The sequence below is a fragment of the Talpa europaea genome, assembly GCF_964194135.1.
Source record: "Talpa europaea genome assembly, chromosome: 9".
NCBI classification, from domain to species: Eukaryota; Metazoa; Chordata; class Mammalia; order Eulipotyphla; family Talpidae; genus Talpa; species Talpa europaea.
Window position 1 is genome coordinate 65,278,378 of NC_140076.1, and position 288,358 is coordinate 65,566,735.

General features: G+C 41.2%; 1 protein-coding gene and 1 pseudogene across 2 annotated transcripts; one reads left to right on the top strand and one right to left on the bottom strand.

Annotated features, from left to right (window-relative positions):
- Positions 1–72,263: 72,263 nt before the first annotated feature.
- LOC311176717 (large ribosomal subunit protein eL6-like) lies at positions 72,264–73,065 on the bottom strand (annotated as a pseudogene). Its single transcript has one exon. The product of its transcript is annotated as a large ribosomal subunit protein eL6-like (transcript).
- Positions 73,066–77,054: 3,989 nt separating this feature from the next.
- On the top strand, positions 77,055–212,530 carry USP24 (ubiquitin specific peptidase 24; the record flags this gene model as incomplete). The annotated part of the gene is made up of 68 exons (XM_084241782.1): positions 77,055–77,904; positions 114,614–114,779; positions 116,280–116,347; positions 119,963–120,106; positions 120,736–120,858; positions 123,356–123,391; positions 123,711–123,776; positions 128,289–128,354; positions 131,170–131,244; positions 131,836–131,994; positions 133,092–133,206; positions 133,410–133,513; positions 135,729–135,836; positions 136,033–136,128; positions 136,221–136,382; positions 136,865–136,912; positions 142,076–142,183; positions 142,832–142,981; positions 144,119–144,250; positions 145,060–145,171; positions 146,639–146,715; positions 147,713–147,853; positions 148,016–148,069; positions 151,525–151,640; positions 154,751–154,817; positions 155,234–155,344; positions 156,066–156,164; positions 156,260–156,433; positions 159,976–160,061; positions 160,211–160,304; positions 161,495–161,650; positions 163,262–163,359; positions 164,988–165,083; positions 165,203–165,431; positions 166,640–166,799; positions 167,596–167,751; positions 168,616–168,686; positions 169,369–169,529; positions 171,480–171,541; positions 173,740–173,931; positions 174,896–175,013; positions 177,250–177,394; positions 178,892–179,011; positions 179,635–179,760; positions 180,387–180,485; positions 181,333–181,415; positions 181,785–181,926; positions 182,133–182,252; positions 182,606–182,826; positions 183,227–183,351; positions 184,390–184,531; positions 185,287–185,437; positions 186,312–186,407; positions 187,040–187,143; positions 188,703–188,816; positions 191,138–191,234; positions 193,527–193,643; positions 194,056–194,148; positions 195,285–195,387; positions 198,262–198,383; positions 199,218–199,331; positions 203,263–203,328; positions 205,479–205,545; positions 207,098–207,176; positions 209,161–209,236; positions 209,660–209,746; positions 210,089–210,199; positions 212,468–212,530. Exons 1-68 carry the CDS (start codon positions 77,584–77,586, stop codon positions 212,528–212,530), a joined length of 7,860 nt encoding a protein of 2,619 aa, XP_084097908.1. The 5' UTR covers positions 77,055–77,583.
- Between the last annotated feature and the right edge of the window lie 75,828 nt (positions 212,531–288,358).

Below are 288,358 nucleotides of genomic sequence, written 5' to 3' on the forward strand. Positions count from 1 at the left end.
AAGAAAACAACAAATGTAACCATACATGTCAAGGTTATGGAAGTTCAATAGAACAGAGACGTGAAGGGATGGTTTAGAATTTCCCATCCCAGTCAGTTTTCACATAGACAGAAGTTTGAATGCCCGAATCTAGGCAGGCAGGGGTTAAGGTAAACAGCCCTCACATCAGACTTCCAGACTCAGACCCTGGGTTTACCATCTTCTGTCAACTAGAGCATGTTACTTAACCTATCTGTGGCTCAGCTTCCCCATCTGTAAAAGGATCAATTAATATGTATTTCATAGGGTTATTGTGAAGGTTTAGTGAAATAACATGCATAAATTTCTCAAAAAAGCACCAGGCACAGAGGAGGTGACTGATAAATGCTAGGGCTGGGACAGGGTGCAACATTTAACTCCCATCAAAACTCAGCTGACCAAGAACTTGTGCTACTTTGTTTAGCCTATAATTTTTCCCTCCTGATTAACAGATTTTTTTGTATTTTTCCAATGTTTACTAATGTCAAAGAAGAAACTATGGGATAGTTGTTTTAGTTTACATTTGGGTGGAGAATTAATAAGGTCAAATTTTTGACATAAATTTTTATCAGAATATTTTTAGAAGCCTTTTAACACTAGCTAATCTGTTTTCTGACAGTATGTTTGATTTTTGGAAATAGCCAAAAGCCATTCAAAAGGACAACCTGTTATTTCTATGTCCAATCAGGTTTAAATCTCAGTATAGCATAATCATTTAGATGGTTCCTTCTAAGAATGTTTACTCTCTAAGAGAAAATAAAGGCTTGGTCTCCCAGACATATCAGTCTTCTGGCTCCTTTCCTGGCTCCTTTCCCGATGTCATCTGGGTATAAGGGGTGGGGAGGGAGGGAAGGGGGAACATAAATGATGTTGTGGAAGGTGAAGAGTCAAATTTCTCTGGCTGTGCTGGCACTTCTGCCCTTGGTTGGGTAGGCATCCCTGATCACCTGCTGGGATTCTCAGCTAAAGTTTCTGTGTGTAGCCCAGACTTCCTCGGCTGGTCTGGGGACAAAGCCCTAGGCACTGGCCGACTGACTCCATACCGGTTCTCCCCAGCAATGTGGACTCCTCTACTGTCTCTATTCATCCTCCTGCTTGCTATCACTCCAATTCGGGCTGGCCCAGGTGGTTCACTATGCATTCCCTGTTTCACAGCACTTTCGCCCTGCCCAACCATGGTAACCCCCTTTTGTTAGGGGGAAAGGATGTCCTGAGCTAATTCCATACAGGCTTTGTGGACTCCACCCCCACTCCAGACCAAAGCCATCAAGACATTGGGAAAGACAAATCCCGTCACCACCAAAGGGAAGGTGGCTGGGACCTGAAGGTGGAGTTAAGCAGCCAGATTTGGTATAAAAACCAGACACGTGGGCCTTGGGGTCTCTCTCCTCTTGGCTTCATGGCTTGGCTCATGGCTCGCTGCCAGCTCTCAGAGTGCCATTGGGATTCCAGGGCAGCAGAAAGGGTGGACGCATTTAAGACTTTATTTCCCTCTTTTCTCCCTGAGTTGTACATTTCCTCATTTGCCCTTCCCTTGTAAATAAATGTTTTATTAACCTTTCGTGTGTGCCTGCAGTAGAGTATTGATAAGTCCTTCTAAGCGCGCGGGTGAGGACCCACAGTCAGGCAACCCGTTTTATATCGGGGCTGCCCTGTAACACTTTGACAATGCTTCCCAACCAATTTCCCCCATATTCTGAGTCAATCTGTGCTTTTCTAATAATAAGGATGGCTCTGGAAAGTTCAAGCTTGAAACTGCTCTCTGCCTAGCCACACCCCACTGCTGTGTGGATGTGGTCACACCCCAGTCTGTTCAATGGGACTCAAATGGGGAGGACAAGATTCCCTGCTGCCCTTTGTGATACCCCCATTTCTAGGCCTTAACTGGAAAAACATACAATGTAAATTTATCTCCTGCCTCCTTCTGCCTTTCTTTTTCTTTATCTTTCTCACTATCATACAGGATCCCAAAGGCCTGACCCCCACGCCCAACCATCACACCACACCCTCCATCTTTGATGCTAGCCTCTGGGAGATGCTACACAGATATTTTTTGTGCACAGTGGGGGAACACCATTGTAACGGCAGGAATGGACACAGTGCAGGTTTTCAGATCTAGCAGACAGGGTAAAGAAGGAGTCCTAGAGAGTCCTCGATGGCTTTTGCAGGCTTTTATTGGGATCTACCGGGTACATGGCAGGTAGGGGTGCTGGGGGGCCAGGAGGCTGGCAGGCCTCCCAGCCCCCAGCAAGTCTTCACTCTTTCTGGGCTATCCAGTGTTCTCTCCCACATTCCGGACCACAGAGTTCCGTCATCTATCCTAATGGTGGGAGGGCAGAAAAGCCTGATGCTTTTACCTTACCCTACAACCATAAACTCAGTCAACCAAACTGCATTGTTGAAAAGTCAAAGGAGAGGATTAAAGGAATTTGCAAATCCTCTTTCAAGACAACACCTGGTTTGCAAGGTTATTTTCTTGCTGAGTTGTTCTGTTCTACCTGTCAGAAAAGGAAGATAAACTTCTTTCTTTTTGCATTCCTTCCATCATAAATCACCAGGATCTTCCTCCAGAATGATGGGCACCCCAAGCCAGCTAAAACAAAGGTCAAGAATGGAAGGAAGCAAAATAGGAATGCACATTACATTAATAGTTTTCAAACTTTGCCTCCATTAAGCCATTATGATCAGCTGTAATTATAATTATCCTTTTCTTTCTTCCTCTGATTTTGTCTAGAGCTTCACAACTCTATATTAGGCAAAAGAATTAGTGTGAATGTGAGGGCCTTGTTGAAATGCTGATTCAAACAAACCAACTATAAAATGATAATTTAGAAAATAAATGAAACCTGGTATTAGATGACATCAATGACAGGTTATTAATTCTGTTGGGTGTGATAGTGACATTACAATTAGGTTTAAAAAATCTCTACTTTTTTTAATGTAGACAGATAGGGTGTAGTAGTGACAGGTCTATGTTTTGCTTTAAAATATTATGGCAAATTATAAAGTAGGGAGGCTAGCTGATGGATAAACCAAATGTGGCAAAATGCTAATGGTTGTTGGGGCTGATTGATGGCTACAAAGAATTTTCATATACCATTTATTTCATGTGTGACTTTTTCAAATAAAAAATTCTATTTTGTGTTCAGGTCAAGGATGAGATGGATTATATGCAATTTTCACTTTACAGGATCAAATGTTACTCAGCTGTCTGGCATTACCCACCTCACCATCCCATTGTTAGCACCAAGCTTCATCAGCTTCCCAACATCGACTGATTTCAACACAAAAAATACAGTTGAGTTATTTTAATTATACATTTGGGAGATTTTAATGAGGTTTAATGCTTTCCATATATTTATGTGAACCAAAAAAGAAAATTCTATATTTTGCATATTGGAAAATGTCTCCCTCTGCCCTGGCAGGGCTGCCTCAAAGGCTGCTGAAGCCAAACAGACAATGGTTTTTGTTTTATTGTGAAGAAGATTGTGGTGAAAAGCAAAGGAAACATACATGTCCAAAATCTGAGCCTGCCCCTGTCATGTTTATGAGGTGCTAGAAGAAGGAGCATGAGATAATGGTCTGACTGCACATTCATGTCTATAGGGGTACTTTTAGGATAAGAAATTCAAATAACATTTGATCCTTCCATCTTTCAAACACAGATAGCTCTGAATAAATTAACTCTGTAAGATCAAAGGATGGCTTTGAAGTTATGAACACTGCTTCTCCTTTATCAAGTCTTCTAGAAACCAACCTCCTTTACTAAACTGAAAATGTTAGAAACTTCCATTTCCTTGTGTCTTCTATTTCTTTTAACAATATCTTATAGTTTTCATTTGGTAGGTGTAAGGCAGGAGTACCACAGTGCAGGTTTTCTGATCCAGCAGACCGGGTAAAGGAGGAGTCAGAGTCCTCAGTGGCTTTTGCATGTCTTTTATTTAGATTACCAGGTACATCGCAGGCAGGGGCGCTGGGGGGTTGGGAGGCCTGCCAGCCTCCCAGCCCCCAGAATGTCTCCACTCTGGGCTCTCCGCCCTTCTCTCACATTCTTTCTGCTCTTCTCATGGCTCTGCTTCCCTCTCGGCTTCTGCTGCTGCTGGCATCCCTGTGACACCGCCCTTAAAAGCCCAGTCTTAGCCCAGGTGAATCCCATCTACATATGCCCACACCCTATTCCAGGTGCCCGCCATCAGGCATGCATTCAGGACCGCAAGGATCCATCATCTATCCTGATGACGGGAGGGCAGAAAAACCCGACACTTTTTCCTTACCCTACTGTAGGTCTTTCACCACATTTGTTGGGTTTATTCCTCGATATTTTATCCTTTTTGATGCTGTTGTAAATGGGATTATTTTCTTGATTTCTTTTTTTTTTCTAGTCCATTATTTGCATATAGGAATAAAATAGACATTTTTGGCATGTAGATTTTGTAGTCTGCCACTTTACTATACTGATTTATTGTTTCTAACGGTTTTTTTTTAGCGTAGTCCTTAAGGTTATATATATTATCATATCATGTGCAAAAAGTGACAGTTTTACGTCTTTTCCATTTAGGATTTTTTTATGTTTTTTTTTTTTTGTCTAATTACTCTAACTGGGATTTCCAATACTATGTTGAACAGTAGTGGTGAAAGTGGACATCCTTATCATGTACTTGATCTTACAGGAAAAGCTTTCAGTTTCTCATCATTGAATATGATGCCAGGTATGGGTTTGGCATGTATGGCCTTTTTTATGTTGAGGTATCTTCTTTCTATCCCCATTTTACTAAGAGTTTTTATAATAAATGGATGCTGAATCATGGTAAAGGCCTTCTCTCATCTATTGATATGATCATATGATTTTTGTCTTTCCTTTCATTGCTATGGTGAATTACACTGATTGATTTGCATATGTTGAGCTATCCTTGCATCCCTGGAATAAATCCCACTTGGTCATGATGTAAGGTTCTTTTAATGTATCACTGTTCAGTGTAATCTCCTGTATTACTGTTCAGTTCAATCTCCTCTGTGTCAACCATACTGAAGTCTGTACTGATCTCTGCTGGCCAAGGGATAATCAATCCTACTCCTCTCTTAGAGACTATCTGTCTGTACATTGTCCCTCTGACTCACTGCTCCAAGAGCTACAGCCAGTGGGGACCAGACCCTGCAGTGGCTTCTGCCGGGGCCTGTCACATTTTCTCCCTTTGGCAGGTCCTTCTCCGCTGCTTGTCAGGACATACCAGGTTGCTTCCAGGACCCTCCCCAGAGCTAATGGAGGTCTGCAGGGACCCTACCTTGGTGACTCTTCTTCCAGATCCCAACCCAGAATTTGCTGAGTTCTACTCAGGGCTACCATCAGTGGGGCTGCTTCTAGGACCCACCTTGGGACTCACTGATGTCTATGTCAAGGTCTGTGAAGGCCTACAATGGCTGGTCTGCCTCCAGATCCCATCCTAGTGCTCACTGAGGTCTGTTGATTGCTGCTGCCAGTGGAGTTGCTTCCAGAGCCTCCCCTGAGCTTGCCAAGGTCTGTGCTGATGACCATGAAGGCTACTGTGGCAGGTCTACTGCCAGGTCCCATCCTGGAAGGGCTCCCTGAGGTCTGCCCAGGGTTACCCTGTAAAGGTCTTGTGTATAGGGCCCAAAAGGTCACCAGGACTCACCTCACCAACCTGGGTAGGCTACCTGATTGGCCTGTTCCACTGCTCACTGGGTTCCCCCTCCTCGGCAAAGGTTGGGGGGTGGGGGTGCCCGACCTAGCTTGTCCTGTTTTTCCTTTAGGAGTTATTGGCTTTGTTCTGCTGCAAAGCAGCTGTGAATATGCCCAATGTCTACACTCTACTGCCATCTTGTTCCACCCTTTTAGGGCTCATTTTTAACCCCCCAAGCTTAAAAAGGACAAGGCCTGAATTTTTCCTAGACCTTACAAACAGGCTCTATAAGTGATGTTCAACCAGAAGATGCAAATATCTCCTGCTAACAAGGTCAACTCATTAAAATAAGTGAACAACCTCTCAAATTGGATAGACATACTGCTCTTTTGGATGATACTAACAATATTGATGATGACAGCTATAATGTATTTTGCACTAGGTGTCATGTACTGTATAGACATGGTGCTTCTCAAAATTTTCCAGAAAAGTGCCCCTTATTGCACAGAATGTAAATAGTAACCATTTGGTTATAAAAGTATAGCCCAAAGCAAACTGCATGCAAAAATAGGACTCCTATTTTATCTTTCAAATGAATGTGATTTTTAGGTTGTGTTCTCCATAATAGTTCTAGCTAACATTCTCATATTGATTGAGATTCTATTTTATTCTTTTTTTTTTTTTTTTTTTTTAATTTCTAGAGGCATGTCTTATTTATTTATTATTTGTTTGTTTGTTTGGTTTATACATGCACTGGGTACATTCAGAAGCGCGGAGGGTGAGAGAATTCACCAGAGCCAGAGCAGGGAGCAGAGCAGGCAGAAGGACCGAAGTACACTGCTGAGGGGAGCAGAGGGTGGCAGGAGAGGTCTGCACACCATGTGGGACCCTCCTCCGGTGGCCGGGGAGCAGCCGGGGATCGAACCGGCGCCGCAGAGGCCGCAGGTAGCTTCGCAACCCAGCGCTCAACCGCTGCGCCACCGGGGAGGCCCTCTATTTTATTCTTTTTACATGTATTAATTCTTCAGTCTTCATGGCATTCCTATGAAGATATTATTACTTCCATTATGCAGGTGATAAACTGAAGTACAAAGAGATTAAGTAACTTCTCTAAAGTTGCACTGCCAGTAAGTGGCAGAGTCAGAATTAGAAGCAGATAGTTTGGCTCCAGAGACCATACCCTTAGTTAATATGATATATTTCCTCCGTGGTGTATTAATATTCTACTTCAATAAAATAAATCAGTGGTATCTTCTAATTACTGTGCATCTGTAGTTTAGAATGTCATAGCTATCCTGTGTCTTCCTGAGAACCTGACACGTATGACTGGGTAATCTGTTATCACCACCCAGCTGGAAAAGCACAGTTGTGTACTATTATCGCCAGTCCTCACAATGACAAAGTAAATATTATCCTGTTTCAGAGTTTTGCCAAAATCAGAAATGACTCCTTTTCCAGGACAGCCCTTACTTTGATTCTTTATAACAATTAATGAAACTAAAAAGGGGTGATGGGTCAGGCAGAGTCTCAACAAGAAATCGGTGTGTTCCACTGTCTCCCTTGGTCTTGACCAATGGCAAACCTACCACGTCACTGCTTCTCAGGTCCCTCTGACTTCCAACAGACCTCTTCACACACCAGTTGACCTACTGGCAGCTTATTTTACAATCAGATGCTGGTTTGCCCCAAGCCCTCTGCAGATGATTAGGATGTCTCCTCAACTTCTATTATTTTCTGGAAGCAAAACTGATACTATTATATCCCTTTGGAACCCTCAGCAGGCTGTCCAGACCGAGAAGATCACTTTAGCAATTCTGATGTTACTAGCTCAGACCTCATACCTACTGATGAAAAAAATGTGGCCTTCCTCAAAACCTTCTCTCAGTTTTTATGAAACACCTCACAGACACAGAGCTCTGTGCTACCCTCAATACCTGGGACCTGCAAGCTACTAGCAGAGGGCTCCTCCCTGCTGCCAGTTCTCCTCCCAGTGACGCTAGTGCTTCACTCCCAGACCTCCCAGAAGTGCAACCCTAAGTCATGATCCATCTACACACCAGGAAGGTATCTTCTCTCCCAAACCTCTGTCTCATTTTGCCTGCTGGGCCCCACAGCAGCCCCACTTAGAACCCAAGTATCACAAAGGGCCTTGTAAGAACCACATGTTTTGCCTCTGCCTTGGACCCCTCTATTCAGAAGACTAGGACCTAAACCTTGGATTTGGACTAGAAAATGGAAATAACAGTGCAGTTGGATCAATTTATCTCTCCCACATTTTTACCCTCCCCTCACCTGACTCCAGTGATCTGTGAATTCCTCAACAGCCCCTTTCCCCCACTAGCACACTCTGGGTAGCAGTAGCCTGTAGCTTATCTAGACATGCTCTTAGGTTCCATTGGACTCAGCTGGCCCCATCTATGACAATAAGTGTCTGAGTAATAGAGGTCATTGTTAAGTGCTAGACCCTGGGCCAGATAATTTACAGACATGTCATTGAATCATCATCTGCAAATCAGGTCACACTACCCTCCATCTACATACAAAATAAATGGGCACAAAGAGATTTGGTAATGAAACCTAGGCTGAGGCCAGAAAATGTTTTTCTCAGCTTACCTTTCCCATCCTGGTTACATTTCTAACTGATGATAATGTCTCATCAGTCCCCATTCTGTGTCTTGGAATCAGGGTGGGAATGGGGTGAAAGTAGGGGGTAGGAGAAAGCGAACTCAGGTCAGACTTGGATCACACGTTTCCAGTTCTCTAGCATGTTGGTCCTAATTGTCATAAGGAATTGTCCTTGCAGCTCTGGGAAGTATGGATGGGGCAGGGGCACATTTCTTGAATTAGTAACTTAAATTGAAAAAAGCCCCTCTCCCTGGGCAATGTTGAAATCTTTGGAGTTCAAGACCTCAAGGGGGTCCCAAAGGAGGCATTTGTCCCTTTGTAGAGTGCTGAGTGAATTTTGATGTGTAGGTTTATTTTAGTCAAGGAGAGGAAAAGGAAGAGGGAAGTGTGGGAGTGTCATCTGAAATCTAGCAGGGTTGGATTTCTTTGTGAGGAAAGACTATTTTGGACTCTTGCCACCCCCTACAATACCAAGTAGGCAACCCCTACGGTAGTTTTTGCCAAAGTAAGAACATAAAAGCAGAAATAGCCCCTCTTCAGAGTGTGGAGAAAGAGGAATCCATGTGCACACTTGGAGGAAATATCATTAGGTACAGCCATTAGGGAAAACTGCAGGAAGGTTCCTCAAAAAACTAAGTATAGGAATATCATATGATTCAGCTATTCCACATCTAGGTATTTGAAGATATATATGCACCCCTCTGGTCATTATAGCATTATTTTCAATAGCCAAGATATGGGGGAAATTATAAGTCCTTGCAACAGATGGTTGAATAAAGAAGGTGTGGTAATATACAGAATGGAATACTACTCAGCTATAAACAATGATGAAATTATGTCATTTGCAACAACATGAAAGGACTTAGAGGGCATTAGGCTAAGTGAAATAAGTCAGACAGAGAAAGACATATACCTTCATTCATTTGAGAGAGAGAGAGAAACAAAATAAAATGAAAACAAACCCCTAAATTGATGACCAAATGGTGGTGGCCATTGCAGAAAAGAAAGGAGCTGAGTAATGGGAATCAATTGTATGGTAGTGGATGGAAATTAAATGCTTGTAGACCCTCTTTGGTGGTGCAGGGGCTAAAGACAGTGCTATCAAGCCATTGCCAGTCACTGCTACTGCAGAGCAAGTTTGATCCCCAGCTGGCCAGGGAGCAACCCACATGGCGCAGCAGACCTCTCCTGCCTCGTCCACTGTTCCCCTCAGCAGTGTATTTCAGTAGATCTGCCTGTTCTGCTCCCTACTCAATCTGGTGAGCCTCTCACCCTGCCCCCACCTCTGGCATACACCCCAGTTCTTGTATGCATAAATAAATAAATTTTTTAAAAAATGCTTGGTAGTGAGCATAGTGTTCTCTATATAGATGTCAAATTATAATGATGTACACCTGAAACTTATACAATATTTTGAACCAATGTTACTTCATTAAAAAAAAATATTTTTTTGAAAAATTAAAAGAACTGGCCCTCTCTTTGCAGGCAAAGAGAGCAGCACCGAGAATATCAGCAGTCAGGCTCCCAGGAAGGCTCAATTTGAACTTATCCATTCATCATATATTGGTCACACATGTGCTGGGCATTTTGCTAGGCTCAAGAATCATATGGCCATAATCATATAATTAATTATACAGGACATGGAAATCCTGATTTTAAAAATGAGAAAAGTAAGCTTTTAAAAAACAAATTGCCAAATCACATGGTTAGGGAATGTCATTGCAACAGTTCAAACCGGTTTACTGTGGCTCCAAATTGAGTGTCTCTTGCCCTCGGGGAACTCACATTCTAATGAGGACTCAAGCCTGTAAATGGAAAAGTGTCAAACCAAGGGTCGAAGGGGCTAGTAAAATGAAGTAGTTCAGAGAATAAATCATGACTCTAAAAAAAAAAATTTGAGACCAGACCAGCTCCACCTCCTGCCTTGCAGCCAGAGTGGTGAGAAGCATTGCTTCATAGAATCTTCCCATTGTCCCCCTCCCTCCTTCTAGGCCCCAACCCAGGCCTTCCAAAAAAAAATTCTTCCTTGTGCCCTGGACACTGTCCAGTCTGGCAAGCCCTGAGAAATGTTTCCACTTTGGCCAGTCACATCACTTCCTAGGCAAGGCTCCTTTTTAATCTATGGGAGAGGCTGGTTCCATAGCCATGGTGCATTGGCAAGGGTCTGAGTAAGAACAGGCCAGAAAGAGGGTTTAAGGTGTCAGATAAAGGCAAGACAGGAGGCCACATATTCAGCCAGGAACCATCAGCAGTGGGAGTAAAAGCCTTCCCACGCTCACCTCACATCAACAGATAGGACAACTTCCTTTCCCTTCCTGCCAGTTTTGGTAAGTGAAGAGGCTAACATCTCTTTTCCTGCCTTTGAGTCAGGCATTATATTCCCTGTTTTATGGATGAAAACACTTAGTTCAGAGAAGGGAAAATCACTTACCCCTAACCAATAAACACTGAGAAACATCATAGACTCAAATCTCCTAATCTAGGGTTCCTGGACCAAGATGTCTCCCTTAAAATGTTACAATAAGTAATAATGACAATAATTATAACCTTATCACAGGGCTGGTACAAAGTAAGAGCTAAGTAAGATTTACCTGAGAGATCTTAACTGTCATATTTCCTCCCAGAAACAATTCAGAAAGGATATTATAATGATCTCCATTATAATGCAAAGGAAACTGGGGCTCAGAAGGCCAGGAGTCAACAAATAGGCCCATACACAGTTTTTGTAAATAAAGTTTTATTAAAACAGGTCCTCCCCGGTGGCGCAGCGGTTGAGCGCTGGGTTGCAAAGCTGCCCGCGGCCTCTGCGGTGCCAGTTCGATCCCGGCTGCTCCCTGGCCACCGGAGGAGGGTCCCACATGGCGCGCAGACCTCTCCTGCCGCCCGCTGCTCCCCTCAGCAGTGTACTTCGGTCCTTCTGCCTGCTCTGCTCCCCACTCTGGCTCTGGTGAATTCTCTCACCCTCCCGCGCTTCTGACTGTACCCAGTGCATGTATAAACAAACAAACATACAAACAAACAAACAAACAAATAAATAAATAATACATGCCTCTTAAAAAAAAAAGTTTTATTAAAACACAGTCACACTCATTCATCTAAGCATTGTCTGCATCTGTTTTCACATTATAATAGCAGAGGTAAGTGACTGCAGCAGAGAGTGTGTGATGCCAGATGCTTCAACCACTTACTATCTGGATCTATAAAGAAATAGATACCAAACACTAGTCAAAGTGATTTGAAAAGCTCCCCAGTAGAAAGAGGCAGAATCCTAACTCCAGCCCGGATTGCTTTAATTAACTACCTCACTGTCCCATACCCCACTGTTCGGTATCCAGTAACTGTTCATTACTGTTATGGGCTCAGTTGTGTCCTCTCCCAATGTCATATGTTGAAGTCCTATCTCCAGTACCTCTGAGCATGACCGTGCATGGAGATAAGACCTTTACAGGGGTAAATCAGTTAAAAGGAGGTCATTAGGGCAGGACCTAACCCAATGTGACTAGTGTCTTTATAAAACGAAATTTGAACACATACATACTAAGGGAAGCCCACATGAAGACACAGAGATGGCCACTACAGGAGGACAGAGGTCTCAGAAAGAACCAACGTCTTAATTTTAGACTTGTAGAAAATAAATTTCTGTTGCGTAAGCCACCCAGTCCATGGCCCTAGATTACAGCAGCTCCAGAAAAGTCACAAAGTCAGATGCTGTTCTAGGTATTAGGGAAAGAAAAAAAGGGTCTGGAATAGGGCCTCCCCGGTGGCGCAGCGGTTGAGCGCTGGGTTGCGAAGCTGCCGGCGACCTCTGCGGCGCCGGTTCGATCCCCAGCTGCTCCCCGGCCACCGGAGGAGGGTCCCACATGGCGTGCAGAACTCTCCTGCCGCCCGCTGCTCCCCTCAGCAGTGTACTTTGGCCCTTCTGCCTGCTCTGCTCCCCGCTCTGGCTCTGGTGAATTCTCTCACCCTCCCGCGCTTCTGACTGTACCCAGTGCATGTATAAACAAAACAAATAAATAAATAAAAACATGCCTCTATAAAATAAAAAAAAATAATTAAAAAAAGGGTCTGGAATATTGGTACTCGATAAACACTAGTTTTAAATTAATATCAGCATCTAAGCAATGTGATTGTTTTGAGACATGTAATCTTCTCAGAACGCCTGTTAGTTGAAGTCTTCTTTTATCCCCACTTTGCAGGTGAGGCATTTGAAGTTCACAGGGGTTATGTATACACTGAAGACCACACAACTGAGAAGAGAGGGTGTAAGGGCCGGACTGGCCACAGTGCAGGTTTTCTGATCCCATGCAGACCGGGTAAAGGAGGAGTCAGAGTCCTCAGTGGGTTTTTGCAGGTCTTTTATTGGGGTTCACCAGGCATATGGCAGGCAGGGGTGCTGGCTGGGGGGCTGGGAGGCTGGCAGGCCTCCCAGCCCCCAGCAAGTCTTCACCCTATCTGGGCTCTCTGGCGTTCGTTCTGCTGCTTCTGGGCTTCTCTTTCGGCTTCTGCTGCTGCTGCTTCCACTGGCGTCCCTGTGATGCCACCCTTAAAAAGCAGTCTTAGCCCAGGTGAATCCCAACTACCTATGCCCACACCCTACTCCAGGTGCCCGCCATCAGGCATGCATTCAGGACAAGGATCCATCATCTATCCTGATGGTGGAAGGGCAGAAAAGCCTGATTTTTTCTTTACCCTACAGAGGGATAAGACATAGTTCAGCTTCCAGGAGACTTGGGCACACTGAACAGTAAATGAATGTCCAGCAGGGAAGTGTCAGAGGCCAAAAGGGATGCCACTGCCCCTTGACTGGCTCAATGAAGCTTCACCAAGCAGCAGACAACCAGTGGATGGAGCCCATGAAACGGGTCCAGTGTTTAGTCTCTGCCATCAATACCCAGCCATGTGCTGTCCCCACTGGGTTGGTGACATGAGGCCTACTAAACTGGGGGAACTTCCAAATCCCCCAGGAAGTTTCTGGGAACCTACAGGTGTCATGATCAATGTCGAGTCATGATACTATATGCTGGCTGATAAGAAAAAAAATAAAATTTTAAATAAAATTCTAGAGGAGAATCTTGGGTCCTATTCGGTCTCCTTTAAGTTCTAAAATCCAATGGCATCTTTGGCATTGAATTCAGGCAAGAGAAAAATTGCTCCCACCTCTTTTTTCATATGCTAAAAAAGTAAACATAATGCTTTCCACGATTCAAACAGAGGTGTTTTTGTGAGTGGATGAGACTCCAAGCTCCCCACGCTCAGGGATGGAGTTCATCCAATGAGTGCTTTTCCCTGCCCAGTACAGAGCCTAGCACACTGTGGGGGCCAAAAGTATCTATGTCATTAAGATACTTTTGTGTTCACTGTGTAAAGTCAGGTATCGGAAGGGACAAAATAGGAATCCTCAGGAAATAAGGTGATTGCTATTAAGACCTATAGGGGCAGGAGGGCATGGAGCAGGATCTCTATGACCTGAGCAGATGGGTGAAGGAGAAGTCCTGGAGCCCTCGGTGGCTTTTGCAGGCTTTTATTGGGATTTGCCAGGTATACCGCAAGCAGGGGTGCCCCCCCAAATCTTCACTCTTCTTGGACTCTCCAGCCTTCTCTCAGGGCCTTTGCTTCTCTGCTCCTTTGGCTCTCTTTCGCTCTCTGCTGTTCCACTAGTATCCCCGTGACGCCACCCTTATAAGCCCAGTCTCTCAGCCCAGGTGTACCCACTTATGCATGCCCACACCCTACTCCAGGTGCCCGCCATCAGGCATGCATTCAAGACCGCAGGGTTCCATCATCAATGCTAATGGCAGGAGAGCAGAAAAGCCTGATTCTTTTTTACCATACCCTACAGAACCCCCACTTTCCATGTTGCTACATACAGGTGTGAGCACAGCCATGTGGAATATGGATAGTCGCTCCCCCTTCACAGATAAGGAAGAGATACATGTAGAAACTCTTGCAAGGGAAGTGGGTGAGGGACCTGTGGGGAAGCTGACAATGGCAGCCGTTATCTTGATTTGTACTTTGATTTTGCTTCTTTTACTCTAGACTTGCCTGACCCCTATGGTCCCTTTCTACAACCACCAGAAGGTGCTTGTAGGGTAAGTAAAAGTATCAGGTTTTTCTGCCCTCCCGCCATTAGGATTGGTGATGGATCTGTGGTCCTGAATGCATGCCTGATGGCGGACACCTGGTGTAGGGTGTGGGCCTTCATAAGTGGGTACACCTAGGCTGAGAGACCAGGCTTATAAGGGCAGCATCATGGGGACACCAGAGGCGAGAGAGAGAGAACAAGCAGAGAAGCAGAGGCCATGAGAGAATGCCAGAGAGCCCAGAAAGTGTAAAGATACGCCAGGGGGCTGGGAGGCCTGCGAGCCTCCCCAGCACCCCTGCCTGCCATGTACTTGGTAAACTGAATAAAGCCTGCAAAAGCCACCAAGGACTCCAGGACTCTCCTCCTATACCCCGTCTGTTTGAATCACAGAACCTGCCCTGTGCCCTTCCAGCCACTGCTGGGCTTTTACCCAGGAGGGAATAGGTAATTTCAGGAGTATTACTGGGAAACTTATCCCGTCTTCTCTTTTCTGTGCACACCAGCTCTACTAAAGCTCTTACATATTAAGTGCACGCAGGCGGCTGGACGCCTTTAGAGCATGCTGGTTTGGAGGACCCAGGTGCCCCTTGGTCTGTGCACTAACAAGACCACATCTCAGCTGAGCTTCTGTACCCTGCTTCCTCCCCACCTGCCACAGGGTTGGTCCCAAGAGCACGCTCTGATAAGCCCGCTGATAAGCCGCCAGCTTGCCTGTCTCCACGCAGTCAGCTTCCTGAGCAATCCAGTCCTCTAATGACTCACCTATTAATTGGGGATAAGAGCACCACCTGCCTTGTGGGCTTTTGTGCACATCAAATGAATTAGCATACATGTAATTAGATACCTGGAACATGGGAAGTGCTGTCCATGTGCTGCTATTATTTTCATGGTTGTTTCTATGACAGCAGCAGATGATATCATGAAAGGGGGATCTGTGACTGGCCCTAGAAAATGACCCTTAGGCTGAAATCCAAGCAAGTAGGAGTTGGAGAGTGAGAAAGGGGATGGAGTGGTGAGCTGGATGTGGGAACTGCCATGTGCCCAGTCCCTGAAAAGCCGGATGCTTGGCAAGGCAAGGAGCTGAAGAAGGCCCAGAGGAACTGGAGCTCAGACAACTAAAAACACAGTGGCAGCTCAGACACTGGATCAAGAGAAAGGAATCGAAGAAACACAGGGAAGCAAGAAAAGAAAGAATTGGAAGGCAGATTTCCTGAATTCGAGCCATTTGAGACCCTATTTGGCAGTGGAAAACCCCAGGATGGGATTTCAGAGCATTAAATGGCCTTGAGCCATCCTACACCACCAGCCTCAGCCCCACCCCCACTCTCACAGCCCTCCTTCCCCCACGCAGGCTACAGCCCTCCAGGGGAACATCCACCCTTGGAGAGAGAGGAGAGATTGGCCCCAGGACACTCAGCAAAGGACGCACCCCTCCCCCTGGCAGCTTCCAGCAGATCCACTGCAGGTGGAGGCCATCAAAAAGAGATTAGCACAGCTCTGAGACACCTGGGGGGTGGAGCCTGCCAGTCCCCTCACTGGGAACTCCTCCAGCTGATGCTAAGGAAGAAACCTGAGCTCTCTTTGGCAGAAGCTTGTGGAACCCTGGAAACACATTTCCCCTTTGAGGTCTTTTGCAAAATCTGTGATGGACTTGGACTTGGGCCTTGCAGAATCTAGAATTTTCTAGCCAAAATGTGTCTTCAGAATCTTTGGATCATACCCCTTAACAAAAAAGAGAACACTAATGCTAAGTAGGGAAAAGGACTTGCCCAAGGTCACAAAGCAAATCATAGCAGAGCAAGTTCTGATAAATATAATAAATATAAAGACTCAGTGTGTTCTTGCAAAATAAGAATGACAATAAGAGTCAACATATATTGCACTTACTATGTGCCAGACTCTTCTAAATGTTTTGAATGTTTTAACTCATTTCATCTGTGCCACTACCCTTTCAGACTGGTAATAGCATGATTCCCATTTTACAGAGGAAGAAACAGAGGCAGAATGTTTGAATAACTCCCCCAAGATTGCCCAGCTGGCAGAGTTAGAATTTGAACTCAGTCAGCCTGAACTTTTAGGAACCACTCAGCACTGCAGACCAATAAGTCACCTCTCAACTCCAACCCCCCCTCCTCCAAAGGCAGAATCTATTCATTAATGTGGACTCTACATTATAAAGTAGACTTTACCTTGGACCTCAATGAGCTCACCTCTCTTCCCCACTGACCAACCCCCTCTGTCTGGAAGTCAGTAGTTACACAGACAATCTAGCAGGGCAGTATATTGGCCCTCTTCTCTGTCCTAAATAAACGCCCCATCTCCAATAACCTCATGGCAGAGACAAGTCACATGCCAAAATGTCAGCTAAGCCGCAAGTCCCTCCTACCACTTGCCACCTCTCTGCACTTGGCTGACTTCTGTGGATTACATCAATGGGTGTCCATGCCCTCTGACCAGGGAAACAATGGGAAAGATGATCAGGAGATTAGGTGGGGACCATCTGGGGTATTTGTTCCCCCAGCTTCTTTCTTTCAGGTCACCAAGGGCTCACTGAAGCCCTCATCTGCAGGTATGGCTGCTGAAGGGAGGGCTTCCCTGCAGCCCTCTCTAACTCTGGTTCCCTACCACTTCTCCCCTAACCACTGCAGGGCTGGGCCTGGTAAGGAAGCCTGTCTGTTACTAGCACCAGAGTTCTGCAGCATCCCTTGTGATTTTCCTACACCCTGCCATAAGTAGTCCCCTTATTAACTTCCTGACGAATGCTAACTTGAGTGAGCTGCCCATTTCTGAACTGATTTACAGGCTATTCCTTGACCTTCTGAATGGGGCACATTTGACCTCTGGATTGTGTCATCCAGGTGAGTTAACCAGGGTCATCATGCTAACCAGCTACCTCAGGACCCCCCAGCTAACTCTGTGGATGCTTGCAAAGTCTCAAGCTTAGATGTCTCCAAAGGCATTAGCCTCTTTCACAAGCATGACCTGAGTGGTTTCTCAGCCACCAAAGCTGGGTGCTACATCCCTGTTCTCTACTCTTGACAACAACTTTGCAAGGTCTGTGGAATAGACAGGTGAGAAACTGGGGTCCAGAGAAATGGATATCAGAATTCTTGTTGGGGAGGCCCTTCCCCTTTCAACCTGCTCCTCTCTAGCGCCCTGACTGGTGTGTGAGGCGCTCGTGGTGTGTGGCGGACAGGCTGCAACAGAAGTGGCAGAATCATTGTTCAGAGAAACCAACATGAATGGTGGCATTCTGCAAAAGGGGCAATCTGCCCCCATCATATTAACAAACCTTAGATACAAGGAGCTGCAAGGGTTGGATAGGACTTGAGTAATCAAGCATTGGAGCTGTGACCAGAAAGGGTATTGGGAACACCTGAGGGGTTCACCTGTCTGGCATCCATTTCTCTTCTCCTTATAGCAACCTCATTCCCCTTTGAGGAACTTCAACCTCTAACCACTCCCAGTTGAGGTGGTTCAAATGGGGCTGCCACTGGTCCCACCCCAAGTGGGACTCTGCCAATGGAATACTTAGGAGAGAATGGACCTTTCCTGGTGATTGGCTCACGGTGAGCACACAACGCACCAGGGCTTCTCCTACAACCAGAGCAGGAAAAGACTGCAAACCAGGACAAGAAACACTAGGTAGCAGAACACAAGCCAGGGCTGCTGGGGCCATCTTTTCCTTATTTGGGAAGCACCTTCCTGAGAATGCAGCAAATACAAAGAGAGCAGAATTTAAAGACAAAAAGAAGGAAAATCAGACCGAGCATCTATTTTCAACTTTAATTCCACACAATCCCTGAACTTTTCAGTAAAGGAAGTCAACCCATTCCTTTCATCCTTAATCGTGCAGATTTGAGTTCCTGACACATACAACTAAGAGTCCTGGCACAGGTAGAAGGTCTAAAACTCCCTCGAGGATTTGCAGTACGGGGCAGGGAAACTGAGGCAGAAGCCCAGCTGTTGGGAGAGGGCTGTAATTCCCACCATACCTAACTGTTAAGACCTTGACCTCTATGATCACACTGTGCCTCAGTTTCCACATCTGTATGATATAAGTATTCAAAACAGCTCCCTGCTGCTAGGGCTGCAGGGAGGACTAACGGACATCACATGTGAAGCACTTACAGCGATGCCTGGACTCTCAGTAAATGTCATGTCTCACCACACTCCTGAGGCACACATGCTCATTCCAGCCTGCAAAAACTCCTTTCCAACCCACTAAGATGAGACAGCTGAGTCAGGACCTGCACCCTTAGAGACTCTGGAGTAGAGCCTGTAGGAGAATCCTGAGCACTAACCAACCCCCATAGGAATAGAACAGTGGGGACCCTGGGGACGGTAAGCTCAGGGTATCCCTGGACTTAAAAAAGTCACCCACAGAACTCAGATCTGGCTGCCCTGGGAGAGCCTGCTGGGCAGTCCCTCCCTCCCCCACACCACTGCCCAGAGCATTATGAGGATCCTCACCTCCCAGAAAGGCAGACACCTGGCCTGGACCCAGTCCCTAGGCCTTGCCTGGGAGAGCATATCGCCAAGCTGCCAGTCAGTTTGTATTTGTGTGACTGCCCGCAGACAGAAAGGGATGTCTTTGGTTAGCAAGGAAATTGTGGGTTTTGTTTTTACTGAATTAAGAGTGCCCTTGACCAAGAAAAAGAAAAAAATTGCTTAGTGAAAAAAATGCCTGGAGCCAGAGTCAGGAGGCCCAGGCTCCAGCCCCTGTGTCACTGGTTCACTGCAGGATCTCGACGGTCCCTTCTCTCTGCACCACAAGACTCCTGGGTGGGAAGCAACCTTGAGGAAGAGAAAAGGCAATTGGTTCCTGTGGTCTTGGTGGCCTCCATCCTCTTCCATGGTTCAGAAATTCCCTTTCACCACAGAGACCAGTTAACTTTGCAGTTTGACACAATGAAATTTCTGCAATCCAGGCACTGGTCCTCTCTCCCCGTACACTCTCCAGGTTTGCTCTCATCTCCTGTGTCTCTCACTAACCCACAGCTTGCACCCTTTCCCCTCTTTCCTTTCATGTCCTTTGAAATTAGGCTCTAAGAATTCTTTGATAATATTAATACGTGAACATTTCTTAGCACTTTGTAGCATTAACCCTTTGCAATTGAAAACTAACCACACACTGCAAGCTTTGTTTAGCCTGAACTTACTGGAAGCCTAGAATGCTGTAGTCCCAACATAAGACTTGCCTCTCTGTGTTGTAATTGCTTACTTCATTGTCTTCCTTGTGGAGTCTCAAGGAGCTTGGGAGCTGCTACTGGGCTCACCTTTGTCCCCACCTTTGATGCTGAAGCACAGCGCCTTTCTTGGTAGAAAAGTGATTGCATTTGGAACTTAAGAAAGAAGGAAGCATCCGGGGGGCTGAGACACCCCCTTCTAGTGACTGGAACCCCTGCATGTCTGGTCTCTTCAGCAAGAGCAGGCTTAGAGATAGGGAGGGAATCATGGTAGTTAAAGGACCCAGTTAGGATCATGTGATTTCTCCAAACTAGAGGCATGAAGAGCAATGCCAGGAATTGCTTTTGTGAGGGCAGGGAGAAGTCCTTTAGGGGTGGGGGGGTATACACTGATTCTGATAATTTCATACCCTACAACATTGAATCAGACAGGTCTATAGAATTTTTGTTGCCAGAAAATCATCTGTGACAACTTAGGCGAGTTAGGTGAAGATTTGAGTTCAGATCAGTCAGGAGGGGGAAAAAAAGTGTTCTATCGATGTTTCAGGGAAAAGTTTTCAAGGAAAAAAAAAAGAGCCCTATTGAAACAAATGTTTCTGACCCAGGTCAGACTCTGTAAACAAAACCACATGATGTTCACATGTGTTGGTCAATTAGCTTAAAGGAATATTCACTGCACCTTCCAAATGCTTTCTTCCTTTGAGGGCACTTTAATTAAAAGGCCAGAGGAGGTCTGGCACAGAGAATGACAAATGGGAAGGGTCACCTTAGTGATGCCATTGGCACAGAAACAGAGAAATCTGGGCTGGCTGGGATGCTCAGCATTTATTAAAATTCCCAAAGTGTGAACTCACGCCTGAGTCAGGCTGTCAGGGGGCTGCCTATGGAAGAGCGTGAGCTCCATAATGAATTCTGCAGCCAGAGGCCTCGCCACCAACTCCAACTCCAGGACTGGGGCCGAGACAGGGAAGGTAAAAAACCAGAACTCGGATGTGGAGCCTTAGGAGAGCAGGGTCCTGATGCAGAGCAAGACTTGTTTTAGTGGGGTCATCCTCGCTTGGGTGGGCTCAGATGGGAGGCATAATTAGGCCTTGGCCTACAATTAGTCAGAGGGGAGCGAGACAGAGGCTGAAGAAACCATCCAGGCCTTGCACAGTTGTGTCCTAAACAAGAAGGAAGGGTTGCTATTAGGAGCCAGGGGACACTCGCAGGATACTTAGAGGCCTCCCTTTGCATCTGTCCCATCAGTGTCAGTACTCCACAGGATCTGGTCTCGGCTGGTTTCTCCTCTCAGGTGGCTACTCTTCTCTAGCTATAGCCTCGCTGGTGAGATTTAGAATTGTATTACAACACAACTATTGAACTTCACTTCCTGGATGTCTCAGAGGCCCTTCAAACTCAAGATTCCCAAAACCAGACTTGTTTTCCTACTTACAGAATTTCACATCCCCAAAATCCTTCCCGCAAGTGAATAACAGAATCATCTACTGAGACACCTGAGCCAAAAACCTGAGTATTCACCTCAACTCCTCTCTTTCCATTATCCTCCATACCCAATTAGTCACCAAATCCAGTTCTGGCTCTTAAAGGTATCTCAAACCCATCATCCCTCACCACTTCCTGCCTAGAATACTTCAGATGCATGTAGGTGCCTCCTTGCTGATGCCAGGATAGGTCTAGCCAACCTACAGTAATTCAGAGACTTGGAATGGCTCTATTTGCTTCACCTCCTATTGAATTGCAACCACCCTTCCCCAGCCTTAAATCCTAAAACCAAGCCAACCAGGACAGCTCTTATAGGACTCAAGATTTTAGCTCTTTGCCCTAGAATGCCTTCTTTCTCTATTAGGTGGGACTCTCACTTGGCCTTAGTGTTGTCCCCCAAGACCCTCTTACTTACTTGGCCCCAGATCTCTTGGGAATCTTCTCACCGCATCCTTATTGCCTGCTACCCCATACTTGAGTTGCTCTGCAGGGCTGCTCCTGAGTGAACCCCTAACCCTGGATTGATTGTCTTCTCTGCTCCCTTTGCCCTCTGCATGTCCCTGTCACCACATTCATCTCACTGTATAAAATTTTCCTAGTCACTTGTATAATTGGTTCCTTGGAAAGAGCCATTTAAAATGAGGTCAGTTTCCATTATATCTAGAAATGGAGACAAGTCGTGTTAGACAAAATCTCAGAGGTATTGAAATCAATGAGTTAACACTAAAAACATTTTTTTCTTATTACTTAGCCCATCGCAGGTTGGTACAAGTGGGTGGCTTGGTCTATGCATTATTCAGAAGCTCAGACCCTTCCATGTAGGTCCTCAGAGTTTTCTCCACGTAGCAGATAGGTGAGGAAAGCAAGCAAAGATCACACTTCTAGAAGCAATCCAATCACTTCCACCCACATTGCACTGGCCAAAGTCCAGTCCCATGGTCATTCCTACCTCCAAGGACATCTAGAAATGGAGACAACTGTCTCTGAGCCCAGTTCTATATCCACGAAGAAGGAAAGAACAAGAATATTGGTAAGCACTGGCAATCTTCACTGGGCAAGATTTTGTCAATTTGATTAGCTACTAAGTTGAAACTTGGGAAGGAGAATCATCCACCTGGAAGAAAGCTGATCAGTAGTAGCAAGAAGAATTAAGGGGGCCTCCCCGGTGGCGCAGCGGTTGAGCGTTGGGTTGCGAAGCTGCCCGCGGCCTCTGCGGCGCCGGTTCGATCCCCGGCTGCTCCCCTACCACCGGAGGAGGGTCCCACATGGCGTGCAGACCTCTCCTGCCGCCCGCTGCTCCCCTCAGCAGTGTACTTCGGTCCTTCTGCCTGCTCTGCTCCCCGCTCTGGCTCTGGTGAGTTCTCTCACCCTCCTGCGCTTCTGACTGTACCCAGTGCATGTATAAACAAAACAAACAAATAAATAAATAAAAATAAAAAACATGCCTCTATTAAAAAAAAAAAAAAAAGAAGAATTAAGGAAAAAGACCCTTGATTCTCCCTTTGCTGAACTGGTATGCCAGCCCCCTTTCCAACCACCCTGGCTTCCACCAGGCCACCCCAAATCATGGCATGAGAGTAGGCTGACTCCTGATTTCTCGAGATCAACTAAGAGACTGCAGGACCAGATGTTCCCACACATGTAGTGAATATATCCAGAGAGTCAAAGTGTTTGCTGGAGGAAAAGGATGGATTTCTTTTTTTTAATAAGGGTGGGATGAAATGAGAGATAAGACAACAATCCGCATAACACTGTGGCCCAAATGCTAATGCCGACGCTTTAGTTACATGAGTCTTTTCTGCTGAACTCTGAGTGATTCAGAGGCCAAATCTCTGTTTTATTTATTTTGTAGTCCCAGGACCTGGCATGAAGTGGTCTCACATTCAGCTTCCCCCGGGACCACACTACCCCCAGCATCTGCTCTGGGAAAACTGACTGCAGTGAGCTAGGACAGCCAGGCCTCGAGGATAGTCAACGGAACACTCACTGAATACCTGGTTCCATCTTCCAGATAAATCACCGGAGGACACAGTTCAAGACTAAATTCAGTCCCTTTGATTATTGCTTGCTAAGCACGTATGGAAACCAGAGGTACTGGCCAAAACACAAGTTGGAACATGATGTGGAGTTACATATTCCTGGATGAAGGGGGGAGATAGTTAGTAAAGCCCAGACTGGGTATGTTTCATTCACTAAGTCATTTATCTTTCAAGGACTGTCTAAGTAGATATTTGAATGTCTATTTTGCAAGTAAGAAAACAGAGGCTCATCAGACATAAGTAATTTTCCCAAGGTCACCCAGCTAAAGAAGGCTCCTATCAACATTTAAACTCAGAGCTTTCTCCAAACCTGCCATCTCCCAGCTGCTGCTGGCATCTTCCCACCATCAGAGGCAGCCAAGAGAGAGCCATAGCTGAGGGGAGCAATACCAAGAAGAGCCAGGGAGCAGGGACACTGCTTAAAGGAAAGCCAGTCTGCAAGCCAGGAGGAGAAGGCAAAGGGAAAGAGTATTTGCTGAGAGTCAGGCACAGGCTTAACACCCTCTCACATAGCATCTCATTTAATCCTCACAACAGCCTATAAAAGAGGTATAAGTATCTCCACTTTATAGAGGAGGAAACTCAGCACAAAGAAGTGAAGTAGCTTCATCAAGTTGCAAACTGTCATGGAGCTGAGATTGACACATCATCTCCCTGACACAAGAAGGGCTGAAAATTCCATTGCCATACCCACTGCCACTCTCAACCCATTATAGAACATGCAAGACACTGGTTGCTGACCCAGAAGGATCTATGAAGGCAAAATGTTGAGTGTATCTGGCTAGAGCCCAGCCCTCCTCAACAGCTCTGGAATCCAAGATGGTGTATCCCTGTTAACACTCAGAGCAATGGTATTTGGAGGCTGGGGGTTTGGGGGAAAGGCAGGACAGATCCTGGCCCCTCTCCTCGCCCCAGGCCCATCCTCTGGGGAGGCCATATGGAAGCACTTTGCCTTCCACTTGCTGCCTCCCATGTGAGCTGCCCCAGTGCTGATCCGCGGGGATATTGTACTTTAAGAGGAAAAAGCTGCAAAGACAAACAAGGATTGAAATTCTACAATACACAAAACCCCAAGTGACAAGAATTACTGTCATTAGGGAAACTGCCTGTCATCTAGAAGGCTGACTTGCCCAAATCTTCCTTCTTTTGCAAGCGCTAGTTCTAATGGCACCTCCTTTAGAAAGCCACTCCCTGGAAGACATCCCTCTCTCCCTTGCCTGTACTCTGTTGTAAGGTTAGTTTAGAATTTATCATATCCTCAAAGTTAATTATGCTTGTTGACAAAATTTCAGTCATATTGAAAGCAAGGACCCTGGATTTTTTGCAGTAATAAAAGTAAACTAATATCCACTATTTGCTGGGTGCACACCCTGTCCCCCCCGCCCCCATGCTTTACAGTCATTATTTCTTATAATATTCTACATTTGTTTCACTAGTTTGGAAACTGATGTTTAGAAAGATCCAAACTGGTCCATATCCAAACCAAGATCAAGACTGGACTCTTGCCAATATACAACATGCACAAAGTATTTATTGAAAAAATGTTTGTTCAATATCTGTGAATTCATGCTCTGTGTGTCAATTAAAACTGAACATGTTCGTGTATTCATTACTGTTGCTGCACAATAGACCACCTCAAATCTTAGAGGCACAAAGCGACAATTTATTTCTTTGCTCCTGGTTCTAAGGATCAAGAAATCTGGCGGGGCTCAGTGGGGGGGCCACTCCTCTCTGTTCACATCGTTTCTGTTTCCTCTCTGTGAACACTCTGGGTTTTTCTATGTGGCAAATATGTTTCCCTCTGAGTAAAAGCAAAGCCTTTGTAAAAGGTATCACAAATCTCAGAATGTCAATTTTGCTGCATTGCACAGGCCAAAGCAATCCCAAGTCTCACCTAGAGTCCAAGGGATAGAGAAAAGAACTCCCCCCTTGTTGGTAGAAACAGGTGAGGTCACATCACCCCAGAGACACTCCCTCTAGATTCAGAGCATTGAAAGTGGCATTGCATTACCTGGAAATTTTACTATGTGGGCAATTCCTGGCTGGTCAGGACCTGGAGGAGAAAGAAGCAAAAAGGCAAGAAGATTCAAATCCACCAGTCAGTGCCAGGAGAGTGTAGACGCAGCCCCCTCACCCAAGCCTCAGGTCCACCGTAGACATTTGCATTCATTACTCACTGCATACAGCAAACAACTTTCAAGTCCGTTCACTACACAGTGTGCACTCCCGGCAGATCCAGACACCAAATCTATGCCAGCATGGGATGCTCATCAAGGGGCTTAAAAGAGTGAGCAGTGTTTAAGGAACCAACACGGGGTGGTGAAGTGCCCTGGGGTCAGCAGCAGCTTGTCTGCTTAGAACTTAGCCAACTCACATTCTTCTGGCCTGCAGAATACTTCCAAATGTCACTCTTCTCCCATCCACACCAAACCCCTGCCCAGGCCTCCTATTTTTGACCCCAAGCAGAAGCCACAGGACAATGGAACCCAGAGCCTCAGCCTCTTAGATCCAGTACCCAGAGCACTGAGCAAGGGGAGAAGAGAATGGAGTTGGAAGGACCAATCACAGAGAACCAGCATGCAGGCTTGGGGTGTTTCTAAAGATTGCTCCCTTCACACCTGATGTGGTGGTCCTTAGAATCTAAATTCATCAGATTACACATCTGTAGGGAAAGAAGAAGGATACCACCCTGAGACTTGTCCCAAACCACCATGAGACACCCTCTTAATGCTCAGTGCTCTGACCCCTAACTTTAGATGATAATTTTTATTTCCAAGGGTTGCCATGTGAGAATTCAGAAGGCTCACACAGGCAAAGTTTCCTTATAAAGTTTAAATTTAGCGACAGACAGGTTTGCTCTGCTATAGCAGGTGGGCTGGAAGAGCACAGATAGAAAGCCTCAGCTCCACAGCAAGGGACACTCTCTGGAACAACTCCCACAACTCCAGCTCCATCGTAGCATGTCAGAGGTAATCTCGTTCCTCAGCGAAGACCCAGGCAAGCTCCCAAATTCCCACCCAACCATCTCTGCTCTGACATGTGAATCCAGGTAGATGTCCAGGCCAGGCCCTGCTCCGTCAGCAGTGACTGCCTGGACGGCCATCATGGATCAGTCCTTCGTCAGCGTGACTGATGAGCTCAAAGTGCAGGAACGTCATCCAAGTTTTTATTTCAGGAACACTCTTCTCTTCAGAGAGGCCCCCGGGAGCATTTAAATCCTCAAGGTTTATTTGGAGGCATAGGAAGTCAGTTGGGGATGCCAAAGAGCTCGTTCCCGAGGGAACAGCCCTTCAGAGGGGCTGGCCAGAGAGATGCAAAAGTTGGCCAGGTCAAAGGCTGTCCCTCAGCATCCTTACAGGACCCTGGCCAAGCTCTCGGCAAGAATGGCTCCAGAATTTATGAGGCCAAAAGAGGCTCTTAAATGATTTTTATTTTATTTTTAAAAGAAATTGCAAGGGTGTAGCGGGAATAGTGGCACTCTTTTTGGAGGGGGTGAAACAGCAGAATAGCCCATGGAAAAAGCACCAAAACAATCAGCAGGCATGTGCCCACTTGATTGAGGAGTAAAATTTCCATTTTACTCAGGAAGGCAGAACAGATTTCTGCTCTCTTTTCTCATCTTGTGGTTCCCTGCTGCCCACAACACAATGTCCTTCATCTGGCATCTCAAAGCCTCTCCAGCAGGCGCCTGCCTACTTTTACAAGTTTATTTCCCAATATGATACCCCATGGACTCACGCAGCTGGTGCCAAGTGGTGGTCAGAGGCATGGGCTGCAGAACTGACACATTAATTTCTAATCTGGACTCTGTCCCTTCCTAAACTATGATTCCAGGCAAGGTATTCAGCCTCCCTGACTCAGAACTCAGTGTTTACTGCAAATTAAATGAGATGGACAGAAAGGCCTTGGCATAGTGCCAGACCCAGAGTAAAAAGTCAGTGAATAGCACCTGATACCAAACCAGTCTCCGTACTGTGTGGTATCCTTTGTCCCTCAAATACTGCCTGCCTCCACCGATGCAAGCCCACCCCACATTTGTCATCTCCACTCCTTCCTCAGGACCCTGGGTAGCCACCCTCAAAGTCCACCGCCAAGAAATAGAAATACTTCTGGGTTCACCTCCCAAAGAAAACAGTTCAGTCTCAGCCTCTTCAGTGATTCACTGCCTGACCTTCTACCAGTCCCTCAGCCTCTCAGGACTGATATTTCCTCTTCTCCCACTTCTGGAAAATCAATAGGATGATACATGTGAAAGAACTTGTAAACTCTGAAATGCCACAGAATGTTTTTTAAATGCAACTATTAGCTTTTTGGGCAATTGTAATACTAAGCTCTAAAGGCTTATTTTGATGTGATCCCATTCTGCATTTATGGTTTACAGTGTCTCTGCTGGAAAACCCAGTGTGCTGATTCAATTACCTAGACCTCGAGTTCACTGTCACTGATAAGCAGAACTCCCTTGGTCTCCCTGTCCTTCCTTCAGGGCCCTCACTGAAAAGTGCAGAATTAATTTGTGTTTCCATTCAGATAATGGAAGTTGCACTTCTCATTCGCAAGGCACTTTACAGTCTACACACTTCATGCTTCGCAGGACCGAAGGTTGCTACGGTTGACCTACAGAGACACATGGGGTTCCCTGCATCACTCTGGGTCTCCGCTCACCCTCCAAATGGAAAGGACCAAAAGCTTACTATTGCTTGGATATCTGAGAGCAGCCCAGCCTCACCAGCAAAGAGCCAAAAGCCTGTGCAAAAGGGGATTCTTTCAAATACCCTGTCACAGGTAAAATAATCAGCCAGAGAGCTGTAATTTGATAGTGAAAGGGCTGCTCCTTTTGTTTTTTCTTGCAAAGTGCAAATCTAGTCATATTTCTCTTCCTCTCATAGTGTTAGGGGGAAAGGATGTCCTGAGCTAATTCCATGTAGGCTTTGTGGACTCCACCCCCACTCCAGACCAAAGCCATCAAGACATTGGGAAAGACAAATCCAAAAGGAAGGTGGCTGGGACCTGAGGGTGGAGTTAAGCAGCCAGGTTGGGTATAAAAACCAAACACATGGGCCTTGGGGGGGCTCGCTCTCTCGCTCACCTCCTGGCTTCACAGCTCCTGGCTTGCAGCCAGCTCTCAGAGTGCCATTTGGGATTCCAGATTGGCGGATCAGGTAGGACGCATTTAAAACTTTGTCTCCCACTTTTCTCCCTGAGTTGTACCTTTCCTCATTTGCCCTTCCCTTGTAAATAAACCTTTTATTAACCTTTCGCGTGTGCCTGCAGTAGAGTATTGATAAGTCCTTTTAAGTGCGCGGGTGAGGACCCAGAGTCAGGCGACCCATTTTGTATTGGGGCTGCCCTATAATAATAGTTTACAACCTTGAAACTCGCTGAGAGTCCTATTTACCATCTGCCTGTCAAGGGCACTATGAATTCTAGGCCTCTGCATTTCTTTCATTTTCACCTTCTTGGCTGCCATTCTTAGGAAGGATCTAGTCCATGCTTGACCTGTCTGGTTCCTCTGAGACAGGGGAAGACAGCCAGGCCAAGCAGATTAACCCATAAGCACAAATGACTAGCCAACTTGTCTACACAGTATCATAGCAGGGATTGGAAACGGTGGTCTTCAGTATTCTAGACTACCTCAATAATTTCCATTTAAACAATGGAAATCTTACCAAGGGAAGAAAAAGGAAATTTATTTTTTTTCCAACACTTTATTTTTTTAACTTTTTTTATTTTTTTACATCATTGTTCATTTTTAAACTATTTGCTTCCCCCACCCCCGCAGGTGTAGTCCCCATAGTTTCCTTCACCAGTGCACCCTTGCACCATCACCTCAGTCCCCTGTGCTCCTCCCTCCCTCCCTCTGATCCCTTTCCTTCCTCCTCCCCTGCAGGATGTTTCTGGTTTGTAATTCTCTGGTTTTGCTTTGTTGTGTTTTGTACTGTTATTATTTTTTTACACTGATGTCTTATTTGGTTTCCCTATATTCCTGCTATAAGTGAAACCATCCGATATCTTTCTTTTTCCTTCTGGCTTTTTCGCTGGGCATAATTCCTTCTAGTTCCATCCATGTTGCTGAGAATGGCATGAGTTTATCTTAGAAAAAGGATATTTAAATATTTGAGTTGTGTTTGGTCAATTTGGGAGCTGAACTGTAAAATGGGAAAACTCATTAGCCCCAGGGCTTGCCCCTAGTTCATGGGTTCATCAATCCCCTCTCTGGGTTCATTTCATTTATTTTAGCAGCATGAAAGGGGGCAGGTGACTATTTTATATCATATTCATATTGTTAGGGGGAAAGGCTGTCCTGCGCAAACTCCATACAGGCTTTGTGGACTCCACCCCCATGACACCGGAAACTACAAATCCCATGATCACCAAAGGGAAGGTTGCGAGGACCTGAGGGTGGAGTTAAGCAACTATGTTCTCTGTTTGAGTATTTAACTGGCCATTTGGCGGGGGTTGCTTTCTTGGTCATGCTATGTGCTCGGTTTTTCGCCAGCTCAGCAGGTCATTGGGATTCCAGATCAGCAGAACGGGTAGGACACATTTACAAACTTATCTCCCTCTTTTTCTCCCTGAGTTATTCATTTCCCCATTTCCACTTCCCTTGTAAATAAGCCTTTTATCAACCTTTGTGTGTGCCTGAAGTTTAGCATTAATAAGTCCCCTTTAAATACCCACAGTCAGGCGACCCGTATATCGGGGTTGCTCTGTAACAATATGACAAGGTAAGATAAGCTATGGAAAGAATCACTGTGGAGGTAGAAGCAAGGGTGAAATGAAGAAGTTGTGCAGCAAACAATAGAGCTGAAGCATACAGCAGGGGGAGGTGGAGGGAGAAGGGTCAAAACAGGGGAGCACAAAGGACTATGGTGACGGCTCACAGGTGATATGGTGGTGGGAGATTTATGGGTACTACACCCAAGGGGAGAAATCAAATAGTATGCAAAATTGAACAAAAATGTAGGAAAATTACAGTTTAATTTAAAAAAATTGATGTGTAAGACTGATCGTCATAAAACTGCTTATGAGAGAGGAAAATTCAAACTCACCCAAAATTCAAAATTGACCATAAAGGATTGGCTAAAAATTTTAATTTATCTCAACGTAATGTAATATTATGCAGTTGTTACAAATGGAAAGTTAAATTATAATGTATATAAAAAACTACCAGAGCTATTCCACCTTATTCTTCCTTGATCCTATGAATGAATAAATGGCTATTTAGAAAAAAAGAAACAAAGAAATGAGGAAGTTGGAAAAGGTAGTGCTTTAGAACAGCTTTTGTGGTTGTCACTGGTAGTGTTATAGGGCAGCCCCAATACAAAACGGGGTGCCTGACTGTGGGTCCTCACATCCTTTCCCCCTAACAGTAGTACTGATCTTTGGGTTTTGGGGTGGTTTTTCCATCACCATTCCCTTTGTCCTCTTGTCCCTGTCCCTCCCCTCCCTCTTAACCTCAGAGCCCGCAGGATGTTTATGGATGTCCACTGGCTATTTGAAATGTTTTACATTATCAAATTATCAACTAGGTGGACGTCCAGAATTTGTTTTTTATCGTTCTGACTTACTCTGTTGCACGTAATTCTCTCAAATTCTTTCCATTTTTGTTGAAAGGGTTGTATTTCATTCTTTATTATGGCTACATAATATTTCATGGTATGGATAAACCACATCTTCTTGATCTAATCATCCATCGGTGGACATTTAAGCTGCTTCCATGTCCTAGCTATTGTAAATAATGCTGCTATAGGGAACATCTGGGTTTTTGTGTTGATGGTTTCATATTCTTTGGATAGATGCCCATGAGTAGGATTGCTCGATTGCACAGTATTTCCAAGCCCAATTTTTTAAGGCAAATCCAGATGGCTTTCCTTAATGCCTGCACCAGCTTACAGTCCCACCAACAGTGTGATATGGTTCTTTTTTTTTTCTACATCTTCTCAAGCACTTGATGTTGGGGGTCATTTTAATATCCCCATTCTCACAAATGTGAGGTAGTAATTTATTGCAATTTTGATCTGCATCTTTTCAATCTAATTAGAAGCAACAATGAACATTTTTTCCATGTCTTTTGGCCTTCTGGATATCAACTTTGGTAAATTGTTCATATCTACTGTCATTTCTTTGTTGCTTAAATGAGAGGGTTGGACTCGATGCGTTAGAGCGAGTGCATGCCACACACATTTTCCTACAAGAGACCGCCCAAAGCCCATGCAGCCACAGCTGATCAAGCAGGACACAATACAGAACGTCAGGCAATTGCTACCAGTAAGGCCAGAGCTAGAGTGTGAAATAAACAAAACTTGATTGCCATGCCTGAGCTGGATGATTTCTAGGAAATTTTACCAGTTTTAACCTGTATGATCTGCCAGAGAAAAAAGTACCAAGGCAGAAATTGAAAAACCTGGTGCCTAGTTGCCACCCTATCATGGTTTTTAACTGTCACTGAGAAAGTAACACAAAATCTGGGTCTCTGTTTCCTCATCTGTAAATAAAGAGAAACAATTTTATTCTTGTCATCCTCAAGACATTTGTGAATATAAAAATTAAAATGAAAAACATAAGAGAGTTTTCTAAACTAAAAGCCCCTAATAAGGACTTAGGGATAGAAAATATGTACACTAATATTCAGTAAGCACCATGCGAGTTACCTTAGATTTATTTCTTGTCTAATTTAATTCTCTCAGTGCCACCATAAAGTTGGGCTTCTGGCACTTATAATAACTAAAGATTATCTGATTGATATAGACTATGAACTCCTTCAGAATACAATTTGACTCACATTTTCATTCCAATGCTCAACCTAAAGCCTGAAGTATTCAATAGGTATTTATTAATTTTATATGATACTCAGGAGAAAATTGTGTGACTCCTGAGAGAGTAATTAGTGGCATATTTTGGAAAGTGAAGAGTCACCAGCAGAATGCATTGGGTTGATCTAACAGTGGTTTCAGATCCTGAGGACACTGAGTACAATGCACACTTTCACCTCCTGGGCCCAGGATGGCTGCTGCAGCATGAGACATCACATTCTCACAGCATGTTTCCAAAGTAAGAAAGCAAGAGGAGGCCAAGGTAAATAGAGAAAGTTCTCCTTGGGCACTCATCTCCTTTTATCAGGAACTTGAATTTTCCTTTCACTCATTGGGTCACATGGTCATTCCTGAGCACAGAGGGAAACTGAGACTGTGAGTACCTAGGAAGAAGGCAAGGGGGGGTGGTGGTTAGAAATGGACACTGGGTGTCCAAGCAGTAATGTCTGCCATAGGGAATAGTTCAGTTATTCTTCATATATCAGTTGCATATTACTGCTGCAAAAAAATTACCACCAACAGTGCTTAAAACAAAGTAATTATCTTATAGACCCAGAGGTCAGAAGTCCAAAATGGGTTCCACTAGGCTAAAGTCAAGGTATGAACAGGGCTGTTTCCTGTTGGAGCTTGAGGAGAAAGCTGTTTGCAGCTTCTACGGGTTGCCTTCGTCCTGTGACTTGTGACCCCTGCCTTCATCTTCAAAACCAGCAGTGTAGTATCTTCAGATCTCTCTCTGGCTCCTACTTCCATCCACACATCTCCTCCTGTGATCCAACCTTTGAATGGTTAAGGACATTTGTGAACATTGGGTCCACCAGGATCATCTCCCTATTTCAAATAGCACTTTAATCAAATCTGCAATGTCCCTTTTGCAACCTAGAGTAACATAGTCACAGGTTCTGGGGATCCGGATGTGGACGCCTTTGGGGGAGCCCTTAATCAGCCTGACACACCTTATGTGAATCCTTATAAACCTCTTCTTTCTGAACACAGACTCAGTGCTCCTGGAGGAAAACTGAAAACAAAATGAAACTTTATACTAGAAACTTAATGCATGCGCCTGCTTTATTTTTTTTTTTTTAAGATTTATGTATTTATGGTGCAAGGGGTTAAGACAGCACTGTGAAGCAGTCCACAGCCACTGCAGTTCCAGTTCCATCCTCGGCCAGGGAGGTGACCCACATGGCACTGCATCCTCCTGTTTTAACGTGAATAGTTCGCATTCAAAAGCACTACAGAAAGGCTAGTTCAGGCTGTTGTCCATCTTGAAATGCTCTCCACCAAGTTCTTGAGAGGAAAAACAAAAAACAAATGTGAAAACAATAAAAAAAATGCCTTTCAGGGGTTGAAAGAAATAATACGTTGTACACTATCCAATAGCACCCCCAAGTGCCAAGATGTAAGAAGAGAGAAGAGATGCTGGTATTATGAAGAACCAGGATTTTTTTTTTTAAGAATTATTTATTTTTATACAAGAGTTGGGGTACAGGCCAATTGTGTTGAGAGGATTCACCAGAGACAGAGCAAGGGACAGAACAGGCAGACGGACTGAAGTACACTGCTGAGGGGAGCAGCGGGCGAGACAGGAGAGTTCTGTCCCGCCATGTGGGTTTCTCCCTGGTGGGCCGGGAATCGAACTTGTGCTGCAGTGGCTGTGGATTGCTTCATAGGTTGCGTCTTAACCCCTGCACCACCAGGGAGGCCCAAGGACCAGGATATTTAGCTGGATGATTCTCAGTTCTGGTGAGCCTCATGAGGTGCACACCTGCCCGGGTGCACATGAGGTGCACACCTGCCCGGGCCCCACCCGCGCAGACGCATAGCAGGTGATCTGAGGCTGGGTCCAGGGGTGAGAAGCTTTTTTAATGCACCCCCAGTGATTGAATGTTTAGTTAGAATGCGAAGCTCAGTCTAGCAATAACTATGATCTGATATTTATTAATTATATGTGTTAATTAATAAACAGGCCTGAAAAACCAACTAGCCCTGGATGTTAAAATGTAAATATAATCAAGTTCCTTCTCGCAAAGAACATTTAGTCTAAAAAGATGATGAGAACTGGAAGAAACAGTGGCCACAACTAACAGCTGTGTGACTTAAAGCAGAGAACTTAACCTCTCTGTGCTAGACGACTCCTCTCTGTGCCTCAACACAGACAGGCTTGACACAGCGTGATTGGCACACGCATCTTTGTACAAGTGCCAGTGGCCTGGTAAGAACTACTTCCACCCTGGAAAGTAGCCCCCCTTTCCTCCTCTTCTTCCTGTGGCCCCTCTCTCATAGGGTTGTGCACAGAGCTAATTACATCATGCTCATAAAACATTTAGTATGGCATCTTGTACAAAATTAGCACACAACAACTGATAGGGGATCCCAACAAATTGCAGAGGTAGCCAAGACGTGGCCCATGTGCTGTGACTCCCCTGTCACTGTCAGCATGAGGTCTGAATGCCTTTCTTTCTGAATCTGGACAAAGCTTCTGCATTCTTCTCCATTTAGTTCTCCATCATGAGTACAGGAGTTGCAATTGGCCTTGTAAATTCCCTCTGCATTCTTCATTTAATAAAACAGAGACTCAGGGAGCTGAGCTCATTGAACAAGAACTGGGAAGAGTCAGGGCAGGCAGTGCTCTCATGGTAGCCCACCACTCCCCCGCAGACTCAGGGTGCTGTGCCTACATGGTCGTTCTCATCAGGGTTACTAGCTTTTCTTGTTCTCTCACCTGCTACCTCCCTGTGGTAATGATGGCATGACCTCAAAGTCCTGTTGTGGGTCAGTTTGCCTATGTGACTTTGTAGGAACTCACACCCAGGGATTAGAACTCTTCACACTAAGGGAGCCTGCAACTGCCTTTTGTAATTGTTTGATTATATCTGTGTATCTGATATCTTTCCTGTCAATCCTGCCAGGCAGGGGATTTCTATCCCCCTCACATAGATAAGGAAACTGAATCTTAAAGTGTCTTCTAGTATCCTGAGGCACAGTCCACACTAGTGTCCTTAGGCGCAGTCTAAAGATATGGAGATTGAGCCCAACAGACCCCAAAGGTAAAGATATGGAGATTGAGCCCATTGTAGAACCTCTGGTTCCTTTCAAATTCTACATAGTTATCCAAAATTAGCAACCAGCTGACAGCTCACAAGAAGTGAGCCCTCCCAAACAGAAGGGGACTGTATCAGTGCAGTCTCTGCACAGGCTCGGGGGCAGCACTCCCTCTGCCCACCTGTGACTATGCAGGTGCCTCTTTTCACCAACTCTCTCCCTCCACAGGGCAGCAGCCTTCCTGCCTGCCTGTGACCTGTCAAGGCCACCTGCCTACAACCATGCATTCCTCTCTCAGCAAACCTGTCCCTTCTGGGGCAGCTCTTCCTGCCCGCTTGTGTCTATGCAAGTGACTTTTACTGTTTTATCCCTTCCCTAATAAACCTGCCCTTTAAATATAAAAATAAATAAATAAATTTCAATGTCTTGCCCAAGGTGAAATTAGTAAAAGGCAAAAGAGGTTCAACAGGCCTAACCATGGAGCATACATTTTATTGCTTCTAAAGTTCCAGGGTTTCTCTGACACAATGTTCAGTAAATTATATGGAACCCTGACCTGTTCACTCATGGGGTCTCCCACATAAGATGCAGGTGGTTCAGTCACAACTCCCTGGCACACACACGTGTACACACATACCTTGTCATCCATCTGTGTCCTACTGATCCCTCAGTTTTATGGTTGTGTGTCCTGCAAGCAAGCTGCCTAGACTGTTAGCTGTCCTGCTGTATGTGCCAGTGCAAACCTCTATTTCCCTTGTCTCAGCACTGGTCAAGCTACATGGAATTGTTGTTTCCAGTGCAACTAATCAAGACATGACATGTGGAGGGCCTCCCTGGTGGCGCAGGGTTAAGACGCAACCTATGAAGTAATCCGCAACCACTGCAGCATGAGTTTGATTCCCAGCCAACCAGGGAGAAACCCACATGGTGGGACAGACCTCTCCTGTCTCCTGTCTTGCCCACTGCTCCTCTCAGCAGTGTACTTCGGTCTGTCTGCCGGTTCTGTTCCCCACTCTGTCTCTGGTGAATCCTCCCACCCCCCGCATCTCTGGCCTGTACCCCAATTCTTGTATAAAAATAAATAAATCTTTTAAAAAAATTTAAAAAAAGACATGACATGTGGAAATTAAGAAATACTAACAAATACTGCATAATATGAAAAAATTACAAAACAGAACAATACTGCATCTCATGTATATGTGGAATCTAAAAAAATCAAACTCACAAGAGTAAAGAGTAGAATGGTAATTGCCAAGGGTTGGAAAGGTTGGGGGGTGGGGAAGGGGAAAAGTCGATCAAAGGGTATAAATTTTCAGTTATAAGATACATAAGTTCTAAATACCTAATGTACAGTATGGTAACCATAATAATACTGTATTGTGTGTCTAAAACTTGCTAAGAGAGTAGCTCTCTAGTGTTCTCATTTGAGAAAAAAAAAATAACTATGTGAGGTGATGAATGTGTTAATAAGCGTGATGGCGGTAATCATTTCACAACACCCAAATGGCATGTTGTACACCTTAAATGTATACAATTTGTATTTGTCAATCATACTTCAATAAAACTAGGAGGAAAGAAACACTGAATTATACTTAGTAATAAGAGCTACCACTTACTGAACTGTGTGTCAGACACTCACTATACTAAGTACTATATTTCAAGCCTCTTGGGTGATTACTATCACTTTCCTCATTCTTTGGGAGGCAGGAGTGGGAGCTGAGAGACTGACCCTCCATGAGGTTAAAGCATCTGCCCAGAGCAGTGCAGGTAGATATGTGGCCAAACCAGAATTAGGACCCAGTTCTGGGAGTCTGCAGAGCCTGGGCTATCAATTGCCTCAACACAGACAGGCTTGACACAGCGTGATTTACACACACATCTTTGTACAATTCCAGTGGCCTGGTAAGAACTACTTCCACTCTGGAAAGAAGCCCCCCTTTCCTCCTCTTCTTCCTGTGGCGTCAGCGAATGGAAAATTACCAGGTTGTGAGTGGTTAATTGAACTCATCCATCAGATGTTGCCAATGAATAGCAAAGTATTCCCCAAAAGGGATAGTTTTGTCCCTGGTTGTCCCCCTAGATGCTAGAACAATGATGCCCGACACAGAGTAGGTGCTCAAAATAAAACACTATTGAAGGAGTGAATGGACTCATATTAATCCAGATAATGCTGCACAAGAATAGTGGGTGGGGATCACAGACAACCCAAAATCACTATTAAAAGTTGTCCATATATGGTACAAACATTTGTTTGATGTAAATGTAAATCAATTATATCCACTTCTTAGGAACACATTTATTCTGTCCTTTGTCTCCCTTAACAAAAATAATAAAAATGATGTAAACATAATGGTAATTAATATGAAATACTCTTCCTTTTACAACATCCCTAACCACAATACCAATAAATGAAATACACTAGTAATACATGCACAATATGCCACCTAGACAGTCAACAGACTGTTACCACCTCTTTTGGGAAGTGGCCATGAATGTTCATTAAATGACAGGGGACAGAGGAGCAGGTGGTGGGGGAGTAAACAGAGGCCAGAGGAGTTCAGAGGGAAGACAGAGGGAAGGCTCAGATGATAGGGGGAGATGTGAGATGGGATTGAAGCCAGAGGAGGAAATTTCCAAGAGATGGCAGGTTAGGAGAGATTTAGCGGAGGGCTTGTGGGAGGAGGTAGGGGGACAGTCTCAACAGTTCAGCTGGACACACAAACTGTCCTTTGTGCCCAGGATGTGGCCACATTGCCCTGCTGGATCTGCCCTCCAGTGGCTACTTTGTAGTCATTTTAAATTTTTTCTAAATACCCTCCTTATTCTTAATTATGGTTATTTTGCAAAACAATCCATGTCACCCCTTCATCATGGAGAACTAATTCTAAACAAATTCATAAAATAATATTTCACAGGAACTACATGGAGGTCTCTATTAATGACTGTTAGAGAAAAGGAGAGGGCTAGCTTCTGAAAATGGTTAAATGCAGCCTTGCCTTCCCTTGACCACACCTCCTCTTGAAGCCTATTCAATCCTGACTGTGGGTGACAAGGAAGAGCATGCTGTGAGGACCATGAACGGACAGCCGTGCCGGTGTCCACAAGAGGGCAGTGGTGTGTGCAACTAGACCCAAAGTGCCCACACAGAGATAGCACTAGGACTGCAGTAATAGATCCAGAGTCAGACAGCAAGGACACACACACACACACACACAGACACACACACACACAAGGGGGCACTGACACCCAGAGCCAAGGACTCACATGTGGTCTTGCAGAAACAAATGGCAGAGCCAGATCTCCTTCCCTAGCTGAGTGGTTCCAGGGTGAATAAGTCCTACTCATTGCTGCCTCTCAACACAAGGAACGCAAAAGAAAGGAAAATATGCCTCTACTATACTTTAACAGGTCTCATGACACTAAGTGGAAAAGAGATAAGAAAATATGCACTGTTTTATGAGTAAATGTATATGAAACATCACATAAGTCAAGGTCTCTGCAGAAAATAAATGTCTCATTCAGTTAAGTGCGTCAGGGAAGAGTTAATAAAGGATTACAAAAATATAATCAGTGTATACAGAGTCCAAAAGGAATCTCTGGGGTACCAATAGGGACCTTTCCCCCCAGGCCAAAGCCAGTGGAGGGGCTGGATATTGCAATGAGGAGACAAAGCATTGGTGGGAAGGGCTGCTGCCCAGGGCTCTGGCCCTGAGGAGAGGGAGGCAGACAAGGAAGTAAGTACCCCAAAGTCATTCTCCTCTGCCCTCTGAGCTCCTGCCAGTGCTTCCCACTGGCCAAACTTAACCTGAAGCAAAAAAACAATGAAGACACCGAGAGTCCCTAGAAAAGAGCATCCAGGGGCAAGGAGCAGGTGGCAGGGAGTGGAGCATGATCTGGAGACATAAGCAATCACATACCATCCAAGCCGCAGTTCCATCAACAGAGGCTGATAGGTCTACGTGCAGGTCTGCGTGCAGGTCTACGTGCAGACATTGCTGGATATAAGACAGCTTGACTTTAAACCTCTAAGCATGTGAAGAAAACATTCTTGGCTGGTTTCAATACCATCTAGGCAAAGTCATGGTTAGGAAAATAACAACAGAATTTTAGTTGAAAAAAAAAAAAAGAGAAATTCCTAAACATGTAACAGGGTGGTCCCCAGGAAAGGGGCAGGTCCCAGGTTTCCTGCCCCACCCAAAAAGAGGGTGGAGCTAAAGAGAAGAGAAGATGCTGCAGAGGAGACAGAGAAAAGAAGGAAGCAGGATGGAGAGCCAGAAGGAGACCTGGAGGAAGCACATGGAGCTGAGAGACACGTGAAGAATCTACACTTACCTTTTGGTTGTGGACTGGTTGAAATAGATGTGGGTGAGAGAACCGTGGGGTGGTAACAATGGTGGTTTTTGTCTTGATTTTGATTTTGCTCTTTTCCTTTCAGACTTGTCTGGTGGTTTCTGACCCTTTTCTGTGGGTCCCCACTGGAAGATGCTTTAGACTTGGGGCAGGCTTTGGGGCCCTGCTCTGGGCCAATCCCATTGGATGGAGTTTTACCCACAAGGGGATGGATAACTTTGGGTGCTTGATTTAGAAACTATATTCTTTGTCTTTTCTGTATTGTTCACTAATTGTATTAAAGTTCCTTCCCACTAAAGTCTCATTTGTTTTGTGTTGATGTGGCAGATGGCAGAACCGATTTAGAGCAGGCAGGTTTGGCAGGTCTGGGGTGCACCTCTCCCTGCCCTGTAACAGTCTTTTTTTTTTTTTTTTTTTTTATAAAGAGGCATGTGTTTTTTATTTATTTATTCATTTGTTTTTTTTTTTTGTTTGTTTGTTTGTTTATACATGCACTGGGTACAGTCAGAAGCGTGGGAGGGTGAGAGAATTCACCAGAGCCAGAGCGGGGAGCAGAGCAGGTAGAAGAACCGAAGTACACTGCTGAGGGGAGCAGCGGGCGGCAGGAGAGGTCTGCGCACCATGTGGGACCCTCATCCGGTGGCCGGGGAGCAGCCGGGGATCGAACCGGCACCTCAGAGGCTGCGGGCAGCTTCGCAACCCAGCGCTCAACCGCTGCGCCACTGGGGAGGCCCTGCCCTGTAACAGTCTTCATGTTTTGTTTTGTTTTTTAATATGTCAATGAGCAAATTTTCTTAGAACTGGAAACAGAAAAGCTTTCAAAGTTATAATGCAATAGGGTTGATAACGTCCTGACTGAAGCTATAGAATCTCCTTTCTGAGGGTTAGGGAAAAAAAGGAGATCAATTCCTTAGGTTTATAATACAATATCTGCCTTTTCCAAGAAATGTCATGCCACTTTTATGCTAATACCTTTGTTTACCAAACTATTCTCCAAAGGTCAGCAACAGAGCAGGGATAAAAAACAAGGCTAGCCCCATCCCCCAAGTCCCACCCCAAGCACTCTCTCTGGAGCCCCTCCACCAGGGAGGTGAAATCAGAGGGTTACAGTTTAAAACTCAGCAAAACTGATTCCCAGCTCTATCTAACATGACCTCACTAGACCAGTCACTTCCCTAATTTGGGCCTCAGTTTCCCCCATCACAACTTGAGAAAGCTGAACTATATTTGTAGTTTCCAAACATTTTTAGCAGGAGAAACTTTTCAAGCAAAATCTTCCATGGCCACAAACAATTAACAGTGACCAGGTTTGGTCATTCTGTTCTTGCAGATCACAGAGAAAATCCTAGAGGACTTTTCAAATTCCTTCCAGGTCTATGTCTAAGTAGTAGTTCCATGAAATAACAGTATAAGCCTTTGGTGGAAAGGGGGGATCCCAAGACCTTGCACTTTCATCTGGGTAATATAACAGATCACTTTCCTTCAGGAATGTACAGGACTTTAAGGTCAATGTTTCTCTTTGCTGCAGTCTGATAGTGTCTATTCTGTTTTATTCCTTTTTGAAATGTTTGAATTATGTGTGAGCGGACACAGGGATGTGTGTGCATGTGTGTGTGTCGCTGTGTGGGAAATGTCTGAGCACGCGGCCGTGACAGCTCTCTCCACATGCGGCTCCGGACGCAAAGGCTGCCCGCTGCTTGCGTGTCTTCAAGACACAAATTAACTGATTCTTTTTAGGGCTTAAGACATGGACGCCTCTGTGCCTCTCCTCACAGCTGAGTTAGGCCAAAGAATGTGGACAGGATGGAGTGAAGAAAGCTGGCAGTGCCCGTGTCTAGGAGGTGGGGCTCGGAAACAAAGAGGGAGTTTGTCTCAAGGGCTGCCAATCCCGCCTCTTTCACAGGCACTAAATTCATTCAGCCTCCCCGGCCCACAGGCCGCCCTGCGGGCCTGCCAGCCCCTTCCACAAGGGGTTAGTGTCAGATCTGGGCAGCTCTCCCTGCCTGATGTGACGGGCATTCAGGTCGCCTGTGAGAATCGGAAATGGAGTCCGTCTTGTTAGTTGAAAAACATCCTCCCCCCCGTAACCCCATGTGCTCCCTGCTCCCAGCCCCATCCTCAAGGGCACCCAGCAAATAAGCATATCTGGAGATGTGCGTCAGTCCTGGGAAAGGGTGCTGGCCAGCCCTCCCACTGTGTGCATCCCTGCTTGGCACTTTTGCTCTTTCTCTTTTCCTTACTTCTTACTCTGAAAAGGCTGCCTGTCCAGATCAGCCGCCGTAAGCAAGGAAATGGGAGAGAGGGAAAGAAAGGGAGGAATCCTATCTTGTACCAGCCCGTGGCCTGGGTGTCTTACACCATAATCTGGTGGTCAGCCCCCTTTATACAGCTGAGGACATAGAGAGATTGTCACTGGAGTCTGCCAGATTCTACTAAGCCCCAAGGCAGTGGGAAGTAGCAGGAAGGCAGATCAAATCCAAGTGAGCCCAGGTTAACCTTCATGGGCACAACGGCCTGCCCTCACAGGATGAAGCCCCAAGGGTCTACTGAGGACAGCTGAACATGGTTGAAGGTGGATGAATACCACTGCTGGCAATAATGGTGTAAAAATACCCATTTTGCCAACCACACAGAATCAGTCTTCTTCAAATTAACACTGAGTATGATTTCAGAGCAGTTTAAGATTGGTGGCAATATTGAGCAGAAAATAAAGAGGTCCCATAAATCTCCATCTCCTCCAATGCACACCCACAGCCTATCCCAATCCCCTTATCAAACCTCCCACCAATGTGATACATTTCTTAAATTGATGAATCTTCATTGACACATCATTATCATCTAAAGGCCATAATTCACATTAGGGCTCACTCTTGGCGATGTATATTCTATGGCTTTGGACAAACATATAATGATACATATCCAACATTGTAATATATACAGAATAGTTTCACTGCCCTAAAAACTCCTCTACTGTCCCTTTTCATACCTTCTTTCATCCCTTTAAACCTCTGACAGCCACCAATATTTTTATTATCTTCATAATTTTTTCTTTTCAGAATGTTACGTAGTTCAAATCATACAGTATGTCTTTGCAGCTTGCCCAGGCCCAATATTTTGACCTTTATAAAACATCCCACTTTGGGGAAGATGAATTAAGACATACTTTTCCTTATTCTCCCACTAAGTACAACTAAAGTCCTGAGAGATAGAGAGAGAGAGAGAGAGGGAGAGAGAGAGAGAGAGAGAGAGAGAGAAAGAGAGAGTTAAAGACCCCAGGACCCAAGGAACAGCAGTGGTGAGCATTTTCCTTTTTGCCTCATAAATCCCAGACTTAGAGGTGAAGAAGTCCTCAAACTGTAGCACCAATGGGTACAGACAAAAATAGCTCTAAACCAAGTCTGCTCTCTCCAGCCAAAGGACTAGGAGAGAGGGATAGAATATTTTAAATAACCACTCTACTCCAGCCAAAGACAGAAAACACTGTGACCCCTTCCCACAAACACCACCAAAGGCAACCAAAGTGGAAGACTAGATTCCCACCTACACCAAGCTGTGATGAGGGACTCCAAATCCTTACTCGAATGGTGTCAAAGTAGGCCAAGGTAGGAGCTGAGATTTTCATTCTAGCCAGGTGGCAGCAAGCACTAATATGGTGGTATCATTCCAGAACCTATGAGGCCTGGACTGCCACTCCCATTCAGCAGTAATAAAGTACCCCAGGAGTCAGTGGAGGCCAAGTGGAATCAGGACATTTGCTACCACCCAGCTGTAATGAGACGGCCCTCTCTGTGGGGTGTCAGTGAGGCCAACTGGGAAGTACTTACAAGGCAGTCTGTCAGGAGTATCAGTGGACACCTGGTGGGCACCTGAAACTCCTACTCTTGCCCAGCAGAAACAAGGATCCCCCACCCAGTGTCAACAGAGGTGATTTACACCATACTTCTGGCAGTAAAAATGTAGCAGGCCACTTTCTTCTGCCAAAGCAGTATCAGAAGAAACTAGTTAAAACAAAGGTTTAAATAAGATCCTGGATCTCATAACATAGTACCCAAAATGTCCGGGTTAGAGTTGAAAATCACTCGTTTTTCCAAAAAACAGAAAGATCTCAAACTAAATGAAAAAAAAAAGACAATAGTTACCAACATCAAGAGGATAGAGATGTTAGAATTACCTATTAAAAATTTCAAAGTGTGTGGCTCACAGTTAGTATTCCTTAGTCTTGTTTTAATGTCTAGAGGATCTATGTTGATATCTCATATAATCAATGGAACAGAATAGAGAACACTGATTCACACAAATACACCCAAATGCAAAAGACCTTCAGTGGAGGAAAAATAGCCTTTTCAACAAATGATGTTGAAGCAACTAAACATACAAGAAGGAAGGGGGAAGGAATGACCCCTCAAATAAGTCTCACACCTTACACAAAATTAACTCAAAATGGAATACAAACTTTAATGTAAAATGGAAAGCTATAAAACTTAGGGGGGTGGAGGGAAACAAGAAAAAAAATCTTCAAAACCCATAAAAGGGAAAATGCATGAAATACAGTTTATTACTTTTTTGAGAGATTTGCTATGTACAAGACCTTATTAAGAAAAGGAAAAGACAAACTACAGACCGGAAGAAAATGCTTGCAAACCACATCCAACAAAAGGCTGTAATATATAACATTGCTCATACTCAATAAGTTAAAAAATCCAGTTAGAAAGGAGCATAGAGATGTGCAGAGACATTTCACTGAAGTGGATACACAGGTGGTAAATAAGCAAATGAAAAATATTTAGCCCTGTTAGACACAGGGGAGGTGCACTTAAAAACCACAGTAAGCGATCACAAGACATCTACAGTAATGGAGAAATTTAAAAAGAGGAACAACATCAAACACTGGTGAGGATTCAGTGAAACTATTGTTCAGAATGTAAAACAGCACATGCACTCTGGTAAACAGCAAAGCATTTCTTTAAAAATTAGACATGGAGCCACCATACAAAACAGTGCTCGTAGGCATGATTCCAGAAAGTATGAACACCTATGTGCAGGCAAAAACTTGTACACCAATTTTTATAATCGCTTTGTCAAAATTAAAAACTAGAAACAACCCAGATGTCCTTCCAGATTTTTACAAACACCACCAACGCTGCTGGAATGATGGTTCTTGTGCATGACCTCTGGGTGCATGGAGCTTGGCAGACACTGCTCATAACCCATTCTCACCTCTAAGGTCATTTTGATGAATAAGACATGTTTTGTATGGTGGCTCTGTAACTGTTACAGAGTCCACAGTTTTGTGGAGAGACAGAAAAGTCAACAAGCCTATGCAATTGATTGCTGCACTAATGGGCTGTTGCTATAAACCCCTTCATTTCACTGCCGCCCCAACCCAAAAAGGTGCCAAACTCAGTAGCTGACTTCACTTACCATTTTGCTCAGAGGAGCCTTTGGCATTTTGTATTTTTGTGTAAAACTCATCTTGAAACTTTCCAAAGGACAATGTGATAGCCCCAGGAGCCCTAATTAAATCTGTCTGACTTAATTAGAAATTCAAATGCTGCTGAGGCTCTCTGATCAATAGAGCAAAGAACAGTTTTCCCAATTTAATTATTTTGTAAAAATGCTAGCTTTCTACCCTCTTCTTGGACCCATGTGTAAATGATTCTATAGAGTAAAATTATTAAGGGCACGTACACTAGTATCAGATAATCCCAGTTTCCCCACATCTTCACAGTAATTTTTACTTAATTTCCTTAAACCTCAGTCAGTTTCATCTTATGTAAAAAGAGACTTCATGATATTGCCCACCTCAGAAGACAATCGTTATGATTAAGGTGATAATGCTTATTAATGCCCTCAGCAAAATGCCTACCATATAGCAATTTCTCTATCCCATTATGTACTAGTGAGACATTTGGATTATTTCTTTTTTTTCCTCTCTTTTTTTTTAAAGATTTATTTATTTATGCATGCAAGAACTGGGGTACAGGTCAGAGGTGTGGGGGGATGAAAGGATTCACCAGAGACTGAGTGGGGAACAGAACAGGCAGATCGACTGAAATACACTGCTGAGGGAGTCAGGAGAGGTCTGCTGTGCCATATGAGTAACTCCCTGGCTGGGGATTGAACTCATGCTGCAATGGCTGTGGGCAGTTTCATAGGTTGTGTCTTAACCCCTTGCACCACCAGGGAGGCCCCCATGCATTATTTCTTTAGGCTGGATTGATTCTTAGTAGTAAAAGTACAAGTCAGAGAGTTTAATCATTTTGAAATCTCATGAAACATAAAGTTATTTTCCAAGAATAGTTAGACTAATCTACCTCTCCACCACTTGGAGAGAGAGCACCCATCTCTCCTTATCCTTACTAACATTGTGAGCTCTTATTTTAAAAAGTTTATCATTTAATCAATGCCAGATATGTATATTCTATTCCTTTGTCTTTATTTGATTATCATCAGTACTTTTGAATGTATTTTTAATGTTTGTCAGCTATTTGTATTTCCTTCTTGATGAGTTATTAGGTAACATCCTCTACTAATAAAATTATCAGGGTCTTTGTTTTTAGTGATTTGTACAAGTCTTTGTGTATGATAAGCCTATTTATTCTTTGTTGGCAGTGTGAAATTTAATAAATATGTATGGAAAGGGTGAGAGCATTTCTACTGCTTTGACTCTGAAATGGTAAGTTTCATGAGTTGATATATTTGACTTTCAAACTTTTTAGTTCTATGTGGATAGTAGGGGTTATCTTTTCCTTTTTATTCCACCAACTACATAGCTATCTGTGTGGAAGTTTCATCTCCTGTTTATTATTTCTACGGTAGTTAGAGTGGAACCCATCGGTGACCTTGTCCCCCACCCAGTGGATGTGAGTATTACAGCCCGCTACTGGACAGTTTGCCCTGGACCAATAAGAGCACCCTCACCAGAGAGACTCTTCCACTCCCTCCCCCACCCCACCTACTCACAGACCTCCACCAATAACTGACATTTGGGTACAAAATGTCCAGTTCCTTACTCTGAGATGAGATTAACCGTGTGACAGTTTGTGCTCCATTTTTTCCTGGAGGAGCTCACACTCTTGCTTAGCTTTTCTCCTCTGCCTCTGGCCCTTCCCTCTCTACCCTCCTCCCAAGAGCGTTCTCCCAGTAAATCTCTTGAACAAGAATCCCTGTCTCAGCCTTTGCTTCTAGGAAACCCAATCTAAGCATGAACCTTTCCAGGAATAAAGATTTCTGTTTGTACTTTGGTTCCCCCAGCCACTCTGAGTGACACTTCTGTGTGGCCACCTGAGCATGTAACTACTTTTTTTCCTTGATGGTTAAGTAAATCAAATGGTGAATTGTTTCAGTAGCTTGCCCAAGGTTATGTAGGGTGTCAGTTAATATTCAATGACATCCCTGAGGCAGAGTAATCTGATTGTGAACTTTTGGCCAAAAGCAGTTGTGTATTGCTTGACACCATACCCTGATGAACTAATCCCAGGTTTGGCTTCTTCTGGGCAGAAAATGATTCATACTGGCTTAGCAGTTCTAGTGTGAATGGTTTAGAAAGCACCTCATCCAGGACCCAAGAAGTTGAGATAGGTTGGCTTGCACAATCATATGCAATGACAGCTGGAGAATACCATTATAACTATGTAATTGTACAGATGGGGACACTGAAGCCCAGAAAGGAAATTATTTATTCAAGGTCAAAGCACCATGGTAGCACTGCCACTGCGGGACATTCTGGCATGGGGAAGAATATGAGCTTCACCATATTTTTTTGCTTTTGATACCCCCAATTTTCCTAATCCAGCACCCCCACCCTTTCTGTTCCTCCTTGCTACCCAAGTTCAACCTAGTGGTCAGTTTGCCTGAAAAACACTCTTCACCTCTACCCCACTAATTGCGTTCTTTCCTGCCTCACCTACCTCAATCAACCTTCATGCCTTCCACCAACTCCCAAGAGCTGCTGGAAAGAATGGCATGGGCTCAGCCTCCCCCTCAGCTGAGCCAGCCTTTGACAGCCTTTTGCTAATTTATAGTTGGCTCTCACCCCATGCACCACTAATTTCTTAAGTTCGACACCCTGAATTCATCCCTCCAACCCACTGCCACTAATAATATCATAACCTAGAACTTTTAGTCTCCTGCTTGTTGTTTCTTCACATCCACTTTTGCATTCCTCCCGTCATTTCCTGGGGACACTAGGGTGACCTTTCTAAAAAGACACAAGTCTAATGGTATAATTCTTCAGTAACATCCCAAAGCCTTTCATTTAATCCCAGCTCTTTACCACCACTGGGGGTTCTGGTCTGTCAAACTCCTCTGATAGACCATTGTTTATAAGTATTTTTATAATTACATATTGTTTAAAAGCACTCCCTTTGAATAAGAAGATGTCCAAATGTTGTATGGTCCAATGCTACATAACAGTTAATGTAAAGAATGAGAAAATAATTTGTTAAGAATTCTTAACACGAGTGACTCATCTCTGTTAGCAATTGCATTGATAAGTGCTTGGGTTGGGGCTTGTTTGTCTCCTTTGTATGAGAACAGGGAAGAATTTATGTGTAGGCCAGAGCAAGAAAAGTGGAGGAATCAAGAAAATGAAAGAACTCGAACAGGGAAGGGGTAGCAGGCTGTGTGGTTGGGACGTGGCCCCAACCTGCAATGTCTGCCCCTGTTCACCTTCACTGGTATTGCTGCATCCACAGGAGAATCAATTCATGTCAATTGTTTGTGGAACTTGGTGGAAAGACTGGGCTTTGCCTCAGAAATGAGTGGGGGAAGAGGTCAGAGCCAGAGAGAATGCATATGGAGGCCATGTGATGTCACAGGCTGTGGAATTCTGGCTCAGGTCAAGGTTACCCACACTTTCCAGGAATGGGGAACCCCAGCTAATATCTAGGTTGCACAACCACCTTTTAAAATACATTTTCACCTCTGCAGGTCCTGGTTTGGATTCAGGTGTTGCAATCCAACCACAGCACAGAGAGCAGAGCAGGCTAACAACAGAGGGAACAATGACCTCTCTTCAGGAAGGATAAGGCCACAACACAACTTGACCTTCTCTCCCTGTCTGATTCTGGTGAAAGCCTGTAATAGCTTCAGCTTCCCACCTCCATGCTCTCTGCTAGGTCTCCCGCTCCCCTCTGTCCTGTGACTTCTTCTGCCAACTTCATCAGCAAGGATGCTTGTCTTTTCCCTTCTCTTCTCTCTCCTTCCTTTCACCCATATTTTAAAACAGGTTATTGACCAAGCTGCATTTGCTCATAGTTCATCCATTTTCCTATATTTTGGCAATCAAAACACTTATACAATTGTCAGCAGGACTTCTGGTTTACTTACAGTAACAAAATTAGTGCTGAATTGCTATCATTCCAGATCAAAGAAATTTCATAGTTTACAATAGCTAAGGTATATATACATATACCTTACTTACCACATTCGAGGAAAAAACCCACCGAGATGGGCCTTCTTACTAACTCCATTTTACAGATGAGGTAAGGGCAGAGAATATCTTGCCCAGCATCACTGCACAAGGAGGTAGCAAGGCTGGATCCAAGCTCAGGCTATCTGGTAGCAGCACCCAACTCTTACATCGTTAGCTACTGCCAAAGTGATTCACCGTACAGTTAAAATATACAATTTCCATCACGGTTGTGAAATTTAGCATAAATTGGAGCCCTTCTATTTCTTTCTTAGTACACCCCTAAAAGTCCTCAAATTCTTTATAAGGAAACACTGTCATAAATAAATCCCTCTCAAGATAGCTGGTACTTCTTGTTTCAGTGTTTCTAAGGAGTTAGTTTCACCACTTAAATCCTGATGGTTTTTTTAATCCCCTTTTTTAAGACTTGGCTCAAGATGTTTTCTTTCTTTTTAATTGAATATAATATTTTAACTACTCTGCTAAGAAGCGTCATACACTAATCATCTGCATAACTCTCTAAATACTTTTTGGTAGATGATTATCGATTTGCTCTAACGTTTTCACTGAATATAATTTCGGATGTTGTCTATTGACACAATCCAAGCATTTGTCTTTGAAAGCTTGCTACATCATGTTGATATGGGGAACTTGCCTCTTCCAATTTGGGGTCATGAGGCTATGGAATACATATGAGCTATAAATATTTTTTGGTTTTGTTTTACCAGTTGATCCCCCTCTTTTTTTTTCTTTTTTCTTTTTTTAACTTGTTTACTTATTTTATTTTCCCAAAAGTGGAACTTTCAGGCTCAAGTGCAAAAAGGCATAAGGGGGAAAAATATAGATATTGGAGTGAAGTCTGTATCTGACTCCTTTCCCTACCATTTACTCTAAGTTTGCTTAATCTCTTTCTAAACCTCTTAAATTCAGTGATAATAATACTATCTCCACAGGGCAGACACAAAGATTAACAATAAAATAAAAGACATTGAACACATAATAGAGCCTCACTAAACAGAGGCAGCTGTGGACAGTATTCCTATCAGGATGTCTTTTTTGCAACTTACCGTCTTAGCAGCTTGCACAATATGTTGCTTAATTATTAATTTAAGCCTGATAATATAGATTGATCATAGAGTAATCTATTTTCCTCTATAAGTGTTATAGAGCAACCCCGATATTAAACGGGTTTCTGGCTGTGGGTCCTCACCCGCGCGCTTTAAAGGGACTTATGAATACTCTACTACAGACACACGCAAAAGGGTTAATAAAAGGTTTATTTACAAGAGAAAAAGAAATAAGGAAAATGTACAACTCAGGGAGAAAATAGGGAAATAAAGTCTTTAATGCGTCCTACCCGATCCGACGACCTGGAAACCCAAAGTCACTCTCAGAGCTGACCGGAAGCTGCGAGCAGGCGGAGAGCCCAAAAATGGAGAGCGCCCCAAAGCCCACGTGTCTGCCTTTTGTATCCATCTGGCTGCTTAACCCCACCCTCAGGTCCCAGCCACCTTCCCTTTGGTGGTGATGGGATTTGGAGTTCCCAGTGTCTTTGGCTTTGACCTGGGGTGGGGGTGGAGTCCACAAAGTCTATATGGAATTTGCTTTGGGACATCCTTTTCCCCCTAACATAAGGTGTTTTCTTAGTAGGGCCTCCCAGAGACAGCATACCTTAGCTCAAATACTAGCAGTAGAATTTATTAGCTAGTAATAAAATATGGGAGGGAGTGGCTAATCTTAATACTGGGGCTTCCCTACACCCGCATCAGTCACTATCTATACACTAAGCACAGCTCAGGGAAGCTTGGTTGTGTTTTCTAACTTAACCTTCGTGGTGCTACAAGTTATAAATCACAATGATTTTGTAGATGAGAAAACTGAACTAAGTGAGGTTGTATAAACCGGCCTGGATTGCACAGAGAGAAGAGGCTGAGTTTAGTATCAAGCCCAGGTCTGTATGTTCTCTCTTTTACACTAGGTTGCTTCCTGGAGAACAGGAAAAAGCATCTAAAAAGTAACCACTGACATGTGGAAACCTGAGGAATATGCTCGGTCATTCTTGAATCGCTCTAGAGTCTGCTGTTTGATGATCATTCTCTACTGGACCCCCTACCGTGGAACCCATATGCAATTTGATATCCTCATCCCTAAGGTCTCCCCTTTCTTATCTATATACCCACTTCTGCTACTTACTGACTTTTGGTAAGGTTCTACCCTTCTCAAGTCCCAACTTCCTAATCTATAAAGTAGGAATGATAATGGAACCTAAGTCAAACAGCTATAATTAAGAAAGTTAAAGGGACTAATATGTGTGCAAATTCCTCGTATGGTACCCAGGACCCAGTAGATATTTAATAAATGTTACCTATTTTTTTAAAAGATATATTTATTTATGCATACAAGAGCTGGGGTGCAGGCCAGAGATTGGAGAGGAGGGGGTTGAGAGGATTCACCAGAGACAGAGTGGGGAACAGGCAGACTGACTGAAATACACTGCTGAGGGGAGCAGCGGTGAGACAGGAGAGGTCTGCTGTGCCACGTAGGACACCCCCCTGGCCAGGGATCAAACTCGGTGCTGCAGTAGCTGCAACAGCCTCATAGTGTTAGGGGGAAGTGATGTCCTGAGTTAATCCCATACAGGCTTTGTGGACTCCACCCCCACTCCAGACTAAAACCATCAGGACATTGGGGAAGACAAATCCCATCATCACCAAGGGGAGGGTGGCTGGGACCTGAGGGTGGAGTTGGGCAGCCAGGTTGGATATAAAAAACCAAACACGTGGGCCTAGGGCTCTCTCTCTGGCTCGCGATCGCTCGCCTCCCGGCTTCACCGCTCCTGGCTGGCGGCCAGCTCTCAGAGCGCCATTTTGGGGTTCCAGATCGGCGGATCGGGTAGGACTCATTTAAAACTTTGTCTCCCGCTTTTCTCCCAGAGCTGTATATTTCCTCATTTCCCCTTCCCTTGTAAATAAACCTTTTATTAACCTTTCACGTGTGCCTGCAGTAGAACATTGATAAGTCCTTTTAAGCGCGCGGGTGAGGACCCACAGTCAGGCACCCCGTTTTGTATCGGGGTTGCTCTACAACAATAGCACTGTGTCTTAACCCTTGCACCACCAGGGAGATACTCCCCCATTTAAAAAAAATAACATTAGCATTAAATGAGAAACTATTTCCAACTTAAGTGTCCTTGCCTCTATCTCTTTCCTTCCTGCATATTTCCTCCAGCCTATCCCCATGATACAAAACCTGTTTGGAGACTATTTTGCCTGAGGATAGGAATTTGGGAAGAAAACAAAATTAAACCAACCAGGCTATAAAAATTCCTCTTTGCCAAGATGGCTTTAAGCCAGCCTGCTTGCAGTCAGAATGTATGAAGCAAGGGTAGATGAAGGGTACAATCCCTTTAGTAAATGCCGCTGCCAGGATCAATCTCTGGCAACCAGTCAAACTTTGCCTAGTCCATGACAGGGTGAGCTGGACTGGACAAGCAGCCTTTGTCGCTCCAGAGGCCTCTGCAGATGTCAGACCCAGTCCCCAGTGTCAACCAGCTGGGCTTTCAACCAGGAGAGTAAGAGCAGAGCAGGCCCCTCTCCCAGAGCTGGGCAGACCTGGCCAGAAATTAACATATCCATTCTCAAGCAGGAAGAGGGGTGTTTCTGCCAGGTTCCCAGAGGGGAGGTAACAAGGATAGGTCAGAGGTCATCAGAACAGTCTTGACCGGAGGCAAGTTCAAGGTGGGGAAGAAGAAGGCAGACAATTGAGAAGCCCCTAAGGGAATAAGGCAGGGAAGCTACCACTGGCTGGATAGCAGAGAACCTGAGGAGGGCAGGACCAGGTGAAACTGGTGGGTGGGGACTCATATCTCAGGACCACTGTCCTGAGGTATCAAGGATTGTCATTTTCATCCTGAGGTGAGTGGAACATTTTGAGCAAAGGAGAGACAGTTAGATTTGCATTTTTAAATGATTCACTGAGCAAATATTCTTGATCACATATAACAGATTAAGCTGAGATGTTAAGAAAAGTACTATGAAAAAATAACACCTATTAGGCACTCAATCTAGCATGGCAATAAGACTAGTTACCGAGTGATCATATCAAGTGAAAAGATAATTTTTCATTAGAAAATTTGTGAATGGAGTAAATAGAATTCAAAGGCAGAAGAGAGTATTTATAAGAGAAGGAGCTGAAAAGTTCCATGAAGAAGGTGGAAGAAGTTATATGTGTGTCAGAATAATGAGGTATAATGTAGCCTAGTGCTGCATTGTAGATACCAGTGTCTGATGGCCAAGTCTGACTCTACCTCCTACATAAGAGCTGTAAGACCTTGGGCAAGTTGTATAACCTCTCTGTTCATTAGTATTTTTTTTTTATTCAAACAGATCATAAAAGACAAATAAGATTTGAACATACAGAGATGGGGGAAGAGGGAATAAAGATAAGGAACAGGACAGGAAAGAGACTTAGTAAAGATGCAGAGGGCTTGAAAGCAAAGAACAAAGCAGCTTCATTTGACTGGAATAAAGGGTATTAGAAGAATAGTGAAGAAGAGTTGGAATTTTTATATCAGGGCCCAGTATTCTGCACACATTAATTTCTTTAATTATCCCGCAAGGAAGGTGGGATTTCCTTCATTTTATACCCAAAAAACCTGACTCTGAGACACCAAACAGCTTAACCAAGCTTGTAACTTAAGAAGCAGACATGAACCCAAATCGTCCTCTCCAGCACCCCCATCAGCAACACCCTGACCTCACCCCACTGCCAGAGTGGACTGTACCCTCTCCTGAACTAATGCCCCACAGTCCCCAGCATACAGGCTTACTGAGGACATTCAAGAACCTGATCCATGCCAGAGAAGGTAGTTCTGAAAAGGGTATCCTGAAAATGCGTTAAGGAAAAAAAATACTGTCAGACCAACACCTTCCCAAGAGGGCCCCTAGAGGAGCCTATGTCTTCTGGGTGTGTGAGACCCATGGTGGTTTGTAACGCATTAGTTTACATTGCTTTACACTCACACCTCCACATCACCTTGGAGTAGTAACAAATTAAGTCAGAATCAGCTATTCACAGTGAATGATTTTATAAAGTTTACTTCGCACCCACAGCTTGGGTACTTGAAATGCAAGCTACTTGCCTAAGGAAGCAGATCTGGTGCAAACTGCATTAAAAGAAGGTGCATAAATCACTCCAAGATCCTGGGCCCTTCCAGAGTTCCTTTTTCATTGATTCTCCTAGTTTTCAGTGAATAAAAAGAAGAAAGTATGGGCAAGAAAAACAAGTTTCTTCAGCCTAAAAAGGAACCATTAATGACTGAAGTATGCCTTTTACATGGCAGTGTAAATTTATGCCGGGAGGTGGGGGGGAAGGCAAAACAAACCAGTATGTCTTTGAGAACAGGGTTGGAGAATTGACATTTGGCAAGTTTAAAAATAGGTGCTCCAATAGAAAGAGCATCTGCCCGCTAAAAATATGAATAAACACAAGGCCTGCTGCAGGAGAGCCTGACCAGGTCATTAGACTATTCAATAATGCCCTATTTTTAGGGATGTGGAGCCAAGAAAAACAGGCTGGCTTCAGTGGCTCAAATAAACATGCATGCAAGGACATGTGTCTCCAGGTTACCTAGAAATAACGACCTATAACATGGAGCAAAATTTTCTACAGCAAGGATCCTCCCCAGTGATGCAGCAGGTTGAGTGCAGTGCTGTGAAGCCGTCCGCAGCCTCTGTGATGTGGGTTTGATTCCCGGCCGGCCAGGCAGACCTCTCCTGTCTTGCCTGCTGCTCCCCTCAGCAGTGTTTTCAGTCTTTCTGACTGTTCTGCTCCCCTCTTTTTCTGTGGTGAATTCTCTCACCTTCCCGCGCCTCTGGCCTGTACCCCAGCTCTTTCATAAATAAATAAATCTTTAAAAAAAAAATTTCTACAGCAAGGTGATGATACCCTATATAGGCTGCCAAGATTAAGGAGAAGGGCTGTGGGGATGACTGGTTTCATTCTCATTTTGCTGATAGGTATATGAATGCTAGCACTGGAGGGATCTTAGAGAAAGTCTGGTGTTGGACATGCCGTAGAGATTGGCTGCCCAGAATCTGAACCGTCTGCTTCCTTAAGGGAGAAGTTCTTCATTTTAAGAAAATGGACAGAGCCTCCCTCTCTAGGAAGCTCTGTTTCCCAGTCCCCATCCCCCCCAGCCCTGGCAGCAAGGGCTCTAACAAAAGGCCTTGCTCAGAATGTCAGATGCACCTGCTCCTGCTTTTGAGTCAGAATTTAATGACGCAGAGAAGAAGGGAGAGGGGAGAATTCTTTCCGAGTGTAGCAGCAGAGACAGCAACACCCAGTCCCAAGGGCAGCACATCAGTGGAGCCAGCAGGGTGTCCGGTGTCCAGTCCTGGCAGGGACACAAGCCGTGATGCTCAGGGCTCAGTGGCACAATGGCTGCCGTGACTCTGTGGGAACCCAACCCCTCCCTGCAATTCTGGTCTTGGTTTGCCTGTGTAATCTTCCTTGTTCTCGCCTGTTCTCTAAGTCTGGTTCTTCAGGCTTCCTGGTATTCCTGTGAGCTAGCCAATATCCTTTCAATCCGTTCATTTTCTATTTAAGTTGCCCAGAGGCAATGTTTGTTCTTTGCAACTAAGAATCCTGACTGCTATAAAAACCCAACCCTTTTATTTTACAAATGCTATTAAGAATGAGAGAAAAGCCGCACAGCTAGCTAGCATCACATTCTGGCTTGACACAGTTTAGGTTTTCAACACCACACACAGTCTTACAGAACCTGGGGTGGAGAGCACCTGTGGACAGGCCCTTCCCCTTCTCTCTTGCTCAAGGGTCACCACTGTCACGACCCATCCACCAAATTGTCTACATTTTCCCCAAAACATTCCAGCCATAACCTACCTGCCTCAGTCATTTCCCTCTGGGCCCTTCTATGGTATAGGTCCTCTTTAGGCTTGCTTTCTTCCAAAGACAAAAACAATTGAGTAACTACTTCATGCCTGAGATTACATTAAACACTAGGCACCTGACAGTGAGGAAAACTGAAATGGACTCAGATTATCATTAATTACAGTACAGAGTGGGGACGGATGTGAATCAGGCAATCTTGCAAGTATACAATTGCAAACTGAGGAGAACCATGCAAGGTAAAATATAGTAGAAAAAGCACAGGCTATGTGACAGCATGTAACTGAGTCTCCTTGAATTCAACCAGAACTCAAGAACAACTCCCTCTTGAGTGTAACTGAGATCTCAAAGCCGATTAAGTTCATTTGGTGAAAGGGAAATTCTAGGTAGAAGGACTGGCACTCCCCAGATCCTGGAGCAGGAGCAGCACAAAACAAGGAAACACTGAAAGGCAGCCCAGGGGATGGCCCAAGGAAGAAAGAGAAGCCCTGGCTGAAAGGTGGGAGGGTGAGTTAGTTCACCTAGGACCTATCAGCCTTGTTAAGGATTTTGCTCAGGACAACAGGTGGCCCCTGAATGATTAAGAGAAGAGCGGCCATGCCATGTTTGGAAAAGATGACTGAGGCCACCCCATGCAGAAGGAACGGGAGAAGAGGGAAAGTGAGCACATGCAAACCAGTGAGCAGGTCATTGCTCTCGTTAAGGGAGATGGGAAGGCAGCTTAAACTGAGAGCTGGTGTTGGAGAAGGCAAGATCTGATCACACTGGAGGGGTGCTGGGTAAGAGAAACAGAACTTGCAGAAGGAAAAAGAAAGATGTCGGATGGTTTCACTTATAGGTGGTAAATAGGAAAAACAGAACAAAGGCAGAAAAAAGAGAAAACTTGCAGGCACACCAGAGAGCTGAGGCAAATAGCAGGGCCAGGGGGAGAGAGGGAGCAAAACAGGGGAGGAAAGAGCACAAGGGACTCTGGTGATGGGTCATGGGAGGTATGGTGGTGGGAGAACCACAGGGACAACACCTGAGGGGAGAAATGAACTATTGTACAGAAATGAACAATGATATAAGAAAATAAAATAAAAGAAATAAATTGATAAAAAGTTTTTTACAAAATAAAAAAAAGGAGAACCAAGACTTAGTATTTGGGGAGACTGCAGAGAAGAGGATAAGAAGAAGGTGCTTCACTTCTGGGTAGATGATTGAACTGTTCACCAGAACAGACATTGTAGAAAGGCCAGTTTTGCGATGGGAGGTGGGACACCTGGCTTGACACTAGCAAGTATAAGTTTGGTTTTATTTTTTTTTATTTTTTTTTTTAATAGAGGCATGCTTTATTTATTTGTTTGCTGGTTTGTTTGTTTGTTTTTTGTTTATACATGCACTGGGTACAGTCAGAAGCGCGGGAGGGTGAGAGAATTCACCAGAGCCAGAGCGGGGAGCAGAGCAGGCAGAAGGACCAAAGTGCACTGCTGAGGGGAGCAGCGGGTGGCAGGAGAGGTCTGCGCGCCATGTGGGACCCTCCTCCGGTGGCCAGCCGGGGATCGAACCGGCGCCGCAGAGGCCGCGGGCAGCTTCGCAACCCAGCGCTCAACCGCTGCGCCACCGGGGAGGCCCCATAAGTTTGGTTTTAAATAAAGTTTGACACTCCAAGGGAAATACCATGAATCTGAGTCAGAGAAAATTGGGTTAAAGTTGTACAAAAGGCTGTTATTATTGTATAAATGCTCATTGAAGTGATGAGAGCAAATGTGTTCACTTGGGAAAAAAAGTACAGAGGAACAAAAAAAAGAGGCTTAGGGGAAAGTCTTCAGGAAATACAGTATTTGAAGATCACGTAGAGGAGGGTAATCCAGAAAACAATACTAAAAGGGAGGAGCCAAAGGAGGAGGAGGAAAACCAAAAGAATGTTTCTTAAATGCTAAGAGAGCAAGCTGAGCTGGTGTGGCTGAGCTGAGAAAATTGAGAATGGACATGATGCCCACTTGGCGTAAGCATTGTGGTGACCCTGTGAATCTTAGTGAGAATCATTTTGCTGGCATGACAGGAATGGAATCCAGGATGGCCTGAGCTAGGAGATGAGACGTGACTGGGAAGTGAGTCATTTGATGACAGCAAGGAAGAAGACGCCTCTTTTGAGAAGTTTTACTCTGCAGGGAAAGGGAAGTGGGGGGGGAAGGGGAGGGAGGACATGGATTCCTGGGAGCAGTCTTTAAGATTCACAAGGTTTGAGATCCTGAAAGGCTGAAGAGAAACATACATAGGAAGCGAGAGCTTGAACATTTTCTGTAAAATTGATCTAAATGTCAGTAATGGATGAAGTTAACATCACCTACCTCCCAGGAAATATTCATGTTTTTATATGGGAATTTGATGACCTATACTTTCTAGTGTCATTAACTGCCCAGGCAAAATGAATGGTTCTGCCCTCTGTCACCGACACTGATTTAGGTCTGTTGCAATACTCCAAATGTGGTAATGTAATTTATCATCTCTCTCATTCATTGCATGTTCCTAATTTTGTGTCTTGTACACTGTATGTTCCATACTTTACTCATCTTTGTATCCCTGGGCCAAGAATAGAGTCCAGCTGTGGTTATAACATGGTTATAGTATGGTTATAGTACTCCCAAGTCAGGGTATGCTAGAATTTAGCCCTATGGTGGCCCTGCCTGATCCACTACACTCAATAAGTTTTTATTGAATGATTGAAAGAGTAAACAACAAAAACAAGGTTGAAACAGGGCCTCTGAATGTGAACACTGTTGCTCAGATGGTACTTTTCAGCTTCCATCAAATCTCACCCATATAGTTATAAACTATAACTTCATCCACTATAACTTCATCCACATAGCTAGCAAGTATGACTGACACAGTCTGACTTCTGATCGGCACACAGGGAGCAGGTCACTGGAAGGACTGTCCTCATGAATGGAAGATCTACCAGGTGAGATAAATCAGCTCTTCTCTGACTAAGACAATTTCTCAGAGAATCTGTCCTCTTACATCAACTTTTGCCTGAATTCCTTGCAAAACAGAACAACAATTTGGCAAGAAGATGCCAGAAATGATCCCAAATCTGGATCAATTACTGCAAATCTGGGCTGCCTGCCTCTGCAGACCATTCTCCAGTGAGCAATCTTGCCTTTCTCTTTTCTTTCGGTCCAGGTCTGGATGATTTCATTGCTCTTTACAAGATCAAAACAAGCACAGAGTTTCTTGTCTGTTTTCACCCTTATTTCTGAATGGTTCTATCCAGAGGGAATCAGCTGAATTTTTTCACCTGGAATAACAAGTGAGCTGATATTAGTCAACAAACCTTACTCTTTCTGCCATCCCCAGATGTATTTGCCTCCCTCCCATGCCCTCTCTGTCCCAAAGAGCTAGCTGCTAAGGGCTACCCCTTGGGCTCCCTTGCTCCTTGGAGCCCAGCTGGCTTGGCAAATGGGAAGTATTGGAGGGAGATTGAGAGCTAAAGGAGTGTAAATTCCATAATATTTTCCCTTGCCCTCCATGTTCCATACACAGTTCCACCAGTGGCTGTCCCCCTCCATGACTTCAGCCACTGCCAGAAAGCACTCTTTCACAATCCCCCCTCCCAGGAGGCCTAAAGGGTGGTAGAGTCTTCCTAATGCAGCCAGTCCTCAGATGCCTCAACAGCTTTCTCAATTCCCTTAACCTGCCCTTATCTCCATATATTGTCCAATTTGCTTCTGAATTCCATCTAAGGGTGCATCTTCTTCCTCCAGAATCTTGACTGTCACATCTGACATTTCCTCCTTTTCATTAGAGGAATAGGAATAAATAGTTGAAAATTTAAATGGCAGCATGAGTCAATAACAATAAATCCATGTGAATCCATTTAAGCACCTGTCAAGCAGGGACTCCTCATTTTCCATCTCCCTAAGTTACAAAAGTGGACTCCCAAAATCACTCTCAGAAATGCGACTCTCAGGTCGCATTTATTCACAACACTGTATAAGTTTCAAGTGTGCAATTTCTCAACTCAGCCACCATGTATGTCAAACATATATCATCACAAGATCTACTTTGTTAGCACTTTTTAAATATGCAGTACAGTATTAACAATAGTTACCTTGATGTGTATAACATGCCCATAACTTATTTTATAATTGAAAGTTTGTACCTTTTGATCACCTTCATCTGATCACCCACACTGCATCCCCCATCTCTGAGAACTAACAATCTATTTTCTATGAGCTCAGTTTTTTGTTTTGATTTGTTTTTTGGTTATTTTAGATTCCATACATAAGTGGAATCAGATGGTATGTGTCTTTATCTAACTGATTTATTTCACCTAGCATAACGCTCTCCAGGTCCATCCACATTGTTGCAAATGATAGGATTTCCTTTTTTAAATAATAGTCCATTGTTTATATATGTCACATTTTCTTTATCCGTTCATTCACTGATGGACACTTAAGATTTTTCCCTCTCTTGGCTATTGTAAATGATGCTGCAATTACCATAATAGTACATATATATTTTAAGTTAGTCTTTATTTCTTTAGATAAATAGAAGTGAAATTGCTAGATCATATATGGCAGTTCTATTTTTAATTTTTTGAGGAAACGTCGTACTGTTTTCCATAGTAATGCACCAATACACAGTCCCACCAACAGTGCACAAGAGGTCCCTTTTCTCTACATTCTCTCTACATTCTTTCTTGTCTTTTTTTTTTTTTAAGATTTATTTATTTATTTATACAAGCACTGGGTACAGTCAGAAGCACGGGAGGGTGAGAGAATTCACCAGAGCCAGAGCAGGGAGCAGAACAGGCAGAAGGACCGAAGGACACTGCTGAGGGGAGCAGTGGGCGGCAGGAGAGGTCTGTGCGCCATGTGGGACCCTCCTCCGGTGGCCAGGGAGCAGCCGGGGATCGAACCGGCGCTGCAGAGGCTGCGGGCAGCTTCGCAACCCAGCGCTCAACCGCTGCGCCACTGGGGAGGCCCAGTTGCCTTTCATTTTAATGATGGTTTCCTTTACTGTGAAAGCTTTTTAGTTTGATGTATTCCCACTTGTTTATTTAGTTTTGTTGCTTTTGTGTTTGGTGTAAACTCCAAAATACCATTGGCAAGATTAATATCAAAGAGCTTACTGAGTGTTTTCTTCAAGGAATTTTATGGTTTCAGATTACATTCCAGTCTTTAATTCATTTTGAGTTAATTTTTTGTAGATGGTGTAAAATAGTGCTCCAGATTCATTCTTTCAATGTGACTTACAGTTTCCCCAACACCATTTATTAAAGAGACTGCCCTTTTCCCATTGATTATTCTTAGGTCCTTTGTTGTAAATTAATTGACCATATATGTGTGGCTTTATATCTGGGCTGTCTATTCTCGTCCATTGATCTGTGGATCTTCAATTGGTCTATATTTCTGTTTTTATGCCCACACCATACTGTTCTGATTACAGTACTTTGTAGCAAGGAGCATGATGCCTCCAGCTTTGTTCCATTTTGATATATACTTTTAGGTATGTATAAGTATATATTTACATATCTATAGAGAGAGAGCTATAAATCAAGATTAGAGCCGTGAAAAGAAAGTATGCAGCATTCCAAATAGAGTACTCTTATTTGTTTTTCTGTAATATTCCATTTTAATCACAACCTACTTGAGACTAGGGACCATATGCTGTTTAGTTAACTCAGAATCTGACCCATAGTAGGTATGCAGTGGGTTTTTATAAATGAGGCAATAAAGGAGAATAATATTGTTTGGTGGTGACTCATAAGTATCAGGAGCTGAGGAAATTACACTTCTCTTTTTCATCCCTGTGAAAAGAAAGCAACCTATATGGATATCTTCTTACTGTGCTGGTTTAGTCATCTGTTTTTAACCTGAGTGGTTAAATATCGTACTGATAGAGCAGGAAGAAATAACCTCAACAGTATGGTTAATAGCAAATGTAGTACAATATTAGGAAGTGATGTTTTGAGTATTTATTACCATTTTCAGTGTAATTTATTTAAGTGTAAATTCATATAATTCAATGTTTAATAATGATTGTACTTATTAACGACTCACAACATTCATAGAAATTTGGCTAAGAGGCAAGTCCAGCATCCCACTGACTGGTTAGCTTAATAGGCCCATGTATGTCCCAGACAGGATTTAGCTGTACTAAAATGGGTTAGACAAAGGTGACAAGGCCAACTTGAATCTTGTTGACTTTCAATTCCCTGCCCAGCGGAGTAGCTGAGTATCATAATGAAAGTTTCAGTGTGGCAATATTTTAAGTTACCTGAAAACCCATTCAGCTGTTTCTCTCTTGTCTGCCTCTATTATAAAACCTAAGCATTCATTTTCTCATATTCCTGTGAAGTTGAGTGGCCAGTGAGAATGAAACTGCTAGAGGAGGGATAGATGGTGACCCGGAAAAGCTTTTTGCTTTCCTGATGAGAGGACTAGATGGGTCACTTGCCCTTCCTTCCTGTCAACCATTTTGGAACTATGAGGCAGTATGCATGAAGAAAGGCCAACAGATTTAAGAGCTACTGGCTGTGGTTTTAATGGCTCCCAGAAAAAAATCAAAGCAACATATTCCATCAAATTTAATGTTATCACAGGGAAAAAAGCTTATTTTTTTAAATGGTTATGTTGAGTTTTCTGTTATTTACAGCCAAAACCATTCCTAGGCCATACACATAAGAATTTCATCTGTTCTGGCTTCCATTACCCTAAGAGCTGGAAAAGGAATAAAGGAAATGCAACTGATATGCCAAACGTGGTGTTGGTTTTCACACTTCATTCTCTTTAAGTTTCACAACAATACTATGAGAGATGACATTTATAAAAATGTATAATTTATCATGGCTAGCCACACGCTATATTTTAAAGGAAGATTTGACTGAGCAGCAGCTATGTGGACCTTGAAAATTTCATTTCGGTGTAATTTTGCAAAGTTTTAAACACATCCTTCTTCGGCAAATTTTAAGTATATCCACAGACATTTCCTTTGGATGAACTAGACATAAAGTGTCTCCCGACAGAGTGTGGCATCCACACCAACTTCTGCCAAATGACTAAGGACTTTCAGTTTGATTGACAGACACCAAGAATGCTTGCTTTTTATCAAAGTTGGCCTTCGTTTCAAGGAAATTAAGAAAAAGTTTGTCACCCTGAGGCTTGGGTGGTGGCCTCCACTAAGGTGGAAGAAAGAGAGCTTTCTGTGGGCAAAGCTGGTTCTTTCTCACAAGCCAGAGGCTTAGAATTCTCCCAGAGAGTCAGGAGGAAAATGGAGGAGAGCATGGCATGTCCAGGGCTCAGCCAGTCAACCTGGAGTCAGGAGACCCTGGGACTTTGTTATTAGAGAAGGTGGAGGCTTTCTCTGGGGTAAGGAAAAACAGAAAGCTGCAGGAGTGACCGAGGGAGAAAAGTGGGCTACCAGAAGCCACATCAGAAAGTATAATAGCAGGGGCCTCCCTGATGGTGCAAGGGGTTAAGCACAGCACTATGACGCAATCTGCAGCCTTTGCAGCATGAATTCAATCCCCTGTCATCCAGGGAGCAGCCCACATGGCACAGCAGACCTCTCCTGTCTCGCCTGCTGCTCCCCTCAGCAGTGTATTTCAGTCAGTCTGCCTGTTATATTCCCCACTCTGTCTGTGGTGAATCCTCTCACCCTCCCCTCCCCCACCCCGCACCTCTGGCCTGTACCCCAGTTCTTGTATGCATAAATAAATACAGCTTTAAAAAAAAAGTATATAAGCAGCAAAGATGTACTCTGTCTTGAGTCATGGAACTCCTGCCTCTCAGTCATTCTTTGGTCATTCAGAGGAGAGAAGTGTTTATTGTCTACTGCAATGAGTCTGCAGATGTAGCACTGAATTATTAAGAACACGTAGGACCTATTATCAAACTATAAAGTCTGCAAGAGAGAATAGACTGTTACAACAAGTTATAATAAAGTGGAAGGATTTTTCTTACTTTAACAAATGAATGCTATTATTTATACTCTTCCTCTTCCCTGGCTATGATGTTTTTGTGTGGTGACATGAAATGAAGACAGAGCACTGGACAACAGCATGCAGTGAGAGCTATTTAGCCTAGTTACAGACTATCTTCAATTGTGTGTCCTTGGGTAAATCTCTTTATCCTTTCCATGTTTCTTTTTCTTAAAAATGAGGTCAAAGTAGGTGGTTATGATCCTGTTATTTATATGAGAAATAGCAGTGATAGCTTCTAAGAATAGCTCCCACCCTGCTTGTTATGGCCCCTTTTTTTTTTTAAACAGGTACTACTTAATTGTTTATCAGTCTGCCCCAAAGTTTGTTTCCAGGACCACACTATTTCCTGAGCCTTCCTCTCTCTCCATGGCTCTGAGTTGGGCTTCCTAGGCCCTCCTTGCTGATACTGAAAGACCACCACCTGATGTTGATCTGTTGACTTAGGCAATATGAGCATTCTACAGCAAAGTTAGGTCTTTTGAACTGGTTCTTCTAGATAAGGACATTTTCAAAGCAATAATTCTAAACTAAAGTCTTAAGTATCTTGAAGAGCCAAGGGTGAACTTAGGAGAGTCCATGAACTCCTTTTAATGCCTGCTAAAAAAAATGCATACTAAATTGTGTGTGTGTCTGTTTGTGTGTATGTGTTGGGGAAAAAGAGGTCACAGGATCTATCAGATTTTTCAATAGTGCCAATAATCCCAAAAGAATTAGGTAACCTGGCTCTGGAGATTATGATACAATCATAACATGATCTCTTCATCTTCTTCCTGCCATATTTCTTACACCTTTCATCACAATTATAACAAGGGTGTGGATCTTTCCTACCAGCCAATTTCTTCCTTATTAGTGGAGATTATATCTTATTGAAACAAGTTATACAGGAAAAATATGTTTTCTGTATAGAGAGGGACTTGAACCTGGGTTCAAATCCCAGTTCTGCTACTTACCAGCTATGTGATAAGACAGGTTACTTAACTTTCAGAGTGATAGTGGTTTGTAGGAGTCCCATTCTTGTCTTCTGAAAATATATCTTTCTTGCCCATAGGAGACTCAGTCTAAACCAATCACAGTACCCAATTTTTCTAGCCATAAAAATGGACAGCAGAGGGAAACATGACCCTCATTGGCCAACAGAGTCCCTCTCCAGGATCTTGCTAAGTGGTGCTAGTGGGAGGAAAATTTCTTTCCTCTCTAGCTATAGTCAGGGCCTTAACCTGAATTGTGCACTGTCATGTCTCCATTCTTGTGAGAACATCTGTCTGTAAAAGGAATGAATAGACTTGGCAATCAGAGAAAAGCCAAGGGATGAGAAAGAGAACCATGCTGGTTTTGATGTTCCAAGTTTCCTGGTTACAGGAACCAATAACTCCCATTTATTTTAAGCAAATTTGAGTTCAGTTTGTCACATGCAACCAGAGTCTGTAGCCCCTCTCTCAGTAGGGATAATAATACCTACTCCTCAGGTGTAGTGAAAATAAAATAATAAATAGTAGAGAATCAAGCAGTGAGCTTTCATTCTGTTTGTAACAACCTCATTTCAACAGAGACCATTGATCTATTCTTTGATGCATTCCAAAGAATACAGACCATTACCAGGTTTTTGTGAGTTGGAAAAAAACAATGAAATAATTTGAAAAGTGCTTTCTAAAGAAAACTTTTTCCCACTGGATAGCTACATGCAAAAGAATGAAGCTTGACACTACCTCACACCATGCACAAAAACCAACTCAAAATGGATTAAAGAACTAGATATAAGACCTGAAACCATAAAATATATAGAAGGAAATGTAGGCGACACACTACATGACATGCACCTCAAAGACATCTTTATAGACATATCACCCAAAGCAGTGAAGGCAAAGATAAACAGCTGGGACTACATCAAATTAAAGAGCTTCTGCACAGCAAAAAAAGACAATAACCGAAACAAAGAGAAACCCCACCAACTGGGAGAAAATTTTTGCACACAACACTAATGATAAAGGACTGATCACAAAAATCTATAAAGAGCTGATGAGACTCAACAAAAACAAAGAAAATAATCCAGCCAAAAAATGGGCAGAAGAGCTAAAAAGAAACTTCTCCAAAGAGGAAATGCAAATGGCCAACAGGCATATGAAAAAATGTTCAACATCACTTGTAATCAGGGAAATGCAAATCAAAACTACAATGAGATACCATCTTACACCAGTGAGAATGGCACATACTAAAAAAAAAAACTAGCAACAACAAATGTTGGTGAGGATGTGGAGAAAAAAGGAACTCTCCTGCACTGCTGGTGGGAGTGCAATCTGGTCCAACCACTATGGAGAGCTGTGTGGAGATTCCTCAACACATGCAGTTTACAGCAACATGGATGGAGCTAGAAGGGATCACGCTCAGTGAAATAAGTCAGAAAGAAAAAGAAAAATACCGGATGGTCTCACTTATAGCAGGAATTTAGAAAACCTAAATAAGGGGCCAAGAAAAAGACTAATGAATACAAAGTAAAAATCAAAATCAACAAGCAACTATGGGCCAGGGATGCACTGCGAGGGTGTTGGGGTGGGGAGAGGAAGGATTAGGGTCAAAATAAGGGGTGTTGCAATTGTATGGGGAATATAACCAAAACAAAAATGCATACATTGTGCAAAAATGAAAAATGATGTAAGAATTATATAAAATAAAATATTAAAAAAAAATAAAGAGTTTTCCCAAGGGACTTTTCAGAGTCTCCAATTTGCTAATTTGCCTCTTGAGTTCCCAAGAGCAAAGGATTCTCACCACAGAGCCCTAAGTCAAGGGGAATCTCTGAACACATTTTGGGATTAATGTGGCTAATTCAGTAGTGTGCTGTGGCAAACACTTTCCCTGAGGGTAGACCATCATCATGCAGTTGTTTCTTTACCTGAGCAAAAGTCTGATTGGTTTTCACCCCGTTTCTGACAGTTACTAACTGGTGGGGCTTAGGAAAGTCATTTAAATTCACCAAGTCTCAGTTTCTTCATATGTAAGGTGATGATATTAGATTCCATGACTTTTAAGAACTTGTCCAACAATACAATTATCTGCTTGTGGGATTATGAACTATTTGGTGTAATATATATGAACACCCTGAATCCCTAAAGGTCAAGAAATGCCCAGGTTGTCACGTGGGGCAAAGTAAGCAGAAATGGAGCGCTGAGTTGAAGTGCACAGCTGCACAAGAGCCACCTCCACTTTTTAGAGATTTTATTCTAGGTGTTCTAGAATAAGTAGTCTTCAGATTACTTCAACTTTCTAAAACTGAGGTTTCTGATAGCACTAGAATCTACACATTTGTATATTTTAGGCTTGGACAGAACAAAATAAAGACTCATAAAACAAAAGGTTAATGAGACAGAATGTTTGCCCTGTGGATCCTCAAAGGCCAAAAAACCTCCCAGAAGGCAATGGTAGAGAGCAAAGATCGCACAATTCAGACCCTGTATTCCTTAAAACCAAAAGTGTTTCTTATGTTCTTATTCATTTCAAATTTGGCCAAGGCAGCTCTAGATCCAGTACTCTTCTCTTCTGCCAGCCTCAACTAATCAACAGGAAACTTGGTAGGTATAAACGAAATAATAAGGGAGAAAATCCTTTGAAAACTGCAATGTACTTCACAGATACATTATTTTATTATTATTCATAGCATTTAAAGTGTAATTTTGGCTTCACCACAGACATGACTTCAGGCAAGTAATTCATCAGTTCCGCCCTTCATATAAAACAAATGCAGTAATGGATAGGAAAGATTAACTAGAAAATGATGGTGGACGCCTTTGAAAATTGAGGGTCATTGCAATACTTACTAATTAATTGTAACCATGCGATTGTCAAGTTATAAATAGCCCTACATTCAAGCAGAACCCAGAGTGCTCTGTTACTTTTTCACTGGTTGGCATTCTGATTTAGTCCATTAGCTCCACTAGCCTATAATTAGCACAACACCCTGGAAAATTAATCTAGACTGGTGAGTCAACATCAGGGGAATGAAACAGACTTCTAAATCATGTTGGAATTAAGCTGAAGCCTCAGAGCCAGGTCTTCCTGGCTTCAGAGAGAACTGGAAACCTCAAACACTGATGGGTGAGTCCATCTTTCTGTCCAGTTTCTGAAATAACTGAGTTTCAATGTTGCTATAAAAATAAACATATTCTTTATTTGAATTTTCAGAGAATACAAGCTGTTACCTTATGACTTTGGAGAAACCAAACCTGCTAATGTAATTAAGATGAGCTGCCTAAAATTTATCTTCTGGCTGAGGTGCTGCAGTCAGCCTACACAAAGGGGTTCTGAGGGTCTGAGCTGGCAGAGGAAGTCTTTCACCAAAACCATGAGATTGTGGGCCTCCCCGGTGACGCAGCGGTTGAGCGCTGGGTTGCGAAGCTGTCCGTGGCCTCTGCGGCGCCGGTTCGATCCCCGGCTGCTCCCCGGCCACCGGAGGAGGGTCCCACATGGCGCGCAGACCTCTCCTGCCGCCCGCTGCTCCCCTCAGCAGTGTACTTTGGTCCTTCTGCCTGCTCTGCTCCCCGCTCTGGCTCTGGTGAATTCTCTCACCCTCCCGCGCTTCTGACTGTACCCAGTGCATGTATAAACAAACAAACAAATAAATAAAACATGCCTCTATAAAAATAAAAAAATAAATAATAAAAAATAAATAAAAAACAAAACAAAACCATGAGATTGCTAAATCTGAGCCCATGGAAAGAGGTGCCCAACATGCAGGGAGGGACAAGAGACCACAAGCCAATTATCGAAAGCAATAGGAAGGTAAACAATATTGAAAGCAATACGAACAGGTAAAAAGGGGAGAAGTGCTTGAGGCACTTCTGCCAGAATGAACTTTACTTTCTTCAGCTACCAGATAGTGTGATGTGTAGGTGAAAAAGCCAAGTTAAAGGCCAGAAACTAGATCATCAGAGAAATAAATGGGTCCTTTCATTTTTCTCTTTTTTGTGAAATCTTTTCACTTTCCAAATTAAATACCCCCGCTGCATTTCATTGCAAATACTTACCTGCTTTAACTGTTTTACTTCTAATTATATGCATGGACATGATTGGGAAAGTCTTCAGCAAACTTTTTCTAGCTAAATTTCAATTCACCTAAGGCCAAAGTCATGATTTTCCCTTCTGGTTACACCCTGACTTCAGATTACCCAGCCTTAATCTTGGTCTTTCCTTTTCCTTTATCATCAAATCCAATTGCCAAATCTTGAAGAGTTTACTCTCACTTTTGGGTATTTCTTTTCATTTTCATCCCACAGCTACTTTCTTCATCCATTTAGTTCAACACACTAATGCCAGTTTAATCTTTCTAAAGCACATCTTCAATCATGTTATTTCCTGACTCAAAACTATCCACTGCCTAACCAATCTTAATAAAACTCTGCTTGGCAGTCAAAACCTTCACCTTACCTCCCCTTCCACTCAACAATCCACAGACATCACAGTTTTTTTTTTTTTTCAAAGATTTATTTATTTATACATATAGGAACTAGGGTACAGGCCAGAGTTTTGGGGGATGAGAGGATTCACCAGAGACAGAGTGGGGAACAGAACAGGCAGATCCACTGAAATTCACTGCTGAGGGGAACAGCGGACAAGTCAGGAGAGGTCTGCTGCCCCATGTGGGTCACCTCCCACAGCACTTAACTGTGCTGTGGTGGCTGCAGTGAGCTTCATAGTTTGTGTCTTAACCTTTGCGCCACCAGGGAGGCCCCCAGATATGACATTTCTTTATGCTGCAAGCTGCTGGATTCATAGTTCATCTAAAAGTAAAAGGCCTTCCAAAGTGGAGGCAATGAAAGCAAATACTATGTCCATGGGCTAGAGCTGCCTATTCGTCATGGGGGCTCAGGACAACCCATTATTACACTTGGAAAATTAACCAAAAGTTAATGTTGGACTGCCACAAGTTTGTTACATCATTTCTTTTTTTTTTTTTTTTTTTTTATAGAGGCATGCTTTATTTATTTGTTTGCTGGTTTGTTTGTTTGTTTTGTTTATACATGCACTGGGTACAGTCAGAAGCGCGGGAGGGTGAGAGAATTCACCAGAGCCAGAGCAGGGAGCAGAGCAGGCAGAAGGACCGAAGTGCACTGCTGAGGGGAGCAGCGGGCGGCAGGAGAGGTCTGCACGCCATGTGGGACCCTCCTCTGGTGGCCGGGGAGCAGCCGGGGATCGAACCGGCGCCGCAGAGGCCGCGCGCAGTTTCGCAACCCAGCGCTCAACCGCTGCGCCACCGGGGAGGCCCAGTTACATCATTTCTTATGTGAAGGAAGATGCCACGTTAACTTTAAATGGCATGCCATTTGGTTTGGAAGGTTTGGAAGAAACTTGTATTTAAAAATTTAAAAATTATCTTTTCCTCTTCCTTCTTCCAACTTTATTCATTTTCCATACAGATTTTTTTTTTTTTTGCTGAAAATAATCTGAATCTATGTTCCTCAAAAAGCAATTGCTCTCTTTTCCCCATAATATCATCATGGTAACATAAAAGTACTATATACCATGAACAAATGGGATTTATCACAAAATGCAAGATAGTTTAACATCTGAATATCAATTAATGCAACATATTATTTCAATAGAACAAAAACAGAAACATGACCATCTCAATAAATGAAGACAATGTATTCAGAAATCCAACACCTATTCATGTTAAAAAAAATACTGGAAATAGGAGGAAATTATCTCAATATAATAAAAGCCATATATGGAAATCCCACAAAGAATGTCTATTTCCTCATAAGATCAGGAATAAGAAAACAAGGACGGCTGCTACTGCTATCTATACTTAAGATTGGAGGTCCTAGCCAAGGAAATTAGGCAAGAAAATGAAGGCATCCAGATTGGAAAGAAAGAAGTAAAACTATTGCTAGTAATATCAGATAATATCATCTTGTACATAGTAAACTAAAACACATCTACTGAAAAACTATTAGAATTAATGGACAAGTTCAGTAAGGTAAGTTATAAGATCAATATATAAGATTAATTATATTTCTATACATTTGCAATCAAACAACTCAAAAATGAAATTAAGGAAACAACTCCATTTACATTTCTACCAGTGAAAGGGTAAAATATTTAGGAATGCATTGAGCAAAAGATATCCTGTGTTCATGCATTAAAATACTTAAGTATTGTTGTTCAATACTCCCCAAACCACTCTACAGATTCAATGCAAGTCCTCTTAGAACCCAAACTAAATTCCTTGTAGAAAATGACAATGTGATTCTAAAAATCAGTAATAACTACAAGGGATCCAAAATGGTGAAAATAATCTTGGAAAAGAAGAACAAAGTCGAAGACTTATACTTGATTTTTAAATTTATTCACTACAAAAGAACAGAAATCAAGATAGTGTGGTACAGGCATTAAGGCAGACATAGATTAATGAAAGAGAATTGAGAATTCAGAAACAAATATATATTCATAATTAATTGAGGTCTGACAAGGGTAAAATATCGTTTAATGAGTACAAATGGTGCTAGGCCAACTAGATAGTCAAATGCAAAAGAATAAATTAGACTTTTGCTTCAACCCATAAACAAAAATGAACCCCAAATAGATCAAATACCTAAATTTAAGAGCTAAAATGATTAAAGTCTTAGAAGAAAACTTAGGCAAATTTTGATTTGGCAATGATTTCTTGGAATGACATTAAAAGAACAGACAATAGAAGAAAAAAGAAACTGCATTAAAATTTTACAACTTGAGTGTTTCAAAGGACACTGCCAAGAAAAGTGGAAAAACAACCCACAGAATGGGAGAAAATATTTGCAAATCATACATCTCATGAAAGACTTGAAATCAGAATATAAAAAAAAAAAATCTTACAACTTAAAAAAATGACAACTCAATTCAAAATTGGGCAAAGGACTGAAATAGATGTTTCTCCAAAGAAAATAAATAAATAAGCACATGAATAGATGGTCAACATTAGTCAGCAGGGAAACAGATCAGATCACAAGACAGCACTTCACAACCACTACAACGGCTATAATCAAAAAGTTATAAGAATATTAGAGAAGATGTGGAGAAATCAGAACCTTCACACACTGCTGGTGGGAATGTAAAATGGCTTGGAGACTCTGGAAAACAATTTGAGTTAACAGAGTTGACGTTTGATGCAGCTGTTCCTCTTTTAGTTATATCCTAAGAGAAATGAAGACCTATGTCTGCATAGATACCTTTACATAAATGGTTACGGCAGCATTATTCATTAATGCCCAAAACATAGGAACAACTAAGATGTCCATCATAGAAGGATAAACAAAATGCATTTCCATATAATGAAATATTATTCAGCCATAAAGTGGAATGAAGTACTAATACATACTGTGCTGATGACACAAGTACTGATATCCACAACATGAATAAAGCTTGCAAACAGTATAGTATGTTTTTAAAAAAGCTGACACAAAAGACCACATATTATAAGATTCCACTTACATGATGTTTCCAGAATAGGCAAATCCATAGAGACAGAACAAAGATTAGCTTTGAGGGGATGGAGGAAAGAAAAGAGGGGTAGCTAAAGGGTATGGGGGTTCTTTCTTAGACCATGAAAATATTCTCAAAATATTAACTTCTTCCTAATCTTTAAAGATCTCCTCTTTCTTTGTTGTGTCTGTTTTTTTTTTTAAATTGGTCAGTTATTTCATTAGATTCTTTGTAAGAACTTTAGAAAACCAATTTGTGAGGGTAAATTTCATTTGTATGAGCAAACATGGAGTGGAGGTAGACCTGGAGCTAAGGAATAGCTTGGATTTTAGGCAGAATTTGCAAGTCCAGTGTTCTAATCGACCTTTCACTGCTCTGTGATCTTGTGTTTCTTCTACTCTATGTCAAGGATCTCACCTTTCTGGTGTCAGGCTTAACAGCTTCTTCTTACAGTAAGCATCAGTGAGATGTTTCGGGATTTTTCACACCACTGGTATCAGTTTTGGTGGAGGTGGTGATGACAAATTTCTGAAATATTCTACTTGGAGAAGTCGATTGAGGGACAGAGGTCCAACCACAAGTAGGAAGCCACTGTTCAATCGTTTCAGGAAAATTACGCTCTTGCCTCTGTGGTGCCCAGTGAGGATGATCAGAATGGTCCCAGGGGTGATGCTACCTTGCACTTTCTTCACAAGCAGACTAAAGGGTTTTTTGCAGTAGCTCAACAGCTTTCGAGGCACACCTTTAGTAGGATAGCATCTAGTTATTCTGTGAAGTGTAACCATTAGGGTCCTGGCCATTCTTGTCACCACTGACTGGTTTTGTGACAGTGCAAGAATGTTCTTTTTCCTTCAATCCAGGATTTAGCTGGTGAATATTTTCTCTTGTGCATGGTCTTTCTGGATACATAGCAGATTGGGAATATGCCAATTTTTCTAACTAGGACAGGATTTCGGCTGCAGTGGGGCCTCCCCTTCTTAGGTGTTTTGGCCTCGGAGTTACTCTTCTTAAGCTTGCCGCCAAGCTTAAGCCAAGAAGGCATCAGCTTTCTTGGAGATCAAGAGTCATTGAAGGGGAGGGGTGCTGGTAGACATTCTAGGCTTTCATTTGGGATGGTAATTTGTTACATGGATATGTATCTTCCCAATTCCAACATCCCCCATCTGCTCCCCAAACCCCTTCAACAGAATATATCTTCCAGTGTTTATACCTTTTAGGTGGCTCTTCTCACACTGATTTTGGGGATAAGCACTTGGTTACTGGGGTTTACACTTTTGCAATTCTTTCTCTCAGAACCCAGGCTCCATGGAAAGTATAGGTTATCCCAATGGAGAATGCATCATGTGGGGAAGCCCTGGAGAATGGTACACTATGTAGAAAGAGAGGCCATGTGGAAGATTGCCAAAGTGCCCCAGCCAACTTCTCAGGTGACTGCAGCTTTATAAGTGATCATTGCCAACACCAAATGGACCAGCTCTCACAAATATCTAGATTAACTTGTTCATCAGAAGTTAAATTAAGTCCCCTTCTAAGGAAGATAACATCTAGAACCTCTGGTCAGCTATATAGTTTTTAAACAATATACACAATATAATTCCCAGATATTTTCTTAAATTACGCTTATAAGAACTGGCTGGTAATCAAGAGAAAAATCAGACAACAGAAACAGATCCACAGGTGATGGAGATATGGAAAATAGCAGACAGGAGAAAATAGAGAATGAAACAGAAACAGAATATATTAAAAAATAATGGGAAGTTCCTCAAAAAAATAAAAATAAAATTACAATTCTAATTGTATGGTCAAGGATTTTAAGTAGACTTATAGAGATGATCATTTTGCACTATATGCAAATATCAAACTATCATGTTGTAAACCTGAAACTAATAATGTCATATGTCAATTACTCCTCAATTAAAAAAACAAAAGATCAAAATTTCCAAGCTAATAGAAGATCTCAAGTCAGATATTTAAGAATCTCTACAAATTCCACTGAAGATACAAAGAAAATCACCCTGAGGCACATGATGGTAAAACTGCTAAAACCAACAACAAAAGACAAAGAATGTAGAAAGAAAATGAAACTCAACTTTTCATTTCAAAGTTGTTACCTAAGAAGGCTAACTGGTTTTGTCTCCCAACTCCCAACCTTTATTCTTCCTCCTTTCTAGACCATCCTTTATACTGCAGTTAGGTAAATCTCTCTAAAATGCACATATCTAACATCAAGTATTTTATTTTTTGAAAATCTTTCTTCTACATTAATGTCTCATTTTCCCTGAGAAGAAAATTCAAACTCATTATCATGGTTGAAGTGGCTCTCTCAGATGAGGTGTATTTCTGCCTTTCCAAATTCCATTCTCACTACTACCTCTCTAGAATGCTACACTCTGGCCATACTCCAATTCCTTTAAATTGCTTTCCTTTCACTCACTACAGGGTCTTTACACATGCAGTTTCTATTTTTTCTGAAAGTATCCCCTCTCATCTTGTATTTTTTTTCCCCCATCAGATTATACTTTCTGTCAAATTACAGTTTTAAGATCATTTCCTCTGGGAAACTTCTCGATTTCCTAGACAGTAATTTACCCTCTAAATTGTCCCTTACATCCTGAAATTAATTCCCTTATCAAAGCACCTATCACACTTTATGATTATTTACTACTAATTTGTTTATCTGCCTTTGAAGATATAAGTTCTAAAAGAGCAGAAACTGTTGCATGTCTTGTTCACAGTTGTCTCCCTAATCCTCAGTCTCACTCAAAATAGACAATATTTTTTAAATTAATATTAGAAAACCCTCATATCTTGTTTTCAAGACAATTTGCTACACCTCTCTTATAGACTAGCTATTTTTTTTTTCTTCTGGAAGCTTCTAGAAAAACATAAATATGAATTGGATGTACTTTAATTTTGAGAGATTCTTATAACATTTTCAAGGTTTTACTGCAAAAGTAATAAAAACATAAGTGAGAAAAGTATATATATTCATACCATAGGCCCCTCCTGTTACCCCAATACAACAGAGATTAAAGGGCTCTCTTACAGGCAGAAAAATGTGATTCTACTACTTGCATCCTCAAATGACACTCTGGCTTTTCAGCCTCTAGGATCCGGTTCAAAAATGGCCTTCCTTGTTTTTTGTAGCTTTTTGTGGCTCCTTTCCAGTTTTTATAACAGACTTTGTTTCTCTCTGCTTCCTTCTTTGCTTCTTCCTCTCAGCTCAAACAGCTTCCTCTGTCATGTACTATGAACCTGCCACTGTTCAGTCTTTTTTTGTGCCATCGAATTGGTCGGCTCTGTCTCATTACCTTTTGGGTTCTAGTTCAAAGTTTAGTGGCAAACAATTTTTTCTTCACCTGTTTTTTTTTTTCTCTCCCCCTGTACACATTTCTTAATTTAGTCACATAACTCTTCAAACACAAGACAAAACTGAATGTCATCATTTTGCCATTATCAAATTTTGTCTACTTTATTTTCTGTTGCATCACCAGTGCCAAGAACAATATCTGGAAACTGATAATTACTTGGTACACATTTGTTGAGTAGTTAAATACATTGGCATGTACTCCACCTGTGGGGTTTAGATTACTTTTGCCCTTCATATGCCACAGGTAAGTGTTTAAGACATCACTGAGTACCTAGTAGTTGATGACACTAAATAAAGCTTTATTTTAATGTATTCGTTGTGTTCTGATTCAATTATAGGTGCTCCTCTTTAGCAGATTCTTTTTGTTGTCAGAAATGTAAGAAGGATTTTTATTTTTTTCACAAATTAAGAGACTTTACTTCCCTTGGTTATTAGGCCGGGTCTTTGGTCTGTAATCTAGCCTTTAATTAGTACAACAAATAGGGTTACTTCATTAAATATAAACAACATTTAAATGTGAAAAAGTGATGCGTTCAGTTCACCCTGTAAAGCAAATTGCTGGTATTTCTAAACATAGATAGCAAGTATAAGGCAAGATGGGTCTATGGCCAGAGAAAAAGATGGCAACAGAAAAGATGGTAACACTTCTGGGTACTGCCATTTGAAACTCATGATTTGGGGTACGTGATTTTAGTGAGTATTGGGTTGACAAGGGGGGGGGCGGAGTTGTTGAAGGGATGAAAAAGAGAGGTAGCTGGGGGATTCCGGAAGAAACCAGGGTGAGGGCATTATCGATGAACGAAGCTCACAAGTAGATAAAAAAAATAAGGAAAAGGCATCAGGATCTTGGGAGAGGGTGAAGACAGAACCTATGAAAAGCATGAGTGAAAGGAAACTGAAAGAAGACAATAGCAAGGGACAGGGCTTAGATGGTGGAGTCAAGAGAGCTACAGAGATGGCCCCTCAGCGCTAATGCCAACGGTAGACAGAGAGCGAAGAAGTCAGCCCTCCAAGGAGAAAGAGGAATCCTCAAAATTAGAAACGAACCCGGGGACCCGGTCCTCAAAGGGCAGAAACAAAGACGGATTCCTGAGCCAGACGCTGCAGTAAAGAGGATGGGTCCGCATGAGGATAGAAGCAGCCTCAAGTGTTCAAAGGACCCTTTAACTGAAAGAGGGTGCTGCCTGAGTTTGGGGGTTTTCCTAGAGCCCTGGGATTTAGAATCGGGCTATAAAGCTACGTTTCAGATGGTCGGGGGGGTTCAGTGTGTCTGACAGAGTTAGGTCAGGTTTGTAGGAGGAAGGTGGTGAGAAGCAGAAGTAAGGGCTGGGAGTAAATTTCAGCGGGTTTGGGGTGATTTTCAGTGAGAGCTTAGTCAAGACCTGGCGCAGAGCGTGTGGGTGTGAATTTCAGCCCGTGTGGGCAAGACTTTCTGTGGGCGCTGAGGGGCACGTCAGGCCGGTGAATTTCTCTCAGGACCGCGGTGCATTTCGAGTCCGGGTGGCGGTGGATCACCGTCGCGGCCGCGTGGCTCCCATTTAAAATGGGGTGCGTTTCGGGCTGCCGGGGCAAGCGAATCCCGGCGCGGGGCTCTGCGGAGGCGCGAGCGGCCGGGGCGAGGGCGCGCCTCAGGGCTGAGCAGGCCCGGCCGCTCCGGGCCCCGGGCGAGCCGCCCCTCCCGCTCCCGGGGGAACCTGTTGCTGGAGAAATGGGCGGGCGGCGGCGGCGACGCGGAGGACCCTCCCTCGCCTCCGCCCGGACCTCCCCGCAGCCCTTTCACCGTAGAGACACTCCGCGGCGCGGCTCCTCCCTTCGCTCCTTTATTTTAAAAAAAAAAAAAAAAAAAAAAAAAAATCGCCTCCCAAGCCTCCCAGTGAACGGCAGCTCGTGCCGCTTCCGGGAGCGGAGGCGCGGCCGGGCCGGGGAGGGGAGGCGGAGGAGGAGGCCAACATGGCGGCGCGCAGGGCTGGGCCGGGCCGCCGCCGCGCCTGAGCGCCCCACCGCCCTCGCTCGGCTCGCGGCGCCCACGCCCGCACCCAACCTGGCCCGGCGGCTGCGGAGCGCGCAGGCCAGGAGCGCAGGGGCTCGCCCGGGCGCGGGGGCGGCGCGGAGGCAGCGCCGCGCGGCCCGCGAGGCCAGAGACCCGCAGCTTCGCCGCCCGCCGGCCGGCGCGGCCGGGAGGCCCGAGTCATGGAATCCGAGGAGGAGCAGCACATGACCACGCTGCTGTGCATGGGCTTCTCGGACCCGGCCACCATCCGCAAGGCCCTGCGCCTGGCCAAGAACGACATCAACGAGGCCGTGGCGCTGCTCACCAACGAGCGGCCGGGCCTGGACTACGGCGGCTACGAGCCCATGGACAGCGGCGGCGGCCCCAGCCCCGGGCCCGGCGGGGGCCCGCGGGGCGACGGCGGGGGGGACGGCAGCGGCGGGCCCTCCCGCGGCGGGAGCACTGGAGGCGGGGGTGGCTTCGACCCCCCGCCCGCCTACCACGAGGTGGTGGATGCTGAGGTGAGGAGGGGCACGAGTGACCCTGCGGGAGCAGCCGGCGAGCGGGAGCTCCTCGGGGAGGGGACACACCCCACTGGGCTTGGGGGGCGGGGGGAGTGTCGGGCGGGGGTTCTAATGGGGCGGGGGCGGCGCGGAGAGGAGCGGAATGGGGCCTGTGGCTCCCTAGGGATCGTGGTCGCCGAGCTGGGGTCAAGTGGGCGGCGAGACCCTCGGGGGAGCGCTGAGTGGGAGTGAGGGGCTCGGGGAGGTCTGCGCAGCAGGATGGGGCGGGGTCTCCGAGGCTTCTGCGGGCTGGGGTCGGGGATGGCGATGGGGGTGTGGGTCCCAAGCTGGTGTCCGAGTCGAGGGAGACCGGCACGCCAGCTCGGAGAGTGCAAAGGGGGGACGACGCGTGTAGCGGGGGTCAGAAATGGGGCGCTGGTGGCGACGTTACGATCTGGGATTCCCTGGAACGGGCTTCTTTGAATGAGTGGAGGAGGCACCGGGTTTAAAGTCAGAGAAAAGTGGGATGGGCCGGCCAGAGTAGTGGCCTTTGCTAGGGTCATGGGAGAGAACTACTCGGGGTAGGAATAGGGTTTGGGTTTTATCCAAGGACCAGAGAGTAGATCAGACTAGGCCTAGAATGAAGAGGCCCTGGCGAAGGGCCTGGAATGACAAGGATTGACACCGCAGGGGGAGGGGGTTCAGCTGCGGTAAGGTCTGAGACCAGTTTTAATAAGGCCAGGTATTAATGCGGTGGGGATTGGACTGACAGCGGTTCGAAGCGCCAAGGCAGGAATCTCAGCCGAGGAGGGAGTAGGCAGTGGGTGCTGGGGACTAGAAGTGGAGAATGAAACTGGCACCAAGTCTGGGTAAAGGCAGTACTGACTAATAGACAAGATCCTCCGAAATGAGAGGGCACTAGCCTGGGGGAAGGGATTATGGTCTGACTGAGGGGGCTGGGCAGAAAGAAAGGGGGACTGGGTGGCAGATAAATAGGAGTGGCCTGGTGAATTAAGGTCATCTAGGCCAGTGATTTTGATTAGAGATATCTTAGAGATACCCTCTAGTCTGGGTAGAGAGAATTAGGCCTGTTTAGTTTGAGGACCTGGGGAGAAAATGGACTTTAACTGCAATTTTTAAAAAAAATCTACCAGAAGCAACAGTGCTGGTGAATAATTACTTTGCAGGAAAAAAGTGGCAGTTTAGGGCAGGAATTTTGGTCAGGATCATTGGATAGTAGTGTATTGCAAAGGTTCCACAGAGCAGCTTGGCCTGATCACAGAAGAACACAGATCTCAGATCTCAGTGGGTTTGGGTTTTTAAATAGAGATAGGAATTCAGATCATTTCTGATGAAGCTTAGACTTCTGAAACAGTTTTTCCTAAGTAATGTTATTTTTAAAATTGTTTTGCTGTAGTTATTTGGGCTGAAGTAGCTTGGGCAAAGAAGATGGCACTTGGAAAAAAAAAAGGGTTTCATTACAAGATTTCTTTGGTTTTGAGATTCTCACACACTTGATCTAGTTCCCTCTGTTACCCACTAACCCAGCTGCATCAATAATTAATGTTAGGGAAGTAAAAATTCCTTGCTTGGGAATTTAAAAAAATTTCCATATAATTTAGTAACTTCAATTGTTTTAAGAAATGAACTTCTCTTTACAATTCCTCATCACTCCTCTCCTTATTGCTTCCAGTTTTTGACCCAGTTTTGAAACTCAGAAGGTTTTTCTGAAGGTTTAATGTAATTCTAAGCTCACAGTATCTTCATTTTCTGACATTTTCTTCTTTTCTGTTGTTGTTTCCTTTGTCACAACTGTTCATTTCCTGTGATTGAAAAATTAAATAGGGCCTCCCTGGTGGCTGAAGAGGTTAAGCACTGCACTATGAAACAATCTGCAGCCTCTGCAGCCCAAGTTCGATTCCCTGCCAGCCAGGGAGCAACCTACATGGCGCAGCAGACCTCTTCTGTCTTGCCGGCTACTCCTCTTGTTACAGGATAGTCCCGATATTGAACAGGTTTCTGGCTGTGGGTCCTCTTTGGCTTTGGCCTGGGGTGGGAGTGAAGTCCACAAAGCCTGTATGGAATTAGCTTTAGGACATTCTTTTCCCCCTAACACCCTCAGCAGTGTATTTCAGTCAGTCTGCCTGTTCTGTTCCATGCTCTGTCTCTGGTGAATCCCTCCACCCCCATACCCCAGCTCTTGTATGCTTAAATAAATAAATCTTAAAAAAAAAGACTTTAATGATGGCTGTACGCCTGTACATTCACATGCAAAGCATTCGAACTGGCTTCTTTTCTCATGAATGACAGGATGAGGCATTTGTTTTCAGGTAAAATACAGAAAATCCATATTATCTTTTGAAGAATTGTGTCAAGTTTCCATTTCCTCTTGCCCTGTGGATTAGGCCTGGGGAGGCTGCCTCATTTACTTTTGAAAGTTTAAGAGGAACTGGTGGGCCTGGCTGCTTTACCCAAGAAGCTGATTGGCAGAAATGCTGACAGATACTTTTCTAACACACAGAAGCCTGGTGAGAACATTTAACCAGTTTTTTGTCCCTGTAGTTTTGCAAACCTTACCTGCCATTTGTGCATCTCATTGATCATCTTTGCTGTATACAGTGGAAACAGACTTTTCATCTGGGCAAAGAGTGAAAAGTGCTAACTGTTGTTGAGCATCGAAATGTGTCAAACACTGTATTAGGTGCTTTATACATTTTACTTAATCCTCCATGAGGTAGTTAATAACATCAGCACTTTAGAGATAACAGTTCATTAGAGTCTGAATTTGAACCCATGTCTCTTTATTTGAAAACAGTGCATTTTATTCTGATCAACTCATGGTTTTAGGATTGAAGTCACTTTAGGATAAGAAGAGAAAGAAAGAAAAAGGCAAATTTTGATGCTCCTGTACAAGTTTGGAATGATTCTGTAACAAGCACAGAATGAGGAAGATTAGGGATTATTCTAAGAACAGACTAATAGGTAGAATGAAAGGAGAATCGTAGATTTTTCAAAGCAGAAGAATTTAGAAATTAATAATTACTTCAGGTCCCTTGTTTTACAAATGCAGCCTTGTAGGCCCCAAAAGGGAAGTGTCATATCCCCAAAGAGCCAGTTAATGGAAAAGATGGGACTAGAACTCAGGCTTTCTCATTACAAGACCAGTGCTCTTTCACCTCACCAGCTGCGCCCCTTTCAAAGAAAAAAGGGATCGGCTGCAGTAATAGCTTCAAGGGGATGAAAAAGAGGGACGTGTAACTGTTGTAGAGCAACCCCGATACAAAACGGGGTGCCTGACTGTGGGTCCTCACCCGCGCGCTTAAAAGGACTTATCAATGCTCTACTGCAGGCACACGTGAAAGGTGAATAAAAGGTTTATTTACAAGGGAAGGGGAAATGAGGAAATGTCCAGCTCTGGGAGAAAAGCGGGAGACAAAGTTTTAAATGAGTCCTACCCGATCTGCCGATCAGGAATCCCAAAATGGCGCTCTCAGAGTTGGCCGCCAGCCAGGAGCGGTGAAGCCAGGAGGTGAGCGATCGCGAGCCAGAGAGAGCCCAGGCCCACGTGTTTGGTTTTTTTATATCCAACCTGGCTGCCCAACTCCACCCTCAGGTCCCAGCCACCCTCCCTTGGTGGTGATGGGATTTGTCTTTCCCAGAGTCTTGATGGCTTTAGTCTGGAGTGGGGGTGGAGTCCACCAAGCCTGTATAGGATTAACTTAGGACATCATTTCCCCCTAACATAACCAACAGGGTGAAGATTGTTAACTCTTGTATAATTTACCCATTTTAATTAAAAATAAAAACAAGTGCCTTACTTTAAATTTTATAAATTTCTAGTTGCTGCTGCTTAAGAAATTTCAGCTTCAGTGTCTCCTTACAAATATGTGGAAAAAAAAATACAGGTGAAAATCATACTGTTAAAAAAGAAAAAGTGATTGTTTATATTATATTTGTAGATTGGGGACAGGAATGAACCTTTCATTCTGTAAACATTAAATGCCTGCTATGTCCCAGGGCTAGAAGTAGAGTGGTTATCAGAACATGGAGGTTACATACTAGTGGAGCTTAGTGCAAGGCCTCTTATTTTACAAGTGACTTCCCAAGGTCATGTAACTGGTTAGGTAAGTCAGTTTAGTAATTTGGGCCCATGCATTAATTAGGGTTTGGCTTAAAATTTAAATTTAGAAAATAAAAGCAGGTAACTTTCGGGTCTGCGGTAGCAAGGAGAAAACATAAAAAAGAGCCAGGTATTTAGCAGAGCACATAAATCTGCTCAGAAAGTCACCTTTTTAATATACTCTTAAGTAAAGGCATTTGCTTTACAGAAAGCTGTATTTTGTATTTGGTTGTGAGTATTGTTGGATGTAGGCATTGTTGAATGTATCTTTAATTCTTGGCCTGTGGCTCTGAAAGGGACTTTGAGGAAGCTATCTGGTTCTGATTTTGAATAACATTACTTTAGAACCTTTCCATGGCAGATAAGAGTCTGTTCTATTATTAAATAGAGTGAGATCTCACAACTGCTGTAAATAACTTATCCAGATGTTTAACACTCCCACTGTCAAGAGTTCTTCAGTATTTCTTGTAATTTACTGTAGACCCCTCTGGCCATTGCTAGGGGTATGCCCTTTCTTTCTGCACTCCACAGAACTGGGAGAATTTGTCCAGAGGGTCAGTAGAAATCAGGGACTCTTTGTTGAAGGCATCATCATGTAAAACTTGATAATTGTGAAATGTACCTTATTCACTTTTCAATCTCCTTATTTTGTCTATTTAATTTTGCATAGAAGAACTGGGGAATAAGCCAGAAGTATAGGGGTGAGAGGATTCACCAGAAACAGTGGGGAGCAGAACAGGTGTATCTACTGAGATACACTGCTAAGGGAAGCAGCAGGCAAGACTGGAGAGGTCTGCTGAGCCAGATGTGGGTTAGCTCACTGTCCTGTGATTAAACTCTGGCCTTTTGAAGGTGAAAGCCATAAGACTTAACCCCTATACCACCAGGGATGCCCCTTCTTATTTTGTCTTTAGAAAATACTAAATAGAAATTTTTTTTGCAGGGAGATTTCAATTAACAGCTAGAAATTCTTTTCTTACCTGTCTAGTTCTGTGTTAACGAATATTCCTAGAAGTGACATTTAATATTTATGATCTAACAAATATTATAAACTCCTTGCTTTGTTCCTGTGTTAATGTGGACTTTCCTTTTGAAGGTGTTTTGTCCCCTCCAAGCTGAGTTTGCAAGATTTCCTTCCTTTTTGTTTTTTTCAAAACCCCCAAGCTGGTCCTGCTATATCTAAATATCACATAAAGTAAAAATTAATTGGTACTTCCTTAATTTACCTCATTTCTTCCTCTTCCCCCTCCCCCTTTGGTATTAAGTGGTAGTTATAAATGAATTAAAACTATAATATCACCAATATTTATATTAAGATTTATATTAAAATTCATGTCAGTCCTAGTATACTTGCGTGGAATAAATAGTAAGTAAATTTTAGTTATTAGTGATTTAAATACATAACCTGTAGTTTATAATTTGTTTTGATTGGTAAATTAAAAAAAATCAATTTAAAGGTTTTAGAGTAAAAAATAAAAATAATAGCTGCAATTAGTAGGTAGTGGCAACTTTAATACAGAATAATAATGCTGTTAACTTAAAATTTGAAACCAGTTAGAATATTAGGAAAATAAACATTGTGATGTTTTAACAGTTTGAGAAAAGCATCTTAACTATAATACCACCTAAATAGCAGACATCAACTCACTACATATTTACATGCTTATTGCTTAAAAACATTTTATTTGAATTTGAGTGTGAAGACAAAAACTTTTCGCTTTCAATAAAAAGTTTTGTACTTATTTATTTTTTTAATGATTTTTTTTTTTTTTTTTTTTTGTAGAAGGACTGGGATGTTGGCCAGAGGTGTTGGGAATAAGAGGATTCACCAGAGACAGTGGGGAGCAGAACTGGCTAACCTACTGAAATATAGTGCTAAGGGGAGCAGTGGGTGAGACAGGAGAGGTCTGCTGTGCCATATCTGGGTTAGCTCCCTGGCCTTAGCAGTGATAGCACTGAGACTTAAACCCCAGGCCACCAGGGACCCCCAACTTTTGCGTTTAGAAAGATTCAGCTAATTAATACTTTTTTTTTTTTTTTTAAAGATTTTTTTTTTTTTTTAGAGGCATGTTTATTTATTTATTATATTTGTTTGTTTGTTTTGTTTATACATGCACTGGGTACAGTCAGAAGCGCGGGAGGGTGAGAGAATTCACCAGAGCCAGAGCGGGGAGCAGAGCAGGCAGAGGGACCGAAGTACACTGCTGAGGGGAGCAGCGGGCGGCAGGAGAGGTCTGCGCACCATGTGGGACCCTCCTCTGGTGGCCGGGGAGCAGCCGGGGATCGAACCGGCGCAGCAGAGGCGGCGGGCAGCTTCGCAACCCAGCGCTCAACCACTGCGCCACCGGGGAGGCCCGCTAATTAATACTTTTTATATCTGGATAACTGTTCCAGAACAATTTTTGGATAAATATTTTAAGATTACACCATTTCATATCACCCTCATATATTTAATACAGTACACATACATTTCACTCCTTTGTGTGTCAACTTCTTTTTAAACAGAGTTCAAATAAATTTTAATATTAGATTAATATAAGATTAGAAGTAGCAGATTAGAAGGATGTCATCGTGGTCCAAACACTGTCACAAACTTCTAGGGGCAGCCATGTTAGGTAGTAGTGTGACTGGTAAGTAAAGTAGGGGACCAGGAAACTGAAAAACAATTCCAGTCAAATCTGTCTAGCTGTTCCTGTAGGTGATATGAAAGCGTTTTCTGTGCTTCATCACCTTGAGGGGGTAACTACTTTTAATGAAAACACAGTGAAGAAAAAGTTTCAATATGTGCTGTTTAAGAAAGGTCAGGACTGTTTAACACATTTTAGCAAGATTTTACTTTTAAAAATTGAAAAAGAAAGTGAAGCATGTAAAGCAAGGACCTGGAAAATTCACATATGAGGAACATTTCAGTCTGAGGATACTAGATAATAGAGGTACTACTAAGAAATGGCGCTTCATTTTCAAAAAAATGACTTTTCTCACCTTCCTTCTAGTGAGTTTTAGTTTCTTCTTTAAATTTGTATTTCTCATTATTATAGGACTTTTTATTGTTCAGTATTGACACATTTTTCAAGCACAATTGATTAATGAAATTTTTTATGTTCACATTAGCTCATTTTGTTGAAGTCCTAAGTAGATGACATTATTATTGATGATCTCTGTGGTTAAGTTTTTGGCACAGTGTTTTATAACCATTTTGTTTTTATGATATGAGTTCACTTCTCCAGCACTTAGAAACCTGGTTTCCACATTGGTGGCTTACATTCTGTGTGTGTTTGGGGTCGGGGGAGGAGGTGTGTGAGAAATGGAATCCATTTGTTTGAAAGATTAGCATTAAAATAGTTAAGAGGACATCTCTTTGGTTTATTTTTATACGTTTTGAAGAAAATAGCTAAACTCAAAATTTCTTTTTTTTTTTTTTAAAGATTTATTTATTTATGCATACAAGAGCTGGGGTACAGGCCAGAGATGCCAGGGGTCAGAGGACTCACCAGACACAGAGAAGGGAACAGAACAGGCAGACTGACTGAAATACACTGCTGAGGGGAGCAGCGGGCAAGACAGCAGCGGGTGAGACAGGAGAGGTCTGCTGCGCCATGTGGGTTGCTCCCTGGCAGGCCGGGGATCGAACCAGTGCTGCAGAGACTGCAGACAGCTTCACAGCACGGCGCTCAACTGCCTGCACCACCAGGGGAGATCCCTGTTTACATTCTTATACTATCTTAGCCAGTTATTTATTTCATGAAATTCTATTGATAGTATTTTATATGCTTTCATTTAAGCTTAAAGTTTATATTAGAATATTTTATTTTCAAAAACTTAGTAAACAACTTTGATACATTATTTTTTAGTGGGTTTTAAAATTGTTTGAGAAATTAAATTATTTTTTAGAAAGACTTGTTGGTCAGGCGTTCTATTTCCAAGCCTTTTCAATTTCTGCTTTGTGCTTTTGAAACCTACCTTTTGTTAAACATGTCATTGTTTTGTTTTGCTTTTACTTCCCCCTACCCCCCCCCTTTCCATTTCTCACTTCTATATTGTCATTTTGGTTGAAATTCAATTGTTTTCTGAAACCTATAGTTGGAAAACTACATTGAAGCCTTTTGGTAGCAATTTAAAATATATTTCAGATCCTAGGAAATATGAAGGTATTTCATAGTGCAAATGGCGACACCATCTTCCAGTTGTTTAATTTAGTCTTGATTCCTTACTCTCCCCTCTTATTGAATAGCCTATTAATTCTAACCTTAAATATCTCTCCTGCACATTTTGTTTATTCTCATTTTTATCCCCTGAGCTTGTTCACGTTCCTTTCTTACCATTTCTCTTACAACCAGCATGGTCTTTCTAAAATGGCAATTATAATCATGGGATAGCATTGTTAAAAAAGGTTTGGTGGTTCCTCACTTCCTAAAATTTACACTTTTCTGTCAGTCTCCACACTAATCTAGCTGGTCTAATCTCCTGCCTTCCAATTGCATGTATTCTCTTGCATTTAGGGCCATCTATTTCCTTACTCTCACCCCTAAACTCCAGTATCCTTCTTTTTCTCTAAAACACATTCATTCTTCAAGGTCAGCTCTAATGCCATTTCTCTTTAAGGTATACTTGTCTTGCACTGCCACATTCTCTCTGTTTTGCACATTCACTAAAGTTAAACAATAATTGCATTTTAGTTAAAAGAAAATTTGTTTACTTATATGTATCTGTTTCCTTTAGGCTTGAGAATGAGACTGCTTTATTTTATCTGTATTTTATCTCATATCTTTGGTTTTCTATCAGTGTTTCATAGAAATTACTAAAATGAATGGGTGGAAAGAAATTCTCAAATAGTCATAGTATTTAAAGTCAAATAGTATCTGAAAGTGTATTGAACAAGGGGGTTAGAAGACTTCGGGTTGATTTTACTTGCTAACTACATTATTGGGCAAGTCAGTTTGCCTCTCTGAGCCTCATTTTCTCTATCCGTAAAATGGAGGTCTTAGATTAAATGTGTGGTTAATTTTTTTTCATTTGTTGACATGTAAATATGTACACATAATTTGTATTTTTGTAAGATTTATTTTATTTATTTATGCATACAAGTGCTGGGGTGCAGGCCAGAAGTGTGGGGAGTGAGAGGATTAACCAGAGACAGTGGAGAACAGAACAGGAAGCTCTACTGAAATATACTGCTGAGGGGAGCAGCAGATGAGACAAGAGCAGTCTGCTGCACCATGTGGGTCACCTCCCTGCCCTGGGATCGAACTATAGCTTCACAGTGCTGAGACTTAACCACTTGCACCACCAGGGAGGCCCACACACATAATTTTTCAAATAAGCTGGTGCTAAAATATTAATACTGTTATTTGATATAATAATTCTATTAGTGAATCTCCTGGTTTTTTTTTCTAGGTTAAAAAATTTACTCAAAAAAGATTTTTAATGAAATTTTAAAAAAACATGTGAACATTAAAATGAAGAAAGACCAAACTTTGATGTCCATTAAAATGAAAGCCGTTATTAAAAAAAAAAAAAAAAAAAAAGACTAATGTATGTCATGATTCTTTGGAAAGTTTTGCAAGGATGCCAACATTATTTTAAAATTTTGCTCCTGAGGAAACTTAAATATAAACAAGATTTAAATTTTTTTTTTTTTTTTTGGTGGGACCCTTGCTGGCAGCCGGGGAACGAACCGGCGCTGCAGAGGCTGTGAGCAGCCTTGCAGCCCAGCGCTCAACCGCTGCGCCACCAGGGGAGGCCCCGCAAGATTTAATTTTTTAATCTTACTTAGATGTGGGAAAAATATATTGCTTCCTAGCATATATACTGAGAACAACTTTTTAAATCTAGACTTCATATTTCATTACCTAGTTATTAGATAGTTAACTAATTTTTCTGGTGATAGAGAGTCTGACTTAGAAGATGTGATTCATCAGCACTTTTCAAATTTGAGTCACAGTTTTAGCTTTAATGGCGCTTCTGTTTAGCTGCTTTTTTCTGTCCTTTTCTGCATGCTCACCCTCACCTGCTGCAGCTCTTTTGTCATGTTAATAGTTTCAAGGATATGGTTACTCCTAATATAACTCCTGCTAGCTTTTAAAGACCCTCAAAGACTTTGAAAATGGCTGTCTTTACACATTATTTTGTTTTGCCAAAGGTATGGAATAGAGATGTATATCTGAGCAAAATGGTCTTCCCTTGTCACCTGTTTCCTGTGACCTTTAGCTGTTGGTGGGTTACAGTTGAACTATATTGGTGGGTTCCAGATCCAATCTCATCTGTTATTTCCAGGAAGTATCCCACTCGGCCATCCTGGTGGTGCAAGGGTTTGAGACGCAGCACTATGAAGCTATCCACAGCCACTGCAGTACAAGTTCCATCCCTGGCCAGGAAGCTGACCCACATGGCATAGCAGACCTCTCCTGACTCCCGCTGCTCCCCTCAGCAGTGTATTTCAGTCGATCTGCCTGTTCTGCTCCCCACTCTGTCTCTGGTGAATCTTCTTACCCCTCCCCTCCATACCTCTGGCCTGTACCCCAGTTCTTGCATGCATAAATAAATAAATCTTAAAAAAAATAAGGGCCTCCCTGGTGGTGCAAGGGGTTAAGAGGCAACCCATGAAGCTATCACAGCCACTGCAGCACGAGTTCAATCCCCAGCCAGGGAGCTGACCCACTTGGCACAGCAGACCTGTTCTGCTTCCCACTGTCTCTGGTGAAGTATCCCACTCACTAGACCCTTTTCTGTCTTTAAGTTTCTTTAATGTACTTTTATCTATTTGCATATTCTTAGAGGGTGGGACTGCAATTTCTGGCATTTTTATTAAATGGAAAATAGTTTAAATGTTATCAGAACAGGGCGCAGCGGTTGAGCGCAACGCCGTGAAGCTGCCCGCAGCCTCTTCAGCGACAGTTCGATCCCCAGCCACCAGTGAGGGTCCCACATGGCGCGACAGACCTCTCCTGCCGTGCCCTCTGCTCCCCTCAGCAGTGTATTTCGTCAGCCTGCCTGTTCTGTTCCCCGCTTTGGCTCTGGTGAATTCTCTCACCCTCCTGTGCTTCTGACTGTACCCAGTGCTTGGGTAAATAAATAAATAAATCTAAAAAAAAAAAGTTATCAGAATAAAAACTCCAGATTTATATTTAATGGTACAAATCAAGTTCCAGTAATAAAAACAGACATTAAGCTAAAAATGTCAGAACAACAAAACAGTTGCTCATTTAACAGAATAGCCATTCATTACGTTTTTATTGCATATTTAATATTATTGTGCCCTGAGCTAAGTGGTGAGATATGCCATGGTGAACCAATCATACATAGTCCTTCCTCTATTATAGTTTCAAGGTTGTAAATTTGGATTATATGTCTAATAAACTATAGTGTTCTAATTCAGGAAGACTGAACAGTGTGGGTTAAATGTAAAAGAGCTTAGATCTATAAAAGCATTTGCATAGTACCTTTAAGAATTTCTATGATATAATTTGACCTGTAGTGGTATCCTTTGCCTAGAAACCAAGTGATATTTATTTTCAGGTGTTATTTGTTTAATGCCTTGGGATATAGAATTTGTATTTATTTACTTTTTGGAGGTTGATGATTCTTTCAACTAGTATCTCTTTTTAGAACAGTGCTAATTACTTCTATTAAATACCATTACTTTTTGTCCTGAACACATGAATGTAGGGTTTTTTATTTCCCCAGAATTGAGAAATTGCTTTAGTTATAAGAAAAATAGACTGGTCATATTTTAGACTAAAAATCTCTTATGGCTGATAATACAAAAACATTTTCAAGCTTGAGGAATGTCGTTGACTTTTGAAAAACTTGCGATGGTCATAATAACTGTCACTGTGTACATGAAAACCTGTATAGGATTAGTAATAGTAGGAAGCCTTAGTTTAGTATTAGTATTTTGTGTCTTATGGTCAGTTTTATATTGAAGTAGACTGTTTTTACTAAATGTTTTTAAATATTAGTAATTTTCTTTTTGTGAGATTCACATCTTATGAGGGCTTCTTCATTTTTGAAGTGTTTTGGTAAGTCATAGTAGGAACAGATCATCCTGTATTTTACATCCTGTATTTTACTAAGAACAGTTAAGGTGTTATGTTTGAAATATTTGTTTTTGAGAAAATGTCAGGTATCTGTTGCAATCAGTGTTCTCACTGATGAAATTATGCCTGGAAAAATACAGTATATAAAATTTATACCATTAAAAACAATTGCTTTATGGTATGTGTGGTGATATGCTGACATTTGTAAAGAATAACAAGCAAGTCCTATTTGCTTTTCATTACTTTGAAGTTTATATGGTTGGAGTAAAAAACATTTATGTGGTGAAGGAATTCCAAGCATTTTTAAGGAATATCAAAGATCAGAATAAATACGGTAGTTTTGTAGTGACTATAATGTGGGAGAGAAATTTTAAGAATATACTTTATAAAAAGGAAATGCTATATATAGAACTGATAATATTTCCTAAATTCTCCTTTCTTTATGCCAGAAAACAGAAGTAAAAGTTGTAAATCCAAGGATTAAAATGGAAGATTTGTGTGAGAGATGGTGGTACCATGGGGATCTTGTCCACGCAAATATGGGAGCCTTGACTCTTGGATCATTAGGAAAGTTAGGATGGGAATCCAGCCTTCTGCCTCCAAATGTATTTTGTATACTTTACCATACAGCAGCAGCCTTTTATCATAAGTCATTTTTAATATTATCTTTCCTCATAAAGTTGCTGTATTTTAACCACTGCCTTCTCCTTTGTTATGTATTAGTTTGGGTTGATGGGCAATTCATTTCTCCCCCTCTAAGATACTTATCTTTTTTATCTTGCTTTCTTGTTCATCCTTTTTTATATGGGAGTAGTTAATACTTTTGTAAAAGGTGCTAGTTGAGAAGAGGAGGGTTGAGCAAGTGCTATCTATCACTGTGAAGATGCTGTGTCTGTCTACTTAGCATCTTTATATATCTAATAAAGATTAGCAGCCCCCCCCCACCCCGGCCTGGTTTTATCCATAGTTACATGTGGGCATTGGAGACTTTAAAGTAAACTTAATAGTCAGTATACAAATTTCTAGAAAGAGTGTACTCTTTGTATACTGATTTTTCTGTTTCAGCTGTGTGTCTTTTACATCCATAAAATTATCTTTTGGTTTTCTGTGTATCAGGTACAGTGATCATCACAAATATTAACTGGGACATATTATACACCTTTAGACTTAAATATTTTGAATACTACCTTGGAAAGGAATTAATATGCTAAAAACATAACACTTGCCTTAGGTTATATATTTTAACGAATACAGAAATACAGTATTGTGTATATTGAGGAACTTTTAGAGAAGACCTTAAAAAAATCAGCCTTAGAATATGCCAGATCCAACATGGGTAGAGCTGGAAGAGATTTTGCTAAGCAAAATAAGTCAAAAGAAGAAAGATAAACACCACATGGTTTCACTGATATGTGAAATATAGAGACACTAAACAAAGGGTCAGCCAAAGAAAGTCCAACCTTGGAAGATGACCATAGATCTAAGGCATTCATGGGAGGAGGCAGAGGCAGAGGGGAGAGGGAGGAGACAGGTGGGGGAAGAGCACAGTGGACAATGATAATGGACTGTGGGTCCCAGATCAGATTCTTTCATTTAATTTAGCACCTCCTATGTCGAGTGGTATACTGGACCTTATGGGAAACATGAACTTAAAAGATTCACAATTTGGTCTGGTGACAAATAAATGAATTTTTACAATACAGAGGGATAAATGCTATGACAGAGGTATGTAAGGGTTTCTTCTAATTAACCTCGTACGACTTGTAACTAGGAAGAGGGGAAAAACAGATAGTCCATTGTGCTCTTCCCCCACCTGCCCCCACCCTCTCTCTCTGCCTCTACCTCCTCCCATAGATGCCTCAGATCTATGGTCAACGTTCAAGGTTTGTCTTTGGCTGATCCTTTGTTTAGTTTCTATATGTTTAACATATCAGTGAAACCATCCAGTATTTATCTTTCTCCTTCTGACTTATTTTGCTTAGCAAAGTTTCTTCCAGCTCCATGCACATTGGATTTGGCATATTTTAAGGTGATTTTTATTTTTAGGCTCTTCTCTAAGAGTTCATCAATATACACTATGGTGTATTTCTGTATTCTTTAAAATATATAACCTAAGGCAAGTGTTATGTTTTTAGCATATTAATTCCTTTCCAAGGTATCGTTCAAAACATCCCTTAGTGGTGGGAGAGCTGCAGTGACCACACCTGATGGGAGAAATCCTATAGTGTCAAGAAATTAAGGATGTAAGAAAAAGGTATTTCATTAAAAAATAAATAAATACACACACACACACGCCATGTCCTTTTCTGACAACTTGACTATGGATATGCTTTTTCTCCTACCAGGCATGCCTCCATCCTCTTCCCCCTTCTCTTGTCATAATGGACTATGAGAGTTAACCTATATCACCATATATGTTACATCTACTTGGTTCACACCTGAACCTTTCTCTACAGAGTGGATTTAACACAGACTTGTGGTTGGCAGAAAGAGGTAATGAACATCCTTCTATTTCAGTCTAGCAAGACCCAGGAGATTCCAAATGCTAACATACCATATGTACAGTTAATCAGCTTTGCTAATGGTTTTCTGTTAGAGCTTGATAACTTCCATACACTTCCTCCCACTTGTTCATCCCCTCTTCCTAATTAAAAGTCTCTTCTTGAGTTTGAATAGAAATCCTTACATACCTCCGTCAATAGCATTTGTCCCTTTGTATTGGAATAATTCATTTATTTGTCACACAGACTGAACTGTGAGTCATTTAAGTTTGTATTTTCCATGAAGTCCAGTATACCGCTCATTTTAGGTGGTGCTAAATTAAATGAAAGAATCTGATCTGCAAACTTTGTTTGCATTTAAAATACATTTTCCTTAATTTCTGTGCATCAAATAATCTCTTAACGCTAAACTTGACTGAAATATCGTACACCATAGCTTGAAGATAACATAAATATTTTGGTAGTCTTATAGCACATCTGTCATGGTGTTTATCTTGTTTCACAGTTTGTGGGAAGGAACCGCTTTTGAACTGTTGCCAATGTCTTTATAATGGATACCATTTAGGTCATAATACATTTAATTGGAACTTTGGTATTTAATAACTCCTTTTGCTTTGTAAGTTTTATTGTGGCTCACATAGAAAAATATTATGTGCAGAAAAGAACATCATGGATGCTAAAAGAAACCTTTTTTTAACCTTTGGTAGGACTGTTTGCCAGTTTGCTTTGTTACATGGCTTAATTGAGCTCTACATATAAGGAGATTATTTGCAGAGATTATGGTTTTTTGAAGAGGGAAGAGAAAAGATATTACAGTATAATTAAAACTGGAAATTGATATTTAGTGTTTTTTGTTTCACACTATTCTGTTTGTTTCATTTATCAAGAAAATAATGATTAGTGATGTTACTACTAGCTCAAATGGGTTTATTTTGACAAAGCTATTGAGGCACTGCTCATAGGCCCCCCTCTCCTCCCAATATTAAAAAAGGAAGAGAGAAAATGAAGAGGAGGAAAGGAACAGTAGTATGAGAACTATTTGTTCAACTCTGAATAAATATTTATTGAATGCCTTTGGCTCCAGTCTGACCTCTTACTGCTAAAACATAACCCCTGATTTTAAGAAGGCTATGACCTATTATAATGGTTCTGAGCGGAGGGTAAGGATGTACAACACTACATCAGAATCACTTGGGTTACTTTTTCAGAAAAGCCTGTTTAAAACAGGGTCTCCAGTGACCCTAGGAGATTCTTAGAGTGGAGAGCATTGGGTAAAAGTACTAATAAGGTGTTAGAAAAGACATGCATGCTCTAACAGCTATATATCCAATATGGATGTTACTTGATTTGTAAAGCATGTGTATTTTCCCCAAGTTTTTATCTGGAACAATTTCGAACCTATGGAAAAGTTGAAAGAAAGGCGCAGTCAACACTTGTGTACCTTAAACCTTGATTCAGTATTTGCAAGCATTTTGTCTTGTTACCTTTCTCCTCAGTCTCTAAAGATACATATAGTTTATCCCCGGAATCTTTTAAAAACAAGTTGTGGACATCATGAAAGTTGGCACGCAAATATTTCAATATTAATCTCCTAAGGATAAAGGCAGTCTCCTACAGGGCCACGGTCTCCTTATATCACCAAACGATTTTACAATGATATATTTTAGTATTTTCTGTTATTTAATCCAGATTTCCCTGTTTGTGCCAAATATATCTTTTTAAACTATTTTTTAAACTAATCCTGGATTGAATAAAATATGCCTTACATTGGTTATGTCCCTTTACTGTGGATTTTAGGAAAGTCTATCTCTAGTCTTTTATACTGACTTTTTTTTTAAACAACCCAGTTTCTCTTAATTGTACTTTTAAAAGATTTTATATTAAACCATTTTAAATACATGAAGAAATTTTATCTATTTACGTAATACGGAAAACTGAACCCAAATGAATTATTTTCTGATGTAATTTGTTTGCCTGTACTAAGATTACTTTCAGTTATATTTATTCACATCTCCTGTAGAATTCTTGCCAGGAGGGTTCTTAAATATGTAGATAGGTAAATGCTTTCATTTTATAGATGAAATTGAAATATGGAGATATCCAGTCTTATCTAAGCAGTGGTGCTCAAGCAGGGATAATTTTGCCCTCCCTCCCCCACCAAAGAATATTTGACAATGCCTTGAGACTTTTTTCATTGCCACTACTAGAGGGTTCCTACTGGCACCAAGGGGTTGAGGCCAAGGCTACTGCTAAACATCCTTCAATGTATAGGACTGCCTCAGTCATCAAAGAATTATCCAGCCTTCAGGGCCTCCTTGGTGGCGCAGGGGGTTAAGACACAACCTGTGAAGCTGTCCACAGCCACTGCAGCGAGAGTTCGATCTTTGGCCAGGGAGCTACCCGCATGGCACAGCAGACCTCTCCTGTCTTGCCCACTGCTCCCCTCAGCAGTGTACTTCAGTCAGTCTGCCTGTTCTGTTCCCTACTCTGTCTCTGGTGAATCCTCTCACCCCCTGCATCTCTGGCCTGTACCCCAGTTCTTTATTTATGTATATAAATAAATATTTAAAAAAATTATCCAGCCTTTAGTGTCAGTACTGGTGAAGTTAATGGTGGAACTTAACCCCGTTTTTATTGACTCTCAGTTCTGAGTTCTTTCCACACACACACACACACACACAAAACATAGTGCTTCATTTTATTTCATCCTTCATTTACTCTGGACCTTTTTGTTAATCCTAATGGATTATTTATGGCTTTAAGGACTAGAGTGAATTAGAACATGTTGCTAGAAAGAACATAGAGTAACTTTATAAAAGAGTGCTTTCCACAGAGTTTTATTTATATAGGTAAAAATTTGTCCAGAATAAACTTTTAAGAGCAGTTTAAATAACCATAATGGCACTTTTGTTTATATGTTTGATTTTACAGAACATTTTTACCAACATTGCTTATTTAGTACTCACAAAAATTCTCTGCATTTATAAGCAAAGCAAATAGCAGTCTCTGTTTCACAAGTGAGGAAATGAAGGTTCACAGAAAATAATATATATCATCTGATTGTGGTCAAGTAGCTATTAGTCAAAATTACATGAAAGGAAATTTCAGTAAAATTTTATTTGTGCCCAAAAGAAGCAGGCCATCTCAAAATGTCATATTCACTGACATTTACTCACTAGACATATTCAGGCAGAGGCTCTGGAATATTTCTGGGAATATAGATAGAAGTTTAGACACTGATAGTAGAATGGGGAATTAGACACAGCTCCTTATTTAGTAACACAATCTAATTAGGGTGCCAAATCTGTAAATAGATAAAGATGTAATAAATAAAGAAAAAAGTGCTTGAAATATGCCACACTGTCTTTAGTGTTAGACTCTTGCACAATCCTCTGTGCCTAGAATCTTTCTCCCTTCTCTTTCATAAGTTTATTAGGTGCTTGACATCTATCCTTCCATTCATTCTCCAACTAGTTATGGAACTCTTAGCCTGTAACAGGGTCTGTGGTGATGATGCAGTAGACAAAACAAAAATTCTGACTAGTTGGAGCCCATATTTGAGATTTAAGGAGACACACAGCAAACAAGATAATAAATAAAATGCAAAATGTCATATGATAAAGAAAAACAAATCAGGGAAGCCATGAGAGCATGCTAGACTTGGGGGTGGATATGACAGGGGCTGCTATATAAAGGTCATTCAGGAAAAGCTTTTCTGAGAAGGTCACATTTGAACAAAAAGCTGAAGGAGGTGAGGAAGCAACTGCATGGTTTTTTGAGGAATAAAGCTCTCAAGTCAGGGGTCATCAAACGATCTCCTTAAAGACCCATATAGTAAATATTTTAGGCTCTGCAGACCTTGCAATGGTAGTCTCCATTGCAGCTGCTTAACTCTGCTTTTGTAAATGAACTCAACTATAGACTATGTAAAGGAATGAGCAGGTCTATGTTCTGATAAAGCTTTATTTACAAAGCCAGTTAGTGGGCTGTACTTTGTCCACCCTGCACTAATGCAAAGGCCCTGATAAGCATGGTCCAGTTGTGGAGCAACAGGTAAGCCAGTGTGGCAGGAACTTAATGAAGGAAGGGAAGAGCCTGAGGTGAGGTCACAGGTGAAGGAGAGGCTACCTTTTTAGTGGGGCCTTGTAGGCAACTGTAATGGTGCCATTTTGTCAGAATGAAGAAGGCAAGCATTGAAGGGTCTAAACAGGCAAGTGATATGATCAAGGAGGTGGGAAAGATCCAGAGTTTGGTTTTGGACATGTTAATTTAAGATGCCTATTTGATATCCTAATGCATGTATCAAAGAGGAAGTCAGATAAATGCTTGGAGTTCAGAGAGGGGTTCTGTACTGTAGCTAAAATGTGAGCGCCATTAGCTTAGAGATGGTATTTGAGACCACTACACTGCATTTTCAAGAGAGCACATATACTCTAACAAGGTCAAAAATTATTTCTGGGGCAGGGGGGAGAAAAAACTTAGATGTTACTCCAGATGTTTGCTCCAGAGCTCAGTCCCACCCAATATAATATTATGACTTAGTATTTAATTAAGGGAGATGGGGTGATTGAGAATAAAAAATGTTTTAAAGGTTCTTCAAGGATTCATAATGAAAACAAGGTGGAAAAGCACTTCATTAGATTTAGGCCTCAACTAACGCTAGACGTGGTTAGTGTAAGAGGTATTTCTGAGGTAGAATTATTGTAGTGTGGAGACCAACTGGTATGTTAGGGGGGAAGGATGTCCTGAGATGTTTCAGAGATTAAGAATATTAGAAAGGAACAAATTCGAGGTAGGAGGAGAACACTAACTTCCTTGGGAATTTTGTAAATTTGCAGGACCTTTATGGACTGGGGTTGAAGAGACTAGGAGAGAGAGAAACATGCATGGATGGTTGAAGAAAGGCCTGGGCTACCTTTTATCATGTGCCTGTTGCTGTTGTCAGTCTGCATGAATTAGGGATTATCTTTTAGTTGCATATTAATTCTGCCAACTCAGCACTATTTCCTATTTGTGGAGAAAACTAAGGTACACAGACACGTTAAGAAGCTTCTTCAAGGTCACACAGCTAGCAGAATCAGCATTTAGAGCTGTCCTATAGGAATACAAAGTAAAGAAAAATTTAACAACATTAGGAATAAAAGTTAATTGCTTATGCAAAATAACCCTTTATCTAGAACTTCAGGAATTTCAGTGGATTAAGAAATACCTGTTCTTTGCAAATGTTGGCGAGGATGTGGTGAAAAAGGAATTCTCCTACATTTCTGGTGGAGTGCAAACTGGTCCAACCACTACGGAAAGCTGTGTGGAGGGTCCTCAAACTACTAAAAATGGAGCTATCAAATGACCCAGCAACTCCAATCCTAGGAATCTACCCAAAGAACACAAAAACATTAATTCAAAAGGATACCTGCAACCCCTAATGTTTATCACAGCACTATTTACAATAGGTAAAACCTGGAAACAACCCATATGCTTAAAAATAGATGACTGGATCAAGAAGATGTGGCATATATACACAATGGAATATTAATCAGCAATCAAAAAAGATAAACTCATGCCATTCGCAGCAATGTGGATGGAGCTAGAAGGAATTAAGCTCAGTGAAATAAGCCAGAAGGAAAAAGAAAAATATCAATGGTTTCACTTATAACAGGAATATAGGGGAACCAAATAAGACATCAGTGTAAAAAAAAAATAACAGTACAAAACACAACAAAGCAAAAACAGACAATTATAAATCAGAGATATCCTGCAGGGGAGGAGGAGGGAGAGGGATCAGAGGGAGGGAGGGAGGAGCACAGGGGACTGAGGTGATGGTGCACGGGTGCATTGGTGAAGGAAACTTTATGGGGACTACACCTGAGGGGGTGGGGGGAAGCAAATATTTAAAAAAAAGGAAAAAAGAGAGATACTGGTTCTTTGGAAGAAAAAAAGAAATTTTAATTGATTATCTCTTACCTTCCCAAATAACAGTTTAGGGAACATTATGTACATTTTATTTGTTGGGCTTTTTTGGTAAAAACATTTTTGTTCCCATTCTGGAATAATGCTTTTTAACTATGCCGCTTTTACCAATTTTAGGAGGAATTGTAATACCTCCAGGTGTGTTAAATCTAGAACCTGAGATTTGCAGGAGTCTTGACGTGCTCTCATCCCATTCTGAAAACATAAATGATGATTGATGTTAGGGAAGAAATCATAAAAAATACGACTTTAAAGTAGCTTGTTTTACTTGAACCTCACTTTGCACATCTTAAAAAAATGACGATGGTAATTCTAACCTTATGGAATTTGGGTAGGAATTAAATATACACATTTCCCGGTGAATGGCACAATTCTTTATGCATAGTAGTTAGGGACTTAATTCCAACCCTTAAATCTAAATTTTTTTTTAAATTTTTTTTTTATAGAGGCATGTTTATTTATTTGTTTATTTGTTTATTTTGTTTTGTTTGTTTGTTATACATGCACTGGATACAGTCAAGAAGTGCGGGAGGGTGAGAGAATTCACCAGAGCCAGAGCGGGGAGCAGAGCAGGCAGAAGGACCAAAGTACACTGCTGAGGGGAGCAGCGGGCGGCTGGAGAGGTCTGCGCACCATGTGGGACCCTCCTCTGGTGGCCGGGGATTAAACCAGCGCCGCAGAGGCCATGGGCAGCTTCACAACCCAGCGCTCAACCCCTGCGCCACCGGGGAGGCCCCCAACCCTTAAATCTAAATGAAAGGATAAATCCTATGAGTAAGATACCACCTTTCAATTATAAGACAGCAACTTTTCATGAAAACTTTGTTTTTATATGTTCTAAATACAAGAATAAGTACTAAGGATTATGAAAGAAAGGTCGATTACAAAAATTGTCAGCTTTGGGGATAGCTAAGAAATTACCTACCCTTTAAAATTTGAAAGTGAATTCCAAGAAAGCAATTTGCAAACAGACTTGAAACACAATGCAGGGTAGTCCCCTTTACCAAGGGGAATATGTCCCAAGACCTCAGTGGATGCCTGATAATGCAGATAATACTAAACCTGTATACTATGTTTTTCCTATGCTTCATACTTATGATAAAGTTTAATTTATAAATTAGGCAAAGTAAGAGCTTAATAACAGTAACTAATAATAAGATAGAACAATTATAACAATTAGTGTAATTACAACTGTATGAATGTGTGCCACCCCACCCTCCTCTCAAAATGTCTTCTGTATATAATATTTTCAGTATTTGACAAGAGTAACTGAAGTTACAGATAAGGGGGAATTGTGTTAATCACTCGGGAACTACCTAAACATGTCCATCTCTTCTTTTTCCCAGAAGCAGTATTTTAGCAATCATTTTTCTCTAGTCTGAAATAACAAAAAGAATGTCAGATATGCATACCTGCTACCTGGTATGCATATCTCTTAGTTGCTTTGAAAAATATTTAATAAATTAGACTGGCAATCTCAAGATTTATTGAAAGCTATTATAAATCAATGACTTTGTATCAAACATTTATGTTCTCATGTTTTTCTTTAAGCACTCGACATATGTGGTGCTAATTGTTTATTTTAGTAATAGACAAATCCATTTAAAATCATGGAGAAATTAATTTGGCATCTTCATTCTGTACGTTAATCAGAATATTAGAAGCTCTTTTGAGTATGTTGTTGGCTAATAAGATAGTGCAATAATTGAAGCTAGCATTAAGATAAACTTGCAGCAGCATTGCCAGTCTCTTATCCATTAAGCTTAATAATTTTGTTTATCTATATTTGTTGAGTCAGTGGGTAGACAAGAGCTTATCTCTAACAGGCAGTACCTACTGGAGTAGGATTAAGTAAATTATATTGTTTTGTGTGCTCAGCCCCCAGTTAAGATACTGCCTATGTTTAGGTTGGTTCATCAGTATTTTTCAAACAGGTAAGTTTCTGGGTAATAGGTAGTGATATATATGAACATATGAACAAGTATGAAAGATACCATGCAGAAAAATGTTTTTGCTAAAATAATCTCTATATTAATTGTAAACATCTTTGCTAAGCTCTGTGGGGATATATTTATACTATACTGTGACAAAATTTATCAATTCCATGAAAAACTTTGTTTCTAAAAATTAAGTAAACTGTTATTCTGAACAGATGAAGCTATAATCACAACTGTTTAAATTCCTAGAATGCTTATGGTACTATCAAGAGTAGTGGGAGTTATAGAGGCTTCATTTACATATTTTCATTTGTATTTAGGGGCATAAGAAAATTACTTATTTGGGAAATAGTCTGAACTTATCCTCTGTAATGTTGATTGTTTTGATTTTAATCCTACATGACCAATTCAGAAATCATAATTTATTAGCTCAGCTGCTATTTTTCTTGGACCCAATACTAAGATTCGGAGTTAGAATTTTTTCAGGTTAAAAGTGACATTCAAGAATTGTTCACATACTCATTTCTTTTCTGCCATAGTAACAGAATTGTACATCTCTAACATAATGAATTTACATAAATATTATAAAATATTTTTAATTAAATGAAATCACTGGAATACCATAATAAAAAGGAAAGATTGCCTCAAGTAGTCAAGAAAAGCTGAAAATGTTAAGATTTTATTACTTAATGTACTTGACAAATAAAGTAATACTAGTTTTGAAATAATTGCTCTGTAACTCTGCTTGAAATAATATTTCCCTTCAACTTCTTCAACTATGTACACACTCATTCCCACTGTGCATGCATGCAAAACACCCACAGGCTGCCTTGGATGGCCCCTTCTTTGTGTTTTCATGGTCCTGCTCTTTAAAAGACAGGAATTGTGTGTTTATTTCTATTCTCAATGCAAAACACCTGGTCTGGAACATAGTGAGCTTTTCATAGTCAGTTTAGAATCAGCGACCATTAGATGTTATTTGAATATTATTTGTCATTGATGAAAAAATGATATATTATGTTCCACAGTCCTTATTCAAAGCCCTGTGTCTATTGGGAGCTATTTTGCAATCGGACAAGTCTGAGCTGCTTTACATGTGTTCTCTTGCTCAATTTGTAGTTTTTGCCAAGAACAAGCTCTACTCATGATGATGACTCAAAATATTAAACCAACTTGAATGTGGATTCATGTCACCATTTCTTCCTTAAAGTCTTTCTGTTGGCAGCAAATTCCTCAAAATGTAATGTTTCTCTGAATAATTGGTTAACCCTAGTGTACACCATGTCTGTTCCCTCCCTCCTTTTTTCAAAACCAAGGATGTTAACTGCTTAAGAGGCAGCATGAGATTTTTTTCACCTGTTAGGTCTTAAATGTATTATTTCTTGAATTGTTATCTGATGGTCATATGTATCATTTTTATTACATAGATCACTAGGTACAACTTTTTTTTTAAATTACTAGATAAAGAGAGGGGGCGGAGCAACATAGCGGCGAGGAGACGCTGCGAGTAAGATCTCCCATTAAAAAAAGTTAATAGGGAGGAAAAGCGGCAGGTCCCAGTGAGAACTGGGACACGGAAGATAAACGGACGACTCCAGCAAACTGCCCGAAGAAGAAAGTGGCCATAAAAGAGGACCAGAAGGGAGGGAAGCGCAGAACCCTGCTCCCCTCCCCCGCCCACAGAGTCCGCACTCTCCGACCGGCAGAGAGGAGGGAAACAACAAACCAAAACGGCCAACAAGAAAAACGGACGCAGCAAGTGGGACTGTGAGTGGAAAGGAACTATTTCAGCCACCACACCCCGTGAACGGGAGCTGTGGAGAACCCTGCAGGATCCACCGCGGAGGTGAGCTCCAGGCGCCATTAAAGAGAGCCCCGCCCCCCAGGAGGCTACCAGCACCAGCACACAGCCCCGGCCGCCCGGTAAGCTTGCGCAGAAAGCGGCGCGCTGATCCAGATCGGATCTCAGCTGCCCAGGTCCCCGCGCCTGCGACCTAGGCTTGCGGGGAGACCACGGAGGCCCTCCCTGAGTGAGCAGGAACCAGGCGCCCAGGCAGGGAAGCGGGATTCAAAAGGCGCCATTCCCGCGCCACTGATCTGGGCTACAGCCCGCGTCCTGGAACTGAGGGCTTTGGAACTGAGACCCGGGGCACGAAATTAGGGGCGTGGGTTCCCCACGACGGTGGGGCACAAGGCAGACACAGCACCCCAAAGCCGTTGAGGTGTACCCTACCATCCCCGCTCTGCTCCCTGTCGCACGGGGTGGAAAATCAGCTCCCCAAGGGCTCTAGGAGAGATCTCTGGCGCCACCTAGCGACTTGAAGCCAGCAGAGGCTCCTGAAGGAGCTAGTGGCCAGCTGGGGAGTTAGCCCACACCGGGCCCCTTCCGAACAAGTAGTCTGAGCCCACAGGGAGAGCGAGCACCCACAGCCGGGGCAGACCAGGGGCGCAGAAGAGTGTGCCTGAGACCAGACGCGCAGGGAGTGTGTCCCACATCACCATTTTAGAACAGGGACATTTCTTCAGTAAAGACTACCTGCAGAAGGCTTCCTCAGGAGCCAGAGGTGAGCGGGGGAAGTTCGCCCACGCCAGACCCCCTCTGGCCTGCAGTCCAAGCCCAGAGGGGGAGCAGGAACCCACCGCCGGGGCAGACCAGGCGCACAGGGGAGTGTGTCCCCACATCGGCATTTTAGAACAGGAACCTTTCTCCAGTAAAGACTGCTTGAAACTGACAGATGACTCCTGGAGGAACCAGAGGGGAGCAGAGAAGCCCACCCAAGATGCCGGCCAGTCCCAACAACACAGTGTCCCAACGCATACGGCAAATTAGAAAACAGACAGTAGGGAGGAGAAGAACCACACGCAACCTAGCAACTCTCCAGAGAAAAAGCACACCACAAAAAGAAAACCAGCCCCCAGATTGCAACGACAATAACTTGGAGGAATTTCTGAGCCTTCCAGAAAGAGAATTTAAAATTGCCGTGATTAAAAAACTGACAGAAGTCATAAAGGAAAACAATGATAAGGGAAAAATAATCAACGATCAGAAGAATGTAATTGAGTCCCTAGAGAGGGAAAACAATGGTCAGAAGAAAGAAATTGAGTCCCTAAAGAGGGAAGTAAAAGAAATGCAGATCAAAGAATTAATGGAAGAACTAAAGAATTCTGGGAAAAGCAATGAAAGCAGAATAGATGAAATGGAAGAACGAATAAGTAATCTTGAAGACACAGAAATAAAAAGAACCAAAACAGAAAAGGAAAGAGAAGTACGAAGGAAAAAGAACGAGGAAAGACTTCGGGAACTATCTGACTCCATGAGGAAAGGAAATATAAGAGTTATAGGAATACCAGAAGGAGAGGAGAGAGATGTAGGAACAGAGAAAATATTCAAAGAGATAATTGAAGAGAACTTCCCAAATGTGAAGAAGGAGCTGAAAATTGATATACAAGAAGCAAGAAGAACACCAAACTTCCACGACGAAAGGAAAAATACAGCAAGACACATAATAGTAAAGCTCCCAAGAATCCAGGACAAGGAAAAAATAATGAAGCTGGCAAGAGGGAAGAAACAGATAACATTCAAAGGAAAACCAATCAGGCTGACATCAGACTTCTCCGAAGAAACACTACGGGCAAGGAGAGAGTGGAGGGACATAGTCAACAGACTCCAAGAAAACAGATGCCAACCAAGAATACTCTATCCCGCAAAGCTCTCCTTCCTCTTTGAAGAAAGAATATGGACCTTCCCAGACAAACAGAAACTCCGGAATTTCATTGCAACTAAACCCCCACTCCAAAAAATACTACAAGGAGTCCTAAAGCCAGAACCTCAGAGGGACGAATAACAATGAAAGAAGGCCAAAAAAAAAAAAGTTATTAAAAGAATAAATAAATAAAATCAAAGGAAAGACAAACACAATGGCAAATACAGATGTTAACATATCAATATTAACTCTAAATGTAAATGGACTAAACTCTTCAATAAAAAGACACAGAGTTGCAGCCTGGATTAAGAAACAAAACCCAACCTTTTGCTGTCTCCAGGAAACACATTTAGCGACAAAAGATAAAAATAGGCTCAAAGTTAAAGGATGGAAAACAATCCTACAAGCAAATGGACCAAAAAAGAAAGCAGGAACAGCTATACTTATATCAGATAAAACAGATTTCAAACTCAAAAAGATAAAAAGAGACCCCAATGGTCACTACATTATGATCAAGGGGACAATACTTCAAGAAGAAATAACACTCATTAACATATACTCACCAAACGAAGGAGCACCAAAATATATCAGACAACTGTTGTCCTCTCTGAAAACAGACATCAGAGAAAACACATACGTAGTGGGGGACTTCAACACACCACTATCAACAATGGATAGATCAACAAGACAAAAAATAAGTAAAGAAACCAAAGCTCTAAATAAGGACCTAGAGCAATTGGGCTTAACAGACATCTATAGAACACTAAACCCCAAAAAAACGGAGTACACATTTTTCTCAAGCGCACAGGGATCATTCTCCAGGATCGATCACATACTGGGGCACAAGACAAACATCAACAGATACACCAAGATTGAAATCATATCAACCATCTTTTCTGACCATGAAGGCATCAAACTAGAAATAAACCATAAAAAGAAGGCAAGGAACTTTCCTACCTCATGGAGATTAAAAACCACACTACTGGAAGACCATTGGACTAATGAGGAGATCAAAGAAGAAATTAAAAAATTTTTTGAATTGAACGACAAGGAGGACACCAATATCCTAAATGTATGGGATGCAGCCAAAGCACTAATAAGAGGAAAATATATAGCAATAGAAGCTCACATCAAGAAACAAGAAAGAACGCAAAGAAACAACCTAATCTCGAAGCTCAAAGATCTAGAAAAAGAACAACAAAAAAACCCCAAAACCAGTAGAAGAAAAGAAATAATAAAAACCAAAGCAGAAATAAATGAAATTGAAACTAAAAAAACAATCCAAAAGATCAATGAAACCAAGAGCTGGTTCTTTGAAAAAATCAATAAAATAGACAAACCCCTAGCCAGGCTCACAAAGGAAAAAAGGGAGAAAGCACAAATAAACAGGATCATCAATGAAAGAGGAGAAATCACAACGGACACAGCAGAAATCAAAAGAATAATCAGTAACTACTATGAACAGTTATATGGAAACAAGTTTAGCAATCTAGAGGAGATGGACAAATTCCTACAACTCTACAATCACCCAAAGCTAGATAAAGAAGAAATAGAACACCTAAACAGACCAATTACAATTAGCGAAATTGAAATGGTAATCAAAAACCTCCCCAAAAACAAAAGCCCAGGACCTGATGGATTTACAAATGAATTCTACCAAACATTCAGAGACGAATTAGTGCCTATCCTTCACAAACTCTTCCAAAAAATTGAGAAGGAAGGGACAATACCAAACACGTTTTATGAAGCCAACATTACACTAATACCAAAACCGAACAAGGACAACACAAAAAAGGAAAACTACAGGCCAATCTCCTTAATGAACACTGATGCAAAAATCCTCAATAAAATTTTAGCTATCAGAATCCAACAATGTATCCATAAGATAATACACCACGACCAAGTAGGATTCATTCCAGGGACACAAGGATGGTTTAACATCCAAAAATCAATCAACGTTATCCAACACATCAACAAAAAGAAATATAAACACCATATGATAATATCAATAGATGCTGAGAAAGCTTTCGACAAAGTGCAACACCCATTCATGATAAAAGCCCTTGAAATTCTTGGGATACAAGGAACATACCTCAACATCATAAAGGCCATCTATGACAAGCCAACAGCCAGTATCATTCTCAATGGTGAAAAGCTGAAAGCAATTCCATTAAGATCTGGAACAAGACAAGGATGTCCACTCTCACCACTGCTTTTCAATATAATACTGGAAGTCCTAACCAGGGCAATAAGACAAGAGAAAGACATCCAAGGAATCCAAATAGGAAAAGAAGAAGTCAAACTATCACTATTTGCAGACGATATGATATTATACATAGAGAACCCCAAAAACTCCACAGAAAAGCTAATTCAACTCATCAATCAGTTCAGTAAAGTGGCAGGATACAAAATCAACACGCAAAAGTCAGTAGCCTTCCTATACACAAACAATAAATCTGAAGAAGAAGAAATCAAAAAAACCATCCCTTTTGTTATTGAAACAAAAAAAATCAAATATTTGGGAATAAATCTAACAAAAGAGGTAAAGGACCTATACAAAGAAAACTATAAAACACTGTTAAAAGAAATAGAAGAAGACACAAAGAAATGGAGAGACATCCCCTGCTCATGGATTGGAAGAATAAACATTATTAAAAGGGCCATCCTTCCAAAAGCAATATACAGATTCAATGCTATTCCAATCAAAATTTCAATGTCATTCTTCAAAGAAATAGAACAATTATTGATGAAATTCATATGGAATGACAAAAAACCCCGAATAGCCAAAGCTCTCCTGAAAAAAAAAGAAGGGAATGGAGGCATCACACTCCCAGACTTCAAACTATACTACAAAGCCATAATCATCAAAACTGCATGGTATTGGAACAAGAACAGACATACAGACCAATGGAATCGAATAGAAAATCCAGAAATAAACCCACAGATTTATGGTCAACTAATCTTTGACAAAGGAGCAAAGAATATGCATTGGAGCAAAGAAAGTTTGTTCAATAAGTGGTGCTGGGAAAACTGGGTCGCTACATGCAAAAGAATGAAGCTTGACCACTACCTCACACCATACACAAAAATCAACTCAAAATGGATTAAAGAACTGGACATAAGACCTGAAACCATAAAATATATAGAAGGAAATATAGGCGAAACACTACGTGATTTGCACATCAAAGACATCTTTACAGACACATCACCCAAAGCAGTGATAGTGAAGGCAAAGATAAACAGCTGGGACTACATCAAATTAAAGAGCTTCTGCACAGCAAAAGAGACAATAACAAAAACAAAGAGAAACCCCACCGACTGGGAGAACATTTTTGCACCCAACACTAATGATAAAGGACTGATCACAAAAATCTACAACGAGCTGATGAGACTCAACAAAAACAAAGAAAATAATCCAGTCAAAAAATGGGCAGAAGAGCTAAAAAGAAACTTCTCTGAAGAGGAAATGCAAATGGCCAACAGGCATATGAAAAAATGTTCAACATCACTTGTCATCAGGGAAATGCAAATCAAAACTACCATGAGATACCATCTTACACCAGTGAGAATGGCACATATTAAAAAAACTAGCAACAACAAATGTTGGCGAGGGTGTGGAGAAAAAGGAACTCTTCTGCACTGTTGGTGGGAGTGCAAACTGGTCCAACCACTGTGGAAAGCTGTGTGGAGATTTCTGGACCTACTAAACATAGAGATTCCATATGATCCAGCAATTCCACTCCTAGGTATTTACCCAAAGGACACAGAAACATCAATTCCAAAGAACACCTGCACCCCTATGTTTATAGCAGCACTGTTTACAATAGCTAAGCTTTGGAAACAACCCAAATGCCCAAAAATAGATGACTGGATCAAGAAGATGTGGTACATATATACCATGGAATATTACTCAGCATTCAAAAAAGATAAACACATGCAATTTGCAGCAACATGGATGGCGCTGGAAGGGATCATGCTCAGCGAAATAAGCCAAAAAGAAAAAGAAAAATATCGGATGGTCTCACTCATAGCAGGAATCTAGAAAACTTAAATAAGGGATCAGGAAAATGAATATAAGAAAGTGAAAATCAAAATCAACAAAAAACTATGAACCAGAGACACTTTTAGGGGGGCGGGGGTGGGAGGGGAGGGATTGGGGTCAGAATGGGGGGGCTGCAATTGTATGGGGAATATAACAATAAAATTTATAAAAAAAAATAAAAAAAATAAATAAAATAGGATCCAAGATTAAAAAAAAATAAAATTACTAGATAAAATATATACTCATTTATGCTAATGACTAATACTTTTTATCAACTTGTAAAAAATAACTTTATTGCAATGTAACATGCCATATAATTTATCCTTTTAGTGTATATTCACAGAATTGTGCAACCATCACTACTCTTTAATTTTAGAATGTTTTCATTATCTTAGAATGAAACTTTGTACCCATTAATAGTCAGTCTTTTCTCCTTCCTCCAGTCTGGCAAGCACCAATCTACTTTTTAGGTCTGTGCGTTGTCTTTTCTAGACATTTCAATTAAAAAAGTCATGTAATATGTGACCTTTTATGTCTGACTTCTTTCACTTGGCATAATGTTTTTATAATTTATCCATATTACAGCATGTATCAATACATTGCTCATTTTTAGGGATAAAAATATTTCATTGTATGGATATACCATTTTTTATTCATTAATCAGTTTTGATGGATATTTGGGTTGTTACAAATCTTTTGATTTATCAGCAGTGCTGCTGTGAACACTCATATACAAGCTTTTGTGTAGACCTATCTTTCATTTCCTTTAGGTATATCTATAAGTAGAATTGCTGTGTCCTTTGGTAACTGTGATTAACCTTTGAGGAACTGCTAAACTGTCTTGCGAAGTGATGGCACCACTTTGTAATCCAGCCAGCAGTGTGTAGAGTTCAATTTCTTCACAGCTTCACCAATACCTGGTGGTATCTGTCTTTTTTATTTTAGCCATTCCAGTGTATGTGAAGTAGTAGCTTGTGGTTTTGGTTTGCATTGCCCTGATGACTAGTGATGCTGAGCATCTTTCATTGTGGTCATTATTTGCTGCTTTTATATCTTTGGAGAAATGTCCACTCAAATCCTTTGCCCAATTTTTATTGGGTTAGTGTGTCTTTTCATTGTTGAGTCATAAAAGTTCATTTATATTCTAGATAAAAGTCTATTATTGGATATAAGATTTACATATATTTTCTCCCATTCCATAAATTGTCTTTTCTTAATGTCCTTTGGCACGCACTTTATTTTTATTTTTGATGACATTCAGTATTCAAAATTTATCTTTATTTTCTTGTGTTTTGGGGTGTCCTACTGATTCAATATTATGTATGTAGATTTACTCGTGTTATATTTTGAATTAAATTTTTATATATGGTTTGCGGCGGGTTCCAGTTTCTTGCTTTTGCTTGTTTATATTCAGTTGTCTCAGCACCATTTGTGAAATGGTTATCCTTCCTCCAGTGAACTGCTTTTTTTAGCTTTGTCAGAGATTAACTGTATTGTATTCTCACCCTTGTTGAAAATCACTTGGCTACAGATAGAAGGATTTATTTATGGTATCTCAATTCAGTTCTATTGTTCTATGTTTTTTTAATCAAGACATTATTGGATAAATGTCACACAACATTCTTTAACATTTAACTCTCAACATTTTTAGATGAGAAAATTTGTCATGTACATCTACAAAATGAAATAGGCTGTGAAGATTTTAAATATAGAAAAGTAAAATGAAGCAAAGCTTAAATATTAAGCAGCTAAAGCAATCAATTAAAGTATCAACATGGCATGCCTGTTGATATTAAAGATATTAAAGACCACTAAGTTTCCTTTTTGAAAAAATGAAAATGTGTTTTATAAGAAAAAAAATCTTTGAAAAATTGTCATTAAAAAAGATACTTGGATGCTAAAAACCTGATCTCTCCTAATTGTTTTGCCTTAAATTATTTCTCCGTCATTCCATCACTCTACACAAGTAAAGAATTCAAAGCTTAAGGGGCCTCCCTGGTGGCACAAGAGGTTAAGACGCAACCTATGAAGCTGTCCACAGCCTCTGTAGCATGAGTTCAATCCCCGGCCTGCCGGGGAGCAACCCACATGGTGCAGCACACCTCTCCTGACTTGCCTGCTACTCCCCTCAGCAGTGTATTTTGGTCAATCTGCCTGTTCTGTTCCCCACTCTGTCTCTGGTGAATCCTTTTCACCCCCCACACCTCTGGCCTGTACTCCAGCTCTTGTATGCATAAATAAATAAATCTTTAAAAAAAAAAAAGGAATTCTAAGCTTAATATAATATTTTTTTAAAAGAGATTCAGGGAGTGAGAGGATTCACCAGAGACAGTGGGGAACAGAACAGGCAGACTGACTGAAGTACACTGCTGAGAGGAGCAGCGGGCGAGGCAGGAGAGGTCTGCTGCGCCATGTGGTCTGCTCCCTGGCCAGTGGCGGACTGAACTCGTGCTGCAGAGGCTTTGGATTGACCCATAGTGTGGTGCTTAACCCCTTGAGCCACCAGGGAGGCCCCTTAATATAATATTTTGATTTATACAAACTGCCATGGCTTGGGAGTTAGTCTGTTTCTCAGATGAGTCTAAAAGTTACTGCTGGTGTTTTGTGAAGGAACAAGACCCAAGCACCCTAATCCCCCAGGCAGAGTACAAGACCCCTTGAAATCCATCAATCTGTGTTTTATCATTATGCCATACCACATTGTCTTGATTACTATAGTTTTGTGGTAAGTTTTGAAAGTAGGAAGTGTGAATCCTCATATTTTGTTGTTCTTTCTCAAGATAATTTTGGCTGTTGAGGGTTTCTTGAATTTCTTTATGATTCCATTTTTGCAAAGAAGCCAATAGTAATATTGAAGCTGATTGTATTGGGATTGGGAGTATTGCCAATTTGGGGAGTATTGCTATCTTAACAATATTAATGTTTTAATTTGTACCAATGTAAAAGTCTTGTGTTTCTAAGAATTTTATTCTTTTTTTTTTTTTTAAGATTTATTTATTTATTTATACAAGCACTGGGTACAGTCAGAAGCACGGGAGGGTGAGAGCATTCACCAGAGCCAGAGCGGGGAGCAGAGCAGGCAGAAGGACCGAAGTACACTGCTGAGGGGAGTAGCCGGTGGCAGGAGAGGTCTGCGCGCCATGTGGGACCCTCCTCCGGTGGCCGGGAACAGCTGGGGATCGAACCAGCGCAGCAGAGGCTGCGGGCAGCTTCGCAACCCAGCGCTCAACCGCTGCGCCACCAGGGAGGCCCATGAATTTTATTCTTTTTAAGGTTATTGTAAATGGAATTGTTTTCTTAATTTTATTTTAGGATCTCTCATTGTGTATAGAAATACATCTGAATTATATATATATATATATATATTTGTATAGTACTCGGCAACCTGGCAGAACTCATTTACTAGTTCTTGTAGGTTTTTTTTTTTTGATGGATTTCTTAAAATTTTTATATGTACAAAATCATGTCATTCAGTGAATAGAAATAATTTTTTTTTTAAAGATTTATTTATTTATACAAGCACTGGGTACAGTCAGAAGTGCGGGAGAGTGAGAGAATTCACCAGAGCCAGAGCGGGGAGGAGAACAGCCAGACAGACAGAGGACACTGCTGAGGGGAGCAGCGAGAGCGACAGGAGAGGTCTGCGCGCCCTGTGGGACCCTCGCCCAGAGGCCTGGAATCAAACCGGTGCTGCAGAGGCTGCGGGCAGCTTCGCAGCCCAGCGCTCAACCGCTGGGCTACCGGGGAGGCCCGAATAGAAATAATTTTGCTTCAATCTTTTCAATCTGAATGACTGACTTTTATTTTTAATTTTGCCATATTGACCTGACTAGACTTGCTGGCATAATGTTCAGTGGGAGCTATAAGAACAACTATCCTTGTCTTTTTCCCGATTTTAGAGTAAAATACTCAGTCTTTCACAATTTTAGTATGATACTAACTGTAAGGTTTTTGTAGATACCTATCATCTAGTTTGTTGAGGGTTTTTTTTTATCATCTAAGAGTATTGGATTTTGTTAATATTTTTCTTGCAGTTTTTGTTTGTTCTTTATGTCCTGATGTTGTGCCCTTCGGTGTGTCACATCAGGCATATGTTTCTCATTACTGATGTTATATAGCTATTTTACCCACCCCCACACCTCCCCAGCAAGCTCTTAGCTTTTTTGGTTTTCATTTATTTGCTTTTGGCTTGTAAACAACAGAAATTTATTTTTCACAGTTCTGGGGACTGGAAATCCAGATTCATCATTGTGCCATTGTGGTCGAGTTCCAGTGAGGGCCTTCTTCAGGTGGTAGAGTGCTGATTTCTCATTGTGTCCTTCCATGGTGGGCAGCATTGAGATGTTACAAGCTCTCTTGTGGCTCTTAGAAGAGCAGTAGTTCCATTCAGAGGCTTCGTTTTTATAGCTGTTAGCTACATTGGGTGATATAACACATGATTTGATCTGTTAATGCCTATAGAAATTAATGATAGTTATTTTGTAGTAATGAGTTATGCCCATCATCCAACTGAATTTTTATTTTTATATGCCTTATTTCTACTTTGATCCTAGGTTACTAAACTTAAGCATTTAACAAGTATACAATTAAATGTATTTCTAAAATTTTAGAAACTGAATTTTCACTTCTGCTATGATTTTAAATGTACTTAATCCACTGTCATCACCCATTCCTTTTAACAGCCAAGTTAGGGAAACAGTCCAAGTGCCCAGGGACAGATGAGTGTATTAGGAAGATGTGGTATATATACACATATTGGAGAACTCTTCAGAAAAGTGAAAAATAAAAAATTATAAACTGTCATTTGCAACCACGTGGATGGAACTGAAGGGGATTATGCTAAGTAAAATAAGTCAGAAGGAGAAAGACAAATATAGGATAGTTTCATTTATATATAGGATATAGAAAAACTAAACAAAAGGTCAGACAAAACCATTAACAAATCCTAGAAGTCTGTCTAAAGAATTAAGGCTACCAGTGGAGGGAGGGGGGAGGGCGGAGAGCAAGTTGATAGGGAACAATGGACTATGGTGGAGAACTATGGGTATCTTGGTAGTGGGTATGGTGTGGTGAAATATGGATAGATCTGAAGAGGTATGATCCTGTAACCTCTGAACCATATACAGTGTTATAAACCAGTGTTACTGCGATAAAAACAAACCAAATTATCATGGTGAGAACTGATGGAAAATCTGGCAGTTACTCCGTTGATAGCTGAAATCTCATTTGCATGAATTATTTTTCCATTTTACAGTATGAATTAAATACCTACTTAGGTTAGGTCCCAGGTTCTGGAAATACAGAGGTGGTCAGAAGCAGACAGTGTCCTTTCCTCATGAAGCTTGGTCTAATGGGGGTAAACATAATATAAATAACAAATGTGAAATTATATATGTGAGTATTACTGTGAAAGAGATCAGGATAGTAGAATATAATTTTTATTATTATTAAGGGGTATGTCAAAGTTTATAAGTTCTGAAATAGCTTCTCTGAAAGAGTTATGGGTGTATTGGAGTTAAGTTAAAGAGGCTAGAATGGTGAGTGTAGGAATAAGTAGCATTTCTGTGGAGGACAGTAGATGGATTTTGAGAGAGATATAAATCTAATTGTCAGGTGTTGGGAATGGAGATGGGAGAACAGGATTTTAAGAATGAGTTTCTGGTTTCTGGCTGTGCTATTAAACGAATATGCTGCCCTTCACTGTGGCACAAAACACAGACGAGAGAACAGAACCTAGCACTAAGGTTTGAAGAATGACAATATTTGAGGGTATGAAGGGGAAGGAGTACCAGAAAAAGAGACAGAGCTATAACAGCTAGACGGAAGGAAGGAAAACGGAAGTAATGTTGTCCTGGGAGGTAAGGGAAGCAAGTCTAACATTTTAAGAAGAGAAAGTGGGCAAAATGTCAAATATTCTTGAAGTAAGATAAGGACTGAAACACTCATTGGATTTTATGACCAAATGTTTTCAGTGATGGCCAGATGCTAACAGTAGCCATGGGGGAGAATAGGGAGTCTGGCAGCCATTTTGATATGATGTCAGAGTGAGGTGGTGAGGAGATGGGAGATGACAAATACAGGTACATTTCTGGAGAAATGTGTTCCCCCAGGGTCAAATAGGGGAAAGGATTAGGATGACTGCAAGTAAAGGGAAGTTTGGTATTTTATGAGAGAAAAGTTTTTTTTTTTGTTTTCCCCTCAAGATGAGATCACCTCTGAGAGGGGGAGTGGAGGCACATTGATGAAACTTGAGAATATTTGAGATGATCCTGGTGAAAGTTGTGATTATGAGAAAGAAATGTGGAATCTGCACTATTGGTATTAATAGCTGCTGTTGATAAAGCATCTGTTCAGTGTTAAACATTTTTAGAGTAGTGACTGATTAATTTATTTGTTTTTACCATAATCCTTTCTTGTCAGAAGAATGATGAAAATGGAAACTGCTCAGGGGAAGGAATTGAATTCCCTACAACAAATTTGTATGAACTGGAAAGCCGCGTCTTAACAGATCATTGGTCCATCCCTTACAAGCGAGAAGAATCACTAGGCAAATGCTTGTTGGCGTCTACCTACCTAGCAAGACTAGGTAAGTTTTCAGTCCTAAGGACTCATGAGTAGAGTGTTTTTGATAGAAGTCTGACTAACCTTAGTTCTTCTCATTGGCTATCTGCATAATCTCAGATCATGAACTCTCTTAGTCTTAGTTTGCCCCTGTGGGATAAGAGCTTTGAATTAAATCAGTTATTTTCTTCTGGCTCCATAGTGTAAAATTCTTTAAAATATGATTAAAAGCTTTATAAAAGTTGAAGTTAACTTTTTCCGCAGGATCTTTGAGCACTTTAAAACTCAATTCAGTGCCTTTTTTTTTTTTAAGAGAAGAAAGTAATATTTATTTAACAAACATTTTGGACTTATTAAGTACTTGGCACTATCTTAAGTGCTTTACAACTGTTAAACTAATAGAGTAATAAAATAACACTAGGTTGAGAAAATGGGTGCCAATATAAGGGAACGTCTATAAATATATTAAAGAGAAAATAATAAGTTTTCATATTGAATTCAGTTATAAAATAAGATGAATTGACTTATTATCTTGTGTTTTTTTTTTTCCTTATTAACAGTATGTGTAGCTTACCATCATGATTAAATATAATCCTAATAGATTTCTGTGGTATGTTATGACTGGCTTCTCAGCAGCAGCATTTATTGAGTACCTGGTAGGATCTAGGTATGGTGCTAGGCAGTGGTACTAAGAAAATGCGTTTGGCAGTATCCCCAATGATAAGCCTCATTAAGCTTTTTTAAAAAATGTGTTCCAAGGATAGTTTAACAGTGGATTAGTGCATTCACTTAGCAAGTATTTATCACTTCATTGTACCAGGTAAAACTTTGTACATTTTATTACACAGAATACATCAGCTTGTTTTGGGGGAGAAGTAATTTTGGCATTTTTTGAGAGTATTTGTGTTTTTATTGAGCTGTTTAGGAAAACAGTAATGGCTGCTGGTGGAGCTTTATTAGCTTTTTGTTAGATCATTTCAAATTACTCTGACACGGAAAGATAGGTTCAACCATTTGGGTTCAAATTAGTATTTTTTCATTATACCATTAACAAATGTATACTAGTAATAAATATGTACTGTGCTATTAATGATGAATTAATACTGTTTCTCAGTCTGTTCCATATATACAAAATATATGTGTATTATATATTTTGCTTTTAATAATCCCGTAAGAGGGCCTCCCTGGTGGTGCAGTGTGTTGAGCGCAGCGCTGTGAAGCTGTCCGTAGCCTCTGCAGTGCTGGTTCGATTCCTGGCCAGCCAGGAGATACCCACATTGGCATGGCAGACCTCTCCTGTCTTGCCCGCTGCTCCCCTCAGCAGTGTTTTCGGTCTGTCTGCCTCTGGCCTGTACTCCAGTTCTTGTATAAATACATAAAAAAATCTTTTTAAAAACATCCCCTAAGAATCAAGGTTTCTACAATAAATAATTCCACATTTGTGAATTTAGAATGGTATATATGATTGCTGCAAACTAGCTGGAATCTAAAAAGGCATACATATCCTTTCATTTGTTTTACTAAGGTCTTTCTGAGTCTGACGAGAATTGTAAAAGATTTATGGATAGGTGTATGCCTGAAGCATTCAAAAAGGTAAGAAAAACGTACTAGTTTGATTTTTCTTTTCTTTTTTTTTTTTTTTGGTGTGGCCTGAACATGGGTTTTTCTGTTTTGGTTTGAGTTTTTCATCTGTGAGACCAGTTTATAAATCTTGTTTGAGTAAGGAGTCCTCTAATATGAAAACGTAGCTCTGAATTTTGGACTTATAGACGATTTACTTCTTTATATTTGTTTGCAGTCCTGAGTGGAATATCACTTTTACTTCCTATTTAATTACCAAATAATAGATTAAGATCTAGTTACACTAAATTACACATCTTATTAAACTAAGGATTGTGGCATTTAGAAAGATAATATTTATCAGAATATAAACCATTTAATACTCACTTTGCTGAGACAGAAGCAAATGTTTTAAACCACAGATATTTTAACTGAATAGAGTATTCTCACTGGCAAAGTGGCATGCTTATGACAGTGACTCTGTCAGCACCTGAATGATATGCTTGTGCCCCCCTGTTCTGCTCTCATATCTCTTGGAAAGCAGTTTTTCCCCACAGTGAGAATAGAGATCACAGACTCATGTTTCTGAAAGCAGTCTAACTCAGCATGACTCCCTTTTCAGGACATGAGTCCTGAATCCCCATAGGAGTAGGGATAATGTCATAGACACTGGTGTTTTTTTTCCCTTGCGCATAACTAGTGCCCAGCTCAGAGAAAGCTCAGTAAGTCTTTGTTGAATGAATAAATGAGTCCCCTGCTGTCTTATGCTTCTGGGTTTTGACTTCCATTTTTGTTCCATGTGTAAGTAAGTCACTAAAACCACATGTGGGTAAAATTTGTATTTCTCTTAAAACCCAGTAAATTAAACTCTTCACTTGCAAACTATTATTTCCATCTGCATATTGATAGAATCTCCCTTGATACAGGCTTAAAAAATAAAATTAATTTTAAGAACAAAAGTATCTTCATTTTTAAGACAAGAGATCTTTTAAAATTGTTATTTGTGCAGGAATTTATGGACTCAAGATGTATCTTCACTTTGGATGAATTCATCTACCAATTCATGACTTTATTTTAAACATTTAAGAATTCTATTAAATATAGTAGCTTTTTAAAAATAGGTTTCTTGTAGTGTACGTATAAGGTAAGCATACATTAACAGAGAAAGAAAATACACATTTATTCACAGTCAGAGGAAAGGACTGATGAGTTTGAAGAAAGGGTGTTTAGGTGGATGGTCAAGTCCTGTATCAAGGAGCCCTGTATCAAGTCAGTTCACTAGCAGGTTGCATATTTGGGGTATAATACTCTTAACTCTATATGGAGATACTTCACAATGCTGCCCTCAGCTTTCAAAAAAAATTTTTTGTTGAGGTAATCTTGGTTTATGTCATAGTTTGTATTTTGGAAGTATAAAATCTCCCCATTCAGGTGATGTTACCATAGCAACCTACCACCAAACCACCCACAGCCCATCCCATAGTCCACTGTGCTCCCCTCCACCTTTGTGTTCTGTTCTGCTTTTGCCCTCTCCTTCTGGACGCCTCAGTTCTGTAGTCTGCTTTCAAGGATTAGTTTTTTAGTTTATCTGATCCTTTGTCTGGTTTCTCTATATTCCACATCTAAGTGACACCATCTAGGCAAAAGGTACCCTGCATTGTGTTATTTGATGCAGTTTATGTAAAAATGTTTATGTTAAATTCTCTTAGTGTTTACAAAGTATTGCAAAGGTTCTCCTCCCCATCAGTAAGGCATAGTTTCTTTTATTAAAACAGAGAGACTATGACTTTGTGTGCCCTTTTAACCTTCACTGAAGATTTAGTCTTTATGTAATTGGTGATGCTTCCCTTAGCTGTGTTTCCTGGAATGATGACTCTGTCCACCCTCTTACCTAGGCCCTTTTTACAAGCTGCCTCAAAAGTTTTTTTAGAAGTAAAGTTATAAAAAAGCTATTTTATCCAGTGCAACTGCATGTTTAAGGTACACAAAGGGAACTTTGTTGCCATTCCTGCTTATTTTACCTTCAGACCTGCCTGGATTCTTTCCCTGTACATAAGGCAGAAGTCATGTTTCAACCTTCTGGCATCTGCCCCCATAGGTGTTGCTTGTCTTTCCCAACCTTTTCTGGGAGGTAGACAGAATTCTATATTTATAGTTAAAAACAAATGAGATGTCACCAGAGGGACTGGTACTTAATACACGTAAATTTTTATTTTGTATATTCATGAAGCTTCTTAAATGTTAATGTGTACTTCATTTTGCCTTATTGTTTAATTTTTAGACATCAGAATATATAGTCTTGGCCAAAAAAAATTCTTGCAAAAAATAGTAACTCACTGACTTATGTAAAATCAGTTTTAGGGTTATTGCTCATGTGAGCAAATAGTGCAGCTGAATGGTATTTTAAAAATCTGGAACTGAGGTTTTCCTTTGCAGCTAAAGAAGTTTGACTCTTTAGGCTACTTGTGTTAAGGAGTTCTCAGTGGGGCCAGGGTGGAATTTTTATTTCACAGTATTTTCCCTTTGAAGGAAAGCTTACAAAAACATGAAACTGTCATACCAATTTGTAGTTATATTATTAGGTGAAATCCTTTGTTTTCTCATTCCCTATTGTGGCAATTGTCCATGAATTAGACTTCTCCCAGTACTGGGAAGATCTGGTGGGGATGATTTTAAATTCATCTAGGTGTGCCTATTTCCTGTTTTTTAATGAATTTGAGATACCATTTGAGTTATACCATTGTTTTATATCTTATGTTTTTATTTAAGAAATATAGTAATGCCTGATCACTTAGAACTATCTTAGATTTTTTTTATGCATTAAAAAATTGAATATTACCTTTATATTTACCAAAAAGAAAGGCACAGCAAATAAATTGATAAGTTACTTTTAAAATTTTTTTCCCATTCAGAGTCCTGCTGTAACCTGAGCAACAGGAGGCAGATTGCAGACTTTGTTCTGAGATGAAATTCAAATTCACAAAATTAGTGTGTTTCTTAGACTTCAGAATTACTGATTAATAGTGACAGTCAGCATATATTAGCATTAATAATGATAATGATACTATTTGTAAAATGCATTCACCTATGTTAGATGTTTTGATCTTTTCTACATTTGTTAGATCTATTGAACATTTGTTAGGTCTTTCACATTTGTTAGATCTTTTGATGCTTTTGATCTTCTCACATTTGTTAGATCTTTTTTATTTTAGAGGCATCATGCCTCTTTAGAGATAAGAACATTGAACCTCTGAGAATCCAGGTAAATTCGTCTAAGACCACACAGCTAGAAAACAGTAATGCCAGGAATTGATCTCAGGTTTTTACTTGCTCTATACCACTTGTCCTCCTTTTGTGGTAATAGAAAGTAAAAGGGCAAATAAAAAAAAAGTTTTTTTAAACAAACTTCTTTATGTTAAGGAATTAAATTTAGAAGCAAACCTCAGGGTTGACTGGAATAAATAAATAAATTTTAGGTATAAATGTTCAAATTTTAGGAAATAAATTTTCAGGAAAATCATCTGCATAAAAATAAGTGTTGTAGTAGTATCTCTTAACTGTGCAAGATTGAACTGATAAACTGTAGCTGTAAACTTCGTTTTTTTTCTTTTCAAGTTAGGCTCTCTACTGTTCTCTATATTTTTGTAGCTCCTGACATCAAGTGCTGTTCACAAATGGGGTACTGAAATTCATGAAGGCATATACAACATGTTGATGCTATTAATAGAACTGGTTGCAGAGAGAATAAAACAAGATCCAATCCCCATTGGTCTCCTGGGTGTGCTTACAATGGTATAGTATCTCTAAAATGAAGTGCATTGTGTTTTGATTTTGGTTAAAATACCTACTCTACTAAGTTCTAATTCCTAATTAATGAGTGATAATGATTATCCTTAAAGATTCTTACTTAGCTCTGAGGGTCCTTGCTTTTTATTGTGGTGTATTCTGTATACCTTTCTAATTTTAATAACTTTGTCAGCTCTTAGAATGATGGAATGGTTTTCCCTTGTGTTTTCCTGACTATTTACGTCTCAAATACTTTGCCATAGTATGTCCAGATGGCTTGGTTCCTGGTCCTTTTCCCCTATTAGTAACAGTAGCTGCAAGAAGAAAGGGTGCTCCTTCTGTCTTCACTGCCTTGTTGCCCAGCTCTGCCCATGGCAGCCCTAGGACATCTGTTGTGTTGGCATACCTTGCCTTGAACCACACCTCTCTTCACTTACAGCAAACTGCACAGGACAGGAGAGCATCATTCTAGTCCTTTGCTCCTCTGCTTTAGCTAAGCAATTTGCTTTGTTGGGATACTTGAAAGATTCCATTAGTGAAGGAGTCCAAGGCTATATTTTAATCTTCTTTTCTAATGCTAATTCATGTTGCTATAGAAATAGATAATAATGTTTCTCTGTTCTCTTTGAATCTAGGCTTTCAATCCTGATAATGAATACCATTTTAAAAACAGAATGAAAGTATCTCAAAGGAATTGGGCAGAAGTGTTTGGAGAGGGAAATATGTTTGCTATTTCACCTGTATCTACTTTCCAAAAGGTAAACATAGCTTTGTTTCACCTATTTATAGAAAATGTTTTGAAGAAGTCTTTCTGTATTATAAAAATGACAACTAAGTGAAAGTATTAAAACCATCTATGAAAAATAACAAATATTCCAGATGGCTCATAAAATTGCTTAACTTTTTAAATAAATATTGCATATTTTCCATAGCTGTTAATGAGAATTTTATAGATTTGAAATATTTAGTAATATGAGAAATCACTACATGACATAAGTGCCCTATTTATTGAATTACCAGAACCCCAGTTTAATGGTTATCCCTGTTTCTTTATAGGTGTTTGATAGATAAGAGCATTTGAAATGACTGATTATAACTGGAAAAAATTATCTAGTGGTTAGTCTCATGTATAATTTTCTTTTAAACTCTCTAGGCATTAAAACAAAAGTTTTTTTTTTTTTAAAGAAAAACAAAAAACTTTGGTTCTTTCAAGTTCGGAACCAGTGTCTTTATAGTTAAAGGTCTATAATATGCCAGTAACATTATGCCTATGAGTCATAATTTAAACAATGCTTTGAACAAATAAACACTTTGGTTTTTGAGACACAGTTGCGGGAAGTCAATTTATTAAATGGATGTTTAGTTCAACATCATTTATTGAACATTGCTGTGTGCCTGGCATAATTCTAGGTTGTGGAGATACAAGTATAAAAAAACATTCCTTGTCTTTAATATAAAGAGTAAAAGACATGGTTCTTAACTTAGAGCATGGGGGGTGAGGGAGGATAAAAAAACGAAATATTATAGTACAATAAACAATAGGTGCAATTATAATAATGTACAATGCATAAATACAGGGGAAGTAGTTAGCGCCATCTGGGAGGATCAGCGAGGAGTAAGAGCTGAGCAGACGGGGCAGTGAGTATCTACCATGGGATTTAATCCCTATAAAACACTGAGATGAGTTTGGTGCTATTTTAACCCCCACTTCATAGATGAAAAGCTATTAATATACCTATTATAGAAAGAACCCACGCAGTCTCACTCAGAGTCTGCATTCTTTATATACAGTCCTGCCTCTCAAAATATCACAATCTTTAGTTTTGTTGTCAGGATTAAATGACAGATGTATATGAAAACACTGAACACACTGGATCACTCTAGTGATCACTCTAGTAAGTGCTCAGAATATGTTCATTCTCTTCCCCTCAATTTATATATGCAGCAAATGAGATCTATAAAGTTCAGTCTTTTTATTTCCTTTCATTCCAAAAGGGAATTCTCCCCTACAAAGTCTGCTTTCCTCTTACCTTCTCATTTTATCCTTAGGCTTTCTACTTTTCCTTTGGTATGCTTAGTCTTTTCTTCTCCCATTGTATGTAACATGCTCCAGTATTTCCCATCTTTAAGAAAATTCTACCTTTGATACCACATATCTCTCTAGCATGGTCTCTGCCCCTTGCACCGTACTAGATGAAATATTCCCTGTCCTCCAAGTTATTCTTTCAGTGGTTACCCTAAAATCTTTTGGTTAACTAAACAAAACTTAAATTTCATCAATCTTTATTCTTTGATAAGAACTTAAAGACCATGAAATGTTTTATATACTCACTTTCCGCCTGCTCACTTATTATTATTATTATTATTCTTTTTTTATCCATATCCAAACTATAAACAAGTTCTTTGATTTAATCTCTAATATATGCAGCTGACTTCTGTCTGTCTTTTCTGCTACCATCCTATTCTAAACATTGTCATAGCTTTTCTAGTTTACTAGTTATCTCGCTGGCATCTCAACTTTTCTCTCTCCATTCATCCTTTTCATTCCATTCTGCAAGAGTGGTCATCTTAAAACATAAATGAATCAGTCTATTGCTTGAAACACTTCTTTTGCTTTCCTTTTAATTGCATTCTACATGTTTTTGAATGATCTGGCCTTGGCCTCTTTCTACATGCCACTTTACCATGCCACAGTTGGAGAGTTCCCTCTGAGTTCCTCAAACGAGAGGCTCTTTGCTGCCTTCCCCAGACAGGGCCTTTGCCATTTCAGCCTCTCTGCCTGGGTTATTCTTTAGTGTCTAACTCTGTCTCATCTTTCAGGTTCCAGCTTATAGTCCATTTCTTCAGAGAGATATTTCATGACCACCACTCTGAACAGAGTATGCACCTTCTATTTCTGATGTGAGGACCTTTTGTGGGACTTACCACAATCTGATTTATTTTAGGGATGCTTAGTTTACTTGTTTTTGTTGACCCTGCTATAATATGGGCTCCATGAAAGCAAATACTACATCTCTTCTTGGTCACTGGTCTGTATGCAGCCACCAAGAATAGTGAATGCTTAGGGTAGGAAAGAAAGGAAGAGAAAAGAAGGAGCTGACTTAAGGGCACTAATTAGTGGTACAGCTGGGATTGAAACTAGTTTCTTTATTCCTGATTCACTACTCCTTAGGTGTATAATTCATAAAACCGGAAATGCTGTAAGGGTTAATGGGGAAGGTATTTTGTTATCTCAATTTCTGTTTTTTCTCATAGGAGCCTCATGGATGGGTTGTGGATTTGGTAAATAAGGTATGTAACTTTTATTAATATAGTTGTTTTCCACTTTTTAATGAGATTTCCTAGGATTTGATGTTTTAAGTAAATGACAACAGAATAATGAGAATCTTTCCCTAAAGAGAGGGGGTTTATAGTTCCTTCCCCTTCTTGTCTGTGCATTTGTACAGACAGACTTCAGCTTTAGAACCTAGCACAGCTCCTGCAGCATGTCACTTATCAACTGTCAAGACTTGTATTACAGACCACATTGAGAGATAGAACACTACCCTTTACCCTTGCTTAAATTTATGAGTGGCATTTAAAAAATAATTTGTGCCTTTTTTCTTCGTAGTTTGGTGAATTAGGTGGATTTGCAGCAATCCAAGCCAAGCTTCATTCAGAAGATATAGAACTTGGGGTAAGTTAAAACACTCCATGCCCCCAGTGTGGATGCTCACTTTATTTAGGTTGCTGTGTAGCAACTTATGTGGGCACATCAACTTACATATTGAGGTTACTCTCCATAGGAGCAGATTCCATGACTCTGATAACCCAAGAAATATTTATTCCTAATCATAACCAAATTTCAGTGTAGGGTATTTGACTTTTACTTTACCAATTTCCCTTTGCCTATGGTATTTTTCTCTGAATTTGTGATACACGTGAAATTATCTTGCTATTTAAAATCTGTTGTTGTATGTGGCAAGTATATGTATACATGATGATTTCATGACTCGGTTAAATCAGAATTTCTTTCATTATCCCAGGAATAAACAAAATAATTTACTTTAAGTTTGTAAGTTTTTTGATATTACACAGATTATAGAAAAAAAAGTTTTATAATGAGCACAGAATTATCCCTCAGATGCAATAATACCATTATTATCTTTTATTGTCAACTTCATTTTCAAAAAGAAAAAAATTTAACCTTGTGGTAACGGGAATGCATTGGTTTTTAACTTTTTATGGATGTTTGATCTGTTTGTAATTGAAGGTACTTTGTTCTCTCTTTAATCATTCCATTAAAAACTACTTAGTACATACTCGCCATGTGTAAGACACTGGTAACTGCTGTAATTTGATCAGAACAGAAAATTCCATGTTAAGAATACTTACCTAAACAATGTTAATTGTGCTTAGAAAGTAGCAGTAGGGGGCCTCCCGGGTGGCGCAGCGGTTGAGCGCTGGGTTGCGAAGCTGCCTGCAGCCTCTGCAGTGCCGGTTCGATGTCCCCGGCTGCTCCCCGGCCACTGGAGGAGGGTCCCACATGGCGCGCAGACCTCTCCTTCTGCCCGCTGCTCCCCTCAGCAGTGTACTTCGGTCCTTCTGCCTGTTCTGCTCCCCGCTCTGGCTCTGGTGAATTCTCTCACCCTCCCATGCTTCTGACTGTACCCAGTGCTTGTATAAATAAATAAAAAATCTTTAAAAAGAAAATTTAAAAAAAAAAAAAAGAAAGTAGCAGTAATATCTGTAGTACAGTACCATGTTTGGATAAATTAACAGCAATCAAGGAGAGAGACTAATGGTTTGTTTGATAATAGATTGATCCTTTCTTGCCATCCAATTTATCCTTAAAGATCATATGTCTGCCAGTCATAAATAACTTCTGACACTGGTCAGTTCAGGGAGCCTCTTTTACCTGCCCTGAAAGTTAGCTAAGTAATTTGGCTATCATTTTGAACTTCATAAATGGAATAAGTTTTATTAGAAATGGCTTTATTCACCTGGAAGATAAAAGGTAGTGATTTTAAAAATAAACAGAACAAAAATCTATTCAGAGACAAGGTTTTATCCCACATACTTGTGTCTCAAGAACTGGCTGTACATTATAGAGTACTGGACAGTAACAGAAATTAATTTCATTAAAAAAATGTTTAACGCATTTGCTCATTTGCTGCAGAGTTAGTTCATTAATTAAAAAACAAACAAAAAACAGAGCAGCCCAAAGTTTCTACCTCACTTGGAGAATATTGACTGAAAAAATAATATGTAAGAATTTGGACTTAGCCTCATTATTATCACATGTTTTGAAGTTAAAGCTGTCTCTATGCTTTCTCCCTTAGGTCAGAACACTTTTCCGAATAATTGTGTTGTTTGTGCAATTCATGTAGAATTATACTATTTAGGTTGTATTCAGATAAAATTCATGTATAGGGGAGATGCCAAAGATTGAAGTCTAATTTTGCCAAACAAGTATGATTAAAATTTCTTAGTAAATACCTGGTTTCTGGCCAGTTAAGAAAGTGACTGTCCCAGAATCAATTTAGGCCATAAGACTGAGTAAAAGTAAGTGTACTCATTTTACGTTTACCTCAGTTGCCGGAGACCAGCTGCTTGCCAGTGTTTTATCTGGCTGGGGCATCAAGGCCCCCTGCAGCACTCAGTGACATATTTTTCTTTTAAAGATTGATTTATTTATGCATGCAAGAGCTGGGGTATAGGCCAGAGATGTGGGGGTGGGGGGGTGGTGAGAGGATTCACTGGAGACAGAGCAGGGAGCAGAACAGGTGAATCTACTGAAATACACTGCTGAGAGGAGCAGTGTGCAAGACAGGAGAGGTCTGCTTCGCCATGTGGGTTGTTCCACGGCCAGGGATCAAACTCATGCTGCAGAGGCTGCAGATTGCTTCATAGTGCGGTACTTAACCCCTTGTGCCACCAGGGAGGCCCCTCAGTCACATATTTTTGATTCTGAAAAAATAGTGGGGAAAAAACATAATTCATAATCTACCAGTTAAAAATACTTGGTAAAGTAAGATAGGAAAATTGTCCTCCATCCCATTCCTTCTTGGATATTGGTAACCCATTTAATACATGAGCTTTCTGACTTTTCTTAGATTTATATAAAATATATCTGCATGTTTTTAATATTAAATCAAATTGTCATATTTCCGTTTAACATTACCTCATGAATATCTTTTCAGGTTAGTTATTAATAGTATTTTTATCGCTCCAATGCATTCCTGCAAATGTTGACTATGCAGTCACTTATCAGCGGGTGTTGAATTATTTTTAAGTTTTGTTGTTAAAGAGAGTATTCCATGTAAAATTGTCTTTATGTGCATAGGCTTCATTTTTGAAGGATGGATTCCTAGAAAATGAGATTTCTGGGTTAAAAACTTACACATTTTTAAATTATAATTGATAGTGCTAAATCTCTTCCAAATTACTTTTACCAGTCTATGCTCCCACAAACTCATTTCTTAATATTCTTGTTAGTGCTAAATATCTTAAAGTCTGTAATTCCAGTATGTAGGGCAAGAAATGCTATTTTGCTATTTAATTTATAATACTTTGATTTCCTGTGAATTTGACTATTTTGTCATGTATTACTGGCTGTTTGCCTTCTATAAATTGACATCTTTACTAATTTTTAGGAATTCTTTTATAACTATGTCATGTCTGTTTTGTGTGTTTATATGTCTTTTGTTTCTCTTCATTTTATTTAATGGTGTCTTTTTATGAAGAAGCTTCTAAACTTTAGTCAGTGTTTTCCTTAATGGCTTAAAATATTTCTAAATTGCTTGAAGAATTTCTCTTCATCTTGAGGTTATAAAAATACTAGCTTCATTTATGTTTTTATTTGATTTTTTAAACAGTTCTTGAATTCATTTAGATTTATTTTTATATATTGTATAAAATAGATATTCAGTTTTATTTTCATCCAACTGGACAACCAATTCTAAGATCCTCTAGTGCTGTTTTGATTTGTTGATCTTATCATATATTAAGGTCCCCTATACACAAGATTGGACTTCTGTTCACTCATTTATTCACTTGTTCATTCTTTGACCATTTCTTCATTATTGCTCCACTCTTTTAATTATTTATAGTGCCAGTTCTACCCAGTTTCATTCTTTTCTAAAATTATTTTATTACTATATCCTCACTCTTCTGAATATAATCAACATGTCAGGTTCTGCACAAAATCTAAACAAGATCATGTTGAGAATTGTGTTAAATTTATAGATCATTATATGAAGAATTGACAGTTTTACAATACTGGTCCTTTCCATTTGGGAATATAGTATCTCCTTAGTTATTTGGACCTTTTAAAAATTTATTTTAGGGCCTCCCCAGTGGCGCAGCAATTGAACGCTGGGCTGCGAAGCTGCCCACAGCCTCTGCAGCACCGGTTTGATCCAGACGGTCCCACAAGGTGCACAGACCTCTCCTGCCACGCCTGCTGCTCCCCTCAGTAGTGTACTTCATCAGTGTGCCTGTTCTGCTCCCCACTCTGGCTCTGGTGAATTCTGTCACCCTCCCACACTTCTGACTGTACCCAGTGCTTGTATAAATAAATAAATAAATCTTAAAAAAATAAAAATAAAAATTTATTTTACCTAAAAGGACATTTCACTTACCCCTCCCAACTATTCTCTCCATTTTCAGAAAAATTACTATTCAACAATATGAACTTTAGAATCACTTCATCCAGTCCCCCCCAAAAAGATTTAAATTAGAATAAATATAATAATTGAAACAGATTGGCATCTTTATATGAATTTTCCTATTCAAGAGTAGAATTTAGCTAGTTGTTCACTTGTGACTTGATTGATTAAATTACCATTTAAATGTTTCTTTGAGGGCGGTGTGTTGTGAAGCTGTCCGCAGCCTCTACAGCATCGGTTCGATCCCCGGCTGCTGGGCGAGGGTCCCACATGGCGCGCAGACCTCTCCTGCCGCCCGCTGCTCTCCTCAGCAGTATACTTCAGTCTGCCTGCTCTGCTCCCCGCTCTGGCTCTGGCGAATTCTTTCACCCTCCCACGCCTCTGACTGTACCCAGTGCTTATATAAATAAGTAAATAAATAAATCTTTAAAAAAAATTAAAAAAAAAAGTTTCTTTGATATATTAAAAGAGAGTTGATTAAAGTTGAAAACAAAGAAAACCTTCTCACATTATTTCAAATTTTCACTATCTTTTTTCAGGCAGTCTCAGCATTGGTGCAGCCCTTAGGAGTGTGTGCAGAATACCTCAATTCCTCAGTGGTACAGGTGAGATGACGCCAATTTACGTTTACTTCAGAAGGTGATCTAAGACATAATAACAGTAATAATTTTTTTATCAGCCTACTCAGATTTATACCTAATCCAGAGTAACCTTTTCCCCCCCAGATTAGCTGTCTTAATAAAAATATTATCAGAAAATAAATAAAAAATGATTACTAACGTAAAATGTCCAGTGACTTCTAACATTGAAGGTTATTTATCTTTTTTAGTTTAACATTTTTCAAATATATAACCTATATTTGATAGCATATAATTTTCTTCATCTCCTTATCTGTAAAATAGGTGGTATATATCTCTTTCCCCTTCATGGAATTTTTAAGAATTCAATGTCATTATGTACAAATTAGATCAGTATTGAGCTGTCTACTAGGCTCACTTAGTAGTAAGTCACTTACTACTGAATAACAGCTTAATAGCACATCTTATCTGATTTCACAGCACTACAAATTATAAACCAACTGGTCAAAGAATAGTAAAACTAAAACTATGAGTGTTCAGTTTTCTAGTGCAAGGCCTATTACTTTTTATTTCTTATCATTTCAATTAACAAGTTTACTGAATAAAATGTCATAACTCCATTTATTATTTTCTTTATAAATAAGTCTGTGAAGTCTGTAATTTTCTAAAAAAAAATTTTTTTTTAATCACTGCAAATTTTTGAAAGCATAATGTCCTGTAGGAACAATAGTTTTGTATGTATGTACTATTCCTTCCTTCTAATACCTAATTTATTTAGACCCATTTAACAAGGGAAATATGATTTTTTTTCAGTGAGCCTTTGAAATTGCTACCATTCTTTTGATAAGGTTATTTGTTTTCTTTTTGTTGAGTTCCATGATTTCTTTATATAACATAGATATCAGTCCTTTATTACATTTATGATGCACAGTGTACCTATAAAAGAATAAAATTTATTGGAATTTCAAAGCAAAGCATATTTTGTTTAATCTTTAGTATGTGTGCTGCCAAAGCAAACACATTTAGTTTCATCTTTATATCAGACTTCCCAACCTTAAATTCATTAAATAGTAAATTCACACTTTAGTCATACCGCATTAAATGGCATAAATTGTTAATAATCTCTATCACCTGCTGCTTGTGTGACTTTGGAAGACTTGTGTAGTCTCTGTACCTGAGCATCCTTGTAAAATGGTAATGATGATCATTCCTTTCTCATAGTTTTCCTGAGAATCATGCAATGCTAGCAGATACTAAGAGTAATAGTGTTACGTCTTACCCTAACAGCCCTCAGTTTTCATTGTACACCTGGTATAAGTGTAAATGAAAAAATTTCATTTGGATAATTGCCTGATGTCATTTTAATTCATTGCTAATATCTTCTTGGCTTTGACAGCTCAATGTCATCTATCTTGTCAACCAGCTAAAAAATTTTTTCATTTGATAAGAGAGATAAGTCAAAAAGAAGTCTAGTAAGAACATGTATATCTCCTAAATACTAGGGAGAGACCCAGCATGACTGAGTAACTCAAACATTTGGCTTCAATGCCATTTGAAATAGCTTAGCCCAAACAGAGGAAGTTGGCAGAAGAAAAGAGTGAAAGTTAGGGAGTTTACCAAGGAAGGCATGGCAAACAAAAGGTATGTAGGTTTTCAGTTCTCCTCCATTGAAAAGAGATAAGGAGATAAGGTCTTCTAGCAAACATCCTTACAAAAGTTTCCATGTAAACATCTTTTTCTAAAGTAATTTGTACCCAGCCTTCAGAGCCTCTCCCATGAAATTAATCTTTTGTCAAAAAGACATTCTGGGATGGCAGATTTTTTTTCTCCCTTACAGTCCTGCCTTTGGGGCTTCTCAAGAAATTCCACAGTTCAGAGGTTGAGTTGTCCATTTATTTCATTTTATGACCAGTCTCTCCATCCTTAGAATATATCAGCTCATTTAAAGTTGTGTCTAGTTTCTGGAGGCAGTCTTGTAGGTGAGTCTCAAAGATAAGCCTATATCATACAAGCAATAATAACAGGTTTTTCTGTGGAAACAAAAGAAAAACAAAGGTTAAAGATTGAAGCAAACCATAAGTTTAGCTACTCAAGAAGATTTCTAGGTGTTTAGAGTGGAGGTATCTTAGGTAGAGTGAGGACAGGCAGTGTTTTCCCCATTTGCAGGTTGATATCATCTCAGGTACTCATGAAAACAGCAACAGCAATTGAAGCACAGCCAGTGAAGGTGACCTCACCTCTCTGAAGTCCTCCATTTCCAGCTTGCATGGTTTCAGAAACCAGCAAATTTTTAAAGCTTCTTTAGATGGAAATGATCATTTAGACCTAGTTAATATTTTACTACTCACATGGTATTTAGAGTAGTTATCTATTATATTACCATTCTGAAGCAGTGTGTTGTATGAGTCTCATCTATAGATCTCATGCATCTGAACCAGTAAAAGGAGTACATACAAGGGCATATTCTTTTGTGGTCTATACTTGTATTCATTTCTTGAAATCAAATGTAAAATGTTTACTTGATTACAAAAATAATACAGACTCAATCTTGCTGTTTTAAAAGTTAGTCCAGATGATGTCTTTCATTGCTGTTCAGAATTACTCATATAAGATAACAGTGTTTTTGCATCTACATGCGATTTTTCAAAAAAGCTTAGGCATAGAATTGATGGTTTACTTGGGGTGGTATTATCTAATTCGTGGCAGCTCTGATACTGTAGTGCATATTTTTGCAGTGCAACCTCTCCTTTGTGAAATGTGAATGAAAAAGTATCTCTGTCTCCTTTTCACTTTTGAGCCAGATTTAGGAGTCCTTGTTAACTGTAGCACTTTATTTCTGCAGCCCATGCTAGACCCAGTCATCCTTACTACGATCCAGGATGTGCGGAGCGTGGAGGAAAAGGACCTCAAAGACAAGGTAAAGGCTATCTCCATCCAAGGAGGCTGTAGTCCCTCTTAGTCCATGGAAGAAGAGCAAGGACTTGGAACAAAGTTAATATACCATTCATCTTTGAAATCTGGTCAAATACACTTATATCAAATGAATTTTATATTTCCTAATCAAAAGCAGTTCTCTCTTGATTACTAGTAGTTGGTGTTACTTCAGTCTGTAGAATGAATATAGGGTTTTCGATAGATGGTAACATTCAGAATTTTACTAAAATACTGTTTTGATGGTATTACAAACGGTATAGCATTGAGAAAACTTTGAAATAACTTTATATACTAAATGCTTACTCAAAGTTATTTAAAGCAACTTTAACATTTAAATTTAATGTAGTTTATTTTGTCTGCCTTGACTTTCTCATGGGACCCTTACCTTACCTTTCTTCATCCAAGTACTAACATTTGTTTAGAAACAAAATATAGTTAATTGACTGTGGATTATCAAATACCACCAGACTGTTGTATTTTTGTGTGTTGTAAGAATTGAAATCAAAACATTTTTACAGTTTCATTTTTTGTTTTTGTGTTTGTGTATATGTGTGTGTGTATGTTTTAATAAAAGAGATTGGTTAGCATTCCTGAGCTCTTATCTGCCATTAAGTTGCTATGCATGCGCTTCCAACCGGATCTGGTGACTGTTGTTGACGACCTTCGACTAGACATCCTGCTACGCATGCTGAAATCACCACATTTTAGTGCTAAAATGAATTCCCTCAAAGAAGTAAGTTTGGCATTTATTCCTGGAAGACTTAAAACACAGATTTCTGTGTGCAGGTCTGCAAAAACTTGTGATTGTAATTATTATAAACATGTTGAGAAATAAGAATTTCTTATAATCATAGCAAAAGAGATAGCAATGATTATAAAATGGTACGTGTTTATAATTGTTAATAAAGTGACCTTTTTCTTTGTGTTACATTCAAAATTTCTTCTCTGAAATATTAATATTTTGATGTTTCCTAGAATATAATTTCAATGTAGTTACAATACAGTTTGAGATTTATTTTTACCCTAAGGGTACAATCCTTTTATTATATTTCAGATACTGTTTTAGTTAGCCAATCTCTAATTGAGGTTGCAACAAAAATAAAATGACTACAACTGTGATAATTTCAGCAAAATGATGTAATTTTTTATAGCTTCCTAAACTTGATAAGAGATTCACATAAACAATATATTTGGTTTTAGTGATTGTCAACTGGACACAATATAGTTCAGTCATAATTCCCATTTCTTTTAGTTTTAATATTTAAGATTATTGTCTGCAAATGAAATAAACTGATTTTGAACCATCTTAAGCCAAAAGAGGAATTTAATGGAAGAAGCCTGGGCAATTTCACATGAATAAAAGATTAACTAGCCAAACATACAAGAGCAGGGACACATGTAGGCAATAGGAACACCTCGAATTCCAGACCTGACTGCCGCCAGAACTCTGTTCAAGTTTGTCCCTGCTTTTCTGAACATGTTTGCTCCATCCATTCTAACATTCAGAGTGATGTTCATGTAGAAGACATTATGACTATGGATAGCTCCCATCACCAGGGAAGGACTGACATTTTTTCTAAGGTCCCAAGTAGAGAATTTGTAGGCTCTGCCCTGATTGAAGTTTGGATCAGATGCTCATCCTGAGTCAATCAGCAGTCACCCAGAGAACTGGTTCTAAGAAAGGCTCACAAATTTCTCTTTACTTCTAAAGATAGAATTATCAGATTACATTGTAACACTACACAAGATATAGAAAACAATGTATACATATGAAAATTTTGATTATGCATGTTTATACTAGGTTCAATCATAATAATCCTGTCTTTTTAGGTAACCAAACTAATAGAAGATAGCACTTTATCCAAATCTGTGAAGAATGCTATAGATACAGACAGATTATTAGATTGGCTAGTTGAAAACTCAGTTCTGTCGATTGCATTGGAAGGTAAGTTGCTTTAAAAAAAAAGTCACCTAACAATTATAAAGTATGTATTTTTATATAATAAGTATAAAAATTATTGCTTTGCCTATATTAGACTTTAAATAACTTTATGGGAAACTACTGTTAAATACAATAGAGTTGAATTAGAGTGTTAGTAGTCTTCATTTTATCTGTCTTGTCTTCTTCTCTGGTGTTTCTTCTATTAGGCAACATAGACCAGGCACAATATTGTGATCGTATAAAGGGAATTATTGAACTCTTGGGAAGTAAATTGTCTTTAGATGAGCTCACTAAAATTTGGAAGATACAGGTAAGTTGATCGGAATTGTTTTTGCCTTATTCTGACATTTTTGGGTTACAGAAGAGGGAAGCAGGTGGTGAATGAGCAGGGAAATAGAACTTCTATCTTGCATTCACCAGAGAGCTCTATAGCTCTATTCTAATTTGTTTTACAGTTCAGGGTTCCCATTAGAATATATATATATATATATATATATATATATATATATATATATATATATATATATATAAATGTGTAATATATGTATTATGTATACACTACATTATTGTACTGTATAGGTACAACGTGTAGAGAAGATCTTTAGTGCTTTTTCATCTTGTTTAACTCAATGTCCATTGATTAGTAACACCCCATTTCATTATACCTCAGTCCTGGCATTCACCATTATGCTCTTTGATTCTGTGAATGTGGCTATTTTAGATACCTCATAAAAGTGGAGTCATGGAAATATGTGTCTTTCTATGACTTTTTTCACTTAGCATAAGGTCCTCGAGTTTCATCATGTCTTTCCATATTGCAGAATTTATGTAGGTATATTTCTTTTGTTAATCAGTCCAGTGTTCTTTTTACTAGGTTGCTTATCAGTTTTCATTAATAACTTTTTCCCATTTTATTCAGTTAAATGAGGATAATAGTTATACTTACTGAGTGTATGGATCTCTCATCTTCCCAGAATTCTCAGCAGCTATAACAGAATTGACCCTACCCTTCATTTTTTTCTCCCTTCACTGTGGCATTGATTTTCCTCCTACTTTCCTGGTATTCCTTCCCAAATCTCCTTTACTAACTTACTCTCTTCTACTTTGTAAATATTTGGGTTTTTTCCCCCCCTATCAGTCAGAATCTAGTCAGGTAACAGGTATTTCAAACAGGGAGGTGAATATCAGGGATTGTTTACAAAAGTGTTGCTAGGGTGTAGGAATGAAAAAGAGAACTAAGAATTCTGGAAGAGCAAAGAGGAAGGAGTGTTAAGTCCAAAGAAAGCAAGCTATTTGGGGAGTGATTTCACTCAAGTGCTAAAATTGCCAAAGAGGTACCTCTGCCACTAGAGCATCTGGAACTGCCACAAATGGCATCTCCTGCTAAGTATAAACCACCTCTCTTGCCTTCTCACCTCCCAGCAGTGCCTCTCATTGGCAGACTATAACAGGAGGATGGCTGGCAGAGGAAATAGTCTGTGGACTTATAGAGCAGAATATAGAAATTTAGGTACAAGACTACAAGAAAACATTCCCAGGTCCAACACATTTTACTTCTTATGTTTTCATCTTTATTAAATATAATTTTGTTTTGTAAATATGTTTTGAACTTTCATAAGTTTGAAGATTTAGAAACCACAGTGTATATCTTATATATCCCTACTGCAGTCAGTGAATATATGAGTAGAGTAGATACTGAGCAAATTCTTACAGAATTGAACCTGAAAATATTCACCCCCTTGCCTTTTAAGTCCCTTATATGGTGAACAGTGAGGTATGACAGCAGCGAGGTTGAAGATATAAAGTGAGTTTCAACCATGAGGTTGATATTAATGTCTGCATCTCTGAAGCACAGACTTAGTGCCCATAGGATAAATAAATCTTAACATCACACAAGCAAAATTAAAAACAAAAACAAAAACCTGCACTCTCAATTGTGGCCCTGAAGGTGATTTTTTTTTAAAAAGAGATTTATTTATACATACAAGAACTGGGGTACAGGCCAGAAGTGTGGGGAGGTGAGAGGATTCACCAGAGACAGAGTGGGGTACAGAACAGGTGGATTGACTGAAATACACTGCTGAGTGGAGCAGCGAGCGAGTCAGGAGAGGTCTGCTGCGCCATGTGGGTATGTCCCTGGCTCAGGATTGAACTCATGATGCAGTGTCCGCGGACAGCTTCATAGGTTGTGTCTTAACCCCTTGTTCCACCAGGAAGGCCTTCAAGGTGATTTTTAAAAAGCCAAAAGTGAGTGTGTCTTCTGATCAGTCTGAATTTCTTATAGCAGTGGAGAATATTTTGTTCTCAAGATGAGAGCATTGTCCTTTTGAAGACATAATGTTGCTAGAAATTTAAAGGCCAAGTGATAACCATTAACAGTGCTTGCTTCATGTAGTTACACCAATATTATTGTGCAAGTAAATGTTGAATCAGTGTATCTGTGTTACTGGTTTGCTGTTCTTTCTTTAAAGACTTGGTTTTTCCATTTTCCAAGATTTAACTTTCTCCCTATGTCTCCTTTCAAGTCAGGACAATCATCTACCGTGATCGAGAACATCCATACAATAATTGCTGCAGCAGCTGTGAAATTTAATTCAGATCAGCTTAATCATTTGTTTGTTCTCATTCAGAAGGTACGTGTTAAATCAAACATGCTTATTTTTCAACTTTTCTAAAAGATATTCACTTTGAGGTCATTCCCCTCTAAATTAGCAGTGTTTAAATGTATTCTTTTAAAACCTTTTGGCTCAAGTTTACGATCTTTGCCTTTATTGCAAATTTGATAAAATTGTATTATGAAACAATTCTTGTGTCTTTTCTTTTCTGCAGAGCTGGGAGACTGAGAGCGATAGAGTAAGACAGAAGCTGTTGAGCCTGATAGGACGAATAGGCCGGGAAGCTCGCTTGGAGACCACTTCTGGAAAGGTAGGAAAATCAAATGAATCTTTCTAGCTGTGAATACTTACAGCAGCTTCACTTGCATATTGGCTGGCTCATCATATGCGGTATTGTTGTAGGTGTTAGATGTACTCTGGGAACTGGCTCACCTCCCAACCTTGCCCAGTAGCCTTATTCAGCAAGCCTTGGAGGAGCACCTGACAATCCTTAGTGACACGTATGCAGTGAGAGAAGCAATTAAGAGGAGCTACATCATCAAGTGCATAGAAGATATTAAAAGGGTTGGTTCTATCTTTGGTCCAGTTTTATTATCATAGCAATAGTATTTTTTTTTTTAAAGATCTATTTATTTATTTAAACAAGCACTGGGTACAGTCAGAAGCGCGGGAGGGTGAGAGAATTCGCCAGAGCCAGAGCGGGGAGCAGAGCAGGCAGAAGGACTGAGGTACACTGCTGAGGGGAGCAGTGGGCGGCAGGAGAGGTCTGCGCACCATGTGGGGCCCTCCTCCGGTGGCCGGGGAACAGCCGGGAATCGAACCAGCGCTGCAGAGGCTGCGGGCAGCTTCGCAACCCAGCGCTCAACTGCTGCGCCACTGGGGAGGCTCCTAGCAATAGTATTTGAGTAATCATATTCAAATAATGTCCTTCCCTTATTTAAATTAAACTAAATGTCCTATCTGGAAGTTCTTAGAGTCCAAGGTTGGGAAATTATAGGTACTGCTTTTACCAAGTCACTTATATTTCTTTTAAAATGAATTTTCAGCCTGGAGAATGGTCAAGTTTGGAAAAGAATAAGAAGGATGGATTCAAGGTAAGAATTTGCAGATGGAACCAACTAAAAGGTATACTAATTTAATAATCCATTTTAATTAATTACTTCATAATTTTAAAATAATAGTATGTTTTTGTGTTTCTTAATGTTGATACAAACTACTACTTAAATATTTAAGAGCTATACTTTGTTATTTAAAGCGTGGGGACTTACTGACTTGCACAGGGGAAACAAATCCAGGGCTCCAGTCAAGGAGTGGTTTTATTATATTGCTTTCATAAAATTATAAGACCTTCAACTTCATTTTTTGTTTTTAATTTAAATCCAAAAGTATGCACTTCAAAAAGTACAATGGGTTCTAAATAAATAAGCTCTTTTTTCTTAGGAGAAATGAAAGAACATTCATAGTGTGAGAAAGAGAAAAAAAGGGAAAGGGAGGTTCATTTATTTATTGCGGACACAAAGTCATTTTTCAGGTGCTTGATTAAGGTATGGCCCTAAAGAAATTTCTTAGCCAGATGGTCATTGAGTAAGTACCTATTGCTGAGCTCAGTTTTAGAAGGTAGATTGGGTTGTGGCTGCAAGAAGAACTGGGGCTGTGGAGGTGTTCTCCTGTTGGGCTCTGGCCTCAGCTTGTGGACTGTCCTTTGGAAGGATGGTTGTGCAGTTCTGCTGTTCCAGTCCTGAAACATTAAGTCTCTGAGAGGAATGATCACAGTCCAGTCGCCAGTCATAGGAACCTGCTTCCAAGTTAGGAGAGCAGCTCTCTTACCCATGTGTGTGCCCTCAGGTTGCTCAGACCAACTGTAAAGCCTAGCAACAAAGGGGATATATTTTATTCTTAACATAAGAAAAATTTTCGGTAAGTAGCTAGTGGCTTAGTCATTTCTTTGGTAAAACGTATTTCTTGACTTTGATCAGTGTTTCTTTAAGAGATCCTAAATATGCTAATTTTCATTAGTGTGTTCAGAGATTATCCACTCTTGTTAAGAGGCTTTGGTTACTCAGTGGCTTTTATTCCTTCTAGTTACATTTGGTCATGAAGTTTAAATTGGGACTTTTAGAAACTTGGTGTTTTGTATTTCTGACTTTGAGACCTGATCAAGTGAATTTTCTACATGTAATCTAGTTTTAGAGATTTTAAGTCTTTCACAAACTGGACTTGATATTGCTCAGATTAAGGAATCGTTCCTTTAGTTCACAAACATTGCTTTGTTTCTATTCAGATGTAATTTGAATCTTTCCAGTTTTCTCAGCTCAGTGATTCAGATAGTTTAGCAGTCTTTGTCGTTATGATTGAAACTTAGCCAATTATTTAAGTTTAGATCCTTCAATGGTAACGGTAAGAGGAAAAGGGTATCTATAGAAAAGTGGTCTTTTCTTCTCTCAGTAACAAATACATTTCTTTATAGATATGAAGGTCAGAAACTGAAGGGCTTTCCCTCCCTCCAGGGAAATGACTTTTGAAACCAGAAAATCCTTCCTGACCTCTGTTCCTTCCTTGTTACAGCTAAGCATTGCTTAGCTCTTCTAGCCAGTAGCATTGCTGCATCTTTATTGCTTCTCTTTGCAATCACTTCATTCATGTCTGTTGTTTTATAGCAAACTCAAAAAATAACAGGGAAATTTTTGGAGTCATTTTGTAAGACTCAAAAGGAATATCCTTCCTTTATTTCCCACTGCTCCCAGTAAAAAAATTCTAATGTACCAATATTTCATTCCAGATAATATGATCTTGCATTTACATAGATCTTTTCAGTGTACTAAGTACTTTCACAGATGCTCTCTTATGGTACACATGGCTGAAGGGGGGCAGTGGGAAGATCAAAGCCCCCTGGATATGACTCCAGGCAGGGGGGTGAATTATATACTGCCACTAAAGGTGTTTTTCTATGCTATGCCCTTTCCTGCCAGGCAGCAAGGTGGGCTGACTGGGGATTATGTCTCCCTGCCAGGCTACACAGAAACTAAGCAAAGGGTAAGACAAGATCACCCACCTCTTACTCCCCCCCCACCCTTAGCTACCTTTATTCCCCCAACTGATTCCCTTTCCCTCTGCTTTTAAGACTCTTAAAATTCCCAAGTTCCATTGTTGTGTTCAGAAATTCTGACCTTTATTTCTTAACTTTATTTCTGTAGATTCTGCCAGGATACCTTTGGCTCCCTTGGTCCTCTTTCCTTCGCTTCCTTATGCCTTCCACTGTCTACCCCCAACCCTTTGCCTCTTATTTCACTTCTTTTTTCCTTCAATTAAAAAGTTTAAATGTACTCATCAAAAAAAAATTATTAAACCAAAAAAAATTTTACTCTATTAGCATTTGCATATTCCTTAAGACCTTATCTTAAGATCTCCTAGCACATGCCTGGCAGCCTTCAGTAAACACTGGTCCCCTTCCTCTTACTTACTCTTCCCTTCACCCTATGAAGACACTAAAATCATTACCTACCCAAAATTGATTGATTTTTGCTTGTCAAACATGTAACTGAAAGTAAAAGTAGCAAGATATCCTCAGTATAAATTCTTACAGTGATGTGGTTAACACAAGAGGAAATTTTTTTTAAAAAATGTCCTCTCATACAGAAATTTTTACATTACTTCTAGATAAATGGGTAGGTCTAGAAAAACAGGTAAGGTAGTGGGGAGGCAGTTTTGAGAAAAAAATATGAAAGCTTTGTTTCCGTATGTAAAGAATTGTTAAAAGAAGTTTGATTCAACTTTCTATGTCTCCTAAGAAACTATGGGAAGGCATGTTTTAATATGATAAATTAATGAACTTTCTGTGAAAACAGTCTATAATAGAATGTACTGCCTTCTGAGTGCCTTTGGAATTACTAGGAGACTAGTCATTTAACAAAAAATGAGTAACGAGAATTATGTATTGGTCTTCAGGCTAAAACAGGTGATTTTTAAGGCTTCATTTAATGTTAAGAATCTAATTTAGATATTCCACTAATTCCTACTTATGAAGCCTCTGCTCCATTAACAGACATTATCAGATTATGTTCATTTTAATTTTTCACTAGAGTCTTTTGCCTCTTTTTATAAGAGGAGAAAGAGTAATTTAAATTTCTGTTATAATTTAGTATCGTAATGTTATAGATCTTAGGAGAATAATATCTTTGATGTTTGCAAAATTTTAGAAAGGCTATAACAAAAGTACTCTTTTAAATCTTATATGATTTTTCTTTTAATTTTTTTGGATAACAAACTATCTTCAGGGACGTTTTTCAGTGTTAAATAAAAATATTCTTAACCATAATTGACTTAACTGGTCATACTTTTTAATATATCTGATTATTTGCTAAAGAAGTCATATTTATATCCTCATATTTGTAGCTCTTTTGGAAAGTATTAGTTTGAACTTAAGTTTAAACTTAGAGTTGTCATTTTGCAACTTTTTGTTTTAGCAGAAATATGCTAGCTAGTTTTGCAAGTAGTTGGCCTTTAATATATACCTTATTTCTCTGATTCTCAGATACCAGTGATTGCAGCCTGCATCACAAATTTAATAAGTTTGCAAAGAAGAAAACAAAAAGTGTACACTGGAATTTTAATTCATTTGTTTAGGTTCACAATCAGAGTTTGAGTATAGCTCCTTTAACAAGTCTGTAAAGCTTCACTGGGGCACACTGCTTGTTTTTATATATAGTGGTGCTTCTGACCTCTTTGAAATCTTTAAGATTGACTGTGTAATTTTGAGGTATGTGAAGAATATGGAATTTTGTATCCTTGTCCTTTTTCATAAATCAAACTGCTTTTTTCCTCAGTTGAATTGTGTGTAAGTTATGCAGCTTCTCTTGAATTAAGGTGCAACTTTGGACACTTAGTACTGAGTAAAACAGCCCTTAACAGGGTATGAATATGTCACACCAAATATCCTAACTTTGCAAATGCTTTAGTCTGAGGCCACTGACAGTTTTCTTTGCTCATCATTGATTTGATGGACACAACAGACTAGTCAGTACATTATAGTGTAATTTTTTTGATGGTGTTAAGGAGCAAATTAGTGATCTAAATTTAAGTTAAAGAACCATCCTTGTGTGGTGTTATGTATACCTGATAATAACCAAAATGACAACTAGATGAGCAGATACCTTTTATATACAGCTAATTTTGTACATACTCAGGTAAGGACAGCTGCATCAAAACTTCCATGCCTAGAGGCTTGTAAGTTTTTCTTTTGACATAATTGTAAGAAAGGTCAATTTCAGAAATGTTTAAGTTATGAAACCTTTATCTTAGAATCTATGAAATATGGTATTTACTGATTGAATGGCTAATCTCTAGGAAAGCTGGTATTATTTTGGCAATAACTCTTTTACATTTACATATTCAGTAGTACTATGTTATTCTGCAAAAGATACTAGAAGTATTTTCCACCCCGAATGGGTTTTCATTTTACAGAGAGACTTGAAGAAACAAGACAATGTTTTAAAACAAAATTCAGCCTTAAAATAAATGCTAAGGTGCTCAACTCTCACTTTTTTAAGAAAATTGATCAATTTATCAATTATTTAATCTGACATTAGTTCAAAAGATGCTGCTTACTAAAAAGCAATTTCTTTTTAAAAGAGTATTGCATGAACATCAGGACTGTCATGTATCAGTTTTAGAAGTAATAGATTTGAAAGTATTTTTAATAAATATGAAGTACAAGTATAAAATGGCAATAATAATAGTAGTTATTTCTTATAATATTGTTTTAACTAGGAAATATAAGCAGATCATGAATATTTTCTTCAACATTTTTACCACGATCAATATCTTAAACATATTGATATCTTAATCATATAATTACAGAAAATCATATTTTTATACCATTTTACTTAACAACCAATTCAGTATTATCCAAGTTAAGCCTTTGCCATCAATTTATATTTTTATGTCAACATGTCCTAGCAGCCTGTGCTACTTAATCTGTCCTCTGAAGTTGCTAATTCCTTGTCTGTTTTTGCTGATGAACCCCTGTACATTTACTGTCACTTCACATCCACTCCTGTTTGGCCTTAGGAATTTGCATGCAGAATAAGAAGTTGAGGACTGAATTATGAATGCATGGAGATAAGCTATAAATGAACAATAGGAAGAAAAATATATGTAACAATAAAACCTAATTGACTTGGAAATTTTTTATTGCTAATAAATTTAGCCAGCCATTAATTTCTAAATTTAATTAATGCAGTTTCTTTTTAACTCTGTAGTCATCTCAGCTTAACAATCCCCAATTTGTATGGGTGGTACCAGCTTTGCGTCAACTCCATGAAATCACCCGCTCATTCATAAAGCAAACCTATCAAAAGCAAGACAAGGTAAGAGTATAACTTTATTTGATTATCATATAATTTCTTGCATAACCTTTTATAATAACAGAACATGAATAAAACTGCTGAGTTTTATAGCCAGTATTTTATGTTTTATGGTTATTAAGGTAATGCATTTATATTATTTAATCATCTTGACTTTAGCATCATTCACTTTCATGTCTTTGGAGCTTTTCTTTTGATGTAACCCTAAGTCATTTTGTTTTTATTTCCTTAATTTATTGAAATGAGCCAATTTTTAAAAGTTAGGATGGTATTTTAGAAGTTCGAAAAGGTTCAAATGCTTATTATGTAGTACTAAAATGATTAGTTTGCCTAAGAGACTAGAGCTAGCTTCCCAGTGTAATAGACTTGAAAGAAAGCTCTTGAGTTGTATACAAGAAGTAAAATAGATCTTTTGAATCACTTTTTAAAAACTGTCTTATGGAAGCAAAGAATTAGCAGAGAAGTTTTTAATTTCCTATTAATTCCCTGGAAAATATACATACCACATTGATTTTATGTACTTTTATCTAGATATGAGTGAAGAAATCTTCATTTGCAATCCCTTACTTTATGCTAAAATAGAAACTTGCATTAAACTCACAAAGTAACTCCAAATTCTCATACCATTTTCCTTTTATTGTTTTTGCCAAGAGCATTATTCAAGACTTGAAGAAAAATTTTGAAATAGTAAAATTGGTAACAGGAAGCTTAATAGCTTGTCACCGACTTGCAGCAGCCATGGCAGGACCTGGAGGCTTGACCGGTTCCACGCTGGTGGACGGCCGGTACACTTACCGGGAGGTATTCAGCATTGTGCTTTTCGTCTCATGATTTTTGTTTCATTTGCACTTCTTTCACTTACATAAAATAGCATTTGTTGGGTGTATTATAAAGAGGTAGTACGTGTCTTTATATTGATACAACAGCTTTGTATCTCGACTAATTGCAAAATAAAAATTGAGAAAATTGCTTGGTGGATAAGTCACTTAAAAAATGCTTGTGATAAAGTAATAATAATAAAATTCTTTGTCTTTGATCTGAAGTAATTAATTGATTAGTAATTCTGTTTTTTATTTAATTATTTTTTTAAAGATTTATTTGTTTTTGCATAGAAGAATCTGGGTTATAGGCCAGAGGTGCAGGAGGTGAGAGCATTCACCAGAGACAGAATGGGGAGCAGAACAGGCGGATTTACTGAAATACACTGCTGAGGGGACCAGCAGGTGAGACAGGAGATGTTTGTGCTATATTTGGGTTAGCTCCCTAGCTGGGGATCAAACTCAGGCCTTAGTGGTGATAATGCTGAGACTTAACTCTTAGGCCACAAGGGAGGCCCTAATTCTGTTTTTTAAAAATTAGAAAAATATCTCACTATTTGTGTTTTGGTGTTTTACTTTGAAATTACTGAAATAACTGATTTTGTGGGCCTCCCTGTTGAGCACAGCGCTGTGAAGCTGTCTGCAGCCTCTGCAGCGTGGGTTCAATTCCCGGCTAGCCAAGGAGATACTCACATGGCGCAGCAGACCTTTCCTGTCTCGCCTGCTGCTCCCCTCAGCAGTATTTTCAGTCATCTGCCTGTTCTGCTCCCGCTCTGTATCTGGTGAATTCTCTCACCCTCCTGTGCCTCTGGCCTGTACCCCAGTTCTTGTATAAATAAATAAATCTTAAAAAAAAAAAAACTGATTTTGTGACAGACTTGAAGTAACTTCTGCTGTTATACTGTCAATTTATAAACAGATTTTTCACTTTTACCCTAAGTTTTATTAAAAAGCATTAGGTGGGGGTTGTAATTGTAAGGGGAATATAAAAATAAAATTTAAATAATAAAAAATAAAAAAAAAGCATTAGGTAAAACTTTTTTAAACCTTCAAATTTTTAATTTTGCTTTTAGGTATGAATGCCTGGAGCTAACTAATTTAGTATTGCATCTTTTTGCAGTATTTAGAGGCCCATCTAAAATTTCTGGCATTTTTCTTGCAAGAAGCTACTCTGTATCTGGGTTGGAATCGTGCCAAGGAAATCTGGGAGTGTCTTGTGACTGGCCAGGATGTTTGTGAATTAGATAGAGAGGTAAGAATTTGGTGTTGTGAAATAAAGTAAGACAGAAATCATTACTTCTCAACCTTCTTTGATTTTAAACATGTTTGGATTTATGCTTATAGGTCAGTAAATGATGAGCTGAAAATTTTACATAATATATATGTAGCATATATCAATGAGAGTTATTTGGTAACTTTAATACCACTATTAAAATAAAATACCAAATTCTGCTATGTAAGTACAGCTAAAGAATTGTAGGTGCATTTTTTTAGTTTTTTCCCCCTCCCAGGAAACTAATTTTAAGTTTTCAATAGCAAACTCCAAGTTCCTGAAATGATGTTGTATACCAGAAACACTAAAAAAAAAAAAAAAGAATGCCCAGGTAGATCTTTAGACCTATAGCTAGAGAGTTGAAAACACATTAAACCAGGAGCAGAAGGACCTGCTTTGATGTTTTCTAACAACAAATCATTTCTTCATCTCACTATGTAGTATATTGGAATTACTTCATAGGATTGCTAAAGAGCTAAATATGTGACAATGCCTAGCATATTGTCATATAATAAACCTTAGAGCAAATGTCAAAGTATATACACATGTCTTTCAGTGGGTAGTATGAGTGTATATTTCTATTATCTAGGAATAAGATTGCTGGTAACTGCTTTATTTTTTCATTTAGTTGCAAAGTTCCAAGCATTTCAGTTTTGAAAAGTATTTTGGCAATAGGAATTTTTGAAGAATTAAAAATAATTTATCAATATCTTTACCTTCCTACTTTGGAATCTGTATTTGCTTGAAATGAATTTTAATTATAGGATAATATTTGTCTTAATCCACAGATGTGTTTTGAATGGTTCACAAAAGGGCAGCATGACCTTGAGAGTGATGTTCAGCAACAGCTTTTCAAGGAGAAAATTCTTAAATTGGAGTCATATGAAATCACTATGAATGGTAGGGGAAAAAAAAATCTTTTTTCTCAGTCGAGAAATTTTATTCTTTCTTTTTCCTCTAAGCCACTTCTCGGAAGCAACCAGTTTGAAATATCTTTCCAAACTTTTTTTTATACATATAAAGACACATCTGTATATGCACATGTCTATATACACAGATACATTCCTTTTCATAGAAATGGTCTCTTACTAATTTTTAAATTGCATCCCGATTGCTAAAATTGCCAAGCTTTTATTTTCCCCATAAGGATACTTGGTACGATAATGATTTATTTAAGTTAAAACTTTGTCAGCATAGAAATAATTCCCCTTTCAGATATGTCTTTTAATTGAAATTTTTCATTGAAATGTAATGCATATACCACAGAATTTACTTTCATAAGCATTCCAGGAACTTTTAGAATATTCACAATGTTGTATAACCTTTGCTACTTTCCAATCGCAGAACATTTTCATCATCCTTAAAAGAAATCCTGTACCCATTAGTAGTTACTCTCCTCTACTACTTTGCCCCTACCCTCTAATCTGTTTGCTCTCTATGGATTAGCCTAATGTGGCCATTTCATGTAAATGGAATCATACAGTATGTGTCCTTTTATGTCTGGCTTCTTCCATTATGCTAAGGCATAATATTGTTAAATTAAGGTTCAGCAGGATGTAGTGATTCATTCCATTTTATGACTGAATAACATTCCATTGTATGAATATAGCACATTTTGTTTATTCATTCATCAGCTGGATTATTCCCACATTTTGGCTATTATTAATAATGCTGCTATAAACATTTGTGTATTATGTGGATACTGGCTTTCATTTCTCTTGGGTATCTACCTAGGAGTAGAATTGCTGTGTCATATGATTAACATTTAGGAACTGCCTGTTTGTGCAAAGCGGGTGCATCATTATATAATCCCACCAATGTTTAAGGGGTTCCAATTTTTCCATATTCTCACCAATATTTGTTGTTGTCTGTCTTTTTTACTTTAACTGTCCTGGTGTGTGTGAAGTGGCATCTCATGTTTTTGATTTGCATTTCCTTGATAACTAATGATACATGTCTATTCATGTGTTTATTGGCCATTTGCCTATATTCTTAGAAGAACATCCATTCACATCTTTTGCCCTTTTTTAAATTTGGTTTATTTGCCTTTTAGTTGGGTTGTAAGTGCTCCTTATATGTTCTTCACATTAACTCCTTATCAAATATATGATCTGTAAATATTTTGTCCCAATATATGGGTCATCTTTTCACTTTCTTGATAGCTCTTTTAAGCAAAGAAGTTTTTAATTTTGATGAAGTCCTATTTTTTTATTTGTGCTTTTGGTACCATGTCTAAGAAACTAGTGAAGATTTATACCTAAGCTTTTTCTTAGGGTTTTATAATTTTAATTTCTTGAAATATTTAATTCTTTTCATTGATTATTTTACTTAGAGTGCACGATTTTATCTGGCATTCTGTAATTTCAGGTTTTAACTTATTTAAGACTTTTTTTGAAAATGTGAATCTCTGTGATCATCGATTGAAAAGACAAGGAGCTCAGTTGGTAAGTACATTATTCTCAAATCTGGATATTTGCAGTAAAACTTGTTTTTCAGTAAAAACATGTTAAAATTCAGAGAAAATACTAACTATTTTTAAAGAATTGGCATCTCCTTGACCACTGTCTTCTGCAATGATGACAGAGCTTCTTTTAGGGTGTAATGACGCACCCTTTCCAGTACCTTACCTTTCCAACTGCCTGTGAGAACGAAACTGACTTTTCAAATACCTCCTTCCTTCTTCCTGATCTGGGCAGCCAGTGGCCTCTCCTGTGCTAGGTAAATACAGAGTAGGGGTAATACAATCTAAACTTCTAGTTTCTCAGATCCAGCAATTCACAAGTATCTAACAAAGTAAGGGCATCTTCAGTTCTGGGGTATAGTAGCAGGAATTTGAGAGACAAATTTAGGAATAGGCAGTAGAGCAACAATGTTAGACTCTGTGGAATGTGTCTATCTGGCCTTTCTATTTACATGTGCAGCTTAAAAAAGAAAGGCAAAAAGTAACTTATTTTCCCAGATTATTTCATTCAAGGCCTTGCTTCCTGGGTGGTAAAAATTTTTTATAATACTTTATAATCCCTGAATCTTGCAGTTTCCTCCCAGTGAGGCTTTGGGAAACCAGACTGAACCCCAAAGATTAGTAACCACTCCTAGCTTGAATCCATTTTCTTCTGAGAAAAGTTCTTGAAGATGCTACCTATCTCATTTCTGTGTTGTTTCTGCTTCAATCACTAGTCTGAGTAGATGTCTAGCTCTAGGCTTAGGGATGTTTGGAGAAAAATCTCTATTTATCCTGGTTCCCATGTACTTGCCAAATGTTTTTGTGCTTGATTGTTTTTTGCTTTAAAGTTCCATATTTACACAATAGTGTTCTGATAGGTAGCTTAGTTTTTGCAGCCTTAATTCATATTGAACTAAATGGGTATGGACTTATAAGAGAAAATAATTACAATTTTGTGACCTTAGTGTATATAATTTAATTTTTTTTCTTTTGAGCAGTATGTAGAAAAACTGGAATTGATAGGAATGGATTTCATTTGGAAAATAGCCATGGAATCACCTGATGAAGAAATTGCTAATGAAGCGATTCAGCTAATCATAAACTATAGTTATATTAATCTAAATCCTAGGTTAAAAAAGGTGGGTATCTAAGAATGCACTCAAACACAACAGAGTAGATCGTTACATATATTTTATATTGATAAGCTCAAATGTCCCAAAATTTACTTCATTTTGACATTTGTTCTTAATAATGTTTACAGCTAAATGCCAGGTTAATGAATTATCATATCCCTCTTTCAGGATTCTGTATCATTACATAAGAAATTCATTGCTGATTGCTACACAAGATTAGAAGTGAGTAGCAGATTTTATTGAACCTATTTTTTAAATGTTTTGGTATTTTTCCTTTTATAATTTTGTATCTTGAGATTATGTGTAATGTTGATATTTGTGGCTGCATTCTATTATGGAGCTTGTAGACTGGACTATATTGTGACATAAGGAACAGATAAGTATAAAGAAGTATTAAGAAAAGGAAATTCCCTATTACAACCTATGGAAACTGAAAATGAAGAGACAGAAGAACATATCACAAAAGCTCAGGCAGAAATATCCTGAGAGAAGTCTCAATCCAGCAGAATTTTAGAATAGGCCTGAAAAGGAATTCCAGGTAACAATTATAATCATTCTTACTGAATTAAGAAAAACAATGATTGATGAAAAATAGGAACACAGCAAATCAAGAAAACTTGAGACTGCTACCACTAGAACTAAAAGATCTAAAAAATACTATAAATGAATTAAAAGATCTATTTGAGGCCCTCTACTGTTGAGAAATGCAAGTACTAAAGAGGATTGGTGAGCTTGAAGCACAGTGACAGAACACACAAACAGAACAACAAAGAGAAAAAAGAAGTTAAAAATAAAAACAAAGTAAGAATTCTTTTGGGTAACCTAAAGAGAAGTAGCATCCATACCTTGGGGATCATAGAAAGAGGAGAGAAAGAGAAAATCAGAGGAATTTTATTTTAAAGAAGTAATTTCAGAGAATCATAATCATCTCAATCTGGAAAATAAACAAGATGTTCTGATCCAAGAGCCCAAAGAGTTCCTCCAAGATACATTATAATAAAACTGTTAAAACAATGACAAGGACAGAATATTAAAAAGGAAAGAACCCGTAATCTATAATGGAATACCAATTAGACTGTCCATAGACTTTTCAGTAGAAATCTTACAGACAGGAAGGGAATGGGACAATTAAAGTACTCAGATCATATAGATTTCTAATTCAAAAAGGTAAAAAGAGATAGAGATGGACATTATATTATGATTAAGGACCTAATACAACATGAAAAAAATAATACTTATCCATGCACCAACTGATAGAGCACCAAGATATTGTAAGATTATTATTAATAGAACTAAAGCAGTTTTTTCACAACAATGCCATAATATTAGGGGGTTTTGGTATTCCATTTACAATTATTGGTAGTAATAAGGTAGAGGATAAATAAGGAAACTATAGCCTTAAATGAAAAACTCAACCAAATATCTTAACAGACATTTATAAAACACTCCTTAAAAGGCCATGCATATATATTTTTTTCAAGTGCACATGAAACATTTTCAAGAATACACCATATATTGGGACACATGAATTTTCAGAATAACTACATAGATTGCTATACCAAGTACTTTTTCTGACATACTGCCTACCATAAAACAAGAAATCAGCTATTTATTTATTAAAGATTTATTTTTTTAATACAAGAGCTGGGGTGATACGCATCTGAGGCCAGATGCGTGGGAGGGTGAGAGGATTCACCAGAGACAGAGCAGGGAACAGAACAGGCAGACTGGTGAAATACACTGCTGAAGGGAGCAGCAGGCGAGGCAGGAGAGGTCTGCGGCACCATGTGGGATTCTCGCCGGCTGGCTGGGATCAAACCCGCTCTGCAGAGGCTGCGGAAAGCTTCACAGTGGGGCGCTCAACCGCCTGTGCCACCAGGGAGGCCCAAGAAATCAACTATTTAAAGAAAAAAAACACACAGGAGAAAACATAAATACAATGAGAATAAACAGCATATTGCTTAATTGCTATTGCATTAAAAGGGAAATTAAAGCAAGAAAAAAATCTCAAGTCAATGAAAATGAGGATACAAGCTGTCAAAATCTATAGAATACATCAAAAATGGTCTTAAGAGGAAAAATGTTAGCAATACAGACCACATCAGGAAGCAAAAAATATCTCATGAACAACTGCTAGTACACCTGAAGCAGTTTACAGAAAAGAGGAACAAACAGACCTAAATTTAGCTAAAGGAAGGAAGTAATGAGTGGGAATAAATGAAGTAAAAATCAGAAAGACCATATAGTAACAGTAGATCAATGAAACTAATAAGAGTTTTTCGAGTAGATAAATAAAACTAATAAATCTCTAGCTAGTCTAATAAAGATGAGAGAAAACATAAACAGAATTAGAACTGAGAGAGAAATTACAGATGGCGTAGAAATACAAAGAATATATACTAATAAACTTGATAATCTTGAAGGGGACAAATTTCTAGAATATGGTTTACCAAGACTGAAGTTAGGAAGAAACAGGAGTAAACCAATCACAATCATGAAAATTGAAACAGCAATCAAAAATTTCCCCAAAACAAAAACCCAGGGCCAGAGATCTTTACTAGCAAATCTATCAAAACATTAAAGAAGAACTTATACTCATCTTGTTCAAATTAACCTAAGAGGGACTGTTCCCTAATACATTTTGTATTTAGAATACATTACCCTAATTTTGAACCAGAAAAAGATAGCTCACAAAAACTGCAGACCAGTATCTCTGATGAATACTGATGCTTTTTCATAAAGATCAGGAATAAGGTGAAATTTGCTGTCACCATTCTGTTTAATTTAGTATTGGAGGTTTTAGTTAAAAGTAAAACAATAGCAGGAAACATCAAATTAGGAAAAGAATTATCATTATTCACAAGGGATATGGTAATAAATGTATAGAGAAAACCCTAAAAACTTCACCAAAAAGCTATTAGAAATGCTAAAATGACAGGTTACAAAATCAATATACAAAAATCTGCTGCACTTTTATATACAATGAACAAGAAGAGAAATTAAGAAAATAATTCCATCCAAGATCACGTCAAATAAAATTAAATACCTGAGAGTTAACCGAGGAGGTGAAGAATTTACACAATGGAAACTGAAAATGAAAGGTAAATCTGTAAACGCCATAGAAGAAAATATATAGGACCTACATAAAACTTAAAGTTAGGAGGGATTTCTTAAACCAGATGTTCAGTACTAGCTTTGACAGCACACATACTAAAATTGGAATACCAAGATTAGTGTGGCACCTGCTCAAGGATGACATGCAAATTCATAAAACTTCCATATTTTAAAAAAGATGCCCAAAACATAATTTTCTAAATGACTATAAATTTTTTAAACTCTTGCTGCTTTTGAGATTCAAAAACAGCAGTAAATGTATCATCATAAAAAACATTTAAACTATTCAAATGTCCCTAAATGTCCTTCCATGGAGTATTAGCAGTGGCACTGACTGGCACTGATTTTGCTTCCAGTGATTATTTGGTAATGTCTGGAACCTTTTTGGTTGATACAACTAATGGGCACCCTTGTAGTGGGTACGTAGTGAGTAGAGGTCAGGAATGCTGCCACACATCTTACAAAGCCCATACAAAATGCCATAGCAAAGGGTTTTCAGCCTAAAATGTTTTTGCAGTTGAAATTGAAAAGCCCTGATAGAATGATTACTTAATGTTTTATAGGCAGCCAGTTCAGCACTTGGTGGCCCCACTCTAACACATGCTGTGACCAGAGCAACAAAAATGCTTACTGCAACTGCCATGCCAACTGTAGCAACATCAGTTCAGTCTCCCTATAGGTAAGTGATTGCACAAGTTCCAACAAATACACAAGGCAAACGTATCAATTTGAAAAATAATTGGCATCTTTTTTGTTTCTTATGGACTCTTAATTGTCGATTTCCTTATTTTGTTTAATACATTTTGTGGTGATGTCCTGGGAAATGATATGTTCCCTGTCATACATTGCCAAGTCTATGAAGACCTGCAGGTCATTGTCAGAGCCACTCAAATATTGCTTTCTCTACCCCCCTACATAGTGGACAAGTTGTTTTTGTTTTGTTTTTTATTTATTTGATTCATTTTACTCTTTCTCTGTATAACTCTTAATGATGAAATAAAGATATATTCACTGTATGAAATATAATGAAGTTTGAAATACTTAACAATCATAACTTTACTCCTTGTATAGAGAGATCAAAAATACCGACAGCATAAGCAAAATGAAGTAGTTGATTGATTAAAATTGTGCACCATGATATAATCATAGTGAAAGTATTGTTTACGATATTTTCAAAGCCATTTTTTTTAATTGCAGTAACATTGGTATACAGCATTATATATGATTTAGGGTTACAGAGTCTCCCTCTTCAGGTGTTGTTACCACACATACCCACTACTAAAAGATCTATAGTCCTCAAAATAATTTTTAAAGATTTATTTATTTATTTATACAAGAATCGGGTTACAGGCCAGATGCACGGGAGGTGAGAGGATTCACCAGACACAGAGTGGGGAACAGAACGGGTAGACTGACGAAATACACTGCTGAGGGGAGCAGCAGGTGGCAGGAGAGATCTGCTGCACCATGTGGGACCCTCACCAGCCGGCCAGGATCGAACCAGCGCTGCAGAGGCTGCAGACAGCTTCACAGCACTGCACTCAACCGCCTGCGCCACCAGGGGAGGCCCTCAAAATTATTTTTAATGATAGATTTACCACCAAATATTTGTATTGAAATTTTCAATGGATTTGTCTCGTAATTGCATTGTTGTGTTTTTCAAATGTTATCAGTTAAATCTGAGTTCAGCATTTGCTGTAGTCCTTTGATACAGTAAAGAGATTAGATGAATATTTAGAAACATTAGTTTGTAGTAACTAAAACACTCTTCTGAAGTTTTGTCACTTTCATTTTGGTAAAACAGCCCCAAATCAGTGCTGCCCAGGAAACCTAGGGGGGCTGCCTGGAGGACTCAGTCTCTGTGCCCTGCTCTGCTGCCCTCTAGTGTGCGCTCTCAGATGGTCTTTCCCCTCGCATTTTATGTGTGTGTTTATTTTCATTTACAGTTGAGGATACTCTCTTTTATTCTTTAGGGAAGAAATCAGGGTAGAATTAGTATCCTTGCTCACATTCTTCTTTATTCCTTTATTAAATGAATTGTGTACAATGTAATGATACTTTGCTAATATGAAAGAAGCCCGTAATGTTCAGCCTTCTTAGACTTCTTTTTAAAGGCAGAAAGTTAATTCATGAGAGAAGCACTAACACATTTTTTGCATTCCTACATTCTTAGGAGTATATCTTAAATAGATATAAACTCTAAACAGAGTTAATAAGACTGTATGATTTCAAAATTGCATGTGAGCCCCAAGATATTATAGTTTATGTCATATCACTAGTTTTAAAAGAACTTTTCAGTGACCATAATTGTTCCAACATATGTGGGATGGAGTTACTCGCTCATCTATGTTGTTTTGCAATGCTATCTGTGCGTTAGTTCATTATTGAGGCATAATTGAAGCATTCAGCATTCACTTATTATAGTCCTTAGGTAGTTCCTAAAGATTTTTCATTAAAATGTCAAATTCTAGTTCCCACTCACAAAGAATTTAGAACTCTGATAAACATACTAGCAGAACTGTTAAAATGTGTTTATCTAATTATTTTTAAGGTGAAATTCCCAATACGCTAATCAACACACCAGGCCAATTGCTAGAAAATGGTAGTACCAGGCCTCCCCTGGTGGCGCAGGCGGTTGAGTGCAGTGCTATGAAGCTGTCTGCAGCCTCAGCAGTGCTGGTTCAATTCCAGCCAGCCAGCAAGGGTCCCCATGGTGCGGCAGACCTCTCCTACTGTGCCCGCTGCTCCCCTCAGCAGTGTATTTCGTCAGTCTGCCTGTTCTGTTCTCCACTCTGTGTCTGGTGAATCCTCTCACCCTCCCGGTGCATCTGGCCTATACCCCGGTTCTTGTATAAATAAAAAAAAATAAATCTTTAAAAAAAAAAAAAAAGGAAGAAAGAAAATGGTAGTACCGCTCTCACTTTTAGAAATATACTTATTTGAAATGTCTAGACTTTCTGGAATAACAAATGTTTAAATTAAGGGAAAGGGCACACGAATTTCCATCTGTAAGTATTAACACATGTACTGCTCTCTTTAATACAGTTTGTAACTGAGGCTATATAAACTGCTGTATGTTTGAGTCTTATTATTTCAGATGATAAATAAGATTCCATAAGTCTGACCAAAGGAGGCCTCGGGTCTCATTTTCAGAGTCTGTTAGAGCTCTATCCTCCCTTGCTGTGTTTCCTGTTCCACAGATAGTTGTGTTTACTGGTCTACTTTTTAAGTATTTTAAAACCCTTGAATAACAAATTCTTAAATTGTATGTTTTAACTATGGAGAATGTTCACATAAACCAGATGAAAAATTGATTATCCTTCTTTTCCTCTTCATTCTCAGTCTAATTAAAACAAACAACAATTGGTGGTATACATAGTGGTTTGCATTTGTCTTCTCATTCTGAGGCAATTTAGAACTCTGTCAGAATCCATGTATTCACAGAATTATGGAACATATTTGTAAGATTCTATGAGTCAAACCGATTGTTCATTCTTGGTGGATTGATGAACAAATAGGCCTGGAGACCTAAGTCCTCTGTGGATCAACTTTAAAAGAAGAAGAGAGAAAAAGGACTCATGGGGAAGGGCAGGCTTCTCCTCATGTAGCCCATCTGTGCACTGCTGCTGTGACCTGGTTGAACCAGGTCTTACCCCCTTGGGAGAGAGTGAAATGAAGTCTTTGGCCAGTGAGTGCTAGCTGTGATGTGGTTTGATGAAACAAACTGGAATTGAGCTCAAGCCGGCAATTTATTTCAAATATGTTCATAAATATCTTTTTAATCCATAGATCTACTAAACTTGTAATAATTGAGAGATTGCTGCTTTTGGCAGAACGCTATGTGATCACTATAGAGGTAAGCCTCTTCTTATTATATATATATATTTTTAAAGATTTATTTATTTATTTATACAAGCACTGGGTACACTCAGAAACACGGGAGGGTGAGAGAATTCACCAGAGCCAGAGTGGGGTGCAGAGGAGGCAGACTGACGAAGTACACTGCTGAGGGGAGCAGTGGGCGGCAGGAGAGGTCTGTGCGCCATGTGGGACCCTCGCCCGGCGACCAGGGGATCAAACCAGCGCTGCAGAGGCTGCGGGCATCCTCACAACCCAGCGCTCAACCACTGCGCCACCAGGGAGGCCCCTCTTTTCTTTTTAAAGCAACTTTATTATCTGCTTATATTGGACTTAGCGTGTGGTATATGTATTTTTGGGATATTTAGAAGTGACACTGTGCATCTGACTTGTTCTTGACCTGTCTTTTTCAAGGATTTTTACTCTGTCCCACGAACTATTCTACCTCATGGTGCCTCATTTCATGGACATCTTTTAACTCTTAATGTTACTTATGAGTCTACCAAAGATACCTTCACTGTAGAGGTAGGTTTACATTAACCTCTGCAACTATTTTCATATTGTCTTGTTATGTTCATAAGGACTCTATTAATTGAGATAGCTGCATGAATGACTATCTTAAAAGCTGTTTGGTGAACAAATTTAGAACTAAGACCTGGAATGAAAGGAAATTGATGAGCAGACACAAAAGTAAATATATAATGTTATATCAGATGGTGATAAGCGTTATAAAGAATAAGAATATAATGCTGGATGAGTTGGTAGAGAATTATGGGTATACATGAAATATTTTAGATAAAGATGGACAGGGAAGGTCTCTCTGAGGTGGTGACAGTTGAGCAAAGACTTGAATGAAGTCACAGAGTAACCCATTTCTGGGGAAGACCATTCCAACCAAAGGGAGCAGTAGGTACAAAGGCCAAGGTGGGCATTTGCTTGGCTTGTTCAGTCACAAGCAAGGTGGCAGGACTGACTAGAGCACAGTAAGAAAGGGACAGCGTGGATGAGTTGCAGTGGAAGAAGACTTGAGATTTTATTCCATGCATGATGGGGAGGGATTGGTGTGTGGGCTAGAACATTTAATTACAGCAGAAAGGAAGTTTCATAAGGGCAGGGATTCTTGTCTTTGGGTTCTCTGCTGTTTTCCCACCTTTGAACAATGCCTGGTACACAGGTGCTTGCTAACAGTTGTTTAAATGAATGCATTAACAAATTACTCATGGCGATACTTAATTTCATTTTACAGGCTCACAGTAATGAAACCATAGGGAGTGTCCGGTGGAAGATAGCCAAACAGTTATGCTCTCCAGTGGATAATATACAGATATTTACAAATGATAGTCTGGTAGGTTTAAGTAAACAAGTGTGGCACTTTAGCCTGATATTAATATTTTTCTCGTCCTTTCCTTCTCAATAATTAAAAAATCACTTTTTTTACAGCTGACAGTGAATAAAGATCAAAAGCTACTCCACCAGTTGGGATTTTCTGATGAACAAATCCTTACAGTAAAGACTTCTGGCAGTGGGACCCCATCTGGGAGCTCCGCAGATTCCTCAACCAGCTCTAGCAGCAGCAGCAGTGGGGTTTTCAGTTCCTCATATGCCATGGAGCAGGTATTGAGTAATGAATTTTAGTTTCAAAACAAGAATTTAATAATCTCCACCATTTCACTTGCAGCCTATGTGGATTTGGATGAATATGTCCTTTTCTTTTAGTCAACCTGACATTACAGAACTGTATCACTGAGAAACACTAGGCTGCAATTGGGAGGTGATAACACAATTTGTCAGCATGAACGACAGCATCTTCTGAGTCACTGAATCATTCTGCCTGGCAAATTCTTGCTGCTTCTCTCATGCATCTTCACTTATTCATCAATATTTCCCATTACATACAAACATTCTGTTATTTTTACCATCTTAGGAAAACCCTTTCTTTACTATAATTCTATCTTCACTTCTGTCCATTCTCTCCTTCACAGATCAGCAAAACTCCTTAAAAGAGTTGTCTATCTTTTGCTATCCTTTCTCGACCCCTTTTGCAAAGAGGCTATTTTCAAGGTAGTCCATCAACTGCACCTCTAAATCCTCATCATCTTGATGTGGTTGGTACATATGATCACTTTCCCTTGAAATACTTTCTTTACTTGGCTTTCAGGACTTATCTGGCTTTCCCTACCTCTCTGACTCTGTTTTGTCTCCTCTGCTGATTCTTGATCTCCCTAATCTATACAAAAGATTTCCCTAACTCAGTTCTTTAATCTGTCCCCTGCCTGTGCTCAATACCTTAGAAATTACATCTCATTTCAAAGCTTTGTATATTCTTTGTACACTGATCACACCCCAATTTTTTTTTAAAGATTTATTTATTTATTTATACAAGCACTGGGTACAGTCAGAAGCGCGGGAGGGTGAGAGAATTCACCAGAGTCAGAGCGGGGAACAGAACAGGCAGAAGGACTGAAGCACACTGCTGAGGGGAGCAGCGGGCGGCAGGAGAGGTCTGCACACCATGTAGGACCCTCCTCCGGTGGCTGGGGAGCAGCTGGGGATAGAACCGGCGCTGCAGAGGCTGCAGGCAGCTTCGCAACCCAGCGCTCAACCGCTGCGCCACCAGGGAGGCCCCATACCCCAATTTTTATCTTTAACTTGAAGTCCCAGATATTGATCCAACTACTTTAATGTCTCTTCTTAAATATGAGATAGGCACCCCTATCCTAATAGAGCAAAGCAGAACTTATGATACCTCTTCCCACTACCTCACCTCTATCTCAAACCTCATCATCCCACAAATTGCCGTTTCAGATAATGGCACCTTTGTTCTAATAGACCTTCATGCCAGAATCCTTGCACACTTTCTTTTTGTCATACTGACATGCATCACAAATCTTTGTCTCTACCTTTAAAATGTCTAGCTACATTTCTCTCCCTTCATAGCTTCCACACCATTCCAGGCAACCACATCCCTCACGGGGAATGTTTCGGTCGTGCCTGACTGGTCTCACTACTTTTGCCTCACAGCTTTTCAGCTTCTTATCTTTATAATGCCCAGCAGCCCATGATTTTTTTTAAACAAGTCAAAATGTGCCACTCCTGAGCTCAGATGCTTCAACGAGTCTCATCTCACTTAGAGCAAGAGCCATAGTCTTTACTGGGACCCACTGGGTCTACCTGATGTGCCCCTGAGGACCTCCGTAAGATCATCTCCTTTGGTCCTCCTTCCCTCACACCACTCCAGCTGTATAGCCTCCTTGTGGGTCCTCAAACATAGCACGGCCTGTGCTTCCTCTTCCCTATACGGACAGTGTTCCTCACTAACATCCCACGAGTTCTCTTTGACTTTCTTCAACTTTTACTCAAATTGTTACCTTCTCAGTAACTCACCTTTGGCAACCCTGTCTAAATTTTTAACCCACTCCTATTCCTGCACTTCTTATTTTCCTTCCTTACTTTATTTTTCTTTAACATACTATATACTGTATTTATATTGTTTAGCATCTCTGTTCTCAGTAAAATATAAGCTCCATGAGAGCAGACTTTTGTCTACTTTTGTTCACTGCTACATCCCCAGCACCTAAAACAATGACTAGCACATAGTAGAAACTCAGTCAGTATTTGTTGAATGATTCCATGAATCAGTTATAACCTATTTTTTTACTCCTGATTTTTTTTTAAATTTTATTTTTATATTCCCCATACAATTACAACCCCCTTATTTTGACCCCAAGCCCTCCTTTCCCCGCCCTCCACCCCCCATAGAGTGTCTCTGGTTCGTAGTTGTTTGTCAATTTTGATATTTTCTTTCTTACAGTTATTCTTTTTCCTGGTCCCTTATTTAAGTTTTCTAGATTCCTGCTATGAGTGAGACCATCCGGTATTTTTCTTTTTCTTTCTGGCTTATTTCGCTGAGCATGATCTCTTCCAGCCCCATCCATATTGCTGCAAATTGCATGTGTTTATCTTTTTTGAATGCTGAGTAATATTCCATGGTGTATATGTACCACATCTTCTTAATCCAGTCATCTATTTTTGGGCATTTGGGCTGTTTCCAAAGCCTAGCTGTTGTAAATAGTGCTGCTATAAACATAGGGGTGCAGGTGTTCTTTGGAATTGATGTTTCTGTGTCCTTTGGGTAAATACCTAGGAGTGGAATTGCTGGATCATATGGAAGCTCTATGTTTAGTAGGTCCAGAAATCTCCACACAGCTCTCCATAGTGGTTGGACCAGTTTGCACTCCCACCAACAGTGCAGGAGAGCGATTATAACCTATTTATTTGTACGTTCTGTGTCAGGAATTGAACTTGGCACTTGGGGCACAGAAATGACAAGAGTGTTCCACTCTGTAGACTTTTACAGTCTATGATAATATCAGCTTCATGTAAAATAAAGCATTTAAATGACACAGGGATTTTCCCCCCAGAGTAATTATACATTATATATATATATAAATATATACTATATTATAATATATAATATATAATAATATATATAATATATATATTCCTTTAATTCCAAATGTAAGATCTTGGTGTGGCTGTAGCTAAGTAACTGTACTTAGATATAGTGAGAATTTAAGAAAGAAATCTTTCTGAGTGCTATTATGACAGTTGACTAACAACAGAAACTGTACACAGCATCTTCAAGTTTAACATTTTAAACTATCTCATATTTATCCTGAACTTACTATAAACCTTCCTGTATATCAGTATACTCTAGAGTGATGTCAAGTTTCTTACTCCTTATAACCAGAAAATAATACTTTAATTACATCTTAAACTGCTCTGGGTATTGTGTGTAAGTTTATACACAGATGCAGACCACCTGAATTTTGCTTTTCTATCACTATAACCTTACTTGCTCCCGGTGAGCTTTGGTCAGCTTCTGCTCATTACACCTGCCCTTTGTCTTGTCTTTCTTCTGCTGCCTGCCTTTTGGTTCCCTAGCCCATTCGTTGGCAGGTGGATAGAAATGAGCCAAGGAAATAAGTACACTAGATGGTAGTATTTCCTCATTATGTGTTCCCAGGTGGTGTGCTACCTGCAAATTTTGTGATGGCCAGTTTTTTAGAACTGTATTTTATTGTTGGCACATTTGATTAGAAGAGGAGAAAATTCTTTTATAAATTTGTATTTATATTTTGCTTCTGTCCCCCCAGGAGAAATCCCTCCCTGGTGTAGTGATGGCACTTGTATGTAATGTATTTGACATGCTCTACCAGCTTGCCAATCTAGAGGAGCCAAGGTAAATATAAGTATTTATGAAGCTTGAAAGAAAGTTACTAAGGAGCCAAGTAACTTTTCACTTGAAATTTATTTTATAGTCTATACTAAATTGCTCTGTTATTCAAAGTATGGCGTATGTGAAAAACATTTCAATTTGAAAATTTTCAGGATAACTCTACGAGTACGAAAGCTTCTGCTCTTAATACCCACTGATCCAGCCATACAGGAAGCCCTTGACCAACTTGATTCTTTAGGAAGAAAGGTATGAGCATCTTGGATAATTATTTTACTGGCATGAGAATTTTATGTTGATTCAGTGAAAACACAATGTGAAATCAGATCAAGGCTGTCTGATAACACCCTTTTCTTAGCAATTTTTCTTTCTCAAAAAATGCTTTTCCCATAAATGGAAATCAGAACTCTTGTTGGCTTTTAAAGTATTAGTCAATAATGACATCAAATTTTAGACCTAAAAGAACCTTTGACATCACCCGCTTTTTTTTTTTTTTTAAAGATTTATTTATGCATACAAGAACTGGGGTTCAGGCCAGAGATGCGGGAGGTGAGAGGATTCACCAAAGACAGAGAGGGGAGGAGAACAGGCAGATTGACTGAAATACTCTGCTGAGGGGAGCAGCGGGCAAGACAGGAGAGGTCTGCTGTGCCATGTGGGTCACCTCCCTGGCCGGGGATCAAACTCTTGCTGCAGTAGCTACAGATTGCTTCATAGTGCTGACGCTTAACCTCTTGCTCCACTAGGGATGCCCCAGACATCATCTGCTTCTACTTCATTCATGTTATATGTTAAGAAACCAAAGCCCAGAGAAATTAAGTGTCTTGTTCAGGATCAGACCTTAGTTTTGATTCAGTTGATTCTTCTGTTGTGATGCATTTCTGAATGTGATTTTTACATATATTTGAGTTGCTTACATAAATGGATTATTCTTTAAGTTTTTTACATAGTGGACATATAAATTTCATTTTGTTAAATTCTTAGAATATTGTTCCTTAAGAGTTTTATATATAGAAATTGTTTATATTTACCAAATAAATTAATTTAGATTAAAATTGTTAGAACTAATAAGTTAGGAATTTTATATTTCAGTGACTGAAATTTATATCAGCTCAGTGACATATGGCTTATGTATTAATTTGAGGGATTAGTGTAATTATAGTGACTTTGTTAATATAGTGACTTTGTTAATGTTGCATAGAATACACTCTCGAAGGCATTGGTATAGGATGGCAGTACTACTGAACACATACAGTGTTATGGAGTTTGATGTTTTGCCAGTAATTATAAAGTGATATGTTTTTATGAGGTTAATTTTTAGAAAATTCTGTTGACATGGCTTAATGAGGAAAAGAATAATAAAATATATGAAAATAGCTGTTTCTCTTTAAACTGTGCCTTTAAGATACACTTTCTTTATTTCATTTTTTTAAACTTAGAAAACATTACTGTCTGAAGCAAGTTCTCAGTCTTCAAAATCTCCATCCCTCTCTTCAAAGCAACAGCATCAGCCAAGTGCCAGTTCAATCTTAGAAAGTCTGTTTCGATCTTTTGCTCCAGGAATGTCTACTTTCAGAGTACTCTACAACTTGGAAGTAAGAAACCTAATTTATTTTTTGTTTGTTTTAATTTGTAGAATCAAAGGTGCCAGAAATAAGTAAATAGCTTCCTGTTTTTATTGGATTGCTGTTTAAAAATTATTTTTAAAAAACATACAAAATAGATTATAAATGGAAACATTTTACCTTTTGCTTGTTTTTTTTCTTTTCTATTTTTATTTATATATGTTCTTATACTTGCATGATAGCATCTAAATAAAGAACTAGGAAGCCATTTGTATTGAAATATGTCATTGCCTTCCTCTGGAACTTTCTCAAGTCCGCATAATATTATTAATCCTCAGTCTAATTACTTAAAAAGTGCTAATTTTTAAAAAAAGCTGTTGTGATTTGTTGATATTAGAGAAGTTTTCTGAGCAGTTACTCCAGAGACACATTAATATTTCAAGGTTTTAAAAAAGCTATTGGAAGAATTTGAGCAACAGACTATTTTTACTCTCTTCTGCCCCCTCAGTAGATTTTAACTAGTAGATTTGATTCAGTGAACTTTTATGAAATAGTCACTGTGTGCAAGTTATAAAGAGTCAGAATTGAAAAGACAGAATATTTGCTCCAAGATCTCATGATGGAGGCTGACTGTGCTGAATCTTGAAAGTATAGCACTAACAAGCTATGTGGAAAAGTGGTCTGCTAAACACTGTTCTGTTCTAGGAGTTGTAGGCTTGGCCCTCCTATCACTTCAGGTCTGGTGGGGGGAAAGTTCTGAATGATTCTTCTTTGTCCCAGAACATCCTTTTCAGACAGTTATTTATTATAGAATGCAGACCAAATTACCAAATTGCCATTTACCTTCAGATTGTGGATCACAACATAGGTCATGAATATTTTAGAGAGTACTTCCATCCGCTTTTTTTCCCGAAGTTTCATTTCATCTGACAAAAGGGAAAATTCTATGCCTAAGATCTTTCAGCTGTTAGATGGTAAAGCTAGAGTGTGAAATACATTTGTAAACTCATACTATATTTAGATGAAATACTTCTCTGTTATCCTGAAATAGTCAGTTTAGCTTTTTTTGAAATAGGGGCTGTCATGCCATAAAAGGGCATGGATATTAAAGTGACACATACCTGGATTTGAATTCAAGTGCTGCGATAGGTCAACCTGTATCAGTAAACACATGTGCCATGCATTGTGAGGTTAAGACAACACATATTAAGACACTCATCCTATGCCAAGTACATTGTAGATGCTTAATATATGGGCATTAGAATCACTATTAGGGAACTCACCTATTGTTCTTAATAAAAGAATTATTTCATAAAACTTTATGTACTTATTCAAGAACATATCTAACATATCACCTGACTTTGTCTGCTTTTATCTAAACCTGAGAACCTAAAACATTCCCATCTGAGTTTCATGAAAACAAGTTTCTTCAAAATGCAAACATTTTTTTTTGCTAAGTAAATAGAACCTGAAAAATGTGGGTTTTTTTGGTTGGCAAACATCAGCTCCTCAATGTTTCTAGGGGAAAACAGCGTGCAGTGTTTAAAGATATTCTGACCCAAGTTCTCTCTTTTTACTTATTAAAGGAGTAATTTGTGCTGGAAATGTCGGGATGATTAATTGTGCTTATCTGTTTCCAAGGTTCTAAGTTCCAAACTCATGCCAACGGCTGATGATGACATGGCGAGAAACTGTGCAAAATCTTTCTGTGAGAACTTCCTCAAAGCAGGAGGTTTGAGGTTAGAATTTCAATATAATATTATGTAAAGAAAGAAAAAGGGGTAATTGATGGGACTGAGTTCTCTCCATTGAAGGGAGATTTGTTACATGAAGAAGTAAGCCATGTCCTCTGGAGAGGAAGGAGTGAAGACCAGCCTAAAGCTTGAACAGAAGATAGGTGAAGAAGTTCCTATTTGGAGGCCTTTAGGAGAAGAGAAGTTGGGTAGAGACTTAGAAGAGAAATAGGGAAGAGGAAACAAGGGGAATGGAAATTGGGGCTAAAAGAAATAGTAGTACACAGTTGTACACAGTTTTATTCTTTGTTCAACATTTTAGAGGTATTTGTAGTAAAACCTCATTTCAGATCACTTAGGCAGTTGCAGAGCTGTGGTAATACAGGCATTTTATTTCTGGTTTATTTTTCCATGACAGTTATATGTGAGGCATTGTTCTAAATAGTGGGAACAGAACAGCAAGTAGATTAGACAAAATTCTATGTCCTCATGAAGTATAAAAGAGAAGACAATAAACAAATAAAGATAAGTGTATCAGATGGTGTTAAGAGCTGTAGAGAAAAATCAGGCAAGGAAGGGGGGATGGAAAGGATTGTGATTTTCAGTAGATCATTGATCAGGGGAAGGCTTCAGCAGCGGGGTGACATTTTACAAAGAACTGAAGGAGGTGAGGGACAGACCTGGAGATACTTGGAGAAAGGCTCCTCAAAAGCACATTGACCACAAGGCACGGACCTGGAGTTCAGCAGGAGGCTGATGTGGTTAAGTGGAGGAGGTTTCATAGGGGGACAGGAGATCACCGATTCAGCAGAGGTTGGTTAGGTAAGGTTACATAGCCAGCTTTTAGGCTATAATGAAGACTACCTTTTTCCTCTGTAGGAAATAGTAAGCCATGGAAAACTGTGTTCAGAGGAGGAGTGCCATGGCCTGACTTATATTTTTAAAGAATCAGTCTGATTCAGCTCTTAAAAATAGGTTTTGGGGTTTAGAGAGTCAAGGATTTGGAAGCAGAAAGAATAATTTGGAAGTTTTCTCAGTAATATAGGTTGGAGTGGATATAGTTTTATTGAATATAGGTATTCTGTATATATTTTTGAATTGATAGTTCTAATAATACCAAGATAGCTAGCAGTTAATCAGTGAACTGAAACCTGTTAGTGAGAACTATCTAAACATTTATCTTGGGTAACTTTTTGACTAAGCAAGGAATCTAACTGTAAATGGACTGGGAGGAATATAGGTATAGAAATCACTGAGAAGGGCCTCTCTGGTGGCACAAGGGGTTAAGCACTGCACTGTGAAGCAATCCGAAGCCTCTACAGCACAAGTTCGATCCCCGGCCAGCCAGGGAGCAACTCACATGGCGAAGCAGACCTCGCCTGTCTCGCCCGCTCCACACCTCAGCAGTGTGTTTCAGTCTGCCTGTTCTGTTCTGCCCAGCTCTTGTGTGCATGAATAAATAAATCTTTAAAAAAAAAAAACACTGGATAAAAATATATATGGTCCATTTGTATGTCAGAATCTTATAGAAATTTCAGTAATTGATAACATTTACAAGTAATTAAATTACTTATAGAATATTTCCTATGAAAGAGATAGAAAGCTTTAATATCTACCTTTTCTTTCCTTTGAAGTTTGGTTGTAAATGTTATGCAGAGGGATTCCATTCCATCAGAAGTAGACTATGAAACAAGGCAGGGAGTTTATTCCATCTGTCTGCAACTTGCAAGGTATGTAACTACATTGCTTCAATCTCAAAAGACAAAGCTTGACTTTTTCTCCCCAAATTCCATCATTTTAAATAGTATGACATGGCCTTGAATAAGTCTAGCTTTTTATTTCCTTAAAGGTTTTTACTTGTTGGACAAACAATGCCCACGGTTTTAGATGAAGACCTCACCAAAGATGGCATAGAAGCCCTTTCTTCTCGCCCGTTCCGAAATGTCAGCCGACAGACAAGCAGACAGATGTCCTTATGTGGTACCCCAGAAAAGTCATCTTACCGACAGTTGTCAGTGTCTGACAGGTCTTCTATTAGGGTTGAGGAAATCATCCCTGCCGCACGAGTTGCAATACAAGTAAGTGATATGTGTATTCAGGAAATACTAAGTGCCTAGTATTTAGAAGGCACTGGTTGTGATGAGGTACTGTGCTGATACAAAAACTATGACGTGAATATTACCTTTAAGGAATTTGCTATGGGAAAAAACTAGTTTCAGGTAGAAAAGGTCAAGAGTTTGAAGAGAATTGCAAAGGCTTTTCAGGAAATACTGCCTTCACCTGTTACTGCCTGTAGTGGGCAGGAAGGGACACGGAGCAGGTTTTCTATGATCGAGCGGACTGAGTAAAGGAGGAGAAGAGTCCTGGAGCCCTCAGTGGCTTTTTCAGGCTTTTATTGGGATTTAGCAGGTACACAGCAGACAGGGGTGCTGGGGGGTCGGGAGGCTGGCTGGCCTCCCAGCCCCAGTAAGCCTTCACTCTATCTGGGCTCTCCGGCGTTTTCTGGTAGTCTCTGCTTCTCTGCTCCTCGTGGTTCTGCTACTCTACTCTCCCTTTTGTTCTTCCTCTCTGCTTCTCTGCTTCTGCTTCTGTTTGTTTTTCTTCCCTCGGCTTCTACTGGCGTCCCCGTGACACTGCCCTTAAAAAGCCCAGTCTTAGCCCAGGTGAATCCCATCTACATAGGCCCACACCCTATTCCAGGTGCCTGCCATCAGGCATGCATTCAGGACTGCAGAGTTCCGTCATCTATCCTAATTGTGGGAGGGCAGAAAAGCCTGATACTATTTTACTTACCCTATACTGCCATAGATGATTTTCTGTAGAAGTTGGCTTTCAAGCTAGGCCTTGAAGGATAGGGATTAGATGTATAGCAGTAAGTATGGAGAGCTGGAAAGAGGAGAGTTTTTTAGGCCAAAGGGAGGGCTTGAGCTAAGTTAGAGAGACCACGGCAGAACTTATCTGCGGAATCATTCTGTAGTCCATATAGGGCAGAACATAGCATGTTGAGGAGGGGAGATGGTGAGCAGGAATCTCGTGATGGGAGATTTAGTGCCAGAGCATGGAGATCACTGTCTGTTTTACAGGTAAGCAGATTTTAAGAGTCTTTGGACTGATAGAAATGTGATAGAAATGTGAAATGTGATAGAAATGTGAAAACTTTGTCCCTCTGGATAATCTTGAAGGGAGAAGAGTTTCACAAAACTGAGACCTGTGCAAAGGTTCTAGAAGTGAGTGGAGTAAGTTCAAGATGACCTTTTCTCATAAATGCTCTTTCTATCTTCTTTAGACAATGGAAGTAAGTGATTTCACTTCTACTGTGGCCTGTTTCATGAGATTGTCATGGGCTGCAGCTGCAGGACGACTTGACCTTGTTGGGAGTAGCCAACCAATTAAAGAAAGCAATTCTCTGTTTCCTGCTGGAATTCGAAACAGACTTAGCAGTTCAGGTACTGATTAAAAAGGGAAAGTAATTAGAACATTGGCTAAGAAATAGCTATAAGAATTATCTATGTATAAGTTATTTTAGAGCCACAAAAAGGAAAAAATCTTTTCTCTTGCTTTTGAGCACAACTATAAATTCATCAAGCTCTGCACTTAAGATGTGTGTACATTACTGTGCCATTCTTTATTTAAGAAGTAAGCATTCAGAGCAGATGGGAAAGCTAGATCAAGCAGAGCTTTTAGCTTGCTAAACATAAAAGTGTTATGAGGCCAGTAATTGTGACTATAATAAATTAATCTAAAATTCCTACTGGAAAAAAGTTATGATCTTGGTTTGGCCAGTTATTTTCTATTAGGCCTTTATAAATAGCTGTATTTCTCAGCTTTGTTGGGTTTTCCTGCTCATTCTGTGTGGTAAAAGTGCCTCAATAACAAGAGTTTTAAAAATGAATGACATACATAAAGTGCAGAAATACACAGGACCTTTACACATGTATCACCCGTCTAGATCAAGATATACAACATTTCTAATATCCCAAGACGACTCTCTTGTGCCACCAAAATTGCACTATTCTTCTGTGATCTGATATTAATTTGCCCCATAAATACATTTTCAGTGCCTACAATTGTGATTTAAGTAGGAAGTAGTTGGGGTCAAGGTGATTGAATGTCTCTTGTTTCTTAAAGTTTATCCTTGAACTATTTAACTTCACTTGAGGATGCCAGAACACTATAAGAAGATATTAGAATGTCAGGTGGGTCCTGTAGGTTCCTCAATAACGTTCTGCTTGCTATTCTCAGGAAGCAATTGCAGCTCTGGAAGTGAAGGAGACCCAGTAGCCCTGCACGCAGGCATCTGTGTGCGACAACAGTCTGTATCCACCAAAGACTCACTGATTGCTGGAGAGGCTTTGTCTCTTCTTGTTACATGCCTACAGCTTCGGAGCCAGCAACTGGGTATGCTTTCTCTTCTTCATTGCCTACAAGTGTTTGCTTCATGTCATCTATGCAGTGAGGTATTTTCTGACCACTTTTTAAAAGAAACCTTACCCTCACCTTACCCCACCACCTCCTAAACCACTTACCTTATTTTTTTTCTATATCTCTTATCATTTCATGACATATAGTATATCAAGTGTATGTCACAATCACCTCCCCAACTAGATTGTACGCTCCACAGACTTGTTCAATTTGTTCCCTGCTGAATCTCCAGGGACTGAGCACTGTACAGTGTATATAGTCGGCTCTCAATAAATATTTATTCAGAAACGAAGTCTTAACAGCACAACTTTTTAAAAGTGTACTCTACTGTTTGCTATAAAACCCAAATTAATTATATAAGATAATCAAGGTAAGCACTTGAATAAGTTAGACATTTATATCAGAAGTGTTACTATGAAATGCTTTTAAGCAAATATCATACTCTTGTTTGATTTTACTGCAGTTGTTTAATTTTGATATTTTCAGTTAAGATGAAGAATTGAAAGCTTGTTTTTGTGATTTTTTTTTATCATGTGTAAATTTGTTGTAGGGTACATTTTATAGTTCACAGGTATTAATAGTTTATTAAGGCAAGATACATTTCTTCTAAAACTGTTATCTGTGAGGTGTCAAGCTAAAATGTGGGATCCTGCTCTTGGGCAACATTCTCTGGGGAGCTCATAGACATGGGGCAGTTGTCAAGGTCCTGAGTTCAGTTCCATGAAGAAGAATAGATGAATTTCTGCTGTAGTTAAGCTCAAGATTTACTCATATTTTTTGGAATTTGGAAATGCATGTGCTAATGCAGCTCTCCCCTCCCCCAATTTCCCTTATCATTAGCATCTTTCTATAACTTGCCCTGTGTGGCTGACTTTATCATCGATATTCTGCTTGGATCACCAAGTGCTGAGGTAAGGACTTTTTGCATTACTTAATAAAAATTCCTTTTGTCTTGTCCTCTCATATGCTCTCAGCATACCTGTGATCTTGTGGGAAGTGCAAAAGGAACAGCACTTAGTCCTCTTGGGGATCATACAAAGGGACTGCAAACCACTCTAAAAGCCAAGTGAACATTTGGACCATCTGTTTGCTTTTCTGTTCCATATTTCTGCTCCATATCCCATAAGTTAAGAGAGTAGTACTGTGATTAATTTGAGTTTGTTCATTACAAACAAAATGACATGGCCAGTGTTCATCACCCATAATTGGTAAAGGCAGGTAGCATTAAGCATCAACATTTTGGACAAAATTAAGAAAGATGAACTTGAAACCTTGAACTTTCATTAGGTTTTATAATTCTGATTTAATTATATGACCTGGAAAATAAGTTTTTAAATACTTGAAGAAAAGTTATTTCTTATTTTCATTTACATTATTGATTAGAGTAGAAGAAGAATATGGGAGATCAGTTCCCAGACCGCACTTGTTTTTAATTAACCCTAGTTTTTCCAGTGGAACTTTACTATTAATGAGTCAAGTGCTCATTCCCTTGTAAAGTACACATCAGAGTATAAACTTTGGAGAAAAAACATTTTTTAAGGACTCTCTAAGTGTTGGCTGATATACATCCTTGCCCTAATAATGTATTTTCAGATTCGCCGTGTTGCCTGTGATCAGCTGTATACCCTTAGTCAGACAGATACTTCAGCTCATCCAGATGTGCAGAAGCCAAATCAGTTTCTCCTAGGTGTGATTCTCACTGCTCAACTGCCTCTCTGGTCCCCAACTAGTATTATGAGAGGAGTCAACCAGAGGTATGTAATAAAGATGAAAAAGCTCATGTTATAAAGAGAATAATGATTTTTATACTGTTCCACTAGAGACCACACTGAGATGAAAAAAGTATTTCTCCTTCCCGCTTCTAACATTTGTGCCCTAAAGATGGCATTTAGTTATTCTCCCCATTCAGCTCAAGTGAATTAAAAGAAAAGATATGAAGTTTTCTTCCCCTCCATCACCCCCAATACCCACCTTTATCCCACCTGATCTGTTTTCCCCAAAGAGAAAGAGGAGCTCATCTGGTTGGTGAGAGCCTGAAATTATTTGATCTGGTCACTGTGTGAAGGTCCCACCACTCACGTCTCTCTCTTTCTCAGATTAGCATGCATCTTCATGTGTAGAGGTAGCTGGGTGTCTTTCTGGCTTTCTTTCTTGAATTTATACATACCTGGGCATATAGGAAGATTGTGGTACAAGATCATAGAATGACTTGGGTTAATTTGTTCTGTCTTCCTACCTTCCCCTTCCTTCCTAGGCTAGCCTGCATGCTAGGGTGTCCTAATGTAGACCCAGGAAGGGACATGGGAGATCCCATATTGAACTCGAGTTTAAGCATTTTCTCCAACTCAGCTTCACTGGAGAGTCTCTGTTGAGGGGCTTATTAAGGTGCTGATTTGTGAAATTAATATCTATTTTTCCTGTTTATGTGCTTTATACATTAGTGTCCTTGAAGGTAAGAAATGTTAGTGCTCTACAAACCCCTAACAAAAAAGCATCCAAAAATGGCCTTTATCTTTAAAGTAGTAAAATATAAAATTTAGGGCCTCCCCCGGTGGCGCAGGTGGTTGAGCACCACACTTTGAAGCTCTCCACAGCCTCTGCAGCGCTGGTTCGATCCCGGCCGGCTGGCGAGGGGCCCACATGGCACGGCAGACCTCTCTTGCCTCGCCTGATGCTCCCCTCAGCAGTGTATTTCGTCAGTCTGCCTGTTCTGGTCCCGGTTCTGTCTCTGGTGAATCCTCTCACCCTCCCGCGCATCTGGCATGTTGCCTGGTTCTTGTATAAATAAATAAATAAATAAATAAATCTTTAAAAAAAAAAAATTACCATATTAACCATGTTTAAGTATACAGTTCAGTGGTATTGAGTACATTCACTTTATTGTGTAGTCATTACCCCTGTTTCCAGAACTTTTCACCATTCCAAACTGAAACTTTGTACTCATTAAATAGTAATTCCAATTATTCCACCTCCTCCCTCCATTCCCTGACAACCAACATTCTACTTTTTGCTCTCTATGAATTTGACTGTTCTAGGAGCCTTGTAAAAGTGGAATCACACAGTATTTGTCCTTCTGTGTTTGACTTAGTTTATTTAGCATAATGTTTTCAAGTTCATCTATGTTTTATATTTATAGCATGTGTCAGGATTTCATTCCTATTTAGCACAGTACTATTTTTTTTTACTCTCCTTAATATATTATTTTTATTGGTTTTTTATTATTTCAGTATTTCTTTTTTCAATTTTTTTATTCCTTTATATATGTGTGTGTATGTATATGTATTTTACATCATTATTCATTTTTGTACAGTTTGCTTTCCCTCTCAGGTGTCATCCCCATAAAAATTTCCACCACCAAGTCACCTGTGATCCATCACCATAGTCTCTTGTGCTCTTCTCGCCCTGTTTTAATCCCTTTAATCCCTCTTCCTTCCTTTCCCCTGCTGAATGTCTCTGATTTATACTTGCCTGCTAGTATTGTCTTTTCCCCTGCAATCCTTTATTTGGTTCTCCTGTACTCCTCCTGTAAGTGAAACCATCCAATATTTTTCTTTTCCCTTCTTACTTATTTCACTGAGCATAATCCCTTCCAGCTCCATCCATGTTGCTGTGAATGGCATGTATACACAATGGAATGGCATATATACACAGTGCTTTCTATTTTTAAATCAACCTCTCTAATAAATTAAATCTGTCTTTTTTAGACTATTATCTCAGTGTATGGAGTATTTTGATCTGAGGTGCCAATTATTAGATGACCTAACAAGTAAGTAAATATGTCTAATTTTGATTTGTGTCGGGGAGGGAATGGAGAGGAGTTAGAGGACAACACCGAATAAGCATTTCTAATTTGACTTAAGGTATCTCCAGTGTAAGTGATATTCTAATTATTATATTGAATTTTAATTTTTACTTTCTTGAAAACAGCATATAAACCCAGATGTCAGTGATCTCCTTTTATATAGCCTACCACTAATGTAAAGATTTGTTTATTTAAAAAATTAATAATAATGTAAGAAAATAAATTAAAAATGAAAAAAATTAAAAAATAAAAATAAATAGTCAAGCTTGTATTTTAATTGCACTAATGAAGTTTTTAGGAGAGGTCTTTCCCTCTAGTATATTCTGATAATTTTTAAAGGTTGATCATTGAAAGAAAGAGGAAATACATTGAGATACGTTGCTACTAGAAATGATCGTAATTATTTTACGTTAAACAACTTAAATATTTAGTGTTGGATGATTGAAATATTCTTAGAAATTCTATTGTTAGAGTGTTTCAATTTCTGCACTCACTGTTAAATAATACAAATGTATATTGAAATTCTCTGTAGTTTTAGTTGTTAGTTTACTTCCCTGGCTACACAAAAATTTGCTTCAACTTACAGGAAATAAAAATCAGAATCAATAAAAATGTTAGTTGGAAAAGAGTATCAAGGCCAGAAAGTTGAAACAAGCCTTGTATGTATGGTATGCAGGCTGCAAAAGCCCCATACAATCAGAGTTTGGTGGTGAGGTTCTTTAGGACAGAGGCAAAAAGGAAAGAGCATTTGGCTAGTTGTTCTTAATACCCCAGAAGAAGAAACAGAGTATTTTCTCAAAACAAGCAAATCTTTTTTTCCCAGCGGTTAGATTTAAAAGAAATTACCTATAGAACTTCATGTAATGAACACATAAAGGCTTAGTGACTGGTAAACCTCAGCACCCTCTCTAAGGCAAAGGCCTTCATTGATTTCCTCAAGTATCTCTTGAAAACTGAGGCTGCAGTGCTCTGAGCAGAGCAGTGAAAATGGTTTTGCTGAAACCTGGCAAGTAAACCCTGAGTGTGTATTGCCTCAGGGATAACATTGCTCATATATAGAGAAGTGGATGGACTCCCTGTTCCTCTAACTGTCTAGCCTGATAGTGCTTTTTTCAACCAGCCCTCCAGTGAAAGTTGGGCAGCCTCCAGTGAGGTTTTGCTGTTTGACTTAGACTTGGAAAGATATTCCACTTTTCTTCTTGAGGGCTTGGATTCATGAATTGGCTATCCATATACAACTTCAGAATGCAAAAGCAAGTTATTAATAGAGACCTCCCCTGTGTTGTGATACTCCAAAATCCCTTATTGGGATATTCAGGACAAGCTAGTAGTATGTTTTAAAATAAACAATATTTGCCATTGTTGGTATATTTTCTGTTTGCCATTGTGTCCTGGGCACTTCTTGCCTGGCACCCCCTGCAGTGTTGGTTTTAGCCCCATTTATAAATAAGGAAACAAAGACAATGAATAAGTGGTAAAGAAAGGATTCACAGCTGGTGCCAGTGCAGCTCTGACCCTGAAGTACTTTTCACCCACCCTGCAGGAAGAACCCTGCTTCCTAGTCACTATAATGCAGTACAGTTACATGTGGACACTCCTTCCCAATCCCAGCTTCCACTCTGGGATCTTACTGTAAATCCTCATTTGGAGAGGGAAGTGAAATACTTAGCATAAAAGAACAAGTTAATTCTTCAGAGTTTGGCTCACTGTTTGGAAACCTGGACTCCTGCTGCCAGGGGCTTGACATCTCTCCCCTTTGCAGACTACCCTTCTTGGTTTAGGAAACACTGTGAAGTATTGGCTCTCCTCAGATCCCTCACCCATTCTTCCCTTGGGGCATCTGCAGATACCACCAAACCAGAGCTTCTTCAGAATAAGGACTGTCTCCTTTAGTTCTGTTCCCAGCACAAAGCACAGTGGCCTGCCCAGAGGAGGCATGCAACAAATGTTTGGTTTATAACTGATTAACTGAGGGAGTGAGGGATGGGCCTGAGCCTCTGTGGTCCTTATGGGCAGCAGTTCTGGCCTGTTATTTATTAGTGAGGGTTTTTTTTTTTTTTTGAGCTCTGCAAAGTACAAGATTAGAGACCTGGCTTTGCTTACTTTAATTCAGGATTTTGACTGTGAGAAAGGAAATCCCTCTTTCTTTTGTTTCCTCTTAGCTTCTGAAATGGAGCAGTTAAGAATCAGCCCAGCTACTATGCTCGAAGATGAGATTACTTGGCTGGATAATTTTGAGCCTAATCGCACAGCTGAATGTGAAACCAGTGAAGCAGACAACATCTTACTAGCAGGACACTTACGACTCATTAAGACCCTCCTTTCACTCTGTGGGGCAGAAAAGGAAATGCTTGGTAATTATTTCTTCATCTGGTCATGAGGCAGAATACCTTAGTTCTTAGTTATTGCCATAGTTTCATGTGTAACTGGGAAAATAAGATAGGTTCTATGTTCCATAGAAAGTTGACTCTAGGGGCAATAGGAGAGTAGCTGGAAATGTAGTGGTTAAATGTAGTGGCTATTTAAGAGACACTTTCCTTTTGTCATAAAACCACATAGAGAATTTTGTAGTGTTCAAAACACTTAGATTATATAACTAACTGCCAGGTTTTAAAAAAAATACATAATTCAAAGTAGGTTTTTAGTTTTGTTATTATGTACTTTGTAATATATTATCTTCTTTTAAAGGTAATTGTCATCCGGGGAGGCAGCCCCTACCTACTACCCCAGGATGGTGGGGCACATGAAATTCTCCTGGGATATACATATAATTTGTAAAACATAGTCAACATTATAAGTTATAGTGAGAAAATAAATTATAACTTTGTCAGTCTTACCACACAAACTAACATTATGATATTTTCTTGGCAACTGGGGATACATAGAAAAGAGTGATTCTTAACCAGAGTGAGAAGGTACATTGCTTTTAAAAGTTTCAAAAATCCTTACATGGACTCCCTGATGCCCAGAGTAAGAATTAATTATTCACTCAAGCCATTCTGCTATGTGGTGTTTTTGGCATTTGTGTTTCTATAGTGCAGGCTTAACACCTTGTGCTCTGTTGCAGTCTTGTAAAGGAAAGTACTCTCACTTGTCTTTGTATCCTGTCCCGACTCTCCTATCCATCCCCACCTTGCTGCCACACAGAGCTTTGCCATACTGTAAGAGCTCAAATGAATAAGCAATCAAGTTAAATTGAACACCCTGCCATTAGGTGGCTTGGGTACCTTTGCTACTCTGATAAGAAAGTGAAAGACAGGATCTTTGAATTAAAATATATGTTTTCATCCTCAACATGAATATTATGCTCTATTCCAGGTTCATCACTCATTAAACCATTGTTAGATGACTTCCTTTTCCGAGCTTCTAGAATTATTTTAAATAGTCATTCTCCAGCTGGCAGTGCCGCCATCAGTCAACAGGACTTTCATCCAAAGTATGGAAAATGCACGTTGTGTTCAGTTTTGGTAAAAATTCTAATTCGAAACTTTAGTCCAAAAAGATTGTCTTGACTTGGAATTTGTCTTCCATCTTGTGGGGTTGTATAGCTTGCAAGATATTTTCTGCTATATAAAGAAATGCATGTATAGAAACTTAGCCCTTTGCACTCCGAACCATTCTGGACATTGGCTACCAACGTCCCCTGAGAGGGGACAGCGGAGTGCAAAGGATTAATATCTAAAGCCTGCCTGGTAACTAGTTAGTATGTGCCAAACCACGTGTGCTGGTACTGTTATCATCAAAATGGAAGAGTAAGTAATAATGTGGCCAACTTGGTCATTCATAAATTGCAAAAGAAACTGAGATTATAAGAATTATGTCCAAAGTAAAAGTAAATAGACTGTGGTTTTTGAGGGTTTCTTCTAGGAGAAAAGGATAGGTGCTTGAATGCATGAACCTTGTGGTTTGCTGCAAATTGTGTCCTAATAATTAATACTCCTAGCGATTTATTATGGTGGTAATATCAGAATCAAATTTTGGTTAAGTTTTTATGGTTAGAAATTTGGAAGACCCCTTTGTAACATTGACCCTACTTTGGTGATGTTAGTTTATACTCTCAGAAATAGGAGACAGCTACAAGCTGCCATCGTATTTGCTCTGAATCTAACGTAATTTGTTATTTTCTCATGAAAACCCGAGTTAGTTGAGTAATCCTGAAGAAACTGAGAATTTGGTATTTAATCAGTGAAAAACATTCCCATCCAATTTTCAGTGTTCATTGAAATGGGCAAGGCTTAGTAAGCAGTATTTTATGGAATCTTAAGAGGTATCTTATTATGTGTGAATATTTCTCTATCTAGGAATTCCTTATTAACAAAATCTGTTTTAGTTAATAAACCTTCATTAGCACCCTTGTGGTATTTCTCAGACTGTGAATCCCATTCCCACCCCTGCCCCAGTCTTATTCTGTAAGATTTGGTGCTAGCTCGATGAGACTCTTATTAAACCACCAGAAATACGTGAGTATTTCAGTTTTTGTGGACAGAGAAATCTTAAGCAATTCCATTGACATTTTTATTTGTGAGTCCTTCCCTTTCTATTTGTTAAAAGTTATACCTCCATCAGTAAGGAGTTGTGTTTTTAAATTATGTATGGTGCCTTGTCTAGAAAAGAAAATATTTTGTTTCATCTTTTCCCCCATGTTCTGAATGATTTTTCTACATCACAGGACTCCCTGCCTTTTCCAACTTAAAACCAAAAGCCAGAAAGACTTAAAATACATAGAAACTCTTTTCAAAAGTAATACTATTCTCATCTCACAATGCCAAAAGGACTTCTTAATGTTTAGCCTGTGTAGAGTACCTCCCTATTTGTTCTTTACCTGCCCTTTGCAACCAGTGCCAGCTCCATGACCTTTGTCCTCAGTGCCTGGCACAGTGCTGATCTAGGAGCCCTTTTGAATCCTCTTACGTTCCAGACCTTCAAATTTCGCTCAGAGGTTGGATGTCCTCTTTTCTGTGTATCCTTACTCACCCATGATCTCCTCAGTAATGGCAGTGCTAGCATAGGTGACATTGAGAAATTATGGTCTATCCCTGAAATGATTTCTACTACATATGAGCAATGTAGGAAACCTTTAATTCCCTGCAGAATGCTTGTTTAGTTATCCTTTTTATCACTTTGATTTGGCAATTTTGCTTTTCCGTCTCTTTTTTTTCTCCAGCAAAATGGAAAGTTGATTCATGTCCTTAAAGAATGTTTTATCTGCAGGCACAGATAAAATGGTTTTAGGCATCTATTGTGGTTTGTATAGCTCTCCTTTTCTGCCATATAGACATTTGAATTTCAGGGTGATAGCTACAAAACCCTTTTTGTCCTACCTACTTTAATTGAAAGGAGGTAGGTATTCCCATATTATATTTTTGATAAAGTTTTCACTCTTTTTCCATTTTGCTGATCTATCCTTTAGAAAAGAGTTCTCTGGAGTCATAAGGGAAAGATACTACTATTTTATGATCTGGCCAAAAAGACAATAAGTTCTAAATCATTTCATCCCTCCTGTATTAAATATCTGTTCCTTGGTTAAATACTAGATTACTGGAGTTCTGCCATCAGAACTGACATAACCTGTTTTGAGGAATTACAGCCCTTAAATTAACATTTTACATGTTGATTTAATTAACAATTTCAGATTGTTCACTGTTGAAATTGACTTGTGTCTTTTATTTTAGATGTAGTACAGTGAATAGCAGATTGGCAGCCTACGAAGTCCTTGTAATGTTGGCTGATAGTTCACCTTCAAATCTTCAAATTATTACAAAAGAACTACTTTCTATGCATCATCAACCTGACCCTGCCCTTACTAAGGAATTTGATGTAAGTGTTCTAGACCTTAGTGCACTTAAATTTTTTAGAATGATCTCTTAAAAATAAAATTTTAAAACTATATTTATATTATCTGAATTACAAAGCAAGTTTTCTTTGCTTATTATGTTCACATATTCAAATCAATTATAATTTATAGTGTATTACAATAATACACTAGTGTATTACTAAATAGTACTCTTTAATTCATTAAAGAGGACACATTTTCAAGTCATTTGATAATTACTCTCAGTAAAAAATTTTTTTAAAAAAGTATCATTTCAATCTGGTTTTTTGAATAACTGTGCTTGGCACAATGCCAGGCACTAGAGCTACAAAAACAAGCATTGGCTCTCTTACAGAACAGCCTATATTCAGTTAACTCAGCAAAGGTTTATTGAATGTACTCTGAGCTAAGAAGATTATTAGGCTTTTGGAATTCAATTAAGAGTCAGATTAATTTACAGTGTTGTAAACCAGTGTTTCCTCAATTAAAAAATAGATTAAAATTAAATTTTCTTCATAAGTCAGATTATACTGGCATAATTAAGAAAATAGTTGTTTCATATAATTATTTTTCAGCATTATGATCCATTCTTGCTTTTTTTATAACTTTTTTTAATCTATGCTTCAGACTACAAATAAATCCCAATGTTAATTAATTAGATTATATCCCACTCTAAGTGTGTGCCAGAGGTTAATGAAAAGATTTAGCAATTCCTTATAATCCAAAAGACAACAGGTTTTTGTTCTTTGGGCTAGTAACTACATGGACGCAAATACTTTATGTATGCAGATAATGTGGTTCTGATCATGGCAGTAGAACCAAGTTCCTGTGACATCACTATTTCAGGGTGTGTCACTACAATAACCTTTTCCACTTGGAGAAGTGTCGTGTTAAACTTATGTCAAGGTACCTTTCCTGGATTACTTCTACCAGAAAGAGAATGAGTCTTTTTGACTTTCAGGGCTGGTCAGGATTCTTCATAGAATGATATTCCCTTTTTAAAAAACATCTTTTTCTTTTTTTTATTTTCTTCAGAATTCTAGCTTGGTTATAAATATATAGTCATGTATTTATTTGATTAATGCCTGTTTTCCCTACTAGATTGTTAAGCTCCTTGAGAGGGACAAAGGGACCAAATCCCTTTCTGCTTTTGTATCCATGGCATTATTGCTACACATAGTTGTCTCAATATTTGTTGAATGATAATCAAGTGGGTGAATATATGATTATGAAATGGATAAACAAATACATACTATTTGCTAGGTACTTTATGAACTGAAAAAAGGCACTGAGCTAGTAATATTTTATAATTATATTAGCACCTGCAAGGTTACTTACTTCATGAATATAGGATTTGCTAGCATGCCTTATAACAGTGGATGGACTAATCTCTGAGGATATCTGTCTTTCTCTGAGACATAGCAAACAGCTATAAGAGAATGTGATGGTGGCAGAGATACTAACATATTCTCTCTCTACTTTGCTATGCCCACCGCTCCTAGTACCTTCCCCCAGTGGACAGCAGGTCCAGTTCCGGGTTTGTGGGCCTGAGGAATGGTGGTGCCACGTGTTACATGAATGCTGTCTTCCAGCAGTTGTATATGCAGCCTGGTCTCCCTGAGGTGATTCCCTTCCTTTTTCCTGTTTGGTATGACAAATAATATGTACGTTGCCCTAAAATTGTCCCATATGCTTATGTTGCATTTCAAAGTTCACAATAACTAGACATAATTAGGTATTCTTTAGTAGCATCTGAAATCTCTATAAACATGTTCATAGTCACAGATTTTTACAAATCATATATGGTAATACACGGCCTTGGGACAAATGGACTGGACCTAATGTGATTATTGAACTCATTTTCAAATTCTATTCCAAAAATCATAAAAATTTTTAGTATTTTAGAAATCCTTGGGCTGTATCAGCAACGCTTTGTAATAATGCGATAGTAGCATGTGATAAAACAGTCAAGAGAATATTTTTGAGAATATTCTACATGTTATTGTGTTACACTTATTTCTTATAGAAATTTTGGCATTACTAGTTCCATTTTTTTCATAGTTAAATACAGTCACAGAGAGATGATTTATGCATGTTTATACCAGTTAGGAAATATGGAAGCTAAAAATATGCAGAGTTGTAGCCACATCCAAACATGCATAGCATTCTAAAAAAAATACATATGTCAAGGACTTTTGTAAAGCAGTTAAATATTTCTAACTGAATACATTTTGTTTCTTTTTAGTCATTACTTTCTGTGGATGATGACACGGACAATCCAGATGATAGTGTGTTTTACCAAGTGCAGTCTCTCTTTGGGCATTTAATGGAAAGCAAGCTGCAGTATTATGTACCTGAGAACTTTTGGAAGGTATGACATCCAGCAGCTCTTTAGAGTTAAAGATGTTAGATATTTGGAGTGCAGCTTCATTCTTTCCCTAGTGATAATTGTCTCCTTTTTAAATTCTAGAATAATCCATTGTCAAGATCCAATAAAAAAATCGACTACATCAATGGTGTCTGATTTCAGATGATTAGAATGATGAGAATAGTTACTTATAATTTTTAGTGATTCTTTGACCTTAATTACTTTGACTATTTCTCATAATTCTTATTTAAGCACTTTGAAATATTTGGTGAAATCATTGCTGTGAATCTATGCAGATTTCACTAACTAAAGAACGTTATTTCTAAACATTGCTTTACTATGTACTATTACCTTGTATTACCCCATTGGTTGGTTAGATTCTAAGACAGAAACTCTGTTCCATGGCCTGAGATCATACCGTGTGTGATTTCGTAGACATGTTGTGATTACAAAGAGCCAGGAAGAAGCATGGGTGGCAAAACAAACTAGTCTCACCACAGTGAGATTTCTACATTCCAACAGTAATTTTGGTTTTTAAAAGCATTTAAGTGCTCTTTCACATTCTTTTTCTACTAAATTCAGAAATTGCTTCTTTTCCCTTAACAACATGTTTAATCCTTGTTACATAGATTTTCAAGATGTGGAACAAAGAACTTTATGTGCGGGAGCAGCAGGATGCATATGAATTCTTCACTAGTCTCATTGATCAGATGGATGAATATCTCAAGGTAGAAAAAATTTCATTTTTCCTTGGATTCCCTCAAGCTCTGTAGTATGAGAACAGCATTTTAGGATTTGGGATTATAATGAAACCAACAAATCTCATATTGGTCATGATTAACACCACAAGTATAATTCACATCTTCTGGTTTTGAACATTAAACATACAGAGATCACTAAAATTACAGAATTCTTTGCTTCTTATTTCATCTGACAATTGGTAAAGTATATAGGTCTTAATCTATACCCCAAGGTAATAGCCATTTGTATCTACATACTCCTGTGCTTGTGCATGGAAGTACCTGTCCTCAGGGGTACTCCATCAGTCAGAGAACTGCTGCCGTGTGCAGAGCAATACCAGATTAAAAATTGTTTGGGTGAGGTTTAAATCCAGAGCTTTCTACCCTTACACACTAAAACACATAGCCCTTCCTACATGACGTTGCCGTGTAGGACAACCATTGTCACTACCAACACTTGCTTCTTCTCTCAGCAACAGGCACAATTTATCCATCTCTGCTTAAATTTAGAGCATCCTGTCTACAAGAAAAAAGCAAAGATTGTGGAGAGTTGCTGTTAACTGTCAATGATGGTTAGGGAGAATTACTTGGAATCCTCAGAAGCATGCCCTGCTTTCAGCTGGGGCTGCCCAGCTCTGCTCTCCCTTGTCTGACCGTGCCAGTGCTCTGACATTGCTGTCAGTGGTTCTTAGTTTCCAGATTAATCTACGAAGATGAATTTTCTTATTTTGGTGGTTAAATTGTAATCTGTACTTAAGTCTAAACAAATATCTGTGTAACTAACTTGGGCGTTCTGGGGGGCATTAACTAAAATTTTAACTTTTTATTCCCACAGAAAATGGGAAGAGATCAGATTTTTAAGAATACTTTTCAGGGCATCTATTCTGATCAGAAGATCTGTAAAGACTGTCCTCACAGGTTAGTGACAATATCACTGAAATAAAAAAAGGTACTTGTCATTTTTAAATGTTCCTTCTAGTGTGTTACGAATTTCACATTTGTTAAGAGACTTGGAGCTATATCTATCTCAATGTATCTGTAAGTATTTGTCTAATTAAATTTCTTTGGTTTCTGTTTCTAAAATTTCTTTGTTGAAATTCATAATTTTAAGCAATCCTGAATTGTCAAAAATGAGGATTTTTATTTGGTAATGTAAAGGATGAGAGAAGGTGTGTGCTAATTTCACTAATCAGAAAGTAATTCTGTATTCAACTTTAGGCATTGTGATAATTTCAAAATTTCTAACTTACATTGTTGATCATGATTTTTCTGTTATTTCCTAATCAGATACGAGCGTGAGGAAGCTTTCATGGCTCTCAATCTAGGAGTTACTTCTTGTCAGAGTTTGGAAATTTCTTTGGACCAGTTTGTTAGAGGAGAAGTTCTAGAGGGAAGTAATGCATATTACTGTGAAAAGTGTAAAGAAAAGGTATTAAATTTGCCCTTTAAAAAAAAATTAGCTTATTACTCATGTACTTTGTCTTTATGTTATATGTAAGATCAATATTACACACCAATTGTTACTATTTGTTTTCACTTGGGTGAGAAAGGTCTTTAGAAATCCATGAACTCTGTATTATTCACTTTGCTGTTTTATTTTCTACATGGAAATAATTGGGTTTTGCTTTTCCTTAGAGAATAACAGTGAAAAGAACCTGTATTAAGTCTTTACCTAGTGTGTTGGTGATTCACCTAATGAGATTTGGATTTGATTGGGAGAGTGGACGTTCCATTAAATATGATGAACAAATAAGGGTAACGCTTTTTTCCTGAAATTTCTTACAACCGTTACTTTAATCCCTTTTTTATTGTTTCCTTTTGTATTTTCAAATTTCATCTACATCGTGAAAGGCTATGGTCTTGCTGCTAGTAAAACAGGCAGATCTATAGTATCTCTCAATTCTGGTGGTAATTGTGAAGTAAAATGTATTCTTTAAGGCTCAAGGAAGAAGTTACTTACACTTTCCCAGACTTGTGAGCCATTCTGAGATTTTGTGAATTAGGGAGGTAGTCCTAGCTTAAATTAGGAAAACACATGACTCTTCCTTGTGTCTAACTCAATTGTGTACTGGTTACAAATCCACTGTGGTCTTTTTGCTTGTAAATAGTTTCCCTGGATGCTGAATATGGAGCCTTACACAGTTTCAGGAATGGCTCGCCAGGATTCATCCTCTGAAGTTGGTGAAAATGGGAGAAGTATGGATCAGGGAGCTGGAGGGTCTCCACGAAAAAAAGTTGCCCTCACAGAAAACTATGAACTTGTCGGTGTCATTGTGCACAGTGGACAGGCACATGCAGGCCACTACTACTCCTTCATTAAGGACAGGCGGTAAGGGCTTTGCCATCCCTCCTTCTGTCCGTCAGTAGTTTCTCCACCACGCCCTCTGCCTGTCTGCCTTGTCAGAGGCCCTATCACTCCTCACCACCCCTGACCCCCTGTTCCCCTCCTCTGTCCCGTTCTGTCATCCACACTTATAATGGTATAAAGAAGCGTTGCATTATTCTTTGATCTCATGTGATACTGGATTTTTAAACTCCATACAACTGTTTTTACCCCTTTTATTGATATTTGAAAAGTTATTTACAAATTGAAAAGCTGTTGCTTTTTTTTCTTAGGGGTTTTCAGATGGAAATCACCTGATGTATTTGTAGGCAGTACATAGAGGTAAATCCTGACAGTGGGATGTTTCGTTTTTGACCTTATAATGTTTGTTATCTCTGTGATCTAGGGGATGTGGAAAAGGAAAGTGGTATAAATTTAATGACACAGTTATAGAAGAATATGATCTAAATGATGAGACTCTGGAATATGAATGCTTTGGAGGAGAATATAGACCAAAAGTTTATGATCAAAGTAAGTATTTACAAATGGATATTTTCTACTAGTTTTTTTTTTTTTTTATCTCTTACAGTTTTCTATCAAATTGTAGCTGTATTCTTGACATACAAATACAGTCGATATAGTTCTTTTTACATACTGCTGCTCTAGTGGTTTAGAACCACAGACTCTTTGATAGCCAAAATGAAATGTTCACACTTCTAACAAAAATTTTATAAATCTATGGAATGCCTTGGCAGTGCAGAAGTGACAAATCAGGAGGAGTATATTAAGAGAAAGAAATTAATATCAAAGAGAAACTAATGTAAACATTTTAAACCTTAAAAAATGTTTTCAGGAGACATAGTTGTCCACTAAAATTTTCACATTTCTTTTTCACTTACATAGAGGTATGATTAACTAGAGATGACATTTCTAGAACTTGTGATTTTAAAACCATATTTATTGTATCAGGTGGCAAAGAATCTTTCTACAACTCCTTCCCTCAAAAAGTATGAGGAAAAGTAGTCACAAAAATCTGTGAGGAAGTTACTATTTGGAAGAAAAAAAAAGGTTTGCAATGATCTTATCATTTCTAAAACCTGGTTTTGAAATATTCTAGGGGCATTTTAAAATTTCTATGTATATTAGATCCAATGTATTCGATTTTCATGCAGTGCTGTGTTGTCATGTGTAATATAATTATCCATTAATGTTGGATATGCTATCAATGCTGTTCTTTGCAGAAATGCTTCAGTGAGGCCAATTATAATCTCAGCCTGTGCCATGGGACTAGTTTTTAAATGTTACTTGCCACTTGAGTACATGTAGACTTGCTCAGGAACACGTGCCTTCTCTCCCTTACTCCCTCATCATACAGCTCCCTCACTTCCTATCTTGTCTCCCAAGGGACTGTCAGCAATACTCTAAAAAGATGCATATTTTACTTACACTTTGCACTTAACAAACTTAGTAAGTAGTTACTTGCTAGATCTGTAGGTCCTTTGTTTCATATTCTCAAGACAAGAAAAAATTTTTTATTTACAAAGACTTCTTTCTTGATGTCTTATAAAGCAAACCCATATACTGATGTACGACGAAGATACTGGAATGCCTATATGCTCTTTTACCAAAGGGTATCTGATCAAAACTCCCCAGTATTACCAAAGAAGAGTCGTGTCAGTGTTGTGCGGCAGGAAGCTGAGGATCTCTCTCTGTGAGTTTCTCCCCTGTGTAATTTGCTATGTGCTTTCAGTATATGATATGTAAATCCATAGAGTATGCTGTTTGGGATTTAAAGATTATGTAGCTAAGCTAAGAAGAAATTCTATAAAGGGAAAAAGTAAATATCTCTACCCCTTTTCTTCTCGTTGCTATCTGGTGACTATTTCATTGGTAAAAAAGTTATTGCATTTAGAAACATGCATGTGAATTATTTCATTCTAGAACTGAGGGTTTTTTAATTCAATGTCTGTTGAATATACATTCTGTCCAAAGCACATGCTGTGCTGGAATTGTCAGAATTTGTTTTTATGGTCTGTGAATTTGCATTTTAAGTATTGGATCAGAACAGCATACAACTTTTTTTTTCTTTTAAGATTTATTTATTTATATAAGAATGGGGGTACAGGCTAGAGGCACGGGAGGGTGAGAGAATTCAACAGAGACAGAGCGGGAAGCAGAACAGGCAAATGACCGAAAACACTGCTGAGGCGTACAGGACAGGAGAGGTCTGCCGCGCCATGTGGGTATCTCCCTGCCTGGCTGGGAATCGAAACCCGCGCTGCAGAGGCTATGGACAGCTTCCCAGTGCTGTGCTCAACCCACTGCACCACCAGAGAGGCCCATATACAGTTTTTTTTTTTTTAAATTTTTAAGGCTACTATTATGGTTATGTAAATTTGTCAGATCGTCTGTAACTACTAACGTAATTGCCACTTCAGGCAAATAGTTTTCTCATTCTGCTCTTAGGTCAGCACCGTCTTCGCCAGAAATTTCACCTCAGTCATCTCCTCGGCCCCATAGACCTAACAATGACCGACTCTCTATTTTAACTAAGCTGGTTAAAAAAGGTGAGAAGAAAGGACTATTTGTGGAGAAAATGCCTGTTCGAATATATCAGGTAAGAACTGTATGAAAAATTCAAAGGGAGAAAATTCACATAAATGTCAAAATCCATCTTCTAGGTCCAAAAGTACTCCTGCCAGCCTTCTTGTGTACTTCATTTTACCCACCTTGTCTTTTATACCAGCTCATGGACTCAAGATTGACCAGTACTGTCTCTGACATGCTGTGTAATGGTGGGATGCCACAGATACCCTGGGGGAGGGAGTGGGCAGTAAAGGAACACATTACTAAAATTAACTGTGTCTGGAGAGAAAAATAAGTTAGGGTTCATAGCCTTTGCGTAGAAGTAATATGACAATGATGACCATTAATTATTGCATGCCTTCTGTGTGCTACATGCTTTAAGCAAATTCCTAATTATTAAAATACTCTTGTGGAAAAGCAGGTTTTATTCCCATTTTTCAGATGGGAAAACTCAAGAAAGAAGAAATGATTTGCCACTGTCAGATTTAAATTCACCACTGTTTGACTCCCCATTCCAGACTTTATACACTAAGCAATAACTAAGTAGCCAGAGCTAGAGAATTTAAGAAAAACAGTCTTTCACTAAGAGAGTTAAGCCCTCTGAAACAAGGAAAGTACCCTTTCTGCCAAAAATAATGGGTTAGAATTCACCTGACCTTCACATGGTGGTTTTCCAAAATTTCCCCAAAGGGTTTGATTTAATGAATAGCAGTTCACTTTTTTACAGCTTCTTGTATTTGAAAGGAAATTTTCTTTCTGCTTTTTTAAAAATTCAAAACTTGAGGCTTTTTATGAACTCTTACCTACTATAAAACTCTTATAACCTAATGTATCACTAAAAATGTTTCCCACATACTATGTTGTCTATTCCCTAAAAATAATTTTTTACTAATTTTCTTTTGTAGATGGTGAGAGATGAGAACCTCAAGTTTATGAAGAATAGAGATGTGTACAGTAGTGATTATTTCAGTTTTGTTTTGTCTTTAGCATCATTGAATGCCGTAAGTACTATTTGGAATACGATGCATAATTAAATATCCTTCAGCTAAAGCATTCGTCCTCACTCTCAGTTAAACATTCAGATTAGATGCAAAAATATACCACAAATGTGTCATTTGCTGGGTGATACTAAAATACAGGTAGTGTTCAAAATGTGTAATGCAGATTATGGATGAGTTTGGGTTTCCACGTGCTCACCCTTTTCAATGCTTTTATTTAGATTTTATAAAAAATCTAAGTGTAGCCATGAGGTAATGTCAGTGAATATCAGACTTTGCAGAAATTAGTTTTTCCTAATGTATGATCTTGTTACCAAACTTAAGAGTGACTTCCAAGTACTTCTTTTTCACTAGTATCATGATTATAATTTACAAAAAAGGGAAAAAGTTTATCTTATTCTGTTGATAATCTTAACTTCCTGTGGTCTAAAGACTATTTTGAAAGGACTTCATGAAAGAAATGAAGAATTACCTTTTCTTAACCTTTTTTTAAATTTAAATGGAACACTTCTATAATGAATGGACTAAATTTTCTCAGTATTTAAATTTATTATGTGTTATACAATTCATAATAACATCTAATAGTCTACAAAACTCGTGAAAAAAAATCCTTTTTTTCCCTCCCTCTCTCATAGACTAAACTAAAGCATCCATATTATCCTTGCATGGCAAAGGTGAGCCTACAGCTTGCCATTCAATTCCTTTTTCAAACTTATCTACGGACAAAGAAAAAACTCAGGTAAGAAGTGATGTTTTGATAATTCTGTTGTGACAAAAAGGCACTGATTATTCTATTGAAGCTGAATTTATGAATTCAGATTTTCAGAACATTGTGAAAGAGACCGATATATTCAAATAATTAAGGCACAGTTTCTACCTTTAAGGAGTTGCTAGTCTAATAGGAAAGATGGAGTTTTAATTAAAAAAGAACTATGATGCAAGGCATAAATATTGTGGCTTGGGAAATTCGGCAAAACCATCCCCAAATACAAAGATTAGGGAGATGTTAAAGACATTGATAGTCTCAGAGAATTTTGAAAAGGAAAAGTAGAAAAATAGTGATCATTCTACATGAAAGGGGAAATCTGGAGAACAGGTAAGCCTTGCCTAAGAAATGATGTAGTGGTGGTTTATTCATACATTTGAGGAGAGGCAGAGTGCTGAGTTTGATGAGCTCATTGAGTGCCCTGAGTGACAGGGAAAGAAGTTTCATTTTGTTTGATAGGAGTTTGTGGAGGGGTTTTGAACTGGGGGTAGGAGGGCAGGGGACATGGTGTTCAGAGTGAGGCTATAGACACCGTAGACTTTTGTTGCAACCAGTAAGGTGCCTGGCACTTTGTAGACTCTGGGTAAATAGCTGTTCTGTGAATGATGAAGAATAGTTGCACATTGGTTTATAGGATATACCTAGAACAAGGAGATGAGAAGTATGAGAAGGCCAGTTAGAAGACCTTTAAGGCCAGTTAGAAGACCATTAAGGTTCTTAGTCTTTCCTTTCTTGATAGCGCAGTTAGCTTCTTCAAGTATGGAGAAGTTTTTGGAAAGACTTTGCAGTCAGGAAACTCTTGAGAAAAAAATATAATGGCAACTTAATTTTCATTCATAATAATTAAAGCTATATTAAGTGATATCATTTTTATTAAAGAAGAAATAATGTTTCCCTCTTACTGTCTGGCATAGGATTGACCAAGGAAATTTGGCCACTTTTATTCATGAAATCTGCTCAAGCTGTCTATACACTGTACAGTTTCCACTTTGTCCTATATTTGCTATTTTGAACCCTGAAGGACTAAAGGGGGTGATGTGAGATCTTGGTAGTACAGATGAAGCACCTTTCTCTCTACCCAAATATTTTTATTCCATAAAGTAGGATATTATTGGTTGCAGCAATAAAGTACAAAAATGTTCATGTAGTAACCTATTCTGAAAGGGTGTATTTTGTGATCATAAATAAATCAGTTAAGCAAAACAGTGTGCTACATACAGATAGGTATTTTTTTTCCAATTGAATTTTTTTGAAGAAGATGCAGAAAACTTTAACTGTTTGGCACTTTGGGGGCAGCGGGCAGAGATGGGAGGCAGTAGGGAGATGAGTCATATCACAAGTACCCAAACCTTCAGAACCCTGACCGTGGGGTGCATTGGGTGCATTGGAGCTATGTTGGTCAGCAGATACTGAATATTAACTTATCCACCCTACCCCTGAAAAAACTAAACTACAAACTAAACAGAGTGCTACTCTGTGAGGCTCTTTGCTGGAGCCATGCTCCTGATATCACTGTCTTTGTTTTTATAAAGGGTTGACACTGAAGAATGGATTGCTACTATTGAAGCATTACTTTCAAAAAGTTTTGATGCTTGTCAATGGCTGGTTGAATATTTCATTAGTTCTGAAGGACGAGAACTGATAAAGTAAGTATTAAGATCTTTTCATTAGAAATTTGTGTGTCTCTTCTAGTGATTTAGGCTTGAAATTTCTTACAACTCTACGTCAATTTGAAATAATTTTTCTGATTGGAGTCGATCAGAAGCCACATCTGTTGGACTAGAGTCAAAACAAGTGCTCAGTGATTACAAGGAGAGCATGTGTGCCCAGCCAAGTGCTCAGAGATTAGAAGGTCCTGCTGCTCAGGGCATTCTGAAATACAAGTCCCTTCCCCCAGGGAGTCGCAGTCTGGTGGCAAGATAAAGTGGTCGGCTGTGGACTTCTAGTGAGTCCTGGACCTGGGACGCGACGGTGAGGGAAATCAGACATGGGGGACTGTCATGTCCAGCATGCAGTAAATCTTTATTGTTTTAGTGTTCATTATATACTGTTTTAATTGCAGCAGGTGTAACATCAAAGCATACCATATAATGATAACATGTATGAATGATTAGTCTACTTTCTTATTATTATCTGTTTACTTCAGACAGTAGGGAACCAGGTGGTTAGTTCTCACGCACATAATTTTATCGCCCCCTAGCTAGAGCTTGGGAAGTTCGCTCATTATTTTTGTTATTCTAAGACTGTGGAGATGTAGAGGCCTGACTCCACACAGGTCACTTTCTAGGCACTCAACACCAAGTCTTGTCACTAAGAGGTTTTCCTCCGAGATGCATGTGTTTTCACATGCCTTAGGGACTCAGGTCAAGGCCCTTCTGCTCACTGCACGGGTTCTCTCCCAACAGTCGGCAGTCCTAGGTTACTGCACAGTAATCCCGTTATACTATGTTTAGAAAATATTCTCGAATATTATTTTTAGAAATTTACTGGTAGTATGACACATGTGCTATCATACTACCAGTAAACTATGTAGTGTGATAGTATATTTGTCTGTCTATTTGCTTTTTTGGTAAAAATTTAAGATACCCCAACCACTGTGAATGTTTACATCTTATTCCCAGTCATTCTCATTAAATAACCTTACCTTGTCCTTTGGAGTCTGTTCATATGGGGCCCAGCAAGCCAGTGTTTCAGTAGCCGGTCTCCTTTATCCCCAGTGGGCTCTGCCTTCACTCTCACCCACTATGCTTGCCCTCCTGCTAACCCCAGTGACCTTGCCCCCAGGCCTCATTGTGAAAGTATGTTTGAGAGGTGAGCAGTTCTCCATCCCCTGTCACGGTTGCTCACACATAACAGTCTGTTCCCATCTTCTCCTTTCCTTCTCTTAGTGTGGGCAGCATCCTGTCTTCCCAAAATAAATCCCCACATGTGCCTACCTTCTCAAGGAAGCGGACCCTTTAATTATTGACTTTTACTCCTGCATCTTTACCTTCTAGAACTTCCTATTGCGTCCCTTCCATCGACATACAAATATGATTTGGCATCTCTCAATTTAAAATTGACAACAGGGAAGTTTGAAATGCAGTCCCTTCCCACAGGGAGATAATAGTCTAGGGACAAGTTTGATAACTAATGGAAACTCTTGATCCCATATTCCTTCCTCTCTAGATTTAAACTCTAAACATTTACTTGCTTAATATCCCCACTTCTTCTAATTTACCTCCTACAGCAATAAATGTGTTCTTTTTGAAACAAATTACATCATTTTACTTCACTGCTTAAAAACTCTTTTACACTAAAGCAGTAATATTAGTAATACTTATTGATCCCCAGAATACCCATAACCTTACTGAATCTAGTCTTTATCTGTCCTTCTACCTTGTTTCACTTTTCTTCCTCATACTTTAGATACACTGACCTCTTGATTCCTTGAACACACTAAGCCACTTTTCCCTGCCTAGAGACACTTGTATATGTTATCCCCTTGATCCCAAAGGTTCTTCCTCCACTCTTCTCATCCATAGAAGGAAGGAAGCAGGACTTGTCAGCCTCAGATGCTTCTAAGAGGGTTATCTACTAAGTCAGGGTTGTAGAAGGGAGAAGGAAGATAGAAATACACTGCACAGGGAGATCAATAGGTGGTGTCTTGACTCCAAACTTTGGTGCCTTACTCTGAGAAATTGAGAGGTGCCAAGGAGAATTACTCATGAGTAATGAAAGTCACAAATTTAGGTTCTTTGCTTTCGTATCTTCTTAAGTCCAAATCTACATTTATATAAATAGTTATTCTAGGGAAGACATGAAAAACGAAGAAAATCCACTTTTCGGGGTTCAAAAATTTTGTTTCCCTGTTTGGCCTTCCTCCTTGAGAGGAGCCTATGGGCATGTGCTAGGCCCTGGTTCAGCAGACTTAACTAATGTCTTAATAACTGTCTACTTGTTTGCACCACATTTCTCTTCATTTTAGGATTTTCTTGTTGGAGTGCAATGTGAGAGAAGTACGAGTTGCTGTGGCCACCATTCTGGAGAAAACCCTAGATAGTGCCTTGTTTTACCAGGATAAGGTCAGTCTCATTTTCAAAATTTCATTTATACATTCTGCTTTTATCAGATGTTTTAAATTGCACATGGTAAGAAAGAGAACCTGGGATTGGAGTCTGGTGATTTTGCCATATAAAATGCACCTACTGTGAACTTCCTTTCTGATAAATTCCAAAATAAAAGGTATTCTGTCTGTTCCTCTTCATATTCTAGAAACTAGGGTAGGCTAGGAATGTAGGTCTACTTTGTTTGCTTCAGTACTTTTTCTCTAGAAAAGTTTTCAGAGTCTGATTTCAAAAGTTTGTATTAGATCTCTCTGAACTGAGGCTAACCTGAGTCTAGAGACTCTAGGGTAGACCATCAACATTTTGAGCACCCTCCACGCCCCCTCCATGTCTCTTTCTTCATAAGCTATATTCACAATTTTAACCTCCGAATGGCAACCAAACCAGATAGTGCCATTCGTTCAAGGCACTGGCCAGAGTAGTTCCTTCACAGGTCTCTACTGTTCCCTAATCTTTGTTCCTGTTCCTCTGAATTTCTTCTTCCTTACCCTGCTTTCTGCAGCATAATTTCTGGTTCACAATTCTGCACATGCTAAAATAATCCATGATAGTCATTACCCTCCTCAAATCCCAAAGATTTTAAGTCTTAAAGAAATAAATGAAATACATTGTAAGTCTGATTATTTAATCTGTTATTAAGTCCTAGCAAATACAGCAGTTACCTCCCAAGTTTGCTGTTTCAAACAGCTGACACTACATGGAAAACTTTGAAAAATGTTATTTTCAGAAATAATTGGATCTTTATAAACATTGGCTAGAGGCAGTGTGTCTCAATGAACTAAATGCAAATTCTGGGAATTGCTGCTTCAAATTCCGATGTTGGCTTTGCTGTGGAACCTTAAGCAAATCTTTAAGGAAAATGTTAATGTAAATACAGTGCCTGGCACCCACAAACAATTAGTTCCTTGAGCAGTACCACCTCAGGAGTTTTGCTCAGTGCAGAATAAGGAGGTCAAATATACCCATTAGGAGGATCTAGAAAAAGACTTTTCCTCAATTCCAGGATCATAAGGAAGTTGAGGTTTACTCTGTTAGTGGTTTTCCATCAATTTAAATAGCAGAACCATTTTTTTAAACAAAACCTTTCCAGACTGCAGAATATATAAAATAGGCCAATGGGAGCTGCTTAAGACAGTTTGAATTTCATTGCTCTAAAATACCTTGTGGAAGTTTTCTAAGATATTTAACATAAGGACCATCTCACGCTCCTCCTCTTTCCCAATTATCAATCCAAACAAAGGATAAAGGTAGAATTAGTGCAGTCTCCCTCTAGATGGGGTCAGGCCATAGCAGAGTACCCCACCAACCTCTGAAGGCAGGACTACAAGTGGTGGGAATGGAAGGGAGTGTAGAAGACATAAGCATGGAGTCATTTGCCTCAGTAAATTTCACTTGATATCCAGCTGATGTATTTTATGTCTATTTCCTCCCTATAAAGGAAACGGTGCCTCTTGCCACCCACTTTATATTGTAAAGTACTTTGAAAATGAAGTGCTATATAAATGCTAGAATTCACTGTATTTATAATGAGTGTGACAGGATGGATGGGAATAATTCAAGTCTATGAATACCTTCTTCAGAGGAAATGAAATAACCAGAGTACTAAGCCTACTCTTAATTCTTAGATCACAGATGAATTTCTAGGCACTTGTCCAAAAACAGTTGGGGTGGGAGGGAAAGAAGAAGCAATGTGATAACCAAAATGGTTTCTAAACAAATAAAATGTTTTTCAAAGCTTTCCATGAGGCGTCAGCGGGCTTTCAAGTAAGTTCCCAGTCGAGTCAATATTACCGTTGTCATTCTGTCAGGCTGTTGCTCTCCATTTGCTCCATGGCTTGATTTCTAGCCACTATGCCTGTGTCTGTGTTTTTATTCTTTGCATCTGTGATTATGTGAAGAAGTAGCAGAATAGAGGGAGGGACTCAGAAATAGGTTTCCTGTAAACCCCCCACCTTTATTTAAAAGAGAAAGAGATTGGCTCTGGAGAAGACGTGACCTTGAGATGGTAGAATCATGCCCTTGAGTCTGAAATGCAGGACATACAACTAAGGCTTCCTTTAATTATTTCAGCAGTACCCTGGAAGATAAACTCTGTGCTCTCCAAAGCATAAACCCATCTGAATCTGAGCCTGGATTGTATCGATCAGACTTTCCTCTTGTTCTTATGGTGATTTACTTCAGATTAACTCTGTTACAAATGTTTGTCTTTTTCTTTTTTCCTTTATGTAACTTCATCTTTCTTCAAACCAGTTAAAAAGCCTCCATCAGTTACTGGAGGTACTACTTGCTCTGTTGGATAAAGATGTCCCAGAAAATTGTAAAAATTGTGCTCAGTACTTTTTCCTATTCAACACTTTTGTACAAAAGGTAAGTGATTTTTTTTTCTAATCTTTTCCTAATACAGCAGATTGATTGTCCAAAGGAATTTTACATATGGAAAAAATTTAATCTGGCCAATAGAGGACCTGTGTGATACAGTTTTATGAGTGTTACTCCTTTAAAATCTTAATTTGTACATTATCTTATATGAACTCTAGTGTGTGTAGATGTGGCTACTCATTGATAGCAGTAAAAATCTACATGAAAACTAGTGACTAACTGCATATTTAGTAGCCATTGTGAAACAATATGTGTCTATCAAAACTCATAAGTTTTTCTAAGTAGATTTTTTAGTAAGTCCCTTCTTTATGTAAATTATTGCATTCTCATTTAGCTGCGTTTTAAGATAAATGTTTGTCTGCATAGGCATATAATATGTGTTTCCAATCTCTTGTGACAGCAAGGTATTAGGGCTGGAGATCTTCTTCTGAGACATTCTGCTCTGCGACACATGATCAGCTTTCTCCTCGGGGCCAACCGGCAAAACAATCAGGTACTGCTGCTTTCCGAGCCCAGGGGTCTGAAAAGCCTTGCAGGAATTATGGTCCTCTCCTCATGCTCTGGATTTGGGGGCAAGGCTTGTGGTGGCCGGTGCTTCATGGGATGCTAGTGATGAGGCAGAATTCAAATGTGAAGTTGTACTGTTACACAAGGAAAGTGTTGCTGCAGGTACAGATTACTCATTCAGGAAATGAAAGGGAAGTTGTTTTATAATAAAGGGGCTTTATAAATATCTGAAAGTGATTCCTCCTTGAAGTTCCTATATTGGTGTATTTTTGCAATCCATTATATTTCTTTTGTTTGCTAGATTTAAAACACACAAAATGTGAACATACAGTGGTGGTAAACCACTCCTACCCCTGTAGGCAATGCACTGCACCAGAAAACTTAGCTCTCTCTGTAAGAGACAGACGTGCTGCTTCGCCTCTTCGCAGCTTCCCGCCATGTCATTGTGCTGCTCTGACTCCCCAGTGTTAAAAAATGCTGACCCCACAGCCTGCTCTATGTGGATGTGCTGGGACCGACAGGTCCATCTCTCACTTCAGGCTTTTCCCTATCAGGGGCTCCCCTGACACTGGCAGCTACTAAGTTCACTGTAATTTAGATATTTAACATTATATTTTGCATTTGGTTTTGTTTTTCACCGAAGAAGCACATAAAAACAAAAACCTTTCCATATTTACTGTTTCATCTGGTCCTCACAAGCACAGAGCGGGCAGAGCAGGTAGCGTCCTCTCTCCCATTAGACACAGAGGTCAGACACATCACAGTGGGGAATTCCCACATGGACATAGCACTCTGATGGCAGAGGAGGGTCAGGCCCCTGGGACCTCCAGCCTCACAGGCTTTCCCCGACACTTTGGACAATGTTTATTGTCTAACAATAACAATATTCCCCGATACTTTTCCCTGATTAGCACTCAGTACATAAATTGGGTGCATAGATGGTTTTGTTTGAAATCATATGTCTAAGGTTTCAGCTACCCTGAAATCTGGGCCCTGACATCTTCTATCAGACTTGGAGAGAAGTAATTGTGGCCCAGAATATCATGAACAAGCACATCCTTTCCCTTTTCATGTTATTCCTGGCTGAAACACTATCATCCGCTTTATTTTCTCTGCTGACAGATTCGCCGTTGGAGTTCAGCACAAGCACGAGAATTTGGGAATCTTCACAATACAGTGGCATTACTTGTTTTGCATTCAGATGTCTCTTCCCAAAGGAATGTTGGTAAGCTTTAATGTATCTTTAGTACATGAGAAAAATGAGGAGATGGTGAATTTGTCAAGGATGCATAGGCAGTAATAATGTTAGCAATTAAATTGATATTACTTACTTCTCATTTGACTGTTTGATATTTGAGGAACACCAAAAAATTTATTTTAATTTACATTAAACTTCACTACAATGAGATATCTCACACCAGTTATAATGTCTATTATCAAAAAGACAGGTAACAATTGTTGGTGAGTATGTGGAGAAAAAGGTAACCCTTGTGCACTGTTGGTGGAAATGTAAATTGGTGCAACCACTGTGAAAACAGTATGGAGATTCCTCAAATATTTAAAAATTGGGGCCTTCCTGGTGGCACAGGGGTTAAAAACAGCGCTATCAAGCTAGTGACAGCCACTGCAGCATGAGTTCGATCCCCGGGCAGCCAGGGAGAAACCCACATGGCACAGCAGACCTCTCTGCCTCACCCGCTACTCCCCTCAGCAGTGTATTTTAGTAGATCCGCCTGTTCTGCGCCCTACTCTTTCTGGTGAATCTCTCACCCCCTCCCCTGCTCCCCACCCCTGGCTTACACACCAGTTCTTATGCATAAATAAATAAATAAATAAATCTTTAAAAAATTTTTTTAAATTGAGCTACTATGTGATCTAGGCATTTCACTTCTGAAGAAAATGAAAGCACGGATTTAAAAAGACATAGGCAACCCATGTTCATTGCAGCAGCATTATAGAAACAATCTAAGTGCCCACTGATAAATGAATGGATAAAGAAGTTATGCATATATATGTATGTATTGCATATAGGTAGATAGGTATTTTAGATATATGCAATGATATATTATTCAATTGTTAAAAAGAATGAAGTCTTGCCATTTGTAAGATGGGTGGACCTTCAGGGCATTAATTTAAGTGAAATAAATCAAAGAAAGACAAATAGCCTATGATCTTACTTGTATAAAGAATGTAAAAATAAAAACCCCAAGCTCATAGATACCAAGAACAGACAGGTGGGTCCCAGAGGTGTTGTGCCAGGGAAGTAGGCAAAATGGTTAAGAAGATCAAAAGGTACAACAGTTATGGTAAGTCCTGGGGATGCAGTGCACTGCACGGAGACTATAGTTAGTAATACGGTGTTCCATATTTAAAAGTTGCTAAAAGAGTAGATCTTAAAAATCTTATTACCAGAAAAAAAGAATTTTTGTAACTCTGTATGGGGACAGATATTAACTTGACTTATTGTGATTATTTCAGAATATATACAAATATTGAATCATGTTGTACACTGGTAACTAAATACAGTGTTATATGGCAGTTAGACTTCAAAAAGTAAAAAGAAATGCACACACATATCCTACAACTACTCATCAACATGAGGAATCAGTTTTTATATTTTTATATAGAGAATCATAAACTAAATTTTCAAAATAAGAAGAAAAAGACAGTTTTACAATTTGAAGTTTTAGTAAAATCAAGATTTGAAAACCTGAATAGAACATCAAGTCCCGAATACATTTTAAACATTGTCTAAGAATTACTCCATCAAACAATTTTTGTGCGTGTGTGTGTGTGTGTGTGTGTGTTATGTTAAGCTTCATTTTATATGTTTGTCATAAGAAAAAGGGAAAGTCAATCATTATTTGGGGGGTAGGGATTAAAGATTAACTGAGACTCCATTTATTACCATAAATGATTTAGGGAGAAAAAATCCAAAGCATGTGGGTTGGAGTCTCCTAGCTCTGTAAAGTTGACCAAGCACCTGACCATTCTGATCCTCAATACAAGATGGAAAAATTAAGAACATAGCCCTCTAGGTGTCATGAGGATTAATGAGATAAAATGTTAAAGGACTTTGTAAAAATGAAAGGAATTTGGTACAAATTATGTCATTAAAATGCATTGAATATAAACTATAGCTCCTCTTTTTTTACCCAGAACCAATAATCCATTTCTCATTTAATATAATTAAGACCAAGGTGTCCTATATGATTATCCAGTATTGTGACCTAAGTGTGCGCTATATTTCTGTACTGTCTCTGTGTTGTCATGACAGCACCAACAGTAACACAAGTAATATAACAGAGCACTAAAAATGTTCAGTGTTTTCAGTGTGCTATGCCTTTCCATGGTGCTTTAAGTCTGTTGACTTGAATTTCCTTATCAAATCTCTGAGAGGGATATTATCCTCTTGAGTAGACAAGGAAAGTTAAGATGCAGAAGCCTCTCAGCTAGCAAGTATACTCAGTTTGTGAAGTACTCCAAGTACAGCCTCTGTACTTAGAGGCTGTATGTGGTAGGGTGTTAGTGTAATTTGCCAGCAAGATCTGAAGGCAGGAAAGTAAATAAAAATCCCAGTGCATCACTCTGATCTGAAAATGCTTACTGACTTTCAAAGGAGACCAATGGGAGCACTCGGATGGTTGTGAGGTAGTTTGCTTCCTCACTTCCATCTCATCTGAGTGAAATTACAGCATGAGTCCTTGTTTTCCAATCCATGTGGGTTGATTCTCTTATCTTAGGTAGAGGTGGACCATTTGAGCAGAGTTGTTTGAGGAACATTCTTGTCTAGTGCCTCTTCTTGACCAGAGGCACTTCAGGCATTATATTTTTACTTCTTTGAAAGATTGTCTTAGGTTGGGAATCACTAGTTTAGAGATCTTAATAGTCACAGCTACAGCTTAGGCATACATTGAAAGAAATAGGTGAAGAACGCTTTCTTCTCTCTACCTGTATGGCTTCCCCCACTGCACTGCTAGAGAACAGATAGTTCAGCACTTGGCAATTGTGTATGAATCTTGAGACTCACATAACTATAGATACCTATTTCATGAAATAACATCAGGTGAGATAGTTTTGTTTGTTTAATTTCCTGAAGCTCCTGGTATATTTAAACAACGACCACCTATTAGCATTGCCCCTTCGAGCCCCTTGTTGCCCCTCCATGAGGAAGTAGAAGCACTGTTGTTCCTGTCTGAAGGGAAACCTTACCTGTTAGAGGTATGTATGTATTCTGAAGTCTTTCTTCATTTTGGTCATTCTCTATTTGATGAAAAATGTCTTCTTATATTTTACATCTTACTCTGATGGAGAGTTCTATTAAGAGAAGAAATGATGCTTTCAAATGAATTTTTCTTCCTCCGTATATGTCAAGGAAATAATTAGTGGAGAAAAGGATATTTATTAATCCAGCCCACTAAATTGCCTTTCCAAGTCTTAGGAGGTGGTAAATTGGCACCTCACCAATCACAGTTATTCAGTTTATTATCAGAGGACTTTTTTCACAACTTCTTGTGTGTTCCTGGAATACTACAACTCTAAAGCACAGTGTTTTTTAAACCTCAGGATGTGAAAATAGACTGCTCAGACGGTGACATGTCTACAATCCCAGTTGCTTTCCCTTCCACCCAGAGCTACCCCCTCTGGAAAACTTCATCTTCCAGTCCTTTCTCCATAGCTTGATTTATGTATCTGTAGATCTATGAACAATGTTTCATGTTGGGTTTGATAACACCAACAGTGCTGTGCTGTTTTTTATTTAGCTTAACTGTGTATTTTTGGGTCTGTGGATGATAATTTGAATGGGAGTATTTACCTTTGAAATCTGATGACAGTGACTCTGGGAAAAGGTGCACATCTGTATAGAATTGTGTTAAATTTCAGACAGACTTCAATGCCCTGAAATCTATTGGTAGACCTCTAAACGTCAAGAAACCCTATTTAGAGACAGTGTCAACAATCTTAAATCTGAGTAAATTTCAGTTAAAACCAGAAACAGCATATTGACTATTAACTGTGACATAAGAAAAGTTGACTTTTATATCCTCCCACCAGGTAATGTTTGCTTTGCGAGAACTGACAGGCTCACTGCTGGCCCTCATTGAGATGGTGGTATACTGCTGTTTCTGTAATGAACATTTTTCCTTCACTATGCTGCATTTCATTAAGGTAAGACCTCAGTTAAATCTAGTGATAGGGCCTCCCTGGTGGCGCAAGGGGTTAAGATGCAACCTATGAACCTATCTGCAGCTACTGATGCAAGAGTTCTATCCCTGGCCAGGGAGCTACCCACATGGCGCAGCAGACCTTTCCTGTCTCACCCACTGCTCCCTTCAGCAGTGCATTTCAGTCAGTCTGCCTGTTCTGTTCCCCACTCTGTCTCTGGTGACTCCTCTCATCCCCCACACCTCTGGCCTATACCCCAGTTCTTGTATGCATAAAATAAAATAAATCTTAAAAAAAAAAAAACCCCAAAAAATCTAGTGATAACCTGATAGAAAATCATTTCTTTGCTCACAAACAATGTGCTTCTGTTAGTGATCTTTGTTCTTTCTAGTCAGATAAATCAGGCTTCTTTAAAAAAAAGTTAAAAAAAAAAAGAACTCAGAATTCCACCATTGATTGATAGTCAGCAGACACATTCTTAGGTTTCTCGTATTTCCTGTGCATATATTTTAGCATAATTGAAATTTTATTACCTTTATAATTTTGTGTCTTTCTTTTTCACTTGACTTAATATTTTCCCTTATCATTAAAAGTTATCTAAGTATATTTCATCCTCACCTACCATAATTTACCTAACCATTCCCTTCCTAGTTGTACAAATTTGCATTGGATTTTATTTTTAAGTAGTAAGAATAATACCTCATTAATAATAGTGCTGTAATGACAACTTTTATATAAATTGGTTTACTAATTCCAGATTATTTTCTCAGGCAACATTTTTAAAAGTAGATTTTTCTCATCTTCTGAAATAATGATAAAGTTCATTATGAAGCTCTGATCAATGCTTATTACTTATGTTAAATTTATTGAAGGCCAAGTACTAGTCCAAGCATATTACATCTTAGCTCACTTAATTTTGTAGTCTTGTGAGGTCGCTGCTACTATGATCACCGTTTTATAGTGGCACAGAGGTGTTAACTGCCTGGGCACACAATCAGACTTTGAGCACAGGCAGTCTGGCTCCAATTCCTGGCTTGCTCTTACTGCCTTTCTCAGTACTACTAGAAAAACCTGCAAACCTACACATATCATTTTATTTATTTTTAATATTTAACTTTTAATTACACTGATAGTATATGACCACATTTTTGTTATGTGAAAAATTAAAACATACATATACCACCAGCCAATCTTATCCTCTCACTCCACCCTACCCCGGGAACCAACATTGTCATCTTGGTATGTATCCTTCCAGCCCTCTTTCTGTGAATTGACATACATTCGTTTCTGCCAGCAGAATTTCTGCCACTCCTTCTTACATGTCGTGTTAACAAGTAGCAGGGGATTGATTAGAAGATTGTGTTTTCAGACTCTAATTAAAAAGTGTTTTACAACTGTTAAAAGAAATAGAAGTAGACACAAAGAAATGGAAAGACATCCCCTGCTCATGGATCGGAAGAACTAACATTATCAAAATGGCCATCCTACCAAAAGCAATCTACAGATTCAATGCTATTCCAATTAAAATTTCAATGTCATTCTTCAGAGAAATAGAAAAAATATTGATGAAATTCATATGGAGCCACCAAAAACTCCAAATAGCCAAAACCCTCCTGAAAAAAAAAAAAGGGAATGGAGGCATCACTCTCCCAGATTTCAAACTATACTACAAAGGCCATAATAATCAAAATTGCATGGTATTGGAACAAGAACAGAGACACAGACCAATGGAACCGAATAGAAAACCCAGAAATAAAGCCACAGATACATGGTCAACTAATCTTTGACAAAGGAGCAAAGAATATGCACTGGAGCAAAGAAAATTTGTTCAGTAAATGGTGCTGGGAAAACTGGGTCACTACATGCAAAAGAATGAAACCACCTCACACCATGCACAAAACCAACTCAAAATGGGTTAAAGAACTAGACAAAAGAACTGAAACCGTAAAATATATAGAAGGAGATATAGGCGAAACACTAAATGACATGCACCTCAAAGACGTCTTTACGGACAAGTCACCCAAAGCAGTGATAGTGAAGGCAAAGATAAACAGCTGGGACTACATCAAATTAAAGAGCTTCTGCACAGCAAAAGAGACAATAACCAAACAAAGAGAAACCCCACTGACTGGGAGAAAATTTTGCACACAACACTAATGATAAAGGACTGATCACAAAAATCTACAAAGAGCTGATGAGACTCAACAAAAACAAAGAAAATAATCTAGTCAAAAAATGGGCAGAAGAGCTGAAAAGAAACTTCTCCAAAGAGGAAATGCAAATGGCCAACAGGCATATGAAAAAATGTCCAACATCACTTGTAATCAGGGAAATGCAAATCAAAACTACCATGAGATACCATCTTACACCAGTGAGAATGGCACATATTAAAAAAACTAGCAACAACAAATGTTGGTGAGGATGTGGAGAAAGAGGAACTCTCCTGCACTGCTGGTGGGAGTGCAAACTGGTCCAACCACTATGGAGAGCTGTGTGGCCATTCCTCAACCTACTAAAGATAGAGCTTCCATATAATCCAGCAATTCCACTCCTAGATATTTACCCAAAGGACACAATAATTCCAAAGTGTACCCGCACCCCTATGTTTATAGCAGCACTATTTACAATAGCTAAGCTTTGGAAACAACCCAAATGCCCAAAAATAGATGACTGGATCAAGAAGATGTGGTACATATACATCATGGACTATTACTCAGCAATCAAAAAAGATAAACTCATGCAATTTGCAAGCAACATGGATGGAGCTGGAAGGGATCATGCTCAGTGACATAAGCCAGAAAGAAAAAGAAAAATACCAGATGGTCTCACTCATAGCAGGAATCTAGAAAACCTAAATAAGGGACCAGGAAAAAGAATAACTATAAGAAAGAAAAAAATCAAAATCAACAAACAGCTATAAACCAGAGACACACTAGGGGGGCTTGGGGAGGAAGGAGGGATAGATGCTGAAATCAGGGAGTGCAATTGTATGGGGAATATAAAAATAAAAATTAAAAAAAATAAGTGTTTTACATTCATTGTCCTCTGTACAGACCTTTATCACAGTTAATCTCTCCTATTGATTATGTGAGTTTGGGTAATTTTCTCTTCTGCAAAATGGGAGGAAATGTGACTTCACAGATTGTGGAGATATAGTGAAGTGTTTACCTTAGACTTATTTCCCACTGTCTGTGTGGACAGGGCTATTTTGGTGCACAGAGGAGTAGGCTTTGTGAACTTTGCTTACTTTATTCATATTCCTCACTTATAGCATACTTATCTTGAGCTTCCTTATTTTCGTCCTCATAACTATGTAAGCATATTCTGGAAAACAAAATAGGATATGTGTGAGTGAAAAAGCTATAAATTTGTATATACTTAAGTGACTTAAAACTCTCCCCTATTTTTCCTCTCATCTTTTTTTTTTTCCCTAAAGATTTATTTATTTTTGCATGCGAGAACTGAGGTGTAGGCCAGAGGTGGGGTGTGTGTGAGAGGATTCACCAGAGACAGAGAGGGGAGCAGAACAGGCAGATCTACTGAAATACACTGCTGAGGGGAGCAACAGCAGGAGAAGTCTGCTGCGCCATGTGGGTAGCTCCCTGGCTAGGGATGAATTCGTGCTGCAGTGGCTGGCATAGCTTGATAGCACTGAGACTAACCCCTGGCCACCAGGAAGGCCCTCCTATCACCTTTTAACTTCAAGAGTGTTGCAGCTGGGAGGACCATACAGATTATTTATTTCAGTCCCCAGATTAAGGTCATTGAAGATTCCATAGAAGGGGGAGCAAGTTAAATTTGGGGACTCTGAGGCCCAGAAAGGGGACTTGAATGATAGAACTAGGACTTGAATCTAGCACTGTTGATTGCCTTTCCAGAATGCCTACTACTGAAGAGTTACTAGAATTTTTATTCTTTTTAAAAAATATTTCAGAACCAGCTCGAAACAGCTCCACCCCATGAGTTAAAGAATACGTTCCAGCTACTTCATGAGATATTGGTAAGTCATAAATATTCTGACTCACTTGTACGTAAGTATTTTTTAGTCAGCAAAGTTATGCATTCTCTTATTGTTTTTGCATTTATTTGATCTATACTTAACACTGAGTTCCTTTTATATCAGTCATTTTTTTGTACTTTTTGATTTAGCGATGAGCAATAATGAAACTACCTTCTAGAGCTCAGAGTTCAGTGAAGGAGCTCGTCAAATATACAAGCAGTTGTAGTGCAGAGAGCAAAGGAGCAGTGGTGGCCTTGCTGGGGATATTTCATTTACGCTGGACAGGCATATCTTGTGTAAACCTTACAGTAACCATCAAAATCAGCTGCTGGCTCTGCAGTTCATTCATATCTTAAGAAGCTACTGTCTGTGTTCTACTAAAAGTGCTTTTAAGAGCCATGAAACTAAAATATGATTGACTATAGTTTACATCCCAATTTTGGATCTATGAAAAGCCAGGGGAGGGGTGCTAGTCAGTCAGTTACAGTCAGTGAAATACAGTATTATTGGAAACTAGAACTTAAAGAGGTAGAGTGATTTGCCCAGGACCACCATTTAATAAATGACAGAGCCAGGATCTGAGCCACGCGAGTGGGCCCAGAGCCCACACTCTCCACCAAACCCTTGGTTTGCTTACCTAATCATAAGTAAGTGTTATGACTAGAAGCAGTAGCAACTGAGCAGAACTTGAGAAAAGAAGCCTAAACCACATCATGAAAGGTTTCAGGTACTAGTGGATTTCTCCCTGTAGGTCAGGGAGTGCACACTGGTGGCCAAGTTCCACCTATATACCTGTTTTGTTTGGGCCACATCATTTTGTTCTTAGTTTTTGGATTCTAGTCTCTTGAAAAATCAGGTAACCTAGTATATTGGTCCCATTTCCTGCATGCTTGGTCCCCTGGAGAGTAGCAGCATGTCCTTTTGATGAGGCATGTGGTCTGTCCTCATTGCTCCTTACTGGAGCCCACTTCCCTCATTTCTTGTCCTCCTGGCCACTGTAGGCATTTAACTTTGCAGCCTCTTCCTTCAGAGATGGAGCATCATGGAAAGATTTTCAGCAGCAAAGTTATGTGATCTGATTTATGTCTTAGAAGATTCCCCTGTACTAAAGAAGGAAGCAAAGTTTGAATTGGAAGGCTTTATAGGAGTCAGTGACAATAATCTTAAGTATGAAGTAATAAGGCTTTGACTGAAGAGGAAGCAGGAAGGGGGCACTAGATATTTTGGAAAAAGAAACAATAAAAATTGGTTACTGGTTGTGAGCTGTTAGAAAGACTAGCCCATAGGCATCTTAAAAAGAGGGAAGTCCTGGGTTCCTTATGGTCCCTAAGCCTTAATCTAGGCTTTCATGCAGGAGAGGTTAATAAACACTTCCACATAAGGAAATAAATCATGGATGCCTTTAATGTCCTTCACATCCTTTTTGATCCCATTATTTTCATAAGCTTTGGAAAATTGGTCCTCCAAGCGAGTAGGGCTGGGCCTTGTTTGTTGGCTCAACAGCAGACCTATATAGCTTACTACACTGTGTCAGTTCCTAGAAATACAGCAAGAGGAAGACACAGACCTGGCCCTGCATAGCATGGGACAGACTTCTCTTCAACTTGTAGAATCTTTCTTATAGCAGCATTTTAACACATTTTTGACAAAACTAGTTAGACTGTCTGTCAGGTCATGAAATAAATGTCCTTACAACCCACTAGGAATTAGAGGTGTAGTTGGTAAGAACATTTAGGTAGGAAATGCATAGCTCTTCAAATATTAACAGGTTTTCTACTGCAGAATTGAGGCTACCAGAGGGGTGGGTGAGGGTGGAAACGAAGCGGGAAGGGGGCTCAGTGGACTGTGGTGGAAGATTATAGATGTTTTGGTAGTTGTGGTGTGGTTACATACATCTGAAGAGGGGTGAACCTATATCCCAAAATCATATACAGTGTTGTAAACCAACACTTCAACAACAAAATGTCTTTAATAGTTACTCATCCTTCATTTAAAATATAAGTATTTAATGGCAATGATGTAATAACTAGTTTGGGTTTTGTTAACTTAGAAACTACATTAACTTCTTGGATAGAATACTTTTTTAAAAGATACCACTGGCTATCACACAAGTTCTTTCATTTACCAACCTTTTCTCCTTCCTTTCACAGGTCATTGAAGATCCCATACAGGTAGAGCGAGTCAAATTTGTGTTTGAGACAGAAAATGGATTACTAGGCAAGTATGCCTGACTGTATTCAGAGCTGTCTGAAGTAACTGTGGGAATAGCCTGTTCTATGAGCCCCCTCCCTGACAGGCCTGCCTTCCTCCACTGTTAGCTGGCATAGTCAGGGAGGAATCCAGGTGAAGTTTTGTTAGGATGCATGGGCTCTGTGTTCAAGTCAGGAGAATTAAATGAGAGGATCTTATCACCATTGATACCCTCCTGTTTCAGTCAGTAAAGTGTAGCTTGGGGACCTTTTCCTAGATCAGATAAGATTCAAGGGTGCTGTGGCTAAATGCCACTTTTGACACAGAGAATCTCTCATTCTGCTATACAGCCATTGAGGAGAAAACAACTAAAACTTCAGACTCGGAATGTTATCAAGTTCATGAAAGTTTTTTGAGTTTTTAAGGAGGCTAAGTGATCATTTCTTAGGAAAAGTTTGGTTAAAAACTCCTATTCAGCATCTAACATCCATTAATCTTGAGTCCATTTTGTTACGGAGCAGCCCCGATATAAAACAGGTTGCCTGGCTGTGGGTCCTCACCCGCGTGCTTAAAAGAGACTTATTAATACTCCACTACAGGCACACACAAAAGGTTAATAAAAGGTTTATTTACAAGGGAAAGGGAATTGAGGAAATGTACAACTCAGGGAGAAAATAGGGAAATAATGTCTTTAATGCATCCTACCCGATCCGCGGACCTGGAAACCCAAAGGCACTCTCAGAGCTGGCCAAGCTGGCGTAGAGCCAAAAAGGGAATTCCCCAAAGCCCACGTGTCTGGTTTTATACCAAACCTGGCTGCTTAACCCCACCCTCAGGTTTCAGCAACCTTCCCTTTGGTGGTGATGGGATTTGTCTCTCCCAATGTCTGTTGGCTTTGGTCTGGAGTGGGGGTGGAGTCCACAAAGCCTGTATGGAATTAGCTTTAGGACATCCTTTTCCCCCTAACAATTATAGATTTTGTACCACATTAAGAGAAAATTTAGGACCTCCTGTTATTACAGAAAAGGAATTTAAGCTAAAGTCCTGTAGTTACAATATTCTAGGCCACCCCTTTGGAACTGTGTGTACTCAGAGCAGCACCCAGGCTCTCTGGAACTTAGACTACACATGCCCCAGGAGTGGGGACCAAGTATTATGTATCTTAAAGTCCCTAAAGCACAGCGCGGGAAGTACTTGTCAAACTAAATACCATAAATTTCCATTGATCACAGTAAGTGTTGTGACTGCTCCTCTCTCCATAGCATGATGTATGGGAAAGTTTGTAGGCCTCTAGATAAATAGTCAGCCACATCAATTTTAGTTCTTTCAGTTCTCCTAAAAGTCAAACTTTTACCACTTTCACATCATTGTGTCTTGAACACAATTTAAAGTAGTGTTTCTTCTACCCTTTAGAATTTGGAGAATCCTATTGAGTCAGCACTACTGTGCTTTTAGTGAAGCTTTCTTCATATGCTTATTAGCAAAATAGTGTGTAAAATTTCAGAACAAAAGAACTATTATTTGGGCCCACTTTCAGTTTAGTTCTTTATTGTTAAAACTTCCTCTTCTCTCTCTTCAGCACTGATGCATCATAGTAATCATGTGGACAGCAGTCGCTGCTATCAGTGTGTCAAATTTCTTGTAACACTTGCTCAAAAGTAAGTACTGATTTAAAATACAAGGAGAAAGTGGAAATTTAGTTACAAATCAAACGTGGCTGAGAAAAAAATCTGCCTTGTTTTCTGACCTAGAGATTCTGCATCCAAGTATTCTTGCTTTTAGTATAGAAACCTATTCAGCTATCTCAAGGAGAGGTGAAGGGGGGAGGATTAAAAGACTAACAGATTTTATAGAATCCAAGGGAAAAAGCTTAAACCACCTTATGCAGAAAGGCAGGAATCAAAACAGGTACACTAAGTGTTCATGAACCTTCACTTGAGACATCGTCCATTAAAATAACCTGACTACCAACTCTTTCAGGCTCTAAGTCCCACTTTCCAAAATAGTCTCTCAAGAGACAAAATCAGGTTACTCACAGCCTTTTGTATTTAAGAACCCAGATACTGTGCTAAATACTTGGTCTGTATTATCTCATGTAATCTTTGAAACAAAACAGTGGACTGCATCGATACCCAGCCTCATAACATTGTCCCAGGTGGTTTAAGTGACATACCTGGGGTCATAATGGTTAGACTTGAGCACTGGCTAATTGATTCAAAGCAAAATTTCCCCGCCTTTTTATAAAATTATTCTGGGAGGTAAAATACATATAACATAAAATTTACCATTTTAGCCATTTTTCGGGCTATGATTCAGTGGCATTAAGTACATCCATGTTTTTCATCTTCAAAAACTGAAACACTATACCCATCAAACAATAACTACCCCCTTCCTCTTGCCTTGGTTCCTGGCAAATGCCACTCTTTCTGTCTCTATGAATTTGATTATTCTAGGTACCTTGTGTAAGTGGAATCATGAAGCATTTTTCCTGTTGTAACTAGCTTAATTTACTTAGGATAAGTAAGGCTTATCCATAGTGTAGTATATGTCAGAATTTTCTTCCTTCTTAAGGCTGAATAGTATTCCATTATATGTATATACTGCACTTTATTTATCCATTCATCTGTTAATGGACACTTGGAAAGTAAAATTTCTAACATTTAGCAAACATTGTGTTTGTGTTTGCTACTTCATTCCTCACTTGATTGGGTGTCTGTGATAGGCCAAGGAGCCAGTGATATTGCCATCTCTGGGTCTTGCACCAAAGCTACTTGTATAGCTGAAAGTTTTTTGCTCCAGACTTTTGCTAATTCTTAGGCACAGAGATTGCCACCTTTGGACTTCTACCAAAATAAGGATGAGAAATCTGTTAGGCTTAATTTGCTGTATTGGAGAGTCTTGAACAGATATAAATTACAGTGCGGTAGAAATAATGCATGCACATACATTTTTCCAGGTATTGTGGCATGGTGGATCTCATCCTACCACAACTGTGGGCTTATTGATTAGAATTGATATTGGCAGTATGTCCTCATAAGTTTTGCCTAAGAGTGACATTTCCAAATACATTGGGGCACATGGTGACTCTAATGCCAGTGGACTCTCAGTCAAGATATCAGTGTCTCTCTGTGCACTGCCATATCCTTTACACATCTGTTTTAGATACACATTAGTGCTAATATCACTATCAGTATTGTCTTCAAACACAAAGGACAGTTTTCTAGATAAATAAAAATGAAAACAGAGTGGAGGGCTGTAGGACTACACTTTAAAATTATTTTTCTAATAATTTCACTCATTATTCAAATCACAAAAAAATTTGATATATCTAGGTCATTTATTAAATGTACAATTTGTTGGGGGGCGGTTTTGCCTTATTTTACTTTTTATTTTCCACCTTTGAATCTTAAATAGAACAGAGTGAATGAGTTAGATGACTTTTCACTTTACCTGTCAGTGCCTTTTGAAATTTAAACACATGCATGTATTCCCTTGTGCGAACCAACTATAAAGTAAAAATTTATAGAGACACTGATCTGGGGCAAAAGTAACATTTCCTTTTCAAAATAAAAGGTGCTTTAGATTAAACAGATATGTGTGTGAAGAAATCATTGGTGCATAAAAATTCCCTCTGATCACCAGGTGTCCTGCTGCTAAAGAATACTTCAAGGAGAACTCCCACCACTGGAGCTGGGCTGTACAGTGGCTGCAGAAGAAGGTGATCACACTTTGAATGTTCCTGACTTTAACAGACAAATCTTTAAGAGCACATTTATGAGGACAAATTTCTTAAACATATTAGAAGCTGACCTCAAAGTCAGTCTCCAATTTATTTTCAGACTTCACATTTTTCTTTTAGTATAGTTGATAACTATTTTATGCATTAACAATGTTTCTTAATACATGTCTTAACTTTATGGGTGAAAATGTAGGAATAATTATATAAGAATTAGGGTCTTACTGAGCTCTTAAAAATGAAAAGTAAAATCTTCCATGAAGGTCTCTAGATGGTGGAGAAGATCTGGCTAGACTAATATGTTATTTTAGATGCTTTTTATACCTTAAAATCTCCTGATACAAAATTCGGTTGCATTTGGGCTTATTTGTCATCTCTGATGGCATTTCTGACCTTTGGTCTCAGATGTCAGAACATTACTGGACACCACAGAGTAATGTCTCTAATGAAACGTCAACTGGAAAAACCTTTCAACGAACGATTTCAGCTCAGGTAAGGGTTGTCTTTGGTTTTGGGGGCCTCAAAATCCCTTATGTAGAATTTTTAGTATTATTCATAGAATCTGCAGCATCAGAGAAGAGCAGTATAGGTTAAAAACACGGAAGGGCAGAAGTGATTGAGTAGCTCTGAAAAGACAGCATGTTAGTGTACAGTTTGTGAATTCTCTGCCTAGAATAAATGCCATTGGAGCTGTCCCACCTGCCACCCAGGCTGCCAAGTAGGCTTCTCCCCAGGCACCCTGCACCCCCAAAGGTCAAGGGTAGAATTCTTTGGTGGTTGCTGCTGCCTTCTACATACCCTAACCTTTTCTTTCTGTGTCTAAACCTCCCGCAGGACACATTGGCATACGCCACAGCTTTACTGAATGAGAAAGACCAGTCGGGAAGCAGTAACGGTTCAGAGAGCAGTCCTGCGAATGAGAATGGAGAGAGGCACTTACAACAGGTATGACCTAGGACATGGCCTCATGTGAAAGGGCAGCACCTGCCCTGAAGTTCCCCAAGAAGGATTTCCACATCAAGAAATAAAACAGAGACCAGCTTCACCCTCTAGTGATCTCAGTTCAGGACTCACTAACAGTGTGCTTCCAAAGCGCTGCAGTGTAACATCAGTATGAGGCTTCGAGCTGTCTGTGACTGACTGTCCTCATCAACTTGGAGATAGTCCTGATACAGCCAGATTCACCCCAGCTTGTTCACGTCATCCTGCCAGCAGCCACAAAACTACCCTCTCCTCCTTTTGCTGTCACTTGTGCTCCTAGAAATGTAGACCCATTGAAAGGAGGGGCCACCTACTTGTCAGGAAAATCAAAGAATACTTCTAAGCTTACTTAACAACAACACAATAATGATAATAACAGGAATATTTTCAGCAGTGATCACTATAATAGAGAAAGGAATGAGGTATGTATCTGTACAGACTCATGGAATGGCCTCTATATATCTCCCTGCCAGTTTGTGACCTTCTGTGAGGACCATCTACTCTGTAGTCCATCATAGTTCTTGGCACAGAGGGCTTAATAAATGAATCTTGATGTTTTCTGTGTCATTTTCTAAAGTATCTTTCCTCATAACAACCTTGTGAAATTGCTGTTACCCTAATTTTATAGAAGGGAAACTGAGGCTCAGCATAGTGATGTGATTGATCATCCCAGGGTCAAGGTCACACTGCAGTTTACCTCACCACCTGCTTTATTTACAGAGAAAATCAAACCTATTGGATAAGAGCTTCTATAGCTGCTGACTCCCAGCTTCTCAGCCCCTCTGTATGTGCTGCCTCATCTCCCTGCCACAGCCTCCAATCTACACACACACACACACACACACACACACACACATCTTGTAGGAAACCCTACGTTCTCTTCTCTGTTTGGTGTCTTGAACCTCCTCTTCTTGTCAGAGCCCTCCCAACTGTGTTTCCACATACTCAGTTCACTCCTGCCTTCTCCCTCTCTTCTTCTTTCTCCTCTCCCTGCTCTTTTTCCTTTTTTTCACAGCTACACTGCTCCAGAGAATTATGTAAACTTAACATACTCCATTTTTTAACCTCCTCCAGACCAAGCGCATCCCTTCTCTTAGCTCGGAGGTGAGAGGCAATTTAGGGTGACAGTCTACATTTTCAGTCTTCATCCCAGTTGACCACTCAGCAGCATCAGACACCATTGGCCTCTCTTCCCTTTTTAAAACACTGTCTTCTGGGTCTTCAGTGACACCTCACTCTCCTAGCTTTCCTCAAAGCCCTCTGACCAACTATTCTTTTTTTTTTCTTTTTCCCAGCTCGGCCTCCTCTGGGCCACCGGGATGTGTTCCCCAGTCTCCATCCCGTGTCCTCTTGCTGTGTTTAGTATTTTCTCCTCCACACCCACGCTGACACCTCATACTCGGCATGCCCAGACCCTTCTCACACCCCAACAGATTTTTCCGGCTCATAAGTAGCACCCTTGTACACATGGCCGTCCAGACATCTGCCCCACACCCTGCCCAGTGTCACCAATCCTATTTGATTGACCTTTTAGACACCTCATCATTGTGTTTCATTGTTACAAGCACCTTAGTCTCCTGGATCTCTGGGAGAAGCTCCCTGCTTCCACCCCCGCTTTTCTGTAGGTTTTTCCTTAAACATTTCAATGACTTTCTGTTGCTGTTAGGATGAAGGCCAGAATCTTCAACACATCCTGCTTGATTTCACCCCGCATACCTCTGCACCTGAGGTCCCCCCACTTTCCTCTTAATTCCCACTCAGCTGACCTGTCACTTCCCTGCCCCTCCCCAGTCCCACTCCAACTAGGTTAGACCCAGAGCACCTGGTGGGCACTCAGAACTGCTGGTTAGTGTCTAAACCAATGGGGACAGAAGCAGGAGTCATACCCAAGAGTGACCCAGAATCCTCCGTGGTAGTGGGCACAGTGCAGCTGAAGCAGCTGTCAGCCATGCTTGTGCTCCTCTGACTCAACGCTCCTGCCCTAGAGTTCTAATGAGAACTTGTGGCTTTTTACTGGTGGCTGGGTAGAGTCAGCAGTAAGTGAGAACATAGAAGTGAAATCAGGAATCGTCAAGAATAAGATGTACAGTTATTATGTTTCATTACCCTTTGATAAACATTAAGTTGATAATTGAGGATGTAGTACATCACTATACACAAATAAGTCAGTTGGCATAGAAAAATATTTCTTTAATTGGCTATGCATGAACTGAACTTCCCTTTTTTCTTAAGGGCTCTGAATCACCCATGATGATTGGCGAGTTAAGAAGTGACCTTGACGATGTGGATCCCTAGAGGAACAGCCCAGCACGCCATGTTGAGGCAGGTTACAGTTACTGGATGCTCAGCACCCTTTTGAACTCGACTCTCATCCTTGAACCTTTAGAAGAGCCTGGGGACTAACTGGGAGAGCCTGCCGTGACTCTGGAGGAAGTGTGCGTTTTTAATGAAAGTGCCCTGTGACCCCTGGAAGTCTTGGGAGCTGTTTGGCAGCAGGAGAACTCCGGCCTGTGGATCAGCCGTCCTGGCCACAGTCCATACATGATTCACGTTCTTGTGGATGTTTTAGGGAGGAAAGCTGGTGGCAGACTTTCTGGCATAGGAACATATGAGAGTGAGAGTAAAGCTATTGGTTTCTCTGTGATACTATGAAAGAAATTCCTTTGGTTTTTATATTTAAAAAAAAAAAAAGCAAGTTGCCTTTAGATACATGGGGCAAAAATTTTTAATCTTGCAGTAACATTGAGTAGGAATATCCAATTTAAAATGATGTAAAAATACCTGATAAAACTCCTTTCCATTGTAAAATAGTAGTTAAAGAATTCAGTTTACACAGACCTTTGTATTTAATATGTCTCCCTATTTGTATAGAATCTCAGATTGGTCTGGCCTGGGCATAAACTTGTATCTGGATGAAATGTTACCAGGATCAAAAATTGGGAAATTATTAAGCTCTTTAAAGGTATTTTTCCGATATAAGTGAGATTGAAAAGAGCAATAAAAAAAATTGCTGTGGTCTCCAGAAGTACAGGGTGCATTCTTTGACATCAATCACTGAGGAAAGTATGGGTTGTTCCCAAAACAAAATTTTAAAAAACCGCAAAATAAAAAGCACTTTAAGATACAATTTTATTGAGTTTGACTTCATAAAATCACCTTTTTTATTGCTTGGAGACATATTGAATAAACTGTAGTCTTAAATCATGTGACCTGCAATCATTTACCTTCGCTTAAAACACAATTAGCAGAACCCTCAGTGTACTGATTGTATCTGAAGTCGAACGTTTGAGTTGGGAGACACTACTCTGAGAGTTCCTAGTAATTTTAATGCAGAGAAGAAGTTTGAGACTTTGTTTTTTCTCAAGATGACTAACACTGAAAAGGTAGGGACAAGACTTTTTTCCCCAGAAATAACGAGAAAGCGATTGAATAACCATCCATTTGGTCATATTTCCCAGTACAGAACCGTTCACTCAGTTCAGGATAGATTCCAGCTTCCCTTTGGGGAGGGGGCGGGGGAGGGCGGCAGGGATGTGCCAACATATTTCATGGATTTTGTATTTTGAGTTGTTCTACACATTTTCAACCCTGTCTTGCCTTTAGTTATGTGTTCTGCCTTATTTTCAGCTCACCGTGCACAGAACTAGGGAAGCCTTAGGGAGTGCCAGGCTGCCACTGTCAGATTTGCCAAGTCAAAGAGGCGAGGCCAGCCTCAAAGTGCCTTTTTGGTTGCTCTTGCATTTCTTGTGGCCTCGTGACAGGACGTCAGCTTCTTGCTGTGCACTCGCCACCCAGGTGTGGAGGTAACCACAGTCTTCCCTTTGCAACGTGTCACTCCCGCAGGCTAACGACGGCTTTGTCAAAGTCACGGAGGAGATGGGGGCAAGCATTTAAGAGCAGAAGTGCCCCCTCAGGGAAGGATCAGAGGCCTTGAGCTAATGGTACATGGCTCTCGTGTTCTTGCAATTTTAAGTGTGATATTTAAAGTTGATTTTGAATCCATGTCCTCCTGTTTTCCCCACCCCACCCTCACCCTCCTCTCCACCCTCAACCTCCCAGAAAGGTGTGTGAGACACGACGTTGATGTGCCAGCGATGATAGGTATTGGGTATCATTGCTGGCAACTGCACTCTCAGGAGCCCGAATTCAGGAGTGAAATTGCCACTTCTAGTCCCCTTATTTCCTATGGAAACAGCGCCTTCCACCACCCCAGCACCCGCTGTCCTCACTGCAAAGCTGCAGGACCGCCCATCACTGTCGTGGGTTAGACGCTCTGCTTCATGTTGCTTCTGTTGTTGCTGCGGTGAACATCACTCACTTTGCCGGTAACCACTTGATTCCCAACGGCTGCAGTCTACGAACCTGCTGATGACTATTTAAATGTAGTACAATTATGACAGGCTTACCTTGGAAGAGTTGTCATTTCTACTGCCAATTTTTTGGATGAAGATGCTTTTATAAATCTTTTAAAAAGGTCTGCAAATCGAGTAGGAATTGCACAACTAACTCAATGCTGTGTGTTCTTGAGAAGCTCCATTTGTGAGGCCCGGCTTAGGATGGCCGAGTCTGCCTGTTAGAGGCCTTCTGGGAAAGAAAACAAACAAGCACCCCAGGGCATGGTGCCCAGGACCTCCAGCGTGCTCTCGTGGTCCTGACAGCTAGAGCAGATGTAGCACCCGAGCACCCTGTCACCAGACTCACCCTGTCTTGCCCCACCCTCCCTGCTAACATTGAGGTGTGTGCAGTTACCTTTTGAGCTTGGGACAAGCAGACTGGAATTTTCCTCTGCTACCTCTTGTGTATAAAATCTTGTTTATAAAATTTCAAAAAAGGAAGTAGGTAAACTAGGGGTATATCCTAATTTTAAATTTGGTTCACGAGTGGCAGAGTTCTTAGCGTCTAAGGGCATAAAATAAATTTTTCAAAAACGTAGAGTTGGCGTCTCACCGACATTATTCTCCACATCAGTGTGTGCCCTCCGGTGGGGCAGGGGCGCCCGGTGCGGGTGGCCCAGGGATTCTTCAGTACTTTGCACTCTGGCGTGAGTAAGGTCTTTTGAATGATGAGGGCACAGTGGATCCACTAAGGCTTTTAGTGCTCTTCCCTCTAGATAGCCTGACCATTTCAGGATTCACTTGCAAAGCCTGGGTAAGAATGCCAAACTCAAGCCATGGCCTGCAGACATCTCATCTCCCCTATAGCTTCAAGTCTCCCAAGTGGCCCCTGGGGTGAAGGATGTCCTGGTCAAGCCAGGTTTCTCGCCAGACCTCACGAGTCCCGGTCTCACTCCTAATGGCCTGTGCTTGTACATAGGCTCTCCTTTCCTGGGATATTTCCTCAACTTCTTCCTGTGCCTGTAGCCACACCCCTTCCTCCTCCACTCCTAGTGACAACCTGTCAGCATCTGCTAGAACTGAGTTGTTCCTTCCTCTCAGGTCCTGGTGCTGTCAGGGTGTGGGTGGCTAACAGACCGACGCTGGATTCTGCACCATCGGGAGGGAGGGGTGTCTGGCATTGCGCAGTGGGCAGATCCACACAGGTCACTTCTGCATTCGGGCCATCAGCATCTGTCAACTCTTGAGCGGTCTGCGTTACACTAAATTGTCAAGGAGAATATAGTTTGGGTGCATATTTACCTTTGCAAGTAGATTCCCTTATCATAGATGATATGGGCTATTTAGAGGTAGGTCTTGCATAAGACACTTGCCAACCTCAGAGTGTGCAAATGAGGTCCCACATTGAGTGGGATATTATACTTCATAAACCAGGAAATTCTGAGACTGTTCTTAACTTCATGTCATGAAAAATGGACAAAGACTTCAGTCATTACAGAGGCATTGAAAATTCAGTATTACCTATTGTAGAAACGTTGACTTGTGCTAGTGCTGGGGAGAGGAAAATGAAAAGGAGTCCAGAGCTCAGCGGTTGATAGGACAGCAGAGCTTCTAGAATGCTGCAAGGGGACAAGTTACAAAGGAGGAACCCTGACTACTTGAGAGTCAGGGAAGTTACAGGAACACCCTCATCCTACGACGGGCATATTCCTCATCAGATCAAAGTACAAGTACTCATCAAATACTTGGTTTACCCAACCATTCAAGTGCCTGGTGTGAATGAAGTGTCATCCTCAGCATCACATTCAAGCAAGAGGTGTGACAAGGTTGTTTTTATTTTTAAAGTCACCATGTAATAAAAATACTACAGAACCCAGATTAAATATCTTCAAGTCACAAAAACCAAACAGAAGTCCAGAAAAGCTGCTTGCTCTGAGAAGGCAACAGAGAGCTGTTTACAAACAGACCAAAAAGACATGCGTGGGGAGCTCAAGGGAGTGTTGCCCTTGCCCCCTCCATCCCTCAGGAGGACTGGCTACTGCCACCCACCCAGGAACAAGCAGGGTGAGGTCACCCAATGCTACCTGAACCTAAGCAGTGTGAACAGGGTGCCCACCTGGCACAGAGCGGGCTGGGCTTTAGAGCCTGCTGAGTCTGGGTCTGTCCTAGTACCACCTCCCCCGGCTGTGAGCTGGCAGGCATGTCTCTGTCTGCATCGCACTTCTTCCACCCTAGTGTGCAGGATGGCTGAGGTGTAGGAACCACAGTGCCCTCCCTCCACTACAAACAAAAGTCAGCCTGCAGCCCACCCCTGAGTGGACAGCAAAGCTGGCAGCAGAGTGAGGACAGCTGGAAGAAACAAAGTTCCAGCCCATGGTCACCCGAGACGAGTCCCCAACCTCTGGCTGGCAATGTGAGACTGGGCTGGTGGCTGGGGTATGTACAATATCTAGGAATTGTCAACAAGATGTCTTCCAGAAGGTGAGGCCTAATGGCAGGACCGTGGCTGGGGGGCGAGGGTAGGGGGGTTATGGATATCTCAGAACTGATGAAGATCTCTGGAGAGAAAGAGCAAGGACTTGAACTAAGCTTGGGGTCAGCTGCCCAAGGACCCATTCTTCTGGCCTGAACATCCTCATCTATCCAGGGGTAAAACAGGCCCTGCCTTTGGCCCAGGGCTGCACTAAAACCCTGCAAGAACATGGTGAAGAAGCACTTTGGACACTGAAATGTTGTCCAGATCTTTGGGAGCATCACCCTAGCAGTGCCTCCCTCCACCTTGCACCTCAAGGTGTGGAGTCCAAAGGGACTTCAAAGTGGGCAGAAGGTAAGGAGTCATCCTCACCTTTCACACTCACTTCCCCTGACCAATATAGGCTCCCTAGAGCCCCCTGGCCTACCCATGGGAGGATTGCTGCCTCCTTCCTGGAGGCCGACGTGGAGCAGGAGCTCAACAAAAGTTAGCCCTGCACACAGTGTCTGCTGTGGGAGCAGCTGGCAGGATGCTGAGTGCAGCTCAAGGCATTGATGGAACGCCTCCAGTGAGGACCTGCTGCACTCGGTCAGCGTTTCAGCTCAGTTTTGGAGAAGGGGTGAGCCAGGATGAGAGATCAAGTTGTGCCAGGCAGGGAGCCCACGCCCCTTTGCTGAAGTGCAAGCCACAGCAGCTCCAGGAAGGTGGAGATATACCCTGGGGCCTAAGCTGAAGAGAGCTAAGGGTGACAGAGGAACGATTTCAAATCCCACCTAAGACCTGGGACCACAGCAGCCAAGCCTTTTCTCCTTCATGCACTGTGTTTTGGTCGGGGGAGGGGGGGGCTGCCAGTGGAACCCTTGTGAGGCCTGCACCTCCAACGGCCAGCTCTGGCAGCAGATAGCAACAGCAGCTACAGTCCACTCGCTGGTCCCGTACCCAGCGCTGATGTCCTGGATCCTCACCACACATGTGTTGCCCACTGCATAGGCCCTCAGGGTGTGCAGGGCCCCTAGGAAAGTCCCACAGCCAGTCAGAGTCCAGCCCCACGGCCACCCGCCAGGGCCCAGGGCAAGAGGAAAGCACATGACTTGTTGCTTGGTGGGCCAGGCCCCCTCCCCGCTCGGCTGTGCTTCCTGGAAGCAGCAGCTCTACCCTAAGCCCACCTGGAGCACCACTGCCCACCCAGCACAACAGCTCCCAGATGACACGGGCCTGTGGGGCGCACAACATCCTTATCCTCAACTCTGGTACCTCCCACAGCCTCTGATCTCTGCCAGCACCAGGCCGACTCACCACCAGAGGGCGATGTCCTCTTTCTTAAAAGAATCCTGGGTGAAAGCAAAGAAAGTGAAGGAAAAGATAAACACCTGGGATTACATCAAACTGAAAAGCTTCTGTACAGTAAAAGAGACATTAACCAAAACAAAGAGACACCCCACTGATTGGGAAAAAAATTTTGCACTCCATACAACTGATAAGGGACTGATCACAACGATATACAAAGAACTCACACGACTCAACAAAAACAAAGTAAACAATCCAGTCAAGAAATGAGCAGAAGTTGGGCCTCCCCGGTGGTGCAGCGGTTGAGCGCTGGGTTGCGAAGCTGCCTGCAGCCTCTGCTGCACCGGTTCGATCCCCGGCTCCTCCCCGGCCACCGGAGGAGGGTCCCACATGGCGCGCAGACCTCTCCTGCCGCCCACTGCTCCCCTCAGCAGTGTACTTCGGTCCTTCTGCCTGCTCTGCTCCCCGCTCTGGCTCTGGTGAATTCTCTCACCCTCCCGCGCTTCTGACTGTACCCAGTGCTTGTATAAATAAATAAATCTAAAAAAAAAAAAAAGAAAGAAATGGGCAGAAGAACTCAAAAGACATTTCTCCTAAAAGAGGAAATGCAAATGGCCAACAGGCATACGAAAAAATGTTCAACATCCCCTATTATCAGGCAAATGCAAATCAAAACCACATTGAGATACCACCTTACACCAGTAAGAACGGCACATATCAAAAACACAAGCAACAACAAATGTTGGCGAGGATGTGGTGAAAAAGGAACTCTCCTACATTGCTGGTGCGAGTGCAAACTGGTCCAACCACTATGGAAAGCTGTCTGCTGAAAATGGAGCTACCATATAATCTGGCAATTCCACTACTAGGGATCTTCCCAAAGGACAAATAAACATTGATTCAAAAGAACACCTGTACCCCTATGTTTATTGCAGCGCTATTTACAATAGCAAAAACCTGGAAACAACCCAAATGCCCAAAAATAGATGACTGGATCAAGATGTGGTATATATACATAGTGGAAAAGTATTCAGCAATCAAAAAAGATAAAGTAATGCCATCTGCAGCAACATGGATGGAGCTAGGAGAAATTATGCTCAGTGAAGTAAGTCAGAAGGAAAAAGAAAAATATCGGATGGTTTCACTTATAGGAGGAATATAGGGGAACCAAATGAGGCATCAGGGGAAAAATAATAACAATACAAAACACAACAAAACAAAAACAGACAACCATAAACTATAAACCAGAGACATCCTGCAGGGGAGGAGGTGGGAGAGGGGTCGGAAGGAGGGAGGGAGGAGCACAGGGGACTGAGGTGATGGTGCACGGGTGCATTTGTGGTGGAAATTCTATGGGGACTCCACCTGAGAAAGCAAACATTGTTTAAAAATGAGCAATGATGTAAAATATATATAAATTAAAAAGAGGAAAATTCCTGGGTGGACAGAGTCCTGGATGGGAAGCAAAACCCCACTAGGTTCTAATTTGTTTCTCAGTTCATTACCTGCTCACAATGAAGACTCAAACAGCCCAACACACTAGCTTCCCTGCTGCTGGGGCATCCACCCCTATTCGAGGAACCTCGCTGGGAACCCAGTCTTCTAGTGGGGATATACCCCAGGCACACCGATGAGCACTGGCTGTGTACTCCACTTGAGAGGGGAACTGGCAGTGGAGGTCTGCTTGGTGCTTGAAGATGCTAGTGCTGCGTTAGTCAACAATGAGTACTCAGCCTGCTCATCTACCTTCTGCTCCAGGAGCCCCCACGGATGTGAAGGTGCAGGGGATGATTCAGCTCCAGTCTTAGTAAGTTGACTTTCACTCATTCACAATTTATGATGGTTTCACACAGGGCCTGGATTGAAGCTTAATGTTACGCAGCAAGGTTTGCTTCTGCGAGAGGGAGGAGGTAGGGATGGGGGTGGGAACGGTATCTTCGAGGAGTCCTACCTGCCCAGCACAATTCTAAGGACCCTGTGAGGGTCAGAGGGAGAGTGATTTGCCCCATCCTCCATCCGATCCCAAATTAGCAGCCTTTGTGTATGTTGGGGGGGGGGGGCAGTGGAGGGGTGGGGGAGTGAGCAGGGTTGGCACCCAATAGAACCTGTGTATGTGTGTGTGTGTATGAATGGAGGAGGGGGGGCTCTGAAGACATAGGGAGACCCACCAGCCTTGAAGACAAGAGAGGGCACATTTACTGTTTTGTTACTAATTACCATTCTCGGAAATCCTGATCCTAGAAGAAAGAGAACCAGCATGGAGGGAGAGTTTCTTCCCCTGATACCACCAAATTTATGATTAAAAAAATAAGCTCCTTCAACATATATTTCTGTTTGGACCTTTTACAATTGTCATTTTTTCACTTGTTTGACTAAATATAGTTTTCTGTGAACATCTGTACAGATTTTTGGTGATCTTGTATTTTTTTCCTTGATGACAGATGTTGCAGACAGAATCTGGGTTTTGCAGTTGCACTGACCTGGCTTTGAGTCCTAACTCTGTTGCCAAACAAGCTGTGTGACCTTGGACAAGACACTTAACCTCTTTGTGCTTTGTCCTCTTCATCTGTGACATAGGAAAATCAGAGTATCACACAAGGTTCTTGGGAGAACCTTTAAAACATGCTTTTCATTATAAACCAAACACGAATAAAAACTTAGGGAATAATACAATTTCAGGTCCCACATGCTCATTGTGAAACTATGACAGTCTTCAAGGTCTAGCTACACTATTTCATCAAATATTTCACCCATGTCACCCTCTCCCACTGGGTTATTTTGAATAAAATCCCTCTGGTCATTTTATTCGTAAATATCACAGTGTGTATCTCTAAAAGATAAGCACTCTCTTTGAAAACATAACTTTGGAGGGGTTTCATGGAATCTGTTCTCTGTGGCCAGGATTTTGAATAAAATGTACTCCTTTGATGAGTCCCCATGTGCCCCATTAGGGCCTTCAAGAGCAATTGTAATCAACATTTGAAAAACTTTGACATTGATTGATGTTGACTAGTCTGAAAGCAGACAGCCACATGCAAGGCTGGACCGTGAGACCACTGGTTATAATTATAGCTGTGATGATCATTTGCTGAGGGAGTACTATGTACTGAACTGTTTTTACAACTCAGAGTTCAGAGTGACTACCTTCATCCTTAAGCAAAGAAAAAGACACAGAGAGGGTCAGGATTTACCTAGGTCACACAGCAGGGGTGGAGTTTGAAATGAAAGCCTGTCTTCCTCCCAAGCATATGCTCTTTCATCTGTCCTGTCCTGGTCACTTTGGGGTGCTGACTGGCCTCTCTGTTAGAGTTTTGATTCTAACTTCTTCAAGGTAAGTGCCCCGCCTTAGGCTTTTATTTCTACAACTCTCAGCTGTTTTATGTTTGACTAATAGAAAGCCCAGAGTAATCTGCAAATTGGTGTGCATGTGCAAAGCCTATCATCATCATCATCATCATCATCATCATCATCGGTTTGCCCAAACAAGTGCTTGTTAATATCTGTACTTGTTGTACTCAAGACTGTACTCAGAGTCCATGGGAACTAAAAGGCACAGTCTCTGCCCTCAAAATTACTTATACAACCAGCTGGCCAAGCTGCTCCTGACCCTTAAAAACCATGTGAGGTAATAGATGTATTTTAGGTTGCTACACTTTGCGGGTAATTTGTTAGGTGGCAATAGCTAACTAATATAACCGGGATGCAAAGTGGCAACCATGGCACCCCACACACAACCATGGCACCCCACACTCTGTGCCTGTGAGTGCAATTAAGACTTACTTTTATAATCTATGTGTTTCTCCCCTGCCCAGACTTGTGAATGACTTGATTTTTCACACACTTATGCTCAGGGGTTTACAGTCTGTGAGTGAATGCATGGATATGTACATGTGCACATGCACGTGGTGTTGTATGCATGTATGCTACATGTGTACATGTGCACGGTGGTGTGTGCATGCATGTGCATGTGTGTGTAGGTGCATGTGTGCATACATTTGGGTGTGCAGTCAAGCCAGCCCACTTCTCCTTCAAGGTTCTCCCCAACTGGCCCCTCCATGAGCTCACAGGTGTCCTCTCTCCTCAGTGCATCCTGGGTCTGGCACAGGTCTTGGCACTGAATGGCCTCAGAGAATGTGGAGGGAATCAATGAAATTACCAGAATGCTGGGGCGGGTGAGAACCCACTTCATTGCCATGGCAACCACACTGGAGCACTCAGAGCAGCCAGGCCCGCTGAGTTGCTGGGAGGTTTGGCAGTCATTTTTCTGCAAAATGGCTCAGGAGGGGGGAAGGTAGTTTCTGTTCTCACCACCTTGGAAAGAGGGCACCCAGGAGCGTGGGGCGGGGGTGGAGCACTGCCACTTAGTGCTCTCCCAGGTGCAAACCCTCCCCATCCTTGTCCTCAGCTTCTCCTCACAATTCCCCCAATGCAGCCTTTTGTCTACTAAAGACCTACTATGTGCCAGTCTCTTGGCAGAAGGAGCATTTTAAATACAGTTCTGATGTATAAGCCTCACAAGGGCAGACACTGTGTCTCTTATTGATAACAAAGTGCCTGGCATATAGTAGGCAGGCGATACCTTATTTAGAATGAATGAATGAATAAACTGAATAAGTGACTCTCAATGATTTCTCATGCATATAAGAGATAAAAGGAGGTCAGCCGTGGGAAGAGTTAGGTAAAAGGAGAGTAGATGGAAGGATGGGTTAGATGGGAAGAATATTCCAGGCATAAGAAATAGTTTGTGTAAAGGACTTAGGGTGAGAAAGCACTTTTAATTGGAACCTATTTTTGTTGGTTCCACAAATGACTGTTCCCTTATACTCCACTGTCCTCTGGGGTAAGTCCTCTTGCTGATACCACTTTCAATATGAAGAGTTCCCCCCATCCTCCAAAGGGAGGGCATGGGAGTGCATAATGCAGTGGTTTGGAGAACAGGCTGCCTGGGACTGGCTCTGCCACTTCATAGCTGTGCTCAACCGGCGCACTAGCCTCCTTCTCCTCATCTTCTGACTCAGGAGAATAGCAGACCCTATCTCATAGGCTCTTTGCATCACTAAATGAGCTTAGGCTGTTGGTGTTACTTTGTGGGGAACAGAACTGGGCCGAGACAAATCCAAACCGGGCACTTTGGGCAGGGGAGCAGCAAGGATCACCCCTCTGACGGAGTTGGGAGTAGGAAATTATTCCTGTTCGAGTCCCCGTCTTCTGTCTGAGCCCTGCCACTCTTCTGCCCTAGTCAGAAAAGACATCTGGTGTAATGGAGGCCCCTAGCTTTTGAGAACTGGAGTCAGTATGTGCGGCCTATTGTCTCCATTTCCAGACAGTTCCAGACAAAACCAGGCGTGACTGCTTTAGAGGAGCATGGGAGAGAGACAGAGCTGCTATTTTAAGGCAGTCACAGGAGCTCCGAGGGTGCTGTGTGTGTTCTCTTGTCACAGGCTTTGTTGGAGAAGCTGAAGCAAGCAGCCAGGGCAGCCCAGGGGCCTGGGGGTACGGGAGGGGACCCTCCCCTAGGCCACTCAGGAATCAACCCCAGAAAGAGAAACTGCATGAAGAGGAAACCAGACACAGCAGGGGGATATCTTCATAGGGAAGAGAAAAGGTCTAAAATCCTAGACTGTGCAAATGCCCATAACCATTTAGGCTGATACCTCCATTTATAGGTGAGGAATCTGAGGTGCAGAGGTGGCGGAGGAAACAGGCACAGGCTTCTTTATATTTTTATATATTTTTTCTTTATATGTATATGTATACATTTACATCATTGTTCATTTTTGTACAATGTATGCTTTCTACCCTTACATGTAGTCCCCATAAAAATCCCACCACTGGGCCTCCCCTGGTGGCGCGGCGGTTGAGCGCTGGGTTGCGAGGCTGCCCGTAGCCTCTGCAGCGCCAGTTCGATCCCCGGCCACCGGCAAGGGTCCCACAAAAAAAAAAAAAAAAAAAATCCCACCACCAATTCACCTGTGAACCATCACCCTAGTCCCTTGTGCTCTTCCCTTCCCTGTTTTGACCCCTCTCCCTCCCTGCAGAATGTCTCTGATTTATAGTTGACAGGCTTCTTTATAAATTGAAAAAAGTGTTTTGTTATAAATAATTGCCATATTAAATGGTTAAATAATGTGTGACACTTCAATACACTGGTCCTTTGTGGTATTTAAAAAGAACAAAGATTTTCATGAACTGATTTCGACCTCTAAGACTTGCTGAGAGAGAAAAAAGTTTGCAGGAGAAACTATACAGCTGGATGCTACTTATTAAAAAACAAAGCAAGCAGAGACAACTCATTTCAATGGTCCGTGCATGCATATAAAGGCCTCAAGAAAGTTCTGGAAGGCTGTTCATCTAGTAGGGAGGTTGGTCACTTTCCAGAGGGGACTGGATAAGGAGAGTGAGGGGGCAGAGGCAGCTTCAACTTCATTGGGATTGTTTGATTTTTTAAGAGAATCTTTTCACGTAGTACTTGTGTGATTAAAAAACAGAATACAAAAAAATTTTTAAAAATTAGTGTTAGAGATTTGTTTGACCCCCGGGGGTAGATTTGTCCAGGAAACATTTCTCATCTGGGTATCAGGCCTAATAAAACTCTGACCTTTCCCCTCTGAAGCTTCATCCCCCACTCTCCTACCACATATTGGATTTCATAAAATACAGAAAAATGCTGAAAATGTAATTAAAAGACACCCACCCAACTCCCTTTGCCCAAAGGCCATGAGAAAATGAGATGATTCTTTTTTAAATGATGCCTCAGGCTTCCAGGAAATTCTGGAGGTCTGGGGTCAAGACTGTGGGGGTACACTCCTACCCCCAGCAGTGATTCAAAATGGGGAGAGGTGGATCCCCTAGGCTCCCTTCTCTGGAGTTTATGTCTGTCCCCTCCCTCGAATGTGTTTCTTCTAATCTTTGCCTTGAGACCAGCGGTCAACACTTAAGAAGCTTTTACCAGAAAAACACAGTGATCACGATTAACCAGTTGGACATACTTGATGCTTTCTTCCCCCAAATTAATTGCTTAAAACACAGATCAAACTAGGATCCTCTCTTCTCAAGGGACAACATTAGAAAAAGAGGCTCAAGTCTCTTTGAACAAGCTCTCATCTCTGGAGGTAACCACTGTTGGTAATTTGATGTGGGTCCTTAAAGAACTTTTAGGCATTTCAGCCTGATTTTTGTGTTCCTTTATTTATGTGCATGTGTGTGTGTGTGTGTGTGTGTGTGTGTGTGTGTGTGCGCACATGCGCAGGCATGCGGGTACAGCCATGGAGGATTGTTCAACATGATGGAGTTGGCTGTGCATGTTGAGTAACTATCGTTTGATGTCACAAGACTGTTGCCCCATGGGCAGTGCGGCTTTTGTCCTGTTCTCCTTATTTTCCCGTTGCCTGGTGCACAGTAGGTGCTTGCAAGGGCCCCTCCTTGCAAGGGTGGTGCCAATCTCAGGCACCACCTCATACCTGGCAATGGAGCATCATGGCAGATGCTCCACTGAACTCTGCCTCAAAAAGGAGGCTCATGGGTGTCTAGAGGGGACGTGGCTTGTGAGAGCCACTTGGCTGGAGGGACGCACAGAAGATCTTGCCTGTGGGCTCCAGGAGAGAATGTTATAGGGAAGAGAAGGCTGAGGAAGAGCAGATGGCAGAGATAGGCTGGTACTCCTCGGAGTGCCCTTGGGAAAAAGCATGGTGGCACAGGCAAGCCTCTGAGTGTCCTCAGTTGAGAGGCCAGTGTGGGGACACCAGTCATGGTGCTGGGGGGAGGAGAGACTGTCACCGTCCTCCTGGAACAGGAGGCTGTCAGCTATTTGAACAATGTCAACAAAGTGAATCTGGAGGCCAGACTGGAAGCTGCTCCTGGGAGGGGAATGGAAACCACTTTCGACAGGAAGTAAGTCTCTTGACCAAAAAGGAATAGACTTTCCTTATATCAGTGAAATTAGTAATCAGGCTACTGGGGCCTAAGTCCTGGCCAGACCACTTCCCAAACTGCATTCCGGGGCAAGTCCCCTCCTGGGGTTTCACTTTTCCTACCTGACTGACCACACTCTGACTGTGCATGGAGTGGGCTTCTCAACCGGATGGGTCATAGAGTTAGCCCCTGAGCAAGACAGGCTTGAACTACCCAGGTCCGTTCACACGAAGATTTTTTTCAATAAATATTACCCATGCATAAAACCTTATACCTGTAAATAAATATGAATTTCTCCTTTATATTATCTTTTCACTGTTGATGTTTAGCTTTAGTAGTACAACATCTACAGTGTTTTTGTATCATATAAGACAGTATTGTTGTAGGTACTGACAGACGATTCATCTTGTAAATGGGACTATAAGCAGTTGACGTAAACTCATGGTATGGATAAATTCAGTACTGTCAATGTGTTTTCTCTACCTTAATAACATTTTCTTTTTTCTCACTTACTGTATTATAAGACTATAGTTTGACAAAATACGTGTTGAGTGACTATTTATGTTATTGGTGAGACTTCTGGTCAACTGCAGGCTATTAGTTAAGTTCGTAGGGAGTTTAAAGTCATACATAGATTTTTGATTTCCAGGGGAAGTGGAGGCTCATGTCCTAACCCCCTTGTTTTTCAAGTGATAACTATATTTTCTTAAACCAAGGGGCCTACTGTGTATAAGGTTGAGTTCTGAAATAAGTTTCGATTTGATCAGTGTTTGCAGCCCCTCCGTGGTGTGCATATCACTTAGGATTCTTTTGGTTGCAAGTGACAGGATGAGCATGCATATAACTTGACCAGTCATGGAAACAATCCAGGACTTCCTGTTTTCTCTCCATCTATGTTCTGGGTTGACTTTTTTGGGGAAGCCTCTGTTCTCAGGCACACTGTCCCAAGACAGCTGCCTATAATACTTTCTTCAGGCATATCAAGAGGGGAAGAACAAGTGCCTGTTCCATCATTTCCAGCAGAACCTTGAGATTCACTTGGATAGGTGGTTTGGGCTCCCAAGTACCCCCCTCCTCAACAGGTCAGCAGGTCCATGGGCTCTGTAATTGGCTAGACTTGTCACTGGAATGGTCAACCCCAAGGTGGGGTCAGTGAACTCCTTGACTGCCATCACATAGATGGAAGGTGGGGAGTACTTCCCCTTGAAGTGACACAAACATGGAATCTTGGCTCTGCAGTTCTATGGGGGAGGTTGGAAGACTGAGAGACCTTTGGTAGAAGCAAGACAAAGACTGAGACTCCCCATGTGTCAGCTGGGCCACCCTGTCTTGAAAGAGGTGGTTTAGAAATTATCCTGTGATGGGCCTCCCCGGTGGCGCAGCGGTTGAGCGCTGGGTTGCGAAGCTGCCCGCAGCCTCTGCAGCGCCGGTTTGATCCCCGGCTGCTCCCGGGGAGGGTCCCACATGGCGGGCAGACCTCTCCTGCCACCCGCTGCTCCCCTCAGCAGTGTACTTCGGTCCTTCTGCCTGCTCTGCTTCCCGCTCTGGCTCTGGTGAATTCTCTCACCCTCTCGCGCTTCTGACTGTACCCAGTGCTTGTATAAATAAATAAAAAATCTTTAAAAAAAATTAAAAAAAAGAAGAAATAATCCTGTGAGGATGGTAGCTTCTAGAACCTGATTTCCCAGTGGAGAACAAGATCTATTATTTCATGACCAAGGAACACCAGATGCTCTGTGGCAGAACTGAGGGCAGAAAGTAGGATTCTTGAATCCCAGGGAAGTGCTCAGTCTGGGGTGTGATTCACTGAAGGTCACACCCATGAGGGTACAGATTTTGAAAAGTGCTCCAAAATGGACATGAGCGGGGTGTGTGCTGTGGTACCCCCTTGGATGTCTTTTCATTATCCTGGTGGACTGGAGGAGGGAGGATGTGGGACCCCTTTCTAGACTGATGTGGCCCCATGTTAACAGTCCCAGAAGTTCACTCTGAATTCCTGGTGTTGTGAAAGAACATGGACGCAGAGCCAGACTGACTTAAAACTTAAAACTTAAAACTTGTTAGCTCTGTGACCTTGGGCAAGTTACTCCACCTCACTGTTGCCTCCTTTGCAGTATACCTCTTCAGGGGGTCATGAGGAAGGAATGAGACATGATCCAGCATGATGCCTGTCCACCCCAGTGCCCAACAGGTGTATTTGGTTCCCAGTGGGACCACAGATGGTCCATTCCTGGGCACATGTTTGTCCTCGGGGAAGCTCCAGGCTTAATCTCATGGCTAGGTCTGAAGGTTTCTGCACAGGATTGGAAGTTTTGCTGGGTGCCTGCAGGTGAGCTGGAATTGCTTCTAGAATGATCCAGGCCAGCCTGGGTGGACCACTCCTGAAGCTTGGTCTGCTCATTGGCTGCCCACACCCTTGGGAGGCTCTTCACCCCAGCCCTGCCTCTGGGGTTCCTAGGGAATGAGGTACAGCATTAAGGTAGGGTGACTCATCTTCAGTGAGGTGGGCCAAATTAGGGATCAAAGCAAAACAAAGACTTCTTTTTTTCCTGGGGATTATGAGAAGCTCCAAAAGGGACCCACGCATCATCAATTATTCATGGGGCCTGAAGGAACTGTGCTAAAAGCCCAGCTGGGGAGCAAAATGGGGTGATGGAATAAGACATGGGAGACACCTCACCCCTCCCTAGCCTAGGATAAGCTAAGCTAAAGCATTTGGAGGTGACATGTGTCACCCCTTCCTAGAGGACTGGCACTGATAGGGTCAAGTGATAGCAGGTCTACCCGCTGCTGGGTCTTCCCATGACCATAAAGTATGGAAAGTTCCACTGTAGGGATGAGAGAACTGAAGGGCAGAGAGAAGTGATTTGGCTGAGGTCACACTGCTATGAAGTAGCCAAACCAGTAATGAATGAAATGGAATCGCTTATATGGAAGTAAATCACTATTTGTTGAGCATCTACTATGTGCTGGTGCTGGGGGTATAGCAGTGAACAAAGCAATATCTCTGCCTCCCACCACCCATTCCATTGGACATATCCAGTCATATGTCACTTAACATTTGGTCCATGATGGACTGCATATGCGATGGTGGTCCCAATAGGCTGTGCCACATAGTTTGGTGGGCAGTATTCCTAGACCATCTAGGTTTGTATAACCATCCTCTGTGACATTTGCACATTTGGCACTTGAAATCACCTAAAGATGTATTTATTTCTCGGGATGTATTTTACTGTTAAGTGACACATGACTGTTTTTCTTTGTGGGCTGACAAAAAAATTAGCAAGCAATAAAGTAAGGAATGGAGAATTTTAAGGGTAAGTGCTATAAAGGAAAGCTAATGGGAGAGGGGATAGAGATAGAGGGACAGGATGTCGTGTGGGGACAGGCTGCCATTTTAGATGAAGTGAACAGGGAAGGCCTTTCTGAGAAGGTGACATTTGAGCTGAGGCCCGAATAAAGCAAGGAACTGCATTCTGAAAAGACCTGAGAAAGCATTCCAGGTGGGGAGAACAGCATGTGTAAAGGCCCTGAGGCAGGAAGGTATGCTTGATGTGTTCAAATCATGGTTAGAAGGCTTTTGTAAGGAGGTGAGGAGGGGATAGGAGATGGATACTCCACTGTCCATTAGCATTATCAGCCACCGATAGGGAACCAGAAGCCTTGCTGACAAGGGAGTTTCTGGTGAGAAATTCCATCCCAGTGCCTTCTTGACCTATTACTTGAGGAGGAGCCCTGAGAATGGAAAATGGGAATGCTTTTAGAGTGAGAATGAGGATGAAGTCATTTAGTAGTAGGTGTCAAAAGTCTTAAAATGCTTGCTTATCCTTTGGGTCACCCAGAAATCCCCCCTTTTAAAAATTATCCAGGGGAAAATCATGGCAGGCATGCAAAGATAAAAATGTACATGCAGTGGGGACATCGGGTGCAGCTAAACCAGCCAATAAGAGCACTGCTCATCCCAACTGGTTGGTGCCCAAGCCCAGAACATCCCAACCATTAGATATTTTGAAAGCCACCCTGGCATAAGGATATTAATTGCTGCTCTGCAACAACTATGCTTCTGAAGAATGTATAAGTTTATGGGGAAATCATCATAAACTATTGTTGAATGGAAATGGGCTGCAAAATATCACATTTTCCCCTGGAAGGCACAATATACATTTTCTGATTCTCGCAATATGGCAAACTGGATTAACACTTCTCCTTGATCAATGGAAACATCTAGAAGTGCTGGATAAAATAAAAGTATTAAAAACACTTAGGCGAACTTCAAATGAAAGAAGGCAAACCCCACTGGGACAGGACACATTACGTGGATGTGCTTACGGTGGGCCCGGGGAAGTGATGCCTCAGGGAGCAGGACCTCAGCAGAGCAGGACCTCAGCCAGGCACTTCCCTTCTAGGAGTTGCTTGTACTGTTTGCCAAATATTTCCAGAGTAGCACAGGGCTTTGAATGACATTGTTTTGCTAATGTTGATGCGAAAAGGCAAAACAACAATTTCATTGAACGAAACCTTTTTTGAGGACCACTTTCATTATATGTGGGTTCCTCTAAAGTCACAAGAACATGTCAATGATGTCAAGTGAGGACTTGCTGGATTTAAGTGCCTGTGCAGGTGGTCCAGGCTGGGAACTCTCAGAAAAGTGACAGTTCCCCAAGTCTGGGTCCCCAGCGGGACACATGGAACAGAATTCTCAACCCATCTTTGCTGAACATGGAGAAGAAGTAAGAAACAGACCCTGTGTTGTTTTAAGGCACTGAAAGTTTGGGTTGGTTTATTACCATTGCATAACCTGGCCTATCCTGGCTGCAGTAGGCCTCCTTGGAAGGGGATGCTAGGGGAAACTCACCCAATATGTGGCCTCCACTTCTGGCTGTGGGTGGAAATGAAGAAAGTATCTTTCGAGAATTTGAAGTCTCATGCTCTTGAGAATTTGAAATCTTATGCTTGTACTATGTGAGTAAGTGGAGACAAAATTTAAACTATCCAGCTAATATAGGAAGCCCAAACCAAGAAGATGCTGTAAAAATTGGTTTTAACATGTGAAAACACAGGGGCACTGGAAAGAGCAAAAGGAAAACTGGTTTTCAAAGACGTTTATCTGACCAGGGCACATGAGGCTCCTCTAGCCATCAACACTCTAGAAAGCCATGAGGTTACAACAAAAACAAAAAGACCCTACAAATTATGTGAGGAGCATGTACACAAGGGCAGAGTCAGCAAACAGAACAGATGAGGAGGATGTATCTGGATATTATGGGTTGGTAGGACAATTAGAAGAGACAAACAGGCATACTCTTCTTTTTCCAAAGAGATTTGGAAAATACAGTCTTCAATTATTTGATGCAATGGAATTAAGGACATGAAACTAAAGACACGATGAAATCCTTTGGTCAATGTTTGGTCTGAAAACATCTAGCTACTCACCATATGATTCATACCTCACCCAGGGAGCTATAACTTCCTGACATTTCTATTTAAGGTTTGTACTACTCATAGTATAGTATTTTTTTCATATCCATTTAGAAATATCTCTTGATGGTGAGAAAAAATCAAGTCAATATCCCTGAAGGTTTCTGTATGTTTGGAAATGCCTAGCAAACCTCTAGATCTATAAATACAAATATGCACATGGGTTTATATGTAAATATGTGGGTGCATGAGTATACACTGGTAAATAACACTCATACTATAATGTGACATTTTTTATAATCAAAAGTGTGGCGTTCACGTGTACTTTTAAAAGGATTTCAGATGGTAACTTTATGAATGAAAGAGGAGCCACAAGAGGGGGGCACAAGACTTCCTGGAAAACACAGCCCAGTGCATAGAAGAAAGACTGGAAGGAAATACATTCTAATTCTAATGTTATCTTTCTGGATGGTAGGAAAAAAGGTGATTTTCATGTTCTTCTTTTTTAAAACTTAAAACATTATTGAAGGTCTGAAAAGCAGTTCTCCAAAAATTGACTTTTTCCAGAAAACTGCATGTCTACACCACTAAAAGTTGCACTCAAGGGCCTCCGGGGTGGCACAAGGGGTTAAGTGCAGCCACTGCATGACTTTGATCCCCAGCAGGGAGCTAACCCACCTGGTGCAGCAGACCTCTCCTGTCTTCCCCCCCCCCCCCCCCCCGACCCCGCTGCTCCCCTCAGCAGTGTATTTCAGTCAACCTGCCTGTTCTGTTCCCTAGTCTGTCTCTGGTGAATCCTTCACCCATTCCCCCACCGCTGGCCTGTACCCCAGTTCTTGTATGCATAAATAAATATTTTTTAAAAATAAAATAAAATGTGCACACGAATGCAAAGACCACGAATAAGCCACCAATCTTCAATAACCTCAGCAAAGAGAGGATACCCAAGGAACAACACAGATCACTTAAAAAGGGCGGGCTCCTTATTTTAAACACCATAAAGCAAAGGAGCCCAGATGGGTGAGTGTGTTCAGCTATGTCCACTCATTGAACCTTGGGCACTGGTTACCAGATCATTTGTCACCGAGCATGAAGACGTATTATAGAAGCTTTTGGGTCCATGGGCGTAGAACCGCAGCTTTGTCAACTAGCCCTGGACCACGGCAGCAGGTCTCTCCATTGGCCAGTCTTGAATACACTGGTAGCAACTTAGAAATGAAAACTAAAATTAAAAAAAAAGGATCTGTGACCCCTTTCGCTTTCTGTTTAAAAACCAAATAGAAAACAAGCATCAATTCTATTACCCCCTAGCATTTCCAAAGCACATCGCTCATAGAAGAGAGGGACTAAGAACAAACATGTGTTTACAGAGGTTCCAACTCAAAGGATTGGGTGCACCTGCCACTGATTTCCAGTGTTCCTGGGGAGGGACCACTTCATAATCACTCGCACTAAACAGAGTGCATGTTTCTTTGCTAGGTTTTTAGGAAATCATCAACATAATTCAGTCAGAAAGCAAGATTCTTCTCATTTAATTTTCTTTTTTATGTTTTTCTGTATTGTTCAAAATTCCTATCATAACTAAAAATGTTATTTTTTCAAGTTGCATTAAAAAAAAAAAAACTTTGTCAGGTCATGTATGCCTACAATTAAAAGTCAGTGAAAAGGAAGTTAAAGTAACATACAGGTAAGAAACCAAATTGAATGTAGAGGTTTGAACCTCTCACCCCAGAGCATAAACAAAGTAAACCTACTTTAACCTCAATAAACATGATTTGGAAAGATAAGTAAATAATAAAATACACGGAGAGAAAACAAATTGTATTACTTTTGTACTTAGGAAAAATATCTTTTTAAAATCTAGGGTTGGAACACCCCCTTTCCATTTCCAGTGGGTACATTGTGATTTTGGGGAGGGACATTAAGGGGATTCTCCTTGACTTAAGCCCATCTCAGGCTCCTACACCAGGGACCTCCACTCATTTCTGGGACTCTCTGCTGAGTGGGAAATTAGTGACCCGAAGTGTGAGAACTGCCGGTGAAATGCCAAACCTCCCAAACATTTTATTAGAAACAGGATTTGGGAATTAGTAGTCAACTCATGACACTTTTGGAGGATATCTTAGCTAACGTGAGAAAAAAAAATCAAGCAATTCAAGTTTATTGTAGAAAATGCAGAAATTGACAACAAAGGTAGAGATGACACAAGGGCTGAGGGTCGCACCAGCCCCGGACTCCAGCGCTGCTTGATTTCTCAGTCCTACATCAGGTGCCTCGCGCTGTGCCAGGCTCGAGGGGAATCTAAAAGGAGCAAGAGACAAGTTCTAGTCTCGAGAGTCTTATCCTTGGCTTAGGAGAAGCAGGTGTGCTTGGAGGGGACCTGTTGGTTCTTCCAGCAGTAAGCACCAGAAACAGACAGCTCAACATCTGTATAAAGGCAGGAACTAGACACATATGATGTGGCTCCTGGACTTCTCAGAGAAGACAGATGCTTCAGGAAGGGCAGAGATTGTGGGGATCCGGGCAGAGGAATAAATGGGCACTCTTGAGGAACGAGCCAACAGCGACAGCAGGTCCCTCTGCTGGAGGTGAGGGTGTGAGTGGCCAGCATCTGTGCAGGTCCCTCTGCCGGAGGTGAGGGTGTGAGTGGCCAGTCTGGCTCAGGGTAGGTGAGGTCACTGGATGTACAGCCCCGCTGGACTGTATGTTTTGGAGGTTTGGGGGCAGAGAGGGAATGTTCCTATGCCCACCTAGATTCTTCTCGGGCTGGTTGAGCAAACAAATTAACAGCAGTCAGATCAGTAGGAGAAAAAGAACAAGTTTCATTCCAGCAGTATGGAGAATTCACGTGGCTGTAAATTCTAGAGAAAACAGGACAGACTGAGGGTTTTTATGCTTGAGCTAGTGAGTGGAATAGGGGCTGGGGGCATCAAAGAGAGGAGAGGGCCTCCTCAGACAAAGAGAGGGTGAATCATATGACAAAACCAGGTGCTTTGTAACTCAATGTTTACCGGTTATACTTCGTTTTCCCAGGTTAAAAGCGTATTTCTGGAGATGATGCTAAGTCTGGCTAAACTTTATTCTTCTAGGTAGTTTAGGTAATGGTGACAGTTTCTCTTAAAGTCCACAGGGCCTCAATTGAGCTTAGCTCACATGCCAACATAACATGAAAAACAACCTGTTCTGGACATTTTGGGGAGACCTATCCTTCAAAGGGGTACCACGCTGCTGGCACCAGGAGGAGGGTGGCGAGGTGTGAAGGTCACACCACCGTTTCCTAGACCTGGGTCTGATTCTAGCCTCTGCTTGTCAGTAGCTGTGCAGCCTGGGGCAGATCTTTCTGTCCTTTTTTCTCTAAAATGGGAATTACACCAGTTTTGGGGGGATTGCGGAGAGGGTAGAATGAAGTTCGGCTAAGCATTCTGTACAATGAGGTGAGCGGGAGGAGGGGTGAAGTGGCAGGGTCCAGATCAGCAGGTAGAGGAACTACTGAGAAGCCCTAAACCAGGGCTGACTTTGAAACTAGGGGTCCAAAGACAGCAGTTCCTGCAGGATCTGGCCATTTCTTGGCCACGGGAGCTCAAGCTAGTCACTTTTCCTCCTGGGCCCCCTGTGTTACAATGTGGTGACAATCAGCCTGACCTCAGGAGGTGGCTGTGAAGAGTGAAGAAGTGAGAAATTGTAATGGTGCCAAATGGGGAGGGTGTCTTGGGGGTCAGGGAAGAGAAGAGTATGCTCAGGGGCACCAGCAAGCAGAAGCAAGGGACGGAGGGGGGCATTTCGTCAACCCCGGCCAGCAGTTACTAATAATTCAATAACAGCATCCACTTCTTCAGCTCCTGGCCTGTGCCTGTCTCTGTGTGAGCTGTTGGGTTTGCAGAGGCTACAGAAGGGACACAGTTGTTGGCTACTGGAGCCTGGGGTGGGAACTGGAGCGCATATCATCAGGGAGGTGCTCTGAGGGGGACACTTGGCTGTGCCAGAGCAGTGACAGCAACCTGCACCAGTCTAAAGTCAGGGTAGGTTTCCTGGAAGAGGTGACCCTGAGCTGAGAGCTGCGCCTGAGGGAGTCCATTCGGCTATTCAGTGGAGGACAAGCGGAGGCTAACACTGCGGACATCGCTAACACTGCGGACATCGTTTGGCGGGAGGGAGGGGGCGTGCCGGGGAAACTGGGGAAGACTGAAGAGTGGGGATGCTAGGATTCCCAAAGGGGGTGATAATCTCCCTGAGGGGCTGACTTAGAAGCAGGAGCAGGGCTGCCCGAGGACATTCCCTTGTTAGGTCCCAAGACAAGTCCATGAAGTAGAGGCTCTTGCCCTCCTGTGCTCAGCCACCTCTGGGAAATAGGGAGCCGCAGAGGTCACAGAGCACAGGTTCTTGGTACTCCCCACACTGACTTAGCTCTAGTGTCTGAGGCTCAGGGGACAATCTAGCATCGTCAGTCATGACACATGCCACAGTTACTCGTGGTCTGCAATAAACCTCCATCCTCTTTCAAAGCAGTAAGTGAAGGAAGAAATCCCAGTTTATGGGAGAACATTTTTGCACACAACACTAATGATAAAGGATTGATCACAAAAATCTGTAAAGAGCTGATGAGACTCAACAACAGCAAAGAAAATAATCCAGTCAAAAAATGGGCAGAAGAGCTAAAAAGAAACTTCTCTGAAGAGGAAATACAAATGGCCAACAGGCATATGAAAAAATGGTCAACATCACTTGTAATCAGGGAAATGCAAATCAAAACTACCATGAGATACCATCTTACACCAGTGAGAATGGCACATATTAAAAAAACTAGCAACAACAAATGTTGGCGAGGGTGTGGAGAAAAAGGAACTCTCCTGCACTGCTGGTGGGAGTGCAAACTGGTCCAACCACTGTGGAGAGCTGTGTGGAGATTTCTGGACCTACTAAACATAGAGCTTCCATATGATCCAGCAATTCCACTCCTAGGTATTTACCCAAAGGACACGGAAACATCAATTCCAAAGAACACCTGCACCCCTATGTTTATAGCAGCACTATTTACAATAGCTAAGCTTTGGAAACAGGCCAAATGCCCAAAAATAGATGACTGGATCAAGAAGATGTGGTACATATACACCATGGAATATTACTCAGCATTCAAAAAAGATAAACACATGCAATTTACGGCAACATGGATGGCGCTGGAAGGGATCATGCTCAGCGAAATAAGCCAAAAAGAAAAAGAAAAATACCGGATGGTCTCACTCATAGCAGGAATCTAGAAAACTTAAATAAGGGACCAGGAAAATGAATAACTATAAGAAAGTGAAAATCAAAATCAACAAAAATCTATGAACCAGAGACACTTTTGGGGGGGTGGGTGGAGGGAGGGGAGGGATTGGGGTCAAAATGGGGGGGGTTGAAATTGTATGGGGAATATAAAAATAAAATTTATTATATAAAAAAAAAAGAAATCTCAGTTTAATTGGAGGTTGTTGCTGTGGACTTTCTGCTCTTTGGAGGTGGAAGAACAGCTTTTTCCTGAGAGAGGGCTGTTCCTGGAGAGAGTGGGTTCAGAGAGAGGAATTCAGGGTTCTGAGCAGCTGATATGCAGGGACCCTGGACATCCCTGTGCGCCTGAGGAGGTGGGAGTAGCAGGGGTGGTTGGGAGGGTGACAAGATGACCTGAGGGTCTCATGACTTAGCCTTGAGAAATAACCCAACCCAGAGGCAGGAAGGGGTGGGAAGGACACGTGAGGCAGACGGGCAGTGAAAATCCCTCCTTAACACCTTTTTAGCACTTGAACACTCATTTGCAGGCTCAGAGCTTGACTTTGGCCTCACTATATAAATACCTCCTAGGACCTTCTATTTATGGCAAATGTGTCAGTTTAAAAAAATTTAATTTTTTTGTAGGTAGAGGTTGAAGTTCATGTCAATGCATTTCCAATAAACTTACTTGAGTAACAAATCAAGTTCCATTTCGAGAAGAAAGCCTTTTGTGTGTAAGTCAGGGGTCACGCGGGAGCCTTAGACCTAGCTGGCCACACGGGTCCGGCTGAGGTCTGGGAGGTACCTCCTGTAACACTCAGATGGCTCCACGGTCACCTCACTTTACAGCCAGGAAGGTGAGTCCTCCAGAAGCCGACTTGCTCTCTGCCCCATAGCTGGCGAGGGCCACGCCTGTCCTGGAGCCGGGGTGTCCCCAGACATCCCGCCCCACTCTGCCCCACCCCCGTCTCAGCTAGTCCAAAGCTTTCTGCACGTCTCAGTCCCCTTCTTGGCGGGGCAGAGCTCAGAGGTCGCCAGAAGACAGGGCTTCTAAGCCAGACCCTGGCTCCACCCCATCCTAACCTGTGGCCCAGGGCAAATGTCGACCTCTCTTTGTGCCTCGTTACTCGCCTGGAAAATGGGAACAATGTTTGTATCTCAGAGGACTGTTTTAATGAGATTTCGTGAGACGATGTACGGTGTTATTCCCACCCTGAAAGCGAGACAATAGAATCCCAGAGCCATGAAGCTACTTGCCCAAAGTTCACACAGGTGGAAAGAGGAGGAGTTAGATGTGAATTTAGGTCAATGTTTCCCAAACTGCTGACTTTATCGATCCCATGGCACTGCCTCCCTGCTGTCCACAGTGGCCCTTCACACGCTGGGGAGGGAGTCCAGGGGTCTCCGGTGGATGAAAAAGATACCTGAATGGCATGTCCCTGGGGAGGGGGCTTGGGTTTCTTTAGGTGGAGTCTGTGGATTCTGCCAAGATCCCCAGAGGCAGTGCAGGGTCAGGAGAGAAGGGAGGGCGCTTTCCTGTGGGAAAATGTAGGGCGTTTCCACTTATAGCCTGATAATTGGGCCCTTAGAGGTCCAGAGCAGGATGATGTCATCCCCCTCTGTGGCCTTTGGGGCTTAGGGAGCCTCTGGGGAAAGCAGTGTGGGGGAGGAAAGAATGACAGATAAAAACAGGAATCACAGTTTGGGGCCCAACTGACTGCAGCCGAAGGGAACGTCAGAGCTGCTGCCGCAGGAACCTGGCGGCAGGGGGTTACAGAATGAATGAATGAATGAATGATGCCTTAGTGAGTGAGTGACCTTAGTCCAATGCCACAGAGAGGAGCTGGGTTTTTGGACAGCACGTGAGAGTTTGGGACGAGTAGGCACTGTGATGTTGGACAGACCTGAGTTCAAATCCCAGTAGTCATTCATCAGCTGTGTGACGCTGGGCAGATGATTTGACCTCTCTGAACCTCTATGTAGCAGAGACTGTCAATTCCCGACCAAGTCATCTTGGGGGAAAAATTCTGATTCTCAGGTGGTGATGTGCTCAGCCCCGAAATTGTAGCTTTTTTGGAGGTCTTGGTAGTTGGCGGGGGGCGGGGGGGGGGCCATGGGGATTGTGGATTTAAAGTGATGCTACATGCAAAGCATTTAGCCCGGGACATGCTTCATGCGCATTGCTGAGAACACGGCAGACTCTGCCCCTGATGGTGGGTCTACATTCATGTCTCCATCATTCCCATCCTAACTGTCTCTGCCCCCCAGTTGGCTGCCCTTTAGCTTCAAGAATAGCCCCAGCCTCCCTGTGTTTACCCAGGGCTCTGCTCCATCACCCCTTTTTGAGCTCTGGAGCCTGCTATCTGGACTGGAATCTCAGCTCATCACTGCCCGCTGTGTGACTTTGCAAATTACTTAACCCAGAGTAGAAATACTAGCTATCCCCCAACTCCACAGCCAGTAACCCAATCACATTGCCCAGCACATAGTGAGTGCTCCTCTGAGATGTCATGTGGTTGGGTCCCACCTCCATCTCCAGCCCCAGCACTGGGGACCCCACCCCACTCTGACCCTTTGCCTCTCTCACACCACAGTGCATTTCTGACTGGTCCTCTGCCTGGAATGTTCTTCCGTCCTTTTGTCCTTCCTTCATTCTCCACTTGGCTGATTCTGCTTTAACCTTAAAAACAAATTACTTCTCCAACAGTCCGTCCCTTGCTCACCCCTGGGTTGCCACAGCCTCTCTGCCCTGCCTGTCATTGTCTTTCTGTGTCCCACAGCCCCTGATCTGTGAATTTCTTGAGGGCACACGGTGACCTTATCATCTCCAGCCTCAGGTCCTGGTGTAGTACCTACTCCCAACTTTCTGTATGCTCAAATGCCCCACGATGGCCCAGCTAACCATGTTAGAGCTGTTATTTAGCATTTGATACATCATATTCTAGATGTGGTGCCAAGTCCTCTTCTCTTGGCACTTATGTGGGCTGTGACTCTTGGGATGGTTAATTCCTTGAGCCCATTTGCCAGATTGTGGTGGCCGGCTATTGGGTAAACACTAACTAGGCATTGCTGTGATGGTATTTTAGTTAGAGGTGGTCAACGTCTACCATCAGTTGACTTTAAGTAAAGGAGAAGGCCCTTCATAATGTGGGCCTCATTTAATCAATTGAAGCTTTAAGAGCAAAAACTGAAGCTTCTTTCTATAGAAATCCTGGGTGAATTTCCAGTCTGCTTACCTGTCTTAAGATTTTGGACTTACCAACTCCCGCAATTATATGAGACAATTCCTTTTAGTCTCTCCCTTGCTTCTCTTTCTCTCTCGTCTATTCTCTGCATATCTACTTATTTATGTTTTCCTGGAGATTCTTAATACAACTATCATCCCCATTCGACAGAGGGAAACTGAAGCTCAGATTGGTTAAGTCTTGTTTTCAAGACTTATACTACACCAGCTCAGTGACAGGACCAGGGCTGGGACTCAGGCAACCTCTGCAAGACCAACATTCTTTTTTTTTTTTTAATATTTATTTATTTGTGCATACAAGAACTGGGGTACAGACAAGAGGTGTGGGGGTGAGAGAATTCACCAGAGACAGAGTGGGGAACAGAACAGGCAGATTGACTGAAATACACTGCTGAGGGCAGCAGCAGGAGAGTCAGGAGAGGTCTGCGGCACCATGTGGGTAGCTCCCTGGCCGGGGATGGAACTTGTGCTGCAGTGGCTGAGAACAGCTTCATAGATTGCATCTTTTTTTTTTTTTTATTTCATAGAGGCATATTTTCTTTCTTTCTTTCTTTCTTTCTTTCTTTCTTTCTTTCTTTCTTTCTTTCTTTCTTTCTTTCTTTCTTTCTTTCTTTCTTTCTTTCTTTCTTTCTTTCTTTCTTTCTTTCTTTCTTTCTTTCTTTCTTTCTTTCTTTCTTTCTTTCTTTCTTTCTTTCTTTCTTTCTTTCTTTCTTTTGTTTATACATGCACTGGGTACAGTCAGAAGCGCGGGAGGGTGAGAGAATTCACCAGAGCCAGAGCGGGGAGCAGAGCAGGCAGAAGGACCGAAGTACACTGCTGAGGGGAGCAGCGGGCGGCAGGAGAGGTCTGCGCGCCATGCGGGACCCTCCTCTGGTGGCCGGGGAGCAGCCGGGGATCGAACCGGCTCCGCAGAGGCTGCGGGCAGCTTCGCAACCCAGCGCTCAACCGCTGCGCCACCGGGGAGGCCCATAGATTGCATCTTAATCCCTTGCACCACCAGGGAGGCCCAGGACCAACATTCATGACCACTCCTGATGCTGGGATGCAGGGTCTTAACCTCCTTCAGATGTTTCTGGGCATCTAAGGTCAGCTTCATGAGTCAAGGGATTTGTCAGGGAAACAGCCCCCTACTGTGGAGCCAGAACAGTTTGTAATTCTTACTTACACTGTGTTTTCCAGAGAGATTAGTGAAGTTTCTCTAGCTATGGGAAGAAAAGAGAAAAAGAGGACCTGGGAATGAGCCCTTCTTTTTACTTCTTGGCTGTGTGACTTTGAGTAAGTGCCTTTCCCTCGCTGAGCTTTGGTTTCCACAACCTAAAATTCCCTAAATATGGGACTAATTAGATATACCTCCAGCCAGTGGGACAAAGTCAGGCAGTCTTAGACCCTGGAAAAATGTCATTGCTTATTTTTCCAAACCCATAGAATGTACAACACCAAGATTCTCTTTGTGTTGATATAGGGCAATCTTCAAGCTAAAACATAGAATAAAAAGACCAAAATATGGGATAGTGTGTTCTATATGTTCTCTTTCATATAAGAAAATGAGGTTTCATAGTATATTTTTGTATTTATATAAATAAACTCTGGAGAGATACACCAGAAACTACCCCAAATGATTTCTTGTGGGATGGATGAACAGGGATACCTCTTACTCTACACCTTTTATTTTTGAAGCATGTGAATAAATTCTCTAGTAAAAAATAATTTTTGGTATTTTATTTGTTTATTTTATTGAATACTTAAAAATTAAAACATATTTCATAATGGAGATTTTTAAGTGGAGATGAGAGTCTTTCCTTTAAAAAATTGTAGTTAGAATTAAATTGGAAAATAATTGTTAGATGCAAAGCATATAGCAGGTGCTCAGGTATTGTAGCTGGTTATCTTTTCATTGTGAAACATCTTGGGATGTTCCTGAAGAAAGGGGGAGATGATCATACTAAGAGCTCCAACCACCTCTGCAATACAAATGGTTTGCTTCTTGCCAAATGGGTGTTCTTTGGGCTATGAAGGAAATATGCCCCATAGGCCTTTGCTTTCCAGGATTTAATAATCCACCAAGAAAGCTGGGTTAACCTCCCTGGACAATGTGGTCACCATTCATTCACTTACAGGTCAAAGAGAAACTCACAGGTTGCTGGTGGGAAAGCCAAATGGCGCAGTTACTGGGACACGATTTGGTGGTTCCTCACAAAACTAAACCTACTCTTACCATACAATCCAGCAGTTTTGAGAGTTGGTATTTATCCAAATAAATTGAAAACTTACATCCACACAAAAGTCGGAACATGGGGTTTTAGATCAGCTTATGCATAATTGCCAAAACTTAAAAGCAATCAAGATGTTCTTCGAGAGATGAGATACCAAGTCACGAAAAGTCATGGAAGAAACTTAAATGCATATTACTAAGTGAAATAAGTCAACTGAGAGGTCTACCCTCTAAGATCCCAACTAAATGACATTCTGGAGAAGGCAAAATTATAGAGAAAGAAAAGATCTGTGGTGGCTAGAGATGGAGTGGGGTGGGGAAAGCTAGATAAGTAGGGCAAAAGGGGATTTTTAGGGCAGTGAAAATACTCTCCATGATATTATACTGATGTGAAATACTCTCTATAGTATATAAAAATGTGTCATTGCACATTTTTCCAAACTCATAGAATGTACAACACCAAGAGTGAACCCTAACGTTAACTTTCAACTTCGGATCAATAACAGGTCCCAAATAGTTTTGAACCTACCAAGTAGGTTCACCCTTGGTAAAAATGTGCCCATTTGCTGAGTGATGTTGATAATGGGGGAGGCTATGTTTGTGTGGAGGCAGTGGGTATATGGGGAATCTCTGTACCCCTTTCTCAATTTTGTTGCAAATCTAAAAATGCTCTAAAAAATAACACACTTGGAATGACCAGGGTGGGGGCCTGGGAGAGGGGGGGTGAGTGGAGACGGGGCCCGGGTCATGCTAGGACATCTTCTGGTAACTTGGGGCCCTCTGGGTCTCTCTCTCTGGCACTTTTCCTTTTTATCAAATTTTTTTTATTGGCACTCACAATAGGAACTAGTTTTATTGAGATTCACAATAGGAAATAGTTCAGAGAGAGATCCCTTCTAGGCCATGCTCATTTTCCCTCAATGGTAACCATTTGGAAAATGACTTCTTTGCTGCTTTTGATGTGGAGGGGTGTTACTGTGATGATGCTTGGCTGGCCACCTTTCCCTCTCACCGTTTTTCCCTCCATGAGCCAAGAAGTTCTCAAAGGTTTATCATAGAGCACGTCTGAGAAGTCTTGAAACAGTTGCTCCTAAATTTATTCCTATAAATCTTTACAGATTGCTTTTCTATCTACCTCCCAGGAGACTAGGCCAACCCCTTGGGCATCACACTTGACATGACCACCCCTAATATGTTACAGGGCAACCTTGGAGGAAACAGGGGTGACCTGGGTTCTGAATCCTCACTCGTGCACTTAAGATCATAGGACAAGACTCAAAGTAGACACTCAGAATAAAAGAAAAAGTTTAGATAGTAAGGGAATGAGAAGGAGGAGGAAGGAAAGGAGAGAGAGAGAGAGAGAGAGAGAGAGAGAGAGAGAGAAAGTTGATTGGCTATCACATGGACAGATGTCGCTGTTCTACCAGCCGTGCCGTCTGAGTGCAGACCAGTGTGTGAGTTGAAGCCAGAAAAGCAACAGTGAGGCCTGCATGTCTTTAGTCATTTAAGGTCAACATGACTGCTCAGTTCTGCCCTTACTTCCCAGCAGCACCTTCCCCCAACTTCAGGAATTCAGGTTCATGGCAAGCTGGGAGTTGTTATGTTCAGAGTGGTCTCAGCAGTATATTCCAGAAAGCACCTTTGCTATGAACAACCCCCACTGGCTTGAAGTTTGGTCCCTACTGTTCCTCTAACACATGATGGGTATAACTGAGGTGGTCAGTTGATCCATTAAGATTCAAGTTCCCCCTCCATTATATGGTAGTGGTATTGGGAAGCACCAGCCTAGCTGGGAACTACATTTCCCAGCATCCCTTGCTAATCATGTGACTAGTGCTCACCAATGCAACATGAACAGAGGGATTATGCTGAGCATAATTACTCAGCCTGGACCCCCCCACCCAAGCACTCATTCATTCATTCACTCATTAAACCAAACCACCAATCTGAGGTCCCAAACCGGAATGAGTTACTGAAGTAATGGCTACACCATCTTCTCTTTCTTCTCCCTGTCTATTGTTTGGATGACTCCTGGTTGACCTTGAGATGCCAAGGTAAAAGAGGCCTGTGTCCTGGAACAGCTATAGAACCCAGGAGAGCTATGGGCCAGGAACCTGTTCATTGGACTTTGCATGAGTGAGAAATGAGCATAGGTAAATGCTTTACGTATACAGAAGAAGTAGAGAGCATAGTGTAATAACCTGTCTTAGTCACCATCATTCAACTTAAAAATTAGAACATTTTTCCAGTCTTCTTGCATTCACCACCCCCACCCTACTTTTAAAATTTCTTGCTGGAGTATTTTAAAGTAATTCCCAGATATCATGCAAAAACAGAATAAAAATCCAAATACCCACCGTTGGGCTAAATTACTGAGATGAGGGGTGTAGGTCATGGCAGTTAGCCAACCCTGACTAATAGTGGACACTTAGGACCTAGCTCTTCAACTGAACATAACTGACCTGTTTTTCTGGGCTGCATGTGTGCAGAGGAATGTGTCTGGGTCTAAAGCAAGGATGTCAAGCCTTCTAGCTCTCTGAGAAGTGGTTCTCTTTGTTCCTCTGGCCCAGCTGCGTTCATCCACCCTACCCACCTCTACCTCCTACTTATTTCTCCTTCCAGGTTCTGCACTGCCCAGAGGGGAAGCAGCTGCCAGCTGGGATCAGGAATAGAGGGTTTTACTAGCTTGGGCTGGGCTGGGCTGGACTGTGCTGGGCTGGGTGTACAGGGGTGAGGCTGTGTTGGGTTGGATAGCGCAAATGAAAAGATAGATGTTGGAAACCCGGAGCTTAGCATGCAGGGGCTGGAGTCAGGGAAGCAAAACCTTTTGTGCCTTTCAGCTCGGCTTGTGTTGCTAAAGCACAGAGGCAGGGAGAAGCTTTGTGGCCAAACCTTTGGATGGGCCTGAGTTCATTCAAAATGACATCACTGGGCACAGTTGGGGTAACCCTCTGTGTGGGATATGGGGGTGCTGTTGGGCCAGAACCTGGCATAGCCATTCCTGGCTTGTGCTCTTGGGTCAATTCCTTTACCTCTCTGAGCCTCGGACTCCCATGCTGAAAATCAAGGTGGAAATATCAACTCCATGGACCCTGGGGAAATGGCCATGGTGTGCAGAGACAGCCCAGCATCCATAGCTTCCTGATGAGTCATCTTTATTGCTATTGATTTCTTTTAACAACAGCGATAAGTATAGTGCTTGGAGTGGGCACATAACCAGGGGGTGGACCAAGGCTGGAGGATGCCGCGCCCCACCCTCTAGGGAGCTGTTTTCAGAGACAGAGAAGTGGAAAATGTGGGGAGCCAAAGGACTTTCTCTGGGAGTGGCCTGGTCTAATTTTGCTTGTCAGAGATAGGAGGGTGGGTGGAATCCTGCAATTCAGGGGCTCTTTCCTGGAAGGGGCAGGATTGGCAATAACATGCTCCTCCCTTGGAGAGCAACCTCACAGCTGTCCGGAAAAGAAATCAGTTCTGTGACTTCCCTTAAGGAGGTGAATCCTGAGTTCTGTGGGGGAAGAGGGCAAGATGTCATAGAAAACAGGAACTCCTTGGCAGGTTCTCTGGGGTGGGGATGGACTGGGTTCAAAAATCAGCTCTCCTGCTTGCTAGCTATGTGACCTTGGGTAAGTCGCTTAGCCTCTCTGAGCCTAAGTTGCATTATGCTTTAAATATAAGCATATTATTGTGATGTTCAACTCACAAGGCCACAAGGAGAAGAGAAGAGACTGTGTTCAAAATGCCTGATATACAGTGCCTGATATACAGGAAACACTCAACAGAAGGTCACTGTAAATCACTCAGTGAAAATGAAACACCCTTTCTTCTCTCAAGCAACCTCTTTTTTTTTTTTTAAGATTTATTTATTTATGTACACAAAAACTGGGGTGCAGGCCAGAGGTGTGGGGGGGTGAGAGGATTCACCAGAGACAGAGTGGGGAACAGGCAGACTGAGTGAAATACACTGCTGAGGGGAGCAGTGGGTGAGGCAGGAGAAGTCTGCTGCTCTACGTGGGTCACCTCCCTAGCTGGGGATCGAACTCATGCTACAGAGGCTGCGGATAGCTTCATAGTGCTGCATTTTAACCCCTTGCGCCACCAGGGGGGCAACTTCTAATTATTGGCGGCACCCTATTTAGATTAACTGAAGGGCTCTTTCTCTGCTGCACAACCCATTTCCAGGACATCAGCTCTGCAGATGGCATTTGAAGCCAACTATGCAAAGTTACAGACATGATGCCCTTTATCCCTAAGTACCCCAGTGGGCATTTCCTGTAATCACATAACCTCTATGATAGGCAAAGTGACTGATAAACTATTGTTAGTTAATTGCAGCCCTTAACCACTGTCTTCCTTTTGTCCCCAAAGTCCAGAGCATTTATTGCTCTTTTAAATCTCTTGCAACCTGGAAGAGTTCCTTGGTCGGTCTTCATCCATCATGACCTTGGCATTGTTGAGAAGCACAGTATAGTTATTTTGAAACATGCCCTTCAGTTTTGACTTGTCTGATATTTGCTCCCATGGTGAACATTTTAAAAGTAAAAGAGACCTCTTCAGGCCTGGCTTTCAACCCCACAATGACCGGCCCTTCACAGCCAGAGAAAATGCAACTTCCTACCAGGTGGCCAGGACAGGTTCCTGCCTGACTGTCCTCTGGGGCCCTGCCCGCCCACTACAAGCCGGCACCCTGACCTCCGTCCTCAGACATCTCCCCATTCTCACTGCACCTCCCAGCCCATGCCACTCCTCTCTGCTCTTTATCCTGCTGTGCTTTGCTCTGTAATATCACTTGCCATTAGGTTACATGACGTCTTCTCCCACCACAGGCAGGAGTTGTGGGAGAGCAGTGATTTAGTTCCTTTTGCCTGTCTCTGTAACCCTAGCACCCTGGCCCTGACACTCCTCTCTGGGGGATAATGGCAGGTTTGGGGGTTCCCTGTCTTCTTGCTTTCACTGACCCTTGGCCCAACTGAGTGCCTTCTTTCTCCAATAAATGATCTTCCTTAACCCATCCTATGGGATGTTGTTGGATTTTGCTGAGCCCTTTGTGTGATGGGGAGACAGACCCAGGAGGGATCCCTTGGGATGACACAGACAGATCTAGCTTTCAACCCCCCTGTGCTGCTTCCTAGCTGTATGACTTTGGGCAAGTTACTTAACATCTCTGAGCTTCTATTTCCTCATCTGGAAAAAGAAAGTAAAAATATTGGCTTGGTGAGTTGCTGGATGAAGAGTGGAGATAATAAATGTACTTGAGCCACAACAACAATATCTTCTCTTTAGCGAAGTAACAAGAATCATGGCATCTTCTGGAGAAATTGGAAGAGTTGTGGAGGGTTGAATGGTGCTCCTCTCCCTTACGGATATGGCCATATCCTGATCTCCAGGACCGTTACCAGTTCTCAGACCTTATTGGAAAGAATATCTTGTCAATGTAACTAAATTTCTTCTGAACTGACCTGTAGGCACTAAGTCCAGTGTCTTATAAGACAAAGTGACCAATGCCTTTATAAGAGACATTCAGAGGGGAAAGTGATGTGAAGACAGGCAGAGATTGGAGTGATGTAGCCACCAGCCAAGGATGCTGGTGCCACCAGAAGCTGAGAAAGAGTCAGGGGTGGCGTCTCCCCAGTGCCTGGCTTTGCCATCACCTTGATTTTGAGCTGCTAGCTTCCAGAACTGTGAGAGAATAATGTCTGCTGTTTAAGCTACCATGTTTGTAGTACTTTGTTACCACAGCCCCTGGGAATGAACACAGGAAAGAACATTGACAAAACAACAGAAGGAAGTTCCTGGCCCCTGTGGAGCCCTTTCTGGATGGGGCTTTCCACATCCAGGGTTTTGTTCATTCTTCATCAGAGGTTGGAAGGGGGGGCCAAGCACAGTTCTCCCCAAGGGTGGATGCAACTCTGAGAGCTGAGTCTGGGAAGAGGCCAGGCCAAAGTCTCCTGAGCCAGGGGTCTCCCCTGACCCTCCTTTGGTAGAGTGGGAGGCTCTACTGGGATCTCCCTTTGACATGTGTGAGAGCAGCCTTACATTGGTGGAGAATCATTGGCTGCTTGAAACGGGCAAAGTGAAGTTGGGGTGACAGCTACTTATAAGGGGTGCATAGGATGCTGACTGCCAGTGTCCAGGGACCTTGGGGCTTTTGTGGGTCAGTGGGATGTTATAGTTCCTTTCTATGTGGAGGGGGGAAGGCAAGAGGGAGCTGTTGGAGAGGAAGCCCGCTGACCCCAATAAACCATTGCTCAGGAAAATCACAGAACACAGTCCTACAAGGTCCTGGGGTCCTTTTCAGACAACTCTGACCACAATACCAGCTGTCTCTAAATCCACTCTACCCCTTGACTCACATGCTTCCTTGGGAGTCCTTAACCTGAATCTAACATTTGGCAGCCTAAGCCAGATAATTTCCATGACAGCTTCAGGAAGCAGGTGTAGGCAGCACGAAGCGCACGGCCCGCAGGTCCACGTGCGACTGGCCAGAAGCTGGGAGAGCCTGCAGCCCTCAAAGGAAGGCACAGCTCCGAGTGAACAGAGTCCAGCCAAAATGCAGCTCGAGATAACACTTCCTTGAAAGTTTACTGCCTGAATTTTCTTCTGGGAAAAGCCACCTCCCAGCAGCCACCGGTCACGGCAGTCTTGGGTGCTGAGGTCAGCTGCTGGCTCTCGCCTCTGCTGCCCCACGTCTATTCAGGCCAGTCCAGAGCTCCAGGGGCTGTGGACGAGTTCTCCTACACGGCGCATGCACCTGGCAGGAAGAGGAAAGCTGCTCTGGGAACAGCAGACCCCAGCGAGCGAGGACCCCAGGGAGGCACGTGCAGGGAGCCAGCTGCTTCACACCCAGTCACAATGGAAGTAGCAGTTTCCTTTTGGGAGACTGGAAATGTGACCTACTTCCTTCTAACAAGAATGCTACTTCAGCTCTTGGATGGAAAACACAGGTGAGGCATGCATTCCTCCCCAGGCGAGCAAGAAATCGAAAGGCCTGTGTCCTGCTGTGGGCCACACGTTGTCCCACCCTGCCTACGATACACAGCCCCCTGCCCCAAGGCTCTCCATCCTCTTTGTGCTTTGTAAACCCGCTGGAGGGACGCCTCCCTGCTGGGGGTACCCTTCTAGCCCCTCTCCATGGGCTGTCCATGTGGGCGTAAGTTCATAGCTTTTTGAGTCGGCACTGGATCATTTAGGCTGACTGAGAAGCTGTTTGCTCTGCATGTGGCCACACACAGGAGGAGCCCAGTAATGTCTGCTTTTCATCTGTGGACGTGGACACACGGAACCAACTCTGAGCCTCAGCATCCTCCTCTAACAGCAGGGCTAGTAAACAATAGCTGCCTTGACTGAGTCAACGAACACAGGAGGTTGGGCCCTCATTAGCCTCATTGGAGAAGGAGGTAAATTGACTTGTCCAAGGTCTCACAGCCAGGAGGTAATCAGGAGACCTGTTCTGAGGATCAAATTATAAATGCATATGTGTAGTAGATGAAATGGATATAGATGTAAATGGAAGTATATTGACTAAATAATGGCCTCTAAAGATATCCAAGTCCTAGCCCCCTAAATCCCATGTGAATGCACACATGCACATACATATACAAACCCACATACGTACACATTACTACATATGCGTGTATGAGAGAGAGAGAGAAAGAGAGTTTGGCACATGAGAACTGCCCAGGAAATGGCTGTTGTTTTATTTACTATCATTGCTGTCCCCACTGCTCCCAGTAACTGCAAAGCATTTCTCACACCATGTCATGTGCAATTCTCATACCAGTCCTTGGGCAATTCTTCCCCCCTTAGACAGGACACTTTTGAACACAGGCCTGCCCAGAGAAGGCACTACTTACATACCAAAGGAATGAGTACAATGAATGAGGGGATGACTCTAAACCTGATTTCAACTTCTAGGACCTAAAGATGCAGAGCCAATGGGGGGGGCCTCAAAGTTATTTCTTTGAAAGGTCATTTTCCCTGGTGAGTAAGATTTCATTGTAATCCTCTCTGCAGATTGCAGAGAACCTTTCAGCTTAGGGACCCTTTTCACCACCGTTGTCTCAGCTAATCCTCTCAGATAAGTGCAGAAATTCATGGTACCTGTTTTACAGATGCAGCTTGCACTTATTTTGTGATGGATGAAGAGCAAAGAGTTTTGACTTTTGGTCTCCAATCCCTTCTCTGCAACATCCTTTGTGTGATCTGGGCAGGTCACTTCTCTACTCTGAGTCTCATTTTCTACATCTGCAAAACAGAAATAATCCTGTGTACCCAGCAGAACTGGGTGAAGCTTGCATGAGATACTCTATATGGAGATCATTTTTTCAAAAAAGATTTATTTATTTATGCATACAAGAGCTGGGGTATGGGCTAGAGGTGCGGGGATGGGGAGTAAGAGAGAGAGAGAGAGAGAGAGAGAGTGGGGAGCAGAACAGGCAGATTGACTGAAATATACTGCCAAGGGGAGCAGCGGGTGAGACAGGAGAGGTCTGCTGTGCCATGTGGGTCACCTCCCTGGCAGGGGATCGAACTCGTGCTGCAGTAGCTGTGGACAGCTTCATAGAGCTGACGCTTTGCTCCTTGAGTCACCATCTCCCTATAGGGAGATCATTGATCAGGACCAAATCCTTCAGAGGGGATGACTGAAAAAAAGTAAATGTAATACAAAAAACATTTTAAAAGCACCAGAGTCTATAACAGAATGAAGAATTAGTTGACCACAATGTATTAAAATTGAGAATTTACAGAGGTAGCCTAGTCCCCAAACTGCACTTTCCTAAGGTCATTTACTAAGCTAAAAGAAAGAATGATGGTTTTGGTGGCCTTGGAACAAAATTTAAGGACCAGAGTATACCCAAAGTGCGAATCTTGATAAATGTTGTTTCCTCCTCCTCTTTAGCCAGGATCCCAAATGGCTGCTCTAAATGCTATCATGAGACATGACTGAACCAATTTTCTCACGTACTTTCAGGTTCCAGTCATCTGGGTGGAATCTCAAGCCTTAAACTTGGATTAAGGTGGTCCAAGCTTGTAGAGTTCCCAGCCTCCTGGTAGAAGCAAATCCTCTCTAGAGATAATTACCAGCATCTTAGCTAACAAATCATTCTTAAAAATATACTTTCAAATATCTGGCACACAGTGAAAAAAAATCAGGGACTCAAGGAAATATAAATCTGAGGGAGAAATAGCAGGAACCATACAATAGGAATAAACACAAAAACCAGAGGTCAGATGCAGACTATACTATAATAATGGTTACAATGTTTAAAGAAATAAAAAAGGGATAATACATTACAAAAAACAACTGTAGGAAAACCAAAGTGACTCCATCTTGTGCTGATGCCATCTTAAACCCGTGGCTGACACTTGCCTTCTTCCAGGGAAAGAATCAAATTCTCCATTGTTTTCTTCATCTTCATTAAGTTGTACCTGTGAACCACAACACAAAGACACACATAATACTTCCCTTGGGCCCCTGACATGAGTAGTTTTACAGAAACTCTGACTCTTTAGAGTTGATAAATATTAAGATTCAGTGGGCTATGAGAAGACCCCATAGGGTGAGAGGTGTGGATCTGAGGATCATGCTAAGTTGCCCTCAGACAACTTTAGATGTGATGAATGGATGTGCCTGCTTCATTCTTTGGACTCAGATTATCTTCTCAAATTTGGAAGAACACATTCATTTCCTCAGTTACATAAGCATCAGATGTGAAAAAGAGCAAATAAAACTTGAGAATCAAAAACTAAAAGATCAAGAACTCAAAGTTTGTGAAGGCAAATTAGACACAGATAAGAGAAAATTAATGAACTGGGAGACAGATCAGAGGCAAGTGTCTAGAATGCAGCAGGAAAGACTACAAGAGTGAAAATACTGAAGAAAGGATAATAGAGCCATTAGAATACCAACATGTGCAATTGAAATGGAGTTATAAAAGGAAGAGGAATATAAAGAAATAGGCTGAGAACATTCCAGATCTGTTGAATGATGCTATTTCCCATATTCATGAATTCAAGAAACCCAAAGATAAAAAAAAAATCCACACCTAGATACATCATAGTGAATCTGAAGAAAATCACACACATAGAAAATTCTTAAAAGTAGAGAAAAAGATAGCATCTTCAAAGGAGTGACAGGAAGACATCTGACTTCCCAACAGAACTAATAGAAGCCAGAAGCCAGTGAAATGAAATATTTACTATACTGGAATAAAATAACCTCAACATAGTATTTTATACACAGAAATATCCTTTAAGAATGGAGGTGAAATAAATACAGCTTTCAAAACTAGAAAATTGGCATTCACTAAGGCTATTCTTTGGCATGTATAACATCAAGAGTGAACCCTAATGTAATCTATGACCTTTGGGTGATGGTGCTTCACTCTGATGTGGGAGGTTGATGGTTGGGGGGAAAAGTTGTACTTGTGTCAAGATAGAAGGTATATGGGGAACTCCCTGTTGTCAGTGTTGCTGATCATCTATAACTATGCTCAAAATAAAGTTTATCAATTAAAAGAACAAAGTCCGGCTCCATGCCATGACATAGATAAACTTTGAAATCATTATACTATATAATTGAAAGAAGCTGGTCACAAAAGTCCACATATTATAGGATTCCATTCATGTGACAATCCAGGGTAAGGAAATCTATAAAAACAGAAGGTATATCAGTGGTTAGGACTGGGGAGGGATGTGTGTGATAGAGGTACAGGTGGGGTATTAGCTAAAGTATTGGGGTACTCCTTTTGCGGTGTTGAAAATGTTCTCAAATTGACTGCTTGGGGCCTCCCCTGGTGGCGCAGCGGTTGAACGCTGGGCTGTGAAGCTGCCCGCAGCCTCTACAGCGCCAGTTCGATCCCCGGCCACTGGCGAGAGTCCCACATGGTGCACAGACCTCTCCTGCCGCGCCTGCTGCTCCCCTCAGCAGTGTATTTCAGTCCATCTGCCTGTTCTGTTCCCCGCTCTGTCTCTGGTGAATCCTCTCACCCTCCCATGCTTCTGACTGTACCCAGTGCTTGGGTAAGTAAATAAATAAATCTTTAAAAAAAAATTGACTGTTAGGTACAATCCACAGAATTGTATACTGTAAATGGGTGAATTGCATATACCATGCAATTATAACTCAATTAAACTGCTTAAAAAACATGTCATCTCACTGACCACATTTAAAAATGAAAGAAGAAATGAATAGCAAAGAAATGGTAAATATGAGTGTGAATCTAAATGAACACTGACATCCTGAAACAATATTAAAAATGTATCATGAAAACTTAAAAAACACAGAAACCACCATATAAAAGTCAGGGGGTGCTAAATGGATTTAATTTTTTCTAATCTGTGTCTAATTTGCCTTCACAGACTTTGAGTTATTGATCTTTTAGTTTTTGATTCTCAAGTTTTATTTCCTTTTTTCTTTGTGAGAAATATAAAGGTACTAATCAATTTTACTTTGATAAGTCAAGGATGCATGGGAAGAAGGAAGTGACTGTCCTTCTAGGAGAGACCCCATGTAGCCCGTCCACGTGGAGAGGGTTTGTTCTCCAGAAATACAAGAAGGCCTGGTAGGTTCTATATCTGGATGGGTCAAAACTCTGCCCATGTAATGAGGGAGCAGGGCAAGGAGTGGACTTCGAGGTCAGGGCTAGTCTGAGCAACCACCCACAATTTGAGGCTTTCTTGACCACTCTTTGCCAAGGGCAGGCAAGGTGCCGAGGAACAGGGGTGATGAGGGCGGATCAAGGAAGGAGGAGAGCTCTCCTACTTTCCTGGCCTGTACTGTCTGGTCCCAACCTGTCAGTGCTGAGGAACTTCTTGGGTCATCCTGGGGTCTGGGTTGATCATATTCAGTGTCACATGGCTTTTACTCTCAGTTGGCCATTCCCCTGAAAACTTGGAGCCACAGATTCCACAGGCTGTAGAAATAAAGGTGCTCAGTTTCCCCATCTACAAAATGAGAGTATTAATGATAGTAGTTGTCTCATATGGCTGCTTGAGGAATTTAGGTAAAGCATGTTCCATAATTGGTAGAGGCAAGAGCTTGGATTCATGGACATTTTCTCATTGAAGATGCAGTTTTAGCAGCATGATCAAGAATGTTGTGATTCCTGCTATTGGGGTCCCAGTAGCCCCAGATCTTTAGAGGCAGAATAGTGAGGTGGTTAAGCCCACAGGTTCTGGAATTGATTGATCTTACATACTAGTTAGGGGACCATGGATTACTTACTTCATTGCTTTGTGCCTTAGCTTCCCCATCTGTAACATGGGTATAGTCACAAGTTCACGGGGATGCTGTGAGGATTAAGTGAATGACACGTACAGCTTTCCGAGCGGTGCCTAGCATGTAGTTACCATCTCAATAGGTGTCAGTAATTGTCATTACTCAGGGGTCGAGGGTGGGCACAAAGCCTCACAAACTCCAGGCAGCCTGGTTTAGGATGAAGACACCATTCCCAAGAGACAGTGAGGGAATTCTGCTGCCCGGAGTCATTAAAGGCTCAAGTGAGCCATTCGGACTCTATGTCAGCAGCCCCCAACTCCACAGTCCCAGAACCTCCAGTTCTTCTGTGTCTTCAGAGGCCTCCCTCAACGTTGTCAGCTCCTGCCTCAGTTCCTACTGGTTCCCAAGTCCCTGTTCCTTCAGTGGAGCCTGCCATCTTGGTTTGGCGTCATTACAAATTTCCGCAGTCCATCCAATCTTGCTAAGGATTTTGAGCCCCTCTGAAGACTGGAGTGACAGCGAGCCTGCCGCCTTCTTGCTCAGGCCCTTTCTCAGAAATCTTGAGCTCTCTCCTCATCCCCTACTGGGCAGTGTCTCCTGGTCTCCCATTCCAAGTCTTCTCCTGGAAGTGGTCGGACCATCTAGCCTGCCTTCCCTTCACCTCAGTGACTGTCAGTCAGGATGATCCTGACCGCAGGGGACATTTAACTGTCACAATTGCAGAGGTCAGGAAAGCTGCTAAACATCCTACAATGCATGGGAAAGCACAAGAAAGAACTCTCCAGCCTAACAAAGAATTTTCCAGAAATCTCTTTCTAGGAATTCTGCTGAATAAAATGGCCTGCATCTCACCACAGTATGAAGGTATAAAAGGAGAACAAATATGCCCCAAATCTCACTACACAGAGAGCACTGCAGACAGCAATAAGTGATCATCCTTCGAATTTCTCTCTCTGCACATTTGCATGTAGATTTATGGACGTATAATTCGACAGAAACACACTCCTGCTATACGTGCTGCTTTGTAACCCTCTTTCTTTTTCACTCAACAACATACCATGAGCATCTTTCCACTGTCAACACATGGAGATTTGCAACATCCTTTTTAGAAGTCTGCATGGCATTCCATAGTAGGGATGTAACACTTTATTTAGACAATCCCTTATTGATGGTTATTTAGATAATTTCCAGTATTTTGCTGTTATAAACACTACTGTGATGAATATCATTGTATATACATCTTAGCACACTTGTCTGAGTAAAGCCTTAAGATAAATTCTAAGAGAGGATTGGCGGCCCAGAGCATAACATGCCCTTTTAGGACTTTAGATACTCAACTTGAATTGTCATTTGAGAAGGTACATTAATTGACACAAGGCCCAGAAGTGCCCATCTCTCTCTTCTTTGTCCCCACGGGATATTATCCATTGCTTTAATCTATGAAAGGACTTCTTTTTTTTTTAAGTGCTAGCAGAGAATAGCCAGGAATGCTTAAAGCTAAGTTTTGCCTTGGCAGTTGAATCGTGGGATTTGATGTAACCCTTCTGGAGCCTGATTTTCTATCTCCTCTCTCCATTGCCCCTGTTTTTATGGAGTCCTTAGCCAGAGCCCCTGAGGGGAACTTGGTGAACAGACTGTCTCCTCACACCCAGGTTCTCTCTGTGTTACCAGAACACTCCTTGATTTCCATTTGTCTATGGCATCTCTGTTCCCTGACTTTTAAGGACTCAAGAATGTGTTCCCACCAGGCTTGTCTCCATCTATGGTCTTGACCTGAAGCCACCTACTCTCTATGCTCTAATTAGGGCCATTCCCTATTCCAGTAAGGACTAACATAATTATAGCTCATAGAGAGAAAATGTTTTCCAGTTTAGAGTGTGTGGGTTTTCTTTTGTTTGGGGTTTACATTATTCTTCCCAACCACCCCACGAAGCAGTTATTATTATTCTTATCCATATTGTTCTCAATGCAGCAACTGAGACTCAAGAGAAATGATGGACTCAAGGCCCACAGCAGGTGAGTGGCAAGGCTGGGATTCAAACCCAGGCCTTCTGTTTTAAAATGTACCCAGAATTTCTTTTAACCAGGTATGGCAAGACATGCAGACATGGAAATCACTGTCCTGAAGGGAGAAGTTCTTATATTCACAGATCCCTAGAAATAGAAGGCTTGGCATGCCTTGCAGGGCTGCTTGGGGGAGCAGCAGCTTTGGGCCAGAGACAGAAAAATTAGTAAAGGCAAAGCATGGACTAAAACCTTTATGACAGAGGTGTCTCACTGGCAAATTCGCAGAGTGAAAGACTTTAACACATATACACTGTACTTTAGAATGATGTGGGATCTTGTGTTTCTGAAATCAAGATGCATCTTTCAACCTAAGTGCATATTTCATAGGCTATCAAGCAGTAGAGTACACGAGTCAAAAATGAGAAATTTGTTATTGAATGACTTTAGTTCTCATCTCAGTTTGACAAGTTCCTGGCTGTATGATCAATTTATTTAACCTTGATTCACTTTATTTTCTATGTGCAAAGTGGTGTCAGTCATAGTATCTATTTCATCTCGGTGTTGTGAGGAATAAATAAAGTAACAGAGATGATTGAACATAGTAGTAGATGCATAGAAAATTCTCAATAAATATAAGCTTTTGCTTTTATTTGTTCACACCCAAAGCTGAAATCAAATTAATGGTTGTAGAGTCAGGGTTCTTGACTGGAAGCCAAGACAGAATTAGAAATTTAAAGACAAAGGAAATTTTGTGGGGTGATATCAGCACTCACAAGAGTGATGGGAGACTGGAGATTTTTTTATTAAATGGATAGAACACAAAATAGATCTTGGGGGATCAAGAATCAGGAAGCACAATAACTACTGGAATAAGAAACTACCCTAGTTATTTCACATAGTAGGTATTTGATGCAGGGAATTGATGTTGGAAAAGGCAAAGAGGAAAAGAAAGGAGCAAGAGGGAAGCAGGGCTTTATCTTCAGGATAGGAAGCTGCTCCTGTCCCATAGGTGGGAGCCTAGGAACCAGCCCACATGCCCCACAGAGCAGCTACTAGACCTTCATCACAGGAGCTGAGTAGGAATTCTGGGTATGTTGTGGCAGGTACTGCTGAAACCACCAACAGTGCTGCTTTAAGGCCCCTGCAGGTTGGTGCAGTTCCTGTTGCTGGTTCTGCTGCTACAAGCCATTGTCAGAAGCCTGAAGAGAATGGCTTCTCTCTTCCTCCACCTTCCAAGTATCCATGAATACTTGCACTGGCAGATGCTAGAAGGAAGCCATCACAAAGGACACTGGGAGGTATAGTTTCAAGATTCCCAACCCAGAAGATAGAGAGTAGGTAAGATGGGTAAGTGCGGAGGTGAGGGGCAAAGCACACTGTCTACTTCTTTTCATAGTAGATACACTCACCCTGAACATGCTTTCCTCACCATGGCTGTCCCTCTGGCACTGGTCACTTTGGATTTCTAGTCCAACCTGGCAGCATCTGACATGCCCTGGTGGACAAGGAATAGGGAGAGGGAGAAAGGAAGTGCTTTTAGGGATTAATGGGGTCTCCAAATCTTCCAAGAACTCATGCAGTAGGAGGTGTCCCAAACCGAGGCCATGGATGCTGGTATGTCTCCAAAAAGAAATATTCAACTTGGTGAAGCATTTCACAATTGACAGACTTAAAGAAAACATGAGGGATGGAGCTCAAGATAGTGTGAGGGTCAAGGGACAGGAGCTGGCCTCTGATTGCGGGCAGGGGGAATTCCAATGTTTGTACCCTTCAAGGCTGCATCTGGCTTCACTGATGCAGACTACTCAAGGAGAGAGGAAAGGAGCTCACACTAGCTGTGCCTGCTGGATGCATGCGGGCTCAGGGGGGACCATCCACACAAGAGCCAACTCTGAGTCCTTCCCTGTCACCATTCAACACTTACACACATTCATCAGGTAATCTTCATAACAAGCACACACTATTATTTCCACCCTCATTTCATAAATTAGGAAACTGAGACCCATAGTGCATAAAATGAAATTGTCTAAATATCACTGTGAATAAGATGGAAAATGAGAAATCAACTGCAGAACTGTTGGGTTTGATGGTTTACTCATTTGAAAAATAGAGAAGCTAAGGTTTGGGAGAGGGTTAATAACCCTGTCAGGGTTTTTGAAGTTCTGGACATGGTGAGTCATGGACATTTTGGGTGGGAGGGCAATATTTAGTCTACAATATCCTCAAAAATGAATTTCAAGTCTTTTATCATTCAAGTAAGAGGAAGTTAAACTGGAAATTTCAGATGAAGCTCCATGATGCAATAAATGCCAGAATCCAAGTACACAGTGAGATGTACTTGCAAAATGATCTGTCCAACTTCTGGTTACCTGCTCTGAAGCCCTTCACTCTCATTGAGGGTGTAAAAACATAGGGAATGACGTTTGGGGGCGGGGGTGGGGCTGGATCTCCAGCATAGCCCGAAGGGAAGTTCTTTCTTACTTCTTACAAGAGAGAGAGGAACTTCACTAGACTACTCAGAGGCTTGATCTCTGTCCCATGCAATTAACACACCTTAATAGTGCCTGGAATATCTACAAAGTAAGACTATCGTGCAGGCTGCTCCAAGAGCAGACATGGAAGAGAGGTGGAGGCAGTCCCAAATTTTTGGGGAAGGCATGTGTTGGATTCCCATGGACTTGACAGGGGCCACTTAAGTGAAAGAATTGGTCTGAGGTCATCTTAGGCCTGTCTAATAGGACCACCTGGAAGCCAAAGGGGACAGCTGACTCTGAAAGACTATGGATAGAGGAAGCAATGAACCTCAAAAGAAGATGTTATTCACATTGAAAGGTCTCTGAAGAACTGAAAAATCACCCACATCACAGACAGCAGGCAGTTTCCCTGCTGCAAGCCTTGGATCTCATCTGAGCATCCAATAAGCATTTCCAGGGCACTGATTTGGTACCAGGTTCTGTTTGGGTAGTAGCATCATGGGTCAGAGTGAAATGAAGGTGAGTCCAGGAGAACCTTCTAGAAACTCAAATTCTAGTGCAGGAGGCAGCGTGTACAAGGTGTTTCCAAAATGGTGGGATACATACAATAATAAAGACTACTTTTCATTGAACACCAATGCTCTGGGGGCTTTGCCTGAACAATCTCACTTAGTTCTCCCAAAACTGCTCAAGACGAGTACTCTTATATCCATTTTGCAAATGAAGAAATTGGAGCTCAATAGAAGTGAAATGGAGTTAAACTTGGCCCTTTCTGAACTTGGGCCCATGTTCTTAAACACCCTGTTTTCTACCGGTGCACAGAAGAGACCCCCACCAGGGGTGAAAAGATGTGCCAAAAACAGGAAGTAGTGCATTCCAGATAAACGAGTCAGGGTTTCAAAGTTTGTACATTTGTGTGGGTGCGGGACAATATTTGTGTAACTGCCAGTTAACACATATTGAGCACTTACCACATTCTGGACACTTTACATGTATTTACTTCTCACAGCTTGCCATGTATTTTTTTTATCTGTGTTGTTATAAAAGAGGGATCTGGCACTGAAGGAGGCGTGACCCAGAGACCACAGTAAAGGAGAGCAGTCAGAACCCAGAACCTGGTTCTGTCTCATCCCCGAAGGAGATTCTTTCCACTGCACTAGCCCCGTGGCTGGAAAATAACAGCAATGGGACCCGCCTGCTCCTCCTGACTTGCCAGTCAATATACTTATTCCCCCTGGCTACAGTGATTGGCTCAGAGGTGGGCACATGACCCAAGACATTCTAGTCATAGTGAGTTCTGGACTTTGAAAAATTGCTTCTGGAAAGAAGCTTTCTTCCTGCCTGCTTTGAACTGGGGGAGGCTGGGGCTGAAGCTTCAGGCATGAAGGAGATGAGGGTGGGGCTGTAGCTGTGGTCTGGAGCTGCTGGGGCAAGGGCTGCAGACCACCAGGTGGGGAAGAACTTATGTGGCCGACAGATATGAAAAGGGGGACGAGAAGGAGTGCAAAACCCCCAGCCCTAACTAGGCATCTGGTGGTCAGCATCGCCACTGACTGAACCCAGCCTGCAGGCCCTTTTTTGTGGGGGAGCCAAGCATTTTGTTTAAGGCGAGAGGCCATGCCATAAATGAGACTAAGGAGAGTCAGGAACTACTTGTACTTTCACTAATAACCACCCACTAGACTTGCAGACACAGTGTGTCCCAGGTGGGTCATCAGGCAACTGCATTTCATGTCACAGTAATAAATAGGAGACTGAGATTAGCTGTTTTTTTAAACAACAGTTTGGACGTCTCTGTGGGATGGCGTGGTGCCTGTCACTCTGAATAATGATGCATTCTTTCCATACCTCCTGCCGGCCAGGATCGCTCCAACCCTGGGCTTCGGCACACTCCGTTACCTTTGCCTGACATGCTGTTCTTCCATCTCGTCACTCAGCCACCTCATCATCCTGGTCTCAGCATAAGTGCCACTTTTCTCAAGCCCTCTTCAACCCCAAAACTGGGCTCAAAGTGCCTCCCCCGGGGATCCTGTGGGTCCCATCTGCCAAGCAGAGGACAGCCTGCTTGGTAGCCAGGGTGCAAGCTTTCACTGGCAGGGACACTGCCCTCCAGGTCTCGCCTCTCTCCTTAGTGCCTAACACAGTGCCTGACACACACTTGTCGCCTGAATACACATGGAGGGGGCAGCTTGGGTCAGATTCATTCTTGGCCCAGCTCCAGCTGCGGTCAGCTTCATGGACCTGGGGCACTTGCAGTCACATAGGGCCCCACACCCAGAAGGCCACTGTGCTCGGGTGGTTAACACCCCACGGTCATCATCTTGAAATTCTTCATGACTGCATCTTTGAATTTGTGTTTTTGTAAGTAGAGTGTGACGGGGAAAATGGTGCATGCACTGGGGACCTGGAACCTCGACTCCCAGGAAGTATTCTCCTCCCTTGGCACCCATGATGCTCCAGGGCACTGCCGGGTTTACCTCTCTTGCCTTTGCCCATGACCACTGCTCCCTTACCCTTGCTGGCCCTGTAGGAGCCCAAATGCAGTTATGCAGGCTATGGGGTGAGGCATGCACATTTGTGGCACCTTGCAGGGTCTATTGTCCCTGCCTTGGGTGGTCAAAGGTCCCAGCAAAGTCGAGCATGATCCAGGTCTCGAGTGCATGTTAGCAGGGAGATTTAAAATCTTCCAGAGTCTCCCATCTATCATAGGTGGGGGCAGTTCACCGTGGGAAGGGAAGATCCCTGACTCGACTTCCCCAGGCTCTGCCCCAGCTAGCAAGTAGCACTGAGCCAGTGAGTGGCAGAAGTGGGTGAAAGCAAATAAGTAAGTGTGTCCCACCTTGCAAGGGTGGCCCAGGAGCTCTTGGGAGCTTCTGTACTCTCGCTGCTAGTCCCCTGGAACCTAGGAATATTCCTGAATCCAGGAATGCCCCCACAACTGGCTCTGAGCCTGGGGAGGATGCGACAGAGTGTGTGTGTGTGTGTGTGTGTGTGTGTGTGTGTGTATGAATGAGGCAGCAGTCTCAGAATCGTCTCCCCTCCTTTCAACTTTTCCGTGTCTGACTTGTTTACCTCTTGTGGCTAGATCCAGACACCCTCCCAGGATGAACAAAATAATACACATTGTGTAATTTCAGTAATTTTGTTGTGAATAAAGTGTTCTGGTATTTACATTTAAAACTGAAATTGCACCATAAAAGAGCTCATAAGTTCATACTACTGATAAAAAATCTGTGGTTTTCTTTACTTAGAACATCACCAAATAGCAAATGAAAAGCATGGTATGAAGTTCAGAGACAGCCTGCAGAAGAAAGAAGAAACTTCTAGGTATCTTTCTTTAACAGCACTGTTCCTGCTCTCTGGAAAAGAAACTCTGAAATTTCATTTTGCACTGGTCCAGCATAGCTCATGATGCTGACTGAAAGACTACATTAACAAACATCCTTATTAAAAAGTGGGGCACACTCATTATTTTCTATTTCTTGACAACACCATATGTAACTAGGACTGCTGGCTTGTTGTGAAATACGGCTATCTAAATATTAAAATTACTCTTGACTCATATATTCGTATGGTTGGATTTATTTGCCATTAGTCTCCAAAGTCAACACAGAATTCTCAGCATTGACAGTCTAGTCTCACTCTAGTCGGGTTCTGGTCCTGCTGGAATGGCTCCGATCAGACTAATCCTTCTCCAGACAGCAATTATAAACACTGGATACAATTTTCAAACAACTATTTAAAGATCCCAGAGAGCAAATAAAAGCAGACAGAAGTGAGAGGGACTTCAGCCCATGAAGAGAGTAAAGATCCTGCTGAGAAACACATATGCATGTACACATGTGCACACACACACAAAGAGTGCATGCAGCACAATACGCACGTGCACACATGCACACACAGGTACATACATATATGTCCTCTTGTGCACATGTATATGTGTGCATGAAATACACACACTCACACACACACAAACTTAAAGAGGGATAGAAGTTGCATGGGAGAAAGACTCTTGTCCATCTTGTTGATGGCACATAATAGATACTCAACACATTTATTTTGCCAGATAAATGTTTTGTTTGTACACATCTTTTTGTCAAATTGAGGTATAAATGACATAACATTGTATTGGGTTCAGGTGCACAACATAGTACTTGGACGTGTGCATATATTGTGAAATGATCTCTACCACAAGCCTAATCAACATCCATCACCACATAATTAAGCTTTTTTTTTCTTGTGTGGAGAACTTTTAAGAGCTACTCTGCTAGCAACTTCAAATATGTAGTACGGTATTAACCATAGTCACCATGCTGCACGTTACATCCCCATGACTTACTCATCTTGTAACTGGAAGTTTGTGCCTTTTGACACTTTCACCCATTTTGTCCCAACTCCTTTCAACTGCCTGCCTCTGCCCACCAAACTTTTCTCTGTATCTATGAATTTTATTTTTTTTATTTTTTTTTTTAAAGATTTATTTATTTATACATGCACTGGGTACAGTCAGAAGCGCAGGAGGGTGAGAAAATTCACCAGAGCCAGAGTGGGAAGCAGAGCAGGCAGAAGGACCGAAGCACACTGCCGAGGGGAGCAGCGGGCGGCAGGAGAGGTCTGCGCGCCATGTGGGACCCTCCTCTGGTGGCCGGGGAGCAGCTGGGGATCGAACTGGCGCTGCAGAGGCTGCAGCCAGCTTCGCAACCCAGCACTCAACCGCTGCGCCACCAGGGAGGCCCCTGAATTTTATTTTATTTTAGACTCCATATAGAAGTGACATCATAGGGAATTTATCTTTCTCTGTCTGACTTATTTCACTTAGAGCATAATGCCCTAAGTTCCCACATCTTATGGCAAATAGTAGACTTTCCTTCTTTTGTATGGCTTAGTAATATTCCTTTTTGTGTGTATGTATTGTGTTTTCTTCATTCATCCACCAACAGACACTTAGATTTTTTCCAAATTACCTCCTTTAAAAAAAAAAAGTCAGATTTATCAAGGCTTGATTTGCCTAAAGTAAAATTTGCACTTTTAATGTGTACCATTTGATGGGCCTTGAAAACATATGGTTGTATAACCTCCACTACAATCAAGATATTGAGAATTGGGCCTCCCCTGGTGGTGCAGGCAGTTGAGCACCGCGCTGTGAAGCTGTCCACAGTCTCTACAGCTCCAGTTGAATCCCGGCCAGTGAGGATCCCACATGGCACAGCAGACCTCTCTTGTTGCACCCGCTGCTCCCCTCAGCAGTGTATTTCATGGGTCTGCCTGCTCTGTTCCCGCTCTGGCTCTGGTGAATTCTCTCACCCTCCCACGCATCTGGCCTGTACCCTGGTTCTTGTATAAATAAATAAATAAATCTAAAAAAAAAAAAAAGATATTGAGAATTTCCATCACTGTCAAAAGTTCCCTCTTGTCCCTTTGCAGTCAATCCCCTAGCCAGCCCCAGGCCCTGGTAACGACTGACCTGCTGCTATAGCTCTGCCTTTCTCAGATTGTAGCTTTTTGTATCTGACTTCTTTCATTTACATAATGCTCTTGGGAGTCACCCATGCTGTGGCATATATTAGTCATCATTCCTATTATGAGTGAGTCTAGTAAGCCCTCACTGAAAGTTGCCCATAGGCTCTTGGGTCTTTAAGGGAAATTGGGTATAGCAAAAGCAGGTCCTCAAATAATGTTCTGTTCAACATTGGTGAGGCTTCTTTGTTTCTCATCAATGTTATAACAAAATAACAACATTAAGCAAAATGACATTATTTGAGGACCTGCTGTAGTATTTCTGTGTGGATGTATCTCAACATATGGACATTTGGGTAATTTCAAGTTGTGGGCTGCTAGGAATATAGTTACCATAAGTATTTGTGTGTGGGTCTTTATGTGGGCATGTTTAGTTTCTCTAAGATCAATACCTTGGAGAGGGATGTTGGGTCACATGTGCAAAAGTGTATTTTAACTTTGTAAGAAACTGGGAAACTTTCCCCCTAGCACGTAGGTCGGCAATGTAATGAGGACAATTTCAAATCTTTTGCCTACCTAAAAAAAATGGAATTATTTATTTTCTTAATATTGAGCAGTGTGAGTATTTTTTATAGTTGGGATACATCTCTTTTATCAAATATGTGTTTTGCAAATAATTTTTCTAATCTGTGACTTGTTTCTTTCATATTCTTAAAGTTTCTTGTGGAGAGCAGAATTTAAAAATTTGATAAAATTCGATTTATTAATTTTTTCTTTTACAGTTGGTGCTTTTTGATTCCTAAAAATTGCCTGAGTCAAACTCACACACAAACTCTCCTGCCTTTTCTTCTAAAAATTTTATAGGGGCCTCTCCGGTGGTGCAGCGGTTGAGTGCTGGGTTTCAAGGCTGCCTGCGCCCTCTGCAGCGCCGGTTCGTTCCCCGGCCGCCGGGCGGGGATCCCACATGACGCGCAGACCTCTCCTGCCACCAGCTGCTCCCCTCAGCAGCGTAAAAAAAGAAAAAGAAAAAAAATTTTATAGGTTTAAGTTTTGCACAGTTATGTCTACGATCAGTTTCAAGGAATTTCTTTGTATATGGTCTGAAATGGGGGTTGAGGTTTATTATTATTTAATGTGTGTTCAATTGTTCAACATCATTTGTTGAAAAGACTATTCTTTCTCCATTGAATTGCATTTGTACCTTTGTAAAAGATCAACTTGCCATATATACCTAATGATTAACTTCTGCCAAATAGATAAGATTTTGGACTTGTGGACCAATTCTTCTTTCCACTTGTCTCTAGGGTTATCCTTACATTTGGATCACACTGTCTTGATTAGTGTAACTTTATAATAAATCTTGAAATCAGACAATGTAAGTCCTCCCTCCAACTTTGTTGTTTTTTTCCCCAAATTGTTTTGACTATTCTAGTCTTTTAGTCTTTTTCATATAAAATCCATTTGGATTGCATTTAATGTATAGATCAGTTCAGAGAGATCTGATATCTTAACTATATTGAGTTTTCCAATCTATGAATACAGTGTATCTTTTCCTTTATTTGGGTCTTCTTTGCTACCTCTCAATGTCTTATAGTTTGATGGTTTGCAATATGCAGCATAGATCTGGTACATATTTTGTCAGTTTTATTTCCAAGTGCTCCTTTTTTTTTATGCTATTGTAAATTGTGTTTAAACTCCAATTGTTTGTTGACAGAAGATAGAAGTTAAATTGACTTTTATGTATTCACCACATATCCTGTGACAGCCTTGCTATTTTTATCCAATAGTTTAAGTTGCTTTTTTATAAATTCTTTGGGATTTTCCACAAAGGGTTTGTATCTCTGCACATAGGGACAATTGAGCCCTCTGTACAAGCATCCTTCTGAGGACGTGAAATGTACATACTGAAACTGTAGCTTTGCCATCAGACCAGCCTGGGTTGAATTCTGCTTCCTCCACTCTCTGACTGTGTGACTTAAGGCAAGCGATTTAACCTCTCTGAGACTCCACCATTCTATTATTTGTATAATGGGAGAAAACAACTCTCCAAGGTCAACATGAAATAATCATTAGTTCCCAGAAGGGGTTTGTAGCAGCAGGGTGGGCACAGGGCAGGTTTCCTAGGATTCTATGCAGACCGGGTAAAGGAGGAGTCCTGGAGCCCTCAGTGGCTTTCTCAGGCTTTTATTGAGCTTTTACACGTAGTACAGCAACCAGGTACATGGCAGGCAAGGGGCCCAGAGGCCCAGGAGGCCAGCAGGCCTCCTGGCCCCCAGCAAATCTTCACTCTGGGCTTCTCTGATGTTCTTTCTCCCCTTCCCGCTCCTGCTGTTTTTTTTTTTTTTTTTTTAAGATTTATTTATTTATGCATACAAGAGCTGGAGTACAGGCCAGAGATGTGGGGGGTGAGAGGATCCAGCAGAGACAGAGTGGGGAGCAGACAGGCAGACTGACTGAAATACACTGCTGAGGGGAGCAGTGGGCGAGGCAGGGAAGGTCTGTGCCATGTGGGTTACTCCCTGGTGGGGAATAGAACTCGTGCTGCAGAGGCTGTGGATTGCTTCATAGTGCGGTGCGTAACCCCTTGCGCCACCAGGGATGCCCTCTCCTGTTCTTTCTCCTGCCTCTGCTTCTCTTGGAGAATATCTCAATACTGCTGCCATGGTCCACAGAAGGAAACAACACAAATTATAACAACGTAACAAAAGCAGGTGCCCCATCAGGCAAGGCAATCCTAATGGCAGGAGGGTAGAAAAGCCTGAAAATCATTTACTCTACAGGGTTCATAGGCAGTCACAATTTTAAGCATTTGGTAGACATCTCCCAGCTATTTTCTAGAACTGGTATACTGTTTTTTTTACCTCCCCAGCTGCACTGTTCATCTGCAATTGTGTGTTGGAGAAGCCAACAGCAACTTGACCTCTCTTGCAGTAGTTATTCTTATCCTCTATTCAAAATTGTCACTCAACTGAATTTGTCTATTTCCTGTCTATTGTTTCGAGTTCATGGATTGCCTTCACTGTTAGTTTATATGTATATATTATTCTTTTTTTGAAGTGTTTTTCTTCTCAAACTAGAGAGTTGATAAGCAAAACAGCAACAAGAATTGACCTAGTGTCAGCTAGAGTGCTTCCCAGATAACAACAAAAATCCATGACAACTCCTGACGTCTCTTTTTACCTGTTTTATAGGTGAGAAACTTGGGGTGAGAGATTAAGAATAGTAACCTGCGTCAGGTAAAAGTCAGGCATTAGCAAAGCTGGGATTTTTGCTCTGGGCAGAGTAGTTCCAGAGTTTAAACTCATCACTCTTGCCTCTCATTAAAAAAGCCTAAGGTCTGAATGTACTGACCAGGTTCTAGACCAGTTCCTGCTCTTATGAGCTGGGTACCCTGGGGTTAATTTTTTAACCTCTCTGATCCAGTCAGCCACCTGCTCACAAACTTTTGTTGAGTTTTCTGTGTCAGGCTTTCTGGTAGATTCTGAGCTTCAGTTTTCTCATCTATAAAATGAGTCAAATGATCGTGTCAGTGGTACCTACCTGTTTGAGGCCTGGATAAGATGAGGATCTTCATGAGGATTGTGTTCCTGGCGGTTCCCAGCTATGAGAGGAGGCCTTCCAGGAGCCCCAGTTCTCCTGCTGTGCCTGCCTTCTGTTTCCATCTTGCTTTTAGAAAGTCTAAAGACACCAGTTTTCTCTGTTTAATTCTCATTATGAGAGGAGAGAAAGGAAAAAATGTGTAAGTTTTCTTCCTCACTCCTGAGTTAGGGGCCACTAGGAGGCCTGGCTGTGTGGCTTTCTTCCTTCTGTGTACATAGTAGGACTGCACATGCTGGCCTCCCTATGATTGGGTGGGGCAATATGACTAGCTGTGGTCAATGAGCTGCGAGCAAAAGTGTCACTTGTCACTTTCAGGCTAAAACATTTAGTTGCTTGAATCCCATATACCCTTTTGATGTCTCTACAAACCTGCCCCTAGATGGGGCGTCCCACAATCAAAAAATAAGTGCTTTTTAATTTCATCTGTAACATTGAGGGGGGGTTACTACAGCATAATATTGTCACTGCGGGCCTCCCTGGTGTCGCAAGGGGTTAAACACAGCACCGTGAAGCTGTCTGCAGCTTCTGCAGCACGAGTTTGATTCCCGACTGGCCAGGGAGCTACCCACATGGCACAGCAGACCTCTCCTGTCTTGCCCACTGCTCCCCTCAGCAGTGTGTTTCAGTCAGTTTGTCTATTCTGTTCCCCATTCTGTCTCTGGTGAATCCTCTTACACTCCATGCCTCTGGCCTGTACTACAGTTCTTGTCTGCATAAATAAATAAATAAATAAATCTTAAAAAAATATTGTCACTGCATAATCTTTGTCACTGCAGCATAATCTTGTCCCTCCCGACTGGCACAAATCTCTGCTTCCTAAGGTGTTTGTGAGGATTCACAGTGTAAGGGTACATGTAATGCTCTTGGTACTGAACCTGGCAGTTGTAATTATTACAGTAAGAATATAACAAGAAACAGTTGGTTTCAAATCCCTGCCTTGCTCTTAACCCTCCAGGTAGATTTGAACAAGGAAGTTAACTTCACAAAATGGAGCTGATGAAACCTCCCTTGGGGTTCCTGGGAGGACAACAGGAGACGAGTTGAAGGAAACGTTGCTTTATGGTTTTTGCGCTCTGGAGTCAGGAGCCTACTTTCAAATTCTATGGGTACCACTTATTAGCTGCTGTGTGACCTTGGTCATGTGACCTACCCTCTTTGTACCTCAGTTTCCTCACCTATAAGACAGGCATTATAGAAGCACCTACTTTAAAGGGCTATTGGGAAGATTAGATAAGTTCATATATGCAAATGTGTAGAAGAGTGCAGTGAGCTCTCCATGAATTTGAGCTCTTATTATTGTTGTTTTTGTTATTATTATTGGTTGGGTGATATAAACCTGGGGCTCAGAGCCCTGGTGTGGATTCCAGCCTGGTGTCTCAATGGCTGTGTGACCTCGGGACTGCCATATTACTTCTCTGAGTCTCTCTTCATTCATTAAGCAAGGATGCTATTACCTCCCCTTAGACATCTTCAGAGGATTGAAAGAACATGTAGCAAATACCAATCACAGGGCTTGGCCGTCAGCAGGCAAGTCCTCAAGATCTGCTATGACGAACGAGTAGCCAACACATAGTAAGTGCCCCATCGGTGTTTGTCCCTGCACTGCTGTCACTCATCTCGGACCACCACTCCTCCCACATTTGTGCCATATCGAGATTTGGGGAGCTCTCCCCAGGACAAGATGAGGCAACTAAGATGTTGTGGACATTCTGTACCCATTGCACAGAGGGGAAAATCAAGGTGCAGTCAGGAAAGGGATCACCTCCTGATCTGGCTGGGGTTGGTGACCATGGGGCAGGGCTTTGTTCTCTGAACTCTCTTAACTGCCGCCACCCCCACCCCAGTAGGAGAGGCCACAGTCCTGCTGCTGTCTGGGGAAGGCTGTTGCTTGCCTGAGCTTTGAGGGGTAAGGTGGAGAGCGCAGCAGCTGGGCTCCGCAGGCCAGGTGGCTGAGGGTGCGTCTCTCCCCTGGGCATTGGCAGCGCTCTGGTTACCCTCTTGGATTTCCTCGTTCACTGGGCTCTGCACTCGGTGGGCATTGGGGGGCTGGTGATATGCTTAGAGGCTTCACTGCTCCCTGTGGTTCCCTAAGCCCTGGGGTGCTGCCTGAGCTAGGGGGACTCCGACCAAAGCCACCATGGAGAGAACAGGTCCCCAGAAAGCCAGTCCCCAGAGGCTACCTGGGGCTTACGAGACCCTGTACCTGAGGAGTGCACTGAAGGCTGGAAACTGCCAGAGGCTGCAAGGTAGGGAGGCCTCCCAGGCCCAGCATGTCCTCCCCAACCCACACACCTATGGCTCCCCACCTTGTGGTGACTAGGTGGACCATTTGTTTCTCTTAACTATCCAGCCATGCATGAGACTTGAGCCCTGACTGGGTCCTGACCTGGGATTGAGACCTCAGCTCAGCTTAGAGCTGAGCAGGAAAATGAAGACTGCTGAGGAAGAGTAGGCCAGGGGTGTTGGGACATTCAAATCTTCTTTTTAAAAATAGGTGTATCAAACCAGGTGTGTATTCCACACCAAAATGTACTGAGCACTGCATGCGTCTGCTCGGGCTGCCATTACCAAATACCACAGGCTGTGTTACTTAAACAACAGAAACAGACTTTCTCAGTCCTGGAGGCTGGAAGCCACAGATTAAGGTCCCAATTCTGGCTCTCTTGCTGGCTTGGATACACCCATCTTCTCACCATGCTTCATGTTGCCTCTTCTCTGTGTCTACACAGAGAGAAAGCCTCTACTCTCCAGTGCCTCTGCTGATTATGACACAAATTCTATAGGGCTAGGGTTCTACCCTTAAGACCACACTTAACCTTCATCTGACTCCACCCACCCTGCAGGCCAGCAAGTTCCGTCACCAGATAGGTTCTGAGGCATCGTGCAGGGGCAGGGCCAGCAGCCAAGTCCAGGAATGCATCTGGGGAAACAATCTTTATATAAGTTTGTGTGGTCTTGGTGTCTGAGGAGAAATTGACCTCAGTTTCAGTTGGTGTGTGTCAGTCAAGGAGCACAGGCAGTCCTCCAGACTCTAGGAAAGGCAAGGGACAGATTCTTCCGGAAGCCTCCAGAAGGAACCAGCCTACTGACATCTTGACTTTTGCTCAGTGAAGCCAATTTTGGACATCTGGCCTCCAGAACTGTAAGAGAATAAGTCTGTGTTGTTCTAAGTCATCAAGTTTGTGATCATTTGTTATAGTCACCTCAGAAAACTAGTACAGTCCTCCAGCTCCTCAGCAGAGAGTAAGTTAAAGGGTGTCTTGGAGGAAGCAGAAAAAAACTGAGGCTTTTCAGTCATCCTTCAGAATCCACAGGAGTTGGGCCAGGGTGGTGGACATGAAATGGTAGTGAAAAATGGCCAGATTCTGGGTACATTTCAAGAAAAGAGCTGGTGTGAATTAGATATGGGGTGGGAGAGAAAAATCAAAGATGGTCTCAGGAGTTTTGTCTGAAAGACTGGGAGAGCCTGTGCCATTTCATTTTGTGGAAGGAGCCGATGGTAGGGGGCAGGGGTGCATAAAATCAAGAGTTCAGCCTTGTGTGTGTCAAGTGTGCGTTACTTACTAAACAACCAAGTGAGAACATGCCTCAGATGATCAGATGTATGAGACCCTTAGAAGAGAGGTCTGAGCTATAGATATAGGAAATGTGGAAATCTCTAATCCAGATCTTTCTGTCTGCCCTGAACAAGGGTGTCCTTCACATCTAGGGAGGCTCAGTCAAGAGAGCTGCCCAAGGTCATCAGGGAGGAAGAGACAGAGCAGGAACTTGAATCCAGGTCTGTAGGGGACCATCAAGAGTGAACCTGGAAATTAGTCCATTAAATTCCACACCCTCCCACCGACAGCCTTGGAAAGTAGGTGCCATTATTTCCAATCTTCCTGGCACCATGATGTCGCTTTCCAAATGGAGTCATACTCAGAGAACCATGAGGTGGTGAACAGAGGTCTCCTGGCCAGGGTTGAACTTGCTCAGGGTTTGATATTTCTCAACCTTTTACCTTAGGCATCCCAAGAGTTGATTAGCTTAGGGAAACTGAAGCAGCATACCAGCCATACTCCCTGAAAGCTGGGTCCAGGTCACTTCCCTCTCTATCTCCCTTTAGCACTTAACATAGCCCCTTACCCACCCTAGGTGGCTTACCCACCCAGGGCTCTGGGCTTTGGGACCAACTGCCAATTTGGGAAGGGGAGCTGGTGCCCCAGGCTCTCTCTTCATTGTCCACTAGTATCTTCCTTCTCTGGGCTTGGCTGGCTGCAAAGCTGCTGCATCGGCTGACTATCCCCCCTTCTCCCCCCCCGAAGCCCTCATACCTGAGCCAGGTGAGCCAACAAAATGTACTTGTGTCTGCAGAAAGGGAATGCTGGGGATAGGGTAGAGGGGATATGTGATGAGAACTTCTCTGTCCGGATACTGTGTCTCAGGCAGATGCACAAGGGGCAGCTGCTCACCAAGAATACCTGTCTTCTCCCCAGAGAGCAGAGGGCCACCCTGTCTCTGGAGGCAAGAGAAAGACTTTTGTTTTCCTTGCATGAGAGGAAAGGCTTTTATTGTCTTCTTGCTCAGTGAATAGGCTCTGCCTGGCTGTGGGCCTTTCATAAATGCATCTGTTTGGATTTCACAAGTATATTTGAATTCCCAAGCCTTCAGTACTTACCCAGAACAGACACAGTCAACACTTTCAGAAGTCACTCCCTAGCAGGACATGTGTGGGTTTCAGCCTAAAAGTGCTAGAATGAAAGTGTGCAGAAAAAGCACTTAGCATAGAGCGAGGACCTACTGTGTGTTGAGGGGGAAAAGGGGGCAGAGTCCTGCTATGGAGTCAGACAGATCAGGCTCCAAACTTGTACCTGATGCTGATTTTGATGAAGCGATGCACCTTTTCTGTGCCTATTTCTTTGCGTGCACTGAAAACACAAACCCCTAATTGTGTGGACTCTATGGCTCCTGGCCGTAGAGTAGCTGCATTATTATCTCATTTGTTTCTTGGTCTATAAAGTAGGTATTTAGTTATTCCCATTTTGTAGATGAGAATACTGAAGTTTGGAGGTGAAGTCAATTACCCAAAGCCTTAGTAAATTAACCCTGCTAGGTTTCAAGTTCACTGCCAGCACTAAGTTCTGCCTCAGACATTAGCCAGAGTATCTTCTCAGCCTCTATAACCTATCTATTCAGGGATAGGGTCTACAGGGGTTATGTGACTTCATCCAGGTTTTTTGGTCACTAGCTAGTGGCTGCCTGGTGGCTGGATAAGGAAGTTCAGACCTTCCCTGAAATCCCAGGCCTCAGCCAAGTACAGGTTTGAGCCTGAGGCAGTAGGCCAGGCTGCTTTTGGCCTGCAAGTTGTGGTTTGGATCCCTGCATTCTTCTAAACACTCAAGGCCTGCTGGGGGCTTCTTGGCTGCCTCAGGGTAGCCCGTCCAGTCGATGTGGATTTCCATGTATGGGCTCCACATGGTTTATCACAGACCCGGGGTTGACTTTGCACACAATGTCTTTTTTTACCCCAGCTCTGCTTTAGCTTTCTGGAAGATGGCCTATTTGATTTTTATAAGCACTGTTGCTGTGGTTTACCTTCCTCGAATTCGGCATGGGGACTGAGTCAGGTTTCACTCAGAAAGGAATAGTGAAGAAATTTCTCCTTTCTCCTGCTGCCTGACTCAGTGATCAACCTGCCTGATAGGATTTCACTCCCTGGAACCTCAGTCTCCTCATCTGTGAGGAACACAAAACTAGTGGAAGGATTTAATAGATCGCATTTAACTGAATCCGGAGGAGAATTAGAGATGACACACACAGGCCTAGTACGAGGGGGCACATCCCTGACTGAGCGTGAACCCCATGAGGGCAGGACCTCTGTCTACCTTGTTCTCCGCGTATCCCCAGTGCCTAAAACACCTAATGCGGCTCAGTAAACATGTGTTTAGTGAATAGCTATTGCCATCACCTGCCTCTGGGTGCTTCCACTTAGAGTTTCAAAACTTGGGAGAGATTCCTAAGAGAAAAAACACACAGAAGTTTTCTGCCGCAGGGAGATGCCTGCAAGGAGGGAAGAAGTTAATTAAATCAGTAGCCAAGTATTTAGCACCATTGTTTCTTATTCTAGGACATTTCTGCCAAGGCTTGAGGTGGTCAGAGGGAGCTGGGAATAGCAGAAGCTTGGTGCCTCCCCTCTGCAGTGGAACTTCATTTGTAGAATTCCCTCGAGCATTCCTCAGAGTTAGGTATCACCCCCATTAGGAATCACCCCCATTTTGTCAGTGAGGAAATTGAGCATCAGGTGGGGACAGCGACTTGTTTAAGGTCATATACCAAGGATGAGGAGTTAGATAAAAGCTCTGGAGAATGTTTCTTTCTGCTCCCTTCATCTGGGAAATGCCCTTCCCCTCTGCTAATGTGACCCAGGCTTAGCCAGGGTGCCCACCTCCTGGTAGCTGGCTCAGGAGTCTATCTGGAGACAAGTGGGGCCAGGGCATTCCTGGGGAAAGATATTCTGTCCACTGTTCCCGTGGCTATCTTGCAGAGTCCCAGATGCAGAGATCAGTTCCAGCGTGGTTGAGCCCCCTGAGGCTGCCTCTACTCTTGGTCTTTTCAGTCTTGGTAGCCAATAAATGCTCATTTTGCTTCAGCCCAGCTTGAGTTGGGTTTCTGTCACTTGCATCACACACCATCTTGGCTTATATTTCCAGCATGGGAGATCAGATGAGTCCCATGAATGACATGGCCGAATTGGAGAAAGGGCTTCCTGGAGGAGTGTGAATTTGCACTGTACCTTGAAGGGTCAGGGAGCTCAATCAGCCAAAGTGGTTTTGCTTTTGGTGTCTCGCTCTCTCTCTCTTTCCATCTCTTTCCCTCCCCTTTTCTTTCTCTGTCCATTTCCATTTCTACATCCATCTCCATCTTCATTTCCCTTTCTCATTGAGACGGAGTCTGATTAGCATGCACCATAGAGCAAAGGTCTTTTCCTTGCTTGGCTGCTTATCCTATCAAAATAACACCCTATGAGTTAACTCTGAGCTTTGAGGGGAAAAGTTACATCTTTTCTCTGGATCAGACATTTCTTTTTTTTTTTTTTAAAGATTTATTTATTTATTTATACAAGCACTGGATACAGTTAGAAGCGCTGGAGGGTGAGAGAATTCACCAGAGCCAGAGCGGGAGCAGAACAGGCAGACTGATGAAATACGTTGCTGAGGGGAGCAGCGGGCGGCAGGAGAGGTCTGCGCGCCATGTGGGACCCTCACCAGCGGCCGGGGTTCAAACAGGCGCTGCAGAGGCTGCAGGCAGCTTCGCAGCCCAGCGATCAACCGCTGCGCCCCAAGGGAGGCCCGGGTCAGACATTTCTGACTCAAGGAAGGGACCTGAAGGAAACCAAGAAAGGAGTAGGATGTAGTGTCAGGAGGGGTTGGGGATGAGACAGACCTGAGGTCCAGTTCCAGGACCACCATCACTCATAGTTGGAAAGACTTGGCCAATCTCTCAACCTCTCACCTCAATTTCCATGACCCTCCCCTTCCATGTCTGTGCAGTGGGTATATGATGGCATTCAAAGTGTTGTTGTGGGAGTAAAGCAAGTATCGGTCATTGATTTAACGATTTGGAGCAAGGACAAAGAACAAGGCATGGTCTCCAGCCTTGAAGGCCTCCCACCTGGAGAGCAGGAAAGTTCTTGGCACACAGCAGGGTCTGCAGTAAGTCTCCTTCATTACTTTTGTTTCAGAACTGACAGGGGAATTAACTTGAGTTGTAGGAATTTGGATTCAACAAGGGAACAAATAGCCAGCAATTGTTTCTCTGAGTTGGGAGGAAGATTATGGGTGGCTGAATGTGGTCTCTGTAATCAGAGACCCTTGGCCTGGAAACCTTGAGTAACTAATTTAACCGATCTCAGTCTCAGTTTTCACATCTGTAAAATGGAGCTTGTGCTTGCCTTGGTTATTATATGTTCGAAGTGAAATTGAGCCTCACTTGATAAAAATAGGATAAAAACCAACTACTTTCTATTATTCTTATTATATAATCCTGACTGCCATACCTTGGGGTAGATGTTATCCCACCTAATTTATTGATGAGACCCAGAAGAAGGGTCTCTGAGGTTCAGAGAAGGTTCATGGGCCACAATAATGGTCTCGTTCTCTGGATCTTGCCGTGAAGGCTGTGTGTAGAGCCTGGCTCCCTGTTCCAGAGCCCCTGCTAAGATAGGGGGAGTTGGGCAGGAGCCAGGGGTGTCTCTGGTGAGCCAGGTCCTCATTAATCTGTGGATGCTCCCTAACTTTGGCTAGCTCTCTGAGAAGGGACTGGGCTGAGCTTGCCTCCTTATGACCAGCTGGGAGATTTGATGTGTCTAAGGATACCCCAACCCCCAACCACTCCTCCCCAGTATCCCAGGCCAAGGGCAGGAAGAGTGAGTAACAGCTCAGAACACATTGGCCTGTCCTAGGACCTACACCCCTGGGGAAGAATTCTCTCCCTGGAGCCCAGAAAATGCCAGGCCAGCATTCTTGGGCAGCAAGTCCCCCCTCCGCCCCTCCAGTCCTCCCTCATTCCTTCCACCACTTCTTCCCCATCACTGAGAGTGGAGAGTGGCCATTCTGAGTGTGGTCAGACACAGTATCACCTGGATGCTTGTCAGAAATGTGAGATTCCACCTGCTCAGGTTGTCAACGTAGACTACCAGGGCAGCGGGGCGGGGCGGGGGGGCAGAAGACGGAGAGAGGGGAGGACCCCAAAACAACAGAGATTTATTTCCTTAATTTTGGAGGGTGGAAGTCCAAGATCAAGGTGTCATCAGGATCAACTTTTCCTAGGTCCTGTCTCCTCAGCTTGCAGGTGCCCACCTGGCTGTGTCTTCAGCCAACTCTTCCTCTTTGAACACACGAGACTAGGATGTCTCACTGCTGTGTCCTAATTTCCTCCTCTTAAAAGGACCCCAGATAAGATGGCATTAGGGCCCACCTTAGTGAACCCACTTTAACTTCATGACCACTTTAAAGGCCCTATATCCAGATACAGTCACATTCTGAGGAACTGTGGGGCAGGGCTTCAACATCTGACTTTTGAGGGGACACAATTGACCCATAACATCCACTGAATCAGAAACTCCCGACAGAACAGCCTGGGTGTTAAGGAGCTCCTGGGTGGTGTCCAGGCATGCTCAAGTGTGGAAACTGCCCCAACAGCCCTGGGCAGCTCACCTGGTCAGTTGACAAATGTTCCTGCACTGAGTGATGAGCATTGAGGTCACATGTAAAATGACCCCAGTCCTGTCCTCATGGAGAACACACGAAGCCTGGAAAGTGAACAGATACAGTTGATTAAAAAAATACTGCTAAGTGACAACAAGTGAGCCTGCTGCTGTAAGGGCGCCCTAGAGCAGCAAGAGCTTCTCGGAAGAAGTGAGGTTGCCTCCGGGATCTGGAGGAAGCATAGCAGGCACTAGGCAAGAAAGAGACCGCTCAGATGAGCACTCCAGGCCCCGGGGCGTTGTAGACCCGATTCTGCCAATGTTTCTGCGGCACCCTGGGAGTGTGCCTGGCCAGTGGGCACAGGAAGAAAGCAATAAAATCCCCACTTAATTTTTTTAAGTCATGCTTAATTCACTTAAATAATATTTGCAAGGATTTAAGGTATATATAGTAGGTTAGCCTAGCAGCCCATGGAAATCATTTTTCCATTAAAATGTGTACAGATATTGGAGAGATGAATAAGAAATTTTAGACCAGATTGTGTGTCAACAAAGTTTGGGGGTCACTTGTATATATACAAAAGCAGGGTGACTGGGAAGAGCAAGGAGGCTTGTGTATCTGGAGTCCTGAGGGAAGTGGGGTGATGCATCGACAGAAGGTCAGAGGGGTATCCTGAGTGGTAGTGGGGAGCCACTGAAGGCGTTCAAGCAGAAGAGAGGCCCAATCAGATTCGTGCTTTAAAAGTAACAGTGTGGCTTCTCTCAGGAGAGTGTCAGGAAGGGGGCAAGAGTAGCAATGCTTACTTAGCTGTGACCTCTGTTTTCTTGGGGACAACAGCCTGCTGGGGTGGTAAAACACCATGTGTTCTGGTGGCCAGCAGCCTGGTTTCAGACTCCACCTCTACTTCTTATTAGCTGTGTGATATTGGTGACAGTGGTTAACCTCTCTGTGCCTTGTTTCTTCATCTACAAATGTGAGATGTAATAGGCAGTGGTGAGGATGAAAGGCCTGGACCAAACTTGCTGTGCGCCTTTGGGCAAGTCCTTTCCATTTCTCCTTGTGCAAAATGAGGTCTGTAACTCAGGTCCGTGCTTCCCCTACTGGGTTCCTTGGAACCCTGGGGTTATGTAGGGAGGAGTGGAGAGGTGTCTTTACTTTTGTTGTCTTACATACTGCAAATATGCGTAAGACTTCATTTGGACAAAGAAATCCATCACCTTAAATGTTTCAATGCAGGTGATGAAAAATTCTCTAAGGACCTCCCATGCCCAGAGTTCATGAATCTTGTTGCAAAATCATAATGGGTTAGCAGTTTAAGTTGTCTATTATAAATGTCTCCCTGGCATAGAGCTCAAGTTTCAGTGTATAATACCTGCCCCCATTAGGCCTGGTAAAGTCTGCACAACAGGACAGATGATGCCTCTCAGCTGGGGCTCCCGGCCTCCCCCACGATTTATGTGCGGGCCCTGCTTTCCCTCACATACACACTGCCCCCTCAGCCCCGTCCCTCTTGCCTAATAAGTCATCATCCTCAGCCTTGATAATCTCTCTCCTTCTTCCCTGGATCACCTCCAGCTGGCCTGTTTATGCACTGGCAGATGCCTATTGGGAGTGTGCCGGGACTCCATGTGAGGGGATGCTTGAGCTAACCTCAGTGACTCCCAAAGCTTTGGAGATCATCATAGTCTCCTGGCATGTGTATTAAAAAAGCGGTTTCCCGGGCTCAGGTCTTCTGATTCCAGAGCTGCCAAGGGGTCAAGGAATCTGAACATTGAAAAAACTCCACATGGACTTTGTAAGGAGCAGAGACTGGCCCACGCTTAGATCAAGTTATGCAGCTGGAAACCACTCCCCCTTTCACTTCATTCATTCATTCATTCTTTCTTTCATTCATTCATTCCAGCCAACCAGCAGATCTTTACTGAGTACAGCTATGCCAGGCACTGTGTTGAGAATAAAAACACAAATCAGACTCATGCTCTTCCCTTGTTAAGTGCAAGGTACAATTTGGGAGCTTCCGACATTATGTCTAATAGCATGAGGTATTAGAGGCAGCAGGCTAAAGAGGAGATGAACCAAGCTTTGGAATGAGACAGACAGGCAGCCCCACAGCTTTGTGGACTTAGGTAAATTACTTACCCACTCTGAGACACACTTTCCTCGACTGCAAAATAGCAGTAATAACCAGATGTGACACTCGGGGTTGAAGATGAAACAGGGTGGTTCAGGTGTGTGAAGATCTTCTCAATGCCTGGTAGTTGGTAGTGCTCAGGGAATAGTAATGATTCCATTTGAGGTATAATTGGCATTGGACATTCAGTTTCCTCTTTAATCACCCAAATAATTTTGTGGCAAGAAAAACATATTTCATACTTTGCTTTTTGAATTTCTTTTCAGATCATGGTCTGCCCCCCACCCCCGCCATTATCCCTGGGTGGGGAACAATTAGTCACCCTTGAGATGAGTTCATGGCCATATCCTCTCTTGGATGATGGCTGAAAGCACAGAATAAGGAACCTGGAGAGTTTGAATCCTGATTCTATGGATTTTGTGTGGCCATGAGCAAGCTATTTGACCTCTCTGCATCTAAAGACAATATCTACATCATAGTATTATTGAAGTATTAAATAAAATTAGGTATAAAAACTATCCCATGCTTAATATATGTTTATCTGTGGACATATTACATAGTCATAAAATGTTAGCTGTTATTAGTCATTCACTGAATAGCTATTTATTGAGTGCCACATGTTGGGCTACATACTAGGGATATAGCACTCATTCCCAAACAGGTATAGCAATAGGTAAATAAATAAATGCATAGATATGTTGGGTGGCATTGAGTGTTACAATGAAAAATAAAGCAGTGGAAGGCATAGAGTACGATAAGGAAGTAGGAAGGGGTGAGGTGCTGTACTAAGATATTCCAGGCAGGCCTCATTAAGAATATGATATTTGAGCAGAGATCCAAAGGACAAAAGAGAAAAGCCTATCTACCTGGAAGAGCAGCTCTAAGAAAGATCAGTATATGTAAAGGTCCTGAGCAGCAAATGTGTTTGGCATGTTTGGTGTTTAGAGTGTTAGAGAGAAACCAAGGAGGCCAGCATGGGTGGAGCATAGTGAGTTAGAGAGAATAAACCAGAGAGACAAAAGTGAGGGGCTGATAGGGGACACAGGAAAACTTTCTCATACTGCTGTAAGTGGGATCTAAGATATCCAATCACATAGACTACTAGGTTTTGTTATTGAAAATCAATGAAATATTAAAAGGAACTGCATTCCTGCCATGGGGCAGGTTAGGGTGGTATTTTGTGGCTCTTTGCTTTATTCTAGGTAAGTCGGGGGTGGAAGCAGGGAGACCATTTGGAAGGTTATATCTAGATGAGCTATGACCCAGGTAGAAGTGCAGTCCAGGGCTTGGGCTATGGTTCCATTTGGATAGCTCTTCTTCCTTTATGTGTTCTTCTTCCCAGCCCCTCAGCTTAGCCCTTCCACCCTCCACCCTCTCCCTGGCTGACACCCCTGGGAGGCTGCAAACATTCTGGGCTACTGCTGCTGACCTAGGCCAGGATTGTCTCCCCAAGAACGAATCCAGCCATCCCCATGATACATGGGTTCTAGTCATACAGAGGCTCACTGTAGTATCCTCTAAAAGGGACAGATGGAATAAAGACACCCCAGGAGTTAATAAAGGCACTGAGCTCCTGTCTCCACTCAAGTCTCATATTTAGCTTAATCTCTGACTTCTTTCTCTTGACCTCTCCTCCTACCAAGTAGATAAATGGTCTTGTTCTGTTCAGTGCTTGGTTCAGGTTGTCATAAATCAGCCAACTCCATATGCATGCAGGCTCACTCTCTCCAAGCTGAGATGCACCTTCCTGTGATAAACCACTAGTATTTATCTCAACCTGTCCCATGTGTGTCCTGGAAATAGGAAAGAATTGGGGTTGGGGTGTGTTTTCAGCCTCATGATCTGCTCTTCTTATCCCCTGGAATTTGACAGGCCAAAGTCACTCCAGGCAGGGTTAAGTTGACACACAAAACTGATGTGGCCTAAATCAAGAAACCTCTAAGAGCTGCTGAGTGTCATCCATGTCCCAAAGCCAAGCCCTTTTTCCTCCAAGGAAGAATGTCTACTGTATGCCAGGCAACACTGAGAAGAGCTTACAGGTCAGTGGGGAAGGCTGACAACTTTAACATAGAACAAGAGTTACTAAAGCAATGGCAGAAATATCATTTTTCCCTGAACACCTACTAAGCGCTGTTCTGAGTACCTAGTCAGTACTAATATAGTTAAACCTCTGACCCAACGTGATATGGACCTGTACCTATCTGGCAAGCACACTCATTCCAGATGGTCCCGGCAAGGCTGTGGGAACAGAGTGGTGTATAATCCTATGGCCGGGGTCTTATGTCCAGTGGCTTCCCAGAAAGAAAATGTTTGGTTTTTTTTTTAAGATTTATTTATGTATGCATACAAGAACTGGGATACAGACCGGAGGTGTGTGTGTTGGGGCGGGGGGGGGGGGTGTGAGAGGATTCACCTGAGACAGAGTGAGGAACAGAACAGGCAGACTGGCTGAAATAAACTGCTGAGGGGAGCAGCGGGTGAGTCAGGAGAGGTCTGCTGTGCCATGTGGGTAGCTCCCTGGCGAGGGATCGAACTGTGCTGCAGTGGCTGAGATCCCTCCATCTTTTCCATATTCCTCATAGGTCTCCTCTCAGGAGACAGTTGCTTGAGAGAAGAAAAATGTTCTAGGAAACCCGCAGGCAAGCCTCTAGAGCTTGGAACCTAGTAAGGGTCAGAGGTCAGGGAGGTTTTGAGGAGATGAGCTAGGACACTGATGGGATGAGATGGTATAGGGTAAAGAAAATGTCAGGCTTCTCTGCCCTCCCGCCATCAGGATAGATGATGGATACTTGAGGTCCTGAATGCATGCCTGATGGCGGGCACCTGGAGTAGGGTATGGGCCTAGGTAGATGGGATTCACCTGGGCTGAGACTGGGCTTTTAAGGGCGGCGTCACGGGGACGCCAGTAGAAGCTGAGGAGAAGCCGAAAGAGAAGCCAAAAGAGAAGAAGCCCGAAGCAGAAGCAGAGAACGCCAGAGAGCCCAGATAGAGTGAAGACTTGCTGGGGGCTGGGAGGACTGCCAGCCTCCTGGCCACCCCCGGCACTCCTGCCTGCCATGTACCCGCTGAACCCCAATAAAAGACCTGCAAAAAACCACTGAGGACTCTGACTCCTCCTTTACCCGGTCTTCATGGGATCAGAAAACCTGCACTGGTCCATTCCTGACTTTACAGATGGGGTGTAAAAGACTCTAATGGAGGTGGTGAGGGACTGGGTGGAAATCAGGCAGCTCAAGAGTCCTGCCCCTTCAGCCAATCATCTCTCAGAGCCTCGGTTTCCCCACCTGTAACATGGACATGGTGCAAGAGAACATGAAGCAAGATACAGGAAGGCCTCGCCCTGTGCCTGCCTCATGGGGAGGAGGGCCTGTTATCAGTGGGAGCCTCCATGGTCCCACAATTTAGTGACTCTTCCTGGAGCCGAAAACCTGGAATGGCTGACACACGGTGGGGAAAGACAGCCCTGACCACGCTCTGTCCGCGGGGCTGTTTTCCTTCTGTGGGTGTCTGTGGCTGTGGGGGAGTGGGGTTGGGTAGCGGGTGGCTGAGCTCAGCTCTTAGCAGAGATGTCTTAGCATTTGATGTGACACTGCTGTTGTTTTTGGCTCTACATCCAAGACTCCTGTGTGGTTTATTACTCATTGTCTTGGGATACTGGCCCAAAAGCCTGAGGAAGGAGGGAGGAAGGTGCTGGTTGCTGTTTTTCACCCGGTTAAGGAGGCAACCGGGCGGCTGGGATGGCGGAGTTAAATAGTCTTTGCACGCTCTTAGCTTTACTGAGAAATAATTTACATACAATGAAATGCAGGTGGACTGAGTTGAGTTCAATTAATTTGCATAAAATACCCATAAGTCCACAAAACATGTAGAACCATAACACCACCAATCAAGATGTATCCATCTCTGCATAAAGTTGCCTCCTGCCCCCCTACCTGGCAGTACCCCTCAACTTTGTTAGTTTCACCTCTTCTGAAACTTCTTATAAATGGAATCCTCAAGTTTCGACTCTTGCATCGGGCTACCTTTAAGCAAAATGAAGTTTCTGAGATTCATCGACCTCATTGCCTATGCCAGTGGGCCATTTTCCTTCATTGCTGAGCTGAGTCCTCTTCTTTAGATTTGACACAATTTACTTATCCTTCATTTATTGTTAAACATTTTAGCTGGTTTCCAGTTGGGTTTCTTACGAATAAAGCTGTCATGAATGCTTTGTATAAGTCTTTAGGTGAACATTCATTTCCATTTCTCTCAAGCCAACATTAGGTAGTGGAATTGCTAGGTCATGCAGGAAATGGTTAATTTCCTAAGAAATTTTCAGGCCTTTTCTCAAAGTGGTTGAGTCATTTTACATTCCCTCCACCAGCATCTGAGAGTTCCAGGTGCCCCACATCCTTGCTAATACTTGATATTAGCAATTGAAAAATATTTAACTACTCATTTGGTGAGTAGGGGGATCTTGCTATGGTTTAAAATTAGCGTTTTGCTGGTGATTCATGTGAAGCATCTTTTCACTGGCTTACACCTTCCATAATATTTTGAAAATGAAATGTAAGCATTCTGACCCAAGCCTTTGACCTTCTCATGAAGAGATTTTGGAGATTTCGGAGGGGATTAGAGGATCATATGCTGTAATGCCTATCTCTACTAATCTAACTTTTTCAAGTTGAATTGTTCATTACATGAGTAAAATAAATGCATATTATAAGAACATTATAACACTTTAAATGAGATTTTGGACTTACTTGACTGCACCAACGGTTCTCTCCTTATTCCCCTGATCTCCTCAGAGGTCCTTTATTATATTTGCAGACATATCCTCATAGAAAATATCCAGTATCTATTTTTAAATGTGTTCTAACATAAGTGATATAATGATATAGAAATCATTCTTCAACTTGCTTTTTCTAGTCATCAGACTGTCTTAGTGATCTTGTATCACCACAAGAAGTTCTGCCCTGTCCTTTCCATTTTTTTAATAACCCACTTTTTTTACTAGCCAAAGGGATGATTTTAATGCAACCAACATTTTGAAAAAGTTGCATGTAAAGTATTTGTGATAAAAATAACTGAATACAGTCCTGAGGAAAAAAGCAGGATGGAGATTTGCTCCCTTAACCGCTCTTGCTCATCCTTGCATCTAATTTCTGTATAAAATGATGATGGGATTTTATTCTAGTTTTCATATACCCAAGTCCAGGTGATGTTATTCATGATGCATTTCACCCTTGTTTCTCATCTTCCGGTTGTCTTGTCATTGTGTTTCCCTTCCTGTCTCCTTCCTCATGTTGAGCAATGTGCTATTTTAAAGTTGCAGATAGTTCTGAGGGTTTTTTTTTTTTTTCAATTGAATGCAATCACTGTTTACTGATTGACCAGATTATAAAAATAATCATGAGAGATTCCTTACATCATCCTTCTAATAAGCCTGTTGGTCAGATCTTCCCTGTTGCCAGCAGCTCCATCTTCTATAAAACGGGTGATCTTTTTCTTCATTCCACCTCATGGAAAAGATCATTTGATGGAGCAGAGCAAGTTGATTGCCTCTTTGAGGTGTTTTCCAATAGAATGGACCTCACAAATCAGGAAGATGATACCATATTTACCAGGAGGTCAGGACAGCAGTGGGTTATCTGTTGGGGCAATTTACTTCTTGATGACTTTGCCATAACCATGCTTGTTGATTAATTCTTTACTGACTTCAGGTTTGGATACCCTTGTGCAACATGCAGTTTCACAATCCCCAGTATGTTAGCTGAAGCTTTACTGATCTTAGCAAATGTGCCATTGAAGATCTGGTGAAGGCAAAGAAGTTGCAACACACTGCTAGGTCTTTGGGTTCACACTATTGATACTCAGACCCTGATGACAAATGCCAGTTTGGGGTCTGCAGGTAAACAGAAGTTCTAGCTTTTCTTCTGGTCCTCGTGTTTTGAATTGGTTCTATTTACCTACCTATGTCTTTTGCGAGTGCACTTAGCTTGTTCTTAGATAAGCTTCCTTCTCTTTCAAAGCAGCTTTTGGGCAAACTTCTTTCTCAGGAGTTTAATCTTCAGCTCCATGAAACTCCCTTTTCTTTAGAGTTTCTATCACTGCAGGAACCTTCTTTTTCTTAAGAGGGAAAAAGGTACAGACTAGTTGGGTCAGAGGAGGAGGGGGGATGAGACAAAAGTTCTCTGGCTTTGGTGATGGAGAAGGATTCTCAAGAGAATGAAGAGCAATTTACTGCAGATGTCTGAGTTCTTCTGCCAACAGCTGTAGTTTCTTCAAACTTTACTCCCAGGTCACATGAAAACTGTTGTTTTCAAAGTGTTCTCAGTTATTGTGGTGTGGTTTTTGCCTGTCAGAAGTGAGGCACAATCTGGTTTGGCCATCACCCCCATTTTTTGCAGAGCCCTCCCTGCTGCCACTTTCTTCATGTGCTTGTCAAAGCCATGGCTCACCACCAGGACTCTCTTCCCACCACCCGCTAGATGGTGACCAGGGTGGCATGGGAGGGTGGGCTGAGCAAGCAGAGAAGAGTCAGCATGGCATGCCTGACCTGTTCTTGTAGTTGCTTAGAATTCCATCATAAAGATAAATCGTACTTCATGAATCAACTCCCTACTGCTGGAGGTTTAGTTCTGCATGTGTATTTTGCTGTTACAAACCATGGTGCTGTGACCATTCTTGTCCTTGGCTCTTTGGATACCATGTGTCAGTTTCCCAAGGCAGATTCTAAGGAATGGAACCATCAGTTGTGTCATTACCTATTGCCCTAATGATGTGGATAACCAACAACCCAAGACTTCGTGACTTAAAACAGTCATCATTATTCTTTCTCACCAGTCAACAGGGTGATTTGCAATGCTGCCTATCTGGCCCTGGGTCAGTTGATTTGGCTCTCAGATCAGCTGAGGGCTGGCAGGTCTCAATGCTCACTGCTGGGACAACTCATCCTTACTCTGTGTGACTTCTCTTCCTCGATCAGATTAGCCTGGGCTGTTGGAGACAAGGGTTCAAAAGAACAAGTGTGTAGGGCTGAGAAGTAGCACATCATCACTTCTGCTCCATTCTATTGGCCAAAATGGGTCAAGAGGCCTCCCAGATTCAAAGGATGGAGAAATGAAACCCTCCTCCTGATAGGAAGAATGGTGATTTGGACTGCAAAGGGTTTGGATGGGGTGAGGGAGAATTGTGGCAATTGTCTTGCAGTCAATCCACCATGGTTTTGGAGTGCACACATTTTTCATTTTATTTGATGCTTCCAAATTGTCTCCTGAGTGGTTGGTGCCATCTACTCTCCATGGACAGTGGGCAGTGGGCAGGAGAGACATTTCCCAGCAGCTTCATCTCACATAGTCTTGGCCAACACTTGAAAAAGAATGTGATTCTCCAACATAGTACATGGTGAACAAGTGTTCACCAAGAGAGAGGAGAACAAAATGCATCCTCCCAGAGCATTGATTTTACTCATCTTCTTACGAGGCAAGAATCCATTTTAAATTTAAAACAAACATTAAACAAAATGTAAATTTTACATGTACTTTTTTTATTTTTTACATTTTATATATTTTTATTTTTTAATCTGTGCTTTTAAAAAAAGTTTCCATTAGTTTCTTAAAAAAAAATCTCCCCACCATTCCTTATACCCCAGTAATCCTTATCCCTCCCTCCCTCTTGTACCCTCTTTCTCTTAGCCTCAGAAACCTCAGTTTGGTTATCAGTGTCACTAGCTTACAATTATTTTGCTTTATCAGTTCATTCGCTTTTTTTTTTTTTTAATATTGCTCTCATATGTGAAATCATCCAATATTTGTCTTTACCTTTCCAGCTTACTTCCCTTTGGATAATCCACTTAAGTTTCTTCCATTTTGCTGTAAATGGGAGCATTTTATCTACACACAATATGTGAAATAATATTCCATTGTGTGGCTATAGCACATTTTTACCCAGTCATCTCTCAGTGGGCACTGAGGTTGTTTCCATGCCCAGGCTATTATAAATAATGCTGCAATAAACATTGTGGAAACATATAATTTTTGAGTTGTTTTGAAGATAAATGCCCAAAAGAGGGATTGCTGGATCATATGATATTTCCATTTTTTGCTTTTAAAGGTAAATCCAGATTGCTCTCTAAAATCACTGCACCAATTTACATTTGCAAAAATTACATGCATTCTTAAGAAACAAATTTTTCAAAAAAGGTCTTGTTCTTGGGGCCTGACTTGACGCTGTACCCTCAGAATTTCTGCATTTATTCATTTGTATGCTAGACTAATACTTAAAGATTGCCTCCTACATACTAGGCATGGTTCCCAGTGCTAGAGACAGAAATGAAAGTCCAGGTCTATGCTCTCTTGGAGCTAAACAGTTAGGGGAAGGAAAGCAACTATAAGCATTAATGTTGTGATTTCAGAAAATGGTAAGTGCTGTGAAGAAAATAAATCAGAGCAAGAGGATAGTCCCTGGGAACTGTGACCTGAGAATGGGAGGTTAGGGAAAGTGTCTTTGAGGAGTTCTAAGTGGCAAGTAAGAGACCGTAAGATCTGACAGATATGTTAGCAGGCAAAGGGCAATGCAAAGGCCCTGGGGTAGGAACAAGCTTGGTGTTGCCCTAGGAATAGGGAAAATCTGATGAGGCTAAAGCCCAGGGAATCCAGAGAAAAGAAAAGATGTTGGCAAGAACAGAAATCTCTTTAGTGCCTGCTGTGTGCCAAGCACTGTGGCAGTTACATCCACTCTCTTCTGCCACTGGCATAGAGAAGTCAGTGCACCCTCCATTGGTCCACCATGAACTGATGAAAAAGGATCTATGTCATGGGCAGTAAGAGTAAAGAGAAGCTGAGGCAATCCTCACACTGAGAACATGGTGGTGAGACTCAGCTAGATTTGGTGGGAGAGTCTTCAGCTTGTGGTTTGGTCTGAGGAAGGAGAAAGAAACGGAGCCATC